This window comes from Raphanus sativus, chromosome 5, assembly GCF_000801105.2.
Source record: "Raphanus sativus cultivar WK10039 chromosome 5, ASM80110v3, whole genome shotgun sequence".
Taxonomy (NCBI): Eukaryota; Viridiplantae; Streptophyta; class Magnoliopsida; order Brassicales; family Brassicaceae; genus Raphanus; species Raphanus sativus.
Window position 1 is genome coordinate 26905976 of NC_079515.1, and position 240211 is coordinate 27146186.

The window sequence follows — 240211 nt, forward strand, 5'->3', positions numbered from 1 at the left end:
TCTCCATACACTGCATGTAACTTAAAAATCATCTGCAAATATTCAAAATAAAACACATTAGTAAACATAGAGAAAATGAAGAAGTTCAACAAACATTATCGCAGACGACTTAGATTTAAGTCGTCCAGAAGACTTAAAGGTAAGTCGTCTAAAGAGGTCACTTTTGCAATTGAAAATTAAAAGGGACGACTTAATTCTAAGTCGTCCGGCTTTGTTTGTTAAAAAAAAAAATTCAGACGACTTATATATAAGTCGTCTACGAAAAACGGGCTAGTTTTGCATTTGACCGAATCGTGTCAGATCTTTGACTATTTCTGGACGACTTATAAATCAGTCGTCTCTGGAAAGTAAAAATTTCAATATTTTATTCAAACTAGACGACTTACACGTAAGTCGTCTCAGGTTAGTTTTGTAATTGAAAAATAAAACTTGAAATTTAACTTTCTCCAGACGACTTAATTTAAGGTCGTCCGGGATAAGCAAGGTTTGGACGACTTAATTGGGAAAATTCTGGACGACTTTGCTTTCCCCGGACGACTTTAAATTAAGTCTTCTGACGGGACGACTTTATATTATGTCGTCTGGTAAAAATTAAATTATGAAGTTTTATTTTTCAACTACAAAACTAACCTAAGACGACTTACACGTAAGTCGTCTAGTTTAATAAAATATTGAAATTTTAACTTTCCGAGAGACGACTGAATTATAAGTCGTCCAGAAATAGTCAAAGATCTGACACGATTCGGTCAAATGCAAAACTAGCCTGTTTCTCGTAGACGACTTATATATAAGTCGTCTGGACTGTTTTTTTTCACCAAACAAAGCTGGACGACTTAGTTTAAGTCGTCCGTTTGACCAGAAGACTCATCAGTAAGTCTTCTACATACAGATGACTTACTTGTAAGTCTTCTACGCGAACAGATTTTGAAAAAAATTCAAATTCGTACCTTCAACTAGGTGAGATGACTTTGTTTGCACACAGGGTCTTCTCCAACCACCCAGAACCTCAAACGAAAGCAACCGTAAGTCAAAACGAAAGAAATATGGCTCCAAACAATTTTGAATCAAAAGCTTCAGTTTTTGGATGAATATGGAGAGAAAGTGAAAGAAATGTTGTTTTTAGTTCATAACAATTGAAACAGAGAGAGTGTAAAGAGATTTACGTGCATTAAAGGGCATTAAAAGCTCCAAACAGTTCGTACAAGGTTGTTCCCACTATTCATGGCAGTGGCAATATTGTAAATACTTGAAGAAAATGAGGTTGAGACAGTAAAGAAGCCATTTTCGAAAAAAAAAAAAAAAGGGTTAATGGCATTTTCGTAGATAAAATGCAAATGTGGGGTTAAAAACTCAAAAAAAAAATGAGTCAAAAGAAAAGGTTAGTTTTCTGTTTGAATTCAAGTTTTGAGTCACTTTTGCAATAAGCCCTATATATATTTTAAAGCAAATTTGTATATATATTCGAAAGAGAGTGGATACATGTCAGAATATTACTTAGGAATGCAACTACATTTATTTTTTGCTAAATTGTAAATTTCATTAAGTAAATAATGATAGTTTGATTACAAGTTTAAGCCTGCAAATCCAGTTTGCTCGAGAATGCAACTACATGGTTCTGCACTCAACAGTTTTTTTTTATAATATTCGACTTATCATCAGGATGATCTAGTTTCTTACAACAGTTTTTCAAATCCTCTCAATATGAATTGAGAGAGACCTAAAGAAAGAATCGTTTATAAAGTCCTTAAATTAGATTACTGGTTGTATATTGGCTAAGTTAGCAATGGTTAACAATGGTTAATTGGTTTATGACAATTCTACTTTTGAACTATACTAGGGTCGGCCCGCCCTACGGGCGGAAAGTTTATAATAAAACTATTTTACATATTTTTATATTAATTTATGAAGTATTTAAAATCATTATAGAAAATGAATTATTATTTATTTTTAGAGACTACAAAATTAGCAAAGCAATAATTCAGACTATATAATAATATATATAATATTATTTTTGTATTTCAGTTTGACATAATAAAATATAAAGTTTAAATAAATAATACTAAATTTATTATAAGAAGATTTAAGTTTTAAAACACTTTTACACAAGCTAAGTCAGAAGATTCTGAAGATTTAAGTTTGTTGATTCCGAAGATTTAAGTTTCATGATAATAAATTAGTTTACCTCCAAGCTAAGTCATTTAAAATAATTGATAAAATAATTAAATCTCAATTTTAATACACTATATATAGTTTAATAATATCATAACTAAAAAATTAATAATTTATAATTTAACAGGAAAATGATATTTTTGAGGGATAGAGAAACGTAAAACATCAGAACCTCTGAACCTCAGCATCCTGAATTATGATAATTGAGTCAACCGTACTCTCCGTCTTAAGCTTTCTGTACGATAAACTTGTCACTCACATTTGGCCAAACGGAAACAGCAGCATGTAGCACATCCCGAAAGAAGAAGAATAGCTTGGTCGAAAAAGACCAAGACTCACACGGCTTCAGATAAAAACCTTTGAAAATGTAAGAATTTTTGATGCTCTTAGCAGAAGACACATCAGACTACATGATGACACAATGTGGTAACTACCATGTAATATGCCAAGCTACCAAACACATCAGACAAATTATAAGAAAATAATGTAAAGAAATATATTTCAACAAATTAGATTAATGTTTTTGAATTATCATTACAGCTCACGACGTTTTTCTAACAATGTAGCACCCATATTTTTGATTTTCAAATTCGTTGGAATTAAAAATAATTTACTTAATATTTTTAACCTTTAAATAGTATTGTATATATAATATATATTTATACAATATCATATCCGAAAATATCTACTTCTTTCTTTCATATTAGTATTGTACTTATGTTTAAATTGTTTTTGACGAAACCATTTAAAGAAAAACATTTTACATTTATTTGAAGAAAATAATTTTAATTTTTTTGTCTATAACATGAAAATATTTGTCTTATTTCTTGTTATATTTGTTATATCTATTTATTGTTTCAAATTTATATTTTAGTTATGTATTTATCCTTTGTTGTGGCTTTTTTAGTTATGTATTTATATTGTCTTATTTTGTTTGTTTACTTTAAGTCTGCCTATTAACTACATTCTTCTAAAATTTTCGTTGGTCTTGCTCTTTAAATTATAAATGTTTTATAAATATTGAGATCTAATAATTCTACATGTTTCATCCTTCCAAGTTTAATTTTCATCAAAATATCATAGAAATATTATTTTTATAGTTTTTAATTAAATCTTTTTTAGAACTTGAACCTCATATTTTCTCCGTATGCAAAAAATCTAATGAAACTTTAATAAAATCTAGAGACGATGATGAAGTTAAATTCATGAGTCCTCAAAAATATTTTATTAAGACATCATGCCGTTTCATGACTAATATAAACCATATGTAGCTCTCGTCTAGATAGCATCTTTGAAAAGTCTTGGTTACTTTAATGAAAGCTATGAAACTATAACCAATCTCCATCATCTTCCGCAAACTCATAAAGGAAATAAAAGAGTTTGGCTTAGTCTTCTTCCAGCTTTGCGATCTTCAACTTCAAATTCACATCGTTGTGATTCTAATAATTTTCTGGTGAATTTGATTCAAAGTAGCTGTTCGATGGGTTACGTCGGCCACTCGCGGTGGCTATCGTCCTGACCGGAATCCTAAAAACCATACTGGTTTCTTAATGCGTACAACCGAGCCGGCGGCGATGAGGCCACAATACAATTTCCTTATCTTATTTTTGCTTGCACGATTCTTTGTATATATACATAGATACTGTTACTCATTTGATATAAGACCATAATATGAACCCATTTGCACCACCAATTAATATATACTGGTGAATTTACGAAAGCCAACTATAAGTTGCCATTCAACTTTTCCAATATCATTTTGTACACCAATATTTATTGTTTCCAAAGCTAACTATATATATTAAATGTTACGGGTGTAGCAGTCGGTGAAGATGAATTGAAGAGGATGTCAACTGAAGACTCTGATGTAGTGTATGTTTAGATATGAAGAGGTGACTTGAATGAGCTGCACATATCATAGTGAGTTACAAATAAGTTAGATTTTATGGTGAAGTCTGTATATGCTTAAAGGTCAAAAACAGAAAAATATAGAGAATGTCTTACTGATTCGATATTGGGTCCTTGGCTTGTGATTCAAACGCTTGCCTTCATGTATCTGTAGTAAACATTTTCATTTATGAGAACTTATCAAAAACGTTAAGAGATTTCCAAAAGTAAGAGCTAAGAGACTCACTATTGTCATCTCCGGTAGAGAATATAGTGCTGAAGCTTCTTCACGGAGATCAATTCTGTTTTGGTTCCTGCAGGTCGATAGAAACACTCAGTATCATTGAAGCATAAGACATAAGGAAATATACATTTTACAAAATGAAAAGAACAACAAAACCCAATCGAACAGATCAACCAAGAACTTATAAAACACAAACATAAGAAAGCAAATTAAAAGAAAAAAAAGAAAACAAATTTCTGGTTCAAAAAAGAAAAAGACGACAAAGTTACAAAAAAAAACTTCGAATAATATCAATCTCACATATAAATCTGCTGTGTAGCTGTAGTCAAATTAAATAAATTTTAAATTAAAATTTAAGAAACAGAAAAGAAGAACAGCAGAACCAGAAAAAGTTAGATCTCTCTTCTCGTGATGAACAATAACCCTAAAAATAAAATAAAAGCTTATGATTGAAAAGTTTGATAAACTGGAGCGGATATAAGAAGATGGTTTCAAGAGGAGGAGACATACCTTTTATAAGTGAAGTTTCACCGCCTAGAAGGGAGATAGAAGTATTGAATGAGAAATCATGGATCAAGGGATTTAAGAATGCTATTAATGGCGATGAATCAATTAATCTCGTAACGTATCAGAGGCGATGGATCAGACGAAGCTCGATCCGGAGACTTATGAAAAGAAAAGTTCGATCTAGAGATTCATCAGGAATATACATCTCGAATATCTTCCTAAAACTCCATTGATGATGAACCGAAGATGACAAATTGGGATGGAACATGACGATTAAACCTAAACGTTAGAATGACTCCTATTGGACTGGTCTCTTCATTCACACATTAGGCCCAAAACACAAATATAAGCCTGCATCAATTGCATTCCCGAATTAATGAAACGCGACGTTTATGTTAGTGGGGACACGTGTTGGCTTGAGGATGAATGAATTAGTGACGTGGCATAACAGGAGAGAAGGAACATTTCTTTATATATAAAGATAAGTATGGATTAGTGGTGACCTAACGGTCATCCTAAAACTAAACATTGTATTACACAGTAATATCAAAGTCATCATTTATAACTTTCGAACAAACATGTAAATACAAACACGAAAAGACACTCCTTTTCTACTTGTCTGGACGAGACTTCAATTTGATTCGTCTGTCTGCTTGTTCTTAATAAGATTTATAGCTGGACTAACTGATGGTAACTGGCCCATACCTCGGCCCATTAAGTAAAAGCTAGGTTCTGATTTTTCGATTCGGTGAAAGAGGAAACCTTTTCTTTCTGAAAAAAATCAGGAACTAGTTAGCGCGAACTCTAAGAATCGAATCGAATCGAATCGAAATCGAGAGATCATTCGTTATCCTTCTGGAGAACACTTGCAGATTCTCGATTGGGTCGGCACGATTAGCTGAAAAGGTCACAGCTTTAGTCTCAATCCGCCAAAAAGTCAGTTCTTTTTCTCTCTCTCTCTCAGATCTTGCAGTGTCGGTTACTGGCAGATTTCGAATTACTAGAATGGGAAGGCCTTTGCTTTACGACATCATCGAGAAACCCGCAACGAGCTGCATCGTAACCCTATGCAGCTTAATCTGGTTTCTGATTCAGAAGAAGAGTATTGGTTACCCCCAAGTTGGGTTGAGCTACGAGACCGCGGTCCAAGGGCATTACTGGAGGATGATCACCTCTGCTTTCTCTCATATAAGCGTCTTGCATCTCGTCTTCAACATGAGTGCCTTGTGGAGTCTCGGTGTTGTTGAACAGCTTGGTCACTTAGGTCTCGGAACTGCTTATTACCTTCACTACACTCTTGTTCTCGTCGTCTTCTCTGGCGTTTTGGTGATTGGGATGTACCATCTGCTGATCGGTAGGTTCAAGATCGAGTATTTCAGGAGGGTTACGGCTGTGGGTTACTCTTGTGTTGTGTTTGGTTGGATGACGATTTTGTCTGTGAAGCAGCCTTCTTCGAAGTTTGATCTTTTTGGTGTTCTGTCTCTTCCCATTAGCTTTGCGCCCTTTGAGTCGCTTATTTTTACTTCTATTATTGTTCCGCAAGCTAGCTTCCTGGGACATTTGTCGGGGATACTGGTTGGTTATGCTGTTTCCTGGGGTTTGATTGGTGGGATGAACAACTACTGGGCGGTTACCATGCTTGGTTGGATCGTTGTGGTGTTTGTCTTCAGTTTGAAGAAGTCTGGTGCTTATGATTTCAGTTTTCTGGAGATTGAGTCGGTTAGTGATGCTTCTTTGCCTTCACTGCGGTTTGTTGGAAACGGACGGACCTTGCAAGCCAGTGCGGTTCCTCTTAGTGGGGTGGAAGTTATATGAAGATCTATTGTATCTTCTTGTCATCAAGGTACTAGATGAAGACAGACTTGAGGGTTGGCAACCAAGTGAAGAGATCATTAAGGCTTTGCGTGAACTGCTGCATGTATAATCAAGTTAGTGTTGTTTAAGCATATCATTACAGATGAATAGGACAGTCTTATGTTTGATGTATAGTTGCCAAAAAGGGTCCCCTGTCTTTACCGTAAGATTACATTCACTACTAGACCTTCACATTTATTTAACTATGAAAAAAGCATGCTACCAAACATTCTTGTTGTTTCTTTGATATATTGTATATGTTTTTATCACTTGCATTCTTGCAATTTCAGGAGGTAACTAGATCAGATTTTGTCCAGTTCTATTTGATTAGAGCAGTGCTTCTCTTCCATCTTCTGTCCTTTATTTTTCAAAAACGTGAGGAAAGGGTAGAAGAACAGTTACATATTCACAGTTCTGGTATCTTTTGTGAGAAGTTGTAGGTTAGATGATTTGCAGGTCAACTAGAGAGAAGAGAGTCATGGCAATTGTGTTAGTTTATCAGAGCAATCTAATTTGGATCCACTTTTGAGTAGTTGTTAATTTACCATTAAACCTACTTTCAACCCAATTTTCATTGACAAGTTCTGCGTAACTTCTCCACAACTACATTTTCTCTATGTTTTTTATATAAGCTGTACATTGATCAGGTGAATCTGATCTTACTTTCTCATCCATCTCTGAGCACTTAAATGGAGAAGAAAGGCCAGCATGGTACATATGACTCCTTGCTGACTAATCACCCTGTTCTCTGTATCATTGCTTTGTCTGTAATTTTCGTAGCGATCGATCCCTTTCACATAAGTCCAGTCGGTGGTCGTGAGTTCAAACCAGTGAAGCATGAGGTTGCACCATACAAGCAAGTTATGGATAACTGGCCAAGAGACAACCTTAGTCGACTGGGTCATCACGGGAAGCTGGAGTTTGTGGACCAAGTCTTTGGTCCAGAGTCATTAGAGTTTGATAGTTTAGGTCGTGGTCCATACACAGGGTTGGCTGATGGAAGAGTTGTCAGATGGATGGGTGAATCAATCGGATGGGAGACATTTTCCGTTGCAACATCAAAATGGTAAACGCTTATGATAAATATACTCATCAGTTTCATGATTGTTTTCAGTTTCTCGGTGTTAATGTTGTGTGTTCATGAGAGAACCAGGTCAGAGAAGACTTGCGCAAGAGGCGTGGATTCAACAACAAACAAGCAATGGAAGCATGAGAAACTGTGTGGGCGACCTCTTGGTCTGAGATTTGATAAAGAGACTGGAAACTTGTACATTGCAGACGCTTACTATGGTCTACTAGTGGTTGGTCCTGAAGGAGGGGTGGCTACGCCTTTAGCTACTCATGTGGAAGGAAAGCCTATACTCTTTGCCAACGATCTTGACATTCACAGAAATGGCTCAATCTTCTTCACAGACACAAGCAAAAGATACGACAGAGCGTAAGTTTTCATAATAACAAAAAGAAAACTGGATTGTGGGTTGATATATAGAGTTAGGACTTTCTGATTTGTAGGAATCATTTCTTCATATTACTGGAAGGAGAATCAACAGGAAGGCTTCTAAGATATGACCCACCTACCAAAACAACACACGTTGTGCTGGATGGCTTGGCTTTTCCCAATGGCATACAACTCTCTAGAGACCAATCTTTCCTTCTCTTTACTGAAACAACCAATTGCAGGTATAACGATTTAAACAACCCTTCAAGCAAGATAGATGTCAAAATCATGGATATTGAATCAATGTTTATGTATGTATCTGGCAGGTTAGTGAAATACTGGCTGGAGGGTTCAAAGAGAGGTGAAGTTGAGGTGGTGGCAGATCTACCGGGATTCCCAGACAATGTGAGAATGAACGAGAAAGATGAGTTTTGGGTTGCAATAGACTGTTGCAGAACACCGGTTCAAGAGGTTCTTGCAAACAACCCTTGGATAAGGAGCATCTACTTTCGGTTGCCTATACCGATGAAGCTGCTGGCTAAAGCCATGGGGATGAGAATGTACACTGTGATATCAAGATTCAATGGGGACGGCAAGGTCTTGGAGGTTCTTGAGGATAGAGAAGGAAAGGTAATGAAGCTTGTTAGTGAAGTGAGGGAGGTTCAAGGGAAGCTTTGGATTGGAACAGTGGCTCATAACCATATTGCCACTTTGCCTTATCCATTAGCAATGAATTAGTGAACAAACACGTTGATGTGTAGTTCTTAGCTCCTGTAAGTGATATCCTTTTCATTAACATCCATAAGATGAATATATATAACAAATGATGATTAGACTAAATCATTTTCCTGTAACAAACGATGAATATTAGTTCTCTCTTTTTTTTCTCTGTCATTGAAGAGTGTCGATAGAACAACTGGAAAAGTATTACTAACAAATAATAATCTAAATCACATAATAATTACAGTCTAGTTCATGAGACACAGGCAGAAGTCCCTTGTGTCGTTGTCTGGTTCCGGACCAAATAAGTTCATTGCGACATCACCCCTCAGCAACACTTTCTCCAACAGCCAATATGTAACATAACAGTAGCTAAACTCAGTACGTCGCGCATCTACAGAGGAGTAGAAGACAGATTACACTTTGATCAGATTCCAAAAGAGCAAGGAGAGTGAATATTACCAATACAGAATATGAGGGCATGTGGAGATAAGTCTCAATGCCCTTGTCCAGGCGAAGCATTTGATGGCAGTTGCTGCCGTTGCTGAATCTGTTGAAGAAGGCTAGCCGCAAGCTGTAGAGTAGACTGATATTGCTGGCTCTTATCAACCTCACCATCTGATGTACCTGGACCAGCTCCGGTGAGCAAAGTCTGGTGCTGCTGTTGTGCTTGGTTAGACGCATTGGGTAGTGGTGGCATTGCAGTTTGAGAATGGGAAGGATATTCGTTATAAGCTTGATTATTTGTCAGACCGTGATAATTACCTTGCTGATAACCAAGCAAACCAGGGTTCTCAGCTCCAGGGACCGGTATGTAGTTTCGGTTAAGCATGGGAGCTTCATGCTGATACTGAGCTTGATGTGAATCTTGAGAGTAAATGGAATAGTTATTCGATGGAGGTGGAGGTAACGGCGCCTGTTCAGGCATACTAACGTATGGCGCTTGGTATTGACTACCACCATGTACCATTCCACCGGAGTACCTCGGTGTGCTTGACATTGGAGGATAATGTATCGGAGGAGGGGGAGGAGGGGGAGGGAGCTGCCCCACCGGATTATACTGATTGCTTAATTGTTGAAACGATTGATTTGATGGGTCAGAAACTGTTGACTGATCTGGATTCCAGGCCTGTGATGGAGCTTCTCCACTGGACAGTCCAACGGGTGGGTGACTTTCTGGTTGAGAATTTGTTGGGAGCAAGGAGGCGAGAGTGGCTATTAGCTCAGGCGTTAGACTAACCCCTGCTTGAGGCGTTGCAGTGTTATGTACAGCAACAGGCTCCCTAAAAGGAGGCGGCTTCAATGCTTCCTGCATACCCCAAGCTTGAACTTCCCTAGCAGCGTACAAACCACCGGCAGGCGAATCTCGAGATCGATCCATATAGGGTGGTGGAATGGTCTGAGATTCTTGTCTATACGATGATACTGCAGGAACAGGTGGTGGAGGCAATTTGAGGACAACACCGTATAGCCTTTCTCGACCAGATACTTTGAGCACATCGGTTAAGAAATCTGATGGTGGAACCAAGAATAAAGTGGTTCCATCATCTAATTTGGCAACACCTGCTCTATTCTTTGAACCAAGATATCGGAGAAATTCAGTATAAGACGCGAAGTCGTCTTCGCTGTCTGGTAAGAAGAAAACGATTTCAAATCCAATCGCTTCAGTATAATGTTTGGCAAGCATATCCAAACCCGTTCGTGCTGAACAATTGACCATCTCAGGGCTATTAACCATTCCAAAAACCGAGAATCAGTAAAGCCATTTTTGTACTTGTTATCAATGAATCGAATCAACACTACGCATATCCATAGTGAGATCAAGAAAGAAGACAACACATATTCCCTAAAATGTCACATCTAAACGAATCAACAGATAAGATTACTTATAATCACTGAACTAATAAGTTAAGGCAGAAGAGGGTAAAGTGCGTGAAAATGGTACTCACAGTTCAGATTCAATCCCCTTTCCAATAGGTACACAACGAGCATGACAAACAGGAGTTCCACCTTTGGCTATGACTCCCCTCCAAATGAAATCAGTATCAGGGAAACCACGGCGTGGTCTCGATGCAACTGATCCACGTATATATGAACTACTATCCAATCCAGTGATACGATCATCTACACTCATCGAACGGGAAGCATCTACTGATCCATCTCTACGAGTTCTTTTAGGTTCTCTATCCAACTGAGCAGGATCATATCCTTCCCAAGAACCACGGTTTGACCTAACGGATAGCCTTGTACTTGGTGCGGGAGACGGGAGTATTCCAGCTCCTGTAGGAGATGGCCTTCTCCAGCTTCCTTCGTTGCCAACTACATCGCCATATTCTGGACCAATATGTGAACGTTCCATGCTACCTCGGAAAGGCCTCACAGTGTCAAGAACCACACTGGAATGTGGTGAAGATATGTATGGAGGATCATTGATAAACATCTCAGGCCTTGCTCGTTTGACACCAGAATAAAAGCCGGTATCATCTCTCCGTCCAGGGGGAATGTTATCGTTTTGGTACATGATTGTGATCCTTGGATCGTTGAATAACCTTCCCTGTAGTCCTTCCTTAGCACAGCGAGCTTCCTCAATGCTTCTAAATTCCACAAGTGAGAAGTGCCTCGATGGATAGCTGATACATCTCTCAATCTCACCAAAAAGTATCATGGAATTGTGCAGCAGTCGTTCGTCTATCTGAACAGAAGGAGGGTACCCAATCCACAGAACGTTACTTGCTTGGCCATCTCCAGATGAGTGAGTATACTGTTATCAAGCATATAACAATTTGAACTCTCAGGAACTTGGCAAGCCCAAAGCTTTCTAAACTATAAACATGAAAGCCGATAAAGGATTATACGCATCACCAGTAAAAAACATGACTTTTTAGCATTAAGGCTAACCTGGTGCTTAGCACTCAAACTGCTATCCCGGCCATCTTCGGAGCCAAGCCGTGGTTCCTACAGAGATAAGAATGTCATGTTAATTTCCGAGTCATTTAGCAGATTCTACAACATAGATATGAATAGTACTGGAATCACGTGACACAGGTAGATATAGTAAGTTTCTAGCCATAGCAGTCTTATGCAAATCATGAAACCTAACGCACTCGGTACAAACTTATTACACGATGGACACTGAAACTTATTCTAGTGTAAAAAAAAGAGACAAGAGGATGCTTACTTTCCTTGGCCCTTGTGAGCGAAGAAAATCAACTCGCAAAAAGCTACCACCTAGTCGCTTCCCGTTCATGGTCTTTGCCTGTACAGCATCGTCCACGTCAAAGAAGTCAATAAAGGCCGTCTTCCGATCCTTAAGAAACCTGAAACTTTCGATTTCCCCAAAATTCCTGAACTCTGCCTCAAGTACATCTTTAGGGACACTCGAGCTGATTCCACCAACCCAAAGACTCTTGCAAGGTTTTGCCTGCACACAGATAATTTGTATAAGAAGCCAATAATATACATATCCAGATCGGTCTCCTCTCCTGGGTGTCATTAAGAGAGCTTTTTTTAACACATAAAGCACAACAAACAAAATCAGTTACTAATTCAACTATAAATTCACAAGATGACTTGAGGAGAATCATTTCCATAAATAGAAGAGAACTATGTATGTACTCTTCAAAGTCAACAAGTACCCTCGTGTTGATCATTTCAATTTGGGCACATAACTAAACAAAACCAACCCTTGGATGCAGGCAGGCAAGTCTTTCGTAACCCTATGATATAACTAAAACCTTCTACCAATGTTGATAGAGCGTTACTGTTACATCTCAGATGGCTAGAGAGATGCTAACATATAGATTGTGTTACATGGTAGATATAACAGCTTCAGGTACTCGTTTGAAGTTTTATTATACTCAAAAATCTTGTGAGATTTTAACATATAGCAAACTGTATTTTGCGAGATCAAAGCAGCGATGAGAACGAACCGGTCGGGCGAATTCGATCTTAATGTGGCTCCCGTTCAAATCGGCGCCTTGAAGGGCCTCCTTGGCGGCAACGGCTTCCTCAACGCGCCTGTAATAGATAAACGCGAAGCAACGGGAAGAATAAGCGGTGAGCCTGTCGATTTCCCCGAACCTTCCGAACAGATCGGCGAGATCGGATTCGGTGGTATCGGGTGTCAAACTACCGACCCAGAGATTGGTGGATTGGAATCCAGATCCGTCGGTTTCTCTGCCTCTTGAAGGCTTCATTACTGGAGCCATCTCGCCCGTTGTGAGCACGAGACGTGAATATTCTCTCTTTTTTTTTCACACGAAGGTACAGTGAAATCGAAGCTTTTGAAGGTTGATGAAGATAAAAAACATGAATTATGAAACGACCACGTTTCAAGCGTATTTGAGATTTAGGAGTTTGATTCGTTAATTACATTTTAATTAAGCTCATCCATAGCTAATAGATGATGGATTATCAATTATCAATAATTAATCTTATCCCAAATGAAGATAGACGACAAATTTTTTTCAAAGAGGTTTAGTATGCATTGAAAATAAAATCATGTAAATTGATGTGAATGCTTTGTTCTAAATAAAACATGCTACTAACCACATGGATAGCATACAGCAAAATACAAATCCAAGTCTTGAAAACAAAAGAGAATAACTCAAAAACTACTATCTCCGGTTCAACGCAGGTCGGATATCTCAGACTCGAAGAGATGTTCAAAGGTCTTGAACACTCAAACCTGAAATAATATGTAAATAAAAATCAATAAATAAAACCCCAAAAAAAACTTAGGACACAGATGCCAAAAAATCTAAGACTACATTTACCCACAACAAGATATGAATCTAATACGCTTAACATTTTTAAGATGCAACAGATTGATAGCAAGTGTGTGACACAAACAAAGACGCAAAGACTTAAGAGAATGGGGGGGGGGGGGGTTAAGAACCTGGAGGAAGCGACTGCTTGAGCTTATCAGCCTTCTCTTGGTCGAAAACGCAAAGTGTGTAGAGGTACTTGGAGCACCTGACCTTGAACTTGACAATGTCCTTGCTTCTCTTGATCTTTACAGACCTAGCATCCTTCCTCCTCGCCGTCAGAAGGAAGTCCTTGATCTCGTGTATTTGCTTCGGCTACACACAATATCATAAAAAAATCACCATTTTCATTTCAATACAGATTTAATTACTAGAAACCAAACAATAAGAGCCTATATCATTCATCTGAATATCCCAAGACAACCTAGAAACAGACATAAATACCACAATCTACTGTAAAGAGTGATTAGAACATAAAAGTACCATTGTCGCTTCGAGTTTGGAGAAGACAGCGTCGGAGTAAAAGATAGAACAAAAGCTCTAGTTATTCTCTTTAAGAAGCGAAACCCTAGATGTGCTGCCTCTATGAATTTCCAAATATACCCCTTAAGCCCATTAATCCGACAATTTAGCTATTGGGCCCAGATTGATTATCCCAAGAAGACTTTATCTCCTTTTAGATCCCGTTATTATAGTTTTTTCCTAAATTATTTTCAGCATCGCGCCACTAAATAATAAATTTTCCCGCTCCACTGACATCTCTTCAACTTCCTCTCCAGAATCAAATAAAAAACCCTAACCTCTCTGTTCCTCCCATTACATCGAAACTGATAACCCTTCTTCTCTCTTACTTGGTTTCTCTGTCTCATAGTTTGATTTCGAGGGAAAATTAAAAAAAGATATGTTTTATTCGCATGTTTACTTGGCTCGGAAGGGTCCTCTGGGAACGGTTTGGGCCGCCGCTCACTTGCAACAACGCCTCAAGAAGTCTCACTACACCGGCACCAACATCCCCAAAACAGTCGGTTCGTGTTTCTGACCATAAAGTTCGCTCCTTTTTATTTTCCCCTTCACTGATTCTCTGTAAAAGTTTCAGACTTTTCGATAAAGCAGAGCATTATTGATTTAATTTTGTTTTTGTTTTTGCTAGATCTTATAATGTTCCCTGAGGCACCTTTGGCATTGAGATTGTCTGGTCATCTTCTACTCGGTGTTGTCCGAATCTATTCAAAGCAAGTTGATTATCTGTTCCGTGACTGTGCTCTCGTCACTACTTGGTTATCCAAGTCTTTCGTTTCTGCTCAAGTTGACTTGCCTGAGGATGCTAGACAGGCTCCCGTTGAGTCTGTCACTTTGCCTCAAGCACTGAACTTGGACGACTTCCAATTGGATGATGACACGCATGAAGGGTACATCTTATTTTTCACTTTCCATTTAAGCTTGGTCTGTAATAAAGATTCCATCTTTGGCTTGATTATTAACATTTTTTTTAATTGTCTTCTTGTGATAAATAGTGAATTTGATAATCATCTTAGGAGTCAGGAAGATATCACTCTCACAGATCAAATCCCAACTGGTGTTGATCCTTATGTTGCTATAACATTTGATGAGGTTAGTTTCCTACTTGCGTCTTATGTTGTTTAAGTTGATTCTCATTTCTTGGTGTTGAAAGAAAGTTTTGTATGTCTTTATTACAGGACATGGGTACAGAAACTATCCCGATGGATGTTGAGTGAGCCTCTTTATAGAGTTTTTGATTTCATCTACTACACATATGCTCACTTTAATGCCCTTTTCTAATGTGTTTACCTCTTCTTTGTGATTTAATCAGCCAATCTACCGAACCTGTGAGTGCGCATCCTGTTGATACTGATGTTGAGATGGCTTTTGAGACGGAACCAATCAATGAGCCAGGAGACTTCAATGTTGGTCTAGATACTCGTTACGACACAGAGGAAATCCCCGAGTTCCAGGATCCCAGACCGAGTAACTTGACAGAACCGCTTAATCCCAGTCCAGAGAGAGGCAATGTCAATTCTCCAGGAAGTGTTCCTGAGGTTGAGATAAGGCGTGATGCTGCACACGGTTTAAGCCCTGCGTCCCATTTACCATTTGCTACAGAGCACACTGAACCTTTAGATGAAACTATGAATGAGAAGGAACCCAATATCCCCAACCTTGATGATGAAGAGTTGAGTTCTAGAGGACATGCGTTTGAGCTTCGGTCAGGATCTCCAGGTTTTGCTCGTTCTGAGGAAGAACGTGACAACTTTGGTGAGTTAACATCATTGTCTGATAACTTTTTTTTCTTAAGAATTATATCTATTATCTTGTCATTTTAGCTGATTATGATTTTTTTTTGATGTTAAAGTGCATCCATCACCTCAACTAGCTCTTCAGCCATCTCCACCTCCACCTCCTGCACAGCAACCAAGGCCAAGGAAGAGGAAGCACTTTGATAGAGTCACAGTATTAACTAACAGGTAATAACCTTTCTACTCCTTCATGCGACTTTGATTAGTTCATTGCCTGTTGCATACTGATAAAAACAAATTTGGATAGGATCATGAGAGAGAGGCTTGAGGATCCTAGTGATACTCTTCGTAAGAGAAAGAAGATGCCTTCGTCTAAACTAAGTATGTGGAGAATGAATAACCAGTCAAAGAAGGATCAAATCTTCAGTGAGCCCTTGCTTACTGGTAAGTTTTAGTTTCCTAAACGTTTTCAACTTATTTTGCTCTTTTTACTAACGTTTATTGCCTGTCTATAACACTATCTGCAGGCTTTTCAGATGATCTACGCAGTGTCTTTGATAAGGACTTTGTATCTTCAAAGCCATATCTTGTTGTTTCTAATGAAAGTATTCCAGAACCTGAACCTGTATCATCTCCTACTCGAGAAGCTGAAGCAGAAGTTCACCCGACCTCTCCAATTCCACAATCTGCAGTTCCTGATTCTACTCATCCAGACAGTACAGTCCAGCTGTCTCCAGTTCGACAAACTGAAGATGCCCAAGGCTCTGCAGTTCCTCAATCTGCTCATGGAGAGTCTGTAGCAAGAGAAGCCCAATCTCCACCGCCATTTAATATTGACGATGACACAGGAATCGAACGCTTCAGAGATGGTGGTTACACTGAGTTCATGCCGTCGCCACCTCCAAGGTTTTCACCTTCTAGAACGGATGACTTCACCACTCAGACTAGTAGAGCTTGGGAGACGGAATCTTATAGAACAGAGCCTTCAACTTCCACATATCGAGATGATATGCCTGGACTAATGAACTCAGGGATTTCAGCTATTCCTGAAATGGCAGACGAGGTTTGTCTCTTCTTACATGTTTTGTGTTAACCCTTGGTGTTTTGCTAATACCATTACCTGTGTCATTACAGGAACTTTATTTCCTGGATGTAAGTGGCAATACCCCGGTGAATTCACCGGCTAGTCAAGATTCTGATGCTTTGACAGGGAGAACAAGGTATCAAAATTCCAAAGTCCATGTAGCTTTAAGTGCCGCGTTTCTCTACTAACTTGTAACACATTCACTGATCATTTGCAGAGCCTTGGCTAAGTATCTTAAAGAACGCTCTTCTAGTAGTCCCTCTTCAAGCTCTTCTTCAGGAGATCTAAGTTTGAGCAAGATCTTGGAGGGAAAGACAAGGAAGCTAGCTGCTCGAATGTTCTTTGAGACACTGGTAACTGATTACTCAATTCGGTTTCTTACTTCTTTTTTATGTCAGCATTGCCTCTTAACTGATTTGCATTTGGATTACAGGTGTTGAAGTCCAGAGGACTTATTGATATGCAACAGGAGCAACCTTACAGCGATATCACCCTGAAGTTGACGCCTGGCCTTTTTCAAAAGTTCAACAATGAATAAACAATACTCACTGTATTTTATTTGTGTGTAAATTATTAGCTTAGATTCTAGACAAGGGAGTGGTCATCCTCAGTTTGTTGATCATTACAGCTTGTATGGTTTAAAGAAATAAAGCTTTTTTCTGAAATCCATCATTGATCATTACAGCTTGTTGCACGTTACTGTGTTAAAGTCTCATATGGACTTCGGACAAACCGATCAAAAAGAAAACGAGTTATCTCAAAAAAAGTTGTACGCATACATAAACTCATGAATCTTTAACTGCCAAAATCCAAAGATGACCTACCTGTTTCAAGCTTGTTCTTCTTTTATATATCTTAGTATGACTATTGTATCTATTAAAGGAAACTAACAGTTATTGGTGGAATCTATCTTAGTCATCATTCTTTAATGGGCAGGACCATGACATGAACTTCTTTGGCTGAAGTTCTCATCATGACTTTGAATCTCCTCCGGGATCTGGTTCTGCGTCGTGGTTTGATTCTGTATCTGGGACTGAGTGTGGTTCTTGATCTTGATTACCTGATTCTAATAAACGCTATGCAGTTAGATATAAGGAAAAGCAAGATTGCCTAAATGCAACAAAGTTAGACTTGTGTGCTGTCACTTTTGTGTATCAGTTTCAATTCAAAACGGACTGAGATATAGTTTTCAAGCCCTGTCAAGCAACTAACCTTGTATATGTACTTTTTACGAAGTTTCATGGCTGTGCGTATGCATCTTCTCACTCGAATTGCAAGCAGCTTGTCATTAAAAATCTGCAAACATCTCAAATCAATAAGAAACTTTGAAACAATGCAAAGTCCTCAACTGCACTTACTGCAGAGGAACAGTAGAGTTCAAGCAAAAGAAACAAAGCTCAAACATAAAAGCAGTGAAAACATCATACCTTGATCATGTCATCAATGGACCGAGCTTCCTTCATGATCTTATGCCGATTCATGATTAGGATGGCTGCCACACAAAACACTGGAAGAGGGTCATCTCCTTTTTCAAAGGATGAAACTAAAGAAGAGACATGGGTTCTTTCGTTCCTAGACCATAAGCTTCTTGTCAAGCCACAGAAATTATAAGAAGATGATGCTGACTTCATCTCAGTATCGTTGTCATCAGACATAGTACCAGTCTTTGGCAATGGACCACTTCTTGGCAGTAGACTGCTTATGTACAACAGACTGCTCTTTGACAATGGTCCGCTCTTTGAAATTCTGTCGCTGGTCTTCGAAATTGGTTCACTAGTTGTACTACCTTCATCTATCTCCGCTCCAGATTGTCTAGGAAGTTGAATCACCAACGGCTCCAAGCAATCATTCTCCAAAGTTTCAGCAACAGACCCATTAAAATCAGCAGCCCACATCATCTACAACAGAAGAATACATTTGCAAGAGTTTTGAATCTTATTAAGTAAAGACAAGCTCTTGCAATATACATTAAAGAAGCAGAGGGTGAGCAAGAAACAAGCAAACAACAGAAGAGTTACCAACCTCCCACATCCTTAGAGCCTCGTCAAAAGACAACTCCCGTCTGAACAACACCAACAGCATCCGGAACGCAAAGTGAAGGCTTTCAGCACCAATACGAGATATGTGAGAGAACATTTCTTTATCTGTGAGTTGCAATATATGCCACAGTGTTTGCAATTGATCCATCACTCCAGTTGGTCCCTCCATCTGGAAATTTGCACGCTGTAGTAATAAAACCACATAAGGAAAGAACATCAAGTTACAGCTAGGAAACATATGTTACATATCAGCAAGCATTGTAATACCGTTCTTCTTATGAGCATCTCAAAGCACCAAAAAGCGTCAGCATTATCTTCAAAAAGAACCACGAAAGGAGACACTAAATCGCTCATTCCTGTCATCAGATTTGCCACCAGACAGTTAGTATGCATGGCCTCATAGAGTGTCAAGTAATAACAAGTTACAAACCCCAAACCTTGGCAATAACCAGTTGCAGGATCAACCCAAGCATAGACAGCAAGGATATCAGACATTCTTCCTAGATTTCTTGGATCCTCGTAGAATTCAAGGTGTGTATCTGTCCTTACCACATCAACAACTGTTTGAAACAAAAGATAATAATCATTGATCCCTCAGAGTAGCGAGTCACTACTAGTGACAATTAAATATAAGAGACTCACAGAACTAGTACCTATTCGGTGCAATGTCCAAAGCCATTCAGACATCCTATCTTCCGTGACAGTTCCACCACGAGAAGGAGTCTCCTTTGCAGATGGCACTTCAGGGACATCCGATATTCTCAAACCATCAACTATCTCCACAGTGGAGCCGGAATGAGACAGTTGTTCAACAGAGTCAGGATGTACCACTTCAATTTCTGAGTGAATGGATGCAGATCTGTTGTTGTTATTATAAGAAGACTCATGCGACTCTATAACTAGATCTGCATTCTTATCAATTCTAAAACTGTGCATTCCCTCATCCTCAGATCTTAACTCACTTCGAACTGAAGCTTCCTCATCAGGAGTAGAGAGCCCTTTCTTATCTAAACTACTACTCCCAAACAAATCTGTGACTGCTAGAGTGGGAAAGTCAAAAACACCATCCGCAACATGAGGACCAGAGGAAAGGTCAAAAGGAGTGGTTTCAGGACTTTCTCTTCCACTTAAAATGTCAACTGACTCACTGGAACTTCCCCTTCTGTGTCCATGAGATGTGTCAGTATCGTTATTACTCGAATCACCGTGATTTTCAGTTTTCTCATTACAATCAGTAGAAGCTTCTGTGCTTCCATCTGTAGATTCTTTTACAACCTCCTTTTTGTATGATTTTCGCATGTCCATAACTTTGGATCCTACAACATAGGCAAGTGAACCAGTTCCCACACTCGAATGCATCATCTGGCATTGCTTCAGCAGATCATTGTATCGTTCTCTGCATGAATGGTAAAGAGAGCATTAATACTCGAGTTTATTTTTCACTTAGCAAGCAAACAAATTGTCAAACCTGCGAGCTTCCCTGAGTTGACTACGGTACTCAGAGGTGCTGCTCAATGCGTAACAGCCAAGGAGAAATTCCCAAACTTCAGCTCTTATTGATGGGTCGATCCCCTAATAACAAGAAAGAACGAAATGTATTAGAGAACATGTAATGAAAGCACACATGCATTTTCTGTATGTCCAGTGTCCCTCTAGTTCTTATTGAGAGCATATAAAGGGAGGGAAGTGTATAAAAAATACCCCCAAGATGATTAATTTGAGCGCCTTCTGGAAACCAAAAACCTTTCCATCACAATCAAAAAAAGCCCTCCACTTCTCTGGTTTAAGCATTTTGCCGATCTGTGGATTTTGACAAATTAAACACTTTGAATTACCTTATCGCAGGAGGAAGCAAAAGTACAACATAAGAGACTAGCAGGAAGCAGACAATGGATTTCTGAAACATTGTTCAACTTTTCGAGACCCTGACTGAAGTATGTTTCTTGTAAACCAACCACTGAAAGCCAAAAAGGGTGAAGGATTAAGATACTTACAGATAAAAGAAGTTGTATCCCTGGTTGTGAAAGACAAGGCTCGCTTAGATCCCGGACTAAAGAAGCCACTTTTTGCAAATTTACAACACCAGCTTTCCCACAAGTCCATTTCCTTCCTTCTCCACCACAAAGCATCAGTAATCAAAACACACAAACACCAACCCTTCTCCCTCCCCACTTCCCACTTCTTCCTTCCCAAATGGAATCATCCGTTAGAAGTCACTCACAACAGCCCCAAAAGCACCAAAGAAAAATCTGCAACAAGACAGCCGACGATTCACATTGCTATCATGATTGACAAGCAAAAGCAGTGACCAACCAAACACGAATCTAGAAGGAGACACAACAATATGAGAAGAGAACTCTCGTTGATATTATAAAAGCCTTTGGGAAAGAGAAAACTTTGGGGTCATACCATCCTATCCCAGAAACATGGAATCAGAGGAGAGGGAATATGAGAGATCATTAGATCTTCTAGACACAAAAATAGTAGATTGGAATCTCACAACAGAAACAGGTGAAAGAGGTTACATTACAAAGCAGAAACATTGATCGAAATATGAATAAATCTAGCGCCCTTTGGAGGCGTGTATCATCCTAAGATAAGCAAATGCAAATTAATATAAAACGGCGAACGCATGCATCGATGCAGAACCGCTAAAGCTGAAAGAGAGATAGGGAACCTGTTAAATGTTTTATGGAGGATGCGCTTCACCGATCGCCATTATTCGTTTTCTCCGTTTATTTGTCTGTGTTTTCTCGTCTCGCTCTCTCTCTCTTGTCTTTTTGTTTTGTTTTTTTTCTGATGAATGAAAAGAATTTTATGTTTCTTGTCTCTCTTTGTCTCCTGTCTTTTGTTTTGTCGTCTCTTTTCTTGCAAAAACTTTCTCCTTTTCTTTTTGTTTTATGTTGACATCCAATTTAGTCAAATGTAATTACACTCATGATGATCCATGAAAATATAATTTGCACTCAAGTGTGAGCCTAAGAGTGATGATACATGAATCTCAACAACAAATAAATTATGTGCCCCTACTATTATTATGAGTTACTCAAAAATTAACATTAATGGTGGTCCGGTTCTGTGCATGTTACTTTTAGATCTGAGCAACTGTTCCCCTTTTTTTTTCCTTAACTAATTTATTTCCCAGGAGATATGTTTTTTGTCCTTTAGTTGGGCAACATGTTTATACACATGACGGGCCTAAAGGCGAAATTTTTGGGCTTAAATGGGGACATCTTTGGAGTTTGTCAAAGAAAGCTCAACTTGGAACCTTTGGATGATATATCTCACGAAGAAACTGTGTGATCATCCCAATAACGTTATATTTTGAACTGGTTCACAATACTATAGTAGAGCTCCAGTTATGGACCAAACCCGAATCTACAGTTCGGTCAATTTTTTTTGTCATCTAAAAGTTATTTATATTAATAAACACAAAACATTTACATCAAAACCTATAAAAAAATATAATCATTCTGGTCTTCCCCGAGGCAGAAAATTTGATAAATACTGAAATCATTTGAATTTTATAAGCAGGAAAAGAGAGAGTATTTTCGAACAAAAAATGATATCTCAATAGCTTAAACTTAAAATACTAAGAAAAATAAAAGCTACAAATTCTAGTAGTATAATTATATGCAAAATATATAATATAATTAATAATATATACATAATTTAGTTTATTTGTATGATTTTCATACTTAAAAGTTGATTTTAGTAATTTAATATGTTCTTTTAAGTTAAAAGCTTCACTTTTATAAAATTAGGAAAAATACAATTTTTACTTTTTGTTGACAAATATGTATGCTAATATCTAGTTATTTAATAATATTATGAAATACTAATTTTTCTTATTTTTATTTTATAAAATTATTATTATAATTAAATTAATATGTTTACTAATTATTTTAAATATTAAAAGAAAAGGAAAAAATAGATGATTTAAGAAGTAAAATATTGTCATATTTTATTAAAGTTGATATCTAATCGTATAAAGTAAAACTCACAAATTTTTTTAAGAGATAAATATATTTATAGTTTTTTGGTATAAATCGAATAAACCAAAATCGAACCAAACCAAAGTAGATATGGTTTTAATATGATAATTATTTTTTATAAACCGAAAAAAAACCGAAAAAACCAAACCAAAATGGAACTGAAATCGGATTGATATCCGTAGATGTAACTCACCATACTAACTTGTTTTTGAATTATTATGTAAAATAAAATAAATAAACAAAACTACAGGGTTGGGGTGTAAAAACTCTGTTATGGAATGAAATTTATGTTTGCTCCAAAAAAAACTACAGGAAACATGTGTTATAAACAGAAAATACAGGGAACTAGGATTAGGAAAAAAAACAAAACTCGGGAACTTTGTGTAATAAATAAAACCTAGAAGACACATATGTAAATAAACAAAAATTCAGCGAATATATGCAAGAACTGAAAGAAAAAATACACACTTTTTTTTTGGTCTCGCTTCGATTCCCTCTCCGCCTCCGTAACACTCTTCTAGCTGCGACTCCTCTCTTCGTCTCGAGCCTCCCCGTAACAGGTGAAAAGTTTCGTCTTTTGTAATCTTCGTTCTGTAAAGGGACTTTCGAGTATTCAATACACTAGTCTTTGTTAGTCTAATAGGTTTTTTTTCTATTATCAAGGAGTTAAGAGTAGTTAGGGTTTTGAACTACCGTGTTTGCAGATGGCGAGCAGTATAATCTTGTTCGAGGACATCTTCGTGGTCGATAAGCTTGACCCTGATGGCAAAAAGTTCGATAAAGGTACTGACTTTTTTTTTTAACTTCAGTCATGATAAGCTCAAGTCGATGTCTGTTTAGTTTCGTGGCTTCTTATATTTGCTTTGGAGTCTTAGAGAAGTTTAGAATCGTAGTTACTGTGAAAAAAAATCTGAACTTTAGAAGTCTTTTCTGTCTCCCATCTCTCTAAGTTATGTTCCGTCTTTGAAGTGAGAGGCTTTCTCATAGGAAAGGGTACAGTGATTGATCTTTATGTCCGTGATTACTCTGTCATCTCTAAGTTTGGTTCTGTCTTAATATTGAGTTCTCATAGGAGACGGTACAATGGTTGATTGTGTGTGTCTCTCTGTGTTTGTGGTTACTCCTCCATCTTTGATTTTTGTTTTTTTTTTGTCTTTGAATTGAGAGGCTTTCTCACAGGAAACCTATAATTATTGACTGTGTGTTTGTGGTTGCAGTTACGCGTATTGAAGCAACTAGCCACAACTTGGACATGTTTATGCATTTGGATGTTAACACAGAGGTTTATCCGATGGCGGTTGGTGATAAGTTCACACTGGCTATGGCTCCTACTCTTAATCTCGATGGAACACCTGATACCGGATATTTTACCCCGGTAATATTCTCATGAACGATAGCACTAGGGAAGTTTAGTCATGTAGCCTGGTGATTCTATTTCTACTCAGAAGCTGTATAAGAATTTGATTAGGACAGTGTTTGATATAACAATTCAGTTGGCTTGATTCAGGAAGCCTCCTTAGGAATAGGAGTAAGCATATAGAATTTTTAAGCAGGCCTTGGTGTTCTGAACATTAAAGTTTCATGTCGATGTATATTACAGGGAGCAAAGAAAACGCTTGCTGACAAGTACGAATACGTTATGCACGGGAAGCTTTACAAGATCACTGAGCGTGACGGCCAAACTCCAAAAGCGTAAGAAACATACGAACTCAAAACTTTTCAAATCAGTGTTTGCACAAAGAGATCCAATCATGTCTAAACTGTTTTGGTTTCTTCTTCCATTATGTTTTTGCAGAGAGATGTATGTTTCTTTCGGTGGCCTCCTAATGTTGCTTCGTGGAGATCCAGCTCACATTTCTCACTTTGAACTTGACCAGAGGCTCTTCCTTCTCATGAGGAAGCTTTGAGATTCCTTTGTCTGATCTTTTTTTGGCTTAGACCAAGATTTATCTTATGTTCAACTTTGCTTTTGATGTTATGCTCACGAATCAGCTATTGTACCAAAGCAAGTTCTCCCTACTGTTTCAACATCTTGCATAATTAATTATCAGCTACTGCAATTTAAATATGCTCTTTGCTCTAAGTTTCAAAAGATTATTGCTTGAAACCATACCTCTCTGGATAAAAACAGTCGCAAGCAATGTTATGTTTTGCTCCTTTTCTGACATACTTGCAAACATCTAACAAAATGAATCCAAAAAAACTCAAAATGTTCGGTCAGGCTTGATCAATCAAAATTATCAAGACCAAGCAGGAATGTTACTTTGTGACCTAGTGAACATCTTAAAGAGTCGTTACTCGTGCTTGTATCCAGAAGCCTTGCCACTTCTCCCAACCAAGAAAGGCTCCGGCGTAGTATTGTCACTGTTTAACTCCAGACCACGATAAGCACGGTTGAGGAAATACTCAGGTCCTGATTTCGCAGCGGTTTGTTTAGCGAGTTGGTTATGATGGTCTTTGCCTCTCAGTTGCAACGCTTTCTCTGCAGCTTGTACCAACGCCATTGTCTCTCCTGTGTCTTCCTCACCGTTCTCAGCTTCATCTGCAGTAAAGTAACCAAACTATTTTGTCAAACTCATGGAGATCAAATATAACGTTTTAGCTGATTGGAAAAGTGTATGATACCGTTTGTATTGCGATCTTCTACGTAACCACCCTGAAAGAAGGAGAAGCGTGGCTCCTCCTCTGACCCGCTCTCTGCTTCTGATTCTGGTTTTGAAGAGTTGATTATCACATCTTGGAAATGCATTAGGTATGCACCTGTCCATTCGCTCCCTCTGAAACACAGAAACAACAAAGTCACTGGTTAAGAAACTCCACAACAGCTGAAAAGATTCAATAGCTTTCTCTCTGTACCTGCTAAATGCAAGATTGGCTTCAAATGGAGTGATGACAGGTGCCATGAACTCTTTGCTATCTAAAAGAGCGGTTTGGGCGCATGAGATGTAAATAAAAACATCGCACTAAGAAAAGAAAAGAAAAATTACACATTTGACATATCTCACTTTGATAGTTAAAAAGTTAAACGACAAGACACTTGTTCAACTTACCTCAGGGAAGTTTGCAAGTTTGGCCGGGTTAGGCCGTCCCATGGCAAGAATGTAAGACTTTTTTCCAGCAGCAGATATCAATGCTTGCATACGGTGAATCATGTGAAGGTAACCAGCTGCATTTAAATTTCAATGCATTAAAACATGGATTTAACTCATCACATATGTAAGAAATTGAGTTGTCAATGAACTTACCAACACCAAGAGTCCCCACCAAAATACCTATAATATTAGCATCCTTAGCTTTCTCCACCAAGTAATATCTGCAACCACAACACTCTGAATGAGTAGTAGGAATGTAAACCGAATAGAGATGTACTCTGTTTGAAACAAGGGATCATACCGTCGTTTAAGTATCCTTCTCTGTTGAGTAAACTCCGTAACCAAAGAATCTTCTTCAGCATCATATCTGACTAAGATCAACAAAACACAACATACCGAGAAAACTGTCAGAGCAGGCAACGGGAAATGTTGGTAAAAGAACAAACAGTAGATCAAGAGGACTTAAAGCCAAATATATATACCTACGTCACAACCATTGAAGGTGAGTACTACATTGGCAAAAGCTGAATTGTCAGAACCGATCCAGAAAAGTAAATAATCCTCGATTTTGCTTCCTTCTGGTAAGTCCCAAGCTAACCCTCCTAGTGTATAGCTTCTAGATGAGGATAAGCTATCTTCCCCAGATGGTACTGGATGCTCCATGGATTCTCTAGGATCTTTGGATGGACTAATGAATGAACACAAGACATTGGCTACAGAGAACTTCGACTTAGACTCGGGCTTCGATACTCTTAACTCTTCTTGAATAGACGGAATCACATGAGCATATTCTAGTCCATAAAGAATCTGAAACCAAACCAAACAAAGAGTAAAAACACATAAAACTTTTTATCATTCATAAACAATAAACTAAGTTCTCTCATACCATAACAGGCTTCTCGCTCTTAGACAAGTGATCTAGCAAATGCTTAACACAGCTCGAGACATTTATCGAAGCTTTACCAAAAACAAAGAATGCTGGAAGAACCGATGTCCTGCCCCAAAGAACATTAAACCCTCGGCAATGAACACAAAATCAAAGAAGAGTGATATTGTTTTAGTAAATGGACTCACGGGCTTAGACATGTTTGTCCGTAGTGGACAACACATTGAGAATCAATATGCAAAGCTCCAACTTCATCAACGCAGCAGCTACCGTAAGTCGTGTCGGCCATAACAAAGAACCTGACTTCTCTGCCATCTTCACCATTCATCTCCTTAAGTTTGCTCTTAAGAGCACGCACCACCTTGGTTGATTCCTTCAGCAACTCATCTGGGAACTATCATAGAAGCAAAGATTTAAGCTTTATCGATACCCAATACACTAAAGTGACTATTTTTTAGCTAAGGAAGAAGTAAAAGTTCAGAAAAAGAGTTTTGGTTCACCTGTAAAGCTATTCTGGTAAAGCTTTTGCTGATTATGAACTCTACCGTTCGGCTGATATCGTATCTTGACTCAAACTCCATCTCCATAGATTAATCGGAGGCGGAAATAACTTTGGAATCGGAGGATGTGAACAAAAACTCAGGCGAGTGGCGGCTGAAGAGAGAGACAAAACAGACGATGAGTGATTATTGTCGAAACGGCACCGGTTTAGGTTAAGACATGTTTTAATATAGTCAGTTACCGGTTTAGCTAACATTTATAACCGGTCTACAAAAAATATGAAGCGTAAATACAAGGTGTGGTCTAGTTGGGTTTTTTTTTTGTCTACTGCCGAGCTTCATTAGATTAAGTGGTGATTAGACAAATCGGTTCTCCGAGAATCACTTTCGTCTGACCGGGTCTGATCTATGTGGGTAAAAATATAGTTTATACTTCTTACCTCCTTAACTAAAGTATCTGCCTGTATATTTCGAATCTGTAGAATATGAGACATTCTCACATCCTCAAAACCCTTCTGTAGGCTCCGAAATAATTTGATCTGATCGGCTCTAGTTGGGTTTGTGTTTCACGTTTTTGGTTTATTCAGTTTTTTTTTAATTCTTTTACCAAATTTTAAAATGAAACATAGAGAAAGAATTGAAAGATAAAAAAGGTTGTTCATCAAATTTTTATATACAAGTCAAGTCTCAACTATCCTCTAGCTAGAAATATTATATCTACAAAGGTGGTTCATCAAATTTTCTAATTTTTTGTTTTGAAAAATAAAAGAAATTTACACGAAAAAACAATATTGTAATGTATGGTTTTTATGAATATAAAAAAAAGAAATTTAAGTAGTTTTATATCGAACCAATTATAACTGTATTTTTTGGTTCAAAAGTAAAATATCAAAATCAAAAAATATCTACTAACTTTTATAATATAAAAACCCAACAAAATCTCAATTAAACACTTCCACCGGCAACAACTGAGTTTTGACATCTATTAAACCGGGTATAAATACATTGTTCGGTTCAGAAAAACACGGCGTCGTATTATCAGCCGCCTTCACGCAATTTCTACACCTCTCTCCAGCTCCGCGATTTCTTCGGTTGTCCTTTTATTTGTTAAGACAGACAAGAAAGCTTCATCTCCAAGAATCCAATTAGGGTTTCATCAAAGGTAACACATTTATTTTCATGCTCCTGAATTATCTTCCGAACTGCATCTTCCTAAAATTCCCGATTTGGGTCGTCAAAAAGTTCCAACCTTTAGATCTCTTCTAGTAACCTTTCTATTCGCGTTCTGCTTCGTTAATCCTATCGATTATATAATTGGCTTTACCTTTGGTTCTTATTGGATTTTGTTGTCTTTTGGAATGTTGTTGAAGATCCTAAAGTTGGTGTCTTGAGAGAGAAGCCAAAACAGAGATTAAAAAGAGATGATCTCTACGCAGGTTAACCTAATCAAACCGTCCTTGTTCTGTGCAAGGACGACGTCACAAACGAAACTTTTCTTTAAGGTTCCGTCTTTCAGGACGACGGTACGCTTTGATTATCAGCCACGCCGCAACTTAACTCTCCGGGCGTCTGCATCATCATCCACGTCTACTCAGTTTTCTCCTCTGCTGAGCCATCGGGGTCGTTTACAGAGTAGTAGGGATCAGAGGAGAGGTCCTGCTGTTTGCGCGCTTGGTGGGAAGGATAAACCTGATGGTCGTAGTAATGAGGTTAGCTAGATGCCTTCTCTTCGTTCTTTACATGTTTCAAATTGATCTTTTGTGTGTGTATGCCGGTGTAAGAAGTTGGTAACAGGATTGGACTGTGTGTTTCTGATGATAAGTAGTGTTTATATTATGCTTTTGTGGTTTGTGGTTTCTTGGTTGTAGTTGCTAAATGTGATACTAGTGATGAGATAAAAAAAGAATTACTTCATTCTATGGATATTTTGAGTATTAGATTATTGAGATGGTGAGATTAGTCTTTACATGTTAATTTGAAATTGATATTTTGAGTGTGTGCGTATAAGAAGAGTTATGTTTATGATGATAAGTAGTGTCTAGATGATTTTTTTTGTTGTGTTCTTACTTGGTGTGATAGATACTATTTCTTCAGTCTATTTCACTTTTTTTCACTTTAGGTTTGAATAAGTAAGTTCTCTTTGTGTATGTTTTTGTGTTTATTGTTAAGAATTTAAAGCACAGGACTAAGTTATGTATCGTGCTTCTGATATTAACATGGTCAGTGATGATGTTTTTTATCATCAGATATCTTCACAGTGGAAAGAAATTGAGAAAGCTATGGGGAACAAATCAGTTGAAGATCTGTTGCGTGAGCAGATTCAAAATAAAGACTATTACAAAGGTGGCAACACTCCTCCACGAGGAGGGGGAAGAGGAGGAGGAGGAGGAGGAGGGTCAGGTGGTGGAAACGGTGGATCTCAAGGCTCATCAGGAGAAGATGGGGGTCTTCCTGGTATAGCACAAGAAACTCTACAAGTGGTTTTAGCAACCATGGGCTTCATCTTTCTGGTAATAACAAACGTCACAAGCCTGAATCTTTGTCTTATATTATCTTTACCTTTTGTTCATTGTTTCTTTTTGTTTTCCAGTACATCTTCCTGATCAACGGGGAAGAGTTGTTCCGTCTTGCGAGAGATTACTTTAGGTATCTTACTGGACGACCGAAGAGTAATAGGCTGACCAGAGTAACGGAAAGTTGGAGTAGATTATTGGAGCGTATGTTACCGAGGCAAAAAGTGTATGACGAGTACTTGCTGGAGAAGCCGATCATCAATACGCCTAGCTGGTATGAGAGCCCTGAGAAATACAGACGTGTCGTGAAGTCTTATACTGATGCAAATGAGGATGAGGAATAGCTTTCTTTTTCTGAGTTAGTTTCACACCTACACCATGAACCGTTTTGTTTTAGTTTCATCATAGTTATACAACAATCAGATTTGTATTAAAATGACAAATGCTCCGTAAAAGTTGGTTCTTATTCAAATATGATTTTTGAAAATTAGTTAAATTTTAATGTTATTGATTTTGTAATAATCTTCATAATTTACTTAAAAACCATTTCGATAATAGTAAAAATAAAAGAAAAAGAAAACAAATCTTCTTCATGTTATGCTTGCTGAGTACACCTCCAAATAGTTGCAGGCTTTTGTTTGAGCCCAGTAATAAACCCATTCCAATTTAAAATGTAGTCAGTCCATAAGTCACGTGCACCTATCACGTGATCTTCTTCATCTTCTCTTTTTTTCATTTACACATCGAGACGAGTAGGGTTTTTGTTAAGAGCCTTTGACGAGAGATTTGAGATGGCGCTAAGAGGAGTATGGCAGCTCCAGAAGCTCGTGGTGAGCTACTGTAACTGGGGAGGTAGCAGTAGAGGCATAAGGTAACCGTTTCACCTAATTTCTTATCTTTCGCGATATTCATCTGATTTGATTTTTTTTTTTAAATCCCGTTTTGTGAAATTACAGAGCCTTTATGGAATCAGAGTTGCCTGCTCTGATAGAGAAGAATCCGCAGCTGGAAGTGGTGACGGAGCTTTCAAGGGGACAACATCCTTACCTCAAGGGCATTTACAGTAATTAAATCAATCTTTCTTCTTTTTTATTCTTGTTTGCATTTACAAAAGGGATATTGAAAGTAGCCAACTTTACTTTTGATTATTTATTTTTTTGTGTAGGGAACAGAAATGAAAGAGTGGTGTGTGTGAAGAACATGGATCCTGATCAAGTGCTTCTCAACGCAACGAGGCTTAGGAACTCTCTTGGAAGGAAAGTTGTGAAGCTGAGGACTAGGCATGTGACCAAGCACCCCAGTGTTCAAGGCACTTGGACTACCGCTGTCAGATTCTGACAAACTTTGCCTTCCTAAACATATATACTTTGCGTATGGTTTCTCCTTCTTTTTGCTTGCTGTTGAATCGAGGTGTGGCTCGAATGTTGCAAGTATTGTGGTTATCTATCTTTGTAGTCTCAAAGTTGTTTCTACTGTTAACTTGAATCTTGTTTTCTCTTGAATAAGATCTTCGGAAAAGTTTATTGGTAAAAGTTTCATTTTTCTGATCAATTCGTTGTTTTCATACTGATTGTGACAGTAAGTCCTAGTTGGTGTTACTACAGAGAATTGTTAGAGAACTTAACACTTTTCTTTTCTTTGCAAATTTGTCACTAGTATGATAAACCGGACAAACCCCATCGTGTCTGATTTATTATAGGAAAAAAGAAAGCTTGCTGTCCTAGTCTCTTTTTTTGAAATCTCATAGAGTCTCTTTCTTCTTTTTGGACTTATTCTTTCTCAGCATCATTGATTCCCCTGGTTCCATGTTGATCATTGCAAAGCTGAGCACTCAAAGAACTCTTAAGTCTGTACTTAAACATCCAGCTCTTTGGGTACTTCCTCTGTTTCAGCTTCTAGCATCTGTGTTCTGATGTTCTCCTCCTGCCCTTTCCAATTAGCCTTGATTTCATACACAGTCTCGAGCCACTTGTAGTCTTAGTCCTATTATGCCCCTTGTCTTTGTTTTCTCCTGAACTTAGTTCTCTCCTCCACAAACAATACTGTTTTGTCTCCACCCTCAGAACCCCAGTTACCAAGGCTACGTAAAGTATTAGGATGCCATAAGTCTGACAATCTTGCTGCTTTTTCTGCTTCTGAGAAGCCCTCAAGTTCCTGATATTATTTCTGACCTTTAGTTTCCTCCAACCCAGAACTTCTATCGTAGGCTGAGCTTTCTTCTCGTCATCCTTCTCGTATGTGTCACTGACAACATAACCAGATTCTCCAGCTTGATCCCATCTCTCTGCTCTCTACACTTCTGTCTGAACTTATGCTTCTTCCAATATCCCAAACTTCCTCAAAACTCTTTTACTCCTCATTCTCTTCTCTGTGTTCCTCGCATGAACAGTTGGCGCTAACATTTCACAGAACAGTCTAGTCCATAACATGAGAAAGCAAGGTAATGTCTCTCTTCCCAGAAAATAAAACTGAGAACTAACCATTTGATTCCATGATCGAAATCAAAGGAATTTGTGAAAGTGGAGACGAGAACATTGTTTGTAGACTTCATTTCTCAACAATGTTCCTCGCATGAACAGTTGGCGCTAACACTTCATACAACAGTCTAGTCCATACAAAACTTCATCTGTCCTCTTCTTGTTCTTGGCAGCACCCATCTTCCAAAACTTCATCTGTTCGTGACACACCTCAAGTACGTATCTCCCAAGCTACCCTTTCCCTTGCTCCCTTCCCATAATTACTTTAGCAGATACTTGTAATTCTTGTTGGACTTGACACCCTTCTTCTCAAACACTGGTCCACTGTAAATGACATGCATGAGAGCGTATTGACTTCACTCGTGTCAGCTGCCCTTTCAACTTGATCTCCTTGTTTTGACCAATCATATCTCCGTAGTTGGCCCTCCTCTTATTGCACTGTCATGAGTGTTATTCTTCTGGATTCCAAGCCTTTTTGACATAACCTTCACTGTTTTGTATTTCCCTTCCTTAGGCTCACAGCAAAGGCCCTCTTCTTACCCTTCATTTTCACTCTTTTACTTCGCAGATGCATTCCTTCGATCACTTGTTCTCCATACATATCCATCTATCTCAGCCATTCTGTGTTTTCTTTTCTCTAACAGGGTGCTCTTCTTTTCCTGCATACAAGAGTATGATTTATAAATTTCCAGAAAATATCTCATACTTACCAACTAACAAGAAGAAACAGATGCTTATATTGTAAATGGGGACAAGAACTGACTTATTCCTTGATGAAAGCCTGAAACTTTACAGGTACAGCTGCAATATCTTCAGGAGATTTAACTTGTACTTTACCACCAGGCACCACCTCCTCTCACAGAGCTACTATGAACACGTAAAGCAGATTTTTTTAAAAAAAAAATTTAATTTTTTCTTAATTCTTATTTTTTAATTTTAAATTTTTTATTTTCATTTTAATTTTTAATTTTTATATCTACTTTTATTTTTATTTTTTAAAAATCGATATAAAGAAATATAGTCGAAACCCACTAACCTCTATAATCATACATTGATTTACAATTTTTGTGTAGTTACAATCCATGTTGACATATAAATATCATCAAAGTAGGTGTATTTGTATTTAGATGCGGGCAATTAGTGGTCAATCTACCTATTTGGCAGATCTAGTGTTGTTAAAGATCTCAAACAACCTTCACGAGGCAGAGAAAAAAAAAAAAGACGCTCGAAGCAGCTCACAAGTGCTGCTGCAGCGAGAAGAAAACTCGCTGTCTAGCTGCTGCACTTTTGAAGTGTATCTCTGCCTTCGTTTGCTCTAAAGTTTCTGGTTCCACCTCTTTTGTCTCTGTTTCCGTCTTTAGTTTCGTCGCAACAATTGCTCCAATTAATAGGTTCGGTTTTTCTTTTAATTTTATATGGCAAACGGAAAATCATAAAATTAAACTGAAAACGTGAATATTTTTTATTTGATTTATAGAATTTGATAAAAATATTTCAAAAATAAAAAAACGGTTTTTCCAAAATTTCATGAAAATCATCAAAATGTGATTAAAAACGATTTTAAAAACTTTTTTTTCCAAATTTGAAATGTATAAAATTTATATTTTTACCCAAGGGTTCACTAATCTATAGGGAGGTTAGAGTTTAGTTTTGACGAGAGAGGAGGATTTGATTTAGGATTTTGGGTTTTAATTAAAAAAGAATTATGAAATAAGAGCATAAGAGCTCTATCGAGTCCATAAGAAATTGGCTCTAGAGAAATAAGGGTAGGGAAGCTCATGGTCTAATTTCGTCACTGCCGACAATAATATAGAGGAATTTGATTAAAAGTGATAAAGTATGTGATGCTATGATAAAATAATGAAATATTGTGTATTATTGTGTGTTCCAAATATCTCTCTTATTCATTTGGGTTCCATGATTACTTCAACCAGTCAAAATTAATCTATCCAATTTCAGTTTATTTCAGATTAAATAATAAAATTCAAAATCAAACCGAATAACCCGAGATCGAATCAAAACAGAACCTATGTACAATAAAAACTAAATCTAAGAGAAAGAAGATGAGTTCCGAAGAAAATTGTGTCCAGAATCTATTTAGGATGTTACTTTAAAATAATATCCAAATACTGTTAAAACAAAATAACTTTTATCTATTTACAAATAGTTTATTTTTTTATTATTTCTACTTATACATAATTTAACTATGATTAACTATACATCATACTTAAAACTAAGTAACTAGATAACTAATCTATTATTTTATAAACTAATGAATTCAATTTATATTAATATTAAATTTAAGTAACTAATCAATTATATTTTATTATTAATATAATAAATAATAGTTTATGCCTATCACTTGTATATATACACCATACATCGACCCAAATGCAAAAAAAAAGATTCTTCAAAACCTCCACCAAATACATATAATATAATTTTCATATATAGTTATAGTATTAAAATTATATATACATATATATATATATGATAAAGTAATATTTACAGTTAGCTACCATTACTATTTAATATATGGTGGAACATGTTATTATTGATATTTTGATGAGTATAATTTTTACTGGTTGTTCGAATATACATGTAATCTATATTTCAAATATAAAATAATTGGAAAAATATATTAAACAATTATATCATAAAATATTACATTAATATAATTTGATGCAAGAGAGTATGGATCAATAGTTTAATTAATTTTAATATATATATATATATATATATATATATATCAGATCGTAAAAATTTAGATATTAGTTATATAATAAAATATATAACAAAATTAAAATAAATAAATATTTGATGTAAATAATGAAATTAACTTCTAAATTTAAAATAAACCAAAAACAAAACATCAAAAGATTCTAATAACATGTGAACAACAACAATAAACTAAATAAATAAATGACTTTTTTCTGAAAACGTAGATCACTAAATTATAAATTATAATAGACATATACAAATCATTGATGTTCAAAATTCTATTTTTCGTATGCATCTTCTCAAATATTGATCTATAATTCTTACAACATGATGAAAAATTAGTTTGACTAAATATTTGTATATTTTTTCATCTTCTGCAATTTTAATATTTATAGGTAGGGATTCTCTTCCAACTTCAATTGGTGTATTTTTCACCATCTGTAATTTTTGATAATTTCAAAAATAATCATGCATTAAAAGAACATAAGAAAGAAAGCAAAGTTTTGTTTTGTAATTTCAATTTTGTACATGATCCAAATGTTTGTGCATATATCAACCTCAAACTCATCAATCTATTTCAACAATACTTCACCGATCTTGGTAGTTTCGAAAGCAATGTATCAGATTATTAAATCACTTTATTTATATTATATTTATTTTATTTATTTTATTTTATTTATATTAGTTTATATATTTATATATATTATGTTAAATTAGTAAATAATATTTTGTGGAATATCACATTTCTTTTCATGTTATTGTATCATTTTAAATATTATTTAAGTATGAAAAAAAAAATTCAAAATTAAAAAGACTATTTTATAAATAAAAAAATCAACTCCAAAATAGAATAATAGTTAGGTTACTCCAGAATATAGAGTGAGATTAGAGAAATATTCTCAAATAAAGTTTGGAGTCAAAAATGGAATATAGCTGAAGATGATGTAATACCAAAGGTGTGAACAAGACGAGCAACCATATGCATAGGTTTCACACATGATCATTCAAACTAAGTTCTAAATCAACTTAAAGTTGTAGAATTCAAAAATAGAAAATAAAATCTCTAACCATCTAAAGAAAGACTGATGGTTATGAGACTTGATTCAGCTCTGTAAAATCTAGTCAAACCACTGCTTTAGTCAAACCAAGCTAACAATCTAATCTAACAATCAAACATAATTCATTATATAAACAAGATTGTGGTGTAAAGAAAAAAAATCACAAAACACTTAAACATGTCATCATCTTCTAACAAAAATGAAGGTGCATGCGAAGCCATCCTTGCCATGATGTTGAAAATGTCAGACGACCCTGAAAAGATGGAGATGACGAAGATGCTAGAAGAAGCTCACAAATGTTGCTGCTGCGAGAAGAAGATTTAGCTGTCTAGCTGCTGCATTTTTAAGTATGAAATATGTTGATTTACATATTTTTAATTAGAATTAGAATTTATTCTTCTTACAATTTTGCATAGATGATAAAAAGGAAATATCCATAAAGTATGAAATATATTGATTTACATATGTAAAACATATTTTACTTTTATTTCCTTTATATTTCCTTTATATTTCCTCAAAAAATAAACAAAGAATAAATATCTATATTTACATAAATAATAAAAACAAAACGTATATAAAATATAATATTTATTTATTTTTATATATAACGTATTAGTGAACAATGTATATATATAACATATTTTACTTTATTTTCCTTTATATTTTTCCAAAACAATAAAAGGAAATATCAATACAATTTCAATATATATATATATATATATATATATATATGCTTACATATAAAATTGTAATTTCGGAAAGTTCAGAAAACAAAATAATTTAGGTATTTGTTATGTAAAATAAATGATTTTTATTATACATATATTTTTGATCTAATGATTAGAAAAAGAAATAAACATACTTTTAAAATGAACCTATAATCTAATTTATTATTTCAAAACAATATTTATATATATTATGAACAGCTTAAAACAAAATAAATAATTCAAAATGTGAGACTGAACTAAATAGAAAATAATAGTTTACCTTAAATATACTTTTATTGAATAATAAGAAAAATTAATGGCATAAATGAATCATCTAATATCATTATCAAAAAATTGTATTACAACTAACTTTAAAACTGAATAAACATTTTAAACGATGTAAGACTGGAATTAAAATTATTATTACAGTTTGGTCATGACCAAACTATTAGAATCAAGAGTCATTTATATTATAGTTCATTTTCTGGAATGTAATAACACAATAGATACTTTAGCTGGTGGTGGCGGCAGCTAGCAGCGGTGGTGTCGTCGGAGAGGCAGAACGAGTGGGTATAATACCAGCGGCGGAACCAGAAATCTTTTGTATCGGAGTCAGAAAAAAAATATTTTTGTATCGGGTTATAATTTTTTATAACTACAGAAAAATGAGACTAATATTATAAATCTAAGGTTTTGAAGATAAAAAGTATAAATATTTTAGTTGTATGATTAAATTTTATCTATAATGTTTAATAAATATTTTTGTGGGACCAACTTTAATTTTTTATCGAGGTCAATACAAATTTTACTCTGAACAAAACATTTTTTTTAAAGTTTGGAAAGATATGTTCACGATAAACTATGAATACATTTGTGTGGACATCATCATATACGTACGTGAATGAAATTTCTTACACAAGCTTGGTGTCCACATGGATAAATTACGTGGACACATCACACATCTGTGATGATACTTTTGAAGTTTGATATTTTGATACCTGATCGTACTTGAATTCATCGGATTATAATGTTCCGCTACTGTGGTTTGAATATTGCAGCCAAGATATGTTCAAGTGAAGAAATATCAATCAATGAAATTTTCCCAGGGTGTTAGAGGAAAAGAGAACTTGATGTTTTCTGGATATTCCAGTGTCATATACGCGCTTTTTAGGCTTAGAGTGCTTGAATCTGAATGGGTGCCATAAGATATAGGACAGCAGAATCGAAGCTATAACTAGCATATGAGGAGCCTTAATTCTAGGTTTTATTTCACAGGGTGACTGATGATGATTGCAGAAAGTTTATTGGTAAATTTTCATTTTTCTGATCAACTCGTTTACTCTTCATTTGTTTTCATAATTATCTATATTATTAAAGTTGTAGTACAAAATGGAGATGTTTGGATACAAGGATAAGAGTATTAAAAAAATTTTAAGTGTTCGGAAACATGGATTGTATTTTGTTTGGAAACAAAGATAGTAGTATTAAGCAAAAAAAGTAATGGGCTTAGTTATTAAGTCCATTATAAAAAAATGTTGTCAATATATATTAAAAAAAATAATATAAAGCCTGATTTGAAATACTAACTCAAATTATAGTTTTTATATTTCATATTAAGTTTTAAAAATATAATATATGTAATTATTTATATAATGGTACGTACAAAATATTATTAATTATATGATTACTTATATGATGGTACGTATAAAATACGATTAATTATATGATGAAAATATACGATATATAATAATGACTAAGGATAGGTTTTCGGATACCCATACGGGTTTGGTTCTGATCGTTTTTCGAGATCAAAAGATTTCAGCCATATTAAGATGTTTCTAAATTTTTGTTTGAGTTTGATTCGGATCTTTGCGGGTTTGGTTCGGGTTTGGATAATCCATTTAAATTATTTTTAAAGTTTTAAATCACTATATATTTTAAATTTCTCATTATATTTAAATAAAATAATATAATACCTATAAGTTTAAATAACATATGTCAGAATACCTAAGCCTAACATAACAATTGGCTTGATTTAAAATTACGAATACAGAATCAATAATTATTTTAAGTATTTTTGGTGATCTGAATATACTTTAACTATTTCAGATATTTATTTTTGACTATCTATATATATTTTTAAGTATTTTAAACCAATTTAAAAGTATCATTTTTAATGTTTTATATACGTTAAATCTAAAAATAATTAATATATATAAGTATATAAATCTATTTAGATAAATTCTCAGGTACCCGAATCTTTCGGTTCGGATTAGATTCGGTTATTTAAATAACAAAATTTTGAATAATTTGAATATTTAATCAATTTATGTTCGGGTTTGATACTATATTTTTGGATCGGGATCGGTTATGTTCCTTGCCAAATCCTAATAATTACATAAAAAACAAATATCATCATATTTTTCAAAATATGCATCCGCGCACCTAGATCAAAGTCTATAATCATTTATTTTAACAATAAGCTAAATAAATATGTTGATTGGAGAGGAAATAAAACAAAACCAGAGAAATATATAGTTTACCAGAGGCACTCTATGTGTCAAATTTATTATAATAAATACATTCAATAATTATAAAAATAATATATTTTATAAAAATGAAAAATAATACCCGCGCTTTCGAAGCGCGGGTCAAAATCTAGTTGTGACATTAAGGAGGATGTATTCAATTTAACATTTGATGTGATTTGATTTTTAATGGAGTTTTAGATGATTTTAATAAATTGCAGAAAATTATGTGAGTTTTGTTAAACTACTCTAGAATATCACCTAAAATAATGGGATTTGAGTTTTAATTTTTTTAACTAAGAAACTCCACCAAACACCCTAAAATCACCTCAAAACTTTAAAATCTCACAACTTAAAATATTTTCAATAACACTGGATTTCAGAGTATTTAAAATCTTTGTTGGTGTCTACTAAAGAGAGAATTGTGAGAGAACTTAAAAAAACTTTTCATTTCTTTGCTAATTGTCACAATCATAATATCAGACAAGCCCCTGTAAACATCCATCCTACCAATAGTTAAGATGACACATAAATTGAAGAACTTGGACTTTGGATTGAGAATTTGAGAAGCTGTTTTGATTTTCGTAATTTTAGCTTATGCTTTCTGGTATTGGAGATAACGAAGAATTAGAGTTATTATTATTGTCTGCATCTCCACGGCTGCTTGAGGACGGGTGTGACTTGAGATGTGACAGTGCCACTTCTAGCATCACTTCCAGTTCTTTCTTGTACTATGTTATCAAAACCAAATGTATCAGAATTTTTTTAAAAAAAAAGAACTGTTCTGGATGTTTCTTAAGCTCAGTGAGATCAGAATAAGGACACCAGACTAACCTCATCAATTGCTCCTGATTTAATCTTCGATTGCATCAAACACCATTTCTTGAAATGTACACCTGTAAGATGAATACAAGTGTGATCAATTTACATTGTGTTTTTACTCGACCACACACAAAAGTGGTGGTGGCTTTGAATAATTTTTTTTTTTGAATACAAGAATTACTTACCAACTCTTACATCTAGTACAGAGGAAGTCTCCTCTTTCACTTCCAATCGCCATCGACAATGGACCTGATACAACCAAGATTTAAGAAGCAGGCCAAGTTGAAAGTTTACTCAAAAGATAAACGTACCTCAAAGTAAGAACCAAAAGGAACATCATGCGGCTGTTGCACAGTTTCAAAAACCTGTTGCATAAGTATCATCACATGGGATATCATTTCCTTTTTTCATTCTGTTTGTAGAATCTGAAAAACGTTATATCAACTACTATCTTACAGGAGAAGAAAAAAACATTCTTACCAGAATTTTCTTATCTGGTGATAGAACAACGTGCTGCCATTCCGTAACAGCAGTGTCTGGTGGACACATAGGACTCTTACAAATGGATCTGAACTTAATCTCTCTAACTTGACCATCATATTCTTCAGCTGTGTGCCAGGGCTCAATCTGAAAGATCACACAACAAAGTTCCAGAGAAGTTTTATCTAACGAGCACAGCTTTTAAAACCTATGTATGAAGGCTAGATAGTAATACAAAACTTACATTAAGATTCTTATCCTTCCGTGCAGATCTGAACTCACTAGTATAATTGGAATCATCAGCCAACAAAACATTAAGGAATTTCTCAGGTGTACTTGGGAAAACATCCTGCATACAAGAGAATATGATATATAAATTTTCAGAAAATATTTTTAAAAATAACAAAGAAGAAACAGATGCTTACGTTGTAAATGGCGACAAGGACTTCTTCCTTGATAAAAGCCTGGAACTTTACAGGTACAGCTGCAATATCTACAGGAGCTTTAACTTGTACTTTACCACCCCCTCCTCTCACAGAGCTACTATGAGCACGTAACGCAGATTCTGCTCTCTCCTATAAGCGCAACAAGGCCACCAAAAACGGTGAAACATGTTAAGCTATCAAGGCTATCGCATCAAATTCAAATGATTTTCATTAACAGAGCACGTGGTGGAAGAAGGATGTAACGGAGAGAGACCTTCTTTTCAACTTCTAACATGGCATGATAATTATTAACTCTGCGCTGCAATGCTTTTAGCGTATGGTTCCTGTTCCAAAACGATGCAAATTTATACCTCACTCTACCTGAATAAAAAGAGAAGGAATGAATCAGACATATAAACATATCAAAGCACAATTACAGATGAAAATTCCAAAAGCTTTTGCTTCCTACAGCCAAAAGTCCAGGCAAGAAACCAGATGTACAAAATGTTTCTCGCTGGCTTGTGCTGGTGCTAAAACAGGAACTAACAAAACAGAAAATATTTGCTGACGATGAAAGAAGACGTCAAGTTTTATCTAATTAAAATTCTAAAAACTGAAAGAAGTCTAATAATAGAAAATAAATGTCTAACCATCAGGAGTCCCAAGAGGAGGAACACCGTGTCCACCAGCTCCCATCCGTAGTATGATTGTTATCGCTGGGTTTATCACTGCATGTTGACTTCTACGTATCTATAATAAACGGTTATCAGTTTAAATCAACAGGAATTTTTAAACGGTCAGGAAAAGATAACTACCTCATCTATATCTCCCAGAGGTACAACTACCTGGCAGAATGAGACAGGGAGAAAGTTTATAACCATTGATTCATAGAACTCAAGACTCTATTAAAGCTAACTAACCTTCATTTGCTTAGAGAAAACATTCGAGTGGAAACATATGTGCCATGCAGAAACATATATTCGGCCATGATACAAGAATGACCTCTCCAGGGCAGCTGAATAGCTGTGCTCAACAACCTAAGGTCCCATCTCAGGAACATGATATTTTTTTACTCAGGTATGAGATAACTAGAGGAATAAGAGTTAGTACTGATTATTAACTTACCTCATCAGGTAGGAGATCAAATATTGTCTGGAGAGGCCCTGGCTTTAGATGAACAATTGTTGGTCCTTGCTGATCCAACGAGACCCTTCTTCGGGCTCCAGCATATCCATTTATAGCCCTACCAATGAAAATACCATTTTGTGTAAAGTCTTAACCCAACCACAAAGCAACTCTACTCTCTAAACAAGATAAACCCTTTGCTCAAAAAATTTCATGTAGAATGGACTACCTAGAAGCATTCACAGGTAGTTTGACTGCATTAATGTTAAGGCAAACCTGACAAACAAAATTGGATTAGCCTCTAAGGAAACAAGAAGGCTTCTTCGCTCCAAAAACATGCAAACAGAAACTAGGAGAAAAAAAACAAACCTGTCCGGATGGACTATCTAATGAGTGCCACACTGGACCTGTCTGGCCTTCACGTTCAACGCTGATAGTTACTGAGCCAAGGACCGTACTTTTCCAAATGATATCCCAGTCATGAATTGTTACATTGATCTGACATTTAAAAAAAACATATGGTTAATGTTTAAAAACGTATCTGGTAAGTGGTCAACATAAGAAGTGGTTCAGAGGTTTTTTATGCATCCGAAATTATCAATTTACATTAAGTGTTTTTCAGTATTCATATGTAAGGAAAAATTTCATCCACCAAGATATCAAGATGGTGTGAACATGACAATCGACCTTATGCCTAGGCTTAATTCTAAACAAGTTGAAGTTAACTAAGTTTCATGTATCGTCCAACTATGTTCTTAAATCAACTTAAAAGTTAATAAAATGATGATACCTTAACAGGAAGCTCATCTGTGGGAAAATTGAACTCTTCACCCCACATTGGATTCCTCGAGCCAGGAACCATAGAACTATAACAAGCAAATAGATATTCATATATTAGACAGACCAAAGTGTAAGCACTCAACAACCAAATAGACAAAAAAAAAAAATCTTTTTAGATGGATAGTGGTTGGTTGGTGAGAAGAATTTTTTAATACGACAGCTTAAAAGAGGAAGAAAGACAACTAACAAATTGAAAAAGAGAAGATTTTTAAGAACCTGAAACGTTTTTCTGATCCGCAATTGACAATAGCATAAGGATCTGATGTTCCATTCAAGTTAGCACCAATGAGATTCTTAGCAGCCAGCAGTTCCACCTGTACCAAAAAAACAAAACAAAATGAAATGTCGGTATCCGACATTAATTCTTTTTTTTTCCAAAATTCTTCCTTCAGACAACAACAACCATTTTCAGACACTCAAGACGTACCTTGATAATGTACGGAGAATTTGTCTGAGTGTCTCCTCTCAACTGTCCAATCTACACACACAATAAATTACGAAACTTTGTTGAACACCCAAAAAAAACCACTGCTGAATAAAACAAACGCTCTGAATTTTAAGAAATCAGAAAGAACCTTGTCTTTGTCAAACATGGCGTCACCGGAATCGGCGGGATTGCGAGACGGATCAAACCCAGCATCGTCGTATCTGTAAGCGAATAGCCAATAAGAAGCGATCAAGAAAGCCGAAGCGGCCACCGCAACCTCGATCTCCCACGTCGAAGGTACCAGAAACTCCACCGCCGACTGGACCATCGTCGATCAAACAGAGTGAAAATGAGAAAATATGTATATGAAATTCACCGGCAGAGGATCACCATTTCAGACAGAGCAGAAGAGAAGACAGAAGTGAGTCTATTAAAGGGAGAGAGAGATGGGAGAAAAAAAATGGAGTTTTTTCTGAAGGGACATGGAAGAGAGAAACAGAGTAAACTAAGGAATGTGTGATTTTTGAGTTTACGGAAATGTCCTTTTTAACTGTAGAAACAGTTACTCCTTTTGTGTTTTTTTTTTTTGTCATCTGTTAGATTAATAGAGGGTGATCAACACCAAAGTACCATTACAAACACACCAACATAAGGTTAAGCCTATCCAATCAAAAAAATACAAGATAGGACAGCGACACTTGACATAATCTTCCCAACAGCGAACAGAAATAAAGAAGAGAGGTGTTCCAAAAAATTCCAACACACCTGCACCGATCAACTATGAAGAGGGAAGGACATTCTCATTCTCAAACAAAAAGCGCAGCCACAGAGGACCACCAGATGCCAAATAGGATTGTAGATAACCACCCTTTGCAGCACTTTGAGCTATGAGGAAGGCTCCTCTGTTTGTTGACCTATCTTCCTTTTCTATTCTCCACCATTCTAGATTTCTGAGTTTCTTCTCCAGCTCATAATATTGACTTCTGAAATTGGGCCAAGCTTTTGGTCTAAGAATCACTTTCACCAGCGTACCATCCTCCATTGCGATGATCACCATGTTAATGTGATGATCTCTTAAACTGTCCAGAGTCCAGAGCAAACCTTGAAAGTTGGCTTCATCTCGAGAGGCCACACCATGGAAGACCCTTCGACTATGGATAAGAATCTTTCCCCTCTCGTTTCTCAGTACCCACGCTCCTCCACTTCTTGATGAGGTTTTTCAAAATCTATTCCAATGTTGCACTTTACCCAACCAGTTGGAGGTGACTTCCAACGTTTCCTCAGCCTAGGGCGCGCATTTCTTTCTTCTTCCTCTTTCTGTTTCTCATGTTTCTGTGCCAAAAACCAGAGCTCCGCTTCCTCCCTTATCTTTGCAATAACCTCATGAGCAACAAAAGTCCTACCCTCAAAAAGAATCACATTTCTCGTTTTCCATAGATACCACACAATCCATGGAATCATATTTCTGATCTCCTCATCAACATCAGATTTTTTCATCAAACTCATTACATAGTGCAGATTCGAGAAATGTGATACCTTATCAAAGCCATTGATCGGGTGTGGTATATTTGCTAGAGCCCATATCTGTCTAGCAATAGAGCATTCAAAGAGAATGTGGTTGATGGATTCACCTTCAAATCCACAAGCTTGACAGCATGGATCCATCTTGATTCCTCTTTTGACAAGTAACTCTCCCGCCGGTATCGCGTTACTGAGGACTTTCCACATGAAAGTTTTAATTTTTGGGGCTGATTTAATCTTCCAGACCTCCCCTTTGAGATCATTTAGGGACGGTTTCATCTCCGCTTCTCTGATTAATTCACTATTGGCATGTCTGCTGATGAACCAGTAGCCCGACCTGACCGAATAGCATCCATTCCGATTGTGAACCCATATCCAAATATCATCTTGATCTGCCACCACTCTCATTTTGAGGATTCTCTGAATATCCTCTTCAAAGAATAGTTCCTTGAGAGTATCAATATTCCAGCAGCTATTGTTGGCGTCAATCAGATCACTGACCTTGAGTAAAAGATCCACAAATATATTTTTCATGAGGGGTCTTCTCCTGACATCCCCTTCTATCCAGTCATCTATCCAGACCGAGATCGTCTCACCATTTCCAATCTGTTTCCTGAGCCCTTGTTGGAGCAGCTCTTTTCCAAACTGAATGCTTCTCCATCCGTAGGATGGTCTGGGACCGTTGCGAGCAGAGAGGAAGTTACCCTGAGGGAAGTATCGACTCTTGAAAACTCTAGCAAAGAGAGACTCCGGATTGTAAAGAATTCTCCATGCTTGCTTGGCCAAAAGAGACTGGTTAAAGAGTTGGATGTCTTTAAAACCGAGGCCTCCATGTTCTTTGGCCTGACTCATTTTTGTCCAGCTTAGCCAGTGTATCTTTCTCTTGTGATCCAATGAGTTCCACCAGAAGTCCGCCATTGCCTTCGTTAGCGTTTCACATGATTTCTTGGTTAACTTGAAGCATGACATGGCGTACACTGGCATAGCCATAGCCACGGCCTTTATCAAGACCTCTTTTCCCCCCTGTGAGAGCAGTTTGATAAACCAACAGGAGAGTCTGTCCTTTAGGTTATCATAGATATAAGCAAGCATCTCCGTCTTTACTCCTTTTGTGTTTAGAAATTATGTTTTTTCTTGTTCTTGTTTAGAAAAATGGATTTTTAGAATTTTTAATCAATGTACTTCACTTTATTTAAAAACAAATAGTCAAATTTATGAAAATAGATACTTAATAAACATTAATATACCTATTCTTATAAAATATGTGAAAAGCTTAAAATTTTATTCTTTCAAAATTTTACATATTATTTAATATTTTAAAATTGTTAAAATCAATTCGATACTATTTTTCAGAAAACTAAATTTGAACATAAATAGTAGTAACCATAAAACCAATATATGAAACCGACTAAAGAGTATTAAAATAAGTTTTGAACAACTTTTCAAAAAAAAAAATCACTACTTATTGATTCTAACTTATATGAAAATAAATAATTTTATCTTTTTCATATATATCTATACAAAAACTATATATCTTCCGTTTCACAGTATAGGTAGTTTCAGTTTAAATATCATTTAATATATAGACCTAGATATATTTAAACTACTCATAAATAAGTTTATATAGTTTGATTCATCACGTTATATCCAAAAATATAAAAAAACTTAAAATTATGAAAACTATTTACACTTTGAAGTAAAAAAAAGTTCTTAAAATTAATATTATGAAACAAAAAGTATTGTATACATTTATGTTCTTTGGATTTGTTTTTTTTCATTGACAGTATCATTAAACAATATTTTGAAAATTTTATTATAATTTTTAGTTTTTTTTGAACAAAACATTTTTTATCCTAAGTCAATTGGTGCAGTATTGACCTTACTAAGCCTTGCCTTTAACTGGAGTTTGCTCTTCTTTGCCCTACCGGTAACATGATTCTAAGACAAAGAATTTTTTTTGGTGGCAAAAAATATGTAAAAAATAAGAAAAACATTAGCAAAAATTTTAATAAAAGAATGAAATGATACAAGAAAAATAAAAAAAAATCTTAAGAAAATGCATAATATGTATTGTACAAGTATTTGTCATTACAAAATATTCATCAATTGTTTTTACATCAAAATTTATAGAAACTTACGACATCTTAAATAGTCAAAATCTTCTAAATAAAATATATCCTAAATAGTTTACTAGTCCTTTTATGAAATTAGTGTATTAGTCCTTCAAAATTTTCAATAAACCAATCAAATTAATTTAATTTACAAATATAATATAATTCATAAATTATGGTATCTCTTAGAGTAAACTATACATCTTAAATTAGTTTTGTGTGTGTTAAATTGATTCATTTTCTCTTGTGTGTGTTTTTTTTGTCAACTTTCTTGTGTGTTTTAATTGAAACAAAGTAATAAAATCGGATTAAAATTATTAACAAAAGAAAACAAGTAAAAATAAGGCTACAATCTACTTAGATAATTTAATTGAAAAACTATTTATAGAAACACAATTCTGTAAAATCACATCAACAACTAAAAAATGAATGAAGGATACAATAGATTTGATTGCTATATAACCTAGTAAACCGGATAACGATCCATAAAGTACACAAATCCAGTTTTAATTTATTCGGTTCGGTTGGTACTAATCGAACAAGAAGCGAATGAAAGGAGGACACGTGGGAAACATAGAGACAGATAGAGAGGGAAGGAACCCGTTTAGGTTTTTTTTGACTGTGGTATATAAATAGAGGTTCGATCACCAAAACATTATTTTTAAGTTGCCTTTACACATTCGTTTCTTCTTCTCACTCTCTTCTTGTAGCCGCAAAAAAACCACAAGCCTCTCTCCCTTCCCATACTAGGTAATCTCCGACCATCTTCTATGCTGTATCTTAACTGTTACGTTTGATTCTTTATGTAAAACGTTTTACTCATTTTCTTGGCTTAGTTTTGGTTGCAATGGTTTTGACTTTTTGTTTTGTCTTCGCCGTGTGAGCTAAAGCTTATGGGCTAGCTCTTGGTTTCTTATATGGTGTATTCTTGTATTGGTTTAGAGCTTATTTGAGCATAATTGTGCTGAACTGAAGTCGATTTCGTCTTTAAAAGGTTCTAGTTTTTAGATTACTAGTGATAGTGATGTAATGAATCGAACCAGTTAAGGATCAGTAGATCAGACTTATGCTCTGGTGTTAATTTGCTTCTCATGGTTATTACATTAAAAGATTTTTGCTTTTAACTATGAATAGAAGAATCCTACAGCTTTTGTCTTTTTCTTGAATCTATTATTTGAATGTTCACCTAATGAAAATCCAGATTCCTAGTTAGTTCTTGTATTATAGCAAATAATTGCATTTGGGATTAGCGTAGAAGGAAACCGTTAAGATTCTGAATGAATTTGTTAGGAAAATTTGCTCTGTATTATCTTTTGCTTGACTGATTCTGTTTTGAATCTGAATGTGATTCTGTATACTCATTGTCTTTCATCCTCCAGGTAACTTCGTTGAAAGAGTGCTTTAATGCAGAGATATTACACACCAGGTTCCAATGTGAGATAGAGAATGTGTAACCGGTTGTAGTGACTGTAGCTGATCCACATATGGAGATGAATCAAGAAAGCAAACAGTTTAATGCAGAGATATTATCGCCTAAACAAGAGCAGAGTCCTGGAGGAGGACATGAAGAATGTGTTCTTACCAGTGGTACTAATACAAGTGAAGGAACTTTGACATCAGTTTCTGGTGGTGAGGATTTGGATGTTGATATAGTTGAAGCCGATGAAAACAACACATCCTTCACAGATGAAGAGGAAGATCCAAACGCTACTGAATACTCAAGCTCGTTTTCCGACACTTCATCTGAAGATGCTGACATGTTGTATAATGGACTAATGGAAGACGCTGATGTTGAATCTCATTATTGGGATGAGACTGACTTAGGACCTGCTTATGATTCCTTTAGCAGTGTTTTTCATTTTAGGTGTGTGTGTGTGTTTCAAGCCTCTTTCTTTTTTTCCACTGTTTCTTGATTTTATTCTCTAATGGATCTTTCTGTGTGTGTGTCTTTGTAGGAAGAAAAGGCTGACAAATCACTGGAAGAGCTTTATAAGGCCTCTGATGTGGAGATCCAAGTGGCTTGAGTTGAGAATTAGAGAGTTAGAGACTCAGGCGTTAGAATATCCCAAAAAGCTTGAGTCACTGGATCAAGAAAAGCTTGGTGCAGCTAATACTGATCCATCTGTGTTGTTGGAGAATGGGATGAAGTCGTTGCCTTTTACTAATCCTTCTTACAAGAAAAGAGCAGCAAAGAGGAGAAGGAAGCGTAAGAAGGTTGAGAGCACAGACGATATAGCTTCGTATATGTCTCACCATAACCTCTTTTCTTATATTGGTAAGCCACTATTAACAACTCCTTTTCTCTGTGACTCTGTTTTGTTTTAAACATAACATTCATATACTGTTGCTGCAGAGACAAAAAGATTGAGCTCAGATGGAATGTCAGTGGCTGCTGATGACTTTGGTGGTATGTTCGTTCACTAAAGCTGTTTTTTTTCAGACTGTTCATAATGTTTTGTGTATTGAAAGTTTCTTTCAATGGCAGCTGCTAAGGATCCACGGGTTGATTCAAAGCACCAGGTTGATTTAGTTGATGATGACTCACTGTTCGATCACCGAGAAGGAGATAGTGTCTTAGAGGAGGTTCTCTGGAAGATAGAGCTGGTACATTCTCAGGTTCTTAGAATGAAAAGCCAAGTAGATGTGGTCATGTCCAAGAACGCAGCAAGATTCTCTTCCTCAGAGAATCTGAGCCATCTTGCTGCAAGCTCTGCACCTAGCCCAACGGTTTCCGCTGGAGGAGATGTGATCTCCATTGGAGCTATTTACAACTCTTCTCACCATATGGCAGACTATGTTCTTGGAGACTTAATGTTCTCATCTGAAGGAGTGGTTTCTAGCTACGGAGATGCGTTTCATATTCCTGATATAATAGAAAGTACCGTTGGTCTGTTTGCAGATGCGGATGTTACATTGCATCATCCTCAGATTGGTGACTCTTGTGAAGATGTAAGTTTTTTTCAGTTTTGGTTCGGTTTATATTTTACAAAACATCTTTTTGTCTGATTCAACAAATGTTGCAGATTTTGGATAACATCTTGATTCGAAATGGAGTGGCTGAAGAGATGAATGGTGATGTGATGGAAACTAGTAGCCATGAAGAAGGTGAGAAAGGAGAGGAAGGAGAAGGAACTAGTAGTGTGCCACCGTTACAGCAACTTCAAGAGACAGAACAAGATCACCAAGAAGACAAATCTTTGGTGCTCCAAGATTCGGTTCTGAGATCATGTTTAGCTTCTGAGATGCTTGTTGTTCCTAGGAACAAGAGGACAAGAGGTGGAGAACGTAAAGCGAGTTCTTGGTGCAAGAAACATCTCAGTGATCCTGAAAGCCAGTGATTGCTGGAAGTAAGCTTCTTATGATCAGTCTTTCTTCATTGTCAAAAACTCATTAAACTTCTCTTTAGTCTTTTTTTTTTGTCCCTTCCTTTCTTTCACATTATGTGTGTTTGTAGAACATGCAACTTTGTTTTTTTCTTTCAGATCATTTTCTTCTTTAGCTTTTATTTATGATGATGAAAAAGTTAGAGAGAAGACACAAACCTTGTATAATAAAGCCTTTGATTACAAGTTACTAATATTCAGTCTCTTTTGAAAAGCATATGAAGTTTTGTGCTTTCTGTAATTCTTTTAGGTAGTATGAAATATATTTGATGAGCATCATCTTCTTGGTTTTACCCTCCTTGAGTTCTATTGTGTTATGGAAGAACATGAACAAGCAATGAAGATACAACAAACCAAGCAATACAAAAAGTGAAAATAATTTACAAATCTAATATCCATTTCCTTGATGTTAAGTTACTATTACTATTCTATAAAGTAGAGAAAACTGTAGTTTGTATGCTTTTCTCTTTTTGTATAATTTATAAAAATGTGAAGGAATTTATACATTTTTTTGGAACACATATATTACTTTTTTGTAACTTAGAACACATATATTACGAAATTTGATATACATATATCTTACGAAATTTATACATATATACAGTAGTACGAAATTTCGAACGCATATATTACGAACTCATGTATAAAATGTGAAGGAATTTATATATATATATATTTTTTTGGTCAAAATGAAGAAATTCATATATATATATATATATATTACGAAATTTGCTATAAATTATCTCTATTTGTACTGACAAAACCTCTGTCAATATACAATGTGATCATCTACATATTAATTCTGGTTTAATGAATATAGAACACGTATTTACTGTTTTCACAGGCTTTTACATAATAAATATAATATCAATATACGCATTCACGAGTTTTGTGATCAAAATATTTAAATTAAATGTTTGGAGCTTATCTATTACTTATTAAGAGATGAGAAAGTAGAAAGATGGATTCTTTGTGTAGCCTTGGTGGCCTGTCATGTGCCCTTGGTGGGTGATAATCAAAAAGTATCTACTTCAAGTGGAAATTAATCTGATCTGATCATCCCAAAAAAAAATTTAAGAGAGAAGAAATTATATAAAAGCTTTGAAATTCAGCTTTACTGTATTTGTTTGTTTAAATAATTGCTGCGAATAATTAAATTAGTTTATAAACCAACATGACCAATCATAATGTTGTAGCAGCTTTCTGGAGGTTCTTGATATAACACCACCCACTATATCAAATTGAAAACCATGATTGACTATACTAGTACATGTCAATTATTCCTGACTTCTTCGATCTCTCTATAATTGTCCTCTCTTTCTATGTTTTCAATTGCTTATGAAAGAGTGATCCAATGCGTTTATGATATTTTTATTATCAATAAGATTAGAAACTGTTAGAAAATTTTGAAGTCAATTTTATACAATTAACGCATATTAGAATTGTCGTCATCTTAAATTTATAGATGAAAATACCACAAAAATACATTTGTGTTGTTTCTTTTCTTTTTGAGAAAGGGCCTACATTTGTGTTGTTCTTGTAACATTCATTCCATAACTTTGTCATTTTATCTATTGATAAGTAGAGAGATGGTAGATTACCATCTCTAATATAGTTGGTGTCGATTTGTACACTGATCAAACTAAAATTATAGTAGAATGGAAGCAGAACTAGAGTACTGAATATAAAAAATATATATCATATGATTTAGTTGACACTAATAAACCAGAGTTAGGATTTGAAGGAATATAAGAATTCAGAACTATTTTATATTAGCATGCTCTTGGCTGAATTAAGAAACTTTAAAAATTAACATGACATATGCTCAATAGACTGAAGCATTGGTCATATGCACCCACTTGCTTGAATTTAAACATCATTATGCTCAAAATTGCAAAAGGGACTTTGCAAATTTATTATTTTGGACATACAAATACTGATTATTAAACACCATAAAACCAAATAAATAAAATGGTTTCATTATATGTAAATATTATTAGTAAATATGTGAAAGCTAATAAATGCTCTAACTATGGTGCATGCCCATATTAATCATCATTCAAAAGAAGTTGGTCCCATGAGGTTAACATGATTAATCCAGCACTTAATCCCTTTCTTAATTATTCTCATACATTTTATATAGTCATTTAATATTAGTAGTATTTATTGTACGAGTGTGAGCTGAAGTAATGAAAAGTAAGAACTCAAATATTTCACAAGGATTAAAGATTACAAAGAGAAGATGCCTGAATTGTCGAATGAAAAACTCAGAATAATTACTGGATTTATGTAAAGTAATTGGTCGAAATAATCATCAGAATTTTTCTCAAAATAAGTAAACATAATCGGTTAGACAACAGCCATTCGGTTATGAATATAACATGCAAGATATGAACCAAAGCTAGTTTACAAAAAAAAGATATGAACCAAAGCTCATATGAGATGTGATGCGAGAAGACAACTCCTTAAAGGCTTCAACTGAAAGTGGATCATGAGGACTATGGTAATTGCATTAAAAGCAGCAATTCTGTTCACTTTCTCTTTACAATTTTGAATCTCTTATCTTTCTCTCTCTCCACAACTACAAGACTCTTATGACTGTAAAAGCAAGAGAGAGAGAGAGAAGAGGGAAAAAAACAGATACACTTAAAGAATGAAATAAAGAGGAAAAAAGCTAGTCAATTGTTTAACTCACACTCTCTTCATCTCTCTCCTCTCTCAAATGCTCTAAAATTGGCATTGGGCAGATGAAAAAAGTCTCCATCTTCTTCTCTATCTGTTGGCCATCTCTCTCTCAATCATCTACTCATTCACTCTTCATCTTCTTCTGTTTCATGCAAGATCCAAAGAGCTCACCTGCAAGGTATGCATATTAACTCACTCCTTGAATCACCACTTACTCAATTTTGGATTTTTTTTGTTTGTGTTAGTACTAGTCTCAGTCAATATTCAGAGCACACAGTTAGTCCACTGTGGTGTTTCTCTTGGAAGAAAATGTAAATACCAGATCACATTCTCATTCTTGGTAAAGATAAACTAGGAGAGAGCAAATTCTCTGGACTTCATATTATATTAATTCATGCATAAATATTTTGCCAATACCATGTTTTCTACCCAAGTTCTTGTTCTAAAACCATATATTCAAGAAATCACAATTTTCAGTTTTCAACCCTCAGTATGGTTCCTTTGATATTGTATTATTTTATTATTTGATGAATCCAAAAGCATCTTTGATTCTTTCTTATAAACAGTATTCAATGTTGATAAAACTTTGCAACATAGGTCTGGGCCTATATTGGGCCAGTGTCTATTCTTTGTTCTTCCACTTTCTCTTATGTGTCGTCTATCAATTTGTTTGTTCTTTTTAATACGACCATAATTGTACTACAAAGATACGCGTATCAAAGACAGAAACGACATGTAATATTTTTTTACCATAATAACGGTGCTTCGTTTTATTCTTTTTTGTGGTGTCATGACACAACTGTCAAAATGAAAAATGAAAAATGAACAGTAGTTACTGGCTGCAGTTCCATAATTGGTAAATAATTAAAAATTTATAAAACCCAACTCTTTAATTTGTTTCCCTTTTGAAGTCAAAAATATAAATAAAACTATTCTTATTTCCTTTGACCAAAAAATAAGTATTCTTATTTCTTTCTTTTTCTCTTTTTCTTTTCACAAACCTAAACTTGGAAATCTAATCACCAAATAAGGATGCGTGAGCGTGACGTAACTGTAATGTCAAACAGAAAACCCTGGTACCAGCGAGCAATGGCTGTGGCGAGATTCGCCGCGAACTGGAAAACAATCCCTAAGTCGCCGCCAACGGAGATAACACGTCCGTCGCGAAACCCTAGCGTCAACAAATCATCTAACAACCACCACCAGCTGAGGAAATGCACTTCTCTCAAGGTAGCCGCCAACTCCTTCACTAGGGTTTGTCTCTGCGCTCCCATCGGTCCATACGACGACGTGTTCCGAAACTACGTCCCTCCAAGAAGAAGCTCGAGCTACCCTCCTTCGAAGCCTCTGCCGGCGGTGACGGAGACGGCGATGGTGGCGGCGGCGAGGATGAGCGTGGACTCGGGGAGGAGGATATTTAGAGGGAAGTCGCTGAAGGAGAACGCGTTGATGAGGAGGTTCGTGGCGGCAGAGGAAGAGGCGATGATGGAGAGTAGAAGGAGAGATGAGATGGAGATTGTGAGGAAGAGGTATCAGACGAGGAAGAAGAAGAAGCTTGGACCTAGTCCCCTTAGTCGCATGGTCATCGCTGAAGAAGATCAACAAGCTTTTCATCAATGATTAAAACTTTTAATTAAAAAAACGGAGGAAACATGTTTTATTTTTCTGTAATTTTGTAATTGTGTTTTTTTTTAAACCAAGAGATAATTAATTGCCAGTTTGGTCCGGTTAAATTAATTTGATTAGTTTCCTAACGACTGATTGGTTTTTAAACAATTCAACTAGTGACGTTTAATTAGAGTATACATTCACAATGGATGCTTAAGATTAAAGACTGATTGGTTCTGCAATCGTTCTCTTGGCCGCGAATATAATAAGATTTAAAGGTTTAGATATGAATAATTAATTAAATCAGTGTGGTTGATATGTTTTAAAGGTTTGCATGCATGGATCTACATAGAACATAAAGCATGAAGTGTAGTAATATGTTCTCCTCGTAATTATATAAGAACTCATAAAGATATTATGGTACATGTTTTCTAGCTTAGCTTGAAAGGCACTCAAAAGCATGGGTCTCTGAAATAATCTGACATCATGTGATTTAGACTCAGCATTTTATTATGTTTCCTGTTTATAAACATTTAGTAAATCATGAGTTTACTCTATGAACTATTATTCATTTCTAATTCATATGTTGTAAATCCTCGATCTGCCCAACTGGTTTCAACAAAATATTACTTTACAAAACAAGAAAAAATCACCCTGTTTCATTTACAAAAAAAAAAAAAATCACCCTGTTTTTTTGACATAAAAAAATCACTCGGTTAAATAGGCAAAATGCCTAAAAATCTAAAATGTAGCATGTAATGAAATAAACTAATGTACTCAACATAATCTTCATGTGTGTGTTTTATTTTAAGTACGAAGTGCCCTAAGCACACATCAATATTAGAAACAATATTTTGCCCAACTGGCAAAACCCACAAGAACATTTTTCTTTACAAAAACTTAACTTTGTATTCGAAATCGTCGGATCAGTGCCTAATTTGTTCTATTATCACGTTAACTCAACTGCATATACAAATACAAGTGATCATATCTTAGACAAAAGAAAATTAGTTAGCAAATATTGAAGAATTTTTTAACCGTTGATGGGAAAAAGACATGCGCACGCGGGCAAACTGTGTCAGCCTATGAAGAAGAAGGAATGTTGGGAAGGAGAATTGTCTTGTCACTTTAGGTTAATGGGAAGTTTTTGTTTTCATTGTTCTTCTTGCTTGAATTGTATTCCAAGCTCACATCATTTCATTACTATTCTTACTTTCTAAGATCAAACCCTCGATTTTCCCTATTACTATTACCATTTTCTTTTTATTCTGAAAATCTGGAAACCATTGCACTTTTTATATATCAAAATACCAGTATCAAGCTGGTTGATTTCATCATAAAATCTTTGATGAACTTAAAAAAAAAAACAAATATACACTATACAATATATAAAACTATTAGAGTACGTAATTTAGTACAAAAAAACTATTTAGAGTACGTACTAGTCACATGTTTCTTTGTTTCCTAACACAAAAATTTGATTGTCAACTTTTCGTTTGAGAACTTTATGTAGTCTACCCGTTATATATTAAGTTCTGATCGACTTAGTTAAGTATCCTATCTTATCTTATCTTCTTCTTTTTTTGATAAGGATGTGCATAAATGAGTCATTTTGTACAATACAAAGAGTAAATCTAAAAGCTGTTTATTGCCATTGGTAAGTATTTGAATTTCAATATAAAATGAGTCATTTTGTGCAATACAATTAAAGAGTAAATCCTATATTATCTTCTTTGGGAGATTTTAGTTTTGAATAGATTAAGATATCCAAAAATAGACAAATAAACTTTGTATCGATATTAGTGTGGGAGAGCATATATAATTATTTTGATCATGTGCAACTCATTTTTACGTTAAGACCAGAATTTACAATATGATCTAAACATTATAATAACCACTGAGCTACAAACAATCATTTATCCATTGTAGTAAGTGCTATAGATGTGCACAAGAAAAAAGTAAGTGCTATAGATTAAAGTTTTTTTTTGAGAAATAAGATTAAAGTTACATTTATGCGTTAATACTTAATACTAACCTTAATTTGTTTGAAATATTATTTTAAACGCTTTCTTCCCTAATTTCAAGATCCGACATATCCCAAGGGCGCAAAACATAATGGCGGACAAGCTTGCTCATGGGGCAAAGATTTCACCATCAGCTATGTTATATGTCGACTCGATCCCTCCGGTTTGGCTTTCTGAACCGGTGGAATCACGATAGAGTAGTTTATTGTTGTCAAAAAAAAAAAAAAAAAACGTTTTCTGCAACTAATATTTGGTGAATATAACCGTTGATAATTGATGATAATGATGATTATTAAGTGATTACTACTAGAGAAGAGAGACAAACGAAAAAGAGGGGCCGGGGACAAATTCTTGACTTGACTGAATATAAGAGTTTCAATGTAAAACTAAATTTGTTCTTTAATATGCATTAGAAATGTTCTTATCTTATTATATTTCTTACTCTATAATAAAATAATGAACAAACAAAAAATAAATAATTTATTTGTGAAGTAAGTTCTATTATTAAATGTGATATAAAATTGAATTGAAACATTATTTATTCTATTTTTTCTCTATTTTAGAGTAAAGATGAAGTGGAGACGAAAAGAGCATCTCCAATGATACACATTCTATATTTCACTCAAAAAATAATAATTCTATTATAGAGTTGAATTTGCTGTAATAGTTCACTCTATAATAGAATTATTTTATAATAGAGTGAATTATAGAATACTGTTGATTTTTACTATATATTTAGAGCGAAAAAACAATATTATTCTAGAGTAATTCTATTATAAAGTGAACCATTGGAGCAAATCCAATTTTATAATAGAATTACTATATTTTATAGTGAAATATAGAGTAAATTTTGTGTACCATTGGAAATGGTCTTTTTAAGTACAAAGAAAGCAGGTCTGGGCTGGATCTTCTCCCATCCAAACGGTCAAGCGCGACAAGGCTCTACAGCGATTGCATGCGTTCAATCGGCTCTCCAAGCAGAAGCTTTAGCGATTAGGGCTTCACTCCAACACGCCTTAGATCTTGGTTACACCAACATCTGGTTTCGATCAGACTCCTTAGGGCTTATTCAAGCCATCGATTCAGCAATCAAGCCAAAGGATCTCTACGGAATCTTCTCGGACGTTGAATCTCCATCTGCGTCCTTTAGTTTTTCTTTCTTCTCCTTTATTCCCAGACTTCAAAATGGGCCAGCTGATTTAGTGGCAAAATCAGCTTTGTTTAATGCTACCTGGGCTTAGGCCCAAAGACCTTTGTTCTCTTTCTTTTAGTATGAATTTAAATGGTTGATAAAAAAAAAAAAAGTAATCTATGAGGTGAAATAACGCGCACAACGGTGGTGCGCAGCCGCAGGGTCGTTAGAGAAGACCAAATAATCAACCTCGTCTCCGGTGCAAACTATTGACACTAGTCACAAAACAACAAACAGCGATATTTGTATCTTTGCTTCTTTAATAACACTACGACTGACGTAATCATGATTTAAGTGTATACGACAAAGTCCTTCCACCAAACGTAACCGCTTTGGTCCATGTTTATTATATAGTACTTAACATCTGAACTAATGTATTAATTAACAATTATGATTCTAGGTTCTTTGGAAACTACTTACCTTTCATTATCTATCATCTGCATTGCATCTAGTTGAGTCCATGATTAAATCAAAGGTTTTTTTGGTTGAAGATAAATTGAGGTTGGTTTCCATAAAATGTTTAGTCTTCATAATGAAGGAAAGTTAAACAAACATTGAGTGAGAATGTTGCCAACTAATTCTCTCTGTACCATCAATCTCATATTTTAAAAAATATTAAAGTTAATTGATTAATCTAAAAGGTGGTCAGAGAAAGAAAAGAAAAAAAAAGTTTCAAGTTCCTTCCATACCAGCTAGACCCACAATCAAAGTTGCAGACTTTTTCTACAAATTCAAAGTAAACCCTCATAAACCAAATATTTCAAAAGAAAAAACACATGATAGAATAGAAAGGCAACTAAGAAGAAGAAAGGAAAAATAATATAGACAAGAGTCTTTCTTCTCTGGTTGCTTCTTTTTATTTCTTTCTTTCTCTGGACCAGCTTTCTGCTACGTTACTTCTTTCAGAGAACTCTGAACCAAGGTAAGTGATCCATGTTGCTTGTAATGATCCCAACTATTTTTTTATTATTGGTTTTATTGGTTTCTTTGATCTATTTCTTATCTTTGTAAATGAATTGTTTCCCAAACAGTATCAATAGTCTTAGTATTTGCTAATTGACAATCAGTGTATGGGATTTACTTGGTTCACCGAATATGGACTACTTAGATAGAGTTGGATATAAGTTTTCTCAAAGGGTCTTTTTAAAACTTTCCTTTTTCATGAAAGCTCAACAACTTCAAATCTTTATTTTCTGGCAGCTTCCTCTTGTCTTGAATGTTTTTGAGTTCTTTAGAAATTGTATTTTTTTTTCTTCCTTTTGTCCGGAACTGCTGTCTTAATTTGGATCATGTTGCAGGAACTTTTGTAGTTGAGGCTTGGTGAAACTGAGGAATCATGCTAAGTTTCCAAAATCTTGGTCATCATCAGTAAGCTATGTTTCCTATGAAAACAAAATCAGCATATGTACGTTCTGTTTCTTGTTATTAGCAGTTAGAAAGTAAAGTAATGATCAAGAAATGGGGAAGAAAGGAAGTTGGTTTTCTGCAATCAAAAGGGTTTTCACACCACATTCCAAAGAGAAGCAGCTAAGCAACAACAACGTAAGAATTTTTTTAAAAATACTTAACCATTAATTTCATAAACTGAAACGATGAGTTGATAATTAAAGTGTATAATACCTTTGGTTGTTTCTTGTTTTGAAAGCAAGAACCAGAGAGAAAGAGCAGCAACAACAACAAGAAAGAACAGAAGAAGAAAGGTTTACGGAAGAAGCTGAGAGATGGAGAAACCAATTCTTTTCTACCAATCTTCAGACAACCTAGCAGTATCGAAAAGATCTTGTGTGAAGCCGAACGAGAACATAACCTTGTCTTCAGGCCACCAACTCCAACAGACCGAGCAACCTCTGCTCCATCTCCTCATATTAGGCCTGCTTCTCCTAAAGTGTCTTCTCAAAGATATGTCTCTTCTCCAAGACCAATCTCGCCAAGAGTTGCTTCCCCTAGAACCCTTTCTCCAAAACCTCCTTCTCCAAGAGCGGCTTCACCTAGGATTGTGCAGCGACGCGAGTTTGTGCGTAGACCAGAGCCAACTTTACTGGTCAAGAAAGCTTGTGCTACAAAGATTCAGGCGGCTTTTAGAGGTTACATGGTAATAATCTAAAGCATTCTTGATTCTCTTGTGTCACTATTTGTTAGCAGAGTAAGCATTCATACTTGTTTTTATGTAGGCAAGGAGGAGTTTCAGAGCTTTGAAAGGTCTTGTTAGGCTTCAAGGTGTGGTGAGAGGACACAGTGTGAAACGTCAGACAATGAATGCAATGAAGTATATGCAGCTTTTGGTACGTGTTCAAACACAAGTCCAGTCACGTCGCATACAAATGCTAGAACACCGAGCTAGGAATGAAAAAGATGACCCTAAGTTAGCCTGTAGCCTTGAGGTAAGTGCTCTCATGAATCTTTCGTTTCAAAGACAAGAGCAATCACTTAGACATTACTATTGTTCTTGTCCTTGCAGTCTGATGATTGGGATGATAGTGTGCTGACAAAAGAGGAGAAAGAAGCGAGACTACATAGGAAGATTGATGCAGTGATCAAAAGAGAACGGTCCATGGCATATGCATATTCTCATCAGGTAATACATACAATCATCTAGACCTGGACACATTTATCATAACCGAAGAACCGAACCAAAATGAATAAAACCGAACCGATTTTCATAATTATCATCCAGACAGATTCTCTATCTCTGAAACTGAAAAACCAAATCTAACCGGAATCAAACCGAAAACCAAATATTTTAATTTATTTAGTTTCTAAATAAACAAATATCCTAAAAATACTATTTATAAACCAAATAATTTGAAAATTCAAATTACTTTTTTTACCTGAAATATTTAATATCATATTTTCATCAGAACAATCGGGTACATGAAAACCAAATTATCATAAGTTTTTTTTACCTAATATTATTCAAAAATTATCTAAACAATCCGAACCAGACCGAAACCGAATTATATCTGAAACTTTTTAAGATATTATCCGGTTTACAACTTTACTACCCAAACTGAATCAATAACCAAAACAAACCAAATTTCATAAATAACTGAACGGTTCTTAAATCTTTAGAATCAGAAAATAGAAACTGAAACCGAACCCCATGCCTACACTCATCATAACATCACTCTCTTTGATGTGTTCTACTCAGTTGTGGAAGAACAGTCCAAGGTCTGCTCAGGACATTCGAACAAACGGTGTCCCACTTTGGTGGAACTGGGTAGACAAGCAGAACAACCAAACACCACCTTTCAGGCTAACACCAACACGACCAAGTCCAAGCCCTCAGGCTCATTCTAGCAACAAAAACCATTTCAGGCTCAACAACAGTTTCGATGTCTCCACGCCAAACTCATCAAAATCCGCATACCTCACTCCTTCTAGACCCATTCACACTCCACAACCATCAAGATACTCACGAGGAGGAGGAAGAGGTACACAAGATTCTCCTTTCAAAGATGATGATAGCCTCACGAGCTGCCCTCCATTCTCAGCTCCAAGCTACATGGCTCCAACAGTCTCAGCTAAAGCCAAACTCAGAGCAAACAGCAATCCAAAGGAGAGAGTGGACGGTGCTACACCGGTGAACAACAAAAAGGAGAAGAGAAGGAGTTCGTTCCCTCTTGGTTCGTTTAAATGGAACAAAGGGTCATTGTTCATGAGTAACAACAACAAAGGCCCAGGTTCATCTTCTTCTGGTGCTGTGGTGCTTGAGAAGCATAAGACACTCAAATCCGTAAGCAATATGAGTATCGATTCCACTGTTTCAATGCCTGCAACGATTGGGAAGAGGTCTTTTAACAGATTTGCTTGAAATAAGATTTGAACTTTTTCTTGTTTTTTTTTCTTTCTCAGATGATTTGTTTTACGAGTGTTTGATGATTTTGAGTGATGTTTGTAATCTGAAGTTACGAGTTTAAAGATGTTATGTTAATAATAAAAAGTAAACAACAAAAACAGATGATTTGGATTGCACAGAGATGATGTTCTTTGAAGTAGTTCTTGTTCTGCTTCTTGCTCTGTTTTTACAGTTTGACATGTCTACTGTTGGATCAGGATACTATAACGTTTTAAGAACAGAACTAAAAGTTTCTTATTTGACCAAAAGAAAAAACTAAAAGTTTCTTATTAATTGGAAACAAAACAGACTACAACGGTTCTTTTGGTATTTGTTTGTCTAAATATGACTTTTGTCCCAATCTTCACCATTATTTGAATGTCATGTGAAAATCTTAACATATCTTTGAATGTATACTCTTTCAATAGGACTCTATTTTCAAAAGCTATCAAGAACAGAATAGGGACCGGAATTTTAAGAAATGTAGCGACTTGTTCGAGGCCACGATCAGTATAAGATTACTTGATAGGCACGGAGAATCGCTTACTGTTATCGCCAACCTTCAAGGCAACTCGCGCCATTTTTATACTGACGTCATTGCTCTGCAAATTGGCTTTTCTTTTCAAAAAACAAAAAGCTTTAACACAAAAATTTCGAACGAAAAAAATAGTCTCAAGACTGAGTATAGCGACTTGTTCGAGGCCACGATCAATATGAGAAAGAATTGATAGGCACGGAGAATCGCTCATTTGTTATTGCCAACCTTCAAGGCAACTCACGCCATTTTTATATATTCTGACGTCATTGCTCTGCAAATTGGCTTTCCTTTTCTTATAAATAAAAGCCTTTGTATATAAAAAGCCTTCGAAACCAAATAGAAAACTTGACAAACTATATCGAAATCCCTATCAAAACCTACACGATGAAGAAAGAAAACTCGAACTTGGAGATATGAATCTGAAAGAAAGTGAGTTATATATATAGAAGAAATAGCAACGGCTGCAGAAACCGAAAAAACCCTAATGTGTTTAGGAAAAAAAAAAAGAAACTGGAGTTCATTAATGGGCCCAATGCCTGCTATTGATTTAAATGGGCCTCTGATCTTAGCTACTGTGGAAATGCCACTGAACATCATCAACCAAATCCAACTCTAATCACCACCTTAACTGTTTTTTTTTTTGAAACACAATCACCACCTTATACTGTACATTCATTTTTTCGACTAATAGTTTTATTGATCTTCAAAATCAGAATCTAATCTATTAATTTAGGAATTATCTACTATTTGAAGTTCTCATTTAAATTTTGGACTCTTTCATAGTTGTTGCTAGAATATATCATGCCTCCTATACAATGCAACCTACCAACTTAAATTAAACCAAATCTTAACCAACATAGATTAGTTAAATCTAACCAGTAACACTTTTATAATATTTTTGGTTAATCTCTTAATATAATCAGATCATATAAAACTGAACCACTTTTAAATCAACGAGTTCCATATCATTCCAAACATAAGAGAAAAAATATCCGACTCATTTACAACGTAAGTATACAAAGACCGTGTATGCTTATGTTCATTGATCTTCCAAAAACCAAATAATTGTGGCATAGACCAACATAGGCTCATGTTCGTATCACTAACTTTACTTCCATATATTTACTCTTCACCTACATCATATCACAACATACACAGTTCTGCAAGAACATGATTTTTTTTTTGTTCAAACAACCAAATAATGGTGGCATATGGTCAGTAGATTTTTTAAATATGTTTTTTATATATTACATTTTACGAGACTATGTGTATAAATTTTTTTTTTGAAAAATGACATAACTATGTGTATAAGTTAAAAGGTAAAAAGTGTGATAAGGCAAATTATTATACTAAAAATGAAAGAAGATTAAATACAAACTAATAACAAGTACAACACAAATTATAACACTATTAAATTCTATATATATTTAATAAAATATTATATATATGTCTAATATGTATATATATATATATATAATGTTACACAAATATATATAATATTATATACACATATTATATATACCATATATTATTAATTGAAATTTGACAAATCAATTTCCGCCATTTAGGGCGGGTCCTAATCTAGTTGTTGTTTACAAGCTGGTTTAAGAAACTGGTCTGCTCTTATAAATTCATTATTTATCAATACACTGCACAAATATAAAACAATTTAGTATATTAATTCGCAGAGAATTATCATACGAATTTATTTATTTTGCTATAGTAATCAGTTAATAATTTAATCATAATGATCTTATCTATAAAAATCATAACCTGGAAATAATTTTCTTATGTTCTAAGAACATAAAAAACTTGCCGGAGGTCAACTTCTCCCGTGGAAGCAAAACCAACCTGGCGATGGTTGCGGCAGCATCCTCCGCCGTGTGAGTCCCCTGACCACCGGTCATAGACGTACGTGTGAAGCCAGGACAGAAGCAGTTCACGCTTAGTTTTTTGCCGTCGTAACGTCGAGCCAAAACTCTAGAGTAAGCGTTCAAAGCCATCTTGGAGACGGCGTAGTCCGACCAATTTTCCGGCCATCCTTGCTTCTCCCACGTCCCACTGCTCACGTCTTCGAGAAACTGAGTCACCGTCGCATCGATTTGTTCGTCGGTAAGCTCTTCACTTTCTAGGGTTTGTCTTACAATAGGGTTTCTCAGTTTCTGCGTATGAAAAGAAACATAAGAAATCGAAATGTCAAATAGCATGCATGATCGATGCATCAAAACTGTTGTAAGACAAATTGAAAATAGTATATATATATCTAATCTATTAATTTAGGGTTCTATTTTTATCTACTATTAACAAGTCATAGTAAAACCACTTAAAGAATTAGTCAATATGACATATTTGATTATTTGTATTAACAATAAACCAACTATAAATATATTAACAATAAACCAACTATAAATTTGATTTTTTTAATTATAATAAAATCTGTTGAGAAAGAATCTAACAAAATCTTAGTTTAAAATTTAAATATTTTTTTATAAATAACACATAAATATATTTCGAAATTAGTAATATAATATTATTATAAGTAAATTTAACTAAAACTTATTATAAAAAAGAAAATAAAAATTCTTTATACTAACTTTTTATAGATTCTATGATATATTCCGTATTATATAAAAATAGAAGTGCTATATGAATTAAATATTAAAAATATATTAAATAGGTAAATTAACAAAAAAAAATTATTTTATTTTTTAACTTAAATAAATTATTGATCATCATTATAATGGATTAAACTTCGAAAACAATATAATACTTTTATATTAAAATAAATGTATTAACATAAGTTAAAATTTTATATTTACAGCCATACATTATCTTTTTATTTATTTTGAAACTATTAGCAATATATTGCTTAAAATGTTTATATACAAAAATATAATAGTATATAATAACCTTTAGTTCATATACTATTTAAAAATATGTTATTAGTAAAATATGAAATTTCAGTAATTCATTTAAAATATTAGTGACAAAAATCAAATTTTAATTATAAATTTTATTTTATTTTAGTTGTAACAAAATTTGTTGATAAAAGAATTAAAAATATCACCAAAAATTCAAATATTTTATAAAATAATACAGTAATGTAGTACCAAAACAAATTCAAAATTCATGTATTATTCCAAACTCAAATAGTTGTGTAATTTTACAAAGTTGTCTCGAAAAAATATATTATTTTGAAAATAAATATTCAAACTCAAAATGATAATATTTCAAATTTTACAAAAGACAAAATTATGGATAATAAAGATTAACTTTTTGAAGTGTACCTGAAAAAAACTAACTATATATGTTGTAAAATTTAAAGTAACCTAATGTTTTGACGTCTTAATTTAAAAAAAAAATAGAACTTAATATCATAACATCCAAAACAAATATCCTATATAATAAATTTAATAAAATAGTATGATAGATACTACTATGTATAAAGTTTACTAAAACAATAGGATTATATTATTTAAAATAAATAAATCCCGTAAAATACTAAAATGAGATATGTTAAAGTATATTTTCTTAAACACAACATGTAAATATAATTATTTTAGTCATATTTATTTTCTATAATATAAATAAATAAAATTTAAAATGTATTATATGCAAAATGTTTAAATTAAAGAAAACAACATAATTTGAATGGGGTTCTCTATTTGAGTATTTCATATTTTTATTTTATTTTACCTAACTCGAAAATATATTAGTAAGTAATAAAAATCAATAACAAAGTAATTTTTTTAGAAAAACCATTATATATTAATAATACTGAATAAGAAATATAAACAATAATATGATATAGTAATACAATATATAACACTAAAATAGAAATTATATATTTAAAACATTTTTAATAATATAAAATATATTTAAAAAATATAAATATATCCGCACGAACGTGCGGGTTAAAATCTAGTATATATATAAAAGCTTTTGATATTGCATGAATATACAAAAATTAATATCTATTTAACTATAATTATTGTAATTTTTTAGAATTTGGAAGATTTATTTTTTTTGCCAAATTTTTTGAAAGGTTTAGTAAGTAGTTTTCGTTGATTTTCCAAAAATTTCAATTTTCTTTGATTATTTTATATTTTCTTTCGGTAAACATGTTAAAAAAGTGTAAATATATTTTCTTTAAAAAGAGTAGCAGGAAGAAAATATTACGTTTAATGCGCCAAGCCTTGAACTAATGTTAAGGATGCGGCTAACGGAGACCGACCGGCGGAAAACCGGCAAGAGCGCCTCCGTTAAAAGCTTGGCACCGTAAAAATTGGTCTTGATTATGGTCTCTGGCTCTTTGATTAAATTTTCACCGACGGCGTTAAATGAAACGGCGGCGTTGTTCACCTAAGCAAAACAAAAATGCGGTGTCAGTGTCACCAACAAATTTGCCAAAATATAAACATAAATTTCAAAACCATATAATGTACTCTAATAAAATATGATTAAATGTTTTTTGCAGAGAAAAGTTGTAATGTCTATAATCGCAAATAATACAGAGACATTGTATGATTAATTACCAGAATGTCGAGTACTCCAAAGTTGTGACGAAACCAGGAGACAAAGGCAGCGATTGAAGAAGGATCAGAGACGTCAAGGCAACAGAAATGAACGTTTTGAAAGCCAGCACGGCAGAGGGAATCGACGGCGAGGCTTCCATTTTCGGCGTTCCTTGCGGTTAATACTACAGTTAGTCCAAGCTCCAACAACTTCTTCACCACCTCAAAACCTATACCTTTGTTTGCTCCGGTCACAACCGCCGTTGTTTGTTCCGACCACCACCTTCAATAATCACAATCATTATCAGAACCAAGTTAAATTAGTTTATACAGGAAGATATTATATACAATAATAAAATAATTAAAAGGGGTTTAAGAACCTTGGTGCTGGAGGAAAAGGATAAATTAGATGATCCATTCTTATTGTTTTGTAAAGGATAAAGGTTTTATATGTGATTTTGATGCTGATCTTGATGCCAACAACGAGTTGATGAGTGGGTTATATATGCACTACAAGCTTATATATATATGAAATCACAAAGACCAGGGTTTAAAAAATTATAAAAGGACTTCGATCTGAACACATGCATAATATTTATAATATACATACATAAAATATGGATGTGTTAATGTGTAACGGTGTCATAGTATAGCAAGAATAAAAATTAAGTGTGAGTTGTATATTATAAACTATCAAGAAGGCAGGAACTCGTGAACATAATGCTGCAAATCATGTAAATTCTAAAAAATATGTAACTGTAAAGTCCATTTGAGTCTAAGTGTCCACACCTAGATCTTTTGAATATTTGACTTTTAGTTTCCTTTTCCACGTTAGAACTTTTGGATGGCGAACAATAGATTTTTATGTCTCTGAGATCATTGATCATGTGTGATGTATATACGTACAATGATAAGAAGCTTTGGTGAACTATATACGTACAATGATAAATCAAAAAGTTAAATAGTGTGTGCCAAAAAAGGTTAATAACACTGCTATATTGACTATGATTTTTTTTCGTTACAAAATAATGGATGAAAGTAAAACAATAGGAAATATTTTATATTCCATACACGGTGAACTAATGTTTGAAATTGAAGATGAAATAGACTTTTGACCAAAAAGAATAAAAAGGAACAAAAAAGAAGTAAGAAATAGACAACTTTCTTGTGATGATATAACTAGATTTTAAGATTATACGCCTCTATATATATTTTTGTACAGGTTTCGAATTTAAGCATTGCATTTTGGGTATCTAACATATGTATACTGAATATATTTGCATTGGTGTCAATAATTTATAATCTATTGATGTATATGAATGGCAAAAATTGAAAATTGTATTTATGTATATGTGACCCCGAATTTGATAATATTGATATTCATTGTATTATACCATCGGAATGTTGAGAAAAAGTGCACTTTTATATCATAGGAACTCCATTCACTTTTTTTTTTTGAACTCCATTCACTTTCTTAAATAACTCGTATTATATTCTGTAAATTTATATCTAGTGAATGGCTTCGATATATAAAAGCTCATATTCAACCTGTCTGTGGTGTTAATTAGTAGTTCTCAATTCTTCCATGTTTCGTACCTACCAGGATTTCAATGTATATAAAGCTAGCTCTTAGAGTACTAGTACTTGATATGTGTATTGAAAGAGTTGATTAATATTGACTAGGAATCTTTAATTATTGTTTAAGGCTTTTTCGTGCATGCTTCAATTAAGAAACGACTTTCAGTGACGTATATGGAAGTAAAACTATATGTCTAAACGATAATTTTGTAAACAATTATTTAGTTTGAAAAATCATTACAACTTGATTGGCTAGTTTTTAAAATAATACAGTTAGGCCGAGTTAGTGAGATATAGCCATGTGATTGCTTCATTAATTATTGCATTTACTATATCATAAAGCTTAAACTTATTCAATATAATATGTTGTCGCCACTTTTGATGGCCTCTATATCATTGTAGCATTGTTTTTTTGTTTTGACAAATGGCTTTCAAAATTTTAGCATTGTTAAATTATAAATTTAGTTGTTTAGAGTCTCCATTTTAGTTTATACGATGCTAAATAAATAACTTATATGTCTCGTTAAATCTATAATTGTTATACTATTGTTTAGAATCTCCATTTTTTTCAAAACCTTTGCAAATGGAGACTCTAAACAATCAAATCTATAAATATTATATAATTGTTTAGAGTCTCCATTTTCTTTTACCATAAATTTTTAAAACACAACACTTCACAGAACAGTTTGTTAGAGTGTATACAATTTTTCAAAGTATCATTTTATATATTTTTTTGTCTTCGAAAACTCATGTAAACATAGTGAACCCTACAATAAAATAGAATTCAGTTTACCTGAATAAAATATTTGTCTTGCATATCGCGAGGGAGAAATATGCAAGCATTTACGACAATGATAGTTATGTAATGTTTCAGATTATTTTGAAAACTTTCCAATAATTGGATATAGACTATTGATGGATGTCAAAAATTGAACTCGAAAACACCTTTAACTATTTGCCTTATTGGCTATCAAAAAAAAAACTATTTGCCTTATTGATAACACATGGATTGCTTAGCAATTATTCAACAAAATGAACAGTAGAAGACATAAATTCGCAGAAGTAAGACCTTAGTTGCTTTCCTGCGTCAAGCTGCGTTTGCTCTACCTCTTCTCCCATAAAAAAATGGAAAAGCAGATGGCTTCATTGATGATCTTATAAATATCAAACAGAAATGATCAAAGCTTTAAGGGCTTGGTGAGCAAAGGTAGTGAGTTCGTCAGGGCATCGTCCAAGTCAGTCTAATTAAAGTTGTCTGACCAATAAAACTAAAACTATTGGAGATTTAACAAAAGTTATAAAGATACGATTTGCACATTGTGGTATATATTTAGATAAATAACTCAATAGCACCTTTTATGATTTACAGTCTGTGGTCAGTGGTCAGCGGTTTAGGTATAGAGTTGGTGAGGGTCTGAGGGAGAATATGAATATTATCATGTACAGTAAAGGGAATCTTTCTGGTTTAAAGACATCCCATATACACTACTACTAACACCATCAGAAAAAGGCTGAAGAAGCCCATTACATATTCAAAACGGTCCATCCAAAAATAAATCATAATGGGACTGGAGACATATTAATCAGAAATTTTGACAAGATTATCATTTGTATATATAAAACAAAGTTTGAAGGAGATTGTGGCCTCAGTACTTACTACTTACCATGACAATAAAGATTTGTGTTGCTATCATCTACAAAAGCAAAGCTATTGAATCTCTAGAAAGACTGCATTCAAAATGTCCATCAAAACCAAACACATCAATGTCTTTTCAGAGTTTACCGTCCATGAGAGGTAAAAGAATGTGTGATCATCAGTTGTACTCATCGAATTCACATGTAATACTTCTTCCATTGATATCTCAGGGCGTTCTCTCAACTTCTCATCCCTCACCACATCAAGAAGATTATCCGGAAGTTGCAAAACACCATTCAAGATCCGCATAGCCGTACTCATATCTGGTCTAATGGAGTCAGCTTGATGCGAACATAACACACCGAGTTTCAAAACAAGCTCAACCTCTCTCCTGTTCTGTTCTTGACGGATGATTTCCTCAGCGGCATCGAAGATTCCCCCCTTTTCCCAAAGCTCTAGGATCCAGTCCACAAGGACTTCTTCATTCTTGGCTTCAAAACGTCTCTCAAGAAGCCTTCTACCGCAAGCTACTTCAAGCATAACCAACCCAAATGCATAAACATCAGTGCTCGTAGTTGCTCTTCCAGTTCTTAGAAACTCAGGTGCAATATACCCGAACGTTCCCGCTATTCTAGATGTCTGGGGATCAATACCCTGGTCATGCAGCTTCGCCAATCCAAAATCCCCTAGCCTAGCACTCATTTCTTGGTCGATTAAAACGTTAGCCGGTTTGATATCTCGATGAATGATGACCTGTGCCCATTCTTCATGCAGATACACTAGAGCGGATGCAATATCTTTAATGATCTTGAAACGTTGCTCCCAAGTAAGCCGTTCTTGATTCTCATCATTGTTACGGGTATTATATAGATACTTGTCAAGGCTACCGTTAGGCATGAAGTCATAAACCAAGAAGAGATATTCTTTATGTCTACAATACCCCAAAAGCCTGACTAGATTCGGATGCCTGAGACGACCAATGGTCGAGATCTCGGCTAAGAACTCGGTCTTCCCTTGACTTGAACCATGAGAAGTCCGTTTCACAGCGATCTCTGCATCAGAACCCGCAAGTGTTCCTCTATAAACTTGACCAAAGCCTCCATTCCCAAGAAGCTGTTTCTCCTTGAAACCCTTTGTGGCGTTGAAAAGCTCCTTGTAAGCAAACCTATGAGGTCCATACTGAATCTCCCATTCCTCGAGAACCTCTTTAACCTTCTTATGCCTCAGATAGAATACGGAACCGAACCACGAGGCGACAAGTGCAACGGTCACGGACAACGTTAAGCACACAACTAGAACCGTTCTTGTTCTGTGAGATGGTTCCTTTGGATATGGAGGCAAGATGGGGGTTGCGTTAAGATCCCATAGTGGGTTCTCAGGGTCGTTGGTGCATAATGCGGACAGCACATAGTGAAGCGCTCCTGTTGATCCAGTTGCTGCCGTGAAGCCATAATACATCTTCTCCTCCGTAAGCAACTGAGATAGATCTTGTTTTAAAGACAGAAGCGGTTTCTTCGGGGGAACAGAGAACTCAGCAGGGCTTAAGGTGACATTAAGCTGCTTATCTAGTAAACTATAGACAAGCGAGAGCCGCATCACCTTCCCGCTGATCAGAGAAAGATTCTTAAAGCTTCCATCCTTGTCATCATAGTAACCAGCAGAGGCAGAGACAACAGATCTCAAGCCGTTAATGTTAATCCCGACATGATTATCATCTATATCTCCAAACTCGTCGTCTTTGTGTATATCTAACTCGACAGCTATCAGGTTATTCGAGACGTTACCGTTGTTTGTCTCGTTGAACAACCCGAGGTACTGATCGGAGGAAGCTCCGGGAAGAAGGTGTCTCCTCCTATGAGACAAAACGAGAGCCATACCGTGAGAGGCAGAGTGGCTATGCTCAGGGACGATTCAAAAGAGGAAGTCGATGCTGAAGTTCTCGTTTTTCAGGTGGACGGGATCGTTGAGAAAGACTTGAACGTAGGAATGCTTCGTGGTGTTGGTTAAAATGGTCCAACCGCTGGAGTCGAAAACTGCAGCTCCCTCAGGGATCAGTTTACCGTTGGAGTTGCGGGTAAATAAAGACAGAGTCGTCAAGAAGATAACAAGAACTATTTGCATTACTTTGAGTTCGTGGGACATGTTTTATGTGTTGCTTATGGGAAACTTTCATCATCTCATAAGAGCTTTTTGAGTAAGAATATATAAAGGAATGCAAAAATTAACTGTATGTAATGGGAACCGAACGTTACCGTGTTATTCCTTTGCTATGTATTAAAAACATCCCCTATGTATTAATTGTGGAACATTAGAACATGTTTTGTACCCACGTGTCATCACTAAAATGATTTTCATAAATCCTCAGAAAAATATGTTGGTCCATATAAATATATATTATACTTTTTATTAAACTAATTATCATATTAATTAGTAGTCTTAAATTCTTTCCTTAAATAAAATCTACATAAATTTATTTCCTTAAATAAAATCTACGAAATTACCTAATATAATTAACGTATATATGACAATTAATAATTACAAATCAAATATTTTTTGATAAAAAAAATTGTATCCTCTACATTTTATTTTAATTAATATTATCAAAAAAAATCACTTAAACATATTTTTAAAAAATAGATTTTTCATATATGTTATATTTTGAATTTTTTAAAACGTCTATAAATTACCAAAAATTGTAAGATGTTATTAAGATGATATTTTTAGAACGGAACCTGATCCGAAACGAAATATTTTGGATATCGAATATATCGAAACCATATTTATATACTTAAATATATTAATTATTTTTAGAATTTAATATCTAAAAGAATATACAAAATATATAAAATGTTACTAAGTTGTCCAAAATACTTGAAAATATTTACAAATAGTTAAAAATACATGATTAAAATAGTTAAATGATATTCAAAATACCAATACTCCAAATATCTATTGATTTCTTATCCGAATATTAAAGCTAACCAAATTTTATGTTAAGTTTAAGTATTTTAGCTTGCATTATACACATTTATACGTTATAAATAATTTTTTATTTTTATATTTTGAGAAATTTAAAGTATATACGAATTTATATTTTAAAAATAAAATAAGTTATCTGAGTCCAAACCCAAACCGAACCCGCAGATCCGAACCAGATTGAACTCACAAAAAATCGAAACATAACTCAACCGAACCAAACCAAACTGAAACAAATGGTATCCGAATGTCCACCCCAAATCAAATGTAAAAAAAAATCTTGATAACAAAATGCATTCTAATTATAATATTTCAATACAACATATTTTAAAAAACTCACTCCGCGCATGGCGCGGATTATCATCTAGTTTTGTTATTAAGAGACATGGCCTAAAGGGGGTTCTAAACCAAAGTCGGAAAGCAATTTATGAGTTACCTACTACTGATTTTAATTTATACTAAGCAATTTATATAAGCAAAGTAAGTTTCACGAACAATGCTTTAAGAATAAAAATATACTGACCATTTTACATGTTCAAATGTAGATTTTGACAAAATTTTCTACTGGTCTAAAAGGAAAAAGTGGAGATATATGTCACTTATATGTCATGGATTGGTCATGTTACACGTATAACAAACTTCAAATCGTTTTGTAAACATGATGAATTGCTCACCACTCGCATGCAAAACTGATAGTAGAAGAAGATATTTTTGCACAAGACTTTTGTTCCATACATTGGTCGATTTGGTGAACTCCAATCTTGCATATGTTACCTATATAAGTTTGCGTATCCATAAAATCGACTATATCAATCATCGAGCCACCTCCAGATTGCAGACGTATGCTTGAGAAAACGGCTCGTTTGGTATTCGAGAAGGGGTTGGAGATGGATAGTAGAGTCATGGACTCTAACAAGATTTCAGCTTCTTGAATAGCTCAGACCCTTATCATGCATTTTACCAGCAAAAGCTTACTGAATACAGTGAGGTTCGGAATCAAGAAGGAGTAGTTCAACCTGATTATGACGATGCTCCAGCTACTCGCGTGAGTGTGCAAGTCTCGAGTGTGAGGGTCCTCCATTCGGGAACCCCTTGAGCGTATCCAACGTCACAGTTTTGCATTGGAACCTCCTCAAGGGATCACACTCAATGAACTTGGTATCATGAAGCGTTTCTGTTCCAAACGTGGAGGATGGAAAAACCAATCTGTTAGAGGACAATGTTTGAGCAACACTGTCTCTGTGAGATGGTGGAAATGCTTGTCAATCTGTCAACTCTCGAGTGTTATGATCTCTATCCATCCCTTTATCTGATGATACTCATGTTCTGTCTCTGTTATCTTCAAACTCTCTCTTTAATATTTTGATTGTTCTATTTATTGCAAAGTTTTTTTGCAGTCTTTTAATGTTATACATATTATCTAGAAGGAGTTTACACTTAACAGCTTTACACAACGTCATGAACATCAAAACCACTCCATATAACATTTTTTCAATATCTTTTTTTTGGGGAAAATACAATAACAATGTAAGTAATACTTTGAAACAAAAAACCATACAAACACAACAAACTGTTTTTAGTGGAAAGGGAATAAAAACAAAACAAAATCTCAGATCACAAAGAGTGTATAGATTGATCCAAGTTACATCCCAATGAAAAGAGTAAAAAATCAGACAGCAGAAAGGCTAGCCCATTTGCCTACTTCATAAGGATCAGCATAGTAATACAACTTGATCCTGTTTGCTAAAGACAGCCCTGCAGCAAATGGAGAAGCCCTACCGCTCAAATCATCAGTCTCTGCAGGATCATCAACAAAAGCTGCAACATCTCCAAGCAGCTTAAAGGATACTCTACGTGCTTGAACTTGCTTGGGGAAGTCGAAATACATCGGTGTTCCAACTCTCGCCTCAGGCAACCTGTATTCCGCTATGGTCACCATCTTGTACTGTTCCTGCAAGAAAAAAGTTTCCATATCCACAATAAAAATGGTTACAAGAAGATATTGGTTTCTGAGGACTAAAGACGGTGGCAGAGAGAGAGAGATAGATAGATTACCTGAAGAACAGATACTTGTATATACAAGACGGCTGGAGAGACGTGCCTATCTTCCATTATGATACTCGTGGGGTCCCAAATGTCAACTACATCTGAAGAAGGCGAGTGGGTAACACGAGGCTTTATGGCGTTAAAAGCATCCAAACGGAATCCAGAAGCTAAAGGTGAACCAGGTTGCAGATAAAGTTCCAGGAGTAAGTCATTAGCCATCGGTCTCTCAGCCTCCAGTGGTATCTAAAAGACCAAAAACAAAGATTAGTGATAACAATGAAAATGCCATTGAGAAAAATGAGAGAATCATCAACTCTGCAAGGTACTAACCAGGAATCTATTCAAACGTAGGGGTCTGTCCAGCCAGTTTCTTACGCTCATGCTGTCAACACTTTGTAACGACGCAAGTGCTTTGTCCCTCCTGCTGTTTCCGCTGACAAGGATGCGTTTTGCATGAAGACATGGTTCACTCTCAATGGTAGCTCCAAAAGAGGCACGGCGAGGGATTGGTGGAGCAAAAGGGTTCTCATCCAAAGACAAGAGATTAACGTTTCTGTCCAAACTAACTGAGCTGGATCCAAGCCGCGGAAGACGCAGTGTTACCCATATAATGCGGCAACGGATAGGATTCTTGAAAGCAAATTTTATATGCCTAGGTGCTCTACCCTCTCTACCAGGCTTTTCTGGACCGTAAAGCTCAGGCGAAGATTTAACAAAGGACTGTACATCCCACTTTCCCATCAATGTCCGTGCTTCCTTATTTATGTCGTTGCTCACCCAAATTTGGACCTGCAAAAATGAGTGAAGTCATGCCATTATTTTGGCAGTATTGTCACTTAAGCAACGGCATATGGTGCCAATTGAAGATAGAAAAGTCAACTTACGGTAGGAGCATCAGCATCAGAGTAACCACATGGACTAACGAGCAGAATCACACTGTTGACATCTGAAAGGGTATTGAGAATGATGACAGCTTCAACAGAGCTTGAAGACGGAGGAGCTTTCCAGTAGGAATTACTTGAGTCAAGATTCAGTGGGGTGAGCAGTGACAAAAATGGTGCTGAATCAGTCCCAGTTTCGACCTACATTTCATTATGAAAACAGCCAAAAGGGAGAAAGTATGAACAAACCAAAACAGAGGGACCAAATGATATACACTGAAACATCTAAAATATTCAACACCATGCATAATAAGAACAAAGGAAATAAGTTTAGCCATAGGTCTTATGTAAGAAGGCAATTAATTACCTTGTGTAAGAAGCTTGCATATGGGAACTCAGCAAGTGACTCCTCTTGACCAAGAATCTGACGAAGTAAATTGAAGTTTTCTGGTTTAGGAGAAGGTTGACCTCTAACAGAAAGATGATTCGTAAGGTTAGATCCAAATACTTCATTTAGAGCTTCTCGACCAGCATCATCAACACGGCTACTTCTTCGCAAGCTGACCAAGACCCTAACATAATCTACAATCAAGGCTTCGAGTACTATCGTGTTGCAGCAATTTTTACACATGTACTGATCTGAGCCAATTGAAGTAGCAGAGACATCTGCAAGACTTCCACCTCCATTCGCGTTGTCCCTGGAGTAAGATTTAGAAAGCAGAACCGCTCCTCTTCCGGCACAACAAGACTTGCAAGCTTTCTTCCTACACTGGAGACACAAGAACAATGAGCCTGAATCTCCTCCCAAACTCTTGGTAGAAGATGCAACTGAATTTTGATTGATCTCGGCTCTCACTTGACACATTCCACCATTACATCCCTCACCAATTCCAGTAATATTCCAGAAGTCTATCACATTATTTTCCAGGTTTTCTAAACCAATAGAAGCTATAATTTTATCTTCAAGAGAAGCCTGGCCTAGAACTGCAAGTGCATTTGATATTCTGCATAATCTTCCAATATATAACTCTTCGTGTGAAGAGTTTGGATTAATGGTAGCAGGATCAATTCCAACTGATAACAGTGCCCTATCTCTTTCTGCTGCAGATATGTTTAGACGTAGCCGTTCAATTTCAAGCTTCATAGCTTCTATAAACTCAAGCTTCCTTCCCTGTATTATATTAGACATGCAGGAATTAAGTTTACCCTTAAAAATGACAATTTAAGTAGACAGATAACATCTAAGAAGAATCGCTAAACCAAGAAAGGAATCATAAGATCAAAACTAGTATGTGACAAGAACTATTGCATCTCTAGATACCATTTTTTTCTCTCCAAGTTAAGTTAATAAGGATAAAGTAACATACCATGTTTGGACCCATCACGGACTTCAGACAATTTAAGTACAGATGAGAACCACTTTCTCTAGGACTTTTATCTTGTGAAGAAGACATGGCGGGAACGGTTTCGGAGCCACTATATTGAACAACTGCTTGGTCTAAGAAATCAAGCATGTCATTTCCTCCACTTGCAACACATTCCACCGCTGGTTGTGGGAAGGGGTCCGAAGCAGAGACCTCTCCTGTCAAAAGGTCAAGCAGATTACTAGGAAACGGATCATTCTGTTGTACTGGTGTGGACACAGTTTCAGTCCGTAAAGATTTTGCAGCGAACGGATTCGAGTCAGAACAAGATGAAAAAGGAACTTCATCTTCTTTTGTTTTCCCTGCAATCTCAGCTAATCTTCCTCCGGTACGTTCACTAGTGAACATTCCTTTCCATGGAAGAGAAATTCCAAGGACTTCTATCTGTAGCACAAACACAATGCAGAAAAAGTTTTGTTTTGAACTGTTTATCTTTTTTTGTTTTCATGTTGGCTAATCATAAACCCAAACTAGTTCAGAGCATGATGAAACTATAAGATAAATCAGTAATTTTATCCTGGAAAGTAGTTATTACCTGACCAAGAGTCATCGGGATTTTAAGAGAACCAGCTGGATAAAATGTAACAGAAACTACACGGGTCAAGAAATCCAGTTGTCCTTCTAGTTCTTCAAAATCATACAGCAGTGAAAGACTTGACGTATCTTTTTCATAGAGACGTGCACCAGCTCCAGTAATAGCCATATCCTCAGAACTACTTGGCCCTGGTAAGGGTATCAGAAGATTTGTACCATTCGCACATCGCGGTATCGAAGCACCCTGTCAAAGAAAATAATTAAAGGCAATCGTCATCCAGTTGAACTAATATCTCCTCCAAACAGTAAAAGAGAAGGGAGAAGACCTAAAAGAGAGTCAACCTCAACAACTAATTTAAGGTTCTCTATGTGGCGTCCAGTTCTGACGTCCACAGTGGATGGACATGTCAAATCATCCGCACCGTGTGATATTGTCAGTAGAAGTTGGCATACATGGCAAGGCTCACTGAGGTAGATAAATAACTCAACAGCATCTGCAGCTTGTGGACATAACTGCAAAGTATATAAAAAGCAGGGGAACTTTTAGCTCAAGCTTTCCAGCAATGAGAAGTAAGAGGTAATGTTATATCCCAGTGGAGGTACCCAAGTTATGTCCTTTTTCATGATACTCAGCAAACTGGACCCATCATTGGAACCTTCAGACATGCTAGGTACAGGTTTCAGAAAGAATCCACCAGGTCGAGAAAGTACCTGACATGAGCAGCAACATTAATATAGCTGCAGTGAGCAATAGTTCTACTGAGTGGACTGAGAATCAAGAAAGCATAAAACAAAAATAACGAGTTTCGTCCAACATAAAGCAATATTTACATATGCGTGAAAATTGTGATTAATAGTTTGGAGCGGTTTATAGACATGATTAAGGGGACTGAAACTGTATTAGTTTGCTTACATGTAAAGGCTGTACAGGAATTGATGGAAGATGCTTGAAAAGCCTCATTCCCAAAAACATCTCCAGCTGCTTTTGCCGTGAACTATCAACCATTGCATTTTTATATCTTCTCTGTAGGGTAATTTTCATGTTCTTCTGTGCTGCAGAAAACTGCTTAAACGCTCCTGATTCTTCACTGAAGATATTGAGAACTTGGCTGTGCATAGCTTTTGAGCCAGTATAGAGGGTTGCATGGATATCACCTTGTTGCAGAAAAAGATCAGCGAGCTCAGACACAGGGGACAAAATAGTTGATCTCTTAAACTCGTCAAACCTCATGTCGAGCCTCTTCCATGGTTTATCCGGACATGGATGACTCCATGTTGTTGTCTTAGTATTGTGATCTATATAATAAGATTTTCCAGTGACTGCGTCAGCTCTTTTCTCCCATCCCGGTGGAAGAGGAGCATTATATCCGCCATGGCTGCTCCCAGAATTATAACCATATCCAATATCAGTATCAAGTGATATTCCCAGCCTTCTACATTGCTCTACGAACACTTGAAGACCACCGAAGAAACTAGCGGCATTTGTTCGATCCAAAGAATCGGCGCAGTTGAAGCGTATCACCCCGTTTTGATGAGATCTCAAACAGAAGGCACCTTCTACGTCATCAACACAGATCACCTCACCTCTGCAGTCTTTCAGTCTCTGTCGTGAAGGCAAATAGTCACCTTCAGAGATTCCTATAGCCATAGTTGGAGATTTTAGATACATCCATAATCCTTCAATTGTCTGCTGCTCCCCCTTTAGTTTCACACTGGCATGCCAATCATAATTTATCAAATGAACACGAGTGTAGGGAAGCTTTCCACCGGATTTGATGAAGTTCATCGATTCTTCAAAATGTTGAACTAAGATGGATTCTGATTTCCCTTCTCCACTTCTTAACAAGTTAATGCACACAATAGGAACAAAAGCCTTTTTCTTCTGGTTTTCCCCAACTGGTGCATCTAGATTCCTGGTATCATATCGCTTGCTTAACCTTTGGTAATACTCTGTGCTTCCTTTATATGGATCCTTAGCTGCCACATAGATTTCTGCTTCTGCCGCGGTCATCTTCAATTCTGCACCCCACCATATTGGTATCGTGCCACGTCGCCAAATGTATGAGCTAAAAGCAACGCTCTGACCATGCTTTTTAGGTGTCCATACAAGCTGCTCACACTCAACTTCGTTACCTGCACTAAACATATACTTCTAAAATTAGGCCCTGGTCAAATCCGAAACAACATTTACATCAAACGTATGCCTTTCTTTCAGACAGCAATTGCTTTTAAGGGTACCCCTACAGATATACAAGAAAGAAAAGAGGAATTTTGGGAGCATCTCACCTGTGCCAGAACATGAATTTATTCCCCTAGCTAAGTACCGAGTCCCTGGATGCAGCCTGCTACGGCGAGCCATTAAAGCAACAATTCCTTCTAACTGACCTGAGCTTCCAAAAGGTCTATACTCTGCAAACCCCTATTAAGCAACATCAAATAAGTGATGTCAGGTCATCTTAAAATATAAAACTAGGTTGATCAACAATCATTAATCCATTAACAGAGAACGAACCTGCAGAAGAATGACACAGTGCTCAGCCAACCCAATATTCTTAAAAGGCAGAGATAACCATCTATTCCAAACGAACTCCTCATCAGGGCTTCCCACTGGCATACGGCTAGGAAATGGCCTAGTAATATCCCTAGTATCACAAAAGTAATGCTTCCCATCGATGTCAAGCTCCGTCAGCTCCTGAATATTCTTCACCTCACCTTTCCCTTGAGGCTGAGGATTGTGCAAAGGTACTTTAACCCACTGACTCTCCCCCACGGTGTACACACATCCACCACCAGGCAACTCAGGAACGCTCGGATTCAGCTTGGTGGCAACAAGAAGCATCCCAAAGCTGCCCAAGACAGCGTAACCGAGTATCGCCCTGGCGTATACCGAGCTTCTAGTAACTCCTCTGGATCCATTCGTGATGTAATCCACAGCTTCACGCTCTGACTTGAAACTGTCGAGGCCTGGCTTCCCGATGTAACGCAGGACACCGGTGGTGGGGTCGATGTAGATGACTTGTGTGTCGGGTCTGGAGAAGAGGCTTGATATGATGTAGACTTCGCCGGAGTCTAGGGTTACAACGACTATAGATGTCTTCTGACCACTCACTACTGCAACAACAACAACAAGACAAAAAGTTATTTAGGGAATTAAAAACTCCTAAAAGTTAAATCTTTCGATGAGAGACGGAATGGTGGAACAGGAATCTACCTGGTGGATGCATATCCATCTGAACTCTTAAGATATCAATATGAAACCGTTCAGACTTTTTTCGAGATTACTGAGAAAACGAAAAAAAAAGGTTCAGACTTTTGTCTTAAAAGAGATCTGAGATTTAATAAGATTATAGCATAATCGGATTGAATCGAATAGTAATAAGAGAATGTATTCGCTCACCTTTGCAAGGAAGCGCATCAAGTTGCAGAGACGATCATCAGATGCAAAAATTTTCACCAAGTCATAGGACGCGAACAAGCGATGAAGAGGAGAAGCAGATCGGGTGTAACGCACCCCAAGGAAATAAAACAAGCGTAGCGTGACACGTGTAAAATGTGTAGTTTATTTATGAGAAAAGAGTTGAAATTGTTGAAAAGTTTGACATTCGCCACATTAATTATTGAAATGCTACAATGGACCCTATCTATCTTAGAGCATCATTAACCCTAGCAATCCATTAAAAGTGTTTAATTTTCTTTTCTTAATCTTTTTTTCTGATTCCAAAAAAAAATCAAAAAAAAAAATCAATTACAATTCGCTACGTGTCAGTGTCAGTGAAAATACGCAAACAAAACTAACGCTTAAACAAGCAACAAAAGGTAGTGTGCTTAAAATTATTGTGGGACCCGTCTATTATTATATATACATATATATATATGTATATATTATATAAGCGTATATATATGTGTGTTAAGGACTTTACGGAAACCAAAACCGAAAGTTCTTTAAATAAGGACTTTCGACTTTGGTTTCCGTAAAATCCTTAGCAAACATATATATACGCTTATATAATATATACATATACATATATATATATATTAAAGACTTAATCCTAAGGACTACCAATAATGATGCTCTTACATTACAATACTTCTAAAGTTGTAAATACCGCATTCATCCACACTGCTTGTCATGCGATACACTGAACAAGAGTTATAGCTGGAGACAAGTTTTCGAGCTTTTCCACTGTCTTACGAGGAAGCTTCAAACTAGATTAAAGACAACTTGGGTTTTAAAGTAATAGTGTTTTCAAAATTTTCTTAAAAATTTTCCTAAAAACCTTAGAACACAAGATCCAAACCAAACTCAAATTTATATCTGATCCAAAATGTAAAAGATATTTGAATAGATTTTTAGGATGCTTAAAATATATCCAAAACCCGAATTATCGGACTCACACGGTAATCCAAAAACCCAAAAATGTGAATTACCCAAAAGAAAATAAAAAACCCAATATAACATTTTGAATTAGTATTCAATTACATATTTTAATAAAATTTCTAAAAATGAATATTTACAACTTCGATAAGTATATCAATATTCAGTTTCATGTTTATTTTAATATGATCTAAAAATACCAAAACCGAAAACATAAATTATGCAGATTATGGAGAAAAATATTACAAGAGATCTTTAGCATGATGTATGACGTATCATCAGACATAGATTTTATAGGATGATTCGGAATAGCGCAATCAGACGTGTATTCTCATATGATTGTAGAATCGTTGGCTGTATTATCGTCTATATAATATTTCTCATCGATGTAATGCAAAATTAGTTAGACGTTAAAAAAATATACCAAAACTGAACCGAAATAATCCGAATTCGAAACATTTGTATAAAATATATTGAAAGATTTACTTCTACAAATGAAAATTCTGTAAATATATTTTCTAAAATTAACATTCATTTTACACCGTACACGTGGTTATATCAATAATTAAATAATCGTAAAATACATGTATATCTGATTTCATAATTTGTAAATAAAATTGTATGGACAGCATTATTTCCACAAATTAAGAAATTACTTTTAAAAATATTACAATTTATCAAAAACCATATATAACATTGGTCCTCATGAGTTAAAAAGTTAACCCAACCAAAACAAAACAAATACCAGTAAAATTTTGATCAGTCATGGAACCACCTAACGATGCTACGCCGGTGGAAACTTATGGTGGAGTGCTAGTTGACGGTAGAGGTCCTGCCGACCTTCAGCCACATCCGCCATATAATATTCATATGAATCTCAGCCATGGCGGAAGGTATGTACGATACAACTTTTCCGGCAATATCTTCGAAGTCACGGCAAAGTACAGCCCACTGATCATGCTTCTTGGCGGAGGCGCTTCTCGCATCGTTTGGTAAATTACATTTTTAACATTTTTTATCTGTTTAGGCCTATAAGATTTCTTTTGATGAAGTTTAAATTCTGAATAAGCCATCCTTAACCCCTAGTCTTTGTGTAAGTGTTAGTAGAATTTCTTCCTTTACGAGAAATTATCGAATTTTTCAACACGTAGTGCATTATATATGTTAGACATGGGATTTAAGACATGATCCAAATACCTGAACTAGATCTGACCGATATCGACTGATTAAAATCGGTTTCGGATAGAGCCTATTTATCCAACGATAATTATTGTCATGAATATATTGGTTTGGTTCTGATTCTTACCTAGAACCAATCGATTACCTGTTCAAAATCGAAATCTATGTTGGAAAACACACAATTAAACATCATGAGATTTGATACCAGATTGAAAAGGCAAATTTACACATGTATTATCACTAAACCAGTTCAACTTGTTCGTAACTAATTTCACATTACAAATTTATACAATTATTTTTAAATAATAATAATAAATATATAATTTTAATATACTAGAACTGGTTGGAACCGACTCGGAATATAAAATCTGGTGAATCTTGTGTGGGTATAATTTCTCTATATTGGTTTTATCCCGAACCTCCTCAAATACCGAAAATCACAGTCCATATAGGTAGCGAAATCATTCATGAAATCTGTAACAACCTAAAAAGTTGATTCACAATGCATTTCCTCAAGAAAAATATTTATAAAAAGTTGATTCATATTGTGAATAGTAAAACACTAAAGCTATAGAAAAGAGAAAACACTATTAGTGATCTTATGGTTTTCTCGCATTGACTTATAAATTATTACTTTTTACTGTGTTTTACTAGTTCGGCTATGAACTCGGAGACCAATGAGAAGGTAGCGATAAAGAAAATCATGCATGCAAGTAGAGACCAAATCACTGCAAAGAGAACTCTCCGCCAAATCAAGCTTCTTCGTCACTTCGAGCATGAAAACGTTCGTTTCATTATTTCATCGTCACTTTATATATATTAAAAATCATTAAAAGGAGGTAATGTTTAAATAGTACCATTTTACACAGATTGTTGGAATCAAAGACATAGTATTACCTCCTCAGAGAGATGCTTTTGAAGATGTTTACATTGCTTATGAATTGATGGATACTAACCTTGAGAAAATCATAAATTCCAATCTAGAACTAACCAAACATCATCACCAGGTTTGTTTTTTTCTTCCTAAAACATCTAATTATCTAAATAATGTGTAAAGAAGCATTGAAAGTACTGTTCTTTTTTGCAGTATGTCATGTATGATATCCTGCGCGCATTAAAGTACATTCATTCAGCCAATGTGTTACATGGAGATTTAAAACCGAGCAGTATCCTCTTGAATGTAAACGGTCAACTAAAGATATGTGATTTCGGGTGTGCTCGTGCTGCTTCGGAGCCAATGACTGAGTATGTCGGCACAAGATGGTACCATGCACCAGAGCTTCTGTTGGACCCTTCTGCTTCTACATCAGCTATAGATATTTGGTCTGCGGGATGTATTTTCTTGGAGATGCTGACTCGCAAACCGCTCTTCTCAGGAAGAGACTGTGTTGATCAGCTTCGTTTGATTCTGGAGGTAATAAAGTCTTAAGTTAGTACCTTTTTGTTAGGGGTGCGCACGAATCGAACATGGGAGTTTTGAATGGACTGGATATCCGTTTTTAAGATTATTAGTATTTGTGATTTGACGGATATTTGGGGAGCCCTGCTTTTTGTGTCCATGTTTATACCTTTTTGCACTTTGTGTTTTGCAGTTGATAGGCTCTCCAACAGAGGATGACATTGGATCGTTGAGTGAAAGTGCTAAGCAGTACTTAAGGATGACTCGCTGGTTCCGTCCCCAATCTTTCTTTGTAAAGTTCCCAAATGTTCCTTACTTAGCTGTTCTGCTGTTGGAGAAAATGCTCAAGTTTGACCCTAGAAAGAGAATCTCAGGTTAGTATATGTTTCTGTCTCTCTCTCCTTAGCCTCTTTGCAGTTTTATTTGTGACTCTGATCATTGCCATTGTCTTTTGGGCCATGTTTGCAGTTGAGGATGCACTTGCTGAACCGTATTTCAAAAATATTCACAACATTAACAATGAACCAGTGTGCACAAAGCTCTTTGCCTTGGATCTAGAGGAGCATCCACTCACAGTGGAGCAGATTAAGGAGTTGATCTACCATGAGGCCCTAGCTTTCAACCCTGAACCAGCAACAGTTGAAAAAGACCAGTGACTTGGCTTGCAAGCAACTCGTAAAACAGTCATCAATGTGTCTTATCAACTCTTATCATTTGTCCTTTTTTCAGTTTTCTTTCTGAGGCTTAGAGCCAAGACAGTGAATCTCTCAGAGGATTTTTTTCATGTACTAAGATTTTCTGCTATATTCCTCTCTTTTTAATATTGTCAAATAAATTTTAATTAAGCAAAAAAAACAAAAATAAAATAGAAAAACTGAATGATTATGTGGGCATTATTGCAACTCTCAATCCAACAAGTACTAATACATGAGATATGTTGTCAAAAATTATAACATTGCAACAAGGAAGAAAACAATAATATCTTCTAATTTAAAGAATTTGAGTATTTCTGATTGAGGAGGATCTTACTAACTCCTTGCAATGGTTATTTTGTATGCTTGATTATGCGTCAATGTCTAACTCTTCAAATTGCCAAAGAATCTAGAGAGTGGAACAGGGCCATCGGTTTCGTCTTTACGTTTGCTAGACCGTTTGTCTCTGCTAGACGTGTGATTCTTCTCCTCCTTCGATCTTTTAGAACTTGATCTTGATCTTCTTGATTCGTTGTAGAGAATATAGTAAGAAAACCTGGAGAGAATAAATTACATATATTTTCACATTAATTGATACTTGAAAACGAAATGGTTTAAAATGTCCAAATTATCCTAAATGAAAAACACGGTTGCATTAAAAGTTAGAGGCAATTAGTGAAAAAAAACTAGAGTGTATCTTACATAAACTAGATTTTGACCCGTCTTAAAAAGGGCGGGTATATTTTTTATTGGAAAATTATTTTACATAATAAAAATTATGATTTTTGATAAATTATATATTTTAATTTTTATGAAATTTTTCTTAAATTTACTTATATGACTTATTTTTGTAATTTTCAATATGACTAAATTTTAGAAAACTCTAAATAATTCTAACCCGTAATATGATTTTATTTATTTAAACCGAAGTTAAACTTATTTTACACTGATTTTTTTAGTTTAAATTAAATATTTTATATCTTCAACACTCTTGTACTGAAAAATTCATTTGTGCATTTCAAAACGTTTTCTATAATTTTATTAAATTTAGTTTATGTGATTTAGTTTTTATTTTAAATGAAACTATTTTTTCAGGAGTTGAGATAATTCAGATCTGTATTATAATTTTGTTGATTTATTATTTATTATTTCAACTTGATTTTATTTTGAGGTTTCATTTAATAAATGATTTCAAATCATTAATAATGTGAAAGATTTTTTAAAAATATATGGTGCAAACATTTATGAAACAAACTTTTCGAAAATGCTAAAAACTGAATTATATTAGATAATTTTTAATATAACTGCAAAATAATGATTTTTGATTGGCTACAAATAATGCTGGGAAAAAAATACAGGCAATTTTTGTAATTACTTAGAAATTTCAGAGACAAATTCATGAACAGTCATCTGTTTTAATAGTATAGATCTTAGATTTGATATTATAATAATCTATATTTAGATTAATTAGATTTGATATTGTAATAATCTATATTTAGATTAATATTTCCAATAAGAGCTAGAGAACCCGACTATAAATATTAGCCATTAATATCATAAACTAAATATAAGACAAACCTAATTATAATTTCTTATTGTAATATATGTGTTTGGATCAATATTTCAATAAGAATTAGAAAACATGGCTATAATATCATCCATTAAAATTATAAAATAAATATAAGATAAACTTGATAATGTTATTATAAGTAGAATTTTTTAAATATATTTAGTGATTAATAACCCCAAATATCATGATAATAAGAATAAGAAAACATGGCTATAATATTAGCCACTAAAATCATAAACTAAATATAGATTTATTAAATAAGAATAAGAAAAGGGCAATTGTCCAAAATAGCACCTTTGAAGTTTTTATCACAAAAATGACACCAAGGAGAGAAAGTCACAAAATAGCATTCATTAAAGGGTAAAATGTCTATAATACCCTCACTGAATAACACAATTAATAAAAAAAAAATCAAACTTTCTTCTCCATCATTTCGTCTCCTCCGATCTCTCACTCCGGTCGGCGATCGACGAAATCTCCGGCGACCTTAGTCACCACCGTCCCTCTCTTTACACGCGGGAGTCCAATCGCGAGTTTAGCCAGAACCGCCTCTCTCTCTCTCACGCGACGCGATTCTTCTTCTCCATCTCTTAGACTCGGCGATTCTTCTTCTCCATCTCTTAGACTCGACGCGACGGTGGTGATTCTCTCTCTCTCAAGGTGCTTGTGCTTGTGATGCATTTTTACATATTCATCTGTTGCTTTGTTTGCTTTGAAATTAGGGTTTTTGATTTTGATTTCTACTTTACATCTTCTTTTGCTTTGAAGAGAATCACTGTTAACACCTAGAAGCTTGCGTTTGGTTTAGACCAGAACAAATTTCCAGAAGAGATACAGAGCTGTTGTTGGACCTCAAATCTTCTCTGAAGGAAAGCATCTCCAGAGCTCTTTCTTGGATTGAACACACTCGGGTATGTTGCAGATTCAAGCTTTTGATTTTGGGTCTGAGGTATTGATAGAGTTGCATTGATAATGGATAGGATTGTGAAAGTGTGTGTGTGTTTGTTTTTCTCACTTCAGGAAGGGTTTGTATGAAGCCTTTCTCACTTTGGGAAGGGTTTGCATCTATTGAATGTGTGTTTGCATCTACATCTGTCGTTTTGTTTGCATATTCAAGTCTTTCTCATTTCAGGAAAGCCTTCCTGAAAATTTGATTTTGACAAAAAAACAAAAATAAAAGTTTGTCTCTTGCTACTTGTGCTTGTGATGCATTTTTAAATATTCATCTGTTGTATTGTTTGCATCTATTGAATGTGTTAACGTTGCTTATGACATTGTTAGTCTCTTGTTACTTGTGAAACTGTCTTGTTTTGCATCTATTGCCCGTGTTTAGGAAATGTTGCTGCTTATGAAATGTACGTCTCTGGTTGCTTGTCCTTTGTGAAACTGTGTCCTGTTTAGAAAGTATTCAGGAAGCATTTGTGTAGTTTCAGGAAGGCCTTCCAGAAAACTCGGATGGTAACAAATTTTGATTTTTTTTTGCTTGGTGTCTTGTTTTGCTTAGGCATGTAGATATCTTTGACAGACTCTTGAATTTACTCATGAGTCTCTTGTTGCTTATGCTTGTGAAACTCTCTAGTGTTTAAAAAATTCAGGAAGCATTTGTCTAGTTTTAGGAAATCCTTCCAGAAACGTCTGAAAATATATTTTCCCCTGTCATAACTGTCTCTTGTTGCTTATCCTTTGTGAAAACTTGTCTTGTTGCTTGTGCTTGTGAAACTGTCTTGTGAAACTGTCTAGTGTTTATAAAAAATTCAGGAAGGATTTGTCTAGTTTCAGGAAAACATTCCAGAAAAGTCTGAAAATAATATTTTCCCTTGTTTTACACAGCATAGAACAACAAAAAAGATGGGAGATTCAGTACCTCTCAAACTGGCACTGCCTAAGCTGAAGTACCCTATTGGTCAACAGCCAAAGAAGAAATCATCAATAAACCAATATTCAAGCTCAACGTATATCTCGACTGTTCAGAGTATTCTTACAGTAGATGAGATGAGAAGAGTGCGAGAGTCGTCTATTGGACCTGTAATGAGGCTGATCGAGCGTGGATTGAAATTATCAGCAAAGATTGTCTACTCTGTTCTCGCAAGAAGCATCGTTACTATCAAAGATAACGAAGCCTGGTTCCATTTCGGTGCGCAGCCAATGAGGTTCTCGATAAGAGAATTCCATATGGTTTCCGGTTTGAAATGTAGTGGTGAAGTAGAAGGACCACGAGAAGGAACCGAGAGATTCAAGTGGGATTTGCTAGAGGGGCCTACTCATAGGTTGACAGACGTGGTGAACCAGCTGCAAAAGACAAAAGAAGATGCTTCTGATGAGAGAGTCTGTCTCGCCGTGCTACTTCTGGTGGAAAGCATATTGCTAGTGAAGCACAATAATACGAAATTCCCTTTGGAATATGTGCACAAAGCGCAGGATGTGACATATCCTTGGGGAAAAGAAGCTTACAACACTCTCCTGAAATCAGTTCAACATGCTGTGGCGAATCATTTGGAGAATCCTTCTAAGTTCGAGTTGCAAGGATGTCCTCTAGTATTCCATCTTTGGATACTAGAGTCGATACCTTTGCTACGAAGTACTTTCAGTAAGTGTGCATCGACTCTTGATGTTCCTGGACCGGTTTATCTCTGCGAGAAGTACACTGCGTTAGACAATCCATCGCTTGACCAGGTTTTACGTTTGGAAGCTCACCAAAAGGTAAGCTTTACCAGTTTCCTTGTTTTGTATATGTTTCCCTTCTTCTTTTAAAAACGTGTTCTCATCCTACTGCTTTTTTCTTTTTCTTTTTGGCTGCTTTCAGCTGAAGGTCACGTGCATCCTACCTCCCATTCCTCAAGATCCAGAGAATGATGTCTCCATGGAGGACAAACATTGTGACGAGTTGGAAACATTGAAAGATGTATCCAAGAAAGGGTATTGCTTCCAAGCAGCTGATTGGGTAAATGGGTATGTAGACACAGTTGACACATTGGATGCTCTTATTCAAATGATTGAAAATGTGGAGACTGCCGAAGCTTCTGCTCCGATTGAGGAAGAGACAGTGAATACCAAACTGAATAGGATCGTCGAGGTTATGGAAGAGTATGTCAAGAGCATGAAGGAACGGATGTCCTTACTGGAGGAAGAGAACCTGGAGCTTAAAGCCCGTGTGTTAGAGTTGGAAGGAAACCAAAACGTTGCTTCTCGCACCCATACTCCAGTTGTTCCCACTAATGTTACACAACAGGTAAACTCTCAAAAAAATCTTATTTTACATTTGGGCTTTTAAAGTAATTTTTGGAAAATCTTGTAAATATTCTTGAATGCCTTCCTAATTTGTGGGACACCTTTATCTCAAATGTCTCAACAGCATGATGATACTCAAGATTTCCCTCCTAATTTGACACGGGAGGTATATGCTCAAGATACTGTTTTAGATTTTGAGTTTTGCAAGTTATTTTTTCTGAAGCTTTTGTACTCATTTGGGATGACCTTCCTCATTTTTTGCAGAGTGATAGAGAGCAATCAAATGAGCCACCTTCCCCTCAGACTCGTGATTTCTATTTTAATTTGACACAAGAGGTATATGATTAATGATATTGTTTTACTTTTTGAGTTCGAAAATAAAGATTTTTTTCTGAAATTATAGTTGATGGTATGTTGGTAGAGAAACTATTGGTACTTAAACCATTATGAACATGTTTTTCCCAGGGTGGTACAGAGCATGCGACTGTGATCATTTCGCCATACAATATAAAGGTAAACACAAAGTGATTTTTTTGGAAGCTCTTGTACGAGTTCATGTTCCCATCCATGACATTTATCTCTTTGCAGATGGGAACAGGGGCAATGAATGAGACACATGCCTCTCCAATCGCTCAACAGAATACTGATTCTCCAGTTCTTACTCCAAATCCGACGCAGCAGGTACATGCTTAAAAAAACTTGGACTTTTTGATTAATATTTGGAAGCCTTTGTATGTGTTCGTGATCCCATTCCTGCCATTTTCTCTTTGCAGATGGGAACAGAGCAATCGAATGAGACAGCTGTCCCTCAGACTCAAGATTTCTCGCCTAGTCTGGCACAACAGGTATAAAAGCTCAGACATTGTATTACATTTTGACTTTTGAAGTAATATTTGGAAGCTTTTGAACGTACTTGGGATGACCTTCCTGAATTTTTGTGTAGATTGAGATAGAGCCATCGAATGAGACAACTGTCCCTCAGACTCAAGATTTCTCGGCTAATCTGGCACAGAAGGTATAAAGGCTCAGACATTGTATTACAGTTTGATTTTTGAAGTAATATTTGGAAGCTTTTGAACATACTTGGGATGGCCTTCCTGTTTGTATATGTATATGTGATCTTCTATAAATATAAAGCCCTTTTCTGTTTGTTGCAGAATGAATCAGAGCCGTCTCCTAATAAAGAAGAAGAAAACCTTGACGGTGTCGATGATACTCCAAATCAGAACCAGCAGGTACATTCTCAAAAATAACTTGGACTTTTCGATTAATTTTTGGAAGCTCTTGTACGAGTTCATGTTCCCATCCATGACATTTATCTCTTTGCAGATGGGAACAGGGGCAATGAATGAGACACATGCCTCTCAAATCGCTCAACAGAATACTGATTCTCCAGTTCTTACTCCAAATCCGACGCAGCAGGTACATGCTTAAAAAAACTTGGACTTTTTGATTAATATTTGGAAGCCTTTGTATGTGTTCGTGATCCCATTCCTGCCATTTTCTCTTTGCAGATGGGAACAGAGCAATCGAATGAGACAGCTGTACCTCAGACTCAAGATTTCTCGCCTAGTCTGGCACAACAGGTATAAAAGCTCAGACATTGTATTACATTTTGACTTTTGAAGTAATATTTGGAAGCTTTTGAACGTACTTGGGATGACCTTCCTGAATTTTGTGTAGATTGAGATAGAGCCATCGAATGAGACAACTGTCCCTCAGACTCAAGATTTCTCGGCTAATCTGGCACATAAGGTATAAAGGCTCAGACATTGTATTACAGTTTGATTTTTGAAGTAATATTTGGAAGCTTTTGAACATACTTGGGATGGCCTTCCTGATTGTGTATTGTGATCTTCTATAAATATAAAGCCCTTTTCTGTTTGTTTGCAGAATGAATCAGAGCCGTCTCCTAATAAAGAAGAAGAAAACCTTGACGGTGTCGATGATACTCCAAATCAGAACCAGCAGGTACATTCTCAAAAATAACTTGGACTTTTCGATTAATTTTGGAAGCTCTTGTATGTGTTCATGATCGGGAACCGTTCATGATCCCATTCCTGACATTATCTCTTTGCAGATGGGAACAGAGGCACCAAATGAGGCACCTGCCTCTCCAATAGTTCCACAGAGTATTCAGACTCCAATTTTTACTCCAATTCAGACGCAGCAGGTACATGATCACAAGAATCTTGGAGATTTCAATTAATTTTAGGAAAAGCTTTTGTACGTGTTCATGATCACCTTCCTGACTTTTTGTTTTGTTTTGCAGATGGTAACAGAGGGGACGTATGAGGATACAATGCCTTTGACTGAGATCATTTCAGCAAACAATAAAAGGGTAAGCATAGAAACTCTTTCATAACTACAACTTAAATTTTAAATCCTAGAAACTCCTTCATAACTACCTCTTTTATTTTATTATTATTGCAGGAGGATACACATGCTGTGCATAGCACACCTCACTCTCCAATCTCTTCACTAATTTCATTAGTTCTTGAAGAAAATAAGAATGCTCTGGTAAGAAAAGATATTTAAATGTTTTTGTAATATTTTTTCTATCTTACAATTTCCTTTTGTTTTATAGACTCAGACAGAAACTGCGACCCAATTTTTTTCGGCAAGTGATAGAAAATCATCGGATGAGACGCCGTCAGAGAAGAATCAAGCAGAAGAAAATCTCCAGGATACTACAGAACCTACAACTGAGATAATTTCGCAGATGTTTCCAAGGCACCGCCTCTTACTCAGCAAACACATCATCTTCAGACAAGTCCTACAGATGTTTCAGAAACAAATAAGGTATGCCTCGTCTTTAATAATCTTAAGTTAATATTTCGGCCAAGATAATACAGCTGATGTTACCATCTATATATTAATAGGATGATGTTACCCCATCTACTCAAAGGCTTCCAAATCTCTTTGAAATAGGCGCAGATGTAGAGATTCCTTCTAGTAATGACACTACTTCTCGGATTTGTATCCGGGGAATGTAGTTAGTAGGCAATTGTGTGATGGTGTGGAAAAGATCACAGTTTCTATTCTGGGAGTTCAGGAAACGGTACCTGCTCACCAAATCCGTCCTACACCACCATCTCATGGAGAGAACAAACCTTTGAGATGATGGATAATGTGGAAGTGTTTCACAACAAGGGCTGGAGTAGCGGACAAGTGAAGATGATCTTGGGAGATGACACCTATTCTGTCTATTTAAATAGCTCTATGGAAACGCTTCAATTCAAACCTTCAGATATGAGAATTCATAGAGAATGGGCAGATGGAGTGTGGAAGATGGCATATGAGGTAAAACATATGAGTTTGTTAACTTGAGTTATAATTGTTTTTGATATACGTTTTGTTTTTTTTTTCCAGATGGAAACAAGTTACTTCAAAGGACTATCGGAGACACAGAATGAGAATCCTACTCAAGAAGACCTTGACTCAAAGGTATGAAATCATTGTGCAGTTTTTCTTCAAGGATTTGTTTAGTTTCAGGAAAGGTTTCCAGAAAATCCGATGTGTAACGACTTTGATAATTTTTTGCTTGGTGTATGTTGAATCTATTGGCCGTGTTAAGGAAATGTTGCTTATGACATTGTACGTCTCTGGTTGCTTGTCCTTTGTGAAACTGTGTCCTGTTTAGAAAGTATTCTGGAAGCATTTGTGTAGTTTCAGGAAGGCCTTCCAGAAAAATCGGATGGACTCTTGGCCATGTAGATATCTTTGACAGACTCTTGAATTTACTCATGAGTCTCTTGTTGCTTATGCTTGTGAAACTGTCTAGTGTTTATAAAAAATTCAGGAAGCATTTGTTTAGTTTCAGGAAAGGTTTCCAGAAAATCCGATGGTAACAACTTTGATAATTTTTTGCTTGGTGTCTATTTGTTATAAACAGGAAAGGGCTGATAATAAAAGAAAAGCTATTGAGGTAACTTACCTGAGAAGGAGCCAGAGGGAAACTAAAAGATCTAGGGACACGAGAACTCCCTATAAATCCGACAGGAATCCTGCGTTGACTGTAAAGCGCGAGATCATTCCTGAAATTGATCCCTTTTCGACTCCTTCAGTTGCTAAGATTTCACGGTTTCAAAAATGGATGGAGTCAACAGCCGACATACATGGAATGTAAGTTCTGTCCTTGTATATAAACTCTTATACTTATTTATCAGAGTCCCTTTTAATATTTCCTTTTGATATTTTCTTATTGACTACAGGTCAGTAAAAATCAACAAGGATAGTCGAGGAAAAGCTTTCTTTCGTTTCATCGAAAATACCAAAGCTGATATTCAGGCACAGCACATGGAAGCGGTCTTTGCAATGTTAAACTGCAGAAGAAAAGAGCAGGCTCCTTGGTTCCACAACTACAAGATTCAAAAGGCCTGCTTCTTGCCTATGGATTTCTTACAGAATTTGTGGTACTATAAAGTCTGTTTCGGGGAACCACAAGAAGAGGATAAGCAGATATTTGCAAATGGACAAAGAGAATTGGTGAGAGGGGAAACCTATCCAAACAAGAAGTGGGAGGAAGATGTAGAAGTTCTCTATGGTGTCATGAGAGGGATGAACAGCAAACGCTGGATTGGGATGGCAATCCATTTGAAGAAGAGGACCATCACACTGTATTGTGTCCTTTCAAGCCAAAACGACATGGATATTCCTCAAGTGAAAAATTTGGCAGGTAAAAACCCTTTCAATCTGATTAAATTTCTTTGTCTGATGTTTGCAATGTATTGTATCTTGATCTCGAGTTTTGAATATGACAGTTTTGATTCCTGCTTTGCTTTTGGAAACTTCTGGTAAGGAGGTTGATAAAAAGAAGGTGACTCCTTTTGAAGTTAAGACGGCAGAAGGTTTACCCATGACGGAATTGCCAACCAACTGCGGTCTCTTTATTGTCAAGGTACTGGAATGCCTGTCATTGGAGATAAATGACATGTCGAAGATTAATTACTGTCAGGTAACACAATCACACTATATCATTAATTAGTTTTATCATTTAGTGTAGAATAATCAGTTGTATAATTTTTTTTTTTTTTGTATTTGACAGTTGTGATTGCTGCCATAAAATTGGAACTTCTTGGTGAAAAGATTAATTTCAAAGATATCGTTCCATTCCAAGTTAAGGAGGCAGAAGATCTTCCAAAGACAAGATTTCGTTTCAACTGTGGTCTCTTTATTGCCAAGATGCTGGAATGCAAGTCATTGGGTTTGAATAACATGTCCAACATAAATGATGATAATGCGATGGACTTACGGAGCAAGCTATGTTGTGAGATTTTCGACCAGTTTATTGATAAAGATTTCCAGGAAGGTTGCAGAAGGTGATCATCAGTTTAAGTTAAAAATGTTTGTGTCTGTTTAATGTCTGCTTTCTTAGGATTGTGTTCTGTTCTTATGTCTAAAGATTGTGCTCTTTTTTTGTTTTTTTATGTGAATCTACGGATAACTATGTTAAATGTTGACGAATCATGCTTATGAATGGACAAAGTTTAATACTTTTGTATGTTTACGAGAGATTAAGCTGAATATGAGTGTGAATGAATTTAAAATGGAGTTATCATTGAAATGAGAAAAAAATAGGATATCATTTTTCGTATTCAGGATGGGCTTACAAAAACATTGCTTAAAAGAGGGAAAAAACAGTAAAAGACCAAAACATCGAACCCATGAACTGTATGAAACTGAATGAACGTGTGCAACTTGCCAAGTGATAAAATCAAACGGATGTCACTGATTTATATTGAATTAAAAACAAAGAAAATTTGTGTGTTCGCAATGGGTATCGAACTAGTGAACTGTACGAAACAGAAACAAAGCTTGCAAGCGCTGAACCAAAGGTGTTATACTTGCAAAGTGATAACATTAAACGGATATAACTGTTTTATATTGAATTAAAAACAAAGAAAATTTGTGTGCTCGCAAAGGGTATCGAACACGGGATATTGTGCATACAAGTTGACTAAGAGTCGAGGGTTAGCCGCTAGGCTATGGTGGATATTCGTTATACAATGAATTCTTATGTATTCACAAAAGATGGATTTATATAATCTGGATATTGTTTGTGGTATTCAGGATGGCTTTCCAGAAACGAATAAGAAAATGAGATTACCTAGATACAAGATCATTAGCCATCTAAATCTTTGTTTTTGACTGAAATACAATACCATAGAGAAAACTTATGATATTCGATATGTAAAGAAATATGAACTTATCTATTCACAAACGATGGATTTATATAATCAGGATATCGTTTGTACTATTCAGGAAGGCTTTCCAGAAACAAATCTGGATATCGTTTGTTTAATTCAGGATGGCTTTCCAGAAAACGAATAAGAAAATGAGATTACGCAAATACAAGATCATCATTAGCCATCATACTTATTCAGGACAGGGTTCGAAAACACAAATGTATATATGGTCATGTAACCATCAAATAAGCAAACATCCAGAAAAATGATCAATAAAAACATGGAAATGAAATGAAAAGGAGAATAAGGAACTTCATCCTATAGGCTTCTTGCATGTGGTCTTGTTGTGCCCTCCTGTGCCACATCTGCTGCACTTGTGGGACTGAGACTTCGATCCAGGGACACCAAACTCACCAACTGATCTCTTCCTCTTCGTAGGAGGACGTCCACCTCTCTTCTTTGTAGCTGGAGGTGGGCAAGAAAGTTCATCAATGTTCACTGGGTAGATGGAGTTTGACAGCTCTCCACCGGGGTGTATGCTTTCAGCATAAGCCTTACCCCACGTTTCTGTCAGATGCGAGCTATCGACGTAACGGTTTTCATCCCTCTTAACATATTTAGCAGCAGCGATAGCATGGATGCAAGGGATCTTGTCAATGTCGAAAACATTGCAAGTGCAATGCCGCTTCTCCAAATCAACAACATACTTCATTCTTTCATCCTTCACCTCAAACTCGCTCTGATCAACTTGATACACATTCAGCAGCAATGCAGCCTCCAACCTGGATACCAATTTCTTCACCACTTTTGGAGTTACCAGATGCTTATGTTTCGCGGCCGCTTCACGTCGCTCAAAAAACCAAGTCGTGAGTGTCAATCTGATTGTCTCAAGTAGAGAGATCACTGGTAACTCACGAGGCATTTTCAACATAGAATTGAGAGACTCTGCGATGTTGGTAGTCATGATATTGTACCTGTTCGCAGGCGCATAGCAACGTGTCCACTTCCTGAAATCCGAATCTTCCAGATACTTAGCCAATTCTGGACACTTATCCTTTATGTCATTGAAGATTAACCAGAACTCGTGGGACGTGTAGGCATCAGCAGCGCTTTCCACCAAAGGTAGCAAACCAGTCCTCGCATATTTAGGAGTGATGTTCCTGAGCAAATGGATCCTGCAGATCCCATGGTGAGATAGGGGATAAACTTCCTCCAGTGCTGAAGCAATCGAAATAGCCCTGTCCGATACAAAAACAAGATCCGGAGCGTCCGGAATCATCTGCGTCAACCCATTAAAGAACCATTTCCAGGAATCAGCATTTTCATCGTCGACCACTGCAAAAGCGAGAGGATACAGATGATAATCACCATCTTGAGCACAAGCTGCCAATAAAGTCCCATTGAATTTTCCCTTCAGAAATGTACCATCTACTGCAATAACTCTCCTCATCAATGAGAATCCCCTTATCGATGGACCAAAAGCCACAAATGCATACTTGAACTTTCCATCAGCATCCTTATGTTGATAAGTTAACGAGCCAGGGTTTGTCACTGTGACTTTGTACAACCACCTAGACAAATTGTAATAGCTGTCTTCAGGAGTCCCTCTAACCAATAACTGAGCTTCTTCTTTCACTCTCCAAGCTTGTTTGTAATTGATGTGAACGCCATGAAGCATTCTGACCTGTTCAATGATCTGTTTTGCTTTGAGACCTTCCTTCTTTTCTCCATAATTGCTGCAAATCAAAGAACCCAACAACTTTGCAGATGCTTGTCTGTGGTTGGCCTGCCTGTGTGTTGTATCGCATGTATGATCATGAACATACTTTTTAATAACGAAAAAGTCTGAAAAAGGTAGCTTGGTAGCACGCATCCTCCACGTGCAATTGTCATCAACACAACTCAATAACACTCTTGACTTGTTAGAAGAGACAGTCTGGTACTCAAACTTCCACTCTAAAGCCCATTTCTTCATCCTCAACATCAATTCTTTCTTGGTTTTAAAATACTTATTCACCGAAATATCACCAACTCCTCGCATGGTTGGTGAAAGTCCAATATGGACAGGACTAAAATCCGGAATAGCATGCAAAGGGACTGTAGAAACACCTTCATAAAGAAGACTCTGCAAATTTCAAGACGGTTTTGGAAGGCTTAGTACTTGGTCAGGAAGCCTATCCTGAACAGTCTAAGAAAGAAGAAAACACAAACAGAACAAAAAGAAAAAGAAAAGGATGTACCTGATTTCCTGTCTGCAAAGTAGGACGAATCACTGGAGTGGCATTCAATGGAACATGAGAAGCAAATGTATTGCTAGTTTGCCTGCTACAGCTAGCTGAATCAGTACTAACTTGCAAATTTCAAGACGGTTTTGGAAGGCTTAGTACTTGGTCAGGAAGCCTATCCTGAACAGTCTAAGAAAGAAGAGAACACAAACAGAACAAAAAGAAAAAGAAAAGGATGTACCTGATTTCCTGTCTGCAAAGTAGGACGAATCACTGGAGTGGCATTCAATGGAACATGAGAAGCAAATGTATTGCTAATTTGCCTGCTACAGCTAGCTGAATCAGTACTAACCTGCAAATTTCAAGACGGTTTTGGAAGGCTTAGTACTTGGTCAGGAAGCCTATCCTGAACAGTCTAAGAAAGAAGAAAACACAAACAGAACAAAAAGAAAAAGAAAAGGATGTACCTGATTTCCTGTCTGCAAAGTAGGACGAATCACTGGAGTGGCATTCAATGGAACATGAGAAGCAAATGTATTGCTAGTTTGCCTGCTACAGCTAGCTGAATCAGTACTAACCTGCAAATTTCAAGACGGTTTTGGAAGGCTTAGTACTTGGTCAGGAAGCCTATCCTGAACAGTCTAAGAAAGAAGAAAACACAAACAGAACAAAAAGAAAAAGAAAAGGATGTACCTGATTTCCTGTCTGCAAAGTAGGACGAATCACTGGAGTGGCATTCAATGGAACATGAGAAGCAAATGTATTGCTAGTTTGCCTGCTACAGCTAGCTGAATCAGTACTAACCTGCAAATTTCAAGGCGGTTTTGGAAGGCTTAGTACTTGGTCAGGAAGCCTATCCTGAACAGTCTAAGAAAGAAGAAAACACAAACAGAACAAAAAGAAAAAGAAAAGGGGATTAGAGAGGATGTACCTGATTTCCTGTCTGCAAAGTAGGACGAATCACTGGAGTTGTATCAGAAGCTTGTTTGTTACAGCTAGCGTTAACCTGCAATAGTCAAAGCGTTCTGGAAGACTTAATAAGTGATTAGGAAAGGTATCCTGAATAATTTAGTTGAAAAAGTCATACAAACCTTAATACACAGCCGAGGCGTTCCATCAAATGATCTAATTTTCCCAAAGAAAATGTTGAGCTGACGAGCATTAACTAGGGAGATGGGAGGAAAACTTTCAGCAAAACTTCTCATGTCCAAAGAAATACCATACGACAAACTGATTTCTGCCTCTTTAACACAAAAGTCTTCCGAGACAATCTTGATCAAATCTTCGTAGTGAAGATCTTCCCCTATAGAAATGAAAGAAGCATTCCTGTTTGCATCAACTTGAAACTCCCACTTGACAGATTTTTTTGAAATCCATTGTCCACAGACGCAAAGAACTTCCTTAGTTCTACAAAACAACTTCAATCAAAATAGAACAACAAATAACTTGATTAGAAAGCCTATCCTGAACAGTCAAAAGAAATCAAACAACACACAACACAAACCAAAAAACAAAAATAGAAAAGATATACCTGTTCTCCTCTCTGCACAGTAGAACAAATCACTGAATTGGTATTCAAAGGAACAAGCGAATCGAATGTATCAGAAGCTTCAGTATTAACCTGCAATAGGCAAGACGTTCTGGAAGGCTTAATACGTTATTAGGAAAGGTATCCTGAATAAGTTAGATGAAAAATAGCATCATATGCCTTTCAATGTAGCTAAATACAAACAACACGGAACGTTATTACAGTCAATTTTAATGTTCTCTGTAAACATAATACATCACTCGTTGATGATCAATAAATCCAAACTGGCATCGAAATAGAGAATAGGCAAGGCGTTCTGGAAGGCTTAATACGTTATTAGGAAAGGTATCCTGAATAAGTTAGATGAAAAATAGCATCATATGCCTTTCAATGTAGCTAAATACAAACAACACGGAACGTTATTACAGTCAATTTTAATGTTCTCTGTAAACATAATACATCACTCGTTGATGATCAATAAATCCAAACTGGCATCGAAATAGAGAATCTGAGAATAGTTTGGATGCAATATCGATGGGATACGTACCACGCCGGAGGCACTGTAGGTGGACATGGTGAATTTCTGATCGGTGTTCGAATTTCTAGTCAACAGATCTAAACACCACGAAAAGACGATGAACACCAGAATATGCAAAGACGACTACGACGGAGAGAGACGACGACGACGGAGAGAGACGACGACGACGACGACGACGACGACGACGGCAGAGAGGAGACGACGACGACGGCAGAGAGGAGACGACGACGACACAGATTTGAAATCGGGAATCTCAATTTTTTTTTATTTAATCAATCAAAGAGAATTAAGGGAAAGGACATTAGGGTAAATTACACACTTAATGAAACTTATTTTTGTGATTTTTGATCCTGAGTGCTCTTTTGGGGATAAAAACTTGGATTAGTGCTATTTGGGTCATTTTCTCATAAGAAAACATAAGTATGACCTTAACAGTAATATTTTTTAAAAATCTATTGTTAATATAGATTTATTAGTTAAAAATCCAATTATCGTGAGAAATAAACATATTTAAATAATAGTATTTTTGTCAACAATCGGTAGAATTGTTAAATATATTAATTATAAGTATCCTAAATATCACGATGATTAATTGAATTAATGATTTATCATATAATTATGGAGAAAATGACAATCATCAGAATCACTTTTTAAATAAATCATAATATAGACAAATCTTTGGGTCCTCATGAGTTAAAAAAAGTTAACCATCGATACTCATACAATCACTATATATGCTTCCTTCTCTTAGATTATTAGCCAACCAAAACAAATACCAGTACGAATTTGACCAGTCATGGAACCATCTAACGATGTTAAGCCAGTGAAAACTGGCGGTGGAGCTACTACCGACCTTCAGCTGCGTCCGCCACCTGAGGTTATTTATATGAATCTCAGCCATGACGGAAGGTATATACAGTACAACTTTGCCGGCAATATTTTAGAAGTCACGGCAAAGTATAAGCCACTGATCATGCTTCTTGGCAGAGGTGCTTGTGGCATCGTTTGGTAATTACCTTTTTAACATTTGTTTTACTGTTTTTGTGTATAAGAATTCTTCTAATGAAATTTAAATTCTGACAAAAAAAGTTTAAATTCTAAATATATGTGCTGCAATGATTCAAATTCAATGCTAGTGTTCTAGTGGTGTTACTCTCGATTAATCATAGTTGTGTTTACATATTATAAATAGAGATGGAGATTTTGAATCTGAAAAATGTCGTCTAAACACAACCATGAAAAATATATAATTGTATTACGGTTTTGAAATTTTATAATAGAACTGGTTCAAACCGACTCAGATTTGAACCGAAAATCTATTGAATCTTGTATGGATACAATTTCTCTATAGTTGTTTTATCCTGAACCTCCTCAAATACCAAAAATCACAGTCCATATATGTAGCTAAACCATTCATGAAATTTGTAAAAATCTAAAAGTTTATTCAAATTGTGAATAGTAAAAACTATCGAAGAGAGAAACAGTATTAGTGATCTTATGTTTTTCTCGCACTAACTTTATTTTTATGTGTTTTTACCAGTTCGGGTATGAACTCGGAGACCAATGAGAAGGTAGCAATAAAGAAAATCATGCATGCATGTGGAGACCAAATCTTTGCAAAGAGAACTCTCCGTGAAATCAAGCTTCTTCGTCACTTAGAGCATGAAAACGTTTGTTTGATTATTTCATCGTTAATTTTTATATACTTTTCTTTAAAAAATCATTAAAAGCTAATATTTAATTAGTACCATTTTACACAATTGTACGAACCAAAGACATATAGGCTCTACCTGGTGACCACTAAAATAGGAATAGGAATGAGTATGAAAGGAATGAATAGGAACAAAATCAAAGGAATGAAAATAAATATTATTATTCCTTTTGTTCCATATCAATTTTGATAAGGAATGTTTTTCTTCTATAATTCCTTAAAATTCAAAGAATGGTAAAGAATTAGACGCAGCGAAAATTCCTCATAAATGGTGCATTTTTAAAGGAATGGTTAGGAATTGACTATTCCCCTTAGTTCTTTATGTCACCAGTTAGAGCCATAGTATTTTTTTTTTTAAAACTTAAAAGGGTTAAACCCGGGTCAATGATGACACAAGCCTAACCTCCGGGTGGAGGTACAGCCCACGGATAGACCCTCTCCTGGGCATTCAAATGAGTCGAAAGCAATAACTCATATCCGTGTGGCCGGTGGGGTTTGAACCCGGGTTCGCCGTATCAAAGACATAGTATTGCCTCCTCAGAGAGATGCTTTTGAAGATGTTTACATTGCTTATGAATTGATGGACACTGACCTTGAGAAACTCATAATGTCTAATCAAGAACTAACCAAATATGATCACCAGGTTTGTTTTTTCCCAGAACATATAATCATATGTGTAAAGAAGCCTTGAAAGTGTTCTTCTTTTCTTTTTGCAGTTTTACATGTATCATCTCCTTCGTGGATTAAAATACATTCATTCAGCCAATGTGTTACATAGAGATTTAAAACCGGCCAATATCCTCTTGAATGCGAACTGTGAATTAAAGATCTCTGATTTCGGGATTGCTCGTGTTGCTTCAGACGCAATGACTGAGTATATTGGCGCAAGATGGTACCGTGCACCAGAGATTCTCTTGGACTCTTCTGCTTATACCTCAGCTATAGATGTTTGGTCTGCTGGCTGTATTTTCTTGGAGATGATGGCTCGCACACCGCTCTTCCCTGGAAGAGATCGTCTTGATCAGCTTCGTTTGATTCTAGAGGTAAATAAAGTTTTAGGTTAAACCTTTTTTATTAGGAGTGGACACAAATCGAATATCCGAGCTTTGAAAGGCTTTGAACGGATCGGATCATGCATCCGTTTTTAAAATAATAGTATTTGTGATTTGATTTTTTTAAATAGATATTGCATATAAGTATTTACTATATTTTGTAAAGTTACTGGTATCTTGTTCTAGATCAAATTTTATAACTAATCAAATCAATATTTACAGATGTTCTGCCCGGACCTGTTTTTTTTTGTCGATGCAGGGAACATACTTTTTTTTTTTAGAATTGTGGAAAATACCTTTTTGCACTTTGTTTTGCAGTTCTTAGGCTCTCCAACCGAGGATGACCTTGGATCGTTGAATGAAAGTGGTAAGCAATACTTAAGGATGATTCCTTCGTTTGATCGCCAATCCTTTCTTTGTGAAGTTCCCAGATGTTCCTTTCTTAGCTGTTCTGTTGTTGGAGAAGATGCTCAAGTTTGACCCTAGAAAGAGAATCTCAGGTTAGTATACGTTTCTGTCTCTCCCTCTCCTTAGCCTTTTTGCAGTTTTATTTGTGACTCTGATCATTGCCAATATTTTTTGGGCCCTATTTGCAGTTGAGGACGCACTTGCTGATCCATATTTCAAAATGATGCACAACATTAACAATGAACCAGTGTGCACGAAGCTCTTTGACTTTGATTTTGAGGAAAATCCACTCACACTGGAGCAGATTAAGGAGTTGATCTACCTTGAAGCCCTAGATTTCAACCCTGAATCCGTAGCTCCCATCCCTGAACCAGCAACAGTTGAAAATGGACAGTGACTTGGCTAGCAAGCAACTCATAAAACCTTCATCATTGTCTTCTCAACTCTATCCTGTCCTTTTCAATTGTTTTTTGTTGAAGCTTAGAGCCTTAAGACAGAGAATATCACAGAAGATTTTTTTTTATATACTAAGATTTTCTGCTGGATTCCTCCAATAAGAGTTCTTTTGATATGTCAAATTACATTTTAAGCAAATAAACTAAAAATAAAACAGAAAAAAACTGATTGATCATGTGGGAATTATTGCAACTCTCAATCCAACAAATAATAATAATACATGAGAATGTTGTCAAAAATTATAACATTGCAACAAGGAAGAAAACAAGTCATATCTTCTATTTTGGAGAATATGAATATTTCTGATTGAGGACGATCTTACTAAATCCTTGCAATGGTTCTTTGTGTCAATCAATGTCTAACTCTTCAAATTGCCAAAGAATCTAGAGAGTGGAACAGGGCCATCGGTTTCGTCTTTACGTTTGCTAGAGCGTTTGTCTCTGTTGGACTTGTGCTTCTTATCCTTCTTCGATCTTTTAGAACTCGATCTTGATCTTCTTGATTCGTCTTCATCGCTACTAGATGACGACTCTGAGGAAGAATAATGCTGCAAACTCATAACACAAGATCGACATGCGCAATGTTAACAGAAGCTATAAAACATGAGACCATCTGTTTAAATAATGATGTTACCTTTCTCTTTTTGCTTTTTTTCTTCTTTGACGAATCTCTGTCTTTCTTATCTGTAAGATCATTGGGGCATTGGAGAAAGACAGTTAATAACTTGGTCAACGAAGAAGATTTAGATATATCCAGCGTGAAGTGAAGTTGATCATATTTACCTTTCCGGGACTTGTTGTCAGTGGAATAGTTCCTTCCCTTGGAGAGTTTCAAGGCTCTTTCAGCATCCAGCTGAGCTCTATACTCACGCATCAGTTTGTCAGTATCTGCTTCAAGTTCTCCCTTTTTCATTTCTTCTTCCTAAAACACACGTCATGTAAAGAAAAAGATATAATGCTTTCAATTGTTCCATAATCACTTCACAATACAGATAAGCTACAACACAGAGAATGAAAATGTTTACTTAAAGAAGATAAGAAGCTGACTGACCTTTTGCTTATTCTTGTACTCTTCCCAGGTGATAGTGTGGGTAGTCTTGAGACTAGCCAAACGAGCAGCATGCCACTCTGGTGTATGAAATGAACCATCCACCTGAGACACTCCTCATCAGAAACGTTCCAGTAGAGATATCTATCTCTACTTCAATAACACACACACACTCTAAAAGAAATATTACAACGAACAAAGTAGTTTCCTCAAAACATTTAACCCAAAAGATCAAAACAAGCAAAAGCAATCAATTCAAAAAAAAATTGGAGGAGGCGTAATGATCAGTTGGAATAAAAGGAAAGGAGGAGTATGAAAGGGTACAAAACCATTCCGTCTTCAACCTCCTCGGGCTGAGCTGAGGTGGAGCCAACCCTAGATCTCTGCATCGCCTTGTACGCTTGATTCTTCCCCATTTTGCTTCTTATGATTGATTGGCTCAAAATTCCCAAACTTTCTTCCAAAACGAATGCGCGAATTTGAATTAACAAGTTACACGAGGATTAAAATCTAGGGTTTGGGATTTAGGGATCCCTCTGTAGAGAGAGAGAAGTGGAGATTTAATTTCACCCCCAAATCTATAATTCAGTTAAAAATAAAAGGACCACTATTCAAATACTATTTACTACCTTTTAAAAATCTCCAATTTATACCACATAGTTTTGCAAATAGTAATAAACCCCTCCCCCTTCCCTAGGTTTAATTAGTTCGACCCTTTCGCAACGATTCAATTACTTCTTCGGTCAGGTATGAGTTTCTTCTTCGCCTCTTAGCTTCCTTGAATCCATCGTAAAGTTTCAGTCTTTCATTGATTGATTGGTTCGAAAGTTGTAGGTTTTTTTCTTGGGGTATTTACTGTTACTTGAGGAACTAACTACCAACTAACTCTTGTGAGATACAGGATCGTAGTTGAGAAGAAGAAGAAAGAAAGAAAGATGGGAGATAATAAAGTAAGTGGAACGACAAAGACACCTGCTGATTTCCTCAAATCCATCCGTGGCAGACCCGTTGTTGTCAAGCTCAACTCTGGTGTTGATTATCGAGGTGCTCATTCATCCTCTCTTTCTCTCTCTCTCTCTCTACATACCTGCAATTTGTTTTATCTCTGCTACACTTTAGGTTAGAGGTCTTGACTTAGGACCACTTGTTCCTTTGTCCATGTTAATTGCAACTTCATATTTCATTTGTAAGGCTTTATCTTACGCCGAACAAACTAAGAGTTGCAACAGCCAGTCTGTTGATTTGTAGAGAGGGTTAAGAAGTGATATAGCTGTGAGAGATTAGAGATCGTTTTGACAATCTGATTTATACATAAATTAGTCTAAGTCAAGCTACTTTTTTGATACACCAAATTTGGCTGATTGTGTGTGTATTCTCTCCTTGCCTATCCCTGCAATGAATCTACAATTGACTAGGAGAAACTTTTGAGCTTTGGTTTTTAGATCTTTGAGCTGTGGTTTGTTGATCGAGGAGAGAGATTTTAAGAGAGATACTACTCATTTCTTTCTTCTCGCCTTGTTCCTCTTGTTACCCTTTATCAGTTTTGTCTCGCTTCTTTAATATTGAGTTCTTGATCATGAATTGCTTCTTTTATCTTTTTTTACACAGGCATTCTTGCTTGTCTTGATGGCTATATGAACATAGCAATGGAGCAGACAGAAGAGTATGTTAACGGCCAGCTCAAGAACAAATACGGCGATGCCTTTATCCGTGGAAACAATGGTAACCAAATATCTCTCTTTACATATCTGCTTCACAGTAAACTGTAATTTTCTTTTGTTTTCTTTGGGTGCAGTTCTTTACATCAGTACAGTCAACACACCTTTGGCCGACGGAGCTTAGACCCTTCCTCATGCATCATCATCATCAGCAATGGCTACCTTCTTTGTTCTCTTTCTAAAACAACTCTTGCACCTGACGAATGCCATGTATCAAAGATGTTTGTTTTTCATAAAATGAAGTTTTTTTTATAAGCATGTTAACACCAGACCTCATTTATTTTCCAAGTAGAAGAAGTTTGATTAGTGATCAAACAAGTTTGTCACATTGTGAAGAGAAAATCACTTTTTTTTTGTAATCATTTTTAATGAGAAGCACATATATTTGAGGAAGAACGCAAAAAAGAAGTATAAGCTCTTAAGAATGTTGACAAAAAAAAAAAAAATAGCTCTTTAGAATAACCTTCCTTTGTTTTTGTGCTAACCTCTTTTCGCGTAAACAGTAAACTAGCAAAAGGTCTTACTCAATCGTAGCCGCCTTCTATTATGTAACTTGCTTATGTCTAAGCAGCAAAACCTGAAGTAGAGTTTCTCTCAGTTAAAAAAACAAAAGCTAACTTCATTACAAGAGTAGTAGTGTCTCGTCTGGTTCTCCAAAAAAAAATTATTTAGAGTTACTCTCTCTTAAGTTGATTCTTCTTCTTCTGTTGCATTTTCTTCTGGCTTACTTCCCAACCTCCCCAACCTTACAATGTCTTCCACCATAATTCTTCCCTCTGTTAAAAACCACCATATTTGATACAAAAAAAGATCAAGTAACATATTTAGCTTCAGAGAGATTTAAGTAAGAGCTCAAGAAGGAGAGGATTCTTTACCTTTATCTTTGGAGAGGCTACCGATTAGTTGTTGAAGACCTTCATTAGCAAGTGTGTCTTTCAAGTACATTGCAGCTGCTGCAACTTCATCAGGTGTGACCTTTCCATCTCGATCCCTGTGTTATGTGCATCCGAAACGTTGCAGCTTTAGAATCTTAGTCTCAGAAACGAAAAAAAAGAAGCACGTCTTTTATCCGAAAAAAAAGAAAGAAGAAGCAAGTCTATATACCTGTCAAGAAGCTGCCATCCTTTGCCAATTTTGATATCCACATCATCAATCTCCTTCTCCAGGTTTTGGATCAGACCGTCAACCTTAAAATGTATACCTGAAGAGTTAGCTCTGTCTGGCACACAAATCTCATATGGGACTTTAAAGATTCTTTAAAAACGATTTCAAGTCATTTTTTACCTTTTCCATTAGTGCTGAGGAAACCTCGTCTGCTTCAGCAACTTCATCACTTTGGTCACTATCTTCTCTAGCTGCTTTGTATGCTTTCATTGCAGCCTTTTCACCATCAACATCTTCTCTCTCCACCATTGTGTTATAAAACTCCACCTGGAGAAACGGAAGAACAATGACTTTCCATCTATGACACAAAATGCTAATCAAGCAAACTACAAGCTAATGTTTTTTGTGGACATTGTATACCTCTTTCTTGACTAGACGGAGGAATTCTTCACGCTCTCTACATACCGACTGTTCATATCAAAACCAAACGGTTTCAAACAGGTTTCAGGATAAAGTTGCTACGCATGCTCATTGTTTGAAAACTAAATCATTTCACTTACAGAAGCGGAAGCTAAAATGCCCAGTGCACGGCTAAGCTTGCAAAGATCATCTTGCTGTTCGAGAACTCTAGCTCTGGCCTGTTCTTGTGCTTCTCTGGCAGTTGGTATGGCCATCTCTTGCAGCGCCTTATCCTCTTCACCACCTTTAACATCCTTAATCCTTGTAAGCTCTTCTTCTTCTTTCTCTTCCTCTTTCTACATATATACCAATATAAAATGCGATACACAATAAAAACTGAGTTCTCTAACTTCCTCAAGCAAGCATAACATAAATACAATCCAAAGTTTATATCAGACTTTGATAAGTTCGTCTTGCATCTCAAGGTACTCTAACTTCCTTAGCCGCTCAGAGACAGGGTCTTCAGATGGCAGAGAAGTAACACCAACAGTATCCACGACCTCATCAGGAAGAGAAGAAAGAGTTGCCCGGACAGCATCTGCCGCAACTCTTCCTGCAACAGTGAACGCCCTGAATATAGACTCCTCATCAGAAACATATTCGCAATAAAGCACAAAACAATGAGAAAAAAGAGTTCTAAATCCTACCTAGAAAGGATCAGTAATGACGAGGGGACAGAGTGATTAAGTGACAAGTCCATCCAGTCTCGAAGCTGCAAGAACGTTTCGATACATAAAAGTTAACGCTGCAACATTATTTTTTCTCGATAGAGTTTGATAAACAAATAACAAAGAAACCTGTTGCCTCATCTCTTCAACTGTAAGCGTCCCAAGCATTCCACGTTCCCTGCAATCTTCACGTAGCTCAGCTTCTGTAAGGGAATCCACACCCTCAGCTCTAATCAGTTTATCATCTTCCTTAATGCTGCATTTGAAAAAGGAGTAAAAGTTAAACATCAAAGCAAGGTTTAAAACTCCAATAACAATGAGACGTGGAAAACCATCTTACCTCCTCAGTCTTTTCCTGAGCATGTATCGCAGATAAGCATCTGTTCCATATGGGCTAATACCCATAATTCTACACATGCTAACCAAGCGAGGCCTAATATTGAAAACAAAGAGTTAACTACTGTCAGAACTATGTACCTCTTAACGAGCACAACATGTATCTGAGATTCAAAATAAGAAGGAGCAGCAAACCTGCTAATGTTATCCAAAGTAAGCTCATCGTTGAAAAGCTTTGCAAAGCCTAAAATCTCATCATTTTGGACTAGTCGACCTTTTCGTACCTGGAAGACAAGTTTAAGAACGAACGTGGAGAATGAAATTGAAATTATAAAAGAAAAAAATAAATAGTATTTGACTTGTCAACACAAAACCCAGGACTTGCCTTGTCTAGAAACTCAACCAGGTCTTCAGCGGTTTGCTTTGCTTCACCAGTTCTTGAATGCTTAACTTCCTTAGCCATCTCTTTGGCCGTTTCCTGAAGAAACTTAGCGTATTCTATCCTAGCAAGTAACTTCCTTTTCAATGCTTCCTGCACATTAACAATAGAGCAACATGAAAATAAGTGACCCATGAAGCAACGAAGGCAACAAAACGAACGTATACCTCTTCTTTCATCTTGTCCTGGAAAGTTGAGGGCAACATATTAGGGAAGAGCTTCAAGAAAACCGGCAGCAGAAACTCCATAAACGGCACGAGGATGAACACAGCAAACGGCACTAATCTAAAGATATCAGCCGTGGTTCGAGTCAGCTGTTGCCTTTCTCTTCTAGAGAGACTCTTCCCACCAGCCAACTTGAGCAGCAACCTTGAACTGATTCTAGTGTCAGCCCAAAGCAGTTTCGTCCCAAGCCAATAATGTTTCAACGTAGATACAAACTCATGTTTCCAATGACTAAGCTTTTTAGCCCAATCCGCCCTGTAGAAGAAAAAAAAAACAAAACTTCAGAAACAGTAACAATAAAAGAACACACACAAACAACAATGTCAACAAACAAAAGAAAAAAGCTCAAAAACCTGCTCATAGAGGCAACAGCTCTTAAAGCAGGACCGATCCTAAGAACAAACGCCCACGTCCTCTGCACAATCGACCTAGCAACCTTTTTGGATTCTTGAAGACGTTTAGCCTTCGCTTTCGCTTTAACACTGCTCAGACTCTCAACAGCTTGGTCACATTCCTCAGGAGACGCCTCTTTCCTACTCACACCATCTTTCTTATCCTCTTCTTCAGGCTTCTTAGACGCCGCAGCTGTGGTGGTAGCGTTACGAATAGACACGCTTATGTACCTCATCCCCAGAGAGGCACCAGACTCTAAACCTCCAAAACCGGTCCTTGAGAAGTGAGAAGAGCCACGGAACCTAGAACTAGGTAACAGAAGACCATACCCTCCAGTAAAGGGCTTGACTTTGGCAACACGGGAAGCTTCCACGGAGGGAGGATGGTTGATAAGAGAGTGATGAGATTGTGAATCAACCGTCTGAGCAGAGTTTCCTAATGATTGAAAGCTCTGAGCTGAACGAGCGTAATAGACATTCAAGTAATCGGAAACGATACTCTTTCTCCTTAAGATCGCTCTTGACGCCATTTTTATAGATACCCTTGTCGTCGTCAACAGAGGGAATCAGCGGTACATCTCCCAGAAAAAGAACAGACCTTTATCTTAGCAATAGTAAAAAAAGAACAACCTTTATCAGTGATTCGAGTACTATGAGAAATTCAAAGAAGATATGAACAAAGATATCACTTACTGATGACAGAGAAACTGAAGATGAAAGTAATCTGATTTCCGGTGAGAGAGAACCGCCGGAGAAATTGGAGAGGTTTTAGAGATGCGCCGTGAGAGAAAAGGGTTTTATTTATTTATTTATTTTAGGACAAGAAATAAATAGACATTTTTTTGGACCTCTTGGAGTTAATCTACACCGTTGGATTATATCAGGGTCCCATGACTTTTGGATCGTGACCACGTGGACGAATCCACATCGAGAGGTAATACTTGAACCCCAAGGGCAAAGACGCATGAGATTATTGTATTTATCTTTTGTTACTGTAAATTTGGCTGTGTATAATTGGATGGTTAAAATAGCAAAATAATGTTAAAGCTCTTTACTTCTTCATCAAACAAAAAAGGATTTTAACAAATGTTTACAAACTTGTTGGATTTGATAATATATTTCTAATTGGCACTTCTTTTTGTATTAGCAGAAATTTATGAATCTTATCTAGAATTTACAAGTTGCTTTTAATTTTGATATGAACAAGAAATATGAATGTGTGTTGTCGTACACAAAATAAACCAAAAAAATATTTATGATATGAAACAAACAAAACATGAAAAATATGAAAAACAGACTAGTGAACTTTTGTTTATACAAAGAGAATGAAACTGTGAATTTGTTTTTGTAAAAGCTTCACTCTCATCTTAGTTTTTTTTCTTTCAACTCCATTTTCGAGGTTGGTTGATTCAGTCGTTTCCTTTTATTTCCTGCAAAAGAATAAATATTGGATGAGCAGAGACCTTTGTTTTTAACAATAAAAATTATTCATTCAGATCAAAAGTTAGTTTTACCAGGGAAACTTAAATGTATCTTTCCACCAACCCTGCTTAGAGCAGTTTGCAACTATGTTGTCGAGTCGAATAATAATATCGGAGAATATTGGCCTTACACTTGTATCTGGATGCCAACATTCCTCAATCAACCTATAGTTAGTTAATCAGCAAGACATCATAAAATGTATATATAACATCTAAAAATGATTTTTTAAACATCAACAAGATTTTGAAATGGTTATTACTCTTTCAACTCTGAAGGGTAACCCTTGGACTTCGTCTTGATTGTTGGTCTCCTCCCTTCCATACATATCGACTCTGCAACCTCTTCAGGCGGTTTAGGATGAAAAATCGATACTCCCTCAGTTATCTTCACATGTAAAAGCACCAAAGAAAAGATTTGCAAGAGTTTGAGGTTCAGATATTTATTATAACTATCCATAAATTGAAAGTTTTGTGTGTTACTACCTCATACAAAATGACACCAAACGAATGAACATCAACACTTTTATCGAATAATATGTTTTTGTAGAGTTCTGGAGCTATGTAGCAATCTGCAGTTCAAACAGGTAAATAAGCAACTTTCAAGAACAATGTTTCTTCACAGAGAAAATGAAAAAAAATGAAGCCCTTGTTCTTACTTGATTTATCGATATGAGCTTCGTGGTTCACTATTTTGACATTATCTTCTGAAACCTTGGACAATTTTATCAAACCAAATCCAGAGATCTTCAATTGTCCACCTCTATCCAGCAAAATATTTCTGACACCTTACAAAAAACTTTCATAATATTATCAAAACTGTATTGTTATTGTTGTTATCTAATTTGCTCTCGGCTAATGTCTTACTTTGGCCTTAAATTGCAGTGAATGACCGGGTCTGGTTTACACTCATGAAGATAGTTCATGCCTCTGGCAATATCAAGAGCAAATCTCAGAGCCTTTGAAGGAGAAAGACGACCTTTCTTTTGAAGATATTCACTTAGATCACCCTGAAAATTAAAATGACTACAATTGTGATTCCATGTGCAGGCAGGAAATCAAGTAAAAAAGAAAAAAAAAAAACTAGCTCACTTTTGGATTATGTTCAACTACAATCATCATCGGTAGATTTTGAGTGACAGCTCCAACAAATTGAACAATATTTGGATGCCTAGCTTTAGCTAGCAAAGTTAATTCATGATTGAAAGCATTTCTGCTTGTACAAAAAAGAACCACATAGAGAAAACAGTGTGTTAGATTTTCATGTTATTAAACAACTTAATTAGACACAGAGCAAAGATGAAGAAGAATTGCATTACACTCGTTCCGGATCTGAATAACTATCTTTATCGGATATCTTTACCGATACTCGCGTGCCATTCCACTTAGCAACTTGATAAGTTCCCTACAAATGAAGTAAAACAATAAGTACATCCCACATAAGAGATACTTTAGGAGATAAAAGTCTCAGTTCTTGTGAAGGTAGGAGATTGTAAAAAAAAAAACCTTTGAGATGCCATCAACTTTTCGAACTTGAAGCTCAAGTGGGTTAAGTTCATACTCAGGGACTTCTTTTGGATTCCCCACCGTCATTGGAGTCTTTCTCGTTTTCTGAAAGTTTTCAAAGCACACATTTTGAAGATGAGAGAAAGAGAGAGAGAGAGAGAGAGACCATACAAAGCATTATGTTAAATAGCATACCGGAGGTTTAGCTCCTCGAGTTTTCAAGAGATTATACACTTCAACGTTCCCATAATACTTAGCATCAACAGCCGCCTGCACCATAACAAAAGGGATGATCAATTCGGTTTAACCCAAACAAACCAAATAAGGAATTATAAATCAACTCGGTTCGTTTGTATACATCCTTACAAACCGTAACTACATACTAATCAAACCGGAAATCAAAATTTAAAAGTCAATTTGTACTTAGCAGTCAAAACCGAAACAAAAGAAGAAGAATGGGACGAAAAACGGACCGTACTACCCCAACGGTCACGAGCATCAATGTTAGCTCTCCGGCTAAGTAGAACCCTGACGACGTCGTAATGACCTTCACACGAGGCAATGTGAAGCGCCGTACGTCCGTCGAGATCGATGCTATTCACGTCGACTCCTTCATCGAGCAGCTCCTCGACTCCTTCGACGTCTCCTTTGCTCGCCATAAAGAGAAGCTGCATCGTGGAATCGAGATTCTCGGGTACAGACATCATCTGCGGCTGGCAGCTCGAGGACTCGGGGCTCCTCCTGATCGGATCGAGCGAAGACTGACGGCCGAAGCTGAACCTCATGTTGTTGCGCCGCGGATCGAGAGATGATTGGCGCGTGAATTGTCGGCTTAGCGTTCCTCGTCGCACTGATCCTGTCGAGGATTGTCGAGATATCCCGCGCTTCAAGTGCGCGGTTACATCATCATCCATGTTTCTTTGTTTGATATTTTGAGTCTCCCAGATCAATTAAGGATCAAAACAGAATCCACATTGCATCTTTTATGAAAATTCGTCAACTTATGTTGGAAACAGACAAAGGATCGTGATGTCTTCTGTCTGTTTTCAATTGTTTCTTAAATCTTATTTTTCTAATCGATCTTAGTTAATGGTTTCGTTTGTCATTAGGAGCAGTGAAACGCGGATAATCACTTAATTACCTCTTTTTTTTTTACAAATTTAGATGATTAAAATAAGCAAATAAATAAACCAATGATTTGGACTTTTTAAAAGAGAAGTTTATTTTTAAGATTGGAAATACAACCTGGAGAATAATTAGTGGAATCCCAAAATGATATTCATTAAACCGGTTTCGATTAAATCATCCATCAACTTGTTCGGTTTAAATTGGTACATTGACATGACATAACCAGACCAAATACAATTACGAGATTTAACAAATTACATCTTCTAGAAACTCACTCTGTTGAAAGAGATGAACGCTTGGATTCTTCTTCAGAAGACGACGCGAAACTGCGGCGCGTCTTTCCCGTCGGCGGGGACAATCTCCCAGCGGCAAGGTTCGAGATCGTCGGAAACGGGACAGTATCCAGCGAGAGTGACTCTGTCTCCAGTAGCCGCGACGGAGCCGAACTCGAACACCGTCGCGCGATCGGGACGAGGAACTTCGATGGCTCCGTTCATCCCGGGAGCCGGCGTCTGAATTATCTCCGTCTTCGTCGTCTCCGGTTGCGAAGGCTTAGGGCTTCCGGTGAACCACGACAGGATCCCCATAGCTATTCGAATCGATGGCGCTCTGCAGAACCAAAGGAAGTGTGCGTCGGAGGAATTGAATTTAGGGTTTATCCTTTTCCCCCTTTTGATTGACTTAAAACTTTGGGCCTTGTTTACTATATTGGGCCTTAGATAGTGTGCTAGGCTTCACTATAGTTTCAAATAGCCCATGGATAATAGTGAAAACAATTTACATTTAACCCCTTATACTTTTCTATAACACTCGAACTGAACTCAAAAGTTTACAATATTATATTTGAACCCAATACAATCTGAAAACAGATTACAGATTTGGCAGTCCACATGAGTCTCCAACCATATGGACAACCTATGCATTTCGCTCTCAAGCAATCTTAATAACTTGCTTCCCAATGTTTTGTCCCTGGAAGAGTCGAAAAAGAGCAGCAGGACCATTCTCTAGTCCTTCAACAATGTCTTCAATATATACCAACTTCCTTTCGTTTAGATATGGAACAACATAATCCAAGAACTTAGGGAACCTGTCAACGAAGTCAAGAGCTAGAAACCCTTGCATCTTGATCCTCTTGTAGATGACGACCGGTAGATTTTGAATACCTTCTTTGCTTTCAATATGGTACTGAGATATCATACCGCACACGGCAATGCGTCCATGTACGTTCATGTTCATTAGCACCGAGTCAAGCATTTTGCCTCCCACGTTCTCGAAGTATATGTCAATACCTTGTGGTAAACACCTTAAAGAAAAAAAAACAGAGGAAATGTGATTCTATGATTCAAGAAACAGCATAATATTTTGACCAGTGACAACCTCTTTAAAGCGGCATTAAGGTCAGGTTCTTCCTTGTAATTAAATGCATCGTCAAATCCAAATTTGTCTAGCAAGAGATCAACCTTTAGAGGAACCAAAAAATGTAAGAAAAAAAAACAATAAGTTAAAGTTTCTTGGTAGTTAAGTTCCATAACAAAAAGGGCCCTAACCTTTTGTTTACTTCCGGCACTTCCGACAACATAACAGCCCATCAACTTAGCAAACTGACCCACGAGATGACCAACGGCACCAGCAGCGGCAGAGACAAAGACTGTCTCTCCTTTCTTAGGTGAACATATCTCGAAAAAGCCAGCATAAGCAGTCAAGCCTGTCACACCTGTTATGTAAAAAAAACATCATGACATTATGCTATTATATACAGTCTTTTCATCCTTATATCCGTGAAAAGATATACTCACTTAGTATTCCAGTGTAGTAAGAGAGAGGAACATCGATATTGACATCGATTCTGAATCTACCAAACGAGTTAACAGTACTATACTCTTCCCAACCGACGATTCCCCAAACAAAATCTCCTTTTGCAAAACCTGGATCATCGGAATCTATCACCTCAGACACTCCAACTCCAGCTATGGGCTACACACAAACATCGACAACTGAAGTTAATTGTTTCTTATGTGTGTGTTTTATGTGTGTGATGTTGTTACCTTGCCGGGGAGAAAAGCATCCAAAAGTGGTAAAGTTTCCACAGCAACCTCTGATGATCCGGAGTCTGGTTCTCTCATGAAAGTCCCCATGTAAGGATCACAAGACAAGAAAAGATTCTTCACCAGAATGGCTGATGATCCAGGCTTAACCTTAAGTTCCATAGTGTCTAGAGCTGTGGCTATCATTAGATCAGACTCTTCAGGGAAGCCCTTTGTGTAATGCTTAAGTATGACTTGCTTGTTCCTCACGGTAGTCTCCATTTTTCTCAGTTCCACTCCTTTTTATGGTAATGGAGAATCCCTTCTTTCCTTCGTCACATCTATATCGTCTTCAAAACTGAATCAACCTATATTCATTGTCCTGTGATAATGCCTAGAGTGATTTAACACGTGTTTCATGCAAAGCCACTAGATACTCTTGAGTGTGGACTTAAAGAACCTCACCAGTTTTGGCTACACCTGGTAAAGGGATTCACGTGACCTTTAAGACTCGTGTCACACTCTGTGATCCATGAAGAGTTAAAATACCAGGTTAATACAAAACATTGCCAAAACATTATATAAATTAACTAAAAAATAGATCTTTAAGTTGTGAAAGTTTAAGAATTATTCTGTCAAAAAAGTATAAGAATTATCATTAATTAGAAATGTAAGACATTGTAGTGGTAATAGAAATGGGTTACCATATGCTAAGACTGTTCATCAACTTTTTGTTTAAAGTAAGCTGGTAAGTAAATTAATTATGATACTAGTTCAGGTAGTTCTTCGAATCAACAATAATTTATTGCTTACAATGTTTTAACTTTGCTTCTAACACATATTAAATATGTTTCTGTAGAACTTAAATAACTCCATCTTATAATCAAATACTAGTTCTTTCATTAATATCTTTTGTTTGAGAGATGCAAGACGGATCTACCGCTGCGCATGCACTTATCAAGACTGGCTCCAGGTATATCTAAAGTTCAACTTCCACAGATGATCTAATTATTATTTACTACAATAATAAATAAATCGTTAACACTAACCTTGCTTGCGTGAAAGAAACCTGAGAAGAAATTACTCGATCTTTAGAACTTTTAGTCTAACATGATTGAGGTTGTTGATATGCTTCAAACCAAAAAAAATTCAGGTTTTTGAAGCAAAAGAAAATCGTCTCTTACACTTTCTTTTTACTTATTATATGATAAATAACGAGTGGTTTGGATACGACCTGCTCTCGTTGCCCTTATCTTCATGAACACGTGGTTAATACGAGAGTGTGTTACTTGTGAAATTAAGATGAATAAGATTATTTTAAGGGTATCTCGGATAACAATTGTGGTTTGCACAACATGAAACACAACACCTTGTGGGATCTCCACTCGCACTAGTTCTGAGTCATCCTTTTCAACTCTCCATCATTTTCTTGATAACCAAGAATCTGCAATGTCTTTACTTGGTTCGGTGGCACGGAGACATTGCCTGTGTAACCATTCAGATCCTGAAGAAAACCATCAATCAGGAAGCATGGATTACGTAAATGATCAACCACTGAGTTTGCGTAATGTCTATACATAGCTGGATGATTAGAGGTTCAAGCTTTGGAGAATGCTTGATCAGGTGTGGCAGCAGTTTCCAGCCTCGTTTGTTGTTATTCCCAAAAGATAACCAGATTCTTGAACACCGGTAAGACTAGTCCATGTTTAACACACCGAGAAATCATCTGAAACACACACACACGCATGCTCAGAGCTGATTATGGACAAGCAAGTAAGACATTAGCCTATGACCTCCAAAATTTAATAAATAGTTTACATAAACCAAAGCTTCCAAGTTTATTTATTTTTAAATTATTATAACTCTTATTTAATTGTTCATATTCCTAAAATCTGCACATGCTTTAAGAACGTTCAAGCTCTTAATGAGTTTTCTCAAGTAGAAACAGAAGACTTACATCAGCAGAAGCAGGAGATAGGTGCAGAGTCTCAAGGTTTCTCATCCCTATAACGAGACCAGTTAGATCCGGCCTCTTCACCAATTTAGAATAATGAATACCCAGCCTAGCTTCCACTAGGGACTCCAAGTTAACTTGTGGGTACATAGCCAATTCATAGTCGAGGGAAACAAGATTCGGAGCATCAAATGACATACTCTTCATAAAATCAACTTCAGACACCACCAATTTATATTTGTAGCAAAATGATAGTTTCTTGATGCTCCGACTGGATATGCTGTATCGGACTTTCTTATAACCCTCGTTGAGTACAGACAATTCCTCAAGCACTGGACAACCAGGAAGAAGCACATCACACAGATCTTTTTTTTTTTGTAAAGACAATGGTATCAATGAAGAGACTCTGGAGGAATCTTCCCAAGAGACAATTGTGTTCCTAGTGTCAGCTTAACCAGCCTCTGGTTCGTGAAGAGCTCATAAGGCAGATAAAGTTTAGAATTAGTAGTCATTAAACGTAGGTTCACTTCCAAAGCACCACGCTCTAACGCATTACATATCCAGCTGCTCACATAAGCCATCTCGCTTTTCTCGTTAAAAGTAGCATGTTAGAGAGAGTTTCTTGATGGGAGACTTGCATTGCAAGGCGAGTGTTCTATCCACAAAACTCCTGAAGCTCTCTCGGATCACATCCCACTTTCTATCATATGTTGAAACAGCTTGTTTTGTGGGAAGTAAGGACAAAATATTGCCTAGAACCTCGTCAGGAAGCCAGCTAATTGCATCGGTGTCCAACTTGTTGGCATCCATGGAGACAGAACACAAGCAATCTCTTCCTTAGAAGTGCCTGAAACATGAGCTCAGAGAAATTGCCAATAAATGAAGAAGTTTTGAGTTAATTTGACTTTTATTTATTGTGGAATATTTTCATATTTGTTATCTATTGTATTTTTAAATTTTACTAAACTGCTAAATATTTATAGAAAATCAACACAATTTTTTTAAATCTTGATATTAAACTTTCCGAAAAAATGAATACTATATATTGTTCAAGCAAGTAAAAGGATACTGCTGTTATGAAAGCAAGTTACAAAAAAAAAAAAAAAAAAAAAGGATACTGCTGTTTTTACTGCTAATTCATGCTGTAAAAATAATACACGAATCCAATAAAGTTTTTTAAACCTTTTTATTTTATGAACCTAATTCAATTTAGGCTTCAGCGCACTGGTCCAAGTTTTCTTGTACCCTTTTCTATAAATAAAAATGGATTATAGCAACAAAAACATCTAAAGAAAACGCAATAAAAGGTTGTTTGCGTGCCAAGTAATACAATCCCTGTTCTAAACTACGCTAGGCGCTAGTCGGGCGGCGAGTCTGGGCCTAGCGAGTTACCGAAAAATCGGGGAGTACTCGGAGATTACGCGGGGCCTAGTTTTAAATACAATTTAATATATTTATAATATGTTTAGTTAATTTTAAATATGATGACACAAGTTCTTATACATAATTATAACTTTTTTAGATAATTTTTTGAAACGATCTCCTTTCAATTTATCGAACATTTAGATTTGGGCGTGTTTGATACGAGAAAATCCCTAATGTAGTATATATGTGTTTGTTTTGGGTTAGATAACTAATTGTAACTATTTAGTAATCAATAATTATACAAATCTGTTAATAATGAATAAAAATAATCAATCGTATTTCAGCTTTTAAAAAAAAAAAAAAAAAAAAAAAACTTAGGCGGTCAACGCGGGATTAGGCGGTCAACGCGGGAATTAGGCGGTCAAACGCGGGTCAACGCCTGGATTCACCGATTTGGCCCAACTCGCCGCGGCCACCCACCGAATAGCGCCCAGGGAATACAATCAAGGCTAGACCCAAGTTCTATTAGGCAGATAAATTAGCCACATCCCCAACCACCACGAATAGGGTCGTAATACTATATATAGAAGCGACGACTTCTATTTTTTTGAAACAAATATAGAAGCGACGACGTTACTTACTTACATGACTACAAACAACACAGACAATGACAGAAGACAAAACTATACTCTTGTCTGGTCATAGACAACTGTTGGGCTGTTGAAACCCAGCCTCAGTCCCTCCTGCATGGCTACAATCTGCTATTGCCGGTTTATTTCGGTACGTTAGCTTCACGTCTTGAAGTCTGATTCCGGTACACGGCTTCTTAGAGCTACAGTCAAATTTAACTCCAATTTCCGTCGCCGATGTCCCGTGTATATCGAAGAACATTACATCGCTGATTTTTATTCCAGAAACCTATTATCATCGTGATTTTATATCAATATTTGAACTAATAAATATTTTATATACGATGTTTCAATTTAATTAGAAAATTAAAAAATGGTGAACCTGGTTAGGGCAATTTTCGTTGCCGGGACAATAGTTTTGGTCGATGACTATTGGGTTCTGTACGTTGTTCATAACGCAATGTTGGAAGCGGATGTTCTTAGCGAATCCGTTACTGGGCCTGGCCCATGACTTTATTCTCACCCCATTCTCTGTTCCTGTAAACGTAGCCGTTTTTACTGTTACGTTCTGTACACCTGCCTCCACACTCTCTTTCCCCAAGCTCCCAATGCTGGTTTATGAAAGAAAAAGAAGAAGACAATTGCCAAAAAGAAAATTAATTCAATAGAAATGAATAAAATAGTTCAAATGTAGTAAATCATTAATTCAAATATTTTTTGATAAATTGAAAAGATTATCAAATGAACTAATTCAACATAAGATAAACTCAATTAACGAACTAATAAACCCATGGGAATGAAAACTAGTCCGTTGAATTTATGTTTGTGTTGATCACTATACTTCATAAACTATATCAAACCTATAAAGATTATTTAGTGTATAATTTATCTACTAGCCAAAAACACTTTGACAGGTTTATGCATGATGAAATTACAAGTAATTTGATTAGTAAATAGAAATACCTGATACCATGGCCAGGGCCACAAGCAACGTTTTCGATCCAGAGGCCGTTAGTTCCGGGACCGATGGATACACAATCATCTCCGGTGGAGATTTTTGAGTTGAGGATGGAGACGGTGGAGGATGACTGGACGTGGATGCCGTCAGTGTTTGGACTGTTTCCGTCAGCTGAAACTCTGACTCCTTGGATATTTACGTTACGGCATCCGTTAATCACGACGTGGTACATCTGACTGTTAAGTGACGTCAGTCCTGAGATTATCACGTTGCTCGAGCTCTGAAACCCTATGCTCTGTTTGTAATTGTTGCCCATGTAACGTGTCAATTACAACATTGTAGAATTATTGCATGTTATTTCTAAAAAGTTTCATTGCATTTAAAGATTGTGTTTATATATATAGGCATTTGCCGCATTTCTGACTCTATGATTTGGTCCATGTGAACTGGACTTACTAACTTAAAAGTCAACTACGCATACATCTATAGAGTTATAGTAAACCATAAACTATTTCATAATCCAAAACACGCAACTTATAATTTATGGTAGCGCAAAATTATAGAGAAAATTAGGGAAAATGCATCATTTGGATCGTTTAGAAAGGGTGATTGGTTGAAATGTAAATTTAAATTTTGTGATGTAAAATTTTATCTGTGTAATTTTTATGGTGGATGTATTATTTAATGTAGCTCTATATTTTACTTATAACATATAAAATATTGTTTTAGTAAATAGGAATTCTGCAACCATTTTTAGCTTAAAAATTGACTTAAAGCATAATTGATAATTTAAAGGCTGTAGATAAAAGTTGAAGCCAAAAAATATATCCACAGTCCAACAAATCACCAAGAGGAATTAGGGGATTTGCAATATTCAGTGTAACAAATATTATTAAAAAGGCTAATAATGTTAATGCATTAACTAGTGGGATACATAATTGGATTTCATAAATGTACCTCTTTAATCTGATTGAAATATTTTTTTTTACCATTTTTATTCACTTTGGTGATCAGTATATTTTTATATAACAAAGCAGATCAGTTTCGAGATTAATATTTCGGATCCTTTGTCAGGCATTTTAATTTTAAACTATATTACAATATGTCTACATTTGCCAATGACAATAAATGTGTATAAGAGTAACGTACCGTAGCACCACTAGGGCAATTCTTGCCGGACTTTTTGCAAGACCATAGAGAAGCTCCCTGAGCATCAAGAACTCCACCGTAGACGTAGAGGCCGTCGAGATGCTGGAAGAAAATCCAGTAGTTTTCTTTACCAATGACTCGATAATCCGATGGAGCCACAAGTGTACCTTGAATACGGAACGTGACTGACTTGCGTTTACACCTGGATCCATCAAAGACAATGCTTCTTAATAAAAACCGTCCCTTAGGGATGGAAATAGTGACCGGTTTGACTGAGGCGCATGCTTTGGCCCACACGGCGGTTAAGGCCTTGGTAGAGTCGGTTTTACCGTCCGGTTTGGCTCCGTAAGATAGAATGTTGTAGGTCTGAGCTGAGGACAATGAGATCGAGAAAAGAATTACGAGAACTACGAGAATTGAAGAAGTCATTGTTTTGAGAGACAATTTGAATAATAGAGGTGGGGCGTGTGGGATTTGAAACGGTTTAGTGGAAGGTATATATAGTATTGTGTATTTATGAGAGAGCTTTTATGTTATTAGTATTTAATTTAATAAATTGTGGATTTTTATTTCTTGTAATCATCACAATTCACAAGAAATTTTAGATCTTATGTCCTTTGTCAACGCGACGGAGAATTATTTCTCAAATTTCAGAATATTACAATTGGTATATTTGAATGATTTAAAGTTTGTGTCTCTGTTTTGAATCGTTTATCATAATCTAATTTATGTACTGAAAAAATTGGACTATTATTTTATTTTATTTTTTTAGATAAATTATTATGTGTGTGTGTTCTACACATCTTACTAAATTCTTTAGGCCACTGCGTTTGTGTAGCTCTCTACTAATTCAACTTTTAAAAAAACTTATTTTTGTCTTAGCACAAAACCAAACTTAATTTTGTCCGTTAAATGCTTAACCCAAATGTGTATAAGAAAGTAGTGTTCATACGAAAATTAATTATGTTGTATTCAAATGGGATAAGTGAAAAAGCAAGTGGAATGGTCAGGGAAGTGTCAGTGCATGTTGATGGCAGAGGACATAATTCTCAATGCATGTGACTACTCGGTTGGGTACATACATAGTAGCCGATTTTGTTTTAATTATCTGAGAAGAACGTTACACGATCCTCTTTATTCAAAGAAATGCAAGGAATTGATGGATCCATGCATATATTAGGGAATTTAAGAAACAATAATATATGAGTCATAGCACAACCGGCCTTGAAATTTTGGGAGCTTATGACAATGTCTATGTAATTTGTTTTTTGTTAATACCTTTTTTTTTAAATTCGAGGATCTATTACAAATATTTCACTTAGAATAGCTCATGGCTGGCCCTGGTCATACGGAACCAAACATGAGTGGGAAACGTGACAAGTGGAGGATAAACCGGAGAAGAAACTGGCCAATGATATCGTAAGAATTTTCGAGGGGGATGCTAATCACATTCACATGCACGTCAACATTTCAGAAATAATGTGATGTTTCTTAAACACAACACATTTATTGTCTCATGCCGTACTATTAGGATCAAGAAAGTAAGTTAATGTATATCGAATTAAAATATGCAAATTAAACGATAAGAAGAAACAAGCATGTCGCATGTTCTGTAATGTTGAGTTCATGTTTGATTCAAAATCCCAAATATTTCTCGATACATCTTCTTTAGCATTCCGAAAATAAACTAATAATATAGTTGGCTAAAGATTTTCGTAAGCCATAGGTAATGATCAACTTTCGTGATTACGTTAGTGATATGTTTCCTCAAGGCTTACGAAAATTATTTTGTACCAATCATGATAGACTTCGTAAGTGATATACAGCCTATGGCTATCATGATTTTAGTTATTTTCAGCGATATTCCTCGGTGATAAATAGAAAATATATTGCATTTTGGTGTGAATACAAATCATTGATATGAAATTTGGCTTAATTATACCCTCGTGGCTTAGTCTGATTAACCTAAACTCTCATCCTAAAAAGTTTGTGACATAGATACTTTTGCTAAGTTTTTCGTACCGTGGCAAAGGAAGCTCCTACGTAGACATACATTACACATGCACACTCTATATATACATCCAGGATACATGTATGCAATCATTCATACATACATCTATATAGACCACATACATCCACCACAAGGTCCACAACCCTTTGCTGTATCTACAATCTGATATTTATATACATCTACACTGATCATATGCACATATATTAGAGGAATTGAAGTTGAACAGAAAATGATCAGAGTTCATAATCTTGCGAGAAAGAAGAAGATGAACTCAAGATATGAAAATGAATAATGTTTCTGTTGGGTATAAAATGAAGGTGCACAAGTGATTATATACAACTAACCGGTATAAACCTATTCTAACTAACCAAACTAACTGTAACTATATACACTCTAATAACATACTACAGATTCTACTAATTAAAAAGGTGAAAATCACAAAGTCAAAATAAAAGGCATCAAGAAAACTCTAACTACCTGATAATCCATATAACATTCTACAATCAACACAACGATCGAGTGACATTTTTAAAGTTGCGGCTCGTTCTGTAACCATCGTGGGTACTTACTCTAGTAGATTGTTCCACTGGAGGTCGTAGCTGTTTAAAATTTCACCAATTAGAGGACTATAAGTCTAGGTCTTTAATAATATGGCTAGCCTAAAAGACAATTACCTACGCCACCAAATACAGAAAATAAAATCAATTATCTTCTTCTCGCTGTCTTCTCAAGTCCTTTAAAAGAGGCTCCCAGCTTAAAAGAGTCGAAAACAAGAGAACAAATTATTGAGGAGTGATTTTGTTTTATTCGATTTTCCGAACAATTTACAAAGTCGATCAGTGTCTAATAATATGTAAGGCGGGCTGGCACTACGTGTGGACGAGAGTTAATGGGCTGGGCCACAGCATATAATTGAGCCTAAAATATCAGTTTAAGCTTGTCAATTTGTTGATAAAAAAAAAAAGGTTGTCAATTTTACTATTTTACTATTTTTTACTTAATCGTTAGTTGAGTGGTTCGAAATATCTAAGAAAAGTAAGAAATCTCATATGATTAAATTCAATGAAACTAGAAGATTAACACAAACACACAAAAAAGTCAATCTAGTTGAAAAATAATAGAAAAAGACACCATTTGTAAAATATATAAGGAAAAGAAAGATAGACATTATGAAATTGATGTCAGCAGCTGTCCGTGTGTGATCAACAAAACCACTACCCAAACCATTAACCTCTCAACTCCCCCCCACATTAAGTTTCTTCTTCTTCATCTCCTCAACAATCGTACACACATATTTTCAAAAAAAAAAATCATACACACAATCCTAATAAGGAATACTCAAATGGATGGATTGATTCCAATGGCGTTTAAAGCTATGATGAAAAACAGGACTCGCCGGCGTTACGAATGTCTCTCTTCCTCCGGTGACGCTACAAAAGAGTCATACGATAACTTCTTACCCTTCGCCGGGAACTCCGATCACTCCGTCGCATCTCGACCGTCGTTGTCTTTTGATCATGTAGAGATGAACAACGTAGCCGATCAAGACCGTCACCGCCGTGGTTTGTCGGTCGGAGATGTTTCTTCTATGTCTTATCATGAAGGGAGAAGGTCACGTGGCGAAGGCGGAGGAATAGATATTTCTCCGTCCCGGAGAGGACAGCTGGTGAGAAACAGAAGTCATAGGTTGTTTTCTTGTGTCTCAGGTAAATGATTTATCGATACACAAACTGTAAAACATCAACTCAATAAAAGATCTGCTTCATTTCTTTTATATGTCAAATCTTGTTTTGTTTTTGATATTTTTGCTCCAAAAGATCTGAACTTGTCGGCTGATATTGTTCTTTTCCTGTGATATATTCCGATATTGAATGTGTAAAATTTTGGGGGTTTGTTTTGATAATATGTACTTATTTGAGGGATCAAAATTAAATTTTAAAAAGAGTTAGTGGTCCAATAAGAATATTTAATTAATTCTCAAAGGGCTAGTTGACCTAATAGTAATACAGTTGACTATCTATACGGCTGTCTCGTACACGGTGTTATGTTTGAAAATTGTGTATGAACGTGTACTAACTAGAACATGCATATAAAATTCAAAATTTGAGTAAAGAAATCCTTCCATAAACAACGTTGCTTCTTGCTGTATTCCACTGATTGTGCCCAAACAACACGTCAAAAGTCTATTTATATTTTTTTAAAAATCAAACTAAACTGAGAAAATGTATCTCAAAGCACAGTTATCCTAAATAATCATCTTGCTAAAAGTAATTTACTAATTTATTTATTTTTTGACAAAAGGTTTTAATTTATTAATTTATTAGAAGTCTTCTGGTTCAACATTTCGTTTAATGATTCATTAATACTAGGGGCGGAACCCCCGCGCAAGCGCGGGGTCGTTGTTGCTCTATCTTAATATTTACCGTGTTTGTGAAGTTTTAGTTTTGCTATGGCCACTGATGAACCTTGCTAAATTTGTTTTTTGCTGTTCTTGTTCTTTATTTGTTGGGTAGGTAGAGTAATTCACATGATTTGTTGTGGTACTTTTTGAAGCAAATAATGAGTATAGACCATTGTTGCAAACAAAATTTTCTTTTCTCGGAAATTTGAAATTGCCCGTCACTTTTATGATAAATGGAGACGGTAGATGTAAGTGTTTGTGGGCTTTTACTTGCCAAAAATGCAGTGCAATAGGTCATTGTGGAAGAAAAAATGGTATGGTTTGGTTTGAATAGCTGCATAACGCCAACTCAGAAGACAACGTAACTGAACAGTAGGCTGCGATCTTGCTACTTCGGTAAGAAGATTCTGAGTTTTCATGCTGTGCCTGTTTGATTGTGTTATTTTGGTTCAGGAATAGATATTATTAAGTCAGGGTTTATTTTATTTTTGTTACGGTGAGGTCGCTGAGTGTTGTTTGCACAAGATCATATCTTTATATTTATGCTACAAAATCCATAACCATAAATAAATTTCTCAATGAAGTTTTATAGTTATTTTTTGTTGATAAACTAATAATGCGACTCAATTTTTTATTGACAAAGCAAAAATAAATATATTACTATTGAACAAAAAAAAGATAAATATATTACTATAGAAAATTAAACATCAGTAGACACAAATAAATATGCTAATTTATATTCAGAAAAGTTTATTCTACTAAGAAATGATCATCAAAATACCAGAAGAAAATGTTGATAATAACTTGTTAATTCAAACAATCAAATATGGAAGCTTTTGTACACAGCAGTAAAGCACATAAGATGATGAGGACTGGACTTACTCTCGGGTCCTTTGGATTCCTTTTGATTGCTTCAGTGTGATATCTCACAACATCGTGATTTTCCTGCTCCTTTAGAACTCATTACCTGTATTACAAACACAACATGATGGTCGTATAACTTGCTTCACGAAGATATAATTGCAAACCCAAAATACCTTTCTCACGCTCAGCCTCACCATTACTGGGATCAAAATACTCTTGATGCGCCAACTCTTTCTTGACTCTCTCAACCTTATCAAGCCTCTTCAAAGTGCTGGTTTACGGTGCTCCGCAAGAGCTTTCTGGTCAGTCCCAGTAACATGTTCATAGGCTCTCGAGACTTCTTCCATCTTCCGCAAAGCTGTTCCCTTCCTAGTGAAAGCATTAGATACCATCTTTAATCTGCCTAAGCTCCCTACCTCTTTCAACATCCTTATCACAATCGTTGATGCACTCATTACGCTGAATAAAATACATTCACATTAGGCTCAACCTCGTGCCAAGCAAATCATTATAGACTAATACACATAGAACTATACCTTTATGCACTCATCATATTGCATCGAACATTATCATCTTTAGATTCAACCACGGACCAAGCAATTTACTATAGAAAAATATAGTATTCGATGCAATACACTGTGTGTAACTTATTTGAAGTAATTGCACACCCACAAACAAAAACGAAATTGCATACCAAGGGGGCACTGTAGTTCATGTACGTGAATAATATTGTTTTATGTGCTTAATGATTTGGCAAAACTGTAGGAGAGAAAAAGGTTTACCTTGACCAAATTTCAGGAAAAGAAAACTCATGTATTATACTCCCTATAATTACACAGCTTCGGGGATGGTGCATGTACCAAGCTAACAAAAATATGCAAGTTAATTAGAGAAAAGTCACAAAAGGAGGATCAATAGAAAGAGAAAAGAGAAGACACACCTATACGGAGGGGAAGTATAATCCCACGGTAGAATCCTTTGGGCTTGAAGAGTACCTTTTCAAAGTTGGTAGAGGCATAGATGTAGCTTTTTGTGGATTCTGATATCCTCTCTCGCTCTAGGTAGGAAGAATAAAAAGCTCATAGAAGCATTCAGCTTTGCTGCTGGAGGGAAACATGTTTGTAGCCTTGTACATTGCATTTGGGGACCAACTCTCTGGTTGAGTCCACTTCAACAAACTTTCGCAATTTTCATGTCTAGTAGATGGTTAAGAGCTTTCTGTATTTTACTGTGTGTGTATAGACTCATAAACTCTCCCAGCCTGCAATAACTTATCATATACAAGAACTAAAAAACGCAGTGCAGTTTGTTTAAAAGATTTTTTTTAGGGGGGCAGTAAAAAGAGAGACGTTACTTTCGATGATAGTCTGTTTCTGAAACAATCTGAGCCTACAAAAGGAAATTCATCCATCCAGAGAATGAGAGTTAAATGATACAGGAAAAAAAAAGACTTGGAAACAGGTATAGCTATCAAGCAAAAACTGCAGCAGCAATATGTTTACGTTCAAGCTTGTTGATAGAAACATTAGCATCAGAGAGACGTTTTGCTATTGAAGCCCCATCGTTGAGAAAGAATGCACTTAGTGATAATAACTTCTCTTCTTTCTCGCTACAGGCCATATCCTTGAACAATTTAATCGGAAACAAATGCGACAAAATGTAGACAGAATCTCAATCACATAACCACAGTTAATGTTCAAACCTTACATATATGGTGTTAATTGAGAAGAAACAACCTTACATGGTAATCAAGTTGGCTCTGGATCTCATCAACATCAGCAATGATTGCTTGAAGAAGGAGCTCATGTGGATATTCTTGGCGTTTTCTTGATCGTCGACTTCCTTTTGCTGCATATTCTTCCTTCAAGTACTTCTCCGTTAGCTGAACAAACAAAACTATTAGAGAAATCCATCAACAGAAGATATATTAAAAATTCCCACCTTCCCGGACATTGCCAAGTTCTCCTGGTGGCCATCGGAAACGGTCAAAGAAGGCAGTGAGAATAACTTTACTGCTTGCGAGCAGCGGGTAGAGCGGAAATTGCATTGGAGGAAGACGTTTTCCAAGAAACAATAGGGTCAGAGAAAATAGCTTGCGTGTATGAGATGATGGATGACAGGCACAACCCTTACCTATTCATAGAGATCCCACAGTGCCTCAGTTATCAAAAGCTTGAGGTTTTGATTGTAGAAAGAGGGAGACAGAGAGATTGGGGGGAGATAAAGAGTTTAATGAAAAGGCAAAATTGATTGCAGCAGTTGAGAGAGTAACGACTCTTCGTCGGAAGGGAGAAAGAGTGGGAAGATCGACAGATAGAGGAGATAGAAAGTTAAAGAACAATGGAATGGTCGGATGAATACTGAAGACACCAAACAAATACAGCCCATTAATAAAACGGACATACAGCCCATTAATAAAACGGACACGTGTCTTTTATACAGGAGTGATACTCCCTCATTATATTATAGATTTTTATATTGAAAAGTTTGAGATTCAACTCTTAGAGAATACCAGAAAGCCCTTTTTCAAAAAAAAAAAAAACTCTTAGAGAATGGTAGTATGATTTATTAACGGTTGTGTAAATCAACGAAGCAATCTTTACATTAAAATGTTTACCATGGAGAAAATAAAACCTCTATACAAATTTATCATGTAATAGTTCTAATAATTTGTAGTGAAATAATATTATCTGTGTTTAAAAAAAAATCATTTTGTACTGAATGCGAATTTTGAAGGTGGCTGATATTCTTGATTTCTACTTTGTTGTAGGTATAGATGTCAATTGGGCGGGCCAGGCGGGTTTGGGCGTGTTCGAATGGGCTTTATTTTTTTGCTGGACATATTTGGTCGAAGTCCAAATAGAACCATGTCCAAATGAGACCAAAACCAAATAAGACCATGATTTATTACATTTGTTGGGCTGTCCATGGGCCTATATGACCACTTAATGTAAACAACACAATTTTTCAGTTTTAATAAGTAAAACTAGATTTTGACCCGCCCTTAAAAAGGGCGGGTATATTTTTTGTTGGAAAATTTATTTTACGTAATAAAACTTATGATTTTTGATAAATTATTTATTTTAACTTTTTATGAAATTTATCTTTTATTTACTTATATGACTTATTTTTGTTATTTTAAATATGACTAAATTTTTGAAGACTCTAAATAATTCTAACCCGTAATATGATTTTATTTATTTAACATGAAGTTAAACTTATTTTACACTGATTTTTTTAATTTAAATAAAATATTTTATATGTTTAACACTCTTTGTATTGAAAAATTCATTCGTTTCAAAACATTTTCTATAGTTTAATTAAATTTAGTTTATGTGATTTAGTTTTTATTAAATGAAACTATTTTTTAAGAAATTGAGATAATTCAGACCTAAAAAAATATGGAGTTATCATACATGCCTCAATATATAAATCTTTTATTGGTTTAAAATATGGAATATTGTACATGCATCAGTAAATATTAATTATATATTTATTGTGTAGAAAATGTGTACCGAATAATTCTTCTTTGGGGCATCAATTAGTAATAATGTCATTTACACTGGTTAACGGTTAACCGTGGATGAGATTATGTTTGGTATTATCCTACAGGAACCCAATTAATAATTACGCCAATCAGTACATAAACCAAGATCCATTTATTTGGTAAATCAGCCGAAATACTTGGTTATTAAATAAGATAGAAATTTTTTTTTTGAAAAGAGTTTATGATAGATATTGACTGAGTTATTGTTAAAGAAATATATGATAACATATTGTTAATCTAAATTTAAGGTAAAACTAAAGTATTAGTAGTTTGATGAAATAGTGTAACAAACTTGTATAAGTAGATTTTTAAAAAATACATTTTCTTTTAATAGTCTATACATAAAATTTAAAGCACAAAAAAATAAATTTAAGTACAAAAATTATTTGATATTTTTTAACTAAGATGGGTTGGGTAAATATAAACACAAACTTAGACTTGAGGTATTAGTAGTCAGAGAAATAAATAATATAGGCAGATATTAATTCACTGGATTAAATAATGTATAATGTACAATAAACCCATTATGTGTTGCTTAACTACATAATACTCATGTATTAAATTGAGAAAGTGTTGCACATGAATCAAAAACCATCGACCCATCATTTAACAAATTGAGATAGTGGATCCCGCATGTTTCATATAATTTTGTTGAAGCGCATTACTATAGTATTGATTTATTATAACTACATGTAAGACCATTGACTAAATTACTATTATGCCATTAATGAAGGTGCAGTAACCTTTTATAAGTAGATTTTTTCAAAATGATTCTCTTTTAATAGTATAGATTCATACAAGTTCTAAATTTCATGTTCTAGACTTCATAAAAACACACAAGTTCACAAAAGATAAATTGCGTTTTCTATTTTGGCAAGAAATTGCGTTTTTCCGGTTTTTGCGAGAAATTGTATTTTCCGGTCTTGGCGAAAAATTGTGTTTTTCCAATTTTTGCGAGAAAATATGTTTTCGGGTTTGGCGGGAAATTGTGTGTTTTCTGGTTTTACGGGAAATAGTGTTTTCTGGTTTTTGCGGAAAATTGTGTTTCCAGTTTTAGCGAAAATTTATGTTTTTTTCTTCTGGTTTTGGCAGGAAATTGCGTTTTTCCGGTTTTGGCGGGAAATTGAATTATTCAGTTTTGGTGGGAAATTGGGTTTTTCGGTTTTGGTAGAAATTGATTTTTCCGGTTTTGATGGGAAATTGTATTTTTCGGTTATGGCAGAAAATTTGGTTTTTCGGTTTTGGCGGGAAATTTGATTTTTCGATTTTAGCAGAAAATTGTATTTTCCGGTTTTGGCAGACAACTATATTTTTTTTCGGGCTTTGGCGGAAAATTATGTTTTTCAGTTTTGGCAGAAATTATGTTTTCCATAACAAAAATCACACATAAACGGTTATAAATCAAATCTTTAGGCTTCAGGAAAATGTCGAAAAAAATATTGAGTTTTTCCCAATTTGCTAAACCTAGACATTTTAGATTTTTGGGTCGCCCATTGTCCAAATGGTTAAGTCCGGTATTGTCCATGATATAATTGGGTTTGTCCATGTGGACAAAAGTTTAGTTACGGGCCAAAATGGACATGCCCATTTTAGACCATATCAATTTGGACACGGACAACCTATTTTTATCCAGCCCATTTGACATCTCTAGTTGTAGGTAATGTTTTCTTAAGAAATAAGTTGTAATCCTCTTGTATACAGTTTTTTTTTTTAAATCAAAATGCAGGGTGTCTAATACCACGAATAACTGGAGTGATCGAACAAAGTCAGAGTTTAAATTTTTTTAATTTTTTTTTTAAAATATTATAAATTACTGTATAAAACTTAATTTTTGATATACGACTAAATTGAGAACTTATAATTTTTTAAAAAAAGAACCTTAGATATATAAATAAAATTATAATCCTTAAAACTATTTGATTATTGTATCGTTAAATATATCATTAATATGTTTTGGACAAGGTCTATAAATAATTTGAAAAGGCATTTTCAAAATATATATTCAATCATTAATTTGAGTGATAAATGTTGCTTTACACACACGTATCCATGTAAGACAAAGACAATAGAAACATCCGAAATAGAGGCTCCTCTTTCCTCAAAGTTGCATCAGAAAGGCCGTAGTCCAAATGGTCCCGAGTGTGTGTCGGGTCCAACCTTTTGTTGTAATTGTAACAATTGATTTGAAGATTCAATCCAAAGTCCCAACCTGCCCAACAGAAGTCTGAAACTGGTTTATAATTATAAATATTCATTTAAAGAAATAAAATCTAGTTGGTCAGACAAGTCGATTCTCTCAAATTTTAGCAAAAAAAAAAAGAAATAAAATCTATAATGAAACAATAGAAGAAGAAGAAGAAACAAATCATATGGAAGTCAACTATATGCATCCAAAAAGTAGCTAAAGTCAACTTTCCGGTCCTATTTCTATTTCTACATGTGATTATCATATACCACTCATATGCAAACCAACATCTACTAGAAGAAATGTTCTTACAGATGTTGAACATAAAGCTTCCTAAGAACACACAAAAAAAGTAAACACAGTTTCAATTTTGATTATTTTCTCATTAGAAAGTATATACTAAATGGTTTACATATTTTCAGTTCAGCAAGCTCTAGATATTTTAGGTTTCCTTTCTAAACATGTTTTTAAATAAAAGAACAGGATTATTTTTCATGAGCTAACCTGTGACCACTGCAAAAAGAAGAAAAACATGTCAGGGAGGTTACAAACTAAGATATTAGATCATCATCATCTTTAGGAAGCTTTTTGATTCTTCTTCAGCTGCTTGAGATTATCCACGTGATGCAAGTACTTTGAGCGGCCAACATCCTACAGAAAGTAGTTACAAGAGATGCTAAAAACGTAAGATAGATTCCAAGAGGCGATGCAAAACCATGAAAGTATTTGTTGATGGTCATCTAAACGAATCGATCATCAACACGAGGATGATCGATATGCATAGATGTCAATCAACAAACACATTCAAGGGTTGCAAAAGAGAGTACTCCACCGATACAATTCATGGAAGTTAGAGATGTATAAAAACAAGTTTGGGAATGTGAAAGTACAGACAAGAACATGAATACAATAAAGAATATTCTTTGGATATTCTTAGGCATATGCTTTGGAATAAACCTTTTTCTTCTAATTTGTGAGGATTCTTAATGGCAAGCATGATAAAATGAAAACTCAAGAAGTAAAAAAGAATCAGAACTCTGTTCTCGGTGATTTGATTAATCAATGTCTGAAAATGTTCTTTAAAATATTACAATGGCCTTTTCAAAAGCAAGACGAGACTATATGTCACAAAGTTCTTATGGATGATGAACATAACGTTTACATATAGTACATCATAAGATTGCTGGCTTAATTTTTTAAAATAACCCCTTGATAGATTTTTGATCTTTAAGGTTATAAAGATTGGTAACAGAAGACATAATGCCATTACGAGTAGTCAACAAAGAATATATACAAGTTCAAAACAAAACAAAAATACAATGAAATAAGCTTTCCTGGAAGACGTTGTGATGCTAATATTGGTGGTACACAGGCGATGTTACCATTGGTCTGTTCCAAGTGAAGGTGTTGGATGGGTGTGCTTGGGGCAACCAAACTGTCCATCTCGTTGCCTTCAAAATGTATTGGAATTTAATAGGCACAAACTCAGATCTAAATATCTACCAACAGAACAAGAGTTGTTTTCACTAACATGACGACGTAACTCTTCTTTTGGTGCTGGATAGGTTGATTTCTCATAGAACATTCATCAATCTGCACAGTATATAAGACAAGAAAAAAGGCAATTCACAACTCTATAAAAACAACAAATTATGGTGATTATAATTGGAAAAAAATGTAAATATTTCATATAACATATGGTTTAATAAGTGAACTAGATTTTGACCCGCGCTTTGGAAGCGCGGAATATTTTACGATGAAAAATTTCACTTATAACTTAACAAATATTTTGGTAATTTTTAAAGAGTGTATATTTAAAATATTTTTGCATTTAAATCAGTGTTTTTAAATTCAACCCGATTGTAATTATACCGGTTAATCCGGAGATCTGACAATTCAATTTAGGTTTTTAAAATATTCATATTAAAAAAATCACTAAAACCCGAGACTAACTGATTGAACTGATGGATGACCGATATGTAATCTAATTGGATTTAAATTGTAATAGTTTCATATTTTGTAGTCTTATAATCCAAATTTTAAAGTTCATTATTTTGCAATTTATGAAATTATAACGTTTCTACAAAATTTTAAAGAGAAAATGATAGATATAAAATAACTAAGATTAATTATTGTATTGTTTGGAAACATTGATAGTAGTATAAAAATATATTGTTTGGAAACATTGATAGTAGTATAAAGAAATAAATATATTGTTTGGAAACATGGATAGTAGTATAAAGAAAAGAACATTAGTGATTTAATGTAGGTTTAATTATAAAGTATAAATGTGTATTTAATTTAAAAACTTACAAAATAAATGTTAGGTCCAATAGAATGTTTCTGTTTTAATAAGATAGATTTGATTCACAATAATTTGTCTAATTATGGCAATATTCTATAATATTTATGCCGCAAAACTAGCATAGATAAACCCCTAAAATCTGAACTGGAGACTCCCACCATTTGTTTATTTGACGTACTCGGTAGGTTCATCTTTAGTGTTAGTTTCATATGACTAGTAACGCATGCAAGAAAGGTAAAACGTTGAAGCTTTAGTTTCTGTTATGGTTTCCTCTTCTCTTTCCTCATGATTTACTCTGTTCTCTCATATTTTCATATAGTTTACCCTGTTCTCTCAATATGGTTTATAGTTTACTCTTTTCTCTTAATATGGTTTATGGTTTACTCTGTTTTATCTACATAGTTTATGGTTTACTCTGTTCTACTACAGGCGCTCATAGTGTCATTCTTTTGAGATTCCATTTGATTATTGATGCATTGATTGATTCTGATGAAACTGCTGTAGTCTGTACGGTGAAAAGCTTGAACCTCTTTAGCTTCTGTTTTCTCGTTATTTTTTTCTAGAACTTTTATAATTCAGTTTCGTAGTCGTAGATGTGGAAACTAGATCTTATGGTTTGTGGTTAGATCCAGCAGTTGAATCACTCTGTGCTCACTTCATCTTTCAGGTAACTCTAAGGAAGAGACTGGATCTGTATGCATGGACTCAAACAAACTAGACATGGGCTCGAGAGATGCAATCAGCTGTCTCCCTCAAGAGATTCTGGGAGAGATCTTGTCCTTACTTCCAACCAAACTTGCTGCTTCAACTTCTGTTCTCTCGAAAAAATGGAGGTATCTGTTTGCACTGGTTCACAGTCTTGATTTCGATGATTCTGTCTTGCTGCAACCGCCCCCAGAGGGTAAAGAAGGGAGTGATAAAATCAAGGAGAGCTTCAGAAACTTTGTGGATAGAACACTTGCTTTGCAATGCGGTTCTCGTATCGAGAAATTCTCTCTATCATATCACGTTACCGGCAACAGCAATGTGGTTAATGAGCGTCGCTGGATATCCAGTGTCGTTGAGCGTGGTGTTTTGGAAGTGGACGTTACTTTGAGGTCTTGTTGGGTAGGCTGTGTTGATACTGATGAGGTTCACGGGAACTGCTTTCTTACTTATCACCTCTTCAGGAGCAAGACACTGGTTAAGCTGTGTCTGGGAACAGATACTAGTATTGGAAAGCTTCCTCCTGATGTCTATCTTCCAGCGCTTAAGAGTCTAAACATCGATACCATCATGTTTGACGACCAAGATCTCTCTGATGTGCTTCTTCCTGGTTGTCCAATGCTTGAGGAGTTAACTGTTGTTCACAAAACTGATTTTTACCCTAGCAGGATACCGAGCCGGACCATCAAGAAGCTAACAGTTTTCTATGATTTTGAATATGGAATTGATGATGGGTCTCGTATGTCATTTGACGCCCCAAGTGTTGTCTCTCTCGACTACACTGACCATGCCTTGTCTGCGTACCCACTTGTCAACTTGAAATCCTTAGTCGAAGCTAAGCTGGACCTTTCTTATTCTAAAAAAAACATCAAGAGGCCGGATATATCGGGTCTCCTTGTAGGGATAAGCAACGTCCAAACCTTGAATCTTTCTCCCGATTCTACTGATGTAAGTCTTCTTTGTGTTTTTTTTTTTCACTTGATAAATCTCAGGACGTTCATGAAACATATGTGTTTGTGTGTTTCAGGTGATTTCTCGATGTGTTAAACATGGACTAGCTTTACCGATGTTTAACAATCTGGTTAGCTTATCTTTTGGGAGTAACAACAAACGAGGTTGGAAACTGCTGCCGTATCTGCTTAAGCAGTCTCCAAAGCTTGAAAAACTAATCATCCAGGTATATTTTTAGTAAGCAAAATATTCTAGTATTACCTATAGAGACACAGACTTAGTCGTCGCATGCATCTTCTTTTTGATGCCTCCCTAGGGCCTGGATGGTTACACAGGCGATGTTACCATTGGTCTGTTCCAAGTGAAGGACCTGCATGTTCTTGGTTACAGAGGAACTGCTAAAGAGCTTCTAGACTTTAAGAGTTTGCTCGCGGGAACTGAATGCATCCCAAAAGTGCGAGTGGAGTTCCCTGAAGATGTTGTTGTGGATGATGCCAAAATGATTCAAACCCGTTGGGATCTATTTACCCTTGTTGGAGTTGTTTCAGCCGATATTGCATATTTCGAGTAGAGCTTATATAAATTGCTATGTTTTATGTATCACAATTAAACTCCTATTTTATTTGCTTCCCTGTCGCCGCATTGCTCTTTTGTATGGAGCTACTTTTTATGTAACATTAAACTTATAATTTGCTTCCTATGGAATTGCTCTCACTTTGTATGGAGCTACTTTTTATATAACATTAAACTTTTGCATGTTGTATTGCTAGCCTCTTTACCTAGACATCAAAGGCCTTCTCTTGATCTCACTTGCCGGAGAGTCGCTGACATGATCGCAGCATGCAAAGACCATAAGGAGATTCGCGCAACTTTCGGCCTCGTGAATGACTTTTCAGCAGAGGAAGAAGCAGAGGTTCTCAAGGAGAACGAGTGGGCTTTTGATTGAATCGAGCGGGTTAATATAAACCCTAAGTCCCTAAACTAGTCTTTGCTTTTCGAATCTTGAAGTTGTTATGAGATGAAACATGGCTTTCTTGTTTTGATTTTTGTGAATATGAACCTTTCTTGACTCTTAAGCAAGATTTTGAGTAAAACCAGAGGATGATGATAAACTGTATATATGTCTAGAAAGTTGATTTCACTAACATGAAGTGACTCTTCTTTTGGTGCTGGATATGTTGATTTCTCATAGAATATTCGTCAATCACCACAACGTAAAAGACATGAAAAAAGGCAATTCATCAGAAATCTATAAAAACTAAGTCTGATGATTTAAACTGTGCACATTATTTAATAAAAATGTAAAAATTGGAAAAAATGTAAATACTTCATATAACATATGGTTCTGATAAGTGATTTTGATTCATAATATTTTCGTCTAAATATGGCAATATTCTGTAATATAAATGCAGCACAACGCGACATAGATAAACCCCTAAAATCTAAACTGGAGACTCCTGTCTCATCAGCATTTGTTTGACGTCCAAAGGTAAAACGTTGAAGCTTTAGTTTCTGTTATGGTTTACTCTGTTCTCTCCTTATGGTTACTCTGTTCTCTACAAAAACAATATGGTTGTTTACTCTGTTCTCTCAATATGGTCTATCGTTTACTCTTTTCTCTCAATATGGCATACTCTGTGCTCTCCATATGTTTTACTCTGTTCTCTCAATATGGTTTATAGTTTACTCTTTTCTCCTAATATGGTTTATGGTTTACTCTGTTTTATCCATATAGTTTATAGTTTACTCTGTTCTACTACAGGCGCTCATAAGTGTCATTCTTTTGAGATTCCATTAGATTATAGATGCATTGATATTGATGAAACTGTTGTAGTTATACCACTACTAGTCTGTACGGCGAAAAGCTTGAACCTTTAGCTTCTGTTTTCTCGTTATTTTTTTCTAGAACTTTTATATTCAGTTTCATAGTCGTAGATGTGAAAACTAGATCTTATGGTCTGTTTGTTAAATCCAGCAGTTGAATCACTCTGTGAAGATATTGAATCTGTCTGCATGGACTCAAACAAGCTAGGCATGGGGTCGAGAGATGCAATCAGCTGTCTCCCTCAAGAAATACTGGGAGAGATCCTGTCCTTACTTCCGACCAAACTTGCTGCTTCAACCTCTCTTGTCTCGAAAAGGTGGAGGTATCTGTTTGCACGGGTTCACAATCTTGATCTGGACGATTCTGTCTTGCTGCAACCGCCGCCAGAGGGTAAAATTTCTCCATACGGGGACCCCATTGCACTCGCTTCAGAAATCAAGGAGAGCTTCAGAAACTTTGTGGATAGAACACTCGCTTTGCAATGCGGTTCTCCTATCAATAAGTTCTCTCTATCATATCATGTTACCAACAACAGCGATGTGGTTAATGTGCGTCGCTGGATATCCAATGTCGTTGAGCGTGGTGTTTTGGAAGTGGACTTTACTTTGAAGCCCTATTTTCGAGGCCTTATACGTACCGATGAGGTTCACGGGAACTGCTATCTTCCTTATCACCTCTTCCGGAGCAAGACACTGGTTAAGCTGTTTCTGGGAACAGATACTAATATTGGAAAGCTTCCTCCTGATGTCTATCTTCCAGCGCTTAAGACTCTCTTCCTCGATACCATCGTGTTTGACGACCAAGATCTCTGTGATGTGCTTCTCCCTTGTTGTCCAGTGCTTGAGGAGTTAACTTTTAATCACACGGCTTATTTTAACCCTTACAGGATATCGAGTCAGAGCATCAAGAAGCTAACAGCTTTCAATGATTATGATGAGGGGATTGATCATGGGCCTGCTATGTCATATGACGCCCCAAGTCTTGTCTCTCTCGACTACACTGACTTTGCCTTGTCTTCGTACCCTCTTGTTAACTTTGGATCCTTAGTAGAAGCTAAGCTGGACCTTTCTTATTGTAAAGAAAAGATCAAGAGGCCCGATTTATCGGGTCTCCTTGTAGGGATAAGCAACGTGGAGATTCTCCACCTCTCACCCGGTTCTGCTGATGTAAGTCTTTTTTTTTTTACTTGAGAAAGAGCTTGGACAGTTCGTGAAAGCATATATGTGTTTTGTGTTTCAGGTGATTTCTCGGTGTGTTAAACATGGACTAGTTTTACCCGTGTTCAAGAATATTGTTAAGTTATCTTTTGGGAGTAACAACAAACGAGGCTGGAAGCTGCTGCCGTATCTGCTTAAGCAGTCTCCAAAGCTTGAAACTCTAATCATCCAGGTAATGTTTTTTTTTCCCTCCCTCCCCCCTGGGGAACTTTTACTTACTCAGTTGCAAGCATCTTCTTCCCCAGGGTCTGGATAGTTACACAGGCGATGTCACCTTTGGCCTGTTCCAAGTGAAGGTGTTGGATGTTCTTGGTTACAGAGGAACTGCTAAAGAGCTTCTTAACTTGAAGAGTTTACTTGCAGGAACTGAATGCATCCCAAAAGTGCGAGTGGAGTTCCCTGAAGATGTTGTGGTCGATCATGCCACAATTATTCAAACCCATAGGGATCTTTTTACCCTTGCTGGAGTTGTTCCAGCCGATATCTTTTATTTCGAGTAGACCTTATATAAATTTGCTACTCTTTTTTTGTGTGTAACATTAAACTTTTTTTTTAGCAAAAAAAAAAGCATTAAAACTTTTTTATTATAATTTGCTTACTGCATTTCTCGGAGCTACTTTTTTATGTAACATTAAACTATTTTATTTGTATGGAGCTACTTTTTATGTAACGTTATTAACCCGCGAAATGTAGTTTGTATCGAGTTTTGGCATAATTTTGTGTGGTGTACGTTTGATAGTTGTGAGCGGTATACTTAATAAACTTATTTGTGGTCGACGATGTTTTAAGAATATAATTGCATAAAACTTTATTAGCTTTAGTAAGATTTGTAAGATAATGAAAACTAGGTGACTGGTGCAGAGTGGATGTTTTTAATAATGGGCAAATTATGTATAAATAAAAACATAAGGTAAAGATATCTAATAAAAAAATAGGTCAAATTCGAAGTCATTTTTTGAGATCAGAAACCCATTTTGATGTTTAATAAAGAAAAAATTATATATAAATAAAAACATAAAGTTAAAATATCTAATAAAAGAGTAGGTCAAGTTCAAAGTCACTTTTTTAGGATCAGGAACTCATTTTGATGTTTAACAAAAAAAAATAGTTATGTGCAAGACGTAGAAAAACACCTAGTATTATTGTAATCTTCAAAATATTTTTTGAAAACTTCACTTGGAGAATCATCAATTTTTGCAAGAAACAATGTTTGATGGAAACTAATTTTAAAACAACGTATAAAATGTGTTTATCTAATAATCATCAACAGTTGTGTACATTTTGAATAACTGTATGACCATAACATTACCGTCACTTATATCATTTTAAATTTTTTGATGAACTGTTCATCAACTGAAATATGAATTTTTTTCTCTTGATTGAACATTTAAAAGTTATGAATTAAAAAATAAATGTTAAGAGTAATGTCAAAACAGAATAAATAGTTATGAAATATTATTACAATTGTAAATATTAATTAATTATAATAAAAATTAAAAATGATTCCGAGTTGAAAAAAGTTAATAAAATATCAAATTTTTTTTTTGTGCAACTATAAAATATCAAATATAAATTTGTAAAAAAGAGAAGATTCTAATTAACTTTTTTTTTAATTATTAATATTTTACTTTTTACTTCTTCTATTCCCTAACTTCAATATCTTTGAAGGTAGATAGATAGATCTGAATCGAAGAATCCCATCAACAACATCATCATCTGTTTGAAGTCCTCTGCCGGTTCGTCTTCAATACAAAGCGCAAAGGTTGAAGCTTTAAACCCTCTTTTAGTTTGATTTTTCTTTCCATTGTGGAATATCATTGATGTGAATTGTAAATCTTCTCCGTGGTCTCTGTTTTCTCCATATTGGTTTACTCTGTTTCTTACAAGCGCTCAAAGTGTTGGTCTTTGAGCTTCCAATCTCTTATAGATAGCTTGAGTCTGATGAAACTGTTGTAGTTAGCCACTGGTGTGTTGCCCGAGCTCGAGTCTTCGATGCTTTCAATTCAGAATAGGGGAAAAAGCTTGGACCTTAAGCTTCTATAACCATTAGTTGTGAAAACAGGATCTTCTCCATATGGTTGTTTACTCTGTTTTCTCCATATTGGTTTACTCTGTTTCCTCCATATGGTTGTTTTCTCTGTTTCTTACAGGCGCTCAAAGTGTCATTCTTTTGAGCTCTCACTCGATTGTAGATAGCTTGAGTCCGATGAATCTGTTGTAATTTTGAGCCCACTTCATGTTTGAGTCACTTATAAAGAGGAGACTGGTTCTGTCTTTATGGAAGCCTACAAGTTTACTCTTTTCTGCATATAGACCTCTGGTTCTTATAAGCGCTCAAAGTGTCATACTTTTGAGCTTCCAATCTCTTGTGTATAGCTTGAATTTTGATGAAACTGTTGTTCTAATTAATTAAGAACCTATCATGCTTTTAATTAAGAACCTTTAGCTTATGGTTTTGTGGAAATTTCTCTGTTCTTTGTTCTTTCCTCTTATTTTGAGCTCACTTCATGTTTCAGGCAGAGGAGACTCGGTTCTGTCTGTATGGAAGCCAACACTGGATTGAGAGATGCAATCAGCTGGCTTCCTGACGAGGTTCTGGGCAAGATCTTGTCCTTACTTCCCACAAAACAAGCTGCTTCAACATCTGTTCTTGCTAAAAAGTGGAGGCATGTGTTTAGGTTAGTGCACACTCTTGATTTCGATGACTCTGTGTTGCTGCAACCGGAAGAGGGTAAAGAAGAGTGGCCTGTGATCCGAGAGAGCTTCAGAAACTTTGTGGACAGAACACTCGCTTTGCAATCCGGTTTTCCTATCAATAACTTCTCTCTGAAGTTTCACATTCACGAGAGCAGGGAGATGGCTTATGTGTCTGCCTGGATATGTAATGCACTAGAGCGTGGTGTTTTGGAGATGAGCCTAAGTTTAAAGAGTAAGCATCATGAACTCTTTCTGCCCTCCCAGCTCTTAACGAGCAAGACGCTGGTTAAGCTGACACTGGGAACACAAATTTATCTCGAGAAGTTCCCTCCAAATCCGTCTCTTCCAGCTCTCAAGAGTCTCTTCATAGACTATTTTTTTTGAAGGTGACGATCTGTGTGGTGTGCTTCTACGTGGTTGTCCAGTGCTGGAGGAGTTATATGTACGTCACGAAAATTGTGAAGGAACCCCATACTGTATATGTAGTCCGAACATCAAGAAGCTCAGTTTACCATGACTTTGAGGTTTTAAGGGGTGGTATGTCATTTAATACACCAAGCCTTGTGTTTCTCAGCTACCGCGATCATGCGTTAGAGGAGTACACAGATGTGAACTTGGCTTCTCTAGTGGAAGCTAGGCTAGATATTCATTATTCTAAATGGATCGGGGATCCGGATCTATCGGGTCTCGTTACAGGGATTAGCAACGTCGAGATCCTGCATCTTTCTCCCGCTTCTGCTGATGTAAGTCTTGTTTGTGTTTTTTTTTTTCTCTTTTACTTGGGAAAAAGCTTCCTATTCATCTTCACTCGTTGAATCCGTTTATTACTTTGGTTATGTGATTACTAGATTAGGATACTTTGATTATAGCTTTAAAAAAATAGATATATACATCAAACCAAATCTGATTCAGTTGCAAAAACAAATATAGTTGGCTAAACATGAGGATATGTGAAATGGTGGCTGCCCGACTCAGGTCAATAAGGTGGCACTTAAGACCGTCGTATGTTGGCTCGAATCAGTAAAATTTGATTCAATCTGTTATTATTCAGATATCTGTAACTTTACGAATGGAAGCAAATACTAAAAATTAAATATCCGTCAAATAAAAAGCAAATCACAAATATTCATTTTAAAAAACTAATATCTGTTCTGATCCGTAATGTATATATAAATATATATGTATAGTTTTTTAGTTATTTTATCCATTAAATTAATTATTTGGTCATTAAAATTTTAAAAGTATTTAGTTTTAAAATAAATTTTAGTGAACTATTATTATTTTATTTTTAAAATTTTCCTTTTCTTTTAATTTATTTGATAAATGATTTTTTTACCGGATAAGCGGATCGAATCGGATATCCAGTAAAATATACAGATTTTACCGGATATCCGTAACACCAAAAATCCAAAACATCACGGATCGAATCGAATCGAAAAATCAATTATTTTTACGGAGCAGATCAGATCACTAATATCCTTAAAATTTCGGATATCCGCTTCGTGCCGATCTTTAGTATGAAGTGCCGTAGAGAAGAACACCAATCTGGGTCCTGATCAATTTAATTATAAACATAGAAAAAAATTGATTATTGGTGGATATGTATACTATAGTTAAAGTAAATCTCCTAAACTTTTTTGTCAAAAATGTAATCTCCTCAACATATAGTTGATTTTTAATTAGAAACATATATTGATATTTTTAGTTAAAACTTATAAACAAATGTCTCAAAGTAACCAAAAATCTGTAAAACAAAAAACTCTAGGAGAGGTAAAAAGAAGTTTCACATATGACTTATCCCAAGAAATGGTTCTGATTACACTAGCTAGTATTGAGTTTATACGAACCTCTATTATTCAAACGCGTAATAAAACTCGTTATTTTAATATAAAAAAACTTCCATGTCAGATATTAGAGATTCTTGCTTACGTAATGTCCATGCTAAAAGTAAAGTAGAGAGTAGAAAAAGAAGTCTAGGGGAGAAGAACCTAGTGATTGTGGAGGAAGACTACGGCCACACGCACACGGATTGATTTTTCTTTTGTTTACTAAATCCACAAAACCAAAACCCAGAAAATTCAAACCTTCCAAAAGCAGCAACTTGACTCTCCCCTCATTTGTCAGCTCCCTTTATAAATAAAAAAGGTCTCCTTTTTTTATTCTTTACAGCATTTCACAAAATCCCTCAATTCACTGAACCCTCCCTCCCCATATTCTCTGACCCTCTCTAAAGTCTTTATTAATAGCCCCAAAGATTTACTCCTTAAAGTATCATAAGCTACTAGTAGTTTTGTACAGACTCAAAGATCAGACCAAACCCACTTCTTGTTTTGTTTTAGGACAAAGAAGTCTTGGTCTTCTTCATCTTATTCATAAAAGTACTTCCTTTCCAAGATCAGACCAAACCCACTTCTGGGTCGTCGTGGTTTGCTTTAAAGCTGCATTCGTCAACTACAAACTTCAAAAAGCTCGTTGCTCTAGCTTGCATTCAATTCATGGACGTCGGAGAAAGAAAAAACGTCAGCTTTAACCGTCCTCCGGCAACAGTGTCGGAGAACAGCAAGCATGAGTTACGTCGGAGCTCCTCGTCGCAGAAAAGGTTGATGATTCCGGCGAGCTACTTCAGTTTAGAGTCTCTGGTTGTACTGGTGGGTTTAACGGCGTCACTGTTGATCCTTCCGTTAGTTCTGCCGCCGTTACCTCCGCCTCCCTTTATGCTGCTTTTGATTCCGATTGGGATTATGGTTTTACTAGTAGTTTTTGCCTTCATGCCTTCTTCTTCTAAGGCCAAAGATGTAACTCGCACTTTCATTTAAATCATTATTGTATTTTTCTTTCATTACATTTAACACACAACAAGACACCAAGATTACTGATAAGTCATAATAAAAGAGATTAAGGGGACTAATCAAGATTACTGTCAAGTCATAACAGAAGCAAGACTAATCAGCTCTTTTGGCAGAGTTGATCCCTGAAAAGATCTTTTTTGATATTGTAATCTCAGATGTAATCTCAATCAGTTGTCTTCGGTTCAATGTTCAAACCATGATTTCTGATTGCTGGTTAGGCCAATGGTTGCGTCCCGTGTTGACACCTCTGCATGACACCAGGCTCCGTTAAGGCAGTCTCATTGAGCTTAACTATAACCTTACTGGAGCGTTGGTGTATTGACCATTGAGCAAGTAGTACTTACCATACTGAAAGAACGTCAAAAAGCAACAGAAACTAGTAAATTTTTGACTTGTATTGAAGATGTTTAGAAATTTACTCATATAGAGACCTGAGAGAATGCCATAACATCAAACTAACACGATCTCATCATGATACAAACGTTTAAGTTAGAATCATGATACAAACCTTTTTATGTTTTTTTTTAAGTTAAAAAAAAAAAACATAGAAACAAAAAGTATAATTTCAAAATTGAACAAAGAAGCTAGATACTTCTCACACATAAACAAAGTATCTCACGCCAGTATAAAAAAAAGCTCTCTACGTAAAGAACGTTCGAGTCCCTTTTTAAACGAAATTAAATCCACGTAAGAAGAGACTTCGAAGTCCTTGGCGTCCCAGAAGACGCCTGTCGTAGCAACTGCGTGCGCGAGGTTCCAAAAAACAGACATTAACACATAAACATGTAAGATACGATAAAAAGACAATAAGATATAATTTTAAACTCATTTTGAAGATGGTTAGAAATGTACTCATTTGAGACTGAGAATGCCATAACATCAAACTAATACGATCTCATGATACAAACGCAAGTTAGAAATTACATCAAGTTATCATAATATATATATAGGAAGAACAAAAATATACAAAAAAAAAAAACATGCATCATATCAAACCCCATTCCTTAAATCTTACTCTTTTATTTCTTCTCTCCATTCTTATTTTTCAACTATTCGTAGAAAACGTGTCCATAGCAGATCCATCTTGCATGAGAGGCTTGTGTCAACTCGTCTCCTTGCTTCTTTCATTGTTTAACAGAAAATAGCAGTGAGGTGATGCTCCAAAACCGCCATAAGCTGAGGAGTCTCGCTTACTTCCACAACAGGAACATCACATCCTTGAAGCTGTCTCACAGCTTCAACAAGCTGTCCTCTCAGCCTCTGAGACAGCAACCTCCCACCCGAATTCACACACTCTCTGTACAGCGGCATGTATGCAATCGCTACTCTTAGCGGCGTAGGAAGGTCTCTCAAAGATATATCACACTCTCCCTTCTTCAGCACCCTCATAAAGTTAATGAAGTCCTCATAGCTTTCTCTCATCCCTTTCTGAAAAGCTGCCTCCGACCAATGCTCACGGAGAAACGATTTAAGATCAGAAGGAACGGATTCATCCTCCTCCGAAGACCTCGCTATGCTGTCTGCAACCGAGTATGTGGCCACAGAATCTCCCAAGAAGTCTGATCTGAGGAGAAACTCCACTCCTTGGAGAGACCCTCCGCTTCTTTCTCCAGCTGCTTTGAGGATTTCGATGCTTAGAGCTGTTAAGACAGGCGAAGGAATAAAAGGGAGGAGATAAGCAGCCACCTCCACTCGGCTACTCGAAGTGGCGGCTGTCAGAGCAAGACAAAGCTCCATGTCACGACAACCTCTTTTCACAAACCATTGAACAACTTGCATACAGCCTCTCTCCGCTGCTCTCATCAACGGACCTAAGAAGGCAATGGCGTTACCTTCTTCCACTAAACACTTCATTGTCTCGAGTTTACAGTAATGCGAGGCGAAACCGAGAGCTAAGTCTACATCCACATCTAAGCTGTTCCTTTGAGCAATCTGAATCATACAAAAACACAAGATATTTACTTTTAGCTTTTTTCAAGTATTTTAGATAATTCTGAGTATAATTGAGTATTTTAGATATTTTTGGATATTAGATCTAAAAAGGTAAATTTTAAATATATAATTGTGATTCGATTATTTTAGGTACCCGTGATTTTTCGGGGATTCGGTTCTTTTGGATCTGTTCGGATATTTTACCAATTTACAACACTTTTTTAGGTTTGGATTCGGTTTGGTTCGGTTTTTCGGGGTTTTATGTCCAGTCCTATCTAAAAGCAAGAAAATGAGTGGGAAGCTTACATGCAACAAGACGCGGACAAGTTCTGTACTACCAAACCGTGAAGCTTCGAGAAAACACTGATTCACGTTATCTGCACCACCTTCAACGAGCATACCGAGGAGTCCCTGTACGACGGTAGCTGACATTCCAGACGCCCAACCAGGATCAAACGAGCTGGAGAACAAAGTGAGAGGGAAACAAGCTGCGTCGAAGGCCTCGGTGAAGTCCCTTCCCGAGAGATGGTTCCCTGCTAGATCTAGAAACATCTTGAAAGCAGAGAGCTGTAGTTCGATCTCGGTGGCTGAGCTGTGGTTAACTCTGTCCCTTGCTCCTTGGCATCGGGAGTGGAAACCTATGCACTTGAGAGCCCATTCGGTGAACTTTTGAACTTTTGCACCAGCTTCTGCTTTCAGAATCTCGTCCCCGTTACATTCTTGGAGACGCTCCTGCAACCTAAAAACAAAACATAAGACTCGGGTTTAGATCATAGTAACTGTACCGAAAACCAGACTTTTTTTAATTATGGCGGTTAGTTCCGGTTAGTTCGGGTTATTCAGTTTGGATAGTTCAGTTTTCAATTAGTTCGGTTCAACATAAATCTTATCGAATTAACCCAAAATTAAGTTTGGTTTGGTATCCAGTTAATTTGGTTTTTATGAAAATCCTACCAAAGTTTTTTTTTTATCTCGGTTAGAATTTGGTTTAATTTGATTATTTCGGTTAGTTCGGTTCGGTTCAGAATCATAATAACTGGAAAGAGAAGAAACGAAAAATGTACCTTTGAGCCATGACGGCAACACTATCAGCAAGGCTCATTGTACGGCTCTGGCAAGCAGAGACACACGAAGCTAGAAACGAAGTCCTAAGAGCAGCTCTCGTGAAGTCATGAGCTCCACGACATACCATCTTCTTAATCAATCCGGTGATCCCCTGAAACTCGTGCTTAGTAGTCAAGAACCAAACAGAATCTAGACCGACGCACAGCAAATCGTTCAAAGTCTGAGGATCAGCCGACTGAATCAACCTCTCGGCGTGTTCCCAGTCCATCGAGGTAACAGCGCCTTGGAAGACTCGTCCCAGCTCGATTCTTTCCTGTCTGTTGAGCTTTTTCATCTGACCGTTGTTCTCCTTGTCGATGAGATCCTCATCACTGGCTTTGAAGTTAAGTTTCTTTGCACTGCAGCCGCAGCATTCGCCTGGATTAGTCCCAGCTGGATCCTTTCTTATTAGAGGCGCCTCTTTTGAGAATACCACATTACTCCCGCCCTCACCTCCTCCGTTCTTGTGAGAGTAAGCAGTGGTCTCAGTTTCCATCTCGTAAGGCTCATCATCACTTAACTTGATATCATCAAACACTGCTTCTTTCTCCATTCTTTCTCAAGAACAAAACAAAACTTGTCTTCCGAAAAAGCTACACGGACAAGAGACAACTAAGCAAGATCTTCCCTGCGTATAAAACCCCTCATCTCTTCTTCAAAACCAGACAACAACCACAGAGAGCAAAACAAGAACCCTAAAAAAAAATGGTCTCAGCTTTTATATGCTCTTCCAGATTTATCCAAAGATCAAGACACCAAAATCCATTGAATTGCAGACCAAAAAGTTCATAGGACCGAGATCACAAGAGCGAAAAGGATCTCCACATAGTCCAAAATCAGAAGCTTCAAAATCTTACAGAACCAAAACCTTCACTGGGTCTTCTTTGAGACCATGGCATAAGAAATCAACAACAAGCCCTAGAAACGAAACAAACATCATCAGCAAGATATTCGATTCCAATCAGCGCCAACAAAAACAATAACACAGAGAGAGAAGAGTAACACTAAAGCGAACAACCGATCAGACAAAACCGAATCCAGTTTCGGAAGAACAAAGTAATTGAACATGAAGAGAGAGAAACCTGGACAAGATTTGTTCCATTAGAGAGATAGAGAGATAGAGAGAGAAAGAGAGGCTGAGAAGAACCCTCTCTCTTGTGTGCATCGGGTTCTTGTTTTTTTATGACATGAATTCTATTTTTTTATTGTTTTTTATTTTTATAAATATAAATATTCTCTCTTTTTTTTGGTAACATTTGTCGAATCTTTTAATTTTATTAATTCTAATGATAGATTCTCTCTTCCTTTCTTTGGTCACTGTTAGTTTTCTTTGAAATCTTAGAATCTACTCAATCTAACGTCTTCAAATCATACGAAGACAAAACCTATTTGAACTTTTCTTCTTCTTTTTTTTTCTTTCTATTTTCTTAGAAAAAAGAGAGGATAAATTAACTTGTTTATTCGTTTTAGAAAAATATATGGAAACATACATTTTAATTTTTTTTTTTTTTTGATAAATCTGGTATCTGGACAGCCACATTCTTAATTATCTCCCTGAAAGGAGATCCAGTGTTTTAGTCAGAAAAAAAAAAAAAAAAAAAAAAAAGAGAGATCCAGTGCCCCAACAGAAGGGATGTTAATACATTTTAATTAATTAATATTATGTTTATAAGAAATTTGAGATTCAAATGCATTGCTACATTGTACGGAGTTGAAGTTGATTATAATAATTCAAACATATATCACATAAAAGCTGGAACCGTATTTAGAGGTGTGAAACATGTAAACTTTGTACTTGTTGATTACTAAACGCGTCCTAATCACTGATGGTAAAACCTATAACAAAAGTGTATGAGAAATGTTCAATGGATGGTGATGTAATACTAGATGCTAACATCGTTTATTATAATCATCCAAGACCCACAATCATGTGAATTATTAAAGTCTTGCAATCATATATAATGCGTGTAAGGTTACAAAAATACGGTATATACCTTTATATAAAACTATTAAGTATCAACATCAATCAAAAAATGATTTCCCTTCGAAAATACTTTTTTTTCCCTTTGAGAATATTACAAAATGTTATCATCAAGTTGATTCTAAATAATGCTATCATTATTCTTCTGTTATTATTATTGTAATACACGAAAACGACTTGTAAGTGGGTTGCTTACGGAAAACACAGACATACGAATATGACGCAGATGTAACTGCAAATATTTTTCTTTTTGATATCACTACAAAAAAAACACGGGCTTAGCGACGAAAGCTAGCGACGAAATAATTTCCTCGTAAAATTACGAGGCCTTTACGAGGAAGTTACATGAAAAGACAATAAACACGTTATTTCGTTGTTAATTAACGACGAAAGAGTTTCGTCGTAAACCAAACGTAAAGGAACGTCGTTTTTACGAGGAAACAGCATTTCGTCGTAATGAACACGTAATAATTAACGTGTAATTAACGAGGAAAATATTTACGTGGTTTTTGCGAGTGTCACCTAATTTTAGGTGACACACGTTTTTTATCTTGTCTAACTACCCATATTTCGTCGTTAATTCGTAGTAAAATCTCACCTACCAATTTCGAATTTTCCTATAAATATGTCATTTGAGGAACATTTGAAACACACCACATGCAAAAGAAAAAAAAATCTAAAAACGTGAAAAAAAAAATGTCTGGTGATGGAAATTATTTAGAGTTGCGGAGATGGATGTACACGCATAGAGATGCTAACGGGAGAGTGACGAAAGAGTATCTGGAAGGACTAGAGACATTTATGCATCAAACAGATTCTACACCGCTCGCCCAAGAAAGCAGTAAGATGTTTTGTCCTTGTCGAAAATGCAACAATTCAAAACTGGCAACTCGTGAAAATGTTTGGAAGCATTTAATAAATAAAGGTTTCATGCCAAATTACTATATCTGGTTTCAACATGGAGAAGATTATAATTATGAGAATGAAGCTAGTAGTAGTAATAGCAATTTTCAGAATGAACCGGTTGATCATTTGCATAATCAACATAGATACCATCAGGAGGAGCAGATGGTAGATAATTATGATAGGGTTCATGATATGGTAGCTGATGTATTTGTTGCTCATGATGATGATGAAGTTGAAGAACCTAACATAGATGCAAAAAAGTTTTATGAAATGTTAGATGCTGCGAATCAGCCACTTTACAGTGGTTGTAGAGAAGGTCTCTCTAAATTGTCGTTGGCTGCTAGAATGATGAGTATTAAAACTGATCATAATCTATCTGAAAGTTGCATGAATGCATGGACATACTTGTTTAAAGAGTATTTGCCGGAAGACAATGTCTCTGCTGATTCTTATTATGAGATTCAGAAACTAGTTTATAGTCTGGGGTTGCCTTCTGAGATGATAGACGTTTGCATCGACAACTGCATGCTCTACTGGGGAGATGATGAGAAGTTAGAAGAGTGTCGATTCTGCAAGAAGCCACGATTCAAACCGCAAGGACGAGGACGTAATAGGGTACCGTACCAAAGGATGTGGTACCTACCAATTACCGACAGATTGAAAAGATTGTACCAATCTGAGGAGACTGCTGGAAAAATGAGATGGCATGCCGAGCATACTCAGACGGATGGTGAGATGACTCATCCATCAGATGCAAGAGCTTGGAAACATTTTAACAAAATATATCCACAATTCGCTAGCAATAGCCGAAATGTGTATATGGGATTATGCACGGACGGATTTAGTCCCATCGGTATGTCAGGGAGACAATATTCATTGTGGCCAGTCTTTATGACGCCATACAACCTGCCTCCAGATATGTGCATGCAACGGGAGTTTCTGTTCTTGACCATATTAATACCTGGTCCGAACCATCCAAAAAGGTCTCTGGATGTCTTTCTACAGCCACTGATAAAAGAGTTGAAAGATTTGTGGTCAACAGGGGTGAGGACGTACGACTGCTCAACGAAGACAAATTTTACGATGCGAGCGATGCTTTTGTGGACCATAAGTGACTTTCCTGCTTATGGGATGTTGTCTGGGTGGACTACACATGGGAGATTATCTTGTCCATATTGTAATGGAACGACAGATGCATTTCAGCTGAAGAACGGTAGGAAGACAAGTTGGTTAGCTTCGCAAGCAGACCAAGTTCGAGCCTTTCATATTAGCTTTGCAAGCAGACCAAGTTAGCTTCCTACCATACCCGAGGTTGCGAGAATCTGGAATAAGTTGGTTAGCTGTTATCAAAGTTACACCCCGTGGACGAATAATCGGTGGAGAAGAACCACCTTTGCAAGAAGAACACATCAATGAAGTCGAAGAACCTGAACAACAAATGGAAGACATCCTACTCATTGATCCGCATAATCATGAGTATGAAGATCTTCCCAACGATACCACTGACGATGCTGTTGAGGACGAGGTTAATGAAAGTGATGATGTTTCTAGTGTTGAAGAGAATGATGATTTATCTGAATGATGATGTAATTTTTTAAAAATATTATTTATTTTCAGACTTGATTAATGCATTTGGGGTTTAGGGTATGGGGTTTGGTGTTTGAGATTGAGTTATAAGTTAAAGGATGTTTGAGGTTTGGTGTTTGTGGTTTACATTTTTAAGGATTTTAAGGTTATCGACGTTAATTCCTCGTAAAGAAAAACACGGGCCTTGCAAAATCCACGTAAGCTGATTTCGTCGTAAAGCACACGTTAAAAATAAACACGGGTCTTGCAAATTCCACGTAAGCGTGCGTGGTGTTTACGACGAAATCAGCTTACGTGGAAATAACAAGCCTTTTAGCTGTTTCGTCGTAAAGACCTCGTTAATTTACGTTGATTTAACGAGTTTCGTGTTTAAATCCCTACAACTCTAAACCCCAAACCTCAATCTATATATGTTTTCACTTAGCAGAAACAATAAACCTGTATAATTAATATTGTATGATTAAAAAAATTAAGAATTTAAAACATCAAACCCAAAATTAACCAAAACTTCCTTAACTTATAAGTGAATCATATATAAGGTTTACATTGCTAAACTCAATTCACTCAAGAAGACTTAATAAACATGCATATTTAAAATTTCTTGATTAAATTAACTTAACACATAAAGATGTTACTAGTAATGGGATAGGGGTTTAGGGATTTAGGGATTTAGGGTAAAGGGTTAGGGGTTTAGGGATTTACAAAATAACTTCGTTAAAAACTCGTAATTAACGTGTCCTTTACGACGAAAAAAGAAACTATCCTTGCTAATTCCACGTAAGCTTGCGAGTTCTTTACGACGAAACTTGCTTACGTGGAATTAGCAAGGATTGTTTCTTTTTCGTCGTAATAACCACGCTTGTTTACGAGGAATTAACATGTTTTTATGAAATCCCTATACCCTAAACCCCAAACCTCAATCTATATATATACGGTTTCGATTCACTTAAAAAATAAATTAAACCTATATAATTAAAATTTTATGATTAAAAAAATAATAAAAATTAGGAATTTGGGGTTTAGGGTTTAGGGAATGTAAAAAACAAATGCTAAATCCACGGTTTCGTCGTAATATCCACGTGAACAAAAAACACGGGCCTTGCAATTTCGTCGTAAAGTTAAAAAGACGGGCCTTGCAAAATCGTCGTAAATTATGACATGGGCCTTGCTGTTTCGTCGTAAATTTACGAGGACTTTACGTCCCTATGTAATCTTATATATACCCGCGAGAACCAGCCACTTCATTTCGTCCCAATTTCCTCTCCTACACCTCCCAAGGTTCTCTCTAATCTCTCTCTAGAATTAGGTGGTTTAGTTTAGTGAATTTAGATAGGTTTATAGTTGATTAGGTGGTTAGTGTAGAGAATTTTGATTAGTTTGATTTCTTCTACTTGTTTTTTCTAACAATCTGAATTTTTTTCAGATGGTTAGAAAGAATAAGCAGAAGAAAACCCCCCACTACAGTCAGATGTTCTGTGGTGATCCTGCTGCTGGATCATCATCTTCAGCTCCCGGTTCCTCCATCCCGGAGATTGTCCCGGAGTCTCAGTCACAGCCACCACCGGTTCCTCCATCTGGTGCACCACCCCCACCTGCTGCACCTCAGGCGGTTCCAGATCCGGTTGCACCCGGATACATTCATCCGGAGTTGCGGGTGCCGCCGACCGCTCCTTTTGCTCGGTACACGGTTGAGGATCTTCTCGCTCAACCAGGCCGAGCCGGTTTACCGGTTTTAGACCCCGACCGACCAGAGGGGACTCTGTGGTACGTAATTTTTTTTATTTAAATATTTTTAAAATTATTAATATTTTTTTAAATACTTTAACTTTGTTTTTTTCAGGTTTGGGGTCGACAATTCTGTCGCTACGAGCGTATCCGATATCATCAAAGGATACTTCTCAGAGGCTCACCCAAACTGGAAAAAGACACCGCACCACGTTAGAAACACGTGGTTCAAGATGTTTGCTGTAAGTTTTTTAAAATAATTATTTTATGTTTAATTTTTATAATTAACTTTTATTTCATTAATATTTTTTAACTAATTATTAATTTTTTTGGGTTTAAAAATGCAGCAAAGATACCATTGGTCCATCGGGGTTCATGAGGACGTGAAACGGGAGTTCACCGCAAAGGCGAAGAAGCGGTTGTTGGACACCGTAGGCAACTGGAAGGAGGACTGGATCTACAAGGGTTACAAGGACGGACAACCCGCTGAGCTGACCAAGGATGTCTACGATGGTCTCATCCATTACTGGGAGCTGCCATCATCCATTGCGATCTCCAACGCCTGCTCCGCCTCTCGTAACACCAAAGACGAGCACGACAATGGCCCGATGCTTCACTGTACGGGTCAAAAACCCCATGCCCGTGTCCGCTTGGAAATGGTAATTAATTTCTAACTTTTTTTCATATTAAATATTTTAATAATTAATATGTACTTATATATGTATATTGATTCTAACATTTTAAATTTTAAATATTTTCAGGCCAAAGAGACGGGACAACTCCCGTCTCTTAAAGAGCTTTACGAGAGGACCCACAAGACTAAGGCGGGAGTATTTGTGGATTCGAGGTCCGAGCAAATCTACAACGATGTCGTTGCTTGGATTGAAGACCGCCAAACCCAGCTGATCCAGCAATCTCCCGATGGAATACCGGTCGTATTATCCACTCAAGAAGTGGATCAGATTTACGAGGAGGTAAAAATTTTACCTTTTAATCTACTTTTAATCTATTTTTTTAAATTATTAACATTAAACTTTATTTTTTCTTTGTAGGTCGTCCCTAAGAAAAAGGGACGTACGTTGGGAATCGGTTCCGTCAACGATGTCCCAAGAGCGACATCGTCTTATGGTCAGAGACGAGCCGACGAAGTCACTGAGCTGCGTTCGGAGTTACACTCGACGCGGACTCAGTTGGCGTCGACGCAGACGGAGTTGGAGTCTACGCGCCAATCATTCCAAGCTCGTATGGGTGGAGTGGAGGGATTTCTGGAAGTTATATTTTCTGGAAATCCCCAATGGGAGTTGTTGGCGGATATGCGACGACGGAACCCGGTTTCCGAGCCTTCTCGTACTCAGCAGCAAGAGGAGGAACTACAGAGGAGGAGTGAAGATCTCTACCGGGAAACGATCCACCGCCCCGGCCCGACTTAGTTTTTTTTTTCTGTGTAATATTAAAATTCTAAACTTTTATTTATATAATATTTTCGGTTTTAATTTATTCCAAATTTTTAATATTTTCGCATTAGTAATTATTTATATTTCTAATATTTTTGAAATAATTATTTTCTATAATATTAAAATTTAAATTTAAAAAATAAATTAGTTATAAAAATCGAAGCAAATTCCTCGTTAACTCACGAGGAATTGACGAGTAAGTGGACGTGTAAAGAACGACGAAATCTTACGACGAATCTACGTGTCAAATTCTAAGTTCCCTTTACGACGAAAGTTTACGTCTACTTTACGTGTATTATTTACGTTTACTTTACGAGTATTATTTACGTTTTTCTTACGAGGATAGTTTACGTGTACTTTACGAGGAAATATTACGTGTCTTTTACGTGGAAATATAGCGTCCACTTTACGTGGAAATCTACGTGTTCTTTACGACGAAATATTAACCTTCCTTTTACGACGAAATGGCGATTAAATATCCGTTACGACCAAACTTTAACGACGATATGCGTTTCCTCGCTAAATCGTCGTAAAGACGTATTTACGACGATTTAGCGAGGAAAATAATCGTCGTTAAAATCGTGTTTTCTTGTAGTGTATACGATGTCCCACGCAGATGTAAATGCGGACGTGAGGCATCGTATTAGCTTCATTGCTCCTTCTTAGTGGTTGCTCTGGATCTAGATCATAGTTTTTTAGGGGTTTTTACCTTTTTTGCGGTTCCTAAGAACAGAACAGCTTTAATTAGCAAATTCTGGTTCAATTACTTTGTAACCAAACCATCGTTCTTCGTTTACATCTTTAGCAAAAAAAAAAAAGTAAATGCACACACATAATTTTATTATTACGTTTTTTACTAAGGCTCTTATAGATAACTTTTAGAAACTATAATATTAATTTGTGACCCTTTTTAATTACCATTATATAGTTTTTTATACGACAAAGTACCCTTTATTAGAAAGACAAAGAACAAGTATGATCCTCATGGAGGATTTGTACAATTGATACAGGCACATAGTATATGTTATTGAAATCAGTAGACATCATGAAGTTGTGTTGCCAAAGTATCCGCTCCACGTTATATAGTTTTTGTTTATGAAAAATTAAGTGCATAGGAAAAAGGGAAATGATAACAACTAACTAATTTCTAATATGCGTTTTTAAATTGTTAATCAAATAGCAACATGTGGCCTGGTAAAAAGCCCACATGATTAAGAACAGTTTTGAATTCACACCAAAGGCCATATCGAACCATGTGATATATTTATTTTACATGGACTAAGCTCGATAGAAGCCCGAGTAAAAGATGGCTGGTGAGATTGTATTAACCTTTTAACAAAACTTGCATGTTTTTTCTTAATAACATTTGTACTTCTAATGGTGATTAACGGGCCGATCATATACAAGGGTTGAATCCGACGCATCAGATTACATCTAGATTTGGTAATTTTGGTTCGGGTAATTTGATATTGTTAGTGATTTAACGTAAAACATTTACAACAAACACATCTTATTAGAATTTGTGGCTTCTAAAAAAAAACAGTATTATTTGCCATTTGGTAACTTATAAATCTAATACAACCTATCATTTAATTTTCATTGTTCTTTGTATAGGTATAATCTTAGGACAATATAATAGAAAGTTGGCAGTGCACGTGCACCCCCAAAAAGGTTTGTTATAATTAAGTTAAAAAAAAATTGTTTCTTATAGATTTAAATATACCTCCTCGTCACTCATCTTCCTCGACGATTTACGTGTGTAATGGAAAGTGGCAGTGCACACCTTTTAGTGGTAGAGGTTTTTTTTTTTTTGTCGGCAAACTTTTTATTATACATTAAAAAAATATTATACAACGTTTTTCCATCTTACAATATAACTTGAGTTTGTAATCCTACCTTCTTTACCTAAGTTATCTGCAACAACATTACAAGATCTTTTGATTTTTTGAAAACAGAAATTGTATTCCTTCCCTTCTGCCAGATAGGCAATGTCTTTCACATGAGTTGGACAATGAGATCTTGTTGTGTTGTTATAAGGAGTTCGATAGGACCTTTTTGAGAGGGTATCGTAGAGGTCGGAAGAGTCTCCGCAAAAAGTAACTGTGTGATATAGTGGTAGAGGATATTTAAACAAGCTAAAAATATGTTTTAACTATGACTTTTATCTAGTTTTATCTGAGATTGTGTAAATTAAACAAAATACTAATTTGCAACCTTAATTCGATTTATTTCACATTTTAAAAGAACTATAGTAACTTTGGACATAAATCATACTTATAGTTATAGGGGTTATAAATAATATAAATAACTTTGTTACTGACGTTTACAACAACAAGGTTTCGTGGTGTAGTTGGTTATCACGTCAGTCTAACACACTGAAGGTCTCCGGTTCGAACCCGGGCGAAGCCATTAATTTTTTTTGTAGGAATAAATTCACAAATATTAAAACTGAAAATCGCCGTTGCCGGGGATCGAACCCGGGTCACCCGCGTGACAGGCGGGAATACTTACCACTATACTACAACGACATTGTTGCTTGGTAACCTTTCTTAAAGTCTAGAGGCTTTTGGAAAAAAGTGAGCTAAAAGAACATTTATACTAGTGCTTATAACTTATTCTATTCGGGTTAAAGAAAAATATCGTCTAATCAGACATGCGAATGTGAAATGATATTATAGTAAGTAAAAATTTAAGAATATTTTAGATACAAATGCAATAGGATGAATATTTTATTTGCAGAGATCCTAACAATTTCTGCTACAAAAGAGTTCCTAACAATTATTGCTCGCTTAAATTGTCACACTGACATTCTCATATTTTGTTTCTGCATGTAACTTGAAAACCCCCAATGAAAATATATGTAATAATGTAATATCAAACACAATAGGAGTTTAGTATTCAGAGTAAAACAAAAGTGCACACAACATAATCTGATAATCATACACTTGATGACAAAGAGTGATAAGCTTTTGCCGTTGATGTTTTGTCACTACAAGAAAGCAGGCGGATACTGACGGACGAATTCGTCAGAATATCGTCGGAATAGACATATTTTGACGAATATCTGACGAAACTGTCCGTCGGTATCATTTCGTCGGAATTTCGAACTTCGTCGGAATTTCGTCAGCCACACCGACGAATTTCTGACGAATACCGAGAAACTTTATTCTGACGAACTTCTGACCACATTCCGATAACAGCTCCGACAACAGTGGTCATCGGAAAATTGGAAATACTGACGAACCAAGTCCCTCGGAAAATACTGACGAACGTTGGTTTGTCAGAAAATACCGACGAACTGGGTTCGTCGGAAAATACCGACGAACCTTGTCCTCGGTAAATACCGACGACCTTGTTCGTCAGTATTTTCCGAGGGACATGGTTCGTCGGTATTTTCCGAGGACCGCAATTCGTCAGTATTTTCTGAGGGACATGGTTCGTCAGTATTTCCAAATTTTTTAAAAATAATTATATTTTGCATTTTTAAATATTTTTTATTATAGAATTAAATTTTGCAATTTTATAAATTTAATTAAAATAAATCTGAAATTGAAAACTAATAATATTATAGAATTTAAATTCATACAAACCGAAATATTAAAAAAAACATTCAGAAAGTTTTAAAATTCAGAAAAAACTAAGAACTCGAAGCAAATAAACGGTTTAGCTTCTCCATTATCTCGGCGTTGGTCTTCTTTTGGGATGCCAACTCAGCAAGGATAGTGGCATTCTCAGCTTGGATAGTGGCATTCTCAGCTTGGATAGTGGCGTTCTGCTCCTCCAATGCCACAATCCGTTCACCTTTGTCATGTAGCTCCTCGAGAATCATGGGATCGGCATACGGAACCTGCGAAGAAGATGCCGGATACGAAGAAGCACGGCGGGCCAATCCAACTAAAAAGCCTCCTTTCCTTTTAGGAACAGCCTACAAAATATTTTAAGTTAGTAAACTACATTATAAAATGAATATATTGATAAAAAAAATTACCTTTTCAACCATCTCATTTATTTGCAATCGGGACAAGTTGGTTGAAGCTCCCACTGAATCGCCGTCATCAGAGAGAGGCTGAGATTGAGATGCTATTTCAGTTTCCACCAAATCAACGACATCTTTGATCAAGAGGTCCTGAATTTGACCCGTCGTCTTGTTAGTGTGAGCCACCTTAATGAGTTGGAGTCGATCAACGGGATTACCGTCATTTGCTTCGATCTAAAAAACCGCCATTATTAGCCAAGGAATATAAAAAATATTTATATAAATAAACATAAAGATAAATAAAAAAAAAACTTACAAGTTCATCTTCCTTAGTAGACATAGAGCAAGCCCCGAGGTTGTGCACATACATACCTTTCCCGCCACGATCGCTCTTCCGGTTCTTAGAGTTCCTAGAAGACGTCTCTGCAGTTTCGTCCTTCTGCCAATGAACTATCAACTGCTCGAACACCCTCCCGTTGATGTTCCGTGGCCTCTTGTTCTTCTGCCAAACTTTCTTCCACGCGTTCACCTGCTTTGTATAAGAGTCCATGGCCTTAGCTTTGAATCTAATACGGACTGTTTCCGTGTGATCGGGGTGCCAGTTGAACTCTTGCTACAAAACACACATAATTTTAATAAGTAGATATATTAAAAAAAATGTAAATAATTTTAAAAAATGAAGAGTTAGTACCGAAAATTGACGAAACCACAACTCTTGGTCGTCTTGAGGGATCTCACTCCACTTCGTATATCCAATTTGGAGCATGGAATACATCATCTGGTTGATGCTCCTGCTAATGCCATTACTCAACTTGGTGAACCTTTAAAAAAATACAAGTTAGCAAGTTAATTAATGGAAAAAAACATAATGCTACAAATAAAAAAAATACTAACCAAGTGCTATGTCCTCGTCGTGGGGTGGGATGGAGAACCGGGAGATGCTCTCGACCCGGTTGTTGAACCAATAGTTCAACTGGCATGACCCCCGGATTCTGTTGAGCAGGAGCGGGAGGTGGAGCGGGAATATATGCGGGAAACGAGTTTTGTTCGTGAGACGATCCCGATGCACGGGAAGAGCTCACCGAACTACGTCGACGGGCTGCGGGGCGGGGTGATTCCTCGGACCTAAAAAAATTAATACATCAAATTCATTAAATTGCTTTTTACATAAAAAATGATTTATATATATATATAAAAATATAAAAAATATAATTTTTTTTATAAATATTGAAAAAGGTTGTTAAATATTTTTAAAAATCGTAAAATGTTTTTAAAAATCAAAAATGTTTTTAAAAATCAAAAAACGTTTTTAAAAATCAAAAAAACGTTTCTAAAAATCATAAAAAAAATTAAAACGTTTTAAATAATACATAGTTTAAACTGTAAACTTGAAAAACGTTTTTAAAAATCAAAAAACGTTTTAAAAATAGTAAAACGTTTTGAATTTTAACAAAAACACCAAATAATTCCAGAAAAAAAATTAAAACAACAATTCAAACAACAATCCTAACTTATATATCCTAAACAATCCATTCAATCCTAAAACATTCAATCAAACAACCTCAAATCGGAGATCTAACATCCAAAACCCTAAAAAATTGAAATAAACAAAGGTTAGGATGATTCTTACATGATTTCGGGTTTGGGGGAAGAGATATGAGCGTGGGTAGAGGAATCGCCGGGGATGGGAGCTCGAAAACTGCCGGAATCGCCTTGAAAGAGAGAGAAACGGCGGAGAGGATAGAGAGAGAGGCGGAAATAACGAAGAAGGAAGAAGAAGGGTAATTATATTTGATGATTCCGACGGACACGGGTTCGTCAGTATTCCGTCGGAATCATTAAATATAAACCAATTGGCGGTGCGCGAAAATTTTCACGCGGTTTGGTTTTCCCGGGTGAACAAAAATTCCGACGGACACGGGTTCGTCAGTATATTCCGACGGAATACTGACGAACTTTACCGAGGGAATTCCGACGACATAGTGTTTAGGGGTTGATTACAAGTTTCTAAATGTAAAATCCTAATCTTTGATAATATATATAGTATTTGCATAAATATTTAACAATAAAAATGTTTTTATAACACAATTTTACACAATAACATTTTTTGAAGTAAGATTAGATGAATATGATTGTATAAGTATATGAGTGTTAAGATGAGATGTTATAAAAACATTGATATGCATAAACACTTATTTTATGAGTTGTTATATTTGAATGGTTGCGATCTAATACTATACTAAGCACTTATTATGTGTTATTTTCGTAGTTTTGGCATCAAAATTTATAGATTTTTATGTTTGAAATTGTTTTGAAACACATGTCCTCGGTATTCCGTCGGTATATTCCGACGAATTACCGACGAACTAGACCAGTTCGTCGGTATGTCGTCGGAATATACCGACGAATTACCGAGGAAGTATACAAACATCAATGAAACCCTATGTCGTCGGAATTCCGTCGGTATATACCGACGGATTACCGACGAACTGGCCTTGTTCGTCGGTAATCCGTCGGTATATGCCGACGGAATTCCGACGGACCGAGAAAAAAAAAAAAAAAAAAAAACCTAATCCGAATCTTCTGAATCTTCATCAAACTCCCCAACCTCAGCTTCTGGCTCCGAATGTACAACAGCATCAAGTCCAAACTCAGTAAAATTCTCAACGAATTCAACATCTGCCAAATCTTCAACTGCCTGGGCGTTGCTGGTAGACTCTGGTTGCAATGGTTCATCATCATCAGAACTTCCATTCAATCGTCCTCTTGGGTTGATTTGCGTTACTGTGACCCATGGATCGTCTCTGTACGTCACCCGAGGGTAACTGATGTAGCACACCTATACATATCAATTTTACAAGTATTAGTAGAATATATAACATTAATTAATGATATTGGTAAAAAATTATGAATATATTGACATACCTGATCAGCTTGTGAACCAAGAATGAAGGGATCATAATATTGAAGTTTCCGCCGCGAATGAACCGATATAACACCAAACGCATCAATCTTCACTCCTCTATCTGGGGTGGTGTCATACCAATCACAATAGAATACTACACAACGCAATCCAACCATTCCAGGAAATTGGATTTCTAATATTTCTTTTATGTTGCCGTAGTAGACATCGTCACCGGAAGAAGATGAAACACCAGCATCATATGTTGTCTTAGAATGACCTTTCTTTGTGAATGCATATCCTCGCGTACAGAATTTTGGATATGATTTGACCACATAGTTTGGTCCCTGCACAAATTCGCGTATCCAATCATCGAACACAAAACCTCTGGCCAAACCATCATTCACCTATAAATTAAAAACATATATGAGTGAAAAGTTAATTTGTTTATATTAAAATTAAACTACTCATTTGTTTATATGACTCACATAACTACGAAGCCACACAGCAAATCCATTATCTCTAAGTTGTTGAAGCTCAAGTTCTGTTGCATGCCTGTGAGTCATACGCAACTCCGCCATATATACACTATATACAAAAATATTATATCAATATGAAATAAATTTATTGAATATTAAAAAAAAACAATGTAAATGAATAAATATTTTTACCTCTCATATTGTAGAACATCTTCACAGTTGGTGAGCAAATATGTTTGCAAATGAGCGTGCTCAGTGTCCGTAAGTCTCCGCTTCGTGAATGTTCCACTAAGTCGTCCTATTTCCTTGAACATGCTTGGGACAGTAACATGATATGTTGCTCTCTCTCCTCTGTCATTGTGCCGAGAAGGTCTTCGATGTTTTGTATGCACTTCTGGTGGAAAATAATTTTCAGCAAAGATTGCAGTTTCTTCATTGATCACCTGTGCCACTATAGATCCTTCCACCCGGCTTAAATTTTTGACCATTTTCTTCAGATGATGCATATAACGCTCAAAAATATACATCCATCTGTACTGCACAAGACCACCAAGTTCCAATTCTCTTGCGAGATGAATAACAAGATGTTCCATAACATCAAAGAATGATGGAGGAAATATCTTCTCGAGGTTGCACATGCTGACTGGTGCGTTTGTCTTCAAATTATTAATACCCTCTTCAGTCACTACTCTGCTGCATAAATCGCGGAAGAAAACACTTATCCCTACATAGATAAAAGACATAATTTTCATAAGTAATAGTTTATATAAGCATAATTGTTAAATATAAAAATAAATTAAATTGTAAAAATATAAGATACCTGCAATTGCTTCATGAACATTACGTGGCAATAATGCTGAAAAAGCAAACGGAAGGAGGCGCTGCATAATTACATGACAATCATGACTCTTCAAGCCAGTAAACTTTCCTTCGCTTCTATCAACGCAATTCCCCAAATTTGATGCATATCCGTCAGGAAATTTCACTTTATATGTAATCCAATCAAAGAACTCTTCTTTTCTAGCACCATCTAGACGATAAATGGGAAAAGGGGCCGTACCATTCTCATCCACATGAAGTTCAGGACGATCACAAATATCGACTAAATCCAACCTTGACTTCAAGTTATCCTTCGTTTTACCTTGGATGTTAAAGACTGTGTTCATCAGATTGTCGAAGAAGTTCTTCTCAATATGCATGACATCTAAATTATGCCGCAATAGATGACTTTCCCAATATGGCAGATCCCAGAAAATACTCTTTTTGTGCCAGTTATGTAGCTCTCCAACCGCACTGACTCGAATGTTTTCATGTCCACCTACATCTGGCGTCCTTTCTGCATCAAAATACCTAAACTGCTTCAACAAATCTTCCCCACTAACTTCCACAGGTGGACCATCAAACACCTGCTTGTTCTTCGTAAATGCATTCCTACTCCTGCGGTATGGATGATCAGGTGGTAGAAATCGCCTGTGACAGTCAAACCAACACGTTTTCCTTCCGTTCTTTAGTTGGAAAGCAGCTGTGTCATCTTGACAATATGGACATGATAGTCTCCCATGTGTTGTCCATCCAGATAACATACCATATGCTGGAAAGTCACTTATTGTCCACATAAGTACTGCCCGCATATGAAAGTTTTCTTTGCACGAAACATCGTATGTCTCAAAACCATGCGCCCATAGTTGTTGCAACTCATATATCAGTGGTTGAAGAAACACATCTAGTGATCTTTTAGGATGCTCTGGCCCGGGGACGAGAATTGAGAGGAACAAAAACTCTCGTCGCATGCACAAGCTCGGCGGTAGGTTGTACGGTGTCACAATAACTGGCCAAAGAGAATACTGTCTTCCATGCTTTCCAAATGGGCTGAAACCATCAGTAGATAATCCAAGATAAACATTTCTTCTCTCTTCTGCAAATTCTTGATATATTGACTGGAAATGTTTCCAAGCCTTCGCATCTGAAGGATGTCTAATCTCACCATTTGTGGAATGCTCTGCATGCCATCTCATTGCTTTTGCTGTGCGCTCACACTGATACAACCTCTTCAATCTTTCCGTCAATGGCAAATACCACATTCTTTTGAACGGGATCGGAACTCTTCCCCTCGTCTCCTGGAAACGAGGTTTCCCACAAAATTTGCATTCATTCCGTGTCTCATCCGCTCTCCAGTAGATCATGCAGTTGTCAATACATACATCTATCACTTCGTACGGTAGTTGAAGACCGGCAACCAGTTTCTGAACTTCGTAGTATGAACCCGGTGCAACATTATCCTCAGGTAGAATGCCTTTGACAAAATCAGTAATCGCATCCATACATTCTTCAGCCAAATTATAGTCTGTCTTAATACCCATTAATCTAGTTGCAGATGATAAGGCTGAATGACCATCTCTACAATTTTGATACAAATGTTGTTTTCCTGCATCCAACATGTCAAAAAATCTCCTAGATTCGGGATTTGGTTCTTCCCCTCTATAATGATCATGTACCATCTGCTCAGTACCTACACCATAATCTATATCCGTTCTAGATTCTTCTAACCTAATATCCGGCTGAAATTCACTAATAGGCTGAGGTTCGCTAGTACTACCATATTCATAACCAGTTTCCCCATGAAGATACCAAACTTTATAATTACGTGAAAACCCTTTCATATACAAATGAGTCCAAACATTAAATTCTTCTATAACTTTATTATTATTGCAACTAGAGCAGGGACATCTTAACATACCATTTTTTGCATCTGGTTGTTGTTGAACAAGCCTCATGAATTCTTTAATCCCTTGAACGTATTCTTCCGTAAGCAATTTGGTGTTGGGATCCAAATGAGGTTTATCCATCCATGAACGATAATAACCTCCTGAAGACATGATTTTTACGGAATTGTTATGATCAAAGAGAATGAAGAGAGAATGAGGAGTGAAGAGTTGAAATGAGGAGGGGTTGAATTTATAGAAAATTAGTTACAGCTTTCCGACGACTTTCTGACGGAATTCCGACGGACATAAAGTAGTGCGTCGGAATTCCGTCGGTATTTACAAATTTCAAACGGCTATAAAACGGTCATATGGATTTGTCGGCAACGGTCACATAGTCCGTCAGAAATTCGTCGGTATTTTCTGACGGAATACCGACGACCGCAACGGTTATATTTGTTGATCGAAATATCGTCGGATAGTCGTCGGTATATACCGACGAACAACAGTTCGTCAGAATTCCGTCGGTATATTCCGACGGAATACCGACGACCGCAACGGATATATTTGTTGATCGGAATATCGTCGGATAGTCGTCGGTATATACCGACGAACCCTGGTTCGTCAGAATTCCGTCGGAATATACCGACGAAATTCCGACGACCTCATATTTTTGGCTTTCGTCGGAAATTGGTCGGAAAATCGTCAAATTTGTCCGACGACATTTTGGTCCGTCGGAACCTCCGTCGGAATTCAGCGTGTTTTCTTGTAGTGTGTATGGAAGCAAAAAAATTTCATGTTCTCACACTGAATGAAAACAAAATTTAATTCAAACCTCACCGCTTTTTGTAGCAATGACAATGTTATGAAGTTGCATCGCGGAAACCAACCTAATTTACTGAAGTACTTTGTATAAAATGAAACAAGCGATAACTTCTAAAACATCTTTTAGATAAAGGAGCAAATAAGTAATTTTTTTTCCATCAGCTGATTTCATTAAAACTCCACCTGAAGAACTATGGTTACAGAGATCACAGCTACCAGCCAGTAGAACAAATATCCACGGCAATACGACAAGGCCGGAGAAACATAACCCAACCTTATAATGGCATTGACGCAAGATTGATAAGGTTGTGCTATATCCTGATCATCTGACTTTTTCTATGTTAGTTGATCTTGGAAATGACTCGCCTAGGTTGCACGGGTACGCCTCTTGGGTGCCGTCTCGAGTACCGGGTTCGGCAGGGGGACGGGTACGTCTCGGATACGCCTAGGAAACGTCCCCGACACATGTAAGGTGAACCCGGGACGGCATGGCTTAAGGGGGACGGGTTTGGTCAGAGATGGGAGACGTCTCAGAGACGTATCCATTGATTTTTGTGTGTTTTTTTTTTTTTTGCTAAACAAAATGATAAAAAATTGTTTATCAAATATTAATAGTCTCTTCCACTTCCACATTGTTCTCTTCCATTCTCCTACTTTTATGTCTTCCTCTTTTGACTCTCAACTATATCTCACGTAAGAATGTTTCTTCTTCTTGTCTCCTTCTGTTTTTTATGTTTTTGTTGTTTTCGTTTGAATTATATTTCATATACAAAATTCAGATTTTTTGTTCTCTATGTGTTTCTGTATACTAGTAGATGTTTAGCTTATTATGTTGCTTTCTAAGTGTTTTTAAAACTGTAAGATCATATGTGAGAGATTTTAATATTGTGATTTATATGTAGTTTTACATAATATATATATATGTATATATATAGCCGTTTCTATGCCCATACCCGTATCTACAAATTTTAAGTTTGACGTTTCCCGTCCCCGCTCCCGTCCCAGTTTCCGGTCCCCGTCCCGGTCCCGGGGCTGCTTACTCGCACATTATTTCATAAACTCAGTTTCTTTAGCAGAAATAAAAATAAAATAACCGAACCCCAAAAGTCTAATGGAGTATCCACTTCTAACCAAAATATTAGTCTAAACTACCAAGTACAAAAACCAGAGGGTCTCACCAAATAAAAAGAGATATACCTTCATTCCTGTACAAACCACTACGATCAAATACATTAAGCAAAGGGAGAGCCTTCCTCATTCACAAAAACTTCAGCCAACCACAATGGATGCACTGTTGCAACATAGGATTGCGACAAGCCATGCCTAAGTACTTGTTTATTATTGAGATTGTTAGGTTTTTCAATAAATAAACAATTTGTCCTTTTACCAACGTTTTCTTTCCTCTTTTTTTTTTTTTTGAGCAAGGTTTTCTTTCCTCTTTTCTCATCCATTTAAAAATTGTGTCTTTTTTTGTGTTTGTCGTAGAAAAGCTCTTTTTAATTTGTCCATAACCCACGCATTTTATATAAAAGTAGAAAGATATAACTGATTAAGTGATTATTAATACTTTAGGGTTATCACCCTTTTCAAACCTTATAAAGGTATGTGCTATATATTTGGAAACCTTTACAGCAGCTTCAACGGTGGTGAACCTGTTTTGAAATTTTAGTGGTAAAAATATAATATTCTAACAATAATTTAGTTTTTAATGTAATTTTTTATTCTTTTGTTTGGTTTTGATCAATGAAGAAAGGACAGCTGTATATCTTCTCTTCTCTAGTTATCTAAAATACCTTGGTTTTAATTAAGTTCATTATTTTTTAATTTTTCAAATAAATCAGACACCATCAAATATCCCTGTTAGATTATTTTCGTCATAAAACAACGAACATTACCTTGACTAGTAAAATACATTCAACACTCCATCGCTTATTTACAAAGTTTAAATTAGGGCTGGGACTTTTTAACCGGAACCGAATACCAAACCGGAACCGACCCAAAATGGACCGGCTCGGACCGGTTTCGGATAAAGCATATTTAACCGATGGGTAATATTTATGAATATCCACGGGTATCGGGTCGGTTCGGGTTTTTACCCGGATCCAATCAGATACCCGTTTAAACCGAATTCATGTTTAAAAAACATTGATTTGCACCTTATGCAGTTCGAACCCGGGTGGGAGAGGTGAAAGTGCAGCCCCTTTTACAACTGCACCACTTCTATTTCGTTGTAAATACTTTTAAACTATAGATATATACACGATTTATATTAAACATTTTTTAAAATATCAAAAAATTTATAAAATATTTATAAAAGTAAATAAAAATATTAGTTTCCGGTTAATAATTTAATACCCGGGAACCGACCCGGAACTGATCCGAAACCGAACCATAAGTGTTCCAAGTACTCATTGGATACAATTTGTAAATAACCGAATTATCCGGACCCGAACGGATCCTACCCGGAACCGATCCGAATATCCGAAATCCCAGACCTAGTTTAAATGACAACTAGATTTTGACCCGCCCTTTAAAAGGGCGGGATTATTTTTCGTTTTAAATTTTTATTTAACAGAGAAATGTTTTTTAAAATAAGAGATATATTCATATATTTTGTATTTGTTTATAAAACATTTATAATATTTGCATATATTTTTAAAAATAATTGTTTATGTTTACAATACTAATATATTTTGAGAAGGGATTTAAAAAGTGGTACACTTCTAATCAGTAAATTAACTATGAAGTGTTTATATATTTGAAAAGGTTACCATATTTACATTTTAAACTTATTAAACTATTATATTTATAAATTAAACACACATTATAGTTATTCATTATATATTTTAATGTTTCATGAAACTAAAATTTATATTCAAAATTAAATATAATAATATAACTAAAATAAATAGAATGCAATGCGTTTAATATTTTTGTTTTCAAAAAGGAGACACTATAAATTGGGCTTCGATTTGGATTTATAAACTTATTAAACTCAGCCTAAATGGCCCGAGTTTTCATAGATTTCATTAAAAATTAAATAATTTTAATACAACCAATTTAGACAATCTGTTACATTTAGTTATAAGGAAGATATGCGGAGCAAACATATCTATGTATTAAAAATGCTCCCATTCTTATAAGTTTAAAATCTATGGGTCGACTAAAAAAGTTAGATAAGGATATTATTTTTGTTAGTATTTGTTAGGTTTTCGAAATTTTTTTAACTAAAGGCTTGGGTTTCCGAATTTTTTGTTGATCATAAATCCCAATTCCCCGTTAAATATCTATCAGATCTCTTAATATATTTTATTACCAATAAATATTACAGTATCAAATATCTGAAAATATTAATGATGAACAATATTCAATAGATAAAAAAATTATAAAGATATTCATTTAATAAGTCGTTTACGTATTTTTAGAAAACTTTAGTATTAAAGCATCTCCAATGTATGACTCTATATTTTCTTCTAAAATAGAAATCTCTATTATAGAGGTAGATTTGTTATAATGTATGCTTTTATAATATAATTACTCTATTTTAGAGGAAAATATAAAGGAATGTTACTTTTTGTCTCTACATTTAGAGGTGAAAATAGCAAATTTCTATATTTTCTTCTATACAGATTAAAAATGAGGTTTGCATTAATGAAAATGAGGTTTGCAAACCGAAAAATATAGAGAAATTTGAAAGGGATATAGATTAAAATAGAGGTGGGTTGAAGATGGTTAGTTAACTATTATACCGGGCGGCTAAAAATTTGGTTCCACGATGATGACTTTTCAAAATTCATTATATATGATAGAAATATATAAAATTTTAGAATAATTTTATGTTACAATATTATAAAGTCAAAAATATCAAACGAAATCTCCAAAAAATATAGTGGGTGTAAAAACACATGTTGGGTCGATGGAATATAGTAATTAAATTTATTAATTACATTAGTTTAAAATTTACCTATTAGTTAGGAACAAAAAATTTGTAAAGATAGTAAATGGTTCCAGTTTCAATTAGGTGGATTGATAACAGAATATTGATTTACCAATAATATAGGAAGGCAAGACATTAAATAACTTTTAAAAAGGGAAGGTAATTTGATTGCACATAAAAAACTGGATTTTGATTGGATGTCATAAATGTGGCCGAATTTTATTAAAAAAAATAGAAAAAACAGTGGCATTCTTCTGTAAATAATTTAAAAAATTAAGGGTAGAATTCTAATAGGGATTCTGCTTTAATAGTATAGATTATTCGTTGACAAAAAAAGAGATAATTAACTGGTTTCCATAAATGTGACATTGAGAGGTGAAGTAATTATTCAAAAGAATTTTAAGAAACAATATTCATTGACATATATATCTTGAGTAAAATAAGATAGCTTTCAGTGTTCAGAAATATACAATATTTTCTTTCTCTCTATTAATACTTTTCATAACGTTGATAACAATATTTTAACAATAATAACTAAATGTCATGTAATATTACCGACAAAATATATTCTGTAAATCTGATATTCTATAAAAGAGTAAGTCTTATTTTCTCAATCACTAAATTTGTTTTCCTAAAATATCTTAATTGGAAAAGCCAAAAGGCATGGAAGATTTGTGTAGTCCAGGGCCTCCAGGCGTAAGAATACCCACTCGTTTGTCTCCACCTTTAAAGGCGAGAAAACGAACAAACATATGTCTGGTCTTCTAGAAGCCAATGGCATAACTCGTTTTTCATATTTATAATTTCATTACAATTTTTTTGGCTACAAACCTATACCGAAATTTAATTGCCACAGTAGAATTGTTTAAGAATAAGAATGATACAACAAACGCTTTACTGAAGGAACCAATAATGCATACAAAACAAGCCGTAAGAGGAAAAAGTGAATAGGATGATAAAACAGAAACATCAGACATGACTTCAATTATGAAACATCACATTAACGATCTTTTTAGTTCATTATTAATCTTTAAAAATACTCTGATTAATAATAAAAAAATCCCTACAAACTTTATATGTCTACTTAGGGCTAGTTGATTGGAAACGAATATCAAATGGGGAAAGGGGAAAAAATTAAAGAAAAGGTTGGCAAACGGTAGGAGTTAGGGATTGGTATTTGGTAGAAATGGAACAGCCCCTTTTAATGTCACACCTTACAAGTCCTGTAGGCTGTAGATAAATAAATGTCAGACCTTCTCATTACTATTGATTGAATATTTGATGTATATCCATTACCATATCATCCATGCATCGCTCGAGTTTGTTTGGTTTGGGCATTAATGCTTCTAAACATCTATAGCTGTGTTCTCTGTCTTTGGTTAAACTTTTACAGCACGTTTGGTTCTTGTCTAATTTGGTTAAAGAAAAAAGAAACAGACATCAAACTAAACCTCTAGGCCAGTAACACAGTTCTCGACACACACAAAATAAGGCTCTTACAAAAAAAAGGCTCTTACAACAATCGTCACTCTTTGCAGCATTACTGTGAAACTACAAAAAATCTCTGTTCGTCGATTGGTAAGGAATAAGGATATCTATTTTGGATTCATTTTATGGTATTTATTTTTGTTCGAACAATAAGAGGTTGTAGATGTAATAACTACGGTGCATGGTCCGTCCATGTGTCAACGTACCGTCGTTCGGATAAGAAATAAGATAAGTCATCATATCCACATGGACATCTTCTAGAACCATTTTCCAGAATAATTGATTTTAGTTATTGTAAACAAGATATCTCGTACCATTTTGGTGAAAGAGAAAAAAAGAAATAAAGATAAGATCCTTCACGGCATTTTACAATATTTAATGCGTTTACACACATCTAAAAATAAATCAATACAATACTAAAAGGAGAATAATCTCAACTCTTAATCTATCCACGTCCTCAATTTAAATTAGCCTATCATGAGACTCTATTTCGCCATGTCATCTAAACTTCAGTCAAACAATTTTCGTAATGGGCTATTGGTGTGTTTAGAAGAAAATTTTCACTAAGACCCATATCAAGCCCATCTTTTTCATCTCGCATTTACCTAAACGTCTCCCCGACCTTTCCACTTCATCGTCATCGAGTCAACTCCCCCTGGAATCACCGTTACTCACAACCTTCTTTAAATATGTTAAGTCTCATAATTCTTACTAATATCCTTCTTGCTGCATGTGACCTTTCGAAAACTCTCTGTCGTCTCAGTTTATCCTCAATGTTCTTTTCGTGTCGAAGACTCGGGTCCATTTCCATCCCTCCCACTGCTTTCTTCGATTACATATGCCCAGGTGTGTGTATGAGTCTTCTCTTATCTCAGATTTCAGCCATGATCTTGGAATTCATCAACTAGTGTTATACGTATCAAGATCATGTATTAAGTTGCTAGCAAATCTTACACCAAAGATGCATTGGTTGGTAAGAAGTAATACTTTTCCAATGATCTTTACGAAGTAATACCATCTCTTATATCAGTGATGATCTATTTAATTGCAGGACGTTGACGTGGAAGCTGGGTATGACTGGCGGATCGGAACACGAGTGCGAAGAAGTAAGTATCAGAGTATTGCGCCAAAAGTAACGCTGCCTTCATAAGACTATGATGAGTCCTACATTAACTTCATGAGTCCTCACTTATGGTTTCAGGTTGAGGAATACAAAGATTTTGCATCTAGGCTTGAGAGAACAGAACTTTAGAAGGAAAATAGAGGCGTGTTTACGGGATGTTACGCGAAAAATCCAGCTAATGGGGATAATATTCCCATATGGGTAGCTGATTATGTTCTAGCAATGTAACTTCAGTTTCAAAAATTTACATTGCTTTGAAGCATTTGTGTGTAACAAAGAACTATGTGAAAGCTATGGAACCGAAGCAATCATGGCGGTCCCAGCTCATGATACGCGTGATAATTAGTTTGCGTTGAAGTATAGCTTTCCAATCAAGTGGGTAGTGAGGAACGAGGCAAGCTCAAGTGATGATGATCATAAGCAGGTTTATCCAGGAGTGGGAATAATTGAGAACTCATCAAGTGTGGAAACGTGACTTGAAATTAATCAACTATCTAGCACAGAAGCTGCTTTAAAAGTTATTGAATGGGCTGAGAGAACCAGAAATGGAAAGAAAAAGGTTCCATGTTCATGTCTTCTCTCATTTGGATTATGTAAAATTTTAGTTCTTCGTTTCTTACTTGAAAGGTTTTGTTTTGGCAGGAAATTACAAGTTGAGAAATTGGCTATTTGCAGGGCAGCGTTACTGGGGAGAACCTATCCCGATCTTATTCTTGGATGAATCTGGTGAAACTATTGCGGTGAAAGAATCTGAACTTCCACTCACTTTGCCTGAGTTGAATGATTTCACTCTCACTGGAACAGGGGAACCACCACTTTCAAAAGCAGTTTCATGGGTATGTTTTTGCTGTTACCATAATTAGCCTTTTGGATGCTTTAAATGGAGACGGACATTTGGGTATGATTGATGATTTTGTAGGTAAACACCGAAGATCCTGCAACAGGAAAACCTGCCAAAAGAGAAACAAGTACTATGCCACAATGGGCTGTGTCTTGCTGGTAAAATGTCTATTTATAAGATCTCTTCTCTTCTTGATTCATGTTTATAATAAGCAAGAATGTTGAGCTATGTAGTGAGAAACTATACAAAAACTACATGATTTTTTTTTTTTGCTATATTTTGTTCATCATAGTCTTTTTTATTTATCTCCAGGTACTATCTGAGATTCATGGTCTTTTATCAGGTTTACATCGGAATTTAATCTTCATAAGTGTTCTGTCATCATTCAATATCATTTAGCCAACAATACTTAATTCTAATGACATCTCTTTTGTTTGGTTACATTGTACTTCCCTTAATGAACTCAGAAGATCTTACCATGCTTACAATGTAATGCGAAGTATAAGTAAAGATTTGAAGAGGTGTGGTCTATAACTGACATCTTAGTCTCTTTGACTTTGATTTATGTTTTCTTACCGTTCAATTTATCGTTTTTGATCCTGTAGCTTATATATGATACTAAAACTATTTACAGTGATCTTTCAATGATAAATCTTCATTCAGTGTTAGATCTATGGCGGGCGCCCTTTGATTTATGCTACTCTATTTTTGACCAAACACAGATTTATACTATTTATAGTTAATAATTACTAATTACCTTTTGTTTTCGACCTTATCTTCAGAAATTCATATTACACTCTTTATAAATTATAGTTTCAGACCTAAACTTCAGCTTGGAGTTCTGAATATGAGAACAATATTCTTGGCAAGCTCAGCAGGACGACAACGAATGGTGTGAACATGAAACAAAGATAAAATCCATAGAAGAAATTTGGCAGGAGCAAATGAGATCTTTGCAACCCAGTACGTCCATTGCAAAGAGAAGTCTAGAGGCTGAGGATTCCGCTAGAAATTTGGATGCATATGTTATGTGAAGGCTAGCAATTATTATGGGTTTAAGCGTAACAAGCCGGTTAGCAGAAGAATTTCTTCAGACAAAGAACTCAAGTGTCTGGAGATGACTCAAAGGCCTTGATGGATCTGAAGTCTGGTAAGGTGGAAGTGAACTTGAATCCCTAAAGGGAGCTAAGGAGGCTGAAACAGATGTTTGAGACCTGAAAGAAGAATTACGAAAGGAGACAAAGGGAAACAAAAACGATACTAAGCAAAGTGAAGAAACTTTGGATAGGGTGAAGCGTAAGTGATGGGAGAGGTAAAGGAGTACCAAGTAGCGGTGGTCTGTTTCTTTACTTGAGACGCAAGTTTCTTTTTAACACGTTTGGTGTTATGAGGTTTTGGTTTGTTGCTGAGATGTAAGAATACATGGTACTAAAAATGAGTCATATTTCTCATGCCCATCTTTTTTGATCAAAATTCTCATGTACATCCAAATCTACTTGCAAATTTTGTCAATATTTTTATATTAAACATGTATTTAAGTATCTATTTGTTAAGGTTCCATTCCAAAATCATGTGGGCAGACCAGTGTTGTGTACTGTTCCTTTTCGTTATTTAGAAATGAAATGAAATGAAAAAACATAATTTTAAAAGGGTGTTATTCAATCAATGAATTTAAATCAACTGTCAATGTTTTGTAATCAATAAAATTTAAAATTAAGAAACAGTTTTAGTTTGTGAATTTTAATATTTAAAGACTCCACAACAAATGATTTGAAATCAATTTTAAATATAAATAAATTTAAAATCTTTTGAAGTTGAATAACACTAGATTAAAAAAAAATCATTAAATAACTAGCAAAATTTAAATTAGATTTATAAATACTATATCCAATAAAATTAGATTTAAAAATAAAATTATCATTTGAATAACAGTGGATATCAGACATGAATTAATAACACCCATTACGAATTTTGAGACATCATATTTTAGAAATTAAGGTATATTTTCTTTAAAAAAATCTTTAGTATATAAGCTTACATAAATTTCTTGAAGTAAACATATATAACACTGCATGCAATGTTCTTAACATAAATACTTTAACACACACATAAAATTATATATAAAAAATAAATTTTTATATTTTATATTTTATATTGACGTTTTCCTTTCTTTTCTATTATATGACATATTCACTTAGAACAAAAAAATCACATGGTTAAATCAAAAAAAATTCAACAACAAAAAATGTATATTTATAAAAATAAATATCAACATATTGTTTTTAAACAATGGATTTAGATAAACGCCTTTGATTAGTGACCTAACTTTGTGTTAAATTTGTAATTTCCTCTTAACATTATTAGAAGCTTCATAGGAAAATTATGCAAAACTAAACTGGTGTTATGAAATACGAAACACAATAGAACAAAGTGAAGTTCACCATGTTAAAGAAATAATAAAATATTTTATTGGGTTAGATATTCTATAGTATTTTTGATCAAATATTATGTAATACTACTTTCAAATAAACATAAATTAAAATGGTGAAAATATTGTATATTATCCGCGCGTAGCGCGGAAAATAGATCTAGTATGAATAAAATCGAAATCGTGTGGCCCATCCCATATATGGGAAACTTAAATTATTAGTAGACATTTTATTGATTCAGTGTGACTGTACTCTGATGTAATTTTAAAAAATTAAGCCGACATGTATGAAAAACAAATTATTAGTAGACATTTTGAATGAATTTATTCGGTGTGGTTTGATACGAGAATTTTTTTAACTAAAATTGCCTGATCAGCCTGCATCAGATCGTTGTTAGTCCTACAAAGAAAGCATTTTACATTGAAAGCAACTCTAGTTTGGATATGAACAAAAAAAAAGCAACTCTAGTTTGGATTGTCCACTCCAGAAAATATTTATGTATGATACAAACTAGATAAAAAGTTGGGCAATTTGCTGGATATTCATAGCAAGTCCATAAATGAAGAATATAGCCATGCTACAGTAATACTTCTTTGATGTGACAAGTTATGTTCAAAATGGACGAATCTCTCCCTTATAGCGCGTGAAGAAGAAATGCAAAGTGAAAAGAAAACTCATATGCTCAATGTTATACTAAACATATATTGTAGAATAGACTTTTCACTTCTATATCATAACACATTTAACTTAACTAATCTGAGATTGTAAGTTCTTGTCCAGAGATGCAATCTATACCATGACGCGGAAATAGTATAATTAGACGAGAACGTTAAGATATCATTCAACAAGCAAATACTTTAAACTCAAACTCTAAACCCTAAACCCAAACCATATACCCTAAACTCAAACTTTAAACCCAAATCCTAAACTTTAAATCCATACCATAATTTGCTCTATAATATTTACAAATATGATATACTATAAGCAAAAAACAATCAAACACAAATCCATATACCCAAATCTCAAATTCTAAACCTCAAACTCAAATTTTAAACCCTAAACCCAAACCCTAAACCCAAAACCCAAACCATATATCATAAACCCAAAACCCTAAATCATAAACCTTAAACCCAAACCCTAAACCCAAACCATATACCCTAAACTCAAACTCTAAATCCAAATCATAAACTCTAAATCCATACTATAATTTATTCTATACTATTTACAAATATAATATAGTATAGGTAAAGACAAACAAACAAACATAATCCAAATCTTAAACCCTAAACCCAAATCCTAAACCTTAAACCCAAATCCTAAACCTTAAACTCAAACTATATACCCTAGACTCAAACTCTGAACCAAAATCCTAAACCTTAATCTCATACTATAATTTGTTCCATACTATTTACAAATATCATATAGTATAGAAAAACACAAACAAATAAACACAACACCATATACCCTAAACCGAAATCCTAAACCCTAAATCCAAACCATATACCCTAAACCCAAATTCTAAACCCTAAACCCAAACTCTAAACCCTAAACCCAAACCCAAACCCTAAACCCAAACTCTAAACCCAAATCCTCTAGCAAGCAATCCTCAAGCAATGTATCACGGTTTATACAGGTATAACATATTAAACGTAATAAGCAAGAACGAGGTTACATTAAATGAAACATACATGACGAAATGGTGGCGTATGATAAAACGCGAACAATAAACTTTACTACTCTAAATCCATGCAACATTGTTCTATACAATTTACAAATATCATATAGTATAGGCAAAGACAAACAAACAAACACAAATCCATATACCCTAAACTCAAATCATAAACCCTAAACCCAAATTCTAAACTCTAAACCCTAAACCCAAACCCTAAACCATAAACCCAAACCATATACAAACCTAAACCCAAATTCTAAACCCAAACTCTAAACCCAAATCCTAAACTCAAACTCTAAACCCAAATTCTAAACTCAAACTCTAAACCCAAATTCTAAACCCAAACTCTAAACCCAAACTTTAAACCCAAATCCTAAATCCTAAACCCTAAACCAAAATCATAAATCCTAAACCCAAATCATGAACCCTAAACCCAAATCCTTATACCCTAAACCCAAATTCTATATCTTAAACCCAAATCCTAAACCCTAAAATCAAACCCTAAACATAAACTCAAATCCTAAACTCTAAATCCATGCAACATTGTTCTATACTATTTTCAAATATCATATAGTATAGACAAAGACAAACAAACGAACACAAATCCTAAACCCTAAGCCCAAATCCTAAACCCGAAACCCAAACCCTAAACCATAAACCCAAACCACATAACCTAAACCCAAGCTCTAAACCCAAATCCTAAACCCAAACTCTAAACCCAAATCCTAAACCAAACTCTAAACCCAAACCATACTATACTATGATCTTAAAATAGAATAGAATAGGTTATTCAAAATTACTGTTCATCTTCCCAATTCAATCCATCGATTCTTCATCTTCTTAAATCCATTAAAACTACGTTTCAATCCATAATACACATTGGAATGGCTTCGAAAATGATTAAATAAACTACTATACTTTTCAATTCGACCAGACTCACTTTGATTCCTTCGTTTTGATAAAACAATAGAATCTTTTGCAAAGTTCTTCACAAAATTTACAGGTTTTGTGACTTTGTTACTGAAAAAAAAATAGTAAGATAAACAAATAGGAAGAAGAAGCGCGTGAGTTAGATGGAATAAGTGAGGGCAATTTTGTATATATTGTAGATAATATATGGTATATCATAGCACATGGCTTATAATGGCTATGTTCTTAATTTTTTTCCTATAATGGTTATGTCCCCTAATTCCCCTAAAAAGTTTTAAATTCCTCTTTTACAGTATTTTTGTCTGTTTGTTCGGAAATATCAAGAATAATTAAGTGATGACAATAATAGAGATGCGGCAGAAATTACTATAAAAAATAAAAATAAAAGGTGATAATTATCTATGGACCGTCTTCTTCAGCATCTTATCCCCTATAAAAGGACCCTTTGCTACTTCGCTTACCAATCAGATCTTCTCGAGTGTCTTACACGATAGTTTCCAGTCAAATCACAAAACCTTGCTTTTAATACTCTGTTTTAAGTGTTGTCCAAATAAAAAAAAATACTCTGTTTTAAGAAACTTACCAGGTCTTGTAGTAAGAAGATAACGAAATCATGAGAGTGTCGGAGGAATTTAAAGTAAGAGGAGACTTTCAGAGTCGTCGGGATTTAATCTCGGGACTACCGGAGGAATTAGCGACGGAGTGTCTAGTTAGAGTTCCGTTCGAGTTTCACTCTTCCATGAAATCAGTTTCGCGGTTATGGCGAAGCTTAGTCTCCGACCGTTCTTTTGAGCGGGAACGGCGAAGAGCTGGGAAAGACGAGTCTCTTCTCTGTCTTGTTCAGCCATTGACTTCTTCACCTTCGTCTCCGGTTAATTCATCTGTGGACGGTGAGGTGAGTGAGAAGAAGAAAGAGGAGGAGGATGAGGAGGAAGGAGAGTCTCATTCACAACAGCAGCAGCAGCAGTTTCAGCAGCCGCGAGTGATTGGAACGCCGCTTTACGGATTAAGCGTTTACAACGCGACGCTTGACACGTGGCACCGCGTCGCGATTCCCGAGCGGATTCCTCTGTTCTGCGAGTGCGTCGCGCTGCAGGACGCGGGGAAAGTGCTGTTGATCGGCGGGTGGGATCCGGAGACGTTGCAGCCTGTCAAGGACGTGTTCGTGCTTGATTTCTCCGCGGCGGGGAGGGGGTGGAAGAGAGGGAAGCCGATGTCGTCGGCGAGATCGTTTTTCGCCTGCGCGGCCGTCGGTCCGACGAAGGTTTACGTCGCCGGAGGGCATGATGATCAGAAGAACGCGATCAAGTCGGCGGAAGTGTACGACGTGGAGGAGGACGAGTGGTCGGCGATTCCTCCGATGAGGGAAGGGAGGGACGAGTGTCACGGGTTCTCGATGGCTGCGGCGGATCTTGGATTCTGCGTTTTGAGCGGTTACGGGACGGAGACGCAAGGCCAGTTCCGATCCGACGCTGAGGTTTACGATCCGGTTTCGAATACGTGGTCTGTAGTGGAGAATGTTTGGCCGTTTCCGGATCTGAGCCCGAGAGGTCGAACAGCCGCGGATGCTGGATCCGCCGGGGAGTTCAGAGGTTGCAAGTTGTGGTGCTTTGTTGACAGCCAGAGACAGTGTCAGCCTCGTTGGGAAGTTGAGGACGATTCGACGAGATGGAAGTTGGTTATGGAAACGATTCGGCTTCCGGTGACGACGATGACGTCGGTTTTCGCGGGAAGCTTGAGTGGTCAAGCGGTGGCGATGATTGGCGGCGGCGGGGAAGAAAGTGGGACGATGATGATGAAAAATGGCGGGAAGTGGAGCCACGTCAGCACTCCCTCTGGCTTTTCTAGTCTACCTTTCTCCTATGCTTCAATCTACGTCTGATGATCCGAAGCTGAAGAATGAACAATCTCTGTTTTAAGAGCGAGACTTGACTCGACGTTTTTGAGTTATACGAAAATCCAGTATATAAGGGTGTTTTTATAGTCGTACAAAACATGAAATCTTGGTATTTTTGTAAAAAAAGAATGGTATCTAGAGATGCAAAATGTACTATTCTGGACGAAAAGGCACAAATGAAGAAGAATGGTTTAGTGTAACTTGTCAAAGTAATTGCCACTCGTCTTCATGCTCCTCACCAGATGTCTCTGTACATGTTATAGTGGTGGACTCTGCAATTCCACAGTCACCAGTCCTCTGAGATTGAGTCACCCTGAACAATGGAGAGCGCCATTGGAGTCTCCAGATAGCATCGTTGTTCGCATACTGAAATCATCAAAATCACGTGTTACTACCAAGTAGCAAGTTCAACAAACCAATTCATATTTGTTTAAGAAACCGAAACTGAAATTGAATTGTGTAGTCAGACAAAAATAAACCGGCATGGAGTTTAGGTGTACAGCACTGGTTTAGAAACTGGTTTCAAATTCAATAAAAGAAAAACCGAACTGAAACTGAACCAGTGCAGTACCTTTGTTTCGGCAATAGAATCCAAGAGCTAGCGGCGGGTCGAGTGAGTTCAACGGAACATAACGTACAGTACTGTAGTAGATAAGCAGGAGTAATAATACGTGAAAATCATGAGGGGACAAAGAAGTAAGTGAGGCAAAACTGAATCAATCAACTCACTCACTTGCAATGGTAAGGCGAGGTGTCAGCATCTTGACTTTCTTTGTTGCCTGTCGCTACCTACCAACCAGTGCCGATAAGGTTCAATCAGTGAGTGAGACCAAAATGTGGATGAAGCACATGGACTGTGATTTAATAACAGTCCAAAAACAGTTCAATTTCTGTCCCCAAACCAATCAGACAATAGATAGATTAATGTGAAAGAGACAATATAATGAAAATATGGACCACCTTGATGTCTCAACATCAAATCAAAGCATGCCAGATCAAACGTACAGTAATTATGATTCTATCCAGATTCTAAAACGTGGATTCAAAAGGAGTGGTCTGGAATACCTGTTGAACATCGAGCGGATCAAGTAGAAACCTGTATCTTCTTGAACTCCAACTATGTAAAGTTGATGGCATGATGCACCTGGTTTGCCGCCCCAAATTCCCAGGCTTTGGGGGGAACGTGAAAGTGGCTATCTGGAATGTACCTGACAACAAAATTAGAATCTTTTTTCTTTCAGAAAGATATCAATAGTTGCATCGACAAAAGTCCATAATATATCACTACTGCACACGAGTTCCATTACCATCATATCCACTCCATAGTATATATTTAGATTCACGTGCGTATAGCAATCAAATTTGATAAAATCACAAACCTTGGGTTCACTTTGTCAAGTCCAATAACCAATGGGACCAAGAGAAGAACTGACGTCCACTCAGTTTCTCCTTCTGAATATTCCAAACAAGTTTTGGTGACATCTTCTATACAGAGAATTGGAGCTCCACCTCTCTCCTCATCTTCGCTGCCAGAAATGATATGAATAGCCATGGAACACGAATTCTTTAACACCAGTTTGTTCTCTTCTCTTCCGAACTAATGCTTCCCATGATCGACAAACAGCATATGGTCCTACCCATGAGCCAGCAGCCAGGCCATAAGATTCTCCAGCTAGTATAAGATTGTGAATCGAGAATGCTGAAGCCTCAGAATCACCAAAAAGTTCTAAGATATCTAAGTATTCCTCTTCAGGCGGCTGCATTTTCAGACCAAACAAAGCTCATTTTTCAATGGCCTGATTCGTGATCAACCAGATGGATGTTCCTAGTATTGTATATTGTCATGGACTTGACAACACAACTAACCTTAGATTCCTTTTTCCTCCAAGACTTTCTCAGCCTTTGAAATTGCAATGCCTGTTAAAGATGAATCATAGACCATATGTTAAGAGAAATATGAAGCCTAAAGCTATAAGATGATAACTACTCACAAAAGCAAACCTGTGCAAAGAGCATCTGGCCACTTCTGAGCATGCAACCCCAGTTGACATCACTAGTATAAGTTTTATCACCAATAGGCTCAAAACCTGTAAAATAACACAATGAGTTTTTCCTGTGACCCACTTAAAGCTAGCTTGAGTTGAAGTGGATATACAAACCTCTACGATATGTCATTAGTATCAAGGAACAAAAGTCTTGTCTGAGTGCATCTGCTACTTCTGACGATTCACTTTCTGAGATTTTATAACAAATCTCAGTAGCCATATCTCATTTATGCTGCTGGAAATGCCGGTCCTACTCGGCCCTAAAAGACGGTCTTGAAGTCTCCTGATCGCCCAACTAGCCATAGAAATCACTGTCCAACCATTACGTGTGGTACAACCTGGCTGATGCTCGGGTGTTGAAGCCTCCCTAAGCGTTTGCGAAACTAAAGGAAGTGTCGAATCTGACACTAGAGAAGTTGGTGATTTATCAAAGTTCTCAACTGGGGTTGATGAAAAACATTTTGAAGCAATAAACATATCACATATAGCTTTCATCACCTAGACATATAGCACCAAATGCAACATGTCATGCCTACTAATACCAGAGAAATCTATCTTTTGTCTGCAATAAGAAGCATAAGAGATCAAAAACAAGATCAGGTTAACATTGAACAGGCTAAAGGCACACACAGAGTTAAAACCTAGATCCAAACTGATGTAAGAAAAAACAAGCCTAACCCACAAAAAAATCTCACATATTATCTTCTATGATCAAGAATCAGTAACGAGCTAAAACTTCGACAGGTTTATTAATCAGCCTAGAAATCTTTTCTTTACTCGAACCTAGGAATCAAAGAGGATATATAAAGGCACCATAGCTACTTGAATCTGATATTTAAAGGCTCCATATTGAACAAATCCATAGCACTAACTACAAATTCATGACACAACTCATGCAATCGACTCGAGACCTCTAAGGCTCTAACGCACTACTTGCCTCTCGTAGATCGACAGTGATCACTCAGTTAGTCTCAACTGTAGCATCGTCAACTCGAGGAAATAAGCACACTAGTCACAGGGGAACAAGAGAGAGTATGAGCTCAAATTAACCAGAAAAACAGAGGCACACAGATTCACAGTTCAACAATTTTCGACACCTAGTAGAATCGTTCAGGCTGACTAGTGACGACGGAGATAAGACCTCCGGCGACGAAGGGGATAACGTGAGTGCGAATTAACGGAGACGAAGAATGGAAGTTTTGAATTGGTCAGAAGATCAATCGCGTGTTTATCATCTCTCTCTCCTCTCTTTTTTTTTTCTTACCGTAATTTATCTACACATTTAGATTAGATTAATGTATTAATTAAACAGTGCGTTACCAATCATAATCCCTGGGCTTGAATTAATTTAATTAAACAAGGCCTCCATCATTTACAAAAGGGGAATTTTCAAAAATACAACTTTTAAGGTACCATTATTCATCTTTACCACCACTAAGTACATATTTTCAAAAATACCTTTTTTATTAAAATGTTAAAGACTCTTATATCTTTATTTTTATATGTTTTTCAAAATTTTAATCCAAAATTCTAAATCCTAAACCTCCAATTCTAAACCCTAAACCCTAAATCTTCAACTCTAAACCCTAAACCCTAAACTATATACCCTAAATTCAATATCCTAAACCCTAAACCCTGAAACCTCAACTATAAACCCTAAATCCTCAACTCTAAACCCTAAACTTTATACCCTAAACCCTAAAACATCAAATCTAAACCCTAAAACATAAAATCTAAACCCTAAATCCTAAACGTTCAAATCTAAACTCTTCATTAAAAGTAGTGGTAAAAGTGGTTAGTGTAAACATGAAAAGTGGTACTATGAAAATGGTATTTTTGGCAATTTCTCTTTACAAAATTACAATATTACCCTCCATTTCCCCGATTATAGATTTATTTATTTCAAATCCAGCACAACTGCCGCTCGTTTCTTTTTTTTCTGTTCGCGACTCTTCACTCTCATTGTTTCTTCATCATCATCTTCTTCTTCTTATTTTTCAGTCCGATTAGGGTTTTGAAAATTTTCAGCGACCTATACACCACCGAAGATCTTCGATCGTTGTGTCTATTGCTATGAGTACCGCTAAGAAGAAGGTTACGTTCGATCTTAGTCTGATTTCTCTGTTTCGTATTGCCTTTTAAAAGTTCTTCTCTGATTTTTTCTAGGGTTCCGATCAGAATCAAACAAGTAAAGGATTCATAAAGTTCTCGAAGCAGATTGGGGAATCCGAGGAATTGAACTTCATAAAGCGCAGTATCTTTTCAACTTGTCAAGTTTTTATTTTACTTCCAACACACGCTTTTGGATTTTGTTTTCACAATGATCACTGTTTCAAGATATATACCTGGATAAGAAGTTCAACAAGAAGGTTAAAGATCATGGCATCTTCTGTTCTTGCTCTTCAACTCTATGCGGCACTGACTGCAGTTGTGGGTATGTGATGTTTAATTGTTTATTGGTATGTGGTGTATCTTGTAGTTTATATGTTCCTTAACCATCATCTCATTTTTCGTTTTTTTACAGGATTTTGCTCTCAAGCTGTTCATCTAGTTGCCAGTGTAGATGTGAGTGCACTAACAAGCCGTTCCAACAAAGACGTATCAAGAAACTGAAACTAGTTCAGGTTGGTGTATGCTGCTGCTGCTACAAGTTGTTGGCCTTTTACAAAAGAATGCATAATGTTTTGAATAGATTGTTTTCTTGTAGACAGAGAAATGTGGATATGGGATCGTAGCAGATGAAGATATCAATCCAGGAGAGTTTGTCATCGAATATGTTGGGGAAGGTATTGTGATTGTTTGGTTTCTTATAACAGACTCTGCTATTGTACTGCTTACTGTGGTGACATTTATTACTCGATTTGTAGTTATAGACGAAAAGGTTTTTCAAGAAAGGCTTAGGAACATGAAGCATAAGGAGGAGACAAATTTCTACTTGTGCCAGATAAACTCGAACATGGTGATTGATGCTACTTACAAGGGAAATAAATCAAGATATATCAATCACAGCTGCAATCCTAACGCAGAGATGCAGAAATGGTTTGTTCATCTTCTCATGCACTTTTCTTATGATCAAAGTAACTTTGATATGACACTTTTAATAGGATTATCGATGGAGAGACAAGGATCGGCATCTTTGCGAGCCGTTACATAAACAGAGGAGAGCACTTGACCTACGATTACCAGTAAGAACATTTATTTCCTCACTATCACTGCCGATGAAGCCCCTTCGTGATACTGTGATACTAAGATATATAGCAGGTTTGTTCAGTTTGGTGCAGATCAAGATTGCTACTGTGGTGCAGTCTGTTGCAGGAAGAAGCTAGGTGCAAAAGCTAGTAAAACAAAGAACATACACTCGGATGAAGCTGTGAACCAAACGGCATGTAAAGCAGTGACTAGGAAACCACCCAAGGTAAGACTGAAATTGAAATCTATATCGATCATAAGCTTACATATAGATGGCATTGTTGAATTGGCTCATGATTATATTTTTGGTAATGCTATAAACGGTCAACTTTTAGTTATTGCAAACAATGTGGTGTTAGGTTAAAAAGACTCGAGGCAGACAGGCCCCCGGTTAGTATTAATTCTTAAAAGCTCGATTTTCGACAAGCTTTCTCGATTCAGAGGTAAGGGAAAAAACAATTTGGATGCGTCAGGAGAATCTCGGAACATTCATGACCAGAGGAAAATATGTTGCCCGAACTGCATTGGTGTGGTAATCATGTTGGCACGTTCCACAAACCAGAGGTAAATACATTTCTGCATTCCTGTAAATTGATTCTCGGACTCATTTTGTGACGTATTTGGATATTTTCAGGTGTTTTGGCATCATTAGAGAGTTTGATGAGTGTTCAAGAAAGCACTTGGTACGACTCAACTCTCAGTTCTGTTGTTCACCATCGTTTTGTGAATCTATGAGAATAAACAGTTCGTCTTTGTCCAGGTCATGTACGAGGATGGTGTTACAGAGACCATCGACTTGTCCAGAGAAGTTTGGGAGCTCATAGCTGTTTGATACTACTTCAGCCTACGTTCTGATTCCATTCTTTCACCTTTTAATTTCTCTTGAATAGTTGAAAGTTGTCTTTAACCGGAGTGTATGTGCTATAGTAACCAGTCCTGATAGTAACCAACCAAACTGTCTCGGTTGGCAAATGATGTGTGTAGTGTAGACTTTGTTGTTGTATCCACCAACTCGAATGTATGTGAAATGGTTTGGAAGACCCAAGTGTTTTTGATGTTAAAACCGGAATGGATTTGGTTATTTGAGGACCATAACCAGTAGCCGGTTTGTTCTGTTTGTAAGTCCCAACTATTTATTAAATAAGCGCACGTGAAGCTTCTGGGCTGCAGCGTCGGTAGATTAGAGTATTCGTTGTAGCAGTTAATACCACGCGCCGGTGAACGACAGTGGATTGGGTTCCGGTGGTAGGTGATGTGGGGTCTTTTATCTCACCTACCTTAGCTGAATAGTTTAGAAATTTATATGCTTAATTGTATGTTGAACGAAATACTCGCCTATTTTTTTTATTAGTTGATGTCTTATGGTTTTGCACATTGAATAAAAAACATTTAATTTTAAATTTTTTTGTACAATTTTTTTTGCACCTAAATCTACTTTAACCAATAACAAAACAGGCTAAAAATCAAATAGTTATATAACATAAAAACTAATAATTTTAACATTAAAATTGAAAACATTATCTAATTTTGAACAAATTAATTTCTTTAAAACGTCACATATTAGAGGGAGTAGTGAAGTATGTATCAATATTTCAACCTTAATCAAAAAGAGAAACCGTTAGTTTACGTAACATGTGTTAAGATAGGGAACACGTATTCTCTACGGTCGTTTTACCGAAAAAAATTATGACATAGCTATCAAAATTGATGACATGTCATATGGTTAAATATGACATGGATAATTATATTTAATACTGATATATATTTTTAGATTTTTTTTAGAATATGACAATAACTCATATATTATATTTAATATTGATTTATATTTTTGGTAAACTTTGTAGAATATGATAATAACTCATAAATCATTAATACAATAAATATATTCAAATATGACATACTTAATTTCGAGATATTATATAATTTTACTTTTATAATTATACAATTTTTATTATTTAAAATTTTCTAAATTTTCTGATTTAAAAATATATTTTTTTTTTAATCGTAATATCATTAGTTTCTTTTAGATATCTACATATTATATAAATATTGTTTAATTTTAATTTTTGATAACTATACAATTTTTATATGATTTTTAGTAATTTTGTAAAAGTTGATCTATTACATTTAACCAAAAGAAATAAATCATTTTTTATATAAGATTCTAACTCTTTATATATACATATATATTCTTAAATATAATTAAAATTATATATTTTCTCTAAATTTTATGCTTAATTAAATGATATTTATATTAATTATTGGTAAAAATAATAAAATATGTAATATTAATAAATTATATTTTTAAATATAAAATTTAACTTTTAAAAAATTCATCATTGCACATGGTGCAAGAAAACACCTAGTATACATATATAAGGTGTATATGCCACAAAAATACTTTTACTAATCTTAGAAAAAACATGAAATTTGCCATAAAATAACACAAGTTAATTAATCTTATTTTGCAAATACTATTTTATGATAATAATATGTATACAAAAATAAACAAATTTAAATAAAATTAGTTTTACCAGTTACCACCACCAAACCTTTTAGTACTATAAAAGATCTTCGAGTGAGAGAGATCACTTGCCTCTCCACCACTACTATAACTCATCCCACATCTAAGATTCGAATCTCACCGTCGACGATGAAGGTAGTAGACAAGATCAAGTCCGTGACGGAGCAAGGCCAAACCGCCTTCTCCTTCGAGTTCTTCCCGCCGAAAACCGAAGACGGCGTCGAGAATCTCTTCGAGCGGATGGACCGACTGGTCTCCCACGGACCTTCCTTCTGCGACATCACCTGGGGAGCCGGCGGGTCCACCGCGGATCTCACGCTCGAGATCGCCTCGAGGATGCAGAACGCGATCTGCGTGGAGACGATGATGCATCTCACCTGCACCAACATGCCCGTGGAGAAGATCGACCACGCGCTCGAGACGATCAGATCCAACGGGATCCAGAACGTGCTCGCGCTCAGAGGGGACCCGCCTCATGGCCAGGATAAGTTCGTTCAGGTGGAAGGAGGGTTCGCTTGTGCGTTGGATCTGGTGAATCATATTAGGAGCAAGTATGGTGATTACTTTGGGATAACTGTTGCTGGTTACCCTGGTAGTTATTCAAAAAAGTTGCTTCCTTTTTTTTTGGAAACTTCGTTGTTTGGTTTTGTTGATGTTTTTTTTTTTTTGGAATCAGAGGCTCATCCGGATGTGATTGAGGCTGATGGGCTTGCTACTCCTGAGTCTTATCAGAGTGATCTTGCTTACCTGAAGAAAAAGGTTTGGGCTTTGTGTTTTTTTGTGTGTGTTTGGTGATCTGATGGGTTTGGTTTTGTGGAACAGGTTGATGCTGGAGCAGATCTGATTGTGACGCAGCTGTTTTATGATACTGATATTTTCCTCAAGTTTGTGAATGACTGTCGGCAAATTGGGATTAACTGTCCCATTGTTCCTGGGATTATGCCTATCTCTAACTACAAGGGGTTCTTGCGTATGGCTGGTTTCTGCAAGACCAAGGTACATTTTCAGTGATCTCTTGTTCTGAATGATATAGCTGGCAATGTGTAGAGACATGTTATCTTTGTGTTTAAACTGCGTAAGATTAGATTGATATAGCTTGCAATGTGTACACACATGTTGTCTTTCTGCTTAAATGCTTTAAGATTAGATTTGAGTTTAACTGCATATATGTCGTTGCTTTTTGATCATATAAGATTACGTTAGACCCTTGGTGATGTCTTATTACTAGTGTTCTCGGATAGCATTAATATTCCATTCATGCTGTAGATACCTGCTGAGCTCACTGCTGCGTTGGAGCCTATCAAGGACAATGAAGAAGCTGTTAAGGCCTTTGGTATTCACTTTGCAACAGAAATGTGCAAAAAGATATTGGCTCATGGAATCACTACCCTGCATCTCTACACACTGAACATGGACAAATCAGCTATTGGGATATTAATGGTTGTTCCTTGTTTCCTTCAATCTCTTTTCTTTTATATTCCACGCATAATAAAAATATGTCATTTATGGACACTGGAGAACCTAACAATTGGTGCTGAACTTGCAGAACCTTGGTCTGATTGATGAGTCAAAGGTTACTCGTTCTTTACCTTGGAGACGCCCAGCAAATGTTTTCCGTACTAAGGAAGATGTTCGCCCCATTTTCTGGTAAACCTTCATTATGCTTCTCTTCTTTTGATTTTGTCTCGCCAGTTGATGCAGACAAACTTCTATGTACGGAGAGAATAATACCATTTGTTTTTGTCTGCATCTTTGCAGGGCAAACCGTCCAAAGAGCTACATATCTAGAACAAAAGGCTGGAATGACTTCCCACAAGGACGTTGGGGTGATTCACGCAGTGCATCATATGGTACCCTTTCGGATTATCAGGTACCACATACTCATTAGCTTTTGTGACAATCTACTTTAGGATTTCTTACGTTGAACTAGGAAATGTCTTTGAGTTGCTCTACTTCATCTGCTTAAGATTATATTTGCATACTGCTATAGTGCTATTTCCCCTACCATTATAAGAAGATGTTTGTTTCACGTGTGCCCTTTTGCTTATGTGTCTTTTATTGCCAACAAATGTTGCTGATCTCTATATGCATTTGCTGACAGTTCATGCGCCCACGAGCACGTGACAAGAAGCTTCAACAAGAATGGGTCGTCCCATTGAAAGGCATTGAAGATGTTCAAGAGGTAGCCTTTCCTTTTCTTAGCAGCCATATAAACTGATTCGTTCATCTTTCACCTTATACGCAATCACTTACAAGTTATCTTGAAAACAATGCCACAAACCAGAAATTCAAGGAACTCTGCCTTGGAAGCTTAAAGAGCAGTCCATGGTCTGAGTTAGATGGACTCCAGCCAGAGACAAAGATCATTAACGAGAAGCTCGGGAAAATCAACTCCAACGGCTTCTTGACCATCAATAGCCAACCATCAGTCAACGCAGCCAAATCTGATTCCCCAGCTATTGGTAATACATTTATATATTGTTTCTTCATATAGAAATGATTGATCCCCTGTTTATAAAGCTTATCCGTTTAGTAGTTGTGTTAGCTTATACCAAAAACGTTTAACTCCATTGGGAACTTTGCAGGGTGGGGTGGTCCTGGTGGTTACGTCTACCAGAAAGCTTACCTAGAGTTCTTCTGCTCAGAGGATAAGCTAGACACACTAGTGGAGAAATCCAAAGCTTTTCCTTCTATCACCTACATGGCCGTGAACAAAGCAGGGAACTGGGTATCAAACGTTGGTGAAGCCGATGTGAATGCAGTTACTTGGGGAGTGTTCCCAGCTAAGGAGATTATTCAACCGACAATTGTGGATCCAGCCAGTTTCAAAGTCTGGAAAGACGAAGCCTTCGAGATTTGGTCAAGAAGCTGGGCTAATTTGTACCCAGAGGATGACCCTTCTAGAAAGTTGCTCGAGGAGGTACAGAATCTTCTTCATTTCCATTCTCTTCTTATCTCAAACCAGATTGGTATTTGAACTTGTAATGATGATTGGTATCTTATCAAATATGCAGGTGAAGAAGAGCTACTTCCTGGTAAGCTTAGTGGACAACGACTATATCAATGGTGATATATTCTCCGTTTTTGCTTGATCTCTGAGAAACCCAACAGGGATGAGGAAACTTTTCGATTTCCAGTGATTTGTTTTTGTAATCTTTCTTTATAAACAACCCTTATTGATGAATCAACAAAAAGAAAAACATCAGTTTCATTGCAATAAAAAAATTCGGCTCTGGTGGCTTGTTCTTTATCTCTCTCAATCTCTCTCTGAAAACAAATACAGTAAATCAAGAAATGTTGGCATTTTTCAAAGTGTTGGAAGTAACAAGACCAGAAGATGACCGCATCAAATGCTCCTTAAGCATCGAAACACCAGAATCATCAGTCTTCAACAGCGGTTGAACCGCTTCCCACATCTTCTTCTTCTGAACCTGCAACGAAAGGTTTAACAAAACTTGAGAAATGTCATGAGGACTAAAAGACTAAGAGAGACCTTTTGTTAGTAAAGTAAAAGACCTTGTTAGGAGGTGCAGGCTCAGGAAGCTGCTCAAGATCTTCTTCATTACCAAACCAAACTCTATCCCCAGGAACAGACCCTTGTGGTGGAACCAGAGGCTCAACATTCTCATGGGATGAGTCGGAAGCACAGAGAAGCATCCCACATGACTTGACTCCTCTCATGTTTCTTGGCTTCAGATTAGCCAACACCACAACTGATGCACCCTAATACATTCACATATTCGATTCTTCTTTCAATCTTAGTAATGAGGCAAAGTTCAAAAACAAAGACCAGAACAGAGTTGAAGTGTTGGGAACAAATGAAAGCTGACCTGAAGGAGATCGAGAGGGACGTATTTGACGAGACCACTGCAGATGATTCTCGGCTCAGCTTCACCTATATCGACTTCTTCAACATAGAGAGAATCAGCCTCCTCGTGTTGCCAAGCTTTCACAATTCTTCCTACTCTTATGTCTAACAGATTCGCCGTCTCCTTCACATTCTCCTCCACCTCCTCCTCAACAGACTCGATCTTCTTCTCCGGTTCATCCGCTGAAACCGTCGTCGCTGCCGTGCAGAAAGTAGTAACTCGAGGCCAGGAGCTTCGACGGTGATGGTTATTAACGGCAGAGATTCCAAGAGATCGAGAAACTGCCACTACCGTAGTCGTTGTTTTCAATGAAGAGGAGAAGCAACGAGGGAGTTGACCACGGAGAGGAAGGGCGGCGAAAAGTCCAGCCTTTACTATCATCGCCGCCATTGATTTAGTTTAGCTAAAATCTCTCTCTCTGTTAAGTGTTATCTCTTCTTCTTCTTTGCCGTGTCTTTATATAAAAGATCACTTTTTAACCGAAAGCAAGAAGCTTTACGCCACTTCTTTAATGAAAAAGAAGATTAAGGTAATTCATTTTCAATGCAAAAAAAAATTTTGAACAGACATTGAAGCTTTATAAAAGTGATTCACAGATGTGTTTTAACGACCAGAAAAAAAAAAACACGCAGTGTACAACTACAATCTCAACTCTCAAGAACAGTATATGATATGAAAAACAGAGTAAAAAACAGAGGATCTGAATCTCAATCACAGTACATATGATATGAAAGAAAAGAACAGAACCAAAAAAAAACCACAGAGGAACTGATGACTCAGTAGTCATCTCCCTTGGACACAACTTCCTTGCAAGTCGGTCGGAGCAAGATTGTGTGTTCATACTGAGATACATAGCTTCCCTTCACATCACATAGAGGAGGATACGGCTGAAAATAAAAAACAAGAGACGAGTTTTTTTAGCTCTTTTTTGTTCAACTAGGGATCATTTATACTTGGTGTGAGAGGAGTTTACCTGAACAATGCCAGCATCGCACAGGTTCTTTAAAGCCATCAAGTATTTGGTTTCACCAATGCGGTCCAAGTACCTTCTGCAGAAGGCTAGAGTCGAGAAGTTGTTGTTGATGGTGGCGAGGAGTTGTTTTGCCCTAGGCAACCTCAAGGGGACATGACCAGCGTCGAAGTTCTTCATGTAGTGGCTGCATTCCAAGTCTTCTCTCACAAATCCTTTCCCTGCAATAGAATCACAATACAGAAGATCAATCATTGGTTGACTTTTTGATCTTTTAAATAGCTTATGAGCTGAGTTTTCCTTACCAGTTGATCCGAATGTTTCAATGGCATAAAATTCTCCCTCTTCCATCTTTGTCTGCTCGCCTCCTTTAACAATTGGAACGGATTTCCCCGCATGTATCTGATATGGTCCGATGCTATGCCCATTCAAGTTCCGGATACTTTTAACTGCAATAAAAGGACAACAGAACAGGTTAAACTGGTACTGATGTAACATTAGACATTAGATTTGACATTAGATCAGTACCTGGGAAGACCTTTCCATTGATTTCAACTTCATACGACTCCATGACCTCCTGAATGGCAGCACCAATATCGCAGAGACGAACATCGATACCAGCTTCCTGAACCAGCCAAAAAAAAACACACACCAAAGAGGTTGAGAAATCACTTCACACTGGAGCTTGTACGCTAAAGATTAAGTTGGATTTCCACAGCAGCGAAAGTACTAACATGAAGAGAAATATAAAAGAGGATGAAGACAACATAATCAAACAAGCCGAGTAGAACAATACTATAAAAATGCTTCATCCTAATACTAGTTGCACATTTGCAAAAGAACAATAAGTACCTTGATACCGGTATACGTAGCTTCACGGGAAGCTGCTAAGAGAGGATCATACATAGGATTGAACGCAACTGTAAATGCACAGTCAACAATATGTCCTGCAAAACAAAAGAGAGAGAGATGTTAATTGCTATCTGACATTTGTAAAGAGCGAAATTTGCAGTCATACCATCAATATGTGTTCCAAAATCAAGTTTCATAACATCATCGTATTGAAGCACAGTCTTGTCTCCAGAGTTTGGTGTCCAATGAGCAGCAACCCTGCAAGTTAAAAAAGCCATTAGAGAAACAAGACTACTAAAAGAAGAATAGAAAGAGAAGGTTGAAAGAACAAGTTAGAACCAACCAATTCAAGGAGCATCCTGTAGGGAAAGCAATACCAGCTTTCAGACCATTCTCTGATATAAGCTTACGAACAGTATCCTCAAGGGTCTCACATATATCAGTCATCAACATTCCAGGCTTCACTATGCTTCTTACATGTTTTCTAACCTGAAAAATAACCAAACAAAAAATATATATAAAAGTCCCAGAAAAAAAGAGAGCAATCAATCTATGGTCATTTAATCTGAAATAAAAGTGAACCTGGCGATGAACTTCAGCAGCCTGGCGTACAGAGTTGTATATTGGCTTCTGCAAACGCTCCAGGTCTCTCTTCTCTTCAGATGTTGTTCTCCACAAATTGCTACATTACACAGATCAAGATCCATAATCTCAAAAGGTCAGAGAACAGAGAGTGTGACAGAAGGTAACAAACAAAGAGCCTTTGACATGAAAAAAAATACTGAAAATCCAATAGAGTTCAACAGAATAAAAGACAGAATGTGTATGAAGTAAATACACAAGCCTATATTGCATACTATAAAGCTGTCCAAACAGAGTAGTTGTATGGGAAACTTACTCATCCTTGTACTGTTGGATTTCACCTTCAGGAAAATCTCCAGATGGGAAAAGCTTAACGACAGGGATTGTAGGTGGATCAGTCTGCTGAGGCTTCTTCCTGCAAACAACATAAGCAAACTATCATTAAAGTAGCACATCAAAAGTAAAGACGAACAAAAAAAAAAAAAAAACATGACTTACTTGCTTTTATTCTTCTTTTTCTTCTTCTTAGTCGTTGAAGTCTCAGCTTAAACAAGAAGTAACATTGTGTTAATCAACCATACATACACTAATGATGAACTCATCGATTTCTCAGAACAATGGATCAATCTAAGAACATCAAACGACAAGACCATACTTCAAGTCTTATAAAGCTAATCTAAACATTCAAAAAAGCCAACTTTCCACAATTTACATAATCAGTAACACAGAGAGATATCAAAAGGATCCTTTTTTTTCTTAATGGGTGATTGAATTAGAGACGCAGAAGCTCAAAACTAGTTTGATCGATCAGAACACTAAGAATAAGAATAAAGTATTCACCTTTGCTTCCTTCTTCTTCTTCGTCGTTCTCTTCTTTTGCATTCTCTGTAATCTCGAGCTTCTTCGAAAGCTCAGACTCCAATGATTGTTCCTCTTTTCCTTTGGAGGCGCCGCCGTTCTCCACCACCACGGGAGCTACAACAACTTCAGGGGTTTCGCTCGCCATCTCAATCGATTCTTAATGCACACAAAGAAGAAGCAGGAGACAAGTCTCTGTCTTTTACCCTATAGCTCTCTCTCTTACACACCTCCGATGATACTTTTTTTCTGTCTTGCCTTTGTGGGAAACCCTCAGAGCTTTCTGCGCGTTATGATGTCAGCTCACACAGTTTCCGTTCCTTATTGGGCCTTCACGACATATATTAATGGGCCCAAGTTGGGCTTTATAATGCTACTTAATTATTCACATTATAGAACTCTGAAACAGAGTCCATGTTTTGTCCAATGGTATTGTTATCTTGTGTTGGCGGAAACTATATGTTAAAGACTCAAATGTCAGTAGATTAGTTAGGTTTGGGTTCAAAGTAAGTTTTTTTAAACTCCCAATACATTTTTGAAGTACAAACGTCTGTGGAGCATTTAGCATCAGAATAAGCTAGCAAGAGTGAAACCTTCTTCTAGATATGTACGCAATCCAATCATCATCATCCTTTGATTTTAGTACCGTATTGCCTTTTTCTTGTTTTAACGTTGTGCATAATGATGAATGTTCAATGAGGAGGAGTCAACATAATCCAGCACAAAAAGAAGAGTCACGTCAGTGTCATGTCAGTGAAAGCAACTCTGGTTCTTTTTGTAAAGATTCAGTTGGAGCCATTAAAATATTGAGTTTGTGCATAGGAAAGCCGATGAGAAAAAGTACGTTAGATAGATCGATAGAGAGCTTGGTGTCAGACTCAGAACTAGTAGAGAACGATCATTGACAAGATTTCTTAAAACGCAAGCTTCACATGTACATAATTTTTTTTCTCTAGATATATGCGCAGTTTCTCATCATCCTCTGCTTTTACTAAATCTTGCTTAAGCGTCAAGAAAGGTTCATATTCACAGAATCAAACCCAAGAAAGCTATGTACAATCTAAAGCATCGAAAACACACACACTAAACAAAGATTCGAAAAGAAAAGAGTAGCTAGGGTTTAGATTAACCCGCTCATTCATCAATCAAAAGCCCACGCGTTCTCCTTGAGAACCTCTGCTTCTTCCTCTGCTGTGTAGTCACTCACGATGCCGAGCTTTGCGCGAATCTCCTTATGGTCTTTGCATGCTGCGATCTCATCAGCGACTCTCTGGCACGTGAGATCAAATAGACCTTCGATGCTTAGGTAGTTCGCAGCCATGAGGAGATCATAGACCGTGGACAGATCCATCTGCGTGATGAACTCAGCGTCCCACTTCTTGAGAGCATCACCGGAGGAGGAGGAAGAAGACTCGCTACCGGCGACTACAGCGACGTGATTCTTGCAGTATTCGACCACCTTCGCGAGGATCTTGCCTGTGACTTCCGCCGTCTTGTGTGCAGTAGCGGTTTCGCAATCTTCAACAAGATTCGACAAGATCTGCGACTGAAGTACCACCGCTTCGTCGACTTCAAAGGATTCACCATCGGAGCTCTTCAACACGAACATCTTCTTCTCCTTCTCCATCGTCGTGCTTTGCTGCGTTGGTGATGAAAGAAAACTGAGAGAGCGAATGAATGGTAACGGTGGTGAATGAAGTGACGAGTCCATGCATCCAAGGTGTATTTATAGAAGCACGTCAAGTTTACAAAATATTTATCTATTAATGAAAGTAAATTATTTTTGACTTTTTTCTATGATGATATTATGTTTTATATCATTGGATTACATAATTTCACTGAAACATTCTTCAAATAAACTTATAAATTAAACCAAAAAAATTGACTTAAAAACCTAGCCGAAATTCAATAAAACATACACATTACCACCAAATGAGCTACTAGATGATCCTAATGCATTGGTACCATAATCATTTTCATCATCACATAGATATATATCTACCATCATAATCATATCAACGTTTGATTTTTTAAAAGGTAATAATAAAATATTAATTGGATTTTCCTTTTTAGTTTTTTTTTGTTCAAATTTTTCCTTTTTAGTTTGAGCCCCCAAATTTAAAATAGGAAAATAATACTCAATTAGTATTTTACTAATTACTTTTGAGATATTTCATTACATCTTCCCAATGGAAATGATCAAGATACACTTTTGCAATAGGAACCGAACCAGTGCCAAGCGCATCTACTTTGGCTATATACCTTTGCAATGGGTATAAGGTATGTGACTGGGTTGGCCTTCTACTCATACTCTTCATTGTTGTGTTTCTTGGAAGAATTCATATATGGCTTGCTAGATATATGAATTGGAATAATTTTGTTTTCTAATTCTAAAGATGCCATTCCCATAATTGATTTGGAAACGTGATATTATCTGTGTGCTCTTCTTCTTTAGCTGTTTATATGACCATGAACCATGAGATGTTATTACTGGATAATTAGATTCCAAATATTTAGTCCAAAATCTTTAATATTCATGGGAAACAATATTTTAAGTTCTAACTCAGAAATTTCTAGGGGTGTTATCCAATCACTGATTTCAAATCAATTATTAATGTTTTAATCTATCAAGTTTTAAAGATTTTAAGTTAATGGATTCTAAAATCTCCGCAGTAGACATTGGATATTGAATTCATTCATTTGTTCATGATAATATATAAAAAATGATTTGAAATCAACATTAAACAAAAAGAATTTTAAAATCCTTGAAAATTAAATAACACTAAATTTTAAAAGCTGGATTTAAATCATTCACTGAATAACACTAGATTTCAAAATAGAATTTAGAATCATCATTCAAATAACAATGGATTATGTTTAGATTTAAAGTCTATTAAAATACATAATTCAATGTTTTATATTGACAATTGTCTAAATATTGTTTAAACATTGAAATGTGTAACTTTACCAAAGATTTTTCAAACAAATTCATTGAGAAGAAAATTGATTGACATCCTAACTAAAATTCAATAAGACATACACATTGGCATCAAATGAGTTAATATCTTGATCCTAATGAGTAAATATTAATGTATTATTATCATCATCACCATAATTTTACCATTATAATCCTATCAACACCACTACATTATATTATACTACATAACTACATTACTACTACTACGTTATCCTTTACTAAATAACATCATTGTTACAAAATCATTTGTTATTCATACATAATCATATCGCCTTTCAAATCAATTCTCTTGAATAATTTACTATACTATCCATTGCTCATATTTTAGTCATATTCTGTACAAGTTTTGATCACTTATTTTATATCTTATCATTTTAGCTGTGGAAGTGAAAGTATTATTGCTCAAAATGAGTATCAGAAATGCTTTTTATTCTTTAACTTTATATTTAATTCTAACGATATCAAGCTGCACCATCTCTAGTTTTACCATCACAATCAAAATCAAATCTAAGATGGTTACTTGTGCATATCTCTCTTTTCTTCTCTTTCTCTAGTTCTCTCTCTCTCTCAAAGGAGCAATGCCAATAATGGAACTGCTATAGGACTGTTAGACCCTTCTGTTCACAAGCCCACAAGACTCTGTCACAAGAGGGGGAGCAGTCTCCAGCAGTTGTGGTCGTTGTTGATGGTTTAATGAAACGTATGCAAAGTGGGTGTCTCTCAAGTGTGCGCAAGGAACACTTCTGGATCAACATACACACTATAGCTTTCCTATTTTTCATGTGGATGTTTTTCAAACACCTCCTTGGTTGGAACCCGCGGTTTTTGACTTCAATCTTCGTCCCAATGAAGCAATGAGAGAGTGGGTTTTCATGGCAGCACATATTCCTAATATAAGTCTCGGGCTTTATTGGCAGTACTACAAGACAAATAATCAATTCAACGTCAGATGCACAAAATTCCACTGGCACCGCCGTGCCCCGTTAAGCACTTGGGATTCTTCAGGATCACTCCACTCTGTCCCTGAGCCCCAGCTAGCTGTCTAATGTTCCTGGAGAGAAATGTTCAGTTATCAAAGTCGCTTTCCCAGCAGAGAAGACTTCTCCAGAGAAACAACAAGGAAATTCAGAGGGAACTAAGCGCAAAAGAAGTGGCAAGCCGTCTGCTCCAAGCCAGCCAATACTAGGAAGTGCTTCATATCCCTTGCAAGTCTGCCTTGGAAGCCAGGATGAATCTTAATGGTTCTTAGCTAGTTTATTAGAGTGCCAACATGGATTGCATGATGCCTAAGGTGGTGTCATTCATTTTAATGTATGTTAATGATATTAAAATGTTGATATGATGCCTAAGGTATTTTTCTTGGTGGCATTCATTATATTGTACTAGTCATGACTCTCCGCTAATGTTTGTCTTTCAATATGATTCATCAGTTTATGATGGGAAATGGCAAGCTTGTTCGTGCCCTTATTCACACCGACGTCACAAAGTATCTGTCTTTTAAAGCAGTTGATGGAAGCTATGTTTTCCTTAAAGGAAATGTACAGCTTCTCATTGATGATATAGGTTGCGTATATTTACGAAATCTCCTTTTGGTGATAACTCTTTAACAGTTGATGAATATTTGTCTACATGTTCAAAAGATGCCAGTGACTCGTATGGAGGCCATGAAACTTCATCTGATGGGTATATTTGAGAAACGTCCAGCTGGCAAGTTTTACGGTTCTGGTCAGGATTACAACGAGAAGGATCCCAACGGAATGGATTTGACCAAACTTCCTACTAAGGAACTGATTGCGTAAGCTCATGTTCTGATACCTTTTTAGCTAGCGTTTTAATTAAATAACATGTGGCTAAGCATTTATCTGATAGTTTTGGCAGTAAATTTGGTCACGCCGTTGCACTTATCTTTTGATGGGTGCCAGCAGCTATTACAAAGTTGATATGATGCCTAAGGTATTGTTGTTTGTGGCATTCATTTGTTGTGTTATATTAACGACTGATAAGTTTGAACTAGTAAACCTATCGATTTCTTGTAAAACTCGTATCAGTCGAATACAGATTCGTATGAGAGTAACGATGTACTATGATCCTCACACACGAGTACAACGTTGCTCTCATACAATCTCCTTAAGAGATCGCCTCAAGACTCTCGTCTCACTCACTTACAACAATCTGATCTTCGATCATCTTCTCCAACCACAAATACAGAGTAATTATTCAGCTATCATAACTGCTGAAGACTTTCTATCCGAGTCTTTCCTCCTTGTTTTACTTCCTATTTTGCCTAGTAACACTACTATACATTCTTTGTGCTATGAGTTGCATAGAATCGTCAAATTAATAAAAAATTGACTGAAAAACCTAGCCGAAATTCTATAGTACCAACTGCATAGATCCTAATGGATTGGTAATCATCATAGATATATATATATATATATATATATATATATCTTTACCATCAGAATTATATCAATGTTTGATTTTTTTTTTTAAAGTAATAGAAACTATCATTAGATCCATATTCAATTGTAATCTATGGCATCATCCAAGAAAACTCTTCAAGATTTCCAACGCTTTACCAGTTCCTCCACCTTTACTTGGAAGGGATGTATCCTAACATCGCCTGCGCAACTATCCAGACCCTGGAGAAGCATCAATCAAGAAAGATGCATGCATGTATATAATCAACAACCAAGTCCGTGTCTCTATAGACATATTCGTTCATAATGTTTTTGAAATATACCTGGATGATTAGAGTTTCAAGCTTCGGAGATTGCTTAACCAGATCCAGCAGAAGTTTCCAGCCTCGTTCGTTGCAACTCCCAAAAGATAACTTAACCAGATTCTTGAACACTGGTAAAACTAGTCCATTTTCAACACATCGAGCAATCACCTGAAACACACGCATATGCTTTCGAGAATGTCCAAGCTTTTTTCTCAAGTAAAAAAACACAAAGAAGACTTACATCAGCAGAAGCCGGAGAAAGATGCAAGGTTTCGACGTTGCTTATCCCTGTAATGAGACCCGTTAGATCCGGTTTCTTGATCTTTCCAGAAGAGGAAAGGTTCAGCTTAGCTTTGAGTAAAGATTTCAAGTTGACAAGTGGGTACTCAGACATGGCATAGTCAGTGTAGTCTAGGGAGACAAGACTTGGGGCGTCAAGTGACATAACAGACATATAATCAAGTCCAACTTCACAATCATAGTAAACTGTTAGCTTCTTGATGCTCTGACTCGATATCCTGTAAGGGTATAAATCATACTTGTGAACAACAGTTAACTCATCAAGCACTGGACAACCAGGAAGAAGCACGTCACAAAGATCTTGGTCGTCAAACAAGATGGAATCGATGAAGAGGCTCTTAAGCGCTGGAAGAGACACATCAGGAGGAAGCGTTCCAATATCAGTGTTTGTTCCTAGCGACAGCTTAACCAGTGTCTTGCTCCTGAAGAGCTGACAAGGAAGAAGGAAATCCCATTGAACCACATCAACATCTACTGGGACCATCCAATACCAACTTGTATTAGGCGTCAAACTGACGTCAACTTCTAAAACACCACGGTCTAATGCATTACGTATCCAGGAGAATAGATAGGCCATCTCTTTGCTCTCGTGAATGTGAAACTTTAGAGAGAATTTCTTTATAGGAGAACCGCATTGCGAAGCGAGTGTTCGGTCAACAAAACTACCGAAGCTCTCCTTGATTTCATCACTCCCTTCTTTACCCTCTCCCGGTTGCAGCAACACAGAATCATCAAAATCAAGAATGTGCACTAATCTAAACACATGCCTCCACCTTTTAGCAAGAACAGATGTTGAAGCAGCTTGTTTTGTGGGAAGTAAGGACAAGATCCTGCCCAGAACGTCGTCAGGGAGCCAGCTGATTGCATCTCTCAAGCCCATGTTTAGCTTGTGGGAATCCATACAGACAGAACCAGTCTCTTCCTTAAAAGTGCCTAAAAGATGAAGTGAGCACAATTTTCAAAAAAAAAAAAAAAGATGAAGTGAGCACAGAGTGATTCAAACTGCTGGATTAACCACAAACGATAAAATCTAGTTTTCACATCTACAACGATGAAACTGAATATAAAAGCTTTAGAAAAACTATAGAGAAAACAGAAGCTAAAGGTTCAAGCTTTTCCCCTTGCAGACTTTGTAGTGGTAAACTACAACAGTTTCATCAAACTCAGTGCATCTATAATCTTGTGAAATCTCAAAAGAATGACACTTTGAGCGCTTGTAGTAGAACAGAGTAAACCATATGGATAAAACAGAGTAGACCATAAACCATACTGGGAGAAAATAGTAAACTATATATTCAAAAAAAAAAGAAAAGAGTAAACTATAAAGCATATTGAGAAGAGTAAACTATATGGAGAGAACAGAGTAAAACAACAGAGTATGCCATATTAAGAGAAAAGAGTAAACTATAAACCATATTGAGAGAACAGAGTAAACAACCATATTTTTAGAGAACAGAGTAAACCGCATGGAGAGAACAGAGTAAACCATAACAGAAACTAAAGCTTCTTCAACCTTTTACCTTCCGTGCATGCGTTACTAGTCATATGAAATTAACGTTGAAGACGAACCCTGCGGAGGACGTCAAACAGATGCTGATGGGATGGGAGTCTCCAGTTCAGAATGTTGCGTTGTGCTGCATTTATATTATAGAATATTGCCATATTTTGACAAATTATTGTGAATCAAAATCACTTATCAAAACCATATGTATATGAAGTATTTACATTTTTCCAACTTTTACATATTTATTAAATAATGTTGTATAATATGTTTGAAAATTTAGTAGCAGATTTTTTTGCATTGGAGTTCCCACATTTTCCATTATTAACCAATCAAAGTTCTCAATATATTTTTTATCAAGTAATATGATTTATCAAAAGTATTACAAATTTTAAATGTATACAAAATTTACTTTATTTCAAATAATATTATCCCACGTAGAAAGTCATCTATAAATTGAATCAATATAAAAATTACATTTAAGATATTTTCGGATATATAACAACATAATATGTAGACATTATCATTTTTTTAAATATAATTTTAGATTTTAGATAATTCTTATTGTTATTATTTTTAATAACTTATCAAATCAAATAAATTTTAAATTCGTTTTTATTTTTTTGGTTAATTTATATATTTTATTCAGGGTAGAAACGATATTAACCGATGTAATTTTTAATGTGATAGTTCGAAAGTGAAAATTAATATTATAGAGACAGAGATGAATTTAGAAAAGAGGCCGGCAGTGCGACATGAAACAAGTTTAATGTTACATAAGTAGCTCCATACAAAGAGAGCAAAGCGACAGGAAGCAAATAAAATAGTTTAACGTTACAGAAAGAGTAGATCCATACAAAAGAGCAAAGCGGTGACAGGAAGCAAATAAAACAGGAGTTTAATTGTTACACATAAAAGTAGCAATTTATATCAGTTCTACTCGAAATATGCGACATCGGGTGCAACAACTTCAACAAGGGTGAATAGATCCCTACGGGTTTGAATAAGTTTGGCATAATCGACCGCAACATCTTCAGGGAACTCGACTCGCACTTTTGGGATGCATTCAGTTTCCCCAAGCGACTCTTAAAGTGTTGAAGCTCTTTAGCAATTCCTTTATAACCAAGACCATGCAGCAACTTGACTTGGAACAGACCAATGGTAACATCGCCTGTATAACCATCCAGACCCAGGGGGGAGCATCAAAGATAGAAGAAGATGCTTGCAACTGAGTAAGTGAGTTCCGAGGGGTCTCTATAGAGGTGTTTCGATTATTAGTGAAAAACAAACATTCCTGGATGATTAGTGTTTCAATCTTTGGAGACTGCTTTAGCAAATATGGCAGCAGTTCCCAACCTCGTTTGTTGTTACTCCCAAAAGATAAGGTAACCAGATTGTTAAACACGGGTAAAACTAGTCCATGTTTAACACATCGAGAAATCACCTGAAATACAAAACACATATGCTTCAAGAATGTCCTGAGTTTTATCAAGTAAAACCAAAAAAAAAAAAGAAGACTTACATCAGTAGAATCGGGAGAAATAATGAGGGTCTCCACGTTGCTTATCCCTACAAGGAGACCAGATATATCCGGCCTCTTTATCTTTTTTTTAGAATAAGAAAGGTTCAGCTTAGCTTTGATTAAAGATTCCAAGTTAACAAGTGGGTATGCAGACAAGGCAAAGTCAGTGTAGTCGAGAGAGACAAGACTTGGGGCGTCATATGACATAATAGACCAATCATCAATTCCAAATTCACAATCATAGTCAACTCTTAGCTTCTTGATGCTCTGACTCGATATCCTGTAAGGGTTAAAATAAGTCGTGTGAACAACAGTTAACTCCTCAAGCACTGGACAACCAGGAAGAAGCACATCACACAGATCTTGGTCTTGGAACACGATGGTATCGAGGAAGAGACTCTTAAGCGCTGGAAGATAGACATCAGGAGGAAGCTTTCCAATACTAGTATCTGTTCCGAGACAGAGCTTAACCAGTGTCTTGCTCCTGAAGAGGTGATAAGTAAGAAAGCAGTTCCCGTGAACTGCATCGGTAGCTACATGGCCTACCCAACGAGGCCTCAAAGTAACGTCCACTTCCAATACACCACGCTCAACGACACTGGATATCCAGCGACGCTCATTAACCACATCGCTGTTGTTGGTAACGTTATATGTTAGAGAGAATTTATTGATGCGAGAACCGCATTGCAAAGCGAGTGTTCTATCCACAAAGTTTCCGAAGCTCTCCTTGATTTTATCCCTCCCTTCTTTACCCTCTGGCGGCGGTTGCAGCAAGACAGAATCATCGAGATCAAGATTGTGAACCAGTGCAAACAGATACCTCCACCTTTTCGAGACAAGAGAGGTTGAAGCAGCAAGTTTGGTCGGAAGTAAGGACAGGATCTCTCCCAGTATTTCTTCAGGGAGACAGCTGATTGCATCTCTCGACCCCATGCCTAGCTTGTTTGAGTCCATGCAGACAGATTCAATCTCTTCCTTCAAAGTGCCTGAAAGATGAAGTGAGTACAGAGTATAAGAATGACACATCTGTAATCTAACGGAATCTCAAAAGAATGACAATTTGACCGCTTATGAGAACAGAGTAAACCATAAGAAGAGAACAGAGTAAACAACAAAATCGAGAGAACAGAGTAAATCATAAGAAGAGAACAGAGGACAAAATATTGAGAGAACCATATTTTTAGAGAACAGAGTAAACCATAAGGAGAGAACAGAGGAAACCATAACAGAAACTAAAGCTTCTTCAACCTTTTACCTTTCTTGCATGCGTTACTAGTCAATATGAAACTAACACTAAAAGACAAACCTGCGAGGACGTCGAACAGAGAATAATGGGGAGTCTCCACTTGAGATTTTAGGGGGTTTATTATCTAGGTTGGGTTGTGCTGCATTTATATTATAGAATATTGCCATATAAATGAATCAAATTCACTTATTAAACCATATTTTATATGAAATATTTACATTTTTTTCTTCCAATTTTACATTTTAGACTAAAATAATGTGCACAATTCAACCATCATCCTCTGTTTTTATAGAGTTTTGAATTACCTTGTTCTCGTCTTTTACGTTTTGTAGATTGATAAATATTCTACGGTTTTAGCAAAAAAAAAAAAGATAAATATTCTACGAGAGGAGTCAACATATCCAGCACCAAAAGAAAGTCACGTCATGTTAGTGAAAACCGGCTCTTGTTCTGTTCGTAGAGGTTTAGTTGCAGCTCTAAAATCGACGTATAGAGATCATATTATAGAGTTTTAGACAAAAAAAAAAAGAGATCATATTATAGAGTTTTAGAGTTTGTGCCTATTAACCCCAATTCACAGAACGAATCAAAGTTGTTTAAATCCGAATACATTTTGAAGGCAATCGAGATTTTGTGTTTGGTACAAGTTGGAGCTAGTAGAGAGTGAACCTTGAGAGAGAGTGTGATATTATACACAGTTTATCACCATCCTCTGTTTTTACTCATTTTTGCGTAAGAGTCAAGAAAGGTTCATATTCACAAAAATCAAAACAAGAAAGCCATGTTTCATCTCATTACGAGCTAAAAATTCGAAAAGAAAAACTAGCTAGGGTTTAGATTAACCCGATCATTCAATCAAAATCCCACTCGTTCTCCTTGAGAATCTCTGCTTCTTCATCTACTGTAAAGTCATCCATGAGGCGGAACGTTGCGCGAATCTCCTTAGGGTCTTTGCATGCTGCGTTCACGTCAGCGACTGATCTCGCAAGTGAGATCAAAAAGACCTTTGCTGTCTAGATAATTTGCAGCAATGAGGATAGATCCACTAGCATGATGAACTCAGCGTTCCACTTCTTGAGAGCATCAACAGCGGAGGAGGAAGAATCGATGACTACGTGGTTCTTTGCAGTATTCAATAACTAACTTGAGGATTTTGCAAGTGACGTTGGTGATCGCATGATCGGGTGTTCACTGATTGAAGTACGTCCGACGACAAAGAATAGACCGTCGGAGGTCTTCAACGTGATCGATCATTCGACATCGTCCTTCTTTGCTGCGTGGCTGTTTTCTCGTAAGAAATATTCAAAGGGAAGATGAAAGAAACTGATTATTTGTTTTATAATTTATAAATTCTAATTCAAATAAAGAATTAATCGTAACTCAAGTAAATCAAGTTAGTCATATGAATTTGTTAATAAATTCGATTACAAAATATTTGAATTGACTACTACGTTTAAAATATAAATACTAATACTCAAAATAAATTCTCCGGATTGTAAATATTAATTAAAACCAATATAATAGATTTGAAAATTGTGTTATTTATTTTATGATCTACAAAATTTAATTCAGATCAAGAATTAGTCATGAATCAAGTATTAGTTATACGGATCTGTTATTTTTTTATGATTTATAAATCAAGTAATAGTCATACAGTTTTGTCACAATATACAAAATAATAGATTTCAAAATTTTGTTATTTGTTTTATGAGTTATAAAACTTCATTCAAATCAAGAATTAGTCATAAATCAAGTATTAGTCATACAGTTTTGTTAATATATTTGAATTGACTACTAAATTTAAAAATTAAATACTCAAATTCGAAATAAGATCTCTGGATAGTTAACCTTGATTAAAAATAATATAATAGATTTAAAAATGGTGTTATTTTTCTATGATTTACAAGATTTAGTTCAAATAAATAATTAGTCATAAATCAAGTATTAGTCATATGAATCTGTTAATAAATTTGATTTCAATAGATTTGGATGTACTACTAAGTTTAAAATATAAATACCCAAATTCAAAAATCTCTGAATTTGTAAACATTAATTAAAAAAAATTCTTGACTTTATAAATTGTAATATAATTTTAAATGAATTAAAATACATAAGCGAACAATATATGTTCCTATTTTTAGTTTATATTCCCTTAAATAGAAAGTAAGAGATTGCAAAAAATGTTTTGTTATTAGTAGTAACTGACAAAGTGTCTTTTTCTCTTGTATTTTTTTATTTTCTTTCGGGCAAAGGAATGTGTGTACTATGTGATTCAGTTTTAGTACTTGGTCTCTTTTTCTAATTTGTTACATCTTTTTGGATTTTACCTTAAAGCATGAGTTAAGAGTCAATCTTTTGAATAAAATCATAACTATTAAAGAAGAAATCTCCTCTTTAGCATAAACACACATGTATATCATTCATGGTTTATGATTATTGTCATTTACACTGAAACAAATTTAGCAGTCTTGCATTATTTAAAAAACATCAAAAGGCATTTATTAATTGTGAGAAAATCTTAATTACTAAAAGTGTGTCATTTATTAATTGTGAGAAAATCTTAATTACTAAAAGCACAAAACACATGTCTCTCATATCTTAGTTACCATATGCGTTTTTACTGTTAAAAATTAATTAGCTATAATTAATGAATTTTTAATAGTAATTATATACCAAAAAATTATATAAAGAGATTTTGTATGTATAGATATTTAAAAATGTAGCTACAATCAATAAACAAATCTACACATACTATTTAAAATTAATGAAAATACTGTGTATTCACTAAAGATATTAATGTGTATGGATATAGATTTCAAAATTCATGAAAATACTACTTAAAAAGATATTATGAATATGCCAACAATTTTTTGTTCATATCTTTACAAATCTGTAAATAAGTTCTTTGCATTAGTTAGACTTTATAATTTTAAACTAAAAATCAATTTTACATAATTAGTATATTCACTGAATGATATTAAATTTCTAAATGATCTGCTAACAGGGTGCGGAACTAACAGTTTAAAATCCGTTAACGCGCGAAGCTAACTAACATTAAACTTTTAAAGTAAGTCGTTAACATCGTGCGAAACTAATCAACATTAAAATTTTAAAATACCGTTAATCACGCGGGAAACTTTTATTAAAGTAGTTATATATTAATTGAAAGTTAGATACTAATTTGTCATAAAATATTTTATTTTAAGAATATAACAATGCTATCTATCAAAACAATTCAAAGAAAATGCCAATATTGGAGGAAAAAATCTACTTTTTTTAAACAATAGAAATATCTTATAATACTTTTAAATGCTTAGAAGAAAATGTGGAGTTATTGTGTTGACTGGTGGTAATATATATAAATGTATTGTGTCCAGGAAGTGATAGATACTTCTTTTACAAATATAAACTGCTTATATAAGCTCTCTTCTAGTGTCTCTCTCTCTTCACCTTCATTCTTCAATTCCTCAGATTATATCTTCTTCTTTCTCTGTTTCTTGGAGTAAAACTAAGACAAAGTTCTTCTCTTTTGTTCCAGAGGTGATTATTTTTTAATTATTCTTTTTTAGTTTTTGATGATCGTAAAACAGTTTTCTGATCTCTTTGCTTGAATAATGTGTTTTGATCACCACTCGGTATTGAATTTGAATAGAGATGACATATCTATTGTTCTCATAGCCAAACGATCATTCTAGGTTTGTTGAGTCTTGTTTCGGTTTCAATGTTCAAGAAACTGCTTGTCAATAATTAATTAATTAATAATGAGTTCTACAGAAATTTATTAATTATGCAGATGCCTACACTTTTTTTAATGTCTCGAATTAACATAAAAATGTTTAAGAAAAATATTTTTGTTTTAAGTCTGATTTTCCTAGCCTAAACAAACTTTTAGAACACTAATCTATACTATTAGCAGTGAGATTCTAGTTTTGGAGCCATTGTGTATCTAACTTTGCTTTCATTGTTTATCTAACTTTGCTTTCATTGTTCTACAAGCTTTGTTTAGTTGACTATAGACATCTGATCAAGATATGAATCCAAAAGTGCGTCAGAGAGTTGAAGAAGATGGTGAGGATACGAGTCGTAGGGTGCGTCAGAGAGTGGAGGAAGATGTAGCACGAAAGGATCAAAAGCCTGTGGACTGGACTAGTATGATCTACGACCCGATGTTGCACATATTTACGCTATTAGACTACCCCGACCGAGCTAGCTTAGCATCGACATGTAAAGCATGGAGAAGCATTGGCGCTTCTCCATACCTGTGGAGTTCTTTGGATCTTCGCGGTTACAGGTTTAATCTCTCACTGGTGGATTGTCTTGCGAATAGGTGTGCTGATCTTCAGAAGGTTAGGTTCAGTGGTCTTCACTCTTCCTCTGCCTTAGTTAATCTCAAAGCAAAGAATCTGAGGGAGATAAGCGGCGAACATTGTGGGAATGTAACAGATGCCAAACTGTCTATGATCGTTGCATGCCACAAAGCTCTTGAGAGCCTCCATCTTGGACCAGGCTTTGGGGAGAAGATCACTAGTGAGGCTATAAAGCGTATAGCCATTTTCTGTCCTAAACTTAAATCGCTTCGCCTCTCTGGAATGAGAGATGTTAGCTCCGAGGCGATTACATCTTTGGCCCAGCATTGTCCACAGCTCAGTGATGTTGGATTCCTAGATTGTCTGAACATCAACGAAGAAGCGTTTGGACAAGTGGTTTCTCTTCGCTACCTTGCTGTCACTGGGACATCAACCATTAACTGGAGAGTTGCAACTGAGAGTTGGGAGAAGCTTCCGAACTTAACCGGTTTGGATGTCTCGAGAACCAGCATTGACCATGTGGCGGTTTCAAGGCTGTTGACATCATCTCAAAGCTTGAAAGTTGTGTGTGCTTTAAACTGCCATATGCTCGAAAATGTTGCAGATTTTGACCCTGATGAATTCGAAGGAAAGATCTTGATTGCTAAGTTTAACAATACTTTAAACGGGCTGGCTTCTATATTATTTGAAGATAACTCAAAGATGCTAAATGAAGAAACAATGTGTTGGATTGAGTGTAACCTTTCTTGTACGCTTTTATATTTGGCAGAAAACAACTTGCTAGGACTGAACAGTTTCTGGCATAACTATGGACCTAAGTTGTTTCTCAGGCTAATGCAAAGCTCACAAGAGGATGTTCAAGAGAGAGCAGCCACAGGACTTGCTGCTTTCATCCATATGGGTGATGACAATGCTAGTATATCAGTTATGCGTGATGGAGGCATCCCAATTCTGTTAAAATTTGCTAAATCTTGGAAAAAAAGTTTTCAGTCAGAAGCTGCAAGGGCTATTGCAAACCTGTCTTTAAATGATAATGCTGCAAAGGCTGTTGCTGAAGAAGGAGGGGTCGATGTTATTCTTGGTTTAACAAAGTCTAGGAGTAGACTTGTGGCTCACGAAGCTGCTGGTGCACTGTGGCATCTCTCTCTTGGAGACGCATATAAGGTAACTTTGTCCCCTTATAAAGAGTTATTAAACCTTTTTCTCTTTAGTTAACATTGTTGCTTCTTGTTTATTTTGTATTATAAGGCCATTTTACAAGCTGGAGGAGTGAATGTGTTGATGGAGCTTCTCTCTAGATGGCCATATGACCATGGTGAACTTCTGGTACAGGCTTGCCACCTTTAAACCCTCACATTTTTCTTTTAGAAATATCTTAAATTAACACTTCTACCTAAGTATTATCAAAACCAGTATTAGGGCTTTTAGAAAAGATTGTAGAGATGTCTTGTTCATTAAGTTCAAAGATTTTGTTAGATTTGGTAATTTTATTTTTATATTTTGTTCATTCTGGAAAGAAGTATTTATTCTACTCCTTTTTATCTTTGATCAGGAGCGTGCTGCTGGTGCACTAGCTAATTTAGCAGGAGACGACAAGTGCAGCAGGGAAATTGCAAAAGCAGGAGGTGTGCATGCCTTGGTGATGCTAGCTCGAAACTGCAAGTATAAAGGAGCACAAGAACATGTACTTACCTTGCTTTATACATATTATATGCTTATGCTATTGATTGTCTTAACTAGGTTTGTCACACATTTTCTTCTTCTTCTTTTTTTCCTTCAGGCGGCTCGTGGTTTGGCTAATCTGGCTGCTCATGATGATAGCAACAATAACAATGCTGCTATTGGCAAAGAGCCTCGTGCTTTGGAAACTATTATTCAGCTGACGAGATCCCATCATGGTGGTGTTAAACTAGAAGCAGCTGGTGCTCTTTGGAACTTGGCATACGATGAAAATAATAGAGAATTGATCGCTGCATTGGGTGGTGTTCAAGCCTCGGTATTATTATATATATTTCCTTTTCTGTCTTTTATTTTATATTTTTTGTGTGTGTGTGTGTGTGTGTTTTAGATACATCACTTGTGTTTCTTGATTATATATTTTAGGTGGCACTTGCCTACTCCTGTATGAATGCATCAAGAGATCTACAAAAGAGTGCAGCTGGTGCTCTTTGGAGTCTATCACACTCAGATGAAAACAGGTGTGCATCCGTTTGAATTTTTTTTGTCAGTGCAGCTTCCTAGCTACATCAATGCAAAACAGATTGAGATGATACTTTTTTTTTCTTTCTATAATCAGCATTGTAATTGGACTTGAAGGTGGTATACCTCCTCTAGTTGCTCTTGCACGATCTCAATATAAGGTAACAAGATTTTTTTTTCAGATTTTTTGAGTTAGAATCCGGTTCACCTTTTACCTTTTTTTTCCAAGGATGTGCATGAAGCTGCTGCAGGAGCTCTATGGAATCTTTCTTCCAATCATGATAATGCTCTCGGCATTGTGGAGGAAGGAGGAGTGTTAGCGCTTGGTCGCCTCTGTACTACTTCTCCTTCCAAAATGGCTCGTTTCCTTGCAGCATTAACATTAGCATACATCATTGATGGAAGGTACTCAAAAGATTAACAAATCATATTCACATTTCTATATATTATGTATGACTTTTGATCTTATCTGTTTATCTGCACAGGTTGGATGAATGTGTAAAGGCTTCTCCAGGGGAAAGGTCATCAAAAAGTGTTCGGTTGCCTAAAGTTATAATAAGCGGGCTTAAATACATTGAAAGATTCATTAACGGTTTCATGGATCCAAAAATCATAAAAACTGCTGCTTCATCATTTACTCCATCTAAGTCAGCACAAGTATTGAAGGAAGTAATTTGTATCCCAGAAGATGACAACTTGAGATGTAGTGGTGAAGAGATTGGAAGGTTTGTTAAAATGCTGAGTAACCCTTCCCCTGTACTCCAAAAAATTGCAGTCTTTGCGCTTCTACAGGTATTTTATTCTTTCTTCTAAATGGTTAGTGTGCTTTTTGAATCAGTTTTGCGTTTTGGTACTAAGATCTAATGTAAATAATGCAGTTCACACTACCAGGAGCTAGTCACGCCAAGCATCATGCAAGCTTGATGCATAATGCTAAATATCCGAGACTTTTGCGTATTGCTGCTGCAGCTACGAGTATGCCTCGTGAGGCTAAGATCTTTGCGAAAATCGTGGTTCGCAACCTTGAGTATCATCACCAGCCAGAATTTTCAAAAGGAAAGAAAGTTATCAACTTTGAAATAAGATTGGGGCGCTAATTTCATTAGCATTCTTTAGTGAATAGACTATTTAGTATGTATCTCTCAGACAATAAAAAAACATCAAGACAGAAGCAAAATCAGAGGCTCATCGTGCTGCAGAGGCAACATCAAGACTATTGTCTCAGAAGATGTTTGATCCATATTAAAAACAAGAAAGGTGTTGTGGAATAATATTTTATGTTGCCTTATTATGTTTATCAATCTTTTTCTGAGATTTTTTCTGTAACAAAAAGACCTTCTTTGTTTTTCATCATATATATGATACTTACCTTTTGAGAGAGATTTTGCAGAGGTTTTTTCCTGGCTTCTACTATCAAGTTAGCAACTTAGAAACGTTAACTACTTGGCAATATCTAGCTACTTAAGTATATTCCCAAACTTTCATTCAATCCCTCAAATATTTTTTTCGATCCTTTTAGGGGTTGACAATTTAGTGTGATTAAAAAATCCGAGATCTGAAAATGCTCACATTAAACTGAATATAAACTATTAAACTTAGAACCATTACGCAATCTAAAAGCTAAAATAGCTCATAAATTAGTAAATATTATTCACTGATTCTGGCATAGTAGCAATAAGTAAAAACTCATTAACACACACTAATTACTAATGTAGTAAGTTTGTAATCAACAACAACATAAGTTTGTAATAATAATAATAAAGCGTAGGCTTGTGAGAAACAGAATTCTTACAAACAGTAACTAGGTTGCAGTATGTAGAAACTTATTCCCGATCTAGTCGTGAGAAACATAAACAGAATCCTCATTGTTGCATTTAAGAAGCTCTGTTCACCAGCAGCTAGGGTTTCCCAAACCCATGTTTCAGTGCTAAGATCGTAGGAGGGATTGCGGTGGTGGCAATGTGTGGGAGGAGGGCTAAGAGGATTGGCAAAGAGAATGTTGTGTGTGGTCTTCATAAATGTTGAAAGCAAACGCCAACTCCATTCCGTCCCATGAAATGATCAACATCTTTGTGGGTTGGTGTACATCATTCGTTGCCCACAAGAAAAACTTTGACATCATCTACCTAATCCTCGCATGCTTATCTCCTGAAAAAATGACTTACTTATATACATATCAATCTAATAAGAAGGTGATGTTTTTTTGAGTGAAAGGTGTTTCGGTCAGACCTTCGGGGAAGATTTGGATTCGTAGTAACCAGGGAGGGATCTGGTTCCTATCACCAAAAGCCATGATTGACAGACACCTCGCCACGGTAACCATTGTTCGATGGTGCTGATCTGATGTTCTGATAAACTGATGTGTGTGTCGTGAGAAAGATGAAGTCAACCAAGTACCAAGTTTTTGATTGGACGAATTACTGTTTTGAATTCCCACTTCGCCAATCACTAAACACATTTATTCAGCAATTTGTAGAAATAATATGCAGCATCATCTTATAAACATTAACTATCAAACAATTCGTAGCTACTTAGAAACATCAACTACTAAGCAATACTATGTAACAACTTAGAAACATCAACTACTAAGCGATACTAGCAACTTATAAACTTCAACTACTTGGTAATATGAGTCCTTAACATCAACTACTTGGCAAGTTCTTCTATTCTTCAGAAACAGAGTCGTTAACATCCTCCTCCTCCTTGTTGCTCATCACTGCATCTCTTTTGGCTTTGAGGAGAGGGTCTCCTCCGGCAGCTAAGGTCTCCCAAACCCATATCTCGGTGGTAAGATCGCACGACTCGAACTCGTATTTGCACTCGCAAAATCCGGGACCGTGTAGAGGATTAGCCAAGAAAATGTTGTGACCGGTCTTTTTGAAAGACGCGAGAGCAGAAGCAAACTCCATACCGTTTCGCGAGATCACCATCAAGTTGGACAATTCACGCTTATTCTCCAACACTACCCACCTCAAAAAACGTACTATCATCTCCATAAGTCTCGCATGCTTATCTCCTGAAACAAACCCATTTACATATGTTTCAATCACAGGGTGTGGTTTTTAAAGTGGCAAGTAAGAAGAAGAAGAAAGGTTATACCTTTGGGAAATATTTCGATTCCGGCAGATTCGTAGTAACCAGGGATCTGGTTCCTGTCCCCAAACGCCATGATTCTCACCTCGCCGTGGTAACCTTTGTTCGCCAGAGCCGATCTGATGTTCTGATAAACAGATTCAGGGTCGAGATCTTCAGGGATCGGACACTCCTCCACGTCCCAGAAGACTCCTGTCTTAGCCTCTGTGAGAGAGGTTTTGTAATTAAAACAAAAAAAAAAACAAAATGAGATGGAATCTTAGTCCAACAAAAGCAAATGTCGAGAAAGAGAGAGGTAGAGATTACCAGCGAAAGTGGTGCTTGTCACGGAAGGCATGGTTTCGAGGGAGAGATTTATCAGCGAAGTGGGGCTTCTGTTCACGAAAGGAAAAGCCGTGGTTTCGACAGAGATATGGAGAGAAGATGAAAGAGAGGAGAGAAAAAAGGCTTCCGAGTATTAATTTTCAACTAGTTGATTAATGGGTTTTGGTTGGGCTTTATTCTTTGCCTTCTATTTCACGTACAACAAGACCCTTTCTCAAGCTTTTTCTTCTTTCTTGTCTGTCTTGTTTCCTTTTATTCCTAAAAGTGTTAGCAAATGAAAAAAAAAAGTGATTTTCTTGAGAATTCAAATGCTCACATCTTGTTTACATACTATATATGACTTTTACTAAAATTGTTGGAGAGAAGATCCCAATTGAAAATATGAAAGAGACATTAGTAATATATAAGGGATTTAGGATATTTCACTAACTATCAATTGATTTTAAGTCAAAAGTTAATAACAAATCCGAATTTAAACATTTTCAAAAACCTATATATGGCCATCAGTCATTGTGTACTGAGATTTGGAATAATTTTTAAAAAAACTAGCGATGTAATTATCACTAGATTTGGATCCACGCATCCGCGCATATATATTTTTTATAAAATATATTTTTATTTGTTTTTCATGTTAATATTACGGCTGGGCAAAAAAATCTGAATCCAAAAAATCGAACTGATCCCAATCCAAAAAAGTAAATCTGATCCGAACAAAAGTATTTCGGATACACGAATGTATCTGAAATAGACTTATATACTGATGTATATTAATCATTTTTAGATTTAATGTATATAAAAACATTCAGGATATATATGTTACTTTTAAGTTGGTTTAAATACTTGAAAATATATATAAATAGTCAAAAGTAAATATATAAAATAGTTAAAGTATACTCACAATACCAAAAATACTTAAAATAATTATTGATTATCTATCCAAATATTTAAATCAAACCAATTTATATGTTAAATTTAGGTATTTATACATATGTTATTCAAATTGATATGTAATATATTATTCTGTTTATAGATTTTGAGAAATTTAAAGTATATAATGAATTTTAAAATTTTAAAATAATTTAAATAGGTTATCCCAATCGGAACCGAACCCGCAAAGATCGTAATCGAATCTGAAGCAAAATTTAGAATTATCCGAATGAGGCTGAAATCTTTGACCCCGAAAACCTGAAACTCAAATATATCAGAACCAAACCAGAATGGGTATCCGAACGCCCACCCCTACTCAAAACCTTAGTAACATAAACACTCACATTTAATTAATCATATTTATACGTACCATCATATAAGTAATCATATAATTAATAGTATTTTATACGTACTATCATTTAAATAATCACATATATAATATTTTAAAATTTTAATGTGAAATATAATAACCATAATTTAGATTGGTATATGAAATTGGACTTTGCATTGTGTTTTTCTTATATATATTGAATACATTTTTTTATAATGTTTATTGGAAAATATTTTAGTTAAAATAAATTTTTGAATAAATGTATATTTTTGAATCGGCTTTTGATATAAATCAACTTTAGATTATTATTTTGATTTGAAATATTTGTATAAAGTTTAAATTTTATTTTATGATTATTTTAGATAAAGATGTTTTTAAATAATTAGATTAGCTCATTTTCTTATATTATAAAGTTGACCCAAATAGATTATTTCTCATAATATAATAGATTTCCAAATTTTCTTAATAGCATATATTAATTTTTTTCTTAATATACTGATATCCATATTTCCAAACAACATTATATTATTTGTATATTGTTATTTATGTTTCCAAACAAATCTCTTTTTTAAACGGCTATTTATGTTTCCAAATAAACATTTTTTTAAGCTGCTATTAGGGGTGGGCAAAAAACTCAAATCGAACCGAACCGAACCAACCAAGCCGAAGTTAAACCGAATCAAATCAAACCGTGTTCTTTAAGTAACCCAATTGGTTCATGTTTTACTCAACCCAAACGGTTTGGTTTGGTTTGGATTTAAACCGAACCAAACCAAACCAAACCGATAATCCAATATATAAAGTAAAAATATATATGATATATATATTTATATATATATGTATTAACATATTATAAATTTTAGTTAAAGTTTCGTTTTTCATTTTTTCATAACTTTCATATCTTTAAAAAAAATTATAAATACGATTCAAATAATACTATTATATATAAAATCATGTAGCATAAGTTTTTATATTTTCACTTTATCGTTTATGAATTGATTATTTTTTAACAAAAGTATAAAACTGATGTCTTCATATTTTATAACCAACTCGAACTACACCGAATCAAACTAGACCATAATAATGTAAACCGAACTAAATCTAAACCAAATCGAACTGAACCGAACTGAATTAAACCCAAACCGAACTCAAACCAAAGCTACTTTGGTTTTAATTGGTTTGAGTTTTATAAAACCCAAATTACCCAAACCAAACCGAACCCGAAACTAAACAGAAATGCCCACCCCTATCTGCTATATATGTTTCCAAACAAAATTTTTTTTTAAACTACTATCCATGTTTTCAAATAAACCTCTTTTTAAATGCTATTTATGTTTTCGACCAAATTTTTTTAAAATTACTATTTATGTTTCCAAATAAATCTAACTTGTACTTCAGTTTTAATAATATAAAAGATGTGTTTAGTTTATCTTTGTCATCATTACTCATCATCCAATTATACATACCATACATTATATCAAGGATTTAGATTTAGACGGTGACAGTAGCACATTGATGATATCAATACAAACTATTAAGCTATATGTCAAAACAACAAGCTTTCATAAAAGAAAAGGAGAAGAGTACTGTTTTCAGACAATACTATAGCAGCAGCAAGCAATGCAAAGACTTTAGAGAATAAATAAATAATAATAGAGAATACAGAGAGAGACATCTTACCAAACCTTCCGCATAAAGCCAAGTAAACGGTGGGCCCAATGAAAAAAAACTTTAAGGGGCCTTCAGAGAGGCTTCTAACCAATCATGGATCCATTATCACTACTAGTATACAATACAAAACCACAACCACTAACATTTCTTTTTTCCTCTCTCTCTCGTTCGCTCACAACCACCACCACTTGTCAATGTCGTCTTCCCCAACCACCACCACCGTCCACGGCGAGCCTGATCGGCGAACGTACTGGTGCCACGAATGCGATATGAGTCTATCTCTCCTCTCGCCAACATCCTCCGTTTCATCTCCTCTCGTATGTCCTCAATGCGACCTCGATTTCCTCGAGCGTATGGACGACGAATCGTCTCCCACTCTCTTCGACGTTACCATCGGCGGCGACGGAGAACAGGACGATCACGACGATGAAGAGGAGGATTGGTGTTTCGTGGATCCAACTGTTAATTCCGATGATAACTTCCTCCTCGACAGCCCTTACCTCCACCGTCTCCTCCGCCATCTCGCCTCCGAGAACTCCGGATCTTCCTCCACCTCCTCCTCCTCCTCCTCCTCCTCCTCCTCTTCTGCTTTGAAATCTTCCGATATCGATTCGATCCCCACGATCCAGATCTCGTCCTCCATGCTATCTTCCGATCCCGATCCGGACTCCGTCTTGCTCTGCGCCGTCTGCAAAGAGGATTTCGCCGTCGGGGAATCCGCTAAGAAACTGCCGTGCAGCCACATATACCATTCCGACTGCATCGTCCCCTGGCTATCGGATCACAACTCGTGTCCGCTCTGTCGGTTCGAGCTCCCCGCCGCCAAGAAAGCGGGAACCGTCGGTGGTGGTTCGGACGCTAGGATCAGATTATCGGATCTGGCTTCGATCGTGGACGGAGACGAGGAGGAGGACGATTGGCTCGGGATCAGAAACGCGTTGAGACGACTCGCTCGTCGTCATGAGCAGATGAGATTGGGTGTTGGGGAGATGGAGCGGAGTCTTGCTCGGACGGTTTCGGGTTTGGAGAATGCGATGAGAAGAGAGAGAGATTGAAGAAGATATAGCAGCAGCCAGCAGCAGCAGCAGCAACGTGACGGCGCGTGTGAAGAGTTTCAAAATCAAATAAAAAACGCGTGTGTTCTTTCTTCTTTACAGATTCGGCATTTTTAATCGGTTCTTGGTTATGTTAAATGAGCGAGGATTGTTGTTTTAGAGCAACATTATTGCTAGGACCAAAATCTTGGTCCTTATGTTTCTTTAATAATATTTTGGTGTTAAGGACAATTGTTAAGGACATTCACTAAATTTTCGATTATTGGTAGGACTTGTAGTGGTCCTTAAGTTTTTTTTTTTTTAATTAGTGATATAGAAAGATAAATGTTAAATAAAACATTAAATATTTAAATAGAGAAAACATTAAACATTTAAATAGAAAAAACAAGAAAATTACAAAGAAGGAAAAAAAATAGCAAACATCATAAATGAAAAGCAAACAAACATTTTATTGAATTCATAAAAACATAAACATTATATAAAATTTGCTTGATGTCCAAATTTGTCCCATATATTTTCAATCAAATCTTCTTTTAATTGTTGATGGATTTGTTGATCTTGAACTTCTTTTCGACGAGCATTTGATTGGGGCTGTCTTGTAGATTTTTTAACGGTAAATGTAAAATCGTCATCTTGAAATTCCTCAACAGTGCGTGCATCTTGTTCATCTTCGACAATCATATTATGGAGTATGAGACATGCTTTCATAATATTTGAAATTTTATTTTTATCCCATAACTTAGAAGGATTTTTAACCACGGCGAACCTAGCTTGCAAGACCCCAAAGGCACGCTCAACATCTTTTCGAACGGATTCTTGTTTTTGAGCAAATAAAGAATGTTTCAGAGTTTGTGGTAGACGGATTGATTGAATAAAAGTCGCCCATTTTGGATAAATACCATCCGTGAGATAGTAAGCCAAATTGTACTCCCTCCCGTTGACATGAAAGTTTACTTCCGGAGCTATGCCCTCAATAATGTCATCAAAAACAGGTGATCTATCAAGAATATTAAGATCGTTCATAGTACCTGGAGCTCCGAAAAAGGCGTGCCATATCCAGAGATCATATGAAGCAACCGCCTCCAACACAATAGTTGGTTTATTGGTTCCCCGTGAATACATTCCTTTCCATTCTTTTGGGCAATTCTTCCACTCCCAATGCATACAGTCGATACTTCCAATCATCCCGGGAAACCCCCGTTCTTCATTAAAATGGAGTAGTCTTTGAAGATCTTCCGGTGTGGGACGTCTAAGATAATGATCACCAAACAAGTGGATTATTCCGGCGGCAAAATAATGCAAGCATTTCCTAGCTGTTGTTTCAGCTAGTCGTACATATTCATCAATTGCATCAGCTCCACCACCATACGCCAGTTGACGAATTGCCGCAGTACATTTCTGGAGCGGAGAAAGACTCTTTCGTCCCACTGCATCTTCTGTTGGTCGAAAATACGCTACTTCTGTCGAGAGACGATGGACAATACTCAAGAACAATGATTTGTTCATTCGAAACCGGCGCCGGAATAAATTGTGAGAGTAAGTTGGAGTATCGCTAAAGTAGTCATTCCAAAGCTTCTCGTGGCCTTCTTCTCGGTTTCTCTCGATAAAAATACGCCTTTTTCTCTCTTTTGGTTCTGGAATTTGATCAAAGTCTTCCTCAAAATCATCAAACATGTCATCAAAATCGTCACCATTATCTTTGTGGTAATGGTAATGAGAAGAAGAAGCCATTTTTAAACAAAAAAAAAATAAATATGCTTGTGATTTATTTTGAAAAGAAAGAGAAGTGATCCTTCAACTCAGCATACGAGTGATGCTTTATAGTTGAGTAAAAATGTATATTGTGATTTCTGAAATATAGTACATCTTGTGACTCTATACTATAGTACATCTTGTGACTCTATACTATAGTACACCTTGTGACTCTTTGGTAACTTTACCAACCACAAGAATGAAAAACACATGTTATAACAAACTACATGTCTTACAAAGCCGAGAAGGAGTAGAAATTCATTACAAATTACATGAGAAGTATTGAAAGGTAAGAAAGAGTGCAAAGCCGAGAAAGATTAGAAATCCAATACAAATTACACATGATTCTAAAACCACTCATTTGATTTACTTAAACATGACAAACATTCCTATTAAAACTAACAGGAAACCCATAACACCAACCAAGTATTGAAAGCCGATGGTAACCCTTGAATACTTCTTGCCTAACTCACACACCATCTTCTCAACCGCTTCCAGTTTCTGCTGAGTCTCATAGTCACCCTCCGAGGGTAATGCTAGAGCTTCTACCTTCTGAGCCAATTGAAGCGTGTGTATATCCCTCGCCCTCATCTCCTCCATAACTGCCACATCCCACCACTTCCATACATGGCAGTCCCCATCATCTTTATTGTCACAAGTATAGTACCTCCTTCCCGGATCATTGGTGCTCTTAGAAGTGGCTAGAACAGGCTGACTACCACAGTAGCATACCTGAGGAAACCCGAACTCTACCTCGGGTTGAGGAGGATACTGAACCTGCTCACGATAATTGGACTCAATCTCAGCTTGGTCTCGTCGTATAAGATCCTCTGTCTCGCTGTAGATACTGTCAGCTGTCTCCCCATACTCAGAAGAAGAAGGCTGAGTATAGCTATAGTCCTGTCCCATGTTCAGCTAAACCTGAAAAAAAAATAAACAAGGTCAAGAAACAAGTATATTAAATAAGACAGAAGCCAAGAAACAAACTGATTATATTACATAGAAGTTGATTATATTACATGCGTGGAAACAAAGTACATTATATTACATAGCCGCAAAGAAACTACTAGAGTATATTACATATCGAAGCAAACAAGCAAACAAGCAAAGAAGCAAACAAAGTAGATGATTAAAACAAGTTAAAATCAAACAAGCAAACAAACAAACAAGATGCAGAGTCGGTGAGTTAATCCTTGGTTTAGAAATACTGGGCCACTATCTTATCCTTCACAATTTCCTCAGCCTCGGTGAGTTGATCTTTTTTTGCAAGAAGAGTGTCTAGTATGGCTAGCTTAGACAACTTCTCCTTCTCAGCGAAATCTTCCTTCTTTATTTCCCAAATGCTCTTATAATCCTCAACACTCCTCCCTTGCTTCGAATTCCTTCTTGCTTTTGCAGCTTTGACACCTTCAGGGCGGGGCTCATTATCACCAACAAACACAGAAGCTTCAGAACCTTCGACACCATCAACACCATCCTTTCTCTTTGAACTCCCAGCAGCCTTAGGAGGAGGGTTGAGGTTAAGCCATTTCTGGTCATACCTCAACACACACCATGCATGCTCGAGGTTGAATTTTATGTTGTGATCAGAGTGGTAGATGTCGTGAGCGGCCTTGAGAACATCATTCTCGTTTTGACCACTGCGGTTCTGCCTCTCTGCAGCTGCATAGGCACCACAGAATCTCTGGGTTAACTCATTTATTTTATGCCATCGCTGCTTCAAATGTTTATGCAGCCTCTTTGGACCACCATTTGTAACATGAGGACTTGCTTCGAAGTATTCAGCAACTCTTTTCCAGAAGGTCTGTAACTTTTGTTCATTGCCGACAATGGCATCCTTGGATGTGTTGAGCCAGGCACTGATTAGCACCTCATCATCAGCTGGTGTCCACTTCTGTCTCTTTCCACGCTGCGGTGGTGTGTCTTCAACTGGAGTTGGAGCGTCAGACTGTGAACTGAAGAGAGGGATTTCCGACGATTGGGAATGAAAACTATCATAACCGAAGTTCCCATTGCCAACACTATCGTGTTGACTGCTCAGGAGACCTACATAGCCAGAAGACAGGCTATATGGATTACTTGAACCCATTGCAGTAAGAAGAGAGAAGAGATTATAGAAGAGAAAGGTTTAGGCAGAGAAGAGAGGAAGAAGATGATGGAGATTGAAGGATAGGTTGGTGTTTATTAATAGGAACGATAATAAAGCCTAACCATAAACTACCAAAGTCATATCAGAGTTATTACACATCTCCTCCTAAACGTTATTGCAAAGTAACTAGATTATCATCTCAGTATATCAAAGAAGACAGTTTTTGGTTGCAAACTAACTAGATTATCATCTCAAAGTAGCAAAGAAAACTAACTATGATATACAGTTACTAAACATTTAAACAACCAACTTGTTCAAGTGCATTAAAGTTACACAACCAACCATGTCTAATCACAACCAACCATGTCTACACGTTTTCAATCACAGTTAATTACCTCTATGCCTACTAGTTCTAACTATTTGAGTTCAAGTGCTAGTGATTTACCTTGTACTTTGGAGGAAATGGTTTGACTTGTTGTAGTTATCCGGGTTTGCGAGAGCCAAATCTTCACCTCAACTACTAGCTCGCTCACAATCAGAAGGAATAAAATATATCAGTTTCATCAAATATGAGTATTGGTTTTGCAAACAATAAACAAAACGATTCGAAATTAACCCTAAACCAAGAACGATAAACTATTTACAATCAATCAAAACCCTAGATCAAGAATGACAACAAAACGATTCGAAATTAATCAAATCATTAATCAAACGGATAACCAAATCATTAATCAAACGGATAGACTCAATTGCTACGATTCGAAAATAACAAAACCCTAGATCGACAACGACAACAAAATATATACAATCAATCAAAGGCACTAGATCGAGAACACATACCTTCTTCACCTTCGTATCAACTCAAACGCCAAGGAGAACCATCAAGAAAGAGAACCGTCGAGAAAGAGAACCGTCGAGAAAGAGAACCGTCGAGAAAGAGAACCGTCGACACCGAACAGCCGTCGAGATGGATGCCAAGGAGAACCGTCCACACCGAACCGCCGAGAAGAACCGTCGAGAACGAACCACCGTCGAGACCGAACCAATCGCCTTCTCAATCGCCTTCTCTCTGCAAAAGGTTTCAAAAAAAAAGAAAAAATCAAGTTCTGATCGAAACCGATGAAACGCATCGTTTCCACACCTAAGAGCCATCGCCCACTAAAAACACGACACGTGCCTCCTAAGGACGACCACATTTGTCCTTAGATAAGGGACGTCCCAAAATATATCGGGCCTTTTTTGATTTTCTTTTCGTCACTTTTAACTTAAGGACGCGTTAACATACGTGCGATAATGTTGCTCTTATGTTCGTGCTTTTCTAAGTCAAATATCATGGTCTGCAATAATTGATTAAATAAAACGTTTTAAGCTACTAATGATTGTTATAGAAATTTCTTGGAATTGGACCAAACAAATCTCACTCTTATGTATATATTTTGATTTTGCTTATTTGTTGGATGATAACCATATAATTCTCAATTGTTGATGAATTATTTGTCAATAGGAGTAATAAAATATCCGTAAACTCTTATTTGATCTCTCATTCATTTCAATTTGATCTGAAAATTTTAGATATACATAATCCTACAAAACAAATATTAATATACAATATTCGTAAAACCAAAACAAATCACAAATACAGTTACTTATATTTTTGAAAAACAAACTTCCGTTTACATAATCCTAAATCACAAATACTTATATTTATGAAAAAGGACATCTGCTCCAATTCATACATGTACTTAAATATTATATATAAAACATATAATTATTATATTTATATGTATTTAAAATATTTTTCATTTATTAAATTGCTTATTTAGTTATTCAAGTTTTAATAATAAACAATTAAAATTTTTATCTTGTATTTATTTTAGAAGAATTTAAAAGTTTTATTTTATTTGAGCCGATCAAATCAAATATCCGATTAAAAATTATAATTTTTGGATATCTTGACACCGAATACCCAATGATTACATATCAAATTGAATAAGAAAATTGAATATTCGGACGAAATGGGTCGGATCATTAACGTGTAAAGTTTGGATTTTCTATTTGTGTCAACCCTTATTTGGCACTAAGAAACAAAAAGACTGGCTGCACCAAATAACAAAAAAAGATCAACCATTACGAAAATACGATGGTAGGATTATAGGTTTTGATGACATACATGTACGCTGACAAAAAAAAAATGACATACATGTACAACATTTATAGACACCTTAGCTAGCTAGACGTATCAATTGTGTAGTGATCCAGCATGACTGTAATTAGGTTCTTGAATCCGGCCATAGCCGGTGAATTAGCTGTCACAACAATATGGTATCATCAACTTCTTAATGTGCAGATTGTTTATCTGTTTTCTTGAGATGAGAATTGGGGAGATGAAGTCTACAAGCCCGCGTATAAAAAGAAAAATGTTTTATCAATACATCTACTTACATATACAAATGTCAAATCTCTATAAAATTTTATATACACAAACACGCTAATGTCAAGTAATGTTATATTCTAGGAATTAAATAAATTTGACCTTTAACAGGTTGATAACATACAAGCAGTGAAATAAAAAACTCGATATATGTAAGATAATAATATTCTACTAATTTGGCTAATGTTATTGTCTGACCCCTCCGTATGATTATCGTCTGTTGTGTTTGTTTGAGCTTCGAATAGTTAACGTAGTCGTATCAATATTAAAATCAAACAAAAAGACTTGCGTTTGCAGAGTTGAAGGCTTGAAGCATATATCACGTGTGACGAGTGTCTGTCTGTCGTGTGTGTTTAGTTATTTGTAGGTCGCATATAGTTTAGTTTTTGGCCGGTTTTATTTTATCTAATATATAATATCAACCGAAGTCTATGTTACATACATCACCAGGAAAGATGACGTTTACCACCAGAGTAATTCCCTTGGAAGGTTACTTAAAAAAATGTTTTGTATATAGATAATTTACAAGTAGAAACCCTATTTTCAGAAGCCGTGTAAGGTCGATTAATTATGCCGACAGTTAACAAACTTGTAAATAAAACGAAGTCAAAATCGCATTACAGGGTAAAGTCGATAAGCTAAGTCAACCCGACCTAATCATAAAATAAAACATCGCTCACGCCATTTACTTTATGTTTTGCTTATATATTGACTTTATAATGTATCTTCTTTTTTTTTGACAACAATGAAAACTAAACTAGACTTTATAATGTATCAGTTGGGAAATTAATAATTGTTTTATTTCGATGGCGTAAAAGAAACAGATCATTCTCTTAGAAAAAATACCGTTTATTTAAATCATGTTGTTGTTATGTGTGTAATGGAGGGCAGGTCCATAGCTGTTTCCTATGACTTTCTGAGTATTTTTCATATTCAGTTTGTAGTTTATAAATGTTTCTTATATCAATGTTTTTGACCAACCAACAATAATATTGTATTTAATTCTATATACTATCGTCATATCCACAACATTTTGTGTATTTATACAGGCGCAGATAATCCAAAACATCTGCATATTATATCTTTAAACAATACAAGAAACCTCAAATCCAACCCAAACAGAAACCAAATATCTTCGTTTGTCTGAATGGAGAGAAGTTCAATGAAAGCTGAGTACGATCTTGATCATCCTCATCAAAGCTTCTATGGAGATTATTCAAAACCTTTGGTTCCCAAGAATAAGAACTCCCAGATCATTACCAAGATCAAGCCTAAGATTCGTATCATCCATATATTTGCGCCGGAGATTATCAACACAGACGTCAAAAACTTCCGTACACTCGTCCAAAGTCTGACCGGAAAACCGGAGATCACCAAAACCAGTCCTAAGGACAAGACAAATATTCCTGCGCCACCGCCTCCACCGCAAGAATCTAGCCATGAACATACGGGGGAGCTGGTCAACAATATTTTAGGGAGCCACGTAGTGAAGGACGAATGGGAATCAGGTTCGAACACAAACACATACTTTGATTTAGATGGTTTGATTGATCTTGACGAAGACGGCAACATATTCTCAAGTCGATGGTTTGATCTTCAAGTGCAATAAACTAAAGTAATCACACTTTGCCCTAATATCTTGGGCTTCTGCTAAAATTGTAATGGTTCCTTTTGGTTCTGATGATTTAATCATACGGTCGACTTGGGATGTAACAAGACATGGTTTGAGACATTGACCATCGTGATGCCCCACTTGAGACATATAGGTTGGGGTATGTACATGATTTATATAGATATCATGTACACTAATACACATGTTTGGATTGTTTTTGGGTGCCCTTTGGCTGACTTTGCCAATAAAGAGTGTGCAATGAAGAGTTTAACTTGGAGGACTGATTTTGCCATGAGAAGTAAGAGTTTGAGTTATGTAAAAACTCAACTTAAAATTGGTGTAACATGTTGTACTCACGCGTGCGTGTATTAATTATTTTGATGTATTTGTCATTGACTTTTTCGTTGCACAAGTTTATATATAAAAAACGCGAGATATGATTGTTGATGGAATTGTTTCGTTTCTTCGTGAAAGATAAATATACGAATATGATTATTGGAATCAAGTACAATAAAAAGTTAGTCATCATCTTTACACGGTAACTAATTCTCAATTCTGGATGATGTCTGATATATATATTGTTCAGATCTTAATCAATAACATTATCAGTTTATTTTTTGGATGACATAGTGATAATGATAACTGTCCTAAAATATAAGATGACATAATGATTTTGTAAATAATCATTAAAGCTAGGTTCATTATTTTTTAATAGTTGTCTTACATCACTCAATGGTTAATTTACTAATGGAGAAAGAAGAATTTCAAACCGTCCACTAGACCTAACTAATATAATAGCACAAATACTATGCTGGCTTCAAAGTTTTGTTTCCTTCGTGAAAAAGTATATTACTCGCCTTGAGATTTTTACTTTCTCCAAGAAAACAAGGCATTATGTACCATAAGTATATACCATAATACGAAACAGCTACTTTTGTTAAGGACCTTTATTTTAGGCGTTAGAATAGTTGCGATTGATTCAAATCTTGCGAGTCACAGAATAGGATGAGATATAATTCCACAAGACCACAACGAACCAACCTAAACCAAACAGCTACTTTTGTTAATGACCTTTATTTTTGTTTTTGTTCTTATGTTATATAACATAGCTCTGAGTCTGATACGCTTTAGAGGGATGTCGATTCCTGAATGCCAGAAAGTATTACCTGAGGGTCTTTCACTCTTTTGTGGCTTCTATTAACGGGAAAAGTTGGATTATCTTAGCATTTTCATACAAAAATGGTTATCAGTGTGTATCATCCGGTTTAGTTCCTTAAGTATAGTTTGATATAGGTACCAAACAAAGAGCAAGTCGATGCATTGTCATAAGAGTTGGCTAATCGTGCGGCTGTGCCAGGTTTGCAGTTCACCTCTATGCTTCTGTCTGTTTTTTAACTTGTACTCATCAGAGCTTAGCAAAATAGCAACTGATGCTAAACATTTTTGTTAAATGGAATATTACGATTGCTGCTTATGTAACAACTCTAGATTATAATCTATTTTGCAGATTACGTCTTTAAAGCTATTGATGCTTTGCCTTCAATAGCTCATCCAATGACTCAGTTTGCTAGTGGTGTTATGGCTCTCCAGGTAGATGGCTCTGTTCTGAACTACCCTGGCCTAAGTAATACGTATATCTTATAGTAATTAGCATCTTATCTTGTTGTATAGTAATCCAGGTTCAAAGTGAGTTCCAGAAGGCATATGAGAAGGGTGTTGTTCATAAGGTTCATAAGTCGAAGCATAAACTTAATCAATATTTTGTAAATTGTTTCTTGATTGCCTTATAGTAGCTAGCATCTTTTAAACTGAACGGATCTTTTTCTTGCAGGTTCTGGGAGTCAACCTTTGAGGATGCCCTCAACTTGATAGCTCGTGTTCCTGTTGTCGCTTCATATGTTTATAGGAGGTTAAATTCATATGTCCTTTTCCATGTTCTTAGCTTCTGGTCTGGGGTTTATGTCTTTCTTATTAGTGTTCTCTTAAGTTTACATTCTACTTAATTTTGTAGGATTTATAAGGATGCCAGCATCATTCCATTAGATGATTCTTTGGATTATGGTGCTAATTTTTCCCCCATGCTGGGATTTGATAGTCCTCATATGAAAGAGCTCATGAGGCTTTATATCACTATGCACAGGTTTGTGTTGGTTCTATTTCGTTTCAACATGTCTCACCTATATATCATTATTTGAAAAGTAAATTTGCTGATTTATTTTTAAGTTAAATTTGATTGTTTTTCATGTTTTTATTAGGTTTTAGTTAAATCGTTGATTTATTATTTGTTTTTATCTAAATCACTAATTTATTAATTTAAAAAATACCCTGACTAAATCTTATATATATTAAAACAAAATTTATTTTAATAATATTAAATTTATATGTTATATTAAAATTTAGTTAGTTTTTCTTATTTATCATATTTTTATTAGGTTTTAGACTTTTAGCTATCTTATTGATTTATTATTAGTTTCTAACTGATTCGTTAATTTGTTAATTTAAACAATACCTCTAATGAATTTTATATATAATTAAAAACAAATTTTATTTTAATCATATAAAATTTCTATGTTATATTAAATATTAAATAACTAATTCTAAATATTATAATAAAATTATCAAAAAATGCAAAATAAGATAATTCTTATATATATTGTGTTTTTATCTGAAAAAATATTTTTTTATAAAAGTTAAAGAAATTACGGTACAAAAAATATAATTAGATATTTGTCAAGAAAAAATATTTATATAAAGATATTTTCTAAACTATTTCTAAGATATGAGCATTTTAAAAAAAATTAACACAAAAAGAAGTATATATTTTGATAACAAAATTATTTAACATATATAAATACTTTGATGTTTGATTGAACCATTTGAAAAACATAAATAATAACTTATGCTGGTTTTAGACTAATAAAACGTAAACTTATAAGTATTGATAAAAAGATTATGCCTACAAGTGCGGGCAAAACACCTAGTTAAATATAATTAATAAGCTAATTTTTTTTCTTCTTGAGCCAACATTTCCACAGAAGTTGTATAGCGTCATGATCAAGGTTTTTTTTTTGTTTTTCTGCTGGTTTTTGTCTAATTTCTAGACATTTCTGACGGTTATTTGTTTTCTTCTGGCTGATGATATAAATCCATATCTTTCATTTGCAGCTGCATTAAATGGTTTAGCTGAGCACTTCACGGTTTGGCTAATCAGGTACCCATATCTTATCTATCTCCTGAGCATTGCTCAAATCTACAAGTATATATAACTGATCTCCACCGAATGACTCTTAGGAGCTGGCAAACCTCTGATATTATGACTGTACAACTGAAAGTTTGGATAACAACTGACAATTGATTTTCTACGGTTTCTCTTTTTTTTGGATATGGTCATGCTGCAGGAGTTTTGATTGGGATCAAATCACTTGTGGAGGAGTGCGGTGAAAAAATATCAAAGGAAGAGTATGTCTGGAAAACGTTAAACAGTAGCAAGGTAAGATAAGGTCAAACTGGTCTGCTTTGCCTTTTGAGACTATAGCTAACATGAGACCTTAATGAAAATTTAGTTAAAAACTGAGCATGTAAATACAGACCATATGAAGGCTTACAATGAATGTTTGTCTTGCAGGTAATTCCAGGATATGGCCATGGTGTTTTGCGTAAGACGGATCCAAGATATGTGTGCCAAAGAGTGTTCGCCTTGAAGCATCTACCTGATGACCCGCTTTTTCAGCTGGTAACTTCTTCTTTTTTTTCTTCTAATCTTCCATCATGCTCTTGGATTTGTAGTGATCACTGTCACTGGCTCACAAATCATTCATCAACTCTATAGGTGTCAAAGCTTTATGAAGTTGTGCCTCCTATTCTAACCGAGCTAGGAAAGATACTATATTTCCATTACCACTTCATCTGGTTCCAGCTTTCTCACATTGTGTCTATGGGTTATCTTCTCGTTTTATTTTGGTTTCAGTTGATAAGGGGCCGAGCTCTTGGACTACCACTTGAGAGGCCGAAGAGTGTAAACATGGACTGGCTCAATAACTTCATGCGCTTGAGCCGCTGAGTTAATCCCAGCCATGTTGGTCAAGGTTCATTCTCTTTCTTTCACCAACCAGCCTTCTCTCCCGTTTGAGGATCTTTTAGCACATTTTTAGAACGATTATCCGTAATTATTCAGAGTTTTCTTATTGGTTCTAAAACACACAATAATGCTAACAACTAAATAAACAGTATTTCCTGTCTATTGGATTTAAGCTTGACAATTACAAAGTGTTTTAGAACGTCAGAAAGAGCGTTTAAGCCATCGAAAAAACATGATAAACCCTAGGCTAAAGCTATAAAACTTAATAAGAAACCCTAAACTTATCTAGTCTCAAATTTTGAATAATGTATGTGTTTACCTTCTCTAATGAACTTGATCCTCTTTTATCATTTTTATGTCTTTTTTTGCTAAAATTTTATGATTTTTATGGCGACAAATATTATTCCCTTACTTTTCTTTTGAAATCGACAAAGATTAATTTGAACCTTTATCAACTTGAATGCATGGTGAACATGAGCAAACTCCATCTCTAACAAATACATTGTTATGATTATTTTTCTCTATGTCCACAACTTTGGCTACCAAGTAATCAACTGGCACAAAGGTCAAGCCCATCCATGCGTTTGCGTTTATTGGTATTGAGTCAAGGAGTAAACTACGGTACACGAGAGGTCGTATACTAAACAATTAAGTATGGCTAGAGGAGTCGTTGAATTTTACTCTTTTAACTTTTGTGTACGTGAGTGTGAAATATATCAGATTTTTTGTGTACGTGAGAGTGAATTATATCAGATGACCCATTAATATATAGTGATGGGTTTAATTAAAAAAACAAATTGAAATCATGTCATGGAACCCACCAAGCCCTGTCTGTAACTTTATCGATTATCGCACGATTGTTCGGGTGTCAACTAAATGCGAATATTTAACTTCAGTTCTCTGTACCTTAAGTACACTAGGTGACTAATCCCGGTTCAATCGTTTTACAAAATTTAGTTGGATCCGGTTCGGTCCACTGAATGCCCACCGCAACATAGTTTCAAGCCCATTTCTCTTTGAAGTTCAATTCCATGCCCAAACCATACATTTACTAATACCTAACAAGGATGAAAAGGAACATTACATTTCCAATAAACCATGAAGGGTATTCCAGTAAATACAAGGACCATCCTCCTCCCACCATCGAGTTGGGTGTGACCCGACCCGACTCTACCCTACCCGACCCGGTATAGTATATATACACCACAGAGGTAAAGCTAAGGTGAAAATCTTGTTACGTAGGTCTATATATCTTTTCATATGAAGAGGAGAGATATGGCTAATAGGAAGACCTAAAGAAATAATATTCATATCGTATATAAAGGTTTCGAAATCTAAATAAAAAAGAAGACAAAAGCAAATAATTTTTGTAAAAAAAAAGTTGAAAATTGAAAAAAATATCCCTAAAAACTGCGAGCGTGTTGTATTTGGTTCAGGCTAGTGAACCGAGAAGATGATGAGGGAAGAAGACATGGTAGTAACATCAAACGGCACGAACGACGACGACTATACTAATAATAATATTAACAGTTGCAGTGGTTCTGATAACAACCGTAACGGAGACGCTAACCAGATCAGTCAAGTATGGGGAACGTGGGAGGAGCTTCTGTTAACATGCGCCGTTAAACGCCACGGTTCTAAAGATTGGGACTCCGTCGCCAAGGAGGTTGGCTCCCGGAGCTCTCTGGACGCCTCCGCTCATGACTGCAGCCTTAAGTATCAAGATCTCAGGCGTCGGTTCGACGACGACGACGGGCAAGGAAATACCGATGACAGAGACGGTGAAATCGTCGAGCGGTTAAGGAGTCTTCGTGTGGCGGAGCTCCGGCGAGAGGTTCAGCGACGCGACGAGTCGATATTGTACGGAGAGTCTCTATTTCTCCGCCGATGGATCTGAGTTTTTATTTTTTTTTATTTTAAAATTAATTTTGAATTTTTTTTTGGTATTTTGATTAGGTCGCTTCAGTTAAAAGTTAAGAGGTTAGAGGAGGAGAACAACGGAGATGATGGTGACGATAAACCAGATCTGGAAGACGACTCTAAAGCGGTTAGATCGCTCAACAACGAAACAGAGCCGGTAAGGCTAAACCGGGAAACGACGGAGTCTGACCACCGGTCGATGAACGAGTCCAATTCGACTGCCTCCGTTGCCGATCATGAGCGATTAAACGGAGACAATTCGAGAAATCCAGATTCCGCTCATAAGGCGGCGGATGAGGGAACGGTTAGTAGGAGATCGGGAACGAGTCATTCCGGCGAGTTAGGCGAGTCAGGAACGTCCACGGGGCCTCGGAAGCGAACGAAGAGAGGACAGAAATACATTAGCGGCGAGGATAGCAGCATACGCGGTGGAAGCGGCGGTAATATTAAAACGGCGGGGAATAAACCACAGCCGTTGATTGAAATCATTAAGCTGATTCGTTCTCATCCGCGCGGATCCCTGTTCGAATCTCGTCTTCGGAGCCAGGTAAGCAATTGCCTTATTTTCCTCCATTTTCTTTTTACGTACATAATTTACCTTAATTTTCCTACGTTACGTTATCAATTTTTTTTCATGCTTTAAAAGCGTCAATAATAGTTTATCCTTTTAAGACTTACAGCATATTGTTGTAAAAAAAAAATAGAATTAAAACTTACAGGATATTCTATAAATAAATTGAATTCTATTAACAGAATATTGTTTTCTTAAAAAGAATATGATTTCATTCCAAAATAAAATATATCTATGTTATATTAGTTGGCTATATTTCAAGCAGTCAGGCCTATATATAGTCAACCTATGCTATGTTTTTTTTCTTCTAAATTCCAACCTTAAATATATGTTTCTTTCCAAAACCTAAATAACATTCTCTTGCCAATTAAATACAGTTTTAAAGAATGACTTGTTAATATGCGCCTTAAATTTAAAGACTCGTTTATATAATAGTTTTCTGAATAAATTTTACTTTAAACAAAATTATAATTTAATGAAAATTTGTCAAAGTTAAAAATACATAGGGTTAGTTATCAACTTTCATGAATAAAAAGTACTTGTTGTAAAATTTAAATATAATATTTTGAAAATATTCATTTTTAGAGGCAAAATAGAAGAATATATTGAAAAACACATCTCTATTTTATAACTGTTCTGTTTTAGAAGTAAAAATAAGAGAATAAATTGGAAATAGGTAGATTTGTTGTATACTTCTTCCCCCTTAAGAAATTTCAAGGACAACCAATAAGATTATCAACACATTGTCCAATTTTGTCGGGACCACTCAGATCAAATTTATCAATATATAATAAACATTCACTTCTTTTTTTCCTATAACATTCACTTTTGCATCAGTTTTCGCAAAATACATTATTATTATTATTATTATTATTATATTGTATTATTCATATGTTATTATTATTATTATTATTATTATTATTATTATTATTATTATTATTATTATAGTTCTTCGTAGAGTTATTCTTGGGTTCACTCTTATGATAAACCTTTCACCAACCATAGGAATTAAGTATTTCATAATTAATATTTTTTTAAAAAGGAAACAAAATATTGTCAAGTTATATTATGTTTTTAAAATAAATAAAATAAAAACAAATAAAAATAATAGTAGTTACAAAAAATGATTTAAAAAAAATATTTTTAACATCGTTAAAAAAAAAACTTAAACACTAAATCCTAAACCCTAAACCCTTGAGTATACCCTAAACCCTTGGGTATACGCTAAACCCTTGGATAATCTTAAACTATAAACCCTAAACTCTAGTATATACAAAAAAAATTAGATATTTTAACACCGTCATCGAAATACTAAACCCTAAATCCTAAACTCTAAACCTTAAACCCTTGGGTAAACCCTAAACTCTTTTTAGTATTAAGGATTTGGTATTTTTAAGATTTAGTGTTTAATGTTTTTAATTTAGAGTTTAGAGTTTAGGGTTTAGTGTCTTGATGATGGAGTTAAAATATTTTTAATGTTTTTTGTGCATATATTACTATTTTATTTACTTTTAACATTTTTTGTTTTAAAAATATAATATAACTTTATAATATTTTATTTCCTTTTTTAAAATATATCAATTGTGAAATGAGTGATTTCTATTGGTTGAGTGAACCTCTAGGTTTACTTTAGGGTTGAACCCAAGAATAAGTCTTCTTCGTATGGTCAAATATATTGTATGTGTGTTACCGTGTGTGTTTGATCTATACAATTTATGATGTTTTCTTTTTATTAAACAATTTATGATGTTTTACACTGAAATAATATTGACGAAGAGATTTATTTTCTTCCACTTATACCATTTGGTTACATAAACTTGTACACATGGCAGTTTCGCGTTGAAGCATGGCTTTAACGTGTCTTTCAGGATATGGTCAACTTATTGACTTTGTTGGGCTTTCATTGGGCTGTTAGACTAAAAACATTTAACACACTATATAAACATAGAAGCCCATCACTTAAGACGTTTTTTGTGTGTTCATCTCGCAGGAGACGAAGGATTACAAGGGATTGATAAAACAGCATTGGGACATTGAAACAATAGAGAGGAAGATGGAGAAAGGATCTTATGTTTCTTCAAGTCTTTCTTTTTACAGAGACGTCAAGCTTCTCTTCACAAACGCCATTGTTTTCTTTCCTGCATCTTCCTCAGAATACATGGCTGCACAAGAGCTAAGAACCCTCGTCTCAAACGAAATGAAGAAAAAAACAGGAATATTAATTCGTAGTGTCATCAAAGCAGAAGCTGAATCTTCGGTTTCTAGACAGAAACCGTTTGCTCCTCCTCTTGTTGCATGTAAGAAGAAGAACCCTGCATCGAAAAAGACACATCCTTCTTCAAGCCTTCAACAAAAAGATGAGAAGAAGACTCGGGAAGTTTCAGAGGAGAAAACTGTGACTACTGCTGCAAGAAGCTCTAGGAGAACGAGCAAGGGTTTAGAAGTTGTTGCCAAGGATACCAAAATGGGACGAGCCAAAAATAATAAGAAACAAAAAACATATTCATCGAGTGATGATGATGATGGGGACAAAGAAGAGACTCCTAAGACAGAGAAGAAGAGAGCAGTGGCAGCATCAGAGAAGAAGAAGAGTGTAGCTGAATTCTTGAAAAGAATAAAAACTAACTCTCCACAGAAAGTAAAAGAAACAACGAGTAAAGATCAGAAGAAGAGTGATGGAAACGTAAAGAAAGAGAACAGTAAAGCGAAACCGAGGGAACTGAGGAGTAACAGCACGGGTAAAAAGAAGGTTGAGGTAGAGAATAATAGAAACAAGAGTTCATCTAAACGGAAGCAATCGAAAAAAGAAGCAGAGGAAGTGACTGATGCAGGTAGGGAAAACAATCAACAGCCAAAGAAAAGAAACAGAAGATGAAATAGATGATTCATTGTGGTTAAGTATTGTACATTTGATATGCCAGATATATTCATCAATCCTAATAACATTAGTGTTTATGAGAATTCATAGATCTTTTCAGAATTTTCATAATTTACCAGTTTAGTTTTTCTTTGACCAATGTTTTCCTCCGGGTATATATTATATACTCCTTCTGTTTCAAAAAGACATGTTTTAGAATTTTCACATTTTAAAAATAAATATAGAAAATTTTGACACTAGATGCATTATTTTATGTGTTTAACTATTTTCAAAGATTTTTAATCAATCATAATTCAGTAAACATAATTAATATTTTGAAATTTACAATTTACTATTATTACATACATTGAAAATGTAAAATATAAATTTTTTAAAACCAATTTTTTTCTATAACATTAATCATTTTGAAATGGGAGAAGTATGGTTGTAGACATTGTGATCTTATTTTTCTTTATTAGTTAATTTGATAATTGTTCAAATATTAAAATTGCCACATGACAAAAGATTTAAGGCCCAAAACACTAAATTTAATAATTGTTCTAGCCTTTGACCAAAATAATAATAATAATAATAATTGTTCTAGCCCATTTTCTAATAAGTCTCCTTTTTATTTTTGGTCTGTTCTCATCTTTTATCAGAAAAAAATTATAATTATTGTTATTGAAGTCAGAAAAATTATAATTAAATGCAAAATGTACTAGCTTGGATTTTATTTTACCAGTGCTTTGTAGAAAGAGAAATTGGCGTAATTACACCTAAAGCTACCTCTAAATTGCAATATACCCTTAATTTTATAGTCCATATTTTCTAACCATTTTACCCTCGTTAGTTGTTTCCCTGAGACACAGAACAACAGTGTCGTGTGACAGAGAGCCAATCGTTTACACATTGGTCATGTTTCTTTATTAGTTTGCTTTTATTTTTTGGTCATCGCTCTATTTTCCACTCCATTTTCAACTCCATTTCTCAATTTGGAATAAATTATGGAGTGGGGTTGGAGATGCTCTTAGATTTTAAAGAGGGTCGGGATGATGATGGTTACATCAAGCAAAATGTAAAAAAAAATGATTCTAAGGACTGTTAACCATGTTATGGAAAAATTCAGACAACATGTTATCACAGGGTAAGAACTAAGAACATATATTGTCAAGAAGCCTAAGGTTTTAGTTAGATTGTTCTAACAAGTGGATGGA

General features: G+C 35.8%; 44 protein-coding genes, 4 long non-coding RNA genes, 5 other non-coding genes and 7 pseudogenes across 67 annotated transcripts; 27 read left to right on the forward strand and 33 right to left on the reverse strand.

The window, feature by feature from the left end:
* Positions 1-3880: 3880 nt before the first annotated feature.
* Positions 3881-5118, reverse strand: LOC130512356 (uncharacterized). The gene is made up of 4 exons (XR_008945864.1): positions 4811-5118; positions 4304-4370; positions 4174-4225; positions 3881-4075 (listed from the first exon to the last, which is right to left on the reverse strand). It is a non-coding gene; the product is annotated as an uncharacterized LOC130512356 (long non-coding RNA).
* Positions 5119-5562: 444 nt separating this feature from the next.
* LOC108836983 (RHOMBOID-like protein 13) lies at positions 5563-6930 on the forward strand. Its single transcript, XM_018610068.2, has one exon. It carries the CDS (start codon positions 5813-5815, stop codon positions 6620-6622), a length of 810 nt encoding a protein of 269 aa, XP_018465570.1. The 5' UTR covers positions 5563-5812; the 3' UTR covers positions 6623-6930.
* A 192-nt stretch (positions 6931-7122) lies between these two features.
* On the forward strand, positions 7123-8993 carry LOC108836982 (protein STRICTOSIDINE SYNTHASE-LIKE 13). Its single transcript, XM_018610067.2, has 4 exons — positions 7123-7727; positions 7815-8099; positions 8174-8341; positions 8426-8993. The coding sequence occupies exons 1-4, from the start codon at positions 7351-7353 to the stop codon at positions 8835-8837; spliced, it is 1242 nt and encodes a 413-aa protein (XP_018465569.1). The 5' UTR covers positions 7123-7350; the 3' UTR covers positions 8838-8993.
* On the reverse strand, positions 8915-13101 carry LOC108858644 (flowering time control protein FPA). Its single transcript, XM_018632535.2, has 6 exons — positions 12749-13101; positions 11998-12240; positions 11718-11774; positions 10769-11580; positions 9282-10546; positions 8915-9213 (listed from the first exon to the last, which is right to left on the reverse strand). Exons 1-5 carry the CDS (start codon positions 13025-13027, stop codon positions 9316-9318), a joined length of 2622 nt encoding a protein of 873 aa, XP_018488037.2. The 5' UTR covers positions 13028-13101; the 3' UTR covers positions 8915-9213; positions 9282-9315.
* A 200-nt stretch (positions 13102-13301) lies between these two features.
* LOC108863270 (60S ribosomal protein L38) lies at positions 13302-14181 on the reverse strand. The gene is made up of 3 exons (XM_018637645.2): positions 14069-14181; positions 13717-13900; positions 13302-13506 (listed from the first exon to the last, which is right to left on the reverse strand). Exons 1-3 carry the CDS (start codon positions 14069-14071, stop codon positions 13484-13486), a joined length of 210 nt encoding a protein of 69 aa, XP_018493147.1. The 5' UTR covers positions 14072-14181; the 3' UTR covers positions 13302-13483.
* Positions 14182-14321: 140 nt separating this feature from the next.
* LOC108863269 (sister chromatid cohesion 1 protein 3) lies at positions 14322-17593 on the forward strand. Its single transcript, XM_018637644.2, has 11 exons — positions 14322-14610; positions 14736-14994; positions 15100-15196; positions 15283-15317; positions 15417-15859; positions 15957-16068; positions 16148-16284; positions 16368-16903; positions 16975-17060; positions 17142-17277; positions 17358-17593. The coding sequence occupies exons 1-11, from the start codon at positions 14487-14489 to the stop codon at positions 17460-17462; spliced, it is 2070 nt and encodes a 689-aa protein (XP_018493146.1). The 5' UTR covers positions 14322-14486; the 3' UTR covers positions 17463-17593.
* A 69-nt stretch (positions 17594-17662) lies between these two features.
* On the reverse strand, positions 17663-21831 carry LOC108863268 (uncharacterized). Its single transcript, XM_018637642.2, has 11 exons — positions 21641-21831; positions 20958-21212; positions 20665-20763; positions 20432-20535; positions 19617-20359; positions 19401-19523; positions 19231-19319; positions 18947-19147; positions 18352-18822; positions 18137-18220; positions 17663-17990 (listed from the first exon to the last, which is right to left on the reverse strand). The coding sequence occupies exons 2-11, from the start codon at positions 21090-21092 to the stop codon at positions 17850-17852; spliced, it is 2190 nt and encodes a 729-aa protein (XP_018493144.1). The 5' UTR covers positions 21093-21212; positions 21641-21831; the 3' UTR covers positions 17663-17849.
* Positions 21832-23381: 1550 nt separating this feature from the next.
* Positions 23382-25026, forward strand: LOC108805380 (DNA-directed RNA polymerases II and V subunit 8A). Its single transcript, XM_018577412.2, has 5 exons — positions 23382-23518; positions 23663-23741; positions 24176-24333; positions 24559-24650; positions 24754-25026. Exons 2-5 carry the CDS (start codon positions 23663-23665, stop codon positions 24863-24865), a joined length of 441 nt encoding a protein of 146 aa, XP_018432914.1. The 5' UTR covers positions 23382-23518; the 3' UTR covers positions 24866-25026.
* A 54-nt stretch (positions 25027-25080) lies between these two features.
* Positions 25081-27633, reverse strand: LOC108805379 (uncharacterized). Of its 2 annotated transcripts, XM_056986338.1 has the most exons (11): positions 27437-27633; positions 27125-27330; positions 26937-27045; positions 26533-26857; positions 26352-26421; positions 26204-26271; positions 26009-26124; positions 25815-25921; positions 25584-25735; positions 25222-25500; positions 25081-25138 (listed from the first exon to the last, which is right to left on the reverse strand). In XM_056986338.1, the coding sequence occupies exons 1-10, from the start codon at positions 27521-27523 to the stop codon at positions 25253-25255; spliced, it is 1488 nt and encodes a 495-aa protein (XP_056842318.1). In that variant the 5' UTR covers positions 27524-27633; the 3' UTR covers positions 25081-25138; positions 25222-25252. The 2 variants fall into 2 exon arrangements, with proteins under 2 accessions (XP_056842318.1, XP_018432913.1); XM_018577411.2 differs by lacking the exon at positions 25081-25138 and having other exon boundaries at positions 25158-25500; positions 27437-27632.
* An 828-nt stretch (positions 27634-28461) lies between these two features.
* LOC108857782 (uncharacterized) lies at positions 28462-30451 on the forward strand. Its single transcript, XM_018631795.2, has 4 exons — positions 28462-28598; positions 28807-29145; positions 29683-29946; positions 30027-30451. The coding sequence occupies exons 2-4, from the start codon at positions 28858-28860 to the stop codon at positions 30291-30293; spliced, it is 819 nt and encodes a 272-aa protein (XP_018487297.2). The 5' UTR covers positions 28462-28598; positions 28807-28857; the 3' UTR covers positions 30294-30451.
* Positions 30452-30660: 209 nt separating this feature from the next.
* On the forward strand, positions 30661-31500 carry LOC108859297 (54S ribosomal protein L51, mitochondrial). The gene is made up of 3 exons (XM_018633186.2): positions 30661-30820; positions 30906-31012; positions 31115-31500. Exons 1-3 carry the CDS (start codon positions 30741-30743, stop codon positions 31285-31287), a joined length of 360 nt encoding a protein of 119 aa, XP_018488688.1. The 5' UTR covers positions 30661-30740; the 3' UTR covers positions 31288-31500.
* A 37-nt stretch (positions 31501-31537) lies between these two features.
* Positions 31538-34222, reverse strand: LOC130495223 (uncharacterized). 2 transcript variants are annotated; one of them, XR_008934491.1, is made up of 3 exons: positions 33580-34222; positions 33190-33290; positions 31538-33085 (listed from the first exon to the last, which is right to left on the reverse strand). It is a non-coding gene; the product is annotated as an uncharacterized LOC130495223 (long non-coding RNA). The 2 variants fall into 2 exon arrangements; XR_008934492.1 differs by having other exon boundaries at positions 33190-33293.
* Positions 34223-39869: 5647 nt separating this feature from the next.
* Positions 39870-44062, reverse strand: LOC108856761 (BAG-associated GRAM protein 1). The gene is made up of 18 exons (XM_018630641.2): positions 43708-44062; positions 43560-43610; positions 43349-43446; positions 43083-43158; positions 42662-42790; positions 42522-42568; positions 42293-42410; positions 42088-42204; positions 41983-42012; positions 41818-41917; positions 41442-41548; positions 41168-41317; positions 40987-41091; positions 40743-40889; positions 40574-40627; positions 40448-40511; positions 40275-40336; positions 39870-40171 (listed from the first exon to the last, which is right to left on the reverse strand). Exons 1-18 carry the CDS (start codon positions 43885-43887, stop codon positions 40031-40033), a joined length of 1776 nt encoding a protein of 591 aa, XP_018486143.1. The 5' UTR covers positions 43888-44062; the 3' UTR covers positions 39870-40030.
* Positions 44063-47848: 3786 nt separating this feature from the next.
* On the forward strand, positions 47849-50791 carry LOC108856450 (uncharacterized). The gene is made up of 6 exons (XM_018630248.2): positions 47849-47941; positions 48571-49055; positions 49147-49466; positions 49545-49598; positions 49677-50140; positions 50215-50791. Exons 2-6 carry the CDS (start codon positions 48676-48678, stop codon positions 50527-50529), a joined length of 1533 nt encoding a protein of 510 aa, XP_018485750.1. The 5' UTR covers positions 47849-47941; positions 48571-48675; the 3' UTR covers positions 50530-50791.
* Positions 50792-53078: 2287 nt separating this feature from the next.
* On the forward strand, positions 53079-55035 carry LOC108857428 (uncharacterized). 2 transcript variants are annotated; one of them, XM_018631415.2, is made up of 2 exons: positions 53079-53437; positions 54291-55035. In XM_018631415.2, exons 1-2 carry the CDS (start codon positions 53322-53324, stop codon positions 54877-54879), a joined length of 705 nt encoding a protein of 234 aa, XP_018486917.1. In that variant the 5' UTR covers positions 53079-53321; the 3' UTR covers positions 54880-55035. The 2 variants fall into 2 exon arrangements, with proteins under 2 accessions (XP_018486917.1, XP_018486918.1); XM_018631416.2 differs by having other exon boundaries at positions 53091-53437; positions 54327-55035.
* Positions 55036-58815: 3780 nt separating this feature from the next.
* LOC108856257 (protein IQ-DOMAIN 13) lies at positions 58816-62041 on the forward strand. Its single transcript, XM_018630023.2, has 6 exons — positions 58816-59005; positions 59382-59625; positions 59729-60175; positions 60255-60464; positions 60542-60658; positions 61232-62041. Exons 2-6 carry the CDS (start codon positions 59542-59544, stop codon positions 61892-61894), a joined length of 1521 nt encoding a protein of 506 aa, XP_018485525.1. The 5' UTR covers positions 58816-59005; positions 59382-59541; the 3' UTR covers positions 61895-62041.
* A 357-nt stretch (positions 62042-62398) lies between these two features.
* LOC130495343 (small nucleolar RNA snoR86) lies at positions 62399-62521 on the reverse strand. Its single transcript, XR_008934614.1, has one exon. It is a non-coding gene; the product is annotated as a small nucleolar RNA snoR86 (small nucleolar RNA).
* Positions 62522-62599: 78 nt separating this feature from the next.
* LOC130495344 (small nucleolar RNA snoR86) lies at positions 62600-62728 on the reverse strand. The gene has a single exon (XR_008934615.1). It is a non-coding gene; the product is annotated as a small nucleolar RNA snoR86 (small nucleolar RNA).
* Positions 62729-64059: 1331 nt separating this feature from the next.
* Positions 64060-67675, reverse strand: LOC108860585 ((+)-neomenthol dehydrogenase). Its single transcript, XM_018634446.2, has 4 exons — positions 67351-67675; positions 66992-67253; positions 66636-66818; positions 64060-64618 (listed from the first exon to the last, which is right to left on the reverse strand). The coding sequence occupies exons 1-4, from the start codon at positions 67386-67388 to the stop codon at positions 64223-64225; spliced, it is 879 nt and encodes a 292-aa protein (XP_018489948.1). The 5' UTR covers positions 67389-67675; the 3' UTR covers positions 64060-64222.
* Positions 67676-70327: 2652 nt separating this feature from the next.
* On the reverse strand, positions 70328-72326 carry LOC108860839 (L-type lectin-domain containing receptor kinase V.5-like; annotated as a pseudogene).
* A 2293-nt stretch (positions 72327-74619) lies between these two features.
* Positions 74620-81572, reverse strand: LOC108861880 (probable phosphoinositide phosphatase SAC9). 3 transcript variants are annotated; one of them, XM_018635855.2, is made up of 14 exons: positions 81443-81572; positions 81257-81326; positions 80558-81153; positions 80332-80464; positions 78959-80178; positions 78649-78756; positions 78388-78558; positions 78047-78289; positions 77455-77895; positions 76455-77258; positions 76091-76288; positions 75537-75995; positions 75216-75449; positions 74620-75111 (listed from the first exon to the last, which is right to left on the reverse strand). In XM_018635855.2, the coding sequence occupies exons 2-14, from the start codon at positions 81273-81275 to the stop codon at positions 74830-74832; spliced, it is 4908 nt and encodes a 1635-aa protein (XP_018491357.1). In that variant the 5' UTR covers positions 81276-81326; positions 81443-81572; the 3' UTR covers positions 74620-74829. The 3 variants fall into 3 exon arrangements, with proteins under 3 accessions (XP_018491357.1, XP_018491356.1, XP_018491358.1); XM_018635854.2 differs by having other exon boundaries at positions 80558-81156; XM_018635856.2 differs by lacking the exons at positions 81257-81326; positions 81443-81572 and having other exon boundaries at positions 78959-80183; positions 80558-80698.
* A 1585-nt stretch (positions 81573-83157) lies between these two features.
* Positions 83158-85751, forward strand: LOC108859961 (mitogen-activated protein kinase homolog MMK1-like). Its single transcript, XM_018633862.2, has 6 exons — positions 83158-83412; positions 84254-84383; positions 84469-84606; positions 84687-85013; positions 85192-85372; positions 85467-85751. The coding sequence occupies exons 1-6, from the start codon at positions 83186-83188 to the stop codon at positions 85652-85654; spliced, it is 1191 nt and encodes a 396-aa protein (XP_018489364.1). The 5' UTR covers positions 83158-83185; the 3' UTR covers positions 85655-85751.
* Positions 85752-101684: 15933 nt separating this feature from the next.
* On the forward strand, positions 101685-104609 carry LOC108858645 (mitogen-activated protein kinase homolog MMK1-like; annotated as a pseudogene).
* Positions 104610-104743: 134 nt separating this feature from the next.
* On the reverse strand, positions 104744-106218 carry LOC108859241 (uncharacterized). The gene is made up of 5 exons (XM_018633126.2): positions 105971-106218; positions 105645-105746; positions 105377-105515; positions 105228-105277; positions 104744-105141 (listed from the first exon to the last, which is right to left on the reverse strand). Exons 1-5 carry the CDS (start codon positions 106055-106057, stop codon positions 104953-104955), a joined length of 567 nt encoding a protein of 188 aa, XP_018488628.1. The 5' UTR covers positions 106058-106218; the 3' UTR covers positions 104744-104952.
* A 65-nt stretch (positions 106219-106283) lies between these two features.
* Positions 106284-107721, forward strand: LOC108862051 (sm-like protein LSM6A). 2 transcript variants are annotated; one of them, XM_018636075.2, is made up of 4 exons: positions 106284-106388; positions 106543-106685; positions 107250-107363; positions 107437-107721. In XM_018636075.2, the coding sequence occupies exons 2-4, from the start codon at positions 106577-106579 to the stop codon at positions 107481-107483; spliced, it is 270 nt and encodes an 89-aa protein (XP_018491577.1). In that variant the 5' UTR covers positions 106284-106388; positions 106543-106576; the 3' UTR covers positions 107484-107721. The 2 variants fall into 2 exon arrangements, with proteins under 2 accessions (XP_018491577.1, XP_018491578.1); XM_018636076.2 differs by lacking the exon at positions 106284-106388 and adding an exon at positions 106389-106430 and having other exon boundaries at positions 107437-107617.
* Positions 107722-107879: 158 nt separating this feature from the next.
* LOC108862047 (uncharacterized) lies at positions 107880-111821 on the reverse strand. The gene is made up of 15 exons (XM_018636069.2): positions 111676-111821; positions 110944-111586; positions 110533-110845; positions 110312-110458; positions 110122-110210; positions 109931-110023; positions 109720-109846; positions 109570-109634; positions 109321-109492; positions 109024-109218; positions 108884-108931; positions 108644-108790; positions 108464-108546; positions 108235-108350; positions 107880-108135 (listed from the first exon to the last, which is right to left on the reverse strand). Exons 2-15 carry the CDS (start codon positions 111510-111512, stop codon positions 108044-108046), a joined length of 2256 nt encoding a protein of 751 aa, XP_018491571.1. The 5' UTR covers positions 111513-111586; positions 111676-111821; the 3' UTR covers positions 107880-108043.
* Positions 111822-112155: 334 nt separating this feature from the next.
* On the reverse strand, positions 112156-115077 carry LOC108862048 (integrin-linked protein kinase 1). 2 transcript variants are annotated; one of them, XM_018636070.2, is made up of 11 exons: positions 114440-115077; positions 114162-114236; positions 113967-114071; positions 113780-113865; positions 113553-113673; positions 113328-113470; positions 113120-113241; positions 112947-113032; positions 112724-112848; positions 112497-112628; positions 112156-112412 (listed from the first exon to the last, which is right to left on the reverse strand). In XM_018636070.2, exons 1-11 carry the CDS (start codon positions 114878-114880, stop codon positions 112406-112408), a joined length of 1443 nt encoding a protein of 480 aa, XP_018491572.1. In that variant the 5' UTR covers positions 114881-115077; the 3' UTR covers positions 112156-112405. The 2 variants fall into 2 exon arrangements, with proteins under 2 accessions (XP_018491572.1, XP_018491573.1); XM_018636071.2 differs by lacking the exon at positions 112156-112412 and having other exon boundaries at positions 112493-112628.
* Positions 115078-115222: 145 nt separating this feature from the next.
* On the reverse strand, positions 115223-118333 carry LOC108862050 (NADP-dependent alkenal double bond reductase P2). 2 transcript variants are annotated; one of them, XM_018636073.2, is made up of 8 exons: positions 118168-118328; positions 117584-117641; positions 117140-117500; positions 116891-117068; positions 116642-116808; positions 116472-116554; positions 116043-116397; positions 115223-115774 (listed from the first exon to the last, which is right to left on the reverse strand). In XM_018636073.2, the coding sequence occupies exons 3-8, from the start codon at positions 117398-117400 to the stop codon at positions 115403-115405; spliced, it is 1416 nt and encodes a 471-aa protein (XP_018491575.1). In that variant the 5' UTR covers positions 117401-117500; positions 117584-117641; positions 118168-118328; the 3' UTR covers positions 115223-115402. The 2 variants fall into 2 exon arrangements, with proteins under 2 accessions (XP_018491575.1, XP_018491574.1); XM_018636072.2 differs by lacking the exon at positions 115223-115774 and having other exon boundaries at positions 115871-116397; positions 117140-117512; positions 118168-118333.
* Positions 118334-118754: 421 nt separating this feature from the next.
* Positions 118755-120055, reverse strand: LOC108858646 (F-box/LRR-repeat protein At3g60040-like; annotated as a pseudogene).
* Positions 120056-120934: 879 nt separating this feature from the next.
* LOC108859279 (polygalacturonase) lies at positions 120935-123637 on the reverse strand. Its single transcript, XM_018633169.2, has 4 exons — positions 123174-123637; positions 122030-122319; positions 121449-121677; positions 120935-121355 (listed from the first exon to the last, which is right to left on the reverse strand). Exons 1-4 carry the CDS (start codon positions 123600-123602, stop codon positions 121137-121139), a joined length of 1167 nt encoding a protein of 388 aa, XP_018488671.2. The 5' UTR covers positions 123603-123637; the 3' UTR covers positions 120935-121136.
* A 2676-nt stretch (positions 123638-126313) lies between these two features.
* Positions 126314-131234, forward strand: LOC108859280 (uncharacterized). 2 transcript variants are annotated; one of them, XR_008945963.1, is made up of 3 exons: positions 126314-126890; positions 127871-127981; positions 131220-131234. XR_008945963.1 is itself a non-coding variant. In XM_057010455.1 (2 exons), exons 1-2 carry the CDS (start codon positions 126527-126529, stop codon positions 127876-127878), a joined length of 372 nt encoding a protein of 123 aa, XP_056866435.1. In that variant the 5' UTR covers positions 126314-126526; the 3' UTR covers positions 127879-128180. The 2 variants fall into 2 exon arrangements, 1 of the variants encoding a protein (XP_056866435.1); XM_057010455.1 differs by lacking the exon at positions 131220-131234 and having other exon boundaries at positions 127871-128180.
* Positions 129920-130495, reverse strand: LOC130494952 (uncharacterized). Its single transcript, XM_056985816.1, has 3 exons — positions 130391-130495; positions 130191-130331; positions 129920-130072 (listed from the first exon to the last, which is right to left on the reverse strand). The coding sequence occupies exons 1-3, from the start codon at positions 130400-130402 to the stop codon at positions 129920-129922; spliced, it is 306 nt and encodes a 101-aa protein (XP_056841796.1). The 5' UTR covers positions 130403-130495.
* A 2748-nt stretch (positions 131235-133982) lies between the features above and the next one.
* Positions 133983-135021, reverse strand: LOC130512618 (uncharacterized). 2 transcript variants are annotated; one of them, XR_008946190.1, is made up of 2 exons: positions 134686-135021; positions 133983-134205 (listed from the first exon to the last, which is right to left on the reverse strand). It is a non-coding gene; the product is annotated as an uncharacterized LOC130512618 (long non-coding RNA). The 2 variants fall into 2 exon arrangements; XR_008946189.1 differs by having other exon boundaries at positions 133983-134220.
* A 1674-nt stretch (positions 135022-136695) lies between these two features.
* On the forward strand, positions 136696-138899 carry LOC108860647 (F-box/LRR-repeat protein At1g06630-like; annotated as a pseudogene).
* Positions 138900-140140: 1241 nt separating this feature from the next.
* LOC108860712 (F-box/LRR-repeat protein At3g60040-like) lies at positions 140141-141699 on the forward strand. The gene is made up of 3 exons (XM_018634565.2): positions 140141-141133; positions 141207-141356; positions 141430-141699. The coding sequence occupies exons 1-3, from the start codon at positions 140156-140158 to the stop codon at positions 141682-141684; spliced, it is 1383 nt and encodes a 460-aa protein (XP_018490067.2). The 5' UTR covers positions 140141-140155; the 3' UTR covers positions 141685-141699.
* Positions 141700-142840: 1141 nt separating this feature from the next.
* LOC108856290 (F-box/LRR-repeat protein At1g06630-like) lies at positions 142841-146720 on the forward strand (annotated as a pseudogene).
* An 886-nt stretch (positions 146721-147606) lies between these two features.
* LOC108862795 (ankyrin repeat protein SKIP35) lies at positions 147607-150997 on the reverse strand. Its single transcript, XM_018637039.2, has 4 exons — positions 150849-150997; positions 149727-150684; positions 148969-149401; positions 147607-148662 (listed from the first exon to the last, which is right to left on the reverse strand). Exons 2-4 carry the CDS (start codon positions 150317-150319, stop codon positions 147862-147864), a joined length of 1827 nt encoding a protein of 608 aa, XP_018492541.1. The 5' UTR covers positions 150320-150684; positions 150849-150997; the 3' UTR covers positions 147607-147861.
* An 8757-nt stretch (positions 150998-159754) lies between these two features.
* TRNAV-AAC (transfer RNA valine (anticodon AAC)) lies at positions 159755-159828 on the forward strand. Its single transcript has one exon. It is a non-coding gene; the product is annotated as a tRNA-Val (tRNA).
* Positions 159829-159875: 47 nt separating this feature from the next.
* TRNAD-GUC (transfer RNA aspartic acid (anticodon GUC)) lies at positions 159876-159947 on the reverse strand. The gene has a single exon. It is a non-coding gene; the product is annotated as a tRNA-Asp (tRNA).
* A 1056-nt stretch (positions 159948-161003) lies between these two features.
* LOC130512590 (uncharacterized) lies at positions 161004-162026 on the reverse strand. The gene is made up of 3 exons (XM_057010733.1): positions 161712-162026; positions 161408-161629; positions 161004-161344 (listed from the first exon to the last, which is right to left on the reverse strand). The coding sequence occupies exons 1-3, from the start codon at positions 161943-161945 to the stop codon at positions 161057-161059; spliced, it is 744 nt and encodes a 247-aa protein (XP_056866713.1). The 5' UTR covers positions 161946-162026; the 3' UTR covers positions 161004-161056.
* A 6545-nt stretch (positions 162027-168571) lies between these two features.
* On the forward strand, positions 168572-168675 carry LOC130495374 (small nucleolar RNA snoR80). Its single transcript, XR_008934645.1, has one exon. It is a non-coding gene; the product is annotated as a small nucleolar RNA snoR80 (small nucleolar RNA).
* A 5651-nt stretch (positions 168676-174326) lies between these two features.
* LOC108860090 (uncharacterized) lies at positions 174327-177143 on the forward strand. 4 transcript variants are annotated; one of them, XR_008946439.1, is made up of 8 exons: positions 174327-174419; positions 174492-174574; positions 174780-174834; positions 174930-175410; positions 175494-175687; positions 175771-175850; positions 176005-176213; positions 176506-177143. It is a non-coding gene; the product is annotated as an uncharacterized LOC108860090 (long non-coding RNA). The 4 variants fall into 4 exon arrangements; XR_008946438.1 differs by having other exon boundaries at positions 174329-174574; positions 176005-176035; positions 176160-176213; XR_008946440.1 differs by having other exon boundaries at positions 174327-174574; positions 175527-175687.
* Positions 177144-181181: 4038 nt separating this feature from the next.
* On the forward strand, positions 181182-182820 carry LOC108862948 (F-box/kelch-repeat protein SKIP20). The gene has a single exon (XM_018637222.2). The coding sequence runs from the start codon at positions 181337-181339 to the stop codon at positions 182603-182605; it is 1269 nt and encodes a 422-aa protein (XP_018492724.1). The 5' UTR covers positions 181182-181336; the 3' UTR covers positions 182606-182820.
* Positions 182718-185939, reverse strand: LOC108862949 (cysteine protease ATG4b). Its single transcript, XM_057010631.1, is given in 11 exon segments — positions 182718-182986; positions 183192-183262; positions 183354-183409; positions 183686-183799; positions 183801-183813; positions 184000-184185; positions 184187-184377; positions 184487-184537; positions 184622-184707; positions 184780-184875; positions 184878-185939. Coding segments are annotated over 11 exon segments (1227 nt in total). The 5' UTR covers positions 185161-185939; the 3' UTR covers positions 182718-182906.
* A 675-nt stretch (positions 185940-186614) lies between these two features.
* LOC108861680 (putative histone-lysine N-methyltransferase ASHH4) lies at positions 186615-188733 on the forward strand. Its single transcript, XM_018635608.2, has 12 exons — positions 186615-186759; positions 186832-186919; positions 187003-187099; positions 187190-187289; positions 187373-187451; positions 187533-187704; positions 187770-187850; positions 187927-188080; positions 188214-188244; positions 188328-188418; positions 188489-188537; positions 188615-188733. The coding sequence occupies exons 1-12, from the start codon at positions 186739-186741 to the stop codon at positions 188684-188686; spliced, it is 1035 nt and encodes a 344-aa protein (XP_018491110.1). The 5' UTR covers positions 186615-186738; the 3' UTR covers positions 188687-188733.
* Positions 188734-190444: 1711 nt separating this feature from the next.
* LOC108861678 (methylenetetrahydrofolate reductase (NADH) 1) lies at positions 190445-193630 on the forward strand. The gene is made up of 10 exons (XM_018635606.1): positions 190445-190970; positions 191055-191137; positions 191201-191374; positions 191645-191818; positions 191925-192025; positions 192137-192248; positions 192480-192560; positions 192663-192840; positions 192964-193298; positions 193393-193630. The coding sequence occupies exons 1-10, from the start codon at positions 190508-190510 to the stop codon at positions 193468-193470; spliced, it is 1779 nt and encodes a 592-aa protein (XP_018491108.1). The 5' UTR covers positions 190445-190507; the 3' UTR covers positions 193471-193630.
* Positions 193571-194700, reverse strand: LOC108861682 (uncharacterized). The gene is made up of 3 exons (XM_018635609.2): positions 194209-194700; positions 193895-194101; positions 193571-193809 (listed from the first exon to the last, which is right to left on the reverse strand). The coding sequence occupies exons 1-3, from the start codon at positions 194635-194637 to the stop codon at positions 193666-193668; spliced, it is 780 nt and encodes a 259-aa protein (XP_018491111.2). The 5' UTR covers positions 194638-194700; the 3' UTR covers positions 193571-193665.
* Positions 194701-194801: 101 nt separating this feature from the next.
* Positions 194802-197784, reverse strand: LOC108861679 (methionine aminopeptidase 2B). Its single transcript, XM_018635607.2, has 11 exons — positions 197492-197784; positions 197150-197195; positions 196968-197066; positions 196652-196751; positions 196413-196558; positions 196236-196327; positions 196070-196164; positions 195746-195842; positions 195523-195666; positions 195221-195438; positions 194802-195134 (listed from the first exon to the last, which is right to left on the reverse strand). The coding sequence occupies exons 1-11, from the start codon at positions 197655-197657 to the stop codon at positions 195024-195026; spliced, it is 1314 nt and encodes a 437-aa protein (XP_018491109.1). The 5' UTR covers positions 197658-197784; the 3' UTR covers positions 194802-195023.
* A 727-nt stretch (positions 197785-198511) lies between these two features.
* On the reverse strand, positions 198512-199255 carry LOC108860520 (SKP1-like protein 13). The gene has a single exon (XM_018634387.2). It carries the CDS (start codon positions 199218-199220, stop codon positions 198651-198653), a length of 570 nt encoding a protein of 189 aa, XP_018489889.2. The 5' UTR covers positions 199221-199255; the 3' UTR covers positions 198512-198650.
* Positions 199256-203044: 3789 nt separating this feature from the next.
* Positions 203045-204427, reverse strand: LOC108858649 (F-box/LRR-repeat protein At3g60040-like). Its single transcript, XM_018632539.2, has 3 exons — positions 203453-204427; positions 203230-203379; positions 203045-203128 (listed from the first exon to the last, which is right to left on the reverse strand). Exons 1-3 carry the CDS (start codon positions 204410-204412, stop codon positions 203045-203047), a joined length of 1194 nt encoding a protein of 397 aa, XP_018488041.2. The 5' UTR covers positions 204413-204427.
* Positions 204428-205948: 1521 nt separating this feature from the next.
* Positions 205949-207520, reverse strand: LOC108861002 (F-box/LRR-repeat protein At3g60040-like; annotated as a pseudogene).
* Positions 207521-208631: 1111 nt separating this feature from the next.
* Positions 208632-208968, reverse strand: LOC108858650 (SKP1-like protein 13; annotated as a pseudogene).
* Positions 208969-211811: 2843 nt separating this feature from the next.
* On the forward strand, positions 211812-215383 carry LOC108858651 (protein ARABIDILLO 2-like). Its single transcript, XM_018632540.1, has 9 exons — positions 211812-213251; positions 213336-213413; positions 213640-213771; positions 213868-214083; positions 214191-214285; positions 214384-214447; positions 214516-214691; positions 214772-215078; positions 215165-215383. The coding sequence occupies exons 1-9, from the start codon at positions 211812-211814 to the stop codon at positions 215381-215383; spliced, it is 2727 nt and encodes a 908-aa protein (XP_018488042.1).
* A 622-nt stretch (positions 215384-216005) lies between these two features.
* LOC108838640 (uncharacterized) lies at positions 216006-217885 on the reverse strand. Its single transcript, XM_056986035.1, has 4 exons — positions 217686-217885; positions 217386-217583; positions 216516-217302; positions 216006-216434 (listed from the first exon to the last, which is right to left on the reverse strand). Exons 1-3 carry the CDS (start codon positions 217714-217716, stop codon positions 216950-216952), a joined length of 582 nt encoding a protein of 193 aa, XP_056842015.1. The 5' UTR covers positions 217717-217885; the 3' UTR covers positions 216006-216434; positions 216516-216949.
* A 2859-nt stretch (positions 217886-220744) lies between these two features.
* LOC108838174 (E3 ubiquitin-protein ligase RDUF2) lies at positions 220745-221846 on the forward strand. Its single transcript, XM_018611138.2, has one exon. It carries the CDS (start codon positions 220827-220829, stop codon positions 221685-221687), a length of 861 nt encoding a protein of 286 aa, XP_018466640.2. The 5' UTR covers positions 220745-220826; the 3' UTR covers positions 221688-221846.
* Positions 221847-222220: 374 nt separating this feature from the next.
* Positions 222221-223418, reverse strand: LOC108835686 (uncharacterized). Its single transcript, XM_018608912.2, has 3 exons — positions 222587-223418; positions 222444-222502; positions 222221-222355 (listed from the first exon to the last, which is right to left on the reverse strand). The coding sequence occupies exons 1-3, from the start codon at positions 223416-223418 to the stop codon at positions 222221-222223; spliced, it is 1026 nt and encodes a 341-aa protein (XP_018464414.2).
* Positions 223419-224637: 1219 nt separating this feature from the next.
* Positions 224638-226794, reverse strand: LOC108835687 (glutathione S-transferase T3-like). Its single transcript, XM_056985817.1, has 2 exons — positions 226369-226794; positions 224638-226048 (listed from the first exon to the last, which is right to left on the reverse strand). Exon 2 carries the CDS (start codon positions 225526-225528, stop codon positions 224638-224640), a length of 891 nt encoding a protein of 296 aa, XP_056841797.1. The 5' UTR covers positions 225529-226048; positions 226369-226794.
* Positions 226795-228987: 2193 nt separating this feature from the next.
* Positions 228988-230020, forward strand: LOC108860690 (VQ motif-containing protein 18-like). The gene has a single exon (XM_018634546.2). The coding sequence runs from the start codon at positions 229107-229109 to the stop codon at positions 229566-229568; it is 462 nt and encodes a 153-aa protein (XP_018490048.1). The 5' UTR covers positions 228988-229106; the 3' UTR covers positions 229569-230020.
* Positions 230021-230706: 686 nt separating this feature from the next.
* LOC130494953 (citrate synthase 5, mitochondrial-like) lies at positions 230707-234353 on the forward strand. Its single transcript, XM_056985818.1, has 7 exons — positions 230707-230743; positions 231079-231202; positions 231403-231480; positions 231583-231731; positions 232970-233061; positions 233197-233304; positions 233401-234353. The coding sequence occupies exons 1-7, from the start codon at positions 230707-230709 to the stop codon at positions 233629-233631; spliced, it is 819 nt and encodes a 272-aa protein (XP_056841798.1). The 3' UTR covers positions 233632-234353.
* Positions 234354-234881: 528 nt separating this feature from the next.
* On the forward strand, positions 234882-239157 carry LOC108857648 (uncharacterized). 2 transcript variants are annotated; one of them, XM_018631653.2, is made up of 4 exons: positions 234891-234973; positions 235086-235509; positions 235606-236116; positions 238131-239157. In XM_018631653.2, the coding sequence occupies exons 2-4, from the start codon at positions 235103-235105 to the stop codon at positions 239013-239015; spliced, it is 1803 nt and encodes a 600-aa protein (XP_018487155.1). In that variant the 5' UTR covers positions 234891-234973; positions 235086-235102; the 3' UTR covers positions 239016-239157. The 2 variants fall into 2 exon arrangements, with proteins under 2 accessions (XP_018487154.1, XP_018487155.1); XM_018631652.2 differs by having other exon boundaries at positions 234882-235509.
* Positions 239158-240211: the final 1054 nt, after the last annotated feature.

Excerpts from the sequence above, each read along its gene's own strand:
- LOC108856761 (XM_018630641.2), bottom strand. The coding sequence starts at position 43,887 with ATGGTCCAGTCGGCGGTGGAGTTTCTGGTACCTTCGACGTGGGAGATC. Across the intron at positions 42,013-42,087 it reads TTTTCTCTAAGCAAATGAAG|GTAGTTGTACCTCTGGGAGA; the intron begins GTTAGTTAGCTT and ends TCATTCTGCCAG. Across the intron at positions 41,549-41,817 it reads TCCTCTTGGGACTCCTGATG|GTAGAGTGAGGTATAAATTT; the intron begins GTTAGACATTTA and ends CTTTTTATTCAG.
- LOC108861682 (XM_018635609.2), bottom strand. The coding sequence starts at position 194,637 with ATGGCGGCGATGATAGTAAAGGCTGGACTTTTCGCCGCCCTTCCTCTC. Across the intron at positions 194,102-194,208 it reads TCCCTCTCGATCTCCTTCAG|GGTGCATCAGTTGTGGTGTT; the intron begins GTCAGCTTTCAT and ends TGAATGTATTAG. Across the intron at positions 193,810-193,894 it reads AGCCTGCACCTCCTAACAAG|GTTCAGAAGAAGAAGATGTG; the intron begins GTCTTTTACTTT and ends CTTTCGTTGCAG.
- LOC108857428 (XM_018631415.2), top strand. The coding sequence starts at position 53,322 with ATGAAAAAAGTCTCCATCTTCTTCTCTATCTGTTGGCCATCTCTCTCT. Across the intron at positions 53,438-54,290 it reads CCAAAGAGCTCACCTGCAAG|GATGCGTGAGCGTGACGTAA; the intron begins GTATGCATATTA and ends TCACCAAATAAG.
- LOC108863270 (XM_018637645.2), bottom strand. Across the intron at positions 13,507-13,716 it reads CAAGCAGTCGCTTCCTCCAG|GTTTGAGTGTTCAAGACCTT; the intron begins GTTCTTAACCCC and ends ATATTATTTCAG.
- LOC108859279 (XM_018633169.2), bottom strand. The coding sequence starts at position 123,602 with ATGACTTCTTCAATTCTCGTAGTTCTCGTAATTCTTTTCTCGATCTCA. Across the intron at positions 121,678-122,029 it reads GGCCCTGGCCATGGTATCAG|CATTGGGAGCTTGGGGAAAG; the intron begins GTATTTCTATTT and ends TTCATAAACCAG. Across the intron at positions 121,356-121,448 it reads ACGAAAATTGCCCTAACCAG|GTTTCTGGAATAAAAATCAG; the intron begins GTTCACCATTTT and ends CGATGATAATAG.
- LOC108838174 (XM_018611138.2), top strand. The coding sequence starts at position 220,827 with ATGTCGTCTTCCCCAACCACCACCACCGTCCACGGCGAGCCTGATCGG.
- LOC108858644 (XM_018632535.2), bottom strand. The coding sequence starts at position 13,027 with ATGGCTCCAGTAATGAAGCCTTCAAGAGGCAGAGAAACCGACGGATCT. Across the intron at positions 12,241-12,748 it reads AGATCGAATTCGCCCGACCG|GCAAAACCTTGCAAGAGTCT; the intron begins GTTCGTTCTCAT and ends ATCTGTGTGCAG. Across the intron at positions 11,581-11,717 it reads GTTTGAGTGCTAAGCACCAG|TATACTCACTCATCTGGAGA; the intron begins GTTAGCCTTAAT and ends GCTTGATAACAG.
- LOC108859961 (XM_018633862.2), top strand. The coding sequence starts at position 83,186 with ATGGAACCACCTAACGATGCTACGCCGGTGGAAACTTATGGTGGAGTG. Across the intron at positions 84,607-84,686 it reads TAACCAAACATCATCACCAG|TATGTCATGTATGATATCCT; the intron begins GTTTGTTTTTTT and ends TCTTTTTTGCAG. Across the intron at positions 85,014-85,191 it reads AGCTTCGTTTGATTCTGGAG|TTGATAGGCTCTCCAACAGA; the intron begins GTAATAAAGTCT and ends TGTGTTTTGCAG.
- LOC108860520 (XM_018634387.2), bottom strand. The coding sequence starts at position 199,220 with ATGGACTCGTCACTTCATTCACCACCGTTACCATTCATTCGCTCTCTC.
- LOC108836983 (XM_018610068.2), top strand. The coding sequence starts at position 5,813 with ATGGGAAGGCCTTTGCTTTACGACATCATCGAGAAACCCGCAACGAGC.
- LOC108856257 (XM_018630023.2), top strand. The coding sequence starts at position 59,542 with ATGGGGAAGAAAGGAAGTTGGTTTTCTGCAATCAAAAGGGTTTTCACA. Across the intron at positions 59,626-59,728 it reads AGCAGCTAAGCAACAACAAC|CAAGAACCAGAGAGAAAGAG; the intron begins GTAAGAATTTTT and ends TTGTTTTGAAAG. Across the intron at positions 60,176-60,254 it reads CGGCTTTTAGAGGTTACATG|GCAAGGAGGAGTTTCAGAGC; the intron begins GTAATAATCTAA and ends GTTTTTATGTAG.
- LOC108862048 (XM_018636070.2), bottom strand. The coding sequence starts at position 114,880 with ATGGATGATGATGTAACCGCGCACTTGAAGCGCGGGATATCTCGACAA. Across the intron at positions 114,072-114,161 it reads CTCGAGGAGCTAAACCTCCG|AAAACGAGAAAGACTCCAAT; the intron begins GTATGCTATTTA and ends GAAAACTTTCAG. Across the intron at positions 113,033-113,119 it reads AGCTCATATCGATAAATCAA|ATTGCTACATAGCTCCAGAA; the intron begins GTAAGAACAAGG and ends TTTGAACTGCAG.
- LOC108859241 (XM_018633126.2), bottom strand. The coding sequence starts at position 106,057 with ATGGGGAAGAATCAAGCGTACAAGGCGATGCAGAGATCTAGGGTTGGC. Across the intron at positions 105,278-105,376 it reads TGACAACAAGTCCCGGAAAG|ATAAGAAAGACAGAGATTCG; the intron begins GTAAATATGATC and ends ATGATCTTACAG. Across the intron at positions 105,142-105,227 it reads AAAAAAGCAAAAAGAGAAAG|CATTATTCTTCCTCAGAGTC; the intron begins GTAACATCATTA and ends ATGAGTTTGCAG.
- LOC108862795 (XM_018637039.2), bottom strand. The coding sequence starts at position 150,319 with ATGGAGAAAGAAGCAGTGTTTGATGATATCAAGTTAAGTGATGATGAG. Across the intron at positions 149,402-149,726 it reads GTTGCCGTCATGGCTCAAAG|GTTGCAGGAGCGTCTCCAAG; the intron begins GTACATTTTTCG and ends TTTTGTTTTTAG. Across the intron at positions 148,663-148,968 it reads TTGTCCGCGTCTTGTTGCAT|ATTGCTCAAAGGAACAGCTT; the intron begins GTAAGCTTCCCA and ends TGTATGATTCAG.
- LOC130512590 (XM_057010733.1), bottom strand. The coding sequence starts at position 161,945 with ATGGACTCTTATACAAAGCAGGTGAACGCGTGGAAGAAAGTTTGGCAG. Across the intron at positions 161,630-161,711 it reads CTACTAAGGAAGATGAACTT|ATCGAAGCAAATGACGGTAA; the intron begins GTAAGTTTTTTT and ends GCGGTTTTTTAG. Across the intron at positions 161,345-161,407 it reads TAAATGAGATGGTTGAAAAG|GCTGTTCCTAAAAGGAAAGG; the intron begins GTAATTTTTTTT and ends AATATTTTGTAG.
- LOC130494953 (XM_056985818.1), top strand. The coding sequence starts at position 230,707 with ATGTCGATTCCTGAATGCCAGAAAGTATTACCTGAGG. Across the intron at positions 231,481-231,582 it reads GCTTCATATGTTTATAGGAG|GATTTATAAGGATGCCAGCA; the intron begins GTTAAATTCATA and ends TTAATTTTGTAG. Across the intron at positions 231,732-232,969 it reads GTTTGTGTTGGTTCTATTTC|GAGTTTTGATTGGGATCAAA; the intron begins GTTTCAACATGT and ends GTCATGCTGCAG.
- LOC108862050 (XM_018636073.2), bottom strand. The coding sequence starts at position 117,400 with ATGGAGACTACCGTGAGGAACAAGCAAGTCATACTTAAGCATTACACA. Across the intron at positions 116,555-116,641 it reads GTGCCGGAAGTAAACAAAAG|GTTGATCTCTTGCTAGACAA; the intron begins GTTAGGGCCCTT and ends GTTCCTCTAAAG. Across the intron at positions 116,398-116,471 it reads CTTAATGCCGCTTTAAAGAG|GTGTTTACCACAAGGTATTG; the intron begins GTTGTCACTGGT and ends TTTTTCTTTAAG.
- LOC108863268 (XM_018637642.2), bottom strand. The coding sequence starts at position 21,092 with ATGCTTTGTGGTGGAGAAGGAAGGAAATGGACTTGTGGGAAAGCTGGT. Across the intron at positions 20,764-20,957 it reads GGATACAACTTCTTTTATCT|ATCGGCAAAATGCTTAAACC; the intron begins GTAAGTATCTTA and ends CAAAATCCACAG. Across the intron at positions 20,536-20,664 it reads TCAAATTAATCATCTTGGGG|GGGATCGACCCATCAATAAG; the intron begins GTATTTTTTATA and ends TCTTGTTATTAG.
- LOC108859297 (XM_018633186.2), top strand. The coding sequence starts at position 30,741 with ATGGCGCTAAGAGGAGTATGGCAGCTCCAGAAGCTCGTGGTGAGCTAC. Across the intron at positions 30,821-30,905 it reads GGTAGCAGTAGAGGCATAAG|AGCCTTTATGGAATCAGAGT; the intron begins GTAACCGTTTCA and ends GTGAAATTACAG. Across the intron at positions 31,013-31,114 it reads TTACCTCAAGGGCATTTACA|GGAACAGAAATGAAAGAGTG; the intron begins GTAATTAAATCA and ends TTTTTTGTGTAG.
- LOC108862047 (XM_018636069.2), bottom strand. The coding sequence starts at position 111,512 with ATGGCGTCAAGAGCGATCTTAAGGAGAAAGAGTATCGTTTCCGATTAC. Across the intron at positions 109,847-109,930 it reads CTCAGGAAAAGACTGAGGAG|CATTAAGGAAGATGATAAAC; the intron begins GTAAGATGGTTT and ends TTTCAAATGCAG. Across the intron at positions 108,351-108,463 it reads GGATGGCAGCTTCTTGACAG|GGATCGAGATGGAAAGGTCA; the intron begins GTATATAGACTT and ends CACATAACACAG.
- LOC108857782 (XM_018631795.2), top strand. The coding sequence starts at position 28,858 with ATGATCTCTACGCAGGTTAACCTAATCAAACCGTCCTTGTTCTGTGCA. Across the intron at positions 29,146-29,682 it reads CTGATGGTCGTAGTAATGAG|ATATCTTCACAGTGGAAAGA; the intron begins GTTAGCTAGATG and ends TTTTATCATCAG. Across the intron at positions 29,947-30,026 it reads CCATGGGCTTCATCTTTCTG|TACATCTTCCTGATCAACGG; the intron begins GTAATAACAAAC and ends TTTGTTTTCCAG.
- LOC108856450 (XM_018630248.2), top strand. The coding sequence starts at position 48,676 with ATGGAGATGAATCAAGAAAGCAAACAGTTTAATGCAGAGATATTATCG. Across the intron at positions 49,467-49,544 it reads TAACCTCTTTTCTTATATTG|AGACAAAAAGATTGAGCTCA; the intron begins GTAAGCCACTAT and ends CTGTTGCTGCAG. Across the intron at positions 50,141-50,214 it reads TTGGTGACTCTTGTGAAGAT|ATTTTGGATAACATCTTGAT; the intron begins GTAAGTTTTTTT and ends CAAATGTTGCAG.
- LOC108835686 (XM_018608912.2), bottom strand. The coding sequence starts at position 223,418 with ATGGCTTCTTCTTCTCATTACCATTACCACAAAGATAATGGTGACGAT. Across the intron at positions 222,503-222,586 it reads GGCTTACTATCTCACGGATG|AATCCGTTCGAAAAGATGTT; the intron begins GTATTTATCCAA and ends CTCAAAAACAAG. Across the intron at positions 222,356-222,443 it reads TGCAAGCTAGGTTCGCCGTG|ATGAACAAGATGCACGCACT; the intron begins GTTAAAAATCCT and ends TGATTGTCGAAG.
- LOC108861678 (XM_018635606.1), top strand. The coding sequence starts at position 190,508 with ATGAAGGTAGTAGACAAGATCAAGTCCGTGACGGAGCAAGGCCAAACC. Across the intron at positions 190,971-191,054 it reads AACTGTTGCTGGTTACCCTG|AGGCTCATCCGGATGTGATT; the intron begins GTAGTTATTCAA and ends TTTTGGAATCAG. Across the intron at positions 192,841-192,963 it reads ATCTGATTCCCCAGCTATTG|GGTGGGGTGGTCCTGGTGGT; the intron begins GTAATACATTTA and ends GGAACTTTGCAG.
- LOC108857648 (XM_018631652.2), top strand. The coding sequence starts at position 235,103 with ATGATGAGGGAAGAAGACATGGTAGTAACATCAAACGGCACGAACGAC. Across the intron at positions 235,510-235,605 it reads CGACGCGACGAGTCGATATT|GTCGCTTCAGTTAAAAGTTA; the intron begins GTACGGAGAGTC and ends TATTTTGATTAG. Across the intron at positions 236,117-238,130 it reads AATCTCGTCTTCGGAGCCAG|GAGACGAAGGATTACAAGGG; the intron begins GTAAGCAATTGC and ends TTCATCTCGCAG.
- LOC108805380 (XM_018577412.2), top strand. The coding sequence starts at position 23,663 with ATGGCGAGCAGTATAATCTTGTTCGAGGACATCTTCGTGGTCGATAAG. Across the intron at positions 23,742-24,175 it reads TGGCAAAAAGTTCGATAAAG|TTACGCGTATTGAAGCAACT; the intron begins GTACTGACTTTT and ends TTGTGGTTGCAG. Across the intron at positions 24,651-24,753 it reads GACGGCCAAACTCCAAAAGC|AGAGATGTATGTTTCTTTCG; the intron begins GTAAGAAACATA and ends ATGTTTTTGCAG.
- LOC108836982 (XM_018610067.2), top strand. The coding sequence starts at position 7,351 with ATGGAGAAGAAAGGCCAGCATGGTACATATGACTCCTTGCTGACTAAT. Across the intron at positions 7,728-7,814 it reads TCCGTTGCAACATCAAAATG|GTCAGAGAAGACTTGCGCAA; the intron begins GTAAACGCTTAT and ends TGAGAGAACCAG. Across the intron at positions 8,342-8,425 it reads ACTGAAACAACCAATTGCAG|GTTAGTGAAATACTGGCTGG; the intron begins GTATAACGATTT and ends TGTATCTGGCAG.
- LOC108862051 (XM_018636075.2), top strand. The coding sequence starts at position 106,577 with ATGGGAGATAATAAAGTAAGTGGAACGACAAAGACACCTGCTGATTTC. Across the intron at positions 106,686-107,249 it reads CTCTGGTGTTGATTATCGAG|GCATTCTTGCTTGTCTTGAT; the intron begins GTGCTCATTCAT and ends TTTTTTACACAG. Across the intron at positions 107,364-107,436 it reads CTTTATCCGTGGAAACAATG|TTCTTTACATCAGTACAGTC; the intron begins GTAACCAAATAT and ends CTTTGGGTGCAG.
- LOC108805379 (XM_056986338.1), bottom strand. The coding sequence starts at position 27,523 with ATGGAGATGGAGTTTGAGTCAAGATACGATATCAGCCGAACGGTAGAG. Across the intron at positions 26,422-26,532 it reads CTTCAATGGTTGTGACGTAG|TCAGATATGATGCTGAAGAA; the intron begins GTATATATATTT and ends TGTTGATCTTAG. Across the intron at positions 25,922-26,008 it reads AACTTGCAAACTTCCCTGAG|TGCGATGTTTTTATTTACAT; the intron begins GTAAGTTGAACA and ends TTCTTTTCTTAG.
- LOC130494952 (XM_056985816.1), bottom strand. Across the intron at positions 130,073-130,190 it reads AGAGCCAACTTGATTACCAT|GATATGGCCTGTAGCGAGAA; the intron begins GTAAGGTTGTTT and ends AAATTGTTCAAG.
- LOC108858649 (XM_018632539.2), bottom strand. The coding sequence starts at position 204,412 with ATGGATTCCCACAAGCTAAACATGGGCTTGAGAGATGCAATCAGCTGG. Across the intron at positions 203,380-203,452 it reads TTTCTCCGGCTTCTGCTGAT|GTGATTGCTCGATGTGTTGA; the intron begins GTAAGTCTTCTT and ends CGTGTGTTTCAG. Across the intron at positions 203,129-203,229 it reads TTGAAACTCTAATCATCCAG|GGTCTGGATAGTTGCGCAGG; the intron begins GTATATTTCAAA and ends ATGCTTCTCCAG.
- LOC108838640 (XM_056986035.1), bottom strand. The coding sequence starts at position 217,716 with ATGCCTTCCGTGACAAGCACCACTTTCGCTG. Across the intron at positions 217,584-217,685 it reads GACAAGCACCACTTTCGCTG|AGGCTAAGACAGGAGTCTTC; the intron begins GTAATCTCTACC and ends CCTCTCTCACAG. Across the intron at positions 217,303-217,385 it reads AATCGAAATATTTCCCAAAG|GAGATAAGCATGCGAGACTT; the intron begins GTATAACCTTTC and ends GGTTTGTTTCAG.
- LOC108861679 (XM_018635607.2), bottom strand. The coding sequence starts at position 197,657 with ATGGCGAGCGAAACCCCTGAAGTTGTTGTAGCTCCCGTGGTGGTGGAG. Across the intron at positions 196,165-196,235 it reads TTTTGGAACACATATTGATG|GACATATTGTTGACTGTGCA; the intron begins GTATGACTGCAA and ends TTTGTTTTGCAG. Across the intron at positions 195,135-195,220 it reads GCGATGCTGGCATTGTTCAG|CCGTATCCTCCTCTATGTGA; the intron begins GTAAACTCCTCT and ends TTTTATTTTCAG.
- LOC108859280 (XM_057010455.1), top strand. The coding sequence starts at position 126,527 with ATGGATGGATTGATTCCAATGGCGTTTAAAGCTATGATGAAAAACAGG.
- LOC108835687 (XM_056985817.1), bottom strand. The coding sequence starts at position 225,528 with ATGGGTTCAAGTAATCCATATAGCCTGTCTTCTGGCTATGTAGGTCTC.
- LOC108860712 (XM_018634565.2), top strand. The coding sequence starts at position 140,156 with ATGGACTCAAACAAGCTAGGCATGGGGTCGAGAGATGCAATCAGCTGT. Across the intron at positions 141,134-141,206 it reads TCTCACCCGGTTCTGCTGAT|GTGATTTCTCGGTGTGTTAA; the intron begins GTAAGTCTTTTT and ends TTTGTGTTTCAG. Across the intron at positions 141,357-141,429 it reads TTGAAACTCTAATCATCCAG|GGTCTGGATAGTTACACAGG; the intron begins GTAATGTTTTTT and ends CTTCTTCCCCAG.
- LOC108860690 (XM_018634546.2), top strand. The coding sequence starts at position 229,107 with ATGGAGAGAAGTTCAATGAAAGCTGAGTACGATCTTGATCATCCTCAT.
- LOC108861880 (XM_018635854.2), bottom strand. Across the intron at positions 78,559-78,648 it reads TGAAAAAGGACATAACTTGG|TTATGTCCACAAGCTGCAGA; the intron begins GTACCTCCACTG and ends TATACTTTGCAG. Across the intron at positions 75,112-75,215 it reads TACAAGTATCTGTTCTTCAG|GAACAGTACAAGATGGTGAC; the intron begins GTAATCTATCTA and ends TTTTTCTTGCAG.
- LOC108863269 (XM_018637644.2), top strand. The coding sequence starts at position 14,487 with ATGTTTTATTCGCATGTTTACTTGGCTCGGAAGGGTCCTCTGGGAACG. Across the intron at positions 15,197-15,282 it reads TTGCTATAACATTTGATGAG|GACATGGGTACAGAAACTAT; the intron begins GTTAGTTTCCTA and ends TCTTTATTACAG. Across the intron at positions 15,318-15,416 it reads ACTATCCCGATGGATGTTGA|CCAATCTACCGAACCTGTGA; the intron begins GTGAGCCTCTTT and ends TGATTTAATCAG.
- LOC108862948 (XM_018637222.2), top strand. The coding sequence starts at position 181,337 with ATGAGAGTGTCGGAGGAATTTAAAGTAAGAGGAGACTTTCAGAGTCGT.
- LOC108861680 (XM_018635608.2), top strand. The coding sequence starts at position 186,739 with ATGAGTACCGCTAAGAAGAAG. Across the intron at positions 187,851-187,926 it reads CACTTGACCTACGATTACCA|GTTTGTTCAGTTTGGTGCAG; the intron begins GTAAGAACATTT and ends GATATATAGCAG. Across the intron at positions 188,081-188,213 it reads TGACTAGGAAACCACCCAAG|GTTAAAAAGACTCGAGGCAG; the intron begins GTAAGACTGAAA and ends ATGTGGTGTTAG.
- LOC108860585 (XM_018634446.2), bottom strand. The coding sequence starts at position 67,388 with ATGGATCATCTAATTTATCCTTTTCCTCCAGCACCAAG. Across the intron at positions 67,254-67,350 it reads CCTTTTCCTCCAGCACCAAG|GTGGTGGTCGGAACAAACAA; the intron begins GTTCTTAAACCC and ends TGATTATTGAAG. Across the intron at positions 66,819-66,991 it reads TTGGAGTACTCGACATTCTG|GTGAACAACGCCGCCGTTTC; the intron begins GTAATTAATCAT and ends TGTTTTGCTTAG.
- LOC108858651 (XM_018632540.1), top strand. The coding sequence starts at position 211,812 with ATGAATCCAAAAGTGCGTCAGAGAGTTGAAGAAGATGGTGAGGATACG. Across the intron at positions 213,252-213,335 it reads CTCTTGGAGACGCATATAAG|GCCATTTTACAAGCTGGAGG; the intron begins GTAACTTTGTCC and ends TTGTATTATAAG. Across the intron at positions 214,448-214,515 it reads TTGCACGATCTCAATATAAG|GATGTGCATGAAGCTGCTGC; the intron begins GTAACAAGATTT and ends TTTTTTTCCAAG.